The sequence below is a fragment of the Brachyhypopomus gauderio genome, chromosome 1, assembly GCF_052324685.1.
Source record: "Brachyhypopomus gauderio isolate BG-103 chromosome 1, BGAUD_0.2, whole genome shotgun sequence".
NCBI lineage: Eukaryota > Metazoa > Chordata > Actinopteri > Gymnotiformes > Hypopomidae > Brachyhypopomus > Brachyhypopomus gauderio.
In genome coordinates, this window is record NC_135211.1 from 7,329,442 (window position 1) to 7,617,799 (window position 288,358).

At 42.6% G+C, this 288,358-nt stretch overlaps 11 protein-coding genes, 5 long non-coding RNA genes and 1 pseudogene across 25 annotated transcripts in view; 11 read left to right on the top strand and 6 right to left on the bottom strand.

Moving 5' to 3' along the window:
- Window positions 1–1,900: 1,900 nt before the first annotated feature.
- On the top strand, window positions 1,901–6,968 carry LOC143475263 (cadherin-1-like). 2 transcript variants are annotated; one of them, XM_076973087.1, is made up of 14 exons: window positions 1,901–1,965; window positions 2,088–2,169; window positions 2,344–2,480; window positions 2,564–2,719; window positions 2,904–3,048; window positions 3,151–3,323; window positions 3,405–3,533; window positions 4,126–4,311; window positions 4,410–4,654; window positions 4,817–4,959; window positions 5,039–5,263; window positions 5,382–5,600; window positions 5,712–5,803; window positions 6,493–6,968. In XM_076973087.1, exons 1-14 carry the CDS (start codon window positions 1,915–1,917, stop codon window positions 6,502–6,504), a joined length of 1,995 nt encoding a protein of 664 aa, XP_076829202.1. In that variant the 5' UTR covers window positions 1,901–1,914; the 3' UTR covers window positions 6,505–6,968. The 2 variants fall into 2 exon arrangements, with proteins under 2 accessions (XP_076829202.1, XP_076829270.1); XM_076973155.1 differs by lacking the exon at window positions 6,493–6,968 and having other exon boundaries at window positions 5,743–5,759.
- An 11,694-nt stretch (window positions 6,969–18,662) lies between these two features.
- Window positions 18,663–35,501, top strand: LOC143475382 (cadherin-1-like). 2 transcript variants are annotated; one of them, XM_076973326.1, is made up of 11 exons: window positions 18,663–27,430; window positions 27,699–27,920; window positions 30,352–30,534; window positions 30,646–30,727; window positions 30,903–31,042; window positions 31,125–31,280; window positions 31,465–31,609; window positions 31,712–31,884; window positions 31,966–32,094; window positions 32,650–32,835; window positions 34,894–35,501. In XM_076973326.1, the coding sequence occupies exons 3-11, from the start codon at window positions 30,484–30,486 to the stop codon at window positions 34,921–34,923; spliced, it is 1,092 nt and encodes a 363-aa protein (XP_076829441.1). In that variant the 5' UTR covers window positions 18,663–27,430; window positions 27,699–27,920; window positions 30,352–30,483; the 3' UTR covers window positions 34,924–35,501. The 2 variants fall into 2 exon arrangements, with proteins under 2 accessions (XP_076829441.1, XP_076829386.1); XM_076973271.1 differs by lacking the exons at window positions 18,663–27,430; window positions 27,699–27,920 and having other exon boundaries at window positions 29,483–30,534.
- LOC143475663 (uncharacterized) lies at window positions 31,129–42,707 on the bottom strand. The gene is made up of 3 exons (XR_013121086.1): window positions 42,605–42,707; window positions 39,171–39,205; window positions 31,129–31,250 (listed from the first exon to the last, which is right to left on the bottom strand). It is a non-coding gene; the product is annotated as an uncharacterized LOC143475663 (long non-coding RNA).
- An 8,445-nt stretch (window positions 42,708–51,152) lies between these two features.
- LOC143475097 (cadherin-1-like) lies at window positions 51,153–58,752 on the bottom strand. The gene is made up of 16 exons (XM_076972870.1): window positions 58,580–58,752; window positions 58,277–58,391; window positions 56,131–56,372; window positions 55,538–55,681; window positions 55,300–55,455; window positions 54,971–55,115; window positions 54,696–54,868; window positions 54,486–54,614; window positions 53,723–53,908; window positions 53,383–53,627; window positions 53,078–53,220; window positions 52,774–52,998; window positions 52,459–52,683; window positions 52,215–52,345; window positions 51,955–52,098; window positions 51,153–51,818 (listed from the first exon to the last, which is right to left on the bottom strand). Exons 1-16 carry the CDS (start codon window positions 58,625–58,627, stop codon window positions 51,615–51,617), a joined length of 2,655 nt encoding a protein of 884 aa, XP_076828985.1. The 5' UTR covers window positions 58,628–58,752; the 3' UTR covers window positions 51,153–51,614.
- A 1,866-nt stretch (window positions 58,753–60,618) lies between these two features.
- LOC143475580 (uncharacterized) lies at window positions 60,619–62,333 on the top strand. 2 transcript variants are annotated; one of them, XR_013121076.1, is made up of 4 exons: window positions 60,619–60,765; window positions 60,845–61,409; window positions 61,526–61,605; window positions 61,822–62,333. It is a non-coding gene; the product is annotated as an uncharacterized LOC143475580 (long non-coding RNA). The 2 variants fall into 2 exon arrangements; XR_013121062.1 differs by having other exon boundaries at window positions 60,619–61,409.
- Window positions 62,334–65,456: 3,123 nt separating this feature from the next.
- Window positions 65,457–66,581, bottom strand: LOC143475522 (uncharacterized). Its single transcript, XR_013121044.1, has 5 exons — window positions 66,500–66,581; window positions 66,225–66,278; window positions 65,930–66,135; window positions 65,643–65,745; window positions 65,457–65,564 (listed from the first exon to the last, which is right to left on the bottom strand). It is a non-coding gene; the product is annotated as an uncharacterized LOC143475522 (long non-coding RNA).
- Window positions 66,582–77,404: 10,823 nt separating this feature from the next.
- Window positions 77,405–98,852, top strand: LOC143475182 (cadherin-1-like). The gene is made up of 14 exons (XM_076972977.1): window positions 77,405–77,780; window positions 77,946–78,060; window positions 94,304–94,545; window positions 95,002–95,145; window positions 95,230–95,385; window positions 95,558–95,699; window positions 95,806–95,978; window positions 96,060–96,188; window positions 96,800–96,985; window positions 97,081–97,325; window positions 97,484–97,626; window positions 97,706–97,930; window positions 98,013–98,231; window positions 98,347–98,852. Exons 1-14 carry the CDS (start codon window positions 77,736–77,738, stop codon window positions 98,412–98,414), a joined length of 2,232 nt encoding a protein of 743 aa, XP_076829092.1. The 5' UTR covers window positions 77,405–77,735; the 3' UTR covers window positions 98,415–98,852.
- A 5,748-nt stretch (window positions 98,853–104,600) lies between these two features.
- On the top strand, window positions 104,601–226,273 carry LOC143475714 (cadherin-1-like). Of its 4 annotated transcripts, none has more exons than XM_076973746.1 (16): window positions 104,700–104,978; window positions 105,141–105,255; window positions 129,533–129,774; window positions 222,161–222,304; window positions 222,387–222,542; window positions 222,710–222,854; window positions 222,961–223,133; window positions 223,215–223,343; window positions 223,496–223,681; window positions 223,780–224,024; window positions 224,187–224,329; window positions 224,409–224,633; window positions 224,761–224,979; window positions 225,093–225,223; window positions 225,339–225,482; window positions 225,608–226,273. In XM_076973746.1, exons 1-16 carry the CDS (start codon window positions 104,934–104,936, stop codon window positions 225,809–225,811), a joined length of 2,646 nt encoding a protein of 881 aa, XP_076829861.1. In that variant the 5' UTR covers window positions 104,700–104,933; the 3' UTR covers window positions 225,812–226,273. The 4 variants fall into 4 exon arrangements, 3 of the variants coding, with proteins under 3 accessions (XP_076829876.1, XP_076829861.1, XP_076829780.1); XM_076973665.1 differs by lacking the exons at window positions 104,700–104,978; window positions 105,141–105,255; window positions 129,533–129,774 and adding exons at window positions 219,176–219,538; window positions 219,763–219,877; window positions 221,500–221,741; XR_013121194.1 differs by lacking the exons at window positions 222,161–222,304; window positions 222,387–222,542; window positions 222,710–222,854; ... (8 more) ...; window positions 225,339–225,482; window positions 225,608–226,273 and adding exons at window positions 130,254–130,397; window positions 130,509–130,664; window positions 130,837–130,981; ... (7 more) ...; window positions 133,844–133,998; window positions 136,086–136,399 and having other exon boundaries at window positions 104,601–104,978.
- Window positions 149,528–155,034, bottom strand: LOC143476036 (uncharacterized). Its single transcript, XM_076974017.1, has 7 exons — window positions 154,852–155,034; window positions 153,536–154,203; window positions 153,344–153,389; window positions 152,837–152,928; window positions 152,432–152,538; window positions 151,870–152,124; window positions 149,528–150,030 (listed from the first exon to the last, which is right to left on the bottom strand). The coding sequence occupies exons 1-6, from the start codon at window positions 154,894–154,896 to the stop codon at window positions 152,048–152,050; spliced, it is 1,035 nt and encodes a 344-aa protein (XP_076830132.1). The 5' UTR covers window positions 154,897–155,034; the 3' UTR covers window positions 149,528–150,030; window positions 151,870–152,047.
- On the top strand, window positions 156,985–162,526 carry LOC143476309 (uncharacterized). Its single transcript, XR_013121268.1, has 3 exons — window positions 156,985–157,149; window positions 158,551–158,663; window positions 162,260–162,526. It is a non-coding gene; the product is annotated as an uncharacterized LOC143476309 (long non-coding RNA).
- On the top strand, window positions 180,936–185,889 carry LOC143475972 (cadherin-1-like). The gene is made up of 13 exons (XM_076973894.1): window positions 180,936–181,041; window positions 181,254–181,381; window positions 181,474–181,629; window positions 181,787–181,931; window positions 182,038–182,210; window positions 182,292–182,420; window positions 182,585–182,770; window positions 182,869–183,054; window positions 183,805–183,960; window positions 184,331–184,475; window positions 184,600–184,772; window positions 184,850–184,952; window positions 185,293–185,889. Exons 2-12 carry the CDS (start codon window positions 181,370–181,372, stop codon window positions 184,940–184,942), a joined length of 1,554 nt encoding a protein of 517 aa, XP_076830009.1. The 5' UTR covers window positions 180,936–181,041; window positions 181,254–181,369; the 3' UTR covers window positions 184,943–184,952; window positions 185,293–185,889.
- Window positions 193,131–196,087, top strand: LOC143476103 (cadherin-1-like). Of its 3 annotated transcripts, XM_076974209.1 has the most exons (8): window positions 193,131–193,285; window positions 193,432–193,513; window positions 193,709–193,848; window positions 193,931–194,086; window positions 194,271–194,415; window positions 194,518–194,690; window positions 194,772–194,914; window positions 195,302–196,087. In XM_076974209.1, the coding sequence occupies exons 1-7, from the start codon at window positions 193,235–193,237 to the stop codon at window positions 194,880–194,882; spliced, it is 858 nt and encodes a 285-aa protein (XP_076830324.1). In that variant the 5' UTR covers window positions 193,131–193,234; the 3' UTR covers window positions 194,883–194,914; window positions 195,302–196,087. The 3 variants fall into 3 exon arrangements, with proteins under 3 accessions (XP_076830324.1, XP_076830243.1, XP_076830404.1); XM_076974128.1 differs by having other exon boundaries at window positions 194,772–196,087; XM_076974289.1 differs by lacking the exon at window positions 193,432–193,513 and having other exon boundaries at window positions 193,138–193,285; window positions 194,772–196,087.
- Window positions 207,110–210,179, bottom strand: LOC143476264 (uncharacterized). The gene is made up of 3 exons (XR_013121259.1): window positions 209,384–210,179; window positions 207,988–209,091; window positions 207,110–207,700 (listed from the first exon to the last, which is right to left on the bottom strand). It is a non-coding gene; the product is annotated as an uncharacterized LOC143476264 (long non-coding RNA).
- Window positions 226,274–236,671: 10,398 nt separating the features above from the next.
- Window positions 236,672–239,303, top strand: LOC143527891 (uncharacterized; annotated as a pseudogene).
- A 2,394-nt stretch (window positions 239,304–241,697) lies between these two features.
- snai3 (snail family zinc finger 3) lies at window positions 241,698–245,027 on the top strand. Its single transcript, XM_077021094.1, has 3 exons — window positions 241,698–241,929; window positions 243,164–243,802; window positions 244,214–245,027. The coding sequence occupies exons 1-3, from the start codon at window positions 241,851–241,853 to the stop codon at window positions 244,393–244,395; spliced, it is 900 nt and encodes a 299-aa protein (XP_076877209.1). The 5' UTR covers window positions 241,698–241,850; the 3' UTR covers window positions 244,396–245,027.
- A 7,971-nt stretch (window positions 245,028–252,998) lies between these two features.
- On the bottom strand, window positions 252,999–280,456 carry rnf166 (ring finger protein 166). Its single transcript, XM_076974808.1, has 6 exons — window positions 280,040–280,456; window positions 270,242–270,398; window positions 269,947–270,059; window positions 260,320–260,434; window positions 257,478–257,585; window positions 252,999–257,218 (listed from the first exon to the last, which is right to left on the bottom strand). Exons 1-6 carry the CDS (start codon window positions 280,213–280,215, stop codon window positions 257,153–257,155), a joined length of 735 nt encoding a protein of 244 aa, XP_076830923.1. The 5' UTR covers window positions 280,216–280,456; the 3' UTR covers window positions 252,999–257,152.
- A 294-nt stretch (window positions 280,457–280,750) lies between these two features.
- Window positions 280,751–288,358, top strand: part of ctu2 (cytosolic thiouridylase subunit 2 homolog (S. pombe)) — a 9,024-nt gene continuing 1,416 nt past the window's right edge. Inside the window, exons 1-14 of one of the 2 annotated variants that reach the window (XR_013121313.1) lie at window positions 280,751–280,936; window positions 281,042–281,116; window positions 281,280–281,358; window positions 281,435–281,494; window positions 281,588–281,648; window positions 281,762–281,871; window positions 282,844–283,115; window positions 284,365–284,500; window positions 284,765–284,896; window positions 285,723–285,814; window positions 285,914–286,010; window positions 286,197–286,371; window positions 286,479–286,545; window positions 286,831–286,889. Coding sequence is in view for 1 of the 2 variants with exons in the window: in XM_076974671.1 (XP_076830786.1) it covers window positions 280,881–280,936; window positions 281,042–281,116; window positions 281,280–281,358; window positions 281,435–281,494; window positions 281,588–281,648; window positions 281,762–281,871; window positions 282,844–283,115; window positions 284,365–284,500; window positions 284,765–284,896; window positions 285,723–285,814; window positions 285,914–286,014; window positions 286,197–286,371; window positions 286,479–286,545; window positions 286,831–286,889 (1,475 nt within the window). In the remaining variant the exon portion in view is untranslated. Of the gene's footprint in view, window positions 280,937–281,041; window positions 281,117–281,279; window positions 281,359–281,434; window positions 281,495–281,587; window positions 281,649–281,761; window positions 281,872–282,843; window positions 283,116–284,364; window positions 284,501–284,764; window positions 284,897–285,722; window positions 285,815–285,913; window positions 286,015–286,196; window positions 286,372–286,478; window positions 286,546–286,830; window positions 286,890–288,358 lie in introns of both variants that reach the window. The other variant, XM_076974671.1, reaches the window with a different exon arrangement.

Consider the following 288,358-nt stretch of genomic DNA (forward strand, 5'->3'; position numbering starts at 1 on the left):
AGTGATTACTAGGGGGCTGTGGTGCATACGTGCCCAGAGCGGGCAACAAAGCAAAAAAAATACAGCCACTGCTGACAGAGGCAGCCAGCAGGGGGCCTCTGTACCGTGACACTGTTGTTGACGTGTAAAGCCCTAAACAGTCTGATCCCACAGTATCTGAGTGGACTAAATTGTATATGATAACCTGTCTTGCTTGGTGCGTTCTCATAATGCAGAATTTATCTTAGTTCTTGAAATGAGCAAGATCACAGCTGGAGAAAGTATTTTATTCTAAAATGCCTTTCAACTTTAAGTTTCTTGTTATCTGAGGTGTTGGTTACTGACGTCCACCCTCTGCATGCATTCACTGGGGTTTGTGATGATCGTGCATGGCTCTGAGGTCACTGTCTATCAGACAGATCTGCTAGAGCTGCAAGCTGATCACTAGCACATAGCTCATATGGACTATTCATGCATTCTTCATTTTTACAGATCTAAGCCAACACTGGACTTGAATGGACAGTGATGAAGCATGTTATCCAGAAGTTGTACCACTATGAACTGATACTACTATATCTAATCTTAACATTGTCTGCCAAGTTTTAAGCTGTGGATCTTCTTTAATAGAATGTAATTTACTGGTCTTAGATACATAGCTGGCCAAGTCTTTAGTTTAGTTCATTTGTTACCTGTGGGAAGGACCCAGAGGAAACAACTCAGGCAGTGCCAGTGCATTATCTAAGTGATATGTCCAATTTTATCATTATCATCTTGTGCTATTGTTGCTGAATAGTCAATAAATATTAAATCAAGGTACAAGCATTTATCAGCTATAGCTACAATAATAGGGAAATAAGATAATTATCCTAATGGGGGCTCTTCAGCTCTTAAAAGGTAATCAGGAAACAGCGTCTCAGAGGTTGTCAACTTTCCTGCAATGTAGAATTAGCTGTGCTTTCCTCTTCTTCACTGCATGTCTTTTTTCTGTCGTGGTTATTGCTCAACACAGGCAAGTCTGAGGCATGACTTTAAAAGAAAACTCTCAAAGTATCACGAAAGTGGCTAACACCTCAGCTAGTGCCACACAGTCTAAGGCATGACTATAAAAGAAAACTCTCAAAGTGTCACGAAGGTTCTATATGTCACAGTATGTCACTTATCTCTGACACCACTCTGCACTGTACCAGCACTACACTGTCATGTCTGTCAATTTGTCTCTGGTCTGTTGTATTTATTGTATTTATTGTAGTGTTTTGGTTCTGTTGTGAAATTGTCCCATGCTGCACATTTTACACGTTGTATTGTTATCCTGTTGCGCTTTATTTCATTACACTGTGTTCCTGTACTTCTCAGCTAGTGTCACACTGTCATGTTTTAGGGTTTCCTGTTTACTCTTCAGTGGCAAAGTGGTTTTCAGCCTCATTTAAGTTCTGTTGCTGAGAGGTTTCTAAGGTCCCATGATGCAAAACCTTTTTCTCATCATTAAAATCTTAGATCACACATTTCAGATGCTTGTGTTTTCTAAGACAATTTAATTAAGCTAAAAAGCTCCTGACTTTAGCCTACTGCAAACTTGAACTCTGATTGGCTGTTGCAGGTCGTGTGCTCCGAGTATGGTGCCTTGTTTACACTGTATGTTTTTCAGCATTTTAAATATGCCTTGTGGCTAGGGTTGCCTCCTAGGTCTGACAAAAAACAAGGACACTGTCATACTGACACAGGGTGGCGAGTGTAATCTGTTGATTAACCCGGGACAGGTGGCAACACTACTTGTGGCACAGCAGGATTGTATGAAACATTTTTTTTTTACGTACAGACATTGTGAGGAACCTGTGGTGAGAAAGATATAATTAGAAATAGAGGAACTTTCAGACCAAGAGCTTATAGACTTAAAACTTCTTAACATTTGACAGAATCCCTGCTCATCAGTGTGAGATGCATACAGACACTAGCATGATCTGTAGTGTCCTCCTAGTTCTGCTCTGGGTGAGTAAATTGAGGAAATGTCACAGAGATTGTAAAATGAGAGATTAGAGAGAAAGTTGTGTTCTGTGTAGTTAAAGTATTTTTGCAGCACATTTGTGTAACATCCTTGTATCTCCTGTCAGTGTTTGGCCACTGGGATCAATCTGTCATCGTGTCTGAACCACAAGGGTCCTGATCTTAAAGAAGCAGCAAAATCACTTGCAAGTAAAGAACCTCTACCAGATTGTCTGATTGTCCTTTAATCATCATAGTGGAGAACAGCAAATTGACAATTCTGATAACAATAGTCACAATATGCAAAAGAAAACATATTTAAACGTTATTTAAATACTTGTAATTTCAATGTTAATGGATTTGTATGCAATTTTCATATAACAGAGGGTCACCAAGATCATCCAGTTTTGGAGTTTCCAAAATCTGTGGGGTTGAGGAGAAGAAAGAGAGAGTGGGCGATCCCTCCAATCTCCTATCCAGAAAATGAGAGGGGAACTTTCCCTAAAAAGATAAATGTTCAGGTGTGTGATGTGGAGTAACATGGATGAAATATTTACATTATACATATTGTTTTTTTATACTTAATTGCTGCATTTTTGTCCAGATCAAGTCCAGCCTTAGCAAGGAAAATCCACTGTGGTTCGGCATCACTGGTGAAGGAGCAGACCAGCCTCCTAAGAACCTTTTCACTGTGGATAAGAACAGTGGCTGGCTGTATGTTACAATGCCTCTAGACAGAGAGAAAAAAGACAAGTATCAGGTAGGAGACATTTTGTTTCCTACTAATTCTAATGATATATGGCATATTGTTGTTGCTTACACAAGATGCAGTGGGTTCTGCTGAAGGAGGCTTTGTTTCAGTTCTGATTAATGCACAGTTTGAATGAACCTGTTCTGACATCAGGCATTTAAAGTGTTTACATGTTCTTGTCCGTTAATTCCAGCTTCAAGCTCATGCAGTTGCTCGAGATGGAAGTGTAAAGGAACAGCCAATGGATATTGAAATCAATGTGATTGACCAGAATGATAACAATCCTGTCTTCACCCAAGATACATTCCTAGGCAGTGTACCAGAAGCTTCAAATAAAGGTAGCTATTTGTGGCTAATGTAATGAAGTAGTTAGTGATGGCTGGTATTTATTCCTTTTATTATTCTCTGCTCATAATGTCATGATCATTGTTTCACTGAAGGGTTTGAGATCATGACGGTCACAGCCACTGATGCAGATGACCCCAACACTGACAATGCTGATATCAGATACACCATCCTCAGTCAGATTCCAGCACTGCCATATCCAAACATGTTCACCATCAACTCCGTCAGTGGGGCGATTCTAGTGGAGGCTGAAGGACTGGACAGAGAGGTGAGTGCAGAAATCAGGTTTATGAATGTTTAGATTTAATGTGGAATGAAATCATAAATAATTTTAATCATGATCTTTCAGAAATATCCTGAATACACACTGGAGCTCCAAGTTGCAGATTTACAGGGTAAAGGCCTCACAGGCAAAGGAAAAGCTATTATTACTGTGACCGACAGCAATGACTATGCACCTCAGTTTGAGAAGATCTCGGTAAGAAAAGTTCCAAATACAGAAAGTTTTGTATCATTTAGCCTTATGGTCTTACGGTGGATTCATTGAATATACACTACCTGTCAAAAGTCTGGACATACACTGTTTATTTGTATTATTTTCACATTACAAAAACAGGGAAAATGTCAAACCCAAGAAAGAAAACATGTTCTTATGCTCCAATAAAAAAAAAAAATTAGATTCTTTGAAGTAATTGTCGTATATTTTGATGACAGCTCTGCACACTCGTGGTGTTCTGTTAACCAACTTCATGAAGCAGCACCTATGATGCTTCTCCATCAGTCCTGAAAACATGTAGAGCAAGGAGCTAAAGTTCTGAAATAAAACTGTTTGCTTTGTGTGTTGAATGATTCCACATAAAAACACCTTCCCAAATTATATTTCTTATAAACAAATTTAAGCATAATCTATTAGATTACATTGTCCTTTTTTACTAATAAGAACATGCATTTGGTCAGGTGTGTCTAAACTTTTGACTGTTAAATTACCTGTAAATGGAGTTTAAACCAGTCAGAAAATGATATAATTTAAACAGTTTTCATATCATTAATGAAGCTTCATTGTCTTTCAGTACAACGTGTCTGCCCCAGAGAATAAAATGGGAGCTGTGGTGGTGAAAATGCCAGTGACTGATGGAGATGAACCTCAGTCACCTGCCTGGGCAGCACAGTTCAGGATTATTAATGGAAACAGTGGTGGGTTTTTCAACATTAGCACAGGACCAAACAAACAGGAGGGCATCATTACTACTGTCAAGGTACTGCACCCCTGAAACTGTTTTACTAAAATGATCTTTGATTTGTTTAGTTTGAATGGTTCTTGAGTCTATTGCTTTTATTTTTGTATTGTGTTCAGCCGTTGGACTTTGAGAGAAACAGCAAGTACATTCTGTTGGTGATCGCTGAGAATGAGGTTCAGTTTGCCAAACCTCTGACCACCTCCACTGCCACAGTGACTGTGAATGTTATTGATGTGAATGAGGCTCCAGTGTTTGACCCAGAGAAGAAGACTATCTCCATATCTGAAAATCAGGAGGTTGGCAGTGAACTAACAGTGTACACCGCTAATGATCCTGACACGGCAAAGTCTCAAAAAGTCACGTAAGGGTTTACTCAGAGCCTTTAATGTTTGGTAGCTGCTGTTTATCTGCAGATCATAACTGTGTCCATATCTCTGAGTGGTTGTAGTGCTAGAGATTAGACTTTCTCTCTCTGCTGCATGAGCATTGCTGGAGTAATCGGAGGTCATGCTGTGTGTTTCAGGTATCGTGTAGGTAGTGATCCTGCCGGCTGGCTGAATGTGGATAAAGAGACTGGAGTGATCAGGGTCAAGAGTTACATGGACAGAGAGTCTCATGTTGTGAAAGATGGCAGATACGAAGCTCTGATCTTGGCCATGGATAATGGTAATTTCATTTTCCCATGTTTTCTTCAGAAGAAACATTTATCAGAGTAGTGCCTTCTAAAAGCTTTTTGTTTTTGCAGATCCAGTTCCAGCAACTGGTACAGGGACCCTTGTGATTGAGCTGCAGGATGTAAATGACAATCCTCCTGTCATTGAGGAGAGATCCTTCAAATTGTGCAACAAGCAGTCGGCTCCAGTGCTGCTGTCTGTGACTGACAAGGACGGGCCTGGCTTCACTTCTCCATATAATGCAGATCTTGTGGGAGATGGCCAGAAAAACTGGACTGTCAGGATGAATAGCAGTAGTAAGCTGTGTGTGTGTGTGTGTGTGTGTGTGTGTGTGTGTGTGTGTGTGTGTGTGTGTCCAAGTTATTTGTTTTGGTCTTCTGAGCTTCTACCAAACGTGTTTTGTCTTGTGTGCAGGAACTGGAATCATACTTGAACTCAAGACCCCACTGGAACAGGGAGAGTACAATGTTGTTATGAGGGTATATGACAGTGGTGGTCTCTTCCAGGACAACAGTGTGCAGGCCTCTGTATGTGACTGCACAGGAGATGAAGTCAAGTGTGCACGCATAGGCGAGGCAGGCTTCGGCCTGTGTGCCATCCTCGGAATTATTAGGACCATTTTAACTCTTCTGTGTAAGACATTTTTGCTGATGCACTACTACAATTCTAAGGTGAAGCCTGGTGTCTAAGTTGTTTGGTGGCCAATGGTGTTGATGGTAGGGTATGTGTTGTCCTCCACTCTAGTGATGGTCCTTGTGCTGCTGCTCTTAACTAGGAAGAAGCCACTCTCTGTTGACAGCCGTACCACTGAGGAGACAGCTGGACAGGATTATCAGGTTGGCTACTAGGGAGAGAGAAGGGGTTGGTAATTGTTGATATTGTTGTTGTGTGTTTATTTCCTTGTTTCTTTGAATGTGCATTTGGCACCTGCATTGAAGATGTATGTCATGTGCAAAGGCTCAGGCAGCCTTCACAACTGGTATAAAGCAGGCTATGAATCGGTTACAGTGATGACAATGGTCTAGCCACTGAGTACTCATCTGCTGAGCATACCAGTCCTTCACTCTGGTCAGTCCTTTGGAGTTATTTTATGGCAGTCTAGTTTTTAAGGAGTGTACTTCTGAACCCACGACCCATGGCTCCCCCATACGACTCCCTGCTGGTGTTTGACTAGAATGGGCATGGCTCCCTCAGTTCATCAAACGTTTATACTAACTTTTGATACTGCAGTGGCAGAAGACTATAAGCAGATGTTTCTTGATTTTATTTCCTGAGTGATCCCAGTAAGTAAAGTCACTATAGTGTATTCTCTTCACCACTGATGTGGCATTGGCCACAAAGACCCTCAAATATGTGAACATGTGTGTTACTGCGTTGTACTGTATGTTCCACCAATAAGATGAAACCACTAATGATGCACGTTATGTACCTATAAAAACTGCACTGTGTGTGTGTGTGTGTGTGTGTGTGTGTGTGTGTGTGTGTGTGTGTGTGTGTGTGTGTGTGTGTGTGTGTGTGTTTTAAGGAACATCACTGAGTTGATGCCTACAAGCACACTGGATGTGGGAATCAGCATCGTCACGAGAGCATCTTATAACAGTGCAGGTCTATATAAGGACACCACCATCTCTGTTCATCTGAATATGAATTATCATCTGCCAAAGAGCTACAATTCTATAAGAACATGCTTATTCTGTTACACTGCAGTAGTACCAGTGTTGTGCATCTTTGTGCTTTTCTCCTTCTGGGTCTGTAGATTATGCATTAAGAAGCTAAGCTGAAGTGCATGTGTGGGTTATAATCTGATGGAACTGAAGGTACATGAGTCATTCTGATTGCATGGTACATGGTTCTGCAGAGCTGGACATTGGTGGCAGTCACGTGATTTGGGGTAGTTGATGCTACAAAGCAGCATGTAGTCACATCCAGAACCAGTTCTATCTAGTTTGACATGAACATGTAACACAAAACTTGTAAGAGCCTATAGTCCCAAATCTTTTCTGTATTTTCAAGCATTTTGAATAAAATACAAATAAAGCAAAATTATTTGAATTATTTCTAAATGGAATGTTGAAATCTTTCAATGTTTTTGTACTTAGATACACTAATTACAAACATCCTGGTCAGTCTGATGTAAGGACAAGATTAAAGACATTTTATGCAACAAACAGGACATGCAAACACACACACACACACACACACACACACACACACACACACACACACACACACATACACACACACACACGATGATCCCAAATGCATTGCACAACAAACTTATTTAAATGGATCATAATGTAATTTAGCGAGAAAATATATCATCCAAATTATCCAACTCGTTGCAGGTGTTAGTGACATCACATCACCATAATCATCTGATCGCCATTGCAACGTCTTATAATATGTTGGATTCCACTTTAAAGGTTTCATAATATATGCACATTGAATAGCAACGTACAAAACATTTTTTTACACTGATGTAAGAAGGCCAAACATGCAGGACCCTGCACCAGACTGGGAATTAAAGGTAATGTCAACATTTGTATATTTATTCAGTATAAACACTTCAAAATCATTCCTCATTGTTTCCTACAAATGCATATATTTAAGAATCATGGAATAATTATATATTAATATACCAGACTAATGCCCCCTGGTGGCATGGTGGGTAAATCAACAGGGCAAAGTACCTGGTTACACCACTGCAAATCACTGGAGGCTGGTACCTTGGAAATGAAATAGTGAGTTGAAACAAGGGACAGATGCAACTGACTTTTACTTAATTGGTGGGTGATTGGGAGTGAAGGAGACAAGGCAGTGTGGAGATTTATGCATGTTCACTGCTGAGTGTCGAGGAAGCAAGACAAGGCAGTTTGGCAATGTGTGTTGCTAATTGTTAGTGTAGTAGAGCAGAGGTACTCAAATAGAAATGATGAGGGGCCACATATTTTTTTTTTCAATGACTGAAGGGGTAATTTCAGGGGGAACAGGGGGGTGCAGGGGGGTGCGGCGGCGAACGTAAACTGTTGAGGGGGGGGGGGGGGTGTTTGGGGGGACGTATTTGGGCATCCATCCATCCATCCATCCATTATCTGAACCGCTTAATCCCGCTAGTCGGGGTCACGGGGGGCTGGAGTCAATCCCAGCATCTCCGGGCGAAGGCAGGGTACACCATGGGCAGGTCGCCAGTCCACCGCATGGCCAACAAACACGCACGCACTCACACCTACGGGCAATTTAGAGTGATCAATCAACCTAACATGCATGTCTTTGGACTGTGGGAAGAAACCGGAGTACCCGGAGGAAACCCACGCAGGCACAGGGAGAACATGCAAACTCCACACAGAGCAGCCCAGACCGAGAATTGAACCCAGACCGCCTTGCTGTGAGGCGTATTTGGGCATCCGCTATCTGTTTATTGTTGCCATGGAGACAATCCCCAGCCTCGTCTTGAGAGCGTGGTGCGCGATTTCAAAATAAGAGCGGATAGCGCGATTGGAAAAAAAAAACTTTTCAAACAGCTCGCGGGCTAGAAATAGATGGTTCGCGGGCCGCTATTTGAGTATTGAGTATGGGGGTGTGGACATTTGTGTGTGTTCATTGCTGGAGTGACACAAGGGGGTGTGGAGATTTGTGTGTGCTCATTGCTGGGTGTAGAGCGAGTGACACAAAGGGTTGTGGAGATTTGTGTGTGTTCACTGCTGGGTGTTGAACGAGGGACACTAGGGGGTGTGGAGATTTTTGAGGTTTCTGTATGTGCTGCTGAGTGTTGATTGTTGATTTAACACACCATTTTTAGACCCATACTGTTTTATATTTTGACAATGATTAACATTTTTTAATGAATGAGCACTGACATTCAGACGTGTACATTGGCTCAGTCGACCCTTCTGTTTGTCTCTTAGGGGTTGTAGAAATTGCACAGACAGATATCACACAAATTATTTAGATTGTGCACTACATAAACATGTCAAAGGTCAAATCTTCATTGCACAATTGAAATGGTCTGAATGTCATTACAGTCCTCAATTGTATGTAGACAGTCATCTGAATTAAAAGGTCTGTGCGTAAAAAGAACCGAGAGCAAGAACTTATTGATCTTTTGGTGATTGTTGTGTAGACCAGTTTTATCGGAGATGCAATGACATGTCAGATAATATAGTACTGTAACTGCTGAAGTAATTGTGTGACAGATTTTAGTCACACCTGTCAGGTAGCCTTAAATTCCCCCAATCACATGACTGCTGTCAGCCAGGTAGAGCAACGCTTGCCCACTCTCACTGGTGCCCCCTACTGTTCACATGTCGTATCAACCGTTCAACAGATGACACTCTCCACCCCATCCTCCATCTGTCTTTCACCCATCTGGACTAAAAGGAACACTTATGTCAGAACACTGTGCACATGTTTCAGTTCAGCGTTCAACACCATCATCCCTCAATATCTGATCTGAGATGACTGGTGCTTCAACAGCTCCCTCTATAGGTGGCAGAGGTGTCAATTCCAGGTTCAGAAAGTAAAAGTCCTCACCAGGATTTTGCTCAAGCTTGCTAGATTTTCTAATTAGTGCAATCCTGGTAAAAAAAAATGCGGAATAAACACAATCCAGGAAGCCTGAGCAAAATCCTGGTGAGGACTTTTACTTTCTGAACCTGGAATTGACACTTCTGATAGGTGGATCCAGAACTTTCTGCTTGGGAGACCCCAGTAAATCTGGAACAGGGAGCAGCGTATTCAGCACCAGACCCACTTGAACACTGACGCTACCCCAGAGGATGCAGAAAACCTCCCCTGAACCCCTCAGCTCAACTGCCCAGCAGCGACTCTTGAGAAGGTTGAAGAATGAACATCTCCTCCCACCATCCTCACCATGTTCTACAGAGGGACCATAGAGACCAGAGCAGCTCCATCACTTGGTCCATCTTCGACTGCAAGACCTTACAGACAATAGTGAGGACATCAGGAAAGACCATCTGGATCTCTCTCTCCTCTATCATGAACCTCCCCCCATCTGTGAACAGGCACTGAGGCATTCAGGCCCTTTCAAGAAGACTGTGCAAAAGTTTCTTCCATAATAGCTTTCAGACACCTCAACCCATAAAATTCCTAACAACAAATATGTTAACAAATACTGTATTCCATCTAACAATAATGTTCTCTTAAACTAGTGTACCAGCTGATACCTCAGTGACTGCTGTGTGCTGTAAGCATATCTGTTAGAATATCACAGCATGTGCTTCCATTGCACATCCACTAGGTGGCATGCACTGGTCAGTGTTGTCCTATATGTTGTCTGTATTCCTTTTGTATTGTTTACACTCATGTTCTTCCATAGTGTGTAACCATTGTCTTGGTGGAACATTATTTCACTTTATTTCATATCAACCAACCTACTGATGAAATATCCTTCCCTGTATCCCGTAACATTTTTGTTAGTAAATAAAATCAGCCCCTTCTCCTTGATAAATAGATTTGGCATTGCAAAATATTTTTTGATATCTTACAGGAAGGAGATTACAAAACTCCATTTCTTTTTGACATAATGATAACATCAATAAAATTTTAATGCAACAAGGGGGACAGAGGGCAGCAGTCCAAAGAAGGGCACTCAAATTTGGCCCTCTGTGGAGTCATCAGACTCACCTTGTGTTCACTGGAAATGGGGCGTGTTCCATTTCTACATCTAAACAGATAAAGCTGTAAACCAGTTCATAGTTTAATGCAATGGTCCCGGGAGGAATTTTTTCTTGTACATGCATCTGTAATATCCTCATGTATCTGTAGTCCTGTCTAGTCAGTTTTAGTTTGTGTCCTTTCACGATAGTAAGAGTCAAAAAAAAAAACCGTGTCTAAGTGCATATTACGAATACAGTAATGATTTGTTCAGTCCCCTCATCTGGGATGCCTTCCCCGTGGTAATGTCAGCCAGGAGGTTGATTATTTTTATCCTGTCCTCTCACGTTTTTTCACCACACTCAGGTGCACCCGGGTTCTATTTCCCAGTCATGTTTTCTGTTCCTGTTTTCTCTACCTTTGTGTTTACTTAGATCGCTCATTAAAATAAAGCCGCTTGGCTCACAACTGTGTCCTGCGTCCACAACTCATCACTACTACTGTGGGAAGTATGACACTCTGAAGTGTTTAAAGTTTTTAAAATAAAGAATCTGTTTTGTGAGCCCTTATCGGTGTTGTTGTGATCTTTTTCCACAGCAAACAAATCTGAAGCTGTACTTAGGGGGAGAATGTGGTAAGATGAGTGAGTGTGTAAATTGTTTTCACATTTCTTTTTCCTGGTGTTTTTTTTGGCATATCAAATGTAATCAGTGTCACCAACAATATTTAACACTAGAGCTCCTGAGAATTCAGGATTCTGAGGACATCACCCCTCTTTCTTCTCCTTCTTGCCAGCAATTAGCAAAGCCAAACATCACCCTTTATTATGTTAATTCACAGAGCAAGACTGAGGCAGCAGCCTCACCCAGAAAGTCTCTGATCACAGAGATCACAGATCACAAACAAGCAGAAACACAAATGCTTCTATCAAATGCTTCTAACACAAATATAGATAGATAGATAGATAGATAGATAGATAGATAGATAGATAGATAGATAGATAGATAGATAGATAGATAGATAGAGAGGTAGTATAAGAAATGTACAAAGAGCAAGATTCAAGCCTGCTGTTTAGATCACAAACAAGCAGAAACACAAATGCTTCTATCAAATGCTTCTAACACAAATATAGATAGATAGATAGTATAAGAAATGTACAAAGAGCAAGATTCAAGCCTGCTGTTTAGATCATAAACAAGCAGAAACACAAATGCTTCTATCAAATGCTTCTAACACAAATATAGATAGATAGATAGTATAAGAAATGTACAAAGAGCAAGATTCAAGCCTGCTGTTTAGATCACAAACAAGCAGAAACACAAATGCTTCTATCAAATGCTTCTAACACAAATATAGATAGATAGATAGATAGATAGATAGATAGATAGATAGATAGATAGATAGATAGATAGATAGATAGATAGATAGATAGTATGAGAAATGTACAAAGAGCAAGATTCAAGCCTGCTGTTTAGATCACAAACAAGCAGAAACACAAATGCTTCTATCAAATGCTTCTAACACAAATATATATAGATAGATAGATAGATAGATAGATAGATAGATAGATAGATAGATAGATAGATAGAGAGCACATGAATTTGTTTTCCTGTCTTTTCCTCTCCTTTTCCAGCCTGCTGTTTAGATCACAACATTTATCAGTGATGCAGTGATGCAACGCGACCATGCTAATTTTCGCTAGCAATGATATGGGATTTCCTATATAACATTAGCATCAAGCTAATTGCGCCATATAATTTCTTAGCTTTTCAAACGCGAATTCAAACGCGGAAACAGAAAGTGTTTGATTACAACAAATATTATATAGTATAGTATATGAAATATACAAAGAGCAAGATTCAAACATTTTTATTTATTTTTATTGTTTGACGGGACTCATTAGAGAAACTGTCGTCTCTACTTGCGATTGAATTGTAACTTTTGAAACACGAGTCTACAAATTTTCTGCAGTATCGGTAACATACAGTCTGCTTGTAACTTCAACTTTTTCGTGAAGTATCACGTTTGGTGTTTTGGTCATATGAGCTTGGGGGTGAGCCAGCTTGTGCTTTGGCAGGCGTATGAGCTGGGGGTGAACCGCTTCCACCGCATTACCAAGACAATGGGCGTTAATCCCTTCACAGCAGGGGAGTGGGCTACATGGACCCTACCAAGCCCTGTGAAACTTTTCGCTTCTCTAGGAGCTCTAGTTTAATCTGAATTTTTAAAAGTTACATCAGATACATTGATTCACTGGCACTGTGTAAAAATATGTGACTGAAGTAACACTTTTCTCAAAATGGTGTTAAATAACACTAAATAACATCTAAATAACATATGACTTCAAGCACCTTTCTGAAAACCATTTCCCTAACCATCAACACCAGACGAACACAAATGGACGTTAAAACCATCTTTATTTTCTTCCTAGCTATGCTTCAGGTGAGAAAATGTCAATTAATTTGTAAAATAGGAGTTTGTAAATTACCTTGTGTTCTGTGTAATTAAAGATTTTGTACAAAACCTTGCACTTCAGGGCTTGGCCACTGGGATCAATCAGTCACCATGTCTGAACTACAAGGGTTCTGAAGCAGCACAGTCTGTTGCAAGTAAAGACCTCCTACCAGATTGTCTGTTTGTCCTTCAATCATCATAGTGGAGAACGGCAATATGAACGCAATATGTACAGTACTGACAATCAGCCCCGTCGACAGGGGGAGACAACCGGGTCTCTTGTCCCGGGCCCCAGGCCCAGGGGGGCCCATCAAAGAGCCCAGCAATTTATTTTTTATTTAAAGTCTATAATTTTAAATAATCTTGAAATCCTTCATTAATATAAAATTCGGTACTCAAAATAAGCTCAATGGCTAAAATATATATGTTTTGTTTTTTACCTATATGCATATTTTCCATTAAGTGCATACACCCCCGCCTCCCACTGAAAAATGGTTTGATCCAGCACCGACCGTAGCCGGCTGGTACCCGCCCAACAGTGGGAAATACAGTGGTGGGTAAATACAGAAATCTGGAGCGCATTTACTTGACGAATTTAAATGTTGCATTGTGTTCCAGGTTTGAAAAGTGTTGGAATTTAGGCTAAAGTACTTGAAAATGCTTGCAATTGTAACTACTTCGTTTCACAACAAATATCTGTCTGACTGAACAGTTCTCTTGTATTACGTTAACAAATACGAGCCTCTTGTAATTCCAGGACAAAACATGAGATAACGTGAAGACGTTAAGATTGGGCGTTTTGAAAATAAACAACCATTAAATAATGTGATAAAAGCGAATTATTTCGAATCATTTTGAGTATATGTATAAATATTTTACTTAATTAAGTTTAACGGTCTGGGAAAAATTGAAATGGACCTTGAAAATGCCGTACAAGTGCTTTAATTCCACCTTGTAAAGGTGTATGAACCCTGCAAACACTTTGTTCATTGCGCTGAGGCGGCGCACGCGAAGTTACAAAATTTGAGAGGTGCACGACCTCGCGAATCGACAGCACGTGAGGCCCTCGCGCACGGGCGATGCCACTGCAATTACGTCGTTTTCACCGCGCGGACCGTTGCGCCGCTAGCGACGCGTCAAGTATAAACCAGTCAGCTGTCAGAAACAGCTTTGATGTGTGGCTATATTATATACTATATGACCTAACACAAGGATTGTTTGCTACAGAGAAAATTCAAATGACGTAAGCCGGGGGGTTATGGGGGAAGGACTAGGGTTGCCACCTAGGTCCATGGCCGGCGCCACGGGGGGGGGGGCGAAAGATGGCGTTGCCCCCTCAGGCGAGGTGTCCCGCCCCCTCAATGTAAATAATAAGACCCATATATTTTACAACAATGGCTACACAGCGCCCCCTCGGCCGCTCAACAATCGTTACACGCCACGCCATGATTCAGACTGTTTCTGCACACTTTAAATCTGTTTTTTTTCTTGCTGTGTCCATTTTAAACCCCTCCGGTAACATTTTACGTTCGCCCCCCCCCCAACAGATTACACTCGCCACCCTGTGTCAGTATGACAGTGTCCTTGTTTTTTGTCAGACCTAGGTGGCAACCCTAGGGGGGGGTTGATGTGGCGAACGTAAGTTGTTTGGGGGGGGCGAACGTAAAATGTTACCAGAGGGGTTTAAACTGGACACAGGGACCGAATATTAAGAAGAAGAAAAACTGGGACAAACCGGGACAGCCTGGGAAAACCGGGACACGCACGTGAAAACCGGGACAGTCCCGGGAAAACCGGGACAGGTGGCAACACTAGGGAGGGCACATGAAACTTTCTTGTCCCGGGCCCCAGCAAGACTGTCAATGGGTGTGGACATATGCACAAAAAACTATGGTACCTCATCCAGTGTTGTCATTATCATCTTGTGCTATTGTTGCTGAAAAATTAGTCAATAAATATCAAATCAAGGTACAAGGGTTTATCAGCTATATCTACAATAATAGGGAAATAAGATCATTCTCCTAATGGGGGCTCTTCAGCTCTTAAAAGGTCATCAGGAAACAGCGTATCAGAGGATGTCAACTTTCGTGCAGTGTAGATTTAGCTGTGCTTTCTTTTTCCTCCCTGTGTGTCTTTTTCTTTTTGTGGTTGTTGCTTAGCACACTGAGGCATGCCTGTAACAGAAAACTCTCAAAGTATCATGAAAGTAGCTAACACCTCAGCTAGTGTCCAACTGTTTTAGGATTTACTGTTTACTCTTCGGTGGCAAAGGGTTTTCAGCTTCATTTAACTTCTGTTGCTGAGAGGTTTTTAAAGTCCTTTGGTGCAAAACTTTAATTTTAATCATTAAAATCTTAGATCACACATCTCAGATGCTTGCTTCTTCTGTGTTTTCTAAGACAATTTAATTAAGCTAAATTCTCCACTGACTTTAGCCTACTGCAAACTTGAACTCTGATTGGCTGTTGTAGGTCATGCGCTCCCAGTATGGTGCCTTGTTTACACTGTATGTTTTTCAGCATTTTAAATATACATTGTGGCACAGGATTGTATGAAACATTTTTTTTCTTTTTTTTTATGTACAGACATTGTGAGGAACCTGTGGTGAGAAAGATGTCATTAGCAATAGAGGAACATTCAGACCAAGAGCTTATATAGAGCTTATAGACTTCAAACTTCTTAACATTTTTGACAGAATCCCTACTCATCAGTGTGAGATGCATACAGACACTAGATCGCTCATTAAAATAAAGCCGCTTGGCTCACAACTGTGTCCTGCGTCCACAACTCATCACTACTACTGTGGGAAGTATGACACTCTGAAGTGTTTAAAGTTTTTAAAATAAAGAATCTGTTTTGTGAGCCCTGATCGGTGTTGTTGTGATCTTTTTCCACAGCAAACAAATCTGAAGCTGTACTTAGGGGGAGAATGTGGTAAGATGAGTGAGTGTGTAAATTGTTTTCACATTTCTTTTTCCTGGTGTTTTTTTTTGGCATATCAAATGTAATCAGTGTCACCAACAATATTTAATCTGAATTTTTAAAAGTTACATCAGATACATTGATTCACTGGCACTGTGTAAAAATATGTGACTGAAGTAACACTTTTCTCAAAATGGTGTTAAATAACACTAAATAACATCTAAATAACATATGACTTCAAGCACCTTTCTGAAAACCATTTCCCTAACCATCAACACCAGACGAACACAAATGGACGTTAAAACCATCTTTATTTTCTTCCTAGCTATGCTTCAGGTGAGAAAATGTCAATTAATTTGTAAAATAGGAGTTTGTAAATTACCTTGTGTTCTGTGTAATTAAAGATTTTGTACAAAACCTTGCACTTCAGGGCTTGGCCACTGGGATCAATCAGTCACCATGTCTGAACTACAAGGGTTCTGAAGCAGCACAGTCTGTTGCAAGTAAAGACCTCCTACCAGATTGTCTGTTTGTCCTTCAATCATCATAGTGGAGAACGGCAATATGAACGCAATATGTACAGTACTGACAATCAGCCCCGTCGACAGGGGGAGACAACCGGGTCTCTTGTCCCGGGCCCCAGGCCCAGGGGGGCCCATCAAAGAGCCCAGCAATTTATTTTTTATTTAAAGTCTATAATTTTAAATAATCTTGAAATCCTTCATTAATATAAAATTCGGTACTCAAAATAAGCTCAATGGCTAAAATATATATGTTTTGTTTTTTACCTATATGCATATTTTCCATTAAGTGCATACACCCCCGCCTCCCACTGAAAAATGGTTTGATCCAGCACCGACCGTAGCCGGCTGGTACCCGCCCAACAGTGGGAAATACAGTGGTGGGTAAATACAGAAATCTGGAGCGCATTTACTTGACGAATTTAAATGTTGCATTGTGTTCCAGGTTTGAAAAGTGTTGGAATTTAGGCTAAAGTACTTGAAAATGCTTGCAATTGTAACTACTTCGTTTCACAACAAATATCTGTCTGACTGAACAGTTCTCTTGTATTACGTTAACAAATACAAGCCTCTTGTAATTCCAGGACAAAACATGAGATAACGTGAAGACGTTAAGATTGGGCGTTTTGAAAATAAACAACCATTAAATAATGTGATAAAAGCGAATTATTTCGAATCATTTTGAGTATATGTATAAGTATTTTACTTAATTAAGTTTAACGGTCTGGGAAAAATTGAAATGGACCTTGAAAATGCCGTACAAGTGCTTTAATTCCACCTTGTAAAGGTGTATGAACCCTGCAAACACTTTGTTCATTGCGCTGAGGCGGCGCACGCGAAGTTACAAAATTTGAGAGGTGCACGACCTCGCGAATCGACAGCACGTGAGGCCCTCGCGCACGGGCGATGCCACTGCAATTACGTCGTTTTCACCGCGCGGACCGTCGCGCCGCTAGCGACGCGTCAAGTATAAACCAGTCAGCTGTCAGAAACAGCTTTGATGTGTGGCTATATTATATACTATATGACCTAACACAAGGATTGTCTGCTACAGAGAAAATTCAAATGACGTAAGCCGGGGGGTTATGGGGGAAGGACTAGGGTTGCCACCTAGGTCCATGGCCGGCGCCACGGGGGGGGCGAAAGATGGCGTTGCCCCCTCAGGCGAGGTGTCCCGCCCCCTCAATGTAAATAATAAGACCCATATATTTTACAACAATCGCTACACAGCGCCCTCTCGGCCGCTCAACAATCGTTACACGCCACGCCATGATTCAGACTGTTTCTGCACACTTTAAATCAGTTTTTTTCTTGCTGTGTCCATTTTAAACCCCTCCGGTAACATTTTACGTCCCCCCCCCCCCCCCCCCTCAACAGATTACACTCGCCACCCTGTGTCAGTATGACAGTGTCCTTGTTTTTTGTCAGACCTAGGTGGCAACCCTAGGGGGGGGTTGATGTGGCGAACGTAAGTTGTTTGGGGGGGGCGAACGTAAAATGTTACCGGAGGGGTTTAAACTGGACACAGGGACCGAATATTAAGAAGAAGAAAAACTGGGACAAACCGGGACAGCCTGGGAAAACCGGGACACGCACGTGAAAACCGGGACAGGTGGCAACACTAGGGAGGGCACATGAAACTTTCTTGTCCCGGGCCCCAGCAAGACTGTCAACGGGTGTGGACATATGCACAAAAAACTATGGTACCTCATCCAGTGTTGTCATTATCATCTTGTGCTATTGTTGCTGAAAAATTAGTCAATAAATATCAAATCAAGGTACAAGGGTTTATCAGCTATATCTACAATAATAGGGAAATAAGATCATTCTCCTAATGGGGGCTCTTCAGCTCTTAAAAGGTCATCAGGAAACAGCGTATCAGAGGATGTCAACTTTCGTGCAGTGTAGATTTAGCTGTGCTTTCTTTTTCCTCCCTGTGTGTCTTTTTCTTTTTGTGGTTGTTGCTTAGCACACTGAGGCATGCCTGTAACAGAAAACTCTCAAAGTATCATGAAAGTAGCTAACACCTCAGCTAGTGTCCAACTGTTTTAGGGTTTACTGTTTACTCTTCGGTGGCAAAGGGTTTTCAGCTTCATTTAACTTCTGTTGCTGAGAGGTTTTTAAAGTCCTTTGGTGCAAAACTTTAATTTTAATCATTAAAATCTTAGATCACTGTGAGAGAAATTATTGATTATTGACTAATCATCATTGATTAGATCATGTTTAGTTATTATAAGAGACCATTATGAACTTTATGATTTTGGACATGTCCATTCTGACTAAGCAGAAGGACTACAATAATGAAGTAGTGTGATTCAGTGTAACCATGTTTAGTTCATATTATGCATGTGTGCTATATGTGACCCAGGTCAGGGAGAGTGCTGAGGGTAAGAACACTCTGTTAACTGGTAGTCACTAGGCTACTAGTCTTGGGTCATTTAGCTTTCTCTGTGTTCAACTGATACATCAGTTGCTTCCGCTAACTCTAGGGAAGTCCATATTAGGAGATACACACATGTGAGACAAAGTAGCCTGCTGGACGCCTATGTTTTGGAACATGCTGTGCTAAAGATAACCTGCTGTTAGAACTGCTGAATTGTGTTTAAGATTGTATATAAGCAGGGGGAGCGCCCCCCTGCCTTCAGAGTTGTCATGCTTGAATGAGACTCTCATGTCTGTGTCTGTCTTGTGTCTGTCTTGTATCTGTCTTTGTCCTATTTATATATATTTATATTTTTGTAATAAATTAATCATTTAACCACGTCTGAGTCCTCATCCATTTATTAGAAAATTTCCACGACAATTTGGCGTCACGAACAGGATCGGCGAGAGGCACCCCGGAGAGGAGGTGACTGATCTTCGAGGACGCTCCCCGGGGGATGAGATCCCTGGCTGGGCTGGGCAAAGTGGGAACCCCACGAGCAAAGGGAAAGTACCTATCCAGGGAGTGATGTCACCGCCAGTCTCCGGTGGTGTTCTCCGCCCGATCAAACGAAAACCGCAGTAAGTGGGAATTTTCAGTTTAATTTCTTAGTTTAAGTGTTAAATATCCGCCAGTGTCTGCCCGCCGGATGATCTCTGTTATACGATAGGGATATAGTGAGATATCGCCTACAGGAAGTCTATACGGTGGGGATACTGCGGTATTGCCCAGGCGGGATAGGACTTAGCCTAGCGCCCGTCAGTCTGGCCAGAGATCCAGCTGGGCAGAAGCGCACTGATTAGACGTAATACAGTGTTGGCTAGCTCCGGAGCGGCAGAGATATCCCCCAGGGGGGGAGGGCACTGTTTGCTTCGTTGGTATGAGGAGCGGATCTAAATTTTGAGGACCTTCTTTGACGTGTTTAATTGATTTGGGATTTTTTTTTCTTTCCTAATTTTTTATTTTTTTTTATTTCTTGGACCCCACACAAAAAAAAAAAAAAAAAAAGTGTGAAGGGTCATCTTTGGGATTATTTGGAATCATGGGTAAAACACAAAGTAAATTACAAAGTAAACCATCGGAGACTCAGAGTAATGTAGCCTACCAAATGACTAGAGATTATGGGGAAGATGTAACTCGACATGTGAAGTTTTGGGCTAAGCATTATGGGTTTGGTTCAAAGGGAACATTGAGTGTAGACTATCTGCGCCAACTAGTTGAGAGAGTAAAAACAGAGCCCAAGGGCGCAGATAGAAAAACGCGCAAGTATTTTGTTAAACATAAAGCAGATATGGAAGAAAAAGCAAAATGTTGGCTTGAAGAAGCCGAGAAAAGGCAAGCATGACAGGTAGGGATTAAAAAGTGTACTAACAAAATTCTCTCAGTGTGTTGTTGTAGCCGCCCAGACCTCGACGCTGCCCCGACGAGATCTGCGCCAGCCATCCCGGCTCAGCAACTGCACCAACTGCAAGATGCACCCACAGCCGCTACCCCTGCCTCCCGCACCTCCACCGCCAGTTCCAGCGCCACCAGCTCTGGCGCCACCACGACAGCAAACTCTGTCTGCCGCACCTGCACTGTGAGCTCCAGCGCCATCAGTTCCCATCAGGTATCACAACCACAACCTCTGCCTCCCTCACTCCCACCAGCCCAACAGCTGCCGCTGCACCCAGGGCCGCTAGTCCCGTATGATGACGTCCACCAGGCGATGGAATGCGCCAGCCGGACGATGGGAAGCGCCACCTCCCCAACGCCACCACCACCCCCGCCGCCAGCTTCACCCGTGGCAGCACACACAAGAAGCCGTGCCACAGAAAGAAAGGGTCAGGTGTTGCTTCAACTGACCACCCCAGGGTGCGCAGCGACCTTCCCAATGGTCGAGGTCGCAGACCCTGAAGGAGACATCATGGTCCACCGTCACTGGACAGGAGATGACATCATGAAGGCGGCGGTGGGCCTGGGTAAACCGACAGAGATGGGAGGTAAGCGCTCCAGCGAAGAACTAACAGCTTTTGTTCAGTCTTGTCATCCAGTCAAACAAGATAGACCGAGACCGGACACCAGGAGACGTCCATCTCCACAACACTGAGTGGGAACCGCCAGCAGCTGGACAGGAGGATCCAAACAGGCCCTACAGAGAGATGGTAGGACGCCTGGTCGCAAGGCTGGAAGCTGCACACCCAGCCACTATCAGCACGTCCAAAATAGCTGCATGTAAACAAGAAGACGGAGAACCTGTCAGCGACTTCCTCGTGAGACTGACCAGAGTTCACACCGACCACAGCGGTCTTGTAACACCAGCACAACGAACGGAGGCCGGTGGAGGCCAGCCCATGGGAAGCCCACCTGAGAAACAGCTTCCTGGTAAGCATGAGAAAAGACATCAGTGACCTCATCAGAGCCCAGTGCATTGGGTACAACAACACCACCCTGAAAACCATAGAAGATCATGCCAAGCATCACGAGGCACAGCTGGCATGGAGAGTGAACAAGAAAATCCAGAAGCAAGCTGAGACCATGTTGCAGAGAACTCACAGAGAACGCGGGAGGGGCCGCGTCAGAGGCAGAGGAAGAAGACGAGGTGGATGGAGACGAGAGAATTACCCCAGAGGAGAGGTGGTGAATGTTACAACTGTGGAAAACTAGGACACTTTGCAAGAGATTGTCCTGAAAATGAAGAAAATGCTGAGCAGAGAAACAGAACTTTCAGAGATTGACGGGCAGCGGAGAGGCTGGACGGTACAGGACCACTGGAAGACGACAAAAGGAAAGTAACTGGTTTAAATTATAATTTAATTTATCAATGCTTTCAGAAGATTAGTGTAGGGCCGCAGGGCCTGCCTAAAATAACACTGACTGTAAACTGCACTAAAATAAAAGTTTTTGGTTTATAGTGGTGCCACCCATTCAAAGAAAAAAAAAAAGAGCCTCTCCGATGTAAATGAAATAATACATTTGAACATGAATTTTTAATCTTAACTGCTAAATGTATGTTATGGGTTTTGATTTAATGTGTAAGTTGGGCCTGAGTAGCAGGCCTGAGGGGTTGTTTATGTGTGAGTTAGCTGTGTTGGGGTTCAGTTATCAGCAGGAGTTCCACTGTATGCTTATGAGCTGCAGAGTGCAGGAGGAGAGTGTTGGGAACACTTCATGTGTGAAGTGTGTAGTTTGTTGCCAGGTGATTTGATGTTGAGACCGTAGGGGTCACTGCACTGCACGCTGCATGTGAGTGAGGGCCCCGATAGAGGTTTTGAGGATAAATTTGATGTTGGAAAACATGATTGCTTGGTTGTCACTGCTATTGTGTGGGATTGCGTGTGGGCTGCGGCAATGGTGCAAACCACATTAGAACAGGAAGACCTGTTCTCATTTCCTCGATCTAAACCACACGTGTCACTAGCAAACGTGTGCGAGGAGCCACAATGGCAGGACGTCGGTGAATGGATGACAGAGATGTCTGACATTACCGAATGGAAGAGAGTTCTTGGCAGTAACACCATGTTTAGCCCTAGCAGGAGTGCGTGAATGCAGCCGGCGCCGTGCTGGCTCCCCTGCAGGCGGGGAGTGGAACTGATTAACCCCCTTGATATTTTTTTAGCTGCCTCCCTTACCCTCTCAGAGAAAAAAAATGAGAGGAAGAGGAACTCAGAACTGTTCCTGCAGCATTATGGGCACAAGGTAAGAGCGATGTTGGGGCTCATACAGGGGGTGTGAGCCCATACACATCACCCCAAAATCTGACTATAGGCCAAAACAACATCAACACCCTTTGAAGCCTGAGGCGCTCGAGGGAAATTAAGCCAGTTTTCCAATCACTTAGACAGGCTGGAGTAATCGTACTGTGCCCAAACTCACCCGTGCGCACTCCAATTTTTACAGTTAAGAAACCAGGGCGGGAAGAATGGCGATTTGTGCAGGATTTGCTGGCTGTCAATGCAGCAATACACGTTAGAGCCCCAAAGGTGCCAAATCCTCACAATATTCTTTCCCAGATTCCCCCAGATAGCCAGTGGTTCAGTGTAGTGGTCCTAGCAAATGCATTTTTCAGTGCATCCAGATAGCCAGTACTGGTTTGCGTTTTCCTTTGAAGTAAAAAAAAAAAAAAAACATACACATCACCCACCGTTTACAATGCAGCGCTGCGAGACAGTCTGGCCTCTCTAAAACTTCCAGAGGGCATTGCACTGTTGCACTACGTAGATGTTCTGATACTCTGTGTGAACACATGAGAAGCATGCAAAGAGGGCCATAGTGGCATTGCTACATCACCTAGCAAGGGAAGGCCACAAGGTTCCTAAGCAAAATTGCAATATTGCTGAAAAAGTGCACTTCCTGGGTCATGACGTAGTATGTATTGAAACTCTGACACAACAGAGATAAAAATAACATTTGTTAAAGAGAATAAGCCCGTTTGAAAAATGAGTCTGAAATAAAAGTTCTGAGTTTCTGAGTTTTGAATTCTGAAATAAAAGTTCAGAATTGGTGTGCGTGTTCAGTGTTCGTATGTGTGTGGGGAGTGTTGACGTTAAAGGACCAGTGTTTTGACTCAAGCCCACAATGACAGACAGAGGCCAGTAGCCTACTTTTCAGGAAAACTAGACCCCGGGGCAGCCGGGGTGCGGGCACTGGTAGCATTCAGAGATATAGTGGGGTACGCTCAACTCGCCCTTTGGGTCAAACATGCTGTTTTTCGAATTTTACAGGACCAGAGAGAAAAAAAAATAAAGCACATTTATCCACACAGAGGTTTTGGAAACAATATCACTCCTGCCACATTATTCTGCCCAAGCAGCTGAGCTCACCATTCCTTACCAGCTCAAGGTCAAAGATAAAGCACCAACTAATCTCACAACTGCAATCATCAAATGTGCCGCACACACCAGAACAGGCGACACAGTAGCAAAAGTCAATGCCTTCACAGACTCCACAGCCCAACACACAGTTTTGCAGGCTCCAAACACACAAATGATGCTAACGGATCACAGTAACAGAGAAGACACACCCTTAACAACCAGAGCAATACAAACACAAGCCACAATGTAAGATGAACAGAGATGGGCAAAAGGGGGGTGCAAAACAATGGGGGGGGAGTCTGGACACACACACACGGAGACAGGTAAGCCGTGTGTCCCTACAGCCTACATGAGAGGACTGATTGAAATTGCTCATGGGAGGAGTCACAATGAGCAAAGGGGGGATAGTAGCATGCAATAGCATGCACTAAGAATAACCACACTCACCCAAAAAAAATTTTTGTTCACATTGTCTGGTATCCCACCACAGGGGTATAACAGACCTAAACATGCACCCGCCGGACACCTGCCGCCGACCGAACCCTTTCAACACTGGCAAATTGATCTTGTTGAACTAACACCTGCTGAAATACAGGCTTGTGTGTATGCATGTCTAGCAAATGGACAGAGGCCTTCCACATCACAAAGCAGAATTCAGATACGGTGGCAAAGATGACTTAATAATAATCCCACGATGGGAGTTACCCAGGAGGGTGTTGAATAACAACAGCACTCCCTTCGTACATGAAGGGCTAAAGGAGCTAAATTAACTACATTTGAAAGGAAATTAACTCAGGAAACAGAATTGAAATGTCTGCCTCTGGTTTTGTGGCAGAGCAGCACTCTGCCCCAAGCTCGCACAGGCTTATCAGCCTTTGAGATTGTGTTTGGAAGGCCTCCAAACATGGGAGTAGTGCCGCCGGAATGGGACACACACACACACACACACACACACACACACACACACACACACACACACACACTTGTTGAGCCATTAATATGTTATCCTGCACAAGTTTGTCTCTATTTTGTCTGAGCAGGTCAAAGCTGTCAGAGGTGTCGGAGAATCCACTGCTGATCAGAGATCCACGTGCTGCTAACAACCAACACAGCTGTAAAGACCAGCGGCCGAGCCACATGGACACACCACACCCACTGCAAAAGAGCTCCAGAGCAGCCGCCAGAATGAATGTTATGCTGTTGTTTTTTACATGATGCTTTTCTCAACAGGAGGGGCAACTGTCATCTCCCCCACACCGGAGGAGAGGTGTGAGGGAAAGAAAGCATGTGTAATGTCCAATGTCACTGCTACTGCAGTGAAACCAAACCAGCCCTGTCTGGTTTGCCATCCTTTCCACATGCCGTGAACACCAACACCAATAACTTATGAAATGGCTACAATGTTAATTAACAGACCCATATGCGAGATTGATAGGTTAACAGGTCAATTCTACAACATGTCTCACGCTATCATTCACAGTGGTAAGGTTCCTGATTGGGTAGGTGATGATGTTGCAAGTATGGATCATAGGAAATAAACGACTGCGACTCAAATGACAAGGTGTCACGAGCCAGCATTCGCAACATGACATTTGACACCACCCCTGTTGAGGGAGAGTGGTGTCTATGCTCAGAGGGGGCCTTGAAGGCCATCTTTGGATAGAGCACACCAAGTGCCAGGTTGATCTGGTAGCAACAGCCAGAGACGGATCAACATGCACCATTAGACTAAATAACTCCTCTGCAAAATGGAGTTTCACCTCCTGTCATGGCATTGTGAACCCAGTAACAGATTGGGCGACGATGTGGGCATGCAGAGAGAAAACCTACTCTGCTCTACCTGAGAGATCATACAACGGGGGTCACTGTTCCTCGGAGGAGGAACTGCAGCAACAATGAATAAGATCAATGGACTTGCATGGCAAGTTCTGACTTTGGCTTCTCGTACTGAGACTGCCCTTGACCTATTAAACAAGAAGTGAAAGAAATTAGACAAGTATAGGTCCAGAATAGACTAGCTTTAGACCTCCTCCTCACAAAAGAAGGAGATGTGTGTAAGAAAATCAATGTTTCATGTTGTTTCAGCATTCCAGATTACTATGATAATATTACTGATTTAATTGATCACATGAAGGCCGAGGTTCAAGAACTCGGTTTGGGTGGATCACTTCATGGCTAGGCCCATGGGGACATTGGATGCTGACTATGATTTTACCAATTGTAATAATCATTTAGTTGTTGTTGTGTTTAGTGCCTTGTATTTTGTCTTGCTGTTCGTCGTGGCTTACTGGCCTTATGCGTCAGCATTTTCAGATGGCCTTGCACGACGACTTAAAGGAGCCTGAGATAGCAGACTCCTTGGGACATCTGTTTAAGGAAGACGTCTGGGACGACCTGGCGACTGGCTGGGTTGTGCCCGATGGCCCTGTGCAGCTTAACTGACTCTAGAGCCTGACTTAAGTTGATGCTTTATGATAGAATTAATGATTTATTCTCTCCTTTTTAATGATTACACAGAATCAAAGGGGGGAAGTGTGAGAGAAATTATTGATTATTGACTAATCATCATTGATTAGATCATGTTTAGTTATTATAAGAGACCATTATGAACTTTATGATTTTGGACATGTCCATTCTGACTAAGCAGAAGGACTACAATAATGAAGTAGTGTGATTCAGTGTAACCATGTTTAGTTCATATTATGCATGTGTGCTATATGTGACCCAGGTCAGGGAGAGTGCTGAGGGTAAGAACACTCTGTTAACTGGTAGTCACTAGGCTACTAGTCTTGGGTCATTTAGCTTTCTCTGTGTTCAACTGATACATCAGTTGCTTCCGCTAACTCTAGGGAAGTCCATATTAGGAGATACACACATGTGAGACAAAGTAGCCTGCTGGACGCCTATGTTTTGGAACATGCTGTGCTAAAGATAACCTGCTGTTAGAACTGCTGAATTGTGTTTAAGATTGTATATAAGCAGGGGGGGGCGCCCCCCTGCCTTCAGAGTTGTCATGCTTGAATGAGACTCTCATGTCTGTGTCTGTCTTGTGTCTGTCTTGTATCTGTCTTTGTCCTATTTATATATATTTATATTTTTGTAATAAATTAATCATTTAACCACGTCTGAGTCCTCATCCATTTATTAGAAAATTTCCACGACATCACACATCTCAGATGCTTGCTTCTTCTGTGTTTTCTAAGACAATTTAATTAAGCTAAATTCTCCACTGACTTTAGCCTACTGCAAACTTGAACTCTGATTGGCTGTTGTAGGTCATGCGCTCCCAGTATGGTGCCTTGTTTACACTGTATGTTTTTCAGCATTTTAAATATACATTGTGGCACAGGATTGTATGAAACATTTTTTTTCTTTTTTTTATGTACAGACATTGTGAGGAACCTGTGGTGAGAAAGATGTCATTAGCAATAGAGGAACATTCAGACCAAGAGCTTATATAGAGCTTATAGACTTCAAACTTCTTAACATTTTTGACAGAATCCCTACTCATCAGTGTGAGATGCATACAGACACTAGATCGCTCATTAAAATAAAGCCGCTTGGCTCACAACTGTGTCCTGCGTCCACAACTCATCACTACTACTGTGGGAAGTATGACACTCTGAAGTGTTTAAAGTTTTTAAAATAAAGAATCTTGTTTTGTGTGCCCTGATCAGTGTTGTTGTGATCTTTTTCCACAGCAAACAAATCTGAAGCTGTACTTAGGGGGAGAATGTGGTAAGATGAGTGAGTGTGTAAATTGTTTTCACATTTCTTTTTCCTGGTGTTTTTTTTGGCATATCAAATGTAATCAGTGTCACCAACAATATTTAATCTGAATTTTAAAAAGTTACATCAGATACGTTGATTCACTGGCACTGTGTAAAAATATGTGACTGAAGTAACACTTTTCTCAAAATGGTGTTAAATAACACTAAATAACATCTAAATAACATGTGACTTCAAGCACCTTTCTGAAAACCATTTCCCTAACCATCAACACCAGACGGACACAAATGGAGGTTAAAACCATCTTTATTTTCTTCCTAGCTATGCTTCAGGTGAGAAAATGTCAATTAATTTGTAAAATAGGAGTTTGTAAATTACCTTGTGTTCTGTGTAATTAAAGATTTTGTACAAAACCTTGCACTTCAGGGCTTGGCCACTGGGATCAATCAGTCACCATGTCTGAACTACAAGGGTTCTGAAGCAGCACAGTCTGTTGCAAGTAAAGACCTCCTACCAGATTGTCTGTTTGTCCTTCAATCATCATAGTGGAGAACGGCAATATGAACGCAATATGTACAGTACTGACAATCAGCCCCGTCGACAGGGGGAGACAACCGGGTCTCTTGTCCCGGGCCCCAGGCCCAGGGGGGCCCATCAAAGAGCCCAGCAATTTATTTTTTATTTAAAGTCTATAATTTTAAATAATCTTGAAATCCTTCATTAATATAAAATTCGGTACTCAAAATAAGCTCAATGGCTAAAATATATATGTTTTGTTTTTTACCTATATGCATATTTTCCATTAAGTGCATACACCCCCGCCTCCCACTGAAAAATGGTTTGATCCAGCACCGACCGTAGCCGGCTGGTACCCGCCCAACAGTGGGAAATACAGTGGTGGGTAAATACAGAAATCTGGAGCGCATTTACTTGACGAATTTAAATGTTGCATTGTGTTCCAGGTTTGAAAAGTGTTGGAATTTAGGCTAAAGTACTTGAAAATGCTTGCAATTGTAACTACTTCGTTTCACAACAAATATCTGTCTGACTGAACAGTTCTCTTGTATTACGTTAACAAATACGAGCCTCTTGTAATTCCAGGACAAAACATGAGATAACGTGAAGACGTTAAGATTGGGCGTTTTGAAAATAAACAACCATTAAATAATGTGATAAAAGCGAATTATTTCGAATCATTTTGAGTATATGTATAAATATTTTACTTAATTAAGTTTAACGGTCTGGGAAAAATTGAAATGGACCTTGAAAATGCCGTACAAGTGCTTTAATTCCACCTTGTAAAGGTGTATGAACCCTGCAAACACTTTGTTCATTGCGCTGAGGCGGCGCACGCGAAGTTACAAAATTTGAGAGGTGCACGACCTCGCGAATCGACAGCACGTGAGGCCCTCGCGCACGGGCGATGCCACTGCAATTACGTCGTTTTCACCGCGCGGACCGTCGCGCCGCTAGCGACGCGTCAAGTATAAACCAGTCAGCTGTCAGAAACAGCTTTGATGTGTGGCTATATTATATACTATATGACCTAACACAAGGATTGTCTGCTACAGAGAAAATTCAAATGACGTAAGCCGGGGGGTTATGGGGGAAGGACTAGGGTTGCCACCTAGGTCCATGGCCGGCGCCACGGGGGGGGGGGCGAAAGATGGCGTTGCCCCCTCAGGCGAGGTGTCCCGCCCCCTCAATGTAAATAATAAGACCCATATATTTTACAACAATGGCTACACAGCGCCCCCTCGGCCGCTCAACAATCGTTACACGCCACGCCATGATTCAGACTGTTTCTGCACACTTTAAATCTGTTTTTTTTCTTGCTGTGTCCATTTTAAACCCCTCCGGTAACATTTTACGTTCGCCCCCCCCCCTCAACAGATTACACTCGCCACCCTGTGTCAGTATGACAGTGTCCTTGTTTTTTGTCAGACCTAGGTGGCAACCCTAGGGGGGGGTTGATGTGGCGAACGTAAGTTGTTTGGGGGGGGGCGAACGTAAAATGTTACCAGAGGGGTTTAAACTGGACACAGGGACCGAATATTAAGAAGAAGAAAAACTGGGACAAACCGGGACAGCCTGGGAAAACCGGGACACGCACGTGAAAACCGGGACAGTCCCGGGAAAACCGGGACAGGTGGCAACACTAGGGAGGGCACATGAAACTTTCTTGTCCCGGGCCCCAGCAAGACTGTCAACGGGTGTGGACATATGCACAAAAAACTATGGTACCTCATCCAGTGTTGTCATTATCATCTTGTGCTATTGTTGCTGAAAAATTAGTCAATAAATATCAAATCAAGGTACAAGGGTTTATCAGCTATATCTACAATAATAGGGAAATAAGATCATTCTCCTAATGGGGGCTCTTCAGCTCTTAAAAGGTCATCAGGAAACAGCGTATCAGAGGATGTCAACTTTCGTGCAGTGTAGATTTAGCTGTGCTTTCTTTTTCCTCCCTGTGTGTCTTTTTCTTTTTGTGGTTGTTGCTTAGCACACTGAGGCATGCCTGTAACAGAAAACTCTCAAAGTATCATGAAAGTGGCTAACACCTCAGCTAGTGTCCAACTGTTTTAGGGTTTACTGTTTACTCTTCGGTGGCAAAGGGTTTTCAGCTTCATTTAACTTCTGTTGCTGAGAGGTTTTTAAAGTCCTTTGGTGCAAAACTTTAATTTTAATCATTAAAATCTTAGATCACACATCTCAGATGCTTGCTTCTTCTGTGTTTTCTAAGACAATTTAATTAAGCTAAATTCTCCACTGACTTTAGCCTACTGCAAACTTGAACTCTGATTGGCTGTTGTAGGTCATGCGCTCCCAGTATGGTGCCTTGTTTACACTGTATGTTTTTCAGCATTTTAAATATACATTGTGGCACAGGATTGTATGAAACATTTTTTTCTTTTTTTTATGTACAGACATTGTGAGGAACCTGTGGTGAGAAAGATGTCATTAGCAATAGAGGAACATTCAGACCAAGAGCTTATATAGAGCTTATAGACTTCAAACTTCTTAACATTTTTGACAGAATCCCTACTCATCAGTGTGAGATGCATACAGACACTAGCATGATCTGTAGTGTCCTCCTAGTTCTGCTCTGGGTGAGTAAATTAAGAAAATGTCACAGAGATTGTAAAATGAGAGATTAGAGAGAAAGTTGTGTTCTGTGTAGTTAAAGTATTTTTGTGTAACATCCTTGTATCTCCTGTCAGTGTTTGACCACTGGGATCAATATGTCACCGTGTCTGAACTACAAGGGTCCTGATCTTAAAGAAGCAGCAAAATCACTTGCAAGTAAAGAGCTTCTACCAGATTGTCTAATTGTCCTTTAATCATCATAGTGGAGAAAAACAGTAGTGACAATGTGCAAAACAAAACGTGTAGCTAAAACCATGAAAGTAAAAACTTTATTTAAATACTTTTTGTAATTTCTATGTAAATGGATTTGTATACAATGTTCATATAACAGAGTGTTACCAAGATGTCCCAGTTCTGGAGTTTCCAAAATCTTCTGCGGGCTTAAGCAGGAGAAAGAGAGACTGGGTGATCCCTCTAATCTCCCATCCAGAAAATGAGAGGGGTACTTTCCCTAAAAAGATGAATGTTCAGGTGTGTGCTGTTGAGTAACATGGATGAAACCTTTCCTTTATACATGTTGTTTTTTGTACTTAATTGCTGCATTTCTGTCCAGATCAAGTCCAGTGTTGCTAAGGAAACTCCACTGTGGTACAGCATCACTGGTGAAGGAGCAGACCAGCCTCCTAAGGGCCTTTTCACTGTTTATAGGAGCACTGGCTGGCTGTTTGTTACAATGCCTCTAGACAGAGAGAAAAAAGACAAGTATCAGGTAGGAGACATTTTGTTTCTTACTACTTTTAATGATACATGGCATATTGTTGTTGCTTACATAAGATGCAGTGGGTTCTGCTGAAGAAGGCTTTGTTTCTGTTCTGATTAATGCACAGTTTGAATGAACCTGTTCTGATATCAGTCATTTAAACCTTTTGCATGTTCTTGTCTGTTAATTCCAGCTTCAAGCTCATGCAGTTGCTCAAGATGGAAGTGTAAAAGAACAGCCAATGGATATTGAAATCAATGTGATTGACCAGAATGATAACAATCCTGTCTTCACCCAAGATACATTCCTAGGCAGTGTACCAGAAGCTTCAAATAAAGGTAGCTATTTGTGGCTAATGTAATGAAGTAGTTAGTGATGGCTGATATTTATTCCTTTTATTATTCTCTGCTCATAATGTCATGATCATTGTTTCACTGAAGGGTTTGAGATCATGACGGTCACAGCCACTGATGCAGACGACCCCAACACTGACAATGCTGATGTCAGATACACCATCCTCAGTCAGATTCCAGCACTGCCATATCCAAACATGTTCACCATCAACCCCGTCAGTGGGGCGATTCTAGTGGAGGCTGAAGGACTGGACAGAGAGGTGAGTGCAGAAATCAGGTTTATGAATGTTTAGATTTAATATGGAATGAGATCATAAATAATTTTAATCATGATCTTTCAGAAATATCCTGAATACACACTGGAGCTCCAAGCTGCAGATTTACAGGGTAAAGGCCTCACAGGCAAAGGAAAAGCTATTATTACTGTAACCGACAGCAATGACCATGCACCTCAGTTTGAGAAGACCTTGGTAAGAAAAGTGACAGCTTCCAAATACAGAAAGTTTTGTATAATTTAGCCTTATGGTCTTACGGTGGATTAATTGAATATACACTATATTTGTTTGCATTATTTTCACATTACAAAAACGGGGAAAATGCCAAACCCAAGAAAGAAAGTATGTTCTTATGCTCCAATTAAAAAAATATTAGATTCTTTGAAGTAATTGTCAACAAAATATAGGACGGCTCTGCATGCTCTTGTTGTTTTGTTAACCAGCTTCATGAAGCAGCACCTATGATGCTTTTCCATGAGTCCTGAAAACATGTAGAGCAAGGAGCTAAAGTTCTGAAATAAAACTGTTTGCTTTGTGTGTTGAATGATTCCATATATAAACACATTTCCCAAATTATATTTCTTATAAACAAATTTAAGCATAAACTATTAGATTAAATTGTCCTTTTTACTATTAAGAACATGCATTTAGTCAGGTGTGTCCAAACTTTTTGGAGTTTAAACCCATCTCCTATCAGAAAATGATGTTTTGATGTTTTCATATCGGTAATGAAGCCTCATTGTCTTTCAGTATAATGTGTCCGTCCCAGAGAATAAAATGGGAGCTGTGGTGGTGAAAATGCCAGTGACTGATGGAGATGAACCTCAGTCACCTGCCTGGGCAGCAAAGTTCAGGATTATTAATGGGGACAGTGGTGGGTTTTTCAACATTAGCACAGGACCAAACAAACAGGAGGGCATCATTACTACTGTCAAGGTACTGCACCCCTGAAACTGGTTTGCTAACATGATCAGGTTTGTTTGTTTGAATGGTTCTTAAATGTATTGCTTTTATTTTTGTATTGTGTTTAGCCATTGGACTTTGAGAGAAACGTCAAGTACACTCTGTTGGTGATCGCTGAGTTTTTCAACATTAGCACATAGTCATTCAACTGGATTGACACTACTTTTTCAATGATTTTGCTAAGAAAGGAAAGGTTAGATATAGGTCGATAATTATTATGAATTGTGACTTTTTGCAGTGTGCCTCTTCCAAGAACACAACAGCCATAACCAGTAAACAAAAAAGGACATTTAGGAAATCTCACACTGCAGAAAGTAGCATTTTAATTGGCCAAAATGGCTCTGTTTTTTTTTACCTTATTAACTTACGTTTGACACCCCCCCGCTCAACAACTTATGTTCGCGCCACCAACTCCCCCCCACTCCCCTGCTCAACAACTTACGTTCGTCGCCCCCCCCCCCGCTCAACAACTTACGTTCTCCACCCCTGCCGCACTGGACAGTTAGTGGCAGTTTTTCAAAAGACAAAAACTATTTCAAATAAGGTAAAAAAAATCAGAGCCATTTTGGCCAATGAAAATGCTACTTTCTGCAGTGTGAGATTTCCTAAATGTCCTTTTTTGTTTACTGGTTATGGCTGTTGTGTTCTTGGAAGAGGCACACTGCAAAAAGTACCATCTTGATAAGCCAAAATTGCTCAAGAATATTATTCTATTTCAAGTAACTGAGGATTTTTTTGTAAAAATGTATGTAACCATGTCTTTACCTAGTGGCAGTTTTTCAAAAGACAAAAACTATTTCAAATAAGGTAGAAAAAAAAATCAGAGCTATTTTGACTGATGAAAATGCCACTTATATGCCACTATAATTCAAATATTATGTTTGTGTCAATTTCACATTATTTCTACCTTTCACAAATCAAATCTCAAACATATCCTGAGATGAGCAGACCAAGCAAGAGAGCTTGCAGTCTCATGAGGCAGCCAAAGGTGTATATTGAAAGGTGTGTCAACAGCAACAGCTGACACACGCCTCATTTACATAACACTGGAGGTAAGAAAGGCTAATCACACCTACCAAGAGAGCAAGAGACTTATGTAATTTGACATAAGTTGGGAGTCTACTAGGGAGTCTGTCTAAAGACGAGGGTTTGGTAGTTCTAATTGGTGGGTGATTGGATGAGAGAGACAAGGGAGTGTGGAGATTTGTGTGTGTTCACTGCTGGGTGTAGAGGGAAGGAGATAAGGCAGTGTGGGAATGTGTGTGTGCTGCTGCTTGTAAGTGTCACAAGGGGGTGTGGATATTTGTGAGTTTTCTGTATGTGCTGTAAGTGTTGTCTGTGTTGATTTTATGCACTGGTTGATTTTTTAGACAATGATTAACATTTTTTGACGAATATGAATACTGACATTCAGACGTGTACATTGTCTCTGCTGACTCTTCTGTTTATCTGTTTGGGTCTGTAGAAATTGCACAGCCAAATATCATACAAACTATTTACAATATGCCAAAACAAACATTCTGTAGTACATAAAGATGTCAAAGGTCAAATCATCGTATCATCGTTGCACAATTGGAATGATCAGAATGTTGTTACAGTCCTGAACTAAATTAAAACAACAAAGTCTGTGTGTGAAAAGGTCTGAACTCTTTTCTCTATTATTTGGTAGTATAATTATACCAAAAAGAACTGAGAGCAAGAACTGATTGATCCTTTTGTTTGTGTTGTGTAGTTCAGTCTCTGAATTATAAACAATGACATGTCAGACAATATAGTACTGTAACTACTGGAGTAATTGTATGACAGATTTTAGTCACACCTGTCAGGTAGCTTTAAACTCCCCCAATCACATGACTGCTGTCAGCCAGGTAGAGCAACGCTTGCCCACTCTCACTGGGGCCCCCTACTGTTCACATGTCGTACCAACCGTTCAACAGATGACAATCTCCACCCCACCCACCATCTGTCTCTCACCCATATGGACTAAAAGGAACACTTATGTCAGAACGCTGTGCACATGTTTCATTTCAGCGTTCAACACCATCATCCCTCAATATCTGATCTGAGATGACTGGTGCTTCAACAGCTCCCTCTATAGGTGGATCCTGGACTTTCTGCTTGGGAGACCCCAGTGAATCTGGATCAGGGAGCAGCGTTATCAGCACCAGTGGCAGCCTCTGACAAATATCTCAGGGGGGGCAAGTGTTGTGATGACATCCAAGGTGACCATTTCAGTGGGTAAATAAAAAAGTGACATAACCAATTAAAATATAATGATAAATATATATTTCTCTTTACATTATAGACTGTACAGTATTTGTGCACCGATATATCTTGTAAATATCATCTTGGTTAAAGCTCTACAATGACTGAACATTTAACTGAGATTGTCATCTCTCAATTTGCCCTCACAAACAACTTTAAACATGGAGAGAGGCCAGATTTACCATTAATTAAATAAAGTGAATCTTTCCCACTCACAATAATTTCTGTGTTCCTCAGACAGCATTTTATTTTAGGTGTTAGAATATAAATGGGCAACAGCATTAAGGATGGAGCAGAATGCAGGGGAAGCAGAACAGGGCGCGCGCTACTTCACAGCCTGCTAGCCTATGGGAGGTAAATCCTGCCAATAATAAAAATGAAATGAAAACACTAAAATGAAAATGAAAATACTGTTTTGCCATTTCTTTTTCCATACATGTGTGAAAATATTATGACAAAATTAAAAATAAAATGAAATCACTTAATTTGAAATTTAATGTTTCACTCGAGCACGGGTCATATGTGACAAAAATAAAATTTAAATTTAAAAAGGAGGATTGGCTGATTTTCTTTTTCATTTTCCACTTTTCATTTTCATTTTCCACTTTTCTTTTTCGTTTTCAACTTCACCAGCATGCAAATACATGTAAATTAACAGTAGGCGGAGCTACAACTACAGAACCTCCCGTGAAATCCAGAGAGGGCAGCACACAGCAACATGGCTGACATTTTACTAGAAACGGCAAATGAGATTATGAGGCTGGCGAATTCCCAGGACGAAGATTATATATATTATATATAATATATTATTTATACAAGATATATAATATATTGCTTAGATATAATCTTAGACAGGCTTGTAATCTTAGACAGGCTTGGCGATATCCAAGCTTTCACCAACATGCAGGTTAATACTGTTGTATGTAGGAATTTATGTGAAGTGGTAGAACGCTTAAGGTCTGGATCGGGGACCATTGAAAAAAACTGGAAACATGACACATGCAGTTGTGCGCACAGGTGAAATGGATCAGAGGGGCAATTTCAGAGGCTTCCTGTATACCTTTAAGGTGCCGGGCCAGGCAAATAAAATATGCATCATACATAACAGTATGGCCCGACATCACTTTAACCCTCAGATCTAACTGGCAATATGGCATATTGTGTAATTTTGCACAAGTGAAATGAAATAGTTCAATTGCAGATGCTTGCTGCTATATGCCTCTAATGTCTCAGGCCAGGCCTGATATGCCTGATATGCATCATACTTAACATGTGCCTATCTATTGGATAAACTAGACTTCAGTTTGTATAATAGTATTACTAATGCAATTTAAATATAATGTTAATAGTGCAGTCTATTAATATTGTATTTTGAGAAATTTCAACTACATACTTGTAGGCCTTATTCATGTAGAGTCAGACAAATGAATACTCAGACACAGAGACCAGGTGTAACGCAGCACGCACTGCGGAGCGAGGAGACGGACACAAACGCTGAGGAGAGCGAGATTTATTAAAGGCAGACTCACCGAACGACGGAATACAAAACTCACAAGGGCACGAATAAACACGATACAAGGAGCACTGGAAACGTAAACAGGTCAAAGACACAAAACCACCGATACCAGACTGGGGAAACACAGGGACTATAAGAACATGGAACTAACAAGACACAGCTGAAGACGATAATGACACGGGCGTGGCAGACAGAGGGAAACCAGGGCAACAGACAAGCTGGGCGGGACCAAGGAGCAGGGAACAACACAGACACGAGGGACAGACACTCAGGAGTGACAGCTAGGAGAGGGGGGGGCGTAGCCCTACGTGACACCAGGATTTTCCCTAAAAGAAAATCATCATAACTCCACCAAATTCAATTTCCATTGCTATATTCAATGCCTTCCACTCTGGCCAGGAATAGCCCTCTCTTCTCAAGAATCAGATCTGTTTTAATTATCTTTGTAGGTCAAAGCATATTGTAAAATTTTAGAATCTAAAAGATTGTTTAGGTATTCTCTTTAATAAAGTTGTTTTAGACAGACAGATGTATGTCAACCTGTTGTTATACAGCATTGGGAAATAACTGCCTGGTGGTTATGGGTCTCTTTTTTTCTGGCCCTGTAAAATAAATAGAGCTAGTGAACCACTCCCATTCACAGTGCCATGTATTTGTTTACTTCCGTCAGCGTGTCACCATGTGCTTTCTGTTTATGTTCTCCTTGTCGGCAACGCCCATTGGTAACGTTCTTCGCTTCTCTGTTATCACTCTCTGTACATTTAGGTGTACTCCATTATCCCGTCTCTCCTTTGCTCTTTAATGTTTATGTCTTACTGGTTATTGCTGCTCTATGCTTATGCCTGTTTTCGTGACATTCAGTGATCACTAAGTTGTCAAGTTTGCTCGTCACGTTGTGTTTTCGCTTGTTAAAAGAGCTTAACGTACTTGTGACTCACGATTCACTACAATCCTGAATATATCTATCTATCTATCTATCTATCTATCTATCTATCTATCTAATAAAATATTAAACTTTTGATACAAAAATCACTTGAACTTTCATGCAAATTGCACAAAACAGGTTTATCTGACCTGCCATGAATCTGGCCTGCCATCAGTGTGCACTTACATATTGCCATTTAGATCTTTTGGGCCAGGCTAAAATCAGGTTTGTCGTACAGACAGGCACCTGTTATGTATGATTCATATGAGTTTTGCTTGGCCCGACATCTTAGAGCCATACAGCAAGCCTCTGAAATTGACCTCCTGATTCATGTAACCTGGCTGCAACAATATAAAATATGCCATATTGCCAGTTAGATCTGAGGGCTACAGTGATGTCAGGCCAGGCTCAAACCAGGTTTCTCTTACACATAGGAACCTGTTATGTATGATGCATATGTTATTTGCCTGGCCCGGCACCTTAAAGGTATACAGGACGCCTCTGAAATTGCCCCTCTTATCCATTTCACCTGTGTCATGTTTCCAGTTAGATTTGAGGCATAAAATGATGTAGGGTCAGGCTAAAATCAGGTTTCTCTCTTAGGGAGTGACCTGTTCTTTATGATGCATTTGTTATTTCTCTGGTCCACCATCAATTAGGCCTTCAATAAGCCTCTGGAACTGCCCCTTTAAATCTATTCACCTATATGCCCACTGCTCAATATGTCATGTTGTGTGCTGGTATTTCTTCTTCTGATTCATTTGTTCTAGAATAGCATTTCTGTGTTTTTAGTTTTCAAATCTAAGAATATGTTTCCTTACGTTAGAAATGCTGACTAATTCAATAATCATGTACAAATTGCATACAATTGTAACGACTTGAAATAGAAACAATTTTACAAAAAGAAATGCTTTCATTATATTTTAATATTTTTTTCTACATTCACAAAATCAGTATGGGAAACAGTAACCTCTTAATGTATGCTCCTATGCTCGTTTGTTTAATCTATCTCTTTTAAACAAAGTGCGCAGCAAACACGCATCGTGAACACACCCTTTTTGAATAAGGAACTGCGAATAAGTAACCAAACAAATCTGAAACTGCGAATAAGTAACCAACTTAAGCCTCGTCTCTTCGGCAGCGTCCAACCTAGGCCGACCTCGCACTGGGGGGTTTTCCATGGTCCCCGATCCAGACCTTAAGCGTTCTACCACTTCACATATATTCCGACATACAACAGTATTCACCTGCATGTTCGTGAAAGTTTGGATATCGCCAATAATGTTATTGATGTAAGTAATGGATTGTGCTGAAAAACGATAACGTTCATTAAAAAATAATCCGAAAATGATAGTAGGCCTGTCTATTCGGGGTTTTATAAGGCATTCCCGACGAAGAGCTCGGTGAATAAACTGAGCTTCAATATCCACATGATCATCGAGGAAAGGACACGTCATGATGACGTGTTTGTAACTCTGGTTCAGGTCCAAGTTAACCTGCGAGCGAGCAGGTTAGCTTCAGAGCATAAGTTGCTATAGTAACTGACTCAGGTTCTCTTTAAGCTTGGTTTCTGGAGTTTCCGTGAATTCTGAGTTAACTTACCTTTTCTCGCTTAACCCGCTTCTTGGAATACCCCCCTGGAGAGGTGTGAGATGACAATATTTTTTGTTAATTACAAAACATTCTTATCATTGTTTCATGACACTATATCACTTCACATTCTATTTGTACGTGTAAGTTTATTAAAGCTGTTATTGGTACTGTTTGATAACACTAGGGTGACCATATTTTTGTTTGGGAAAACCAGGACACTGTGTAGGTTGTTGAGCGGGGAGGGGTTTGGCGAACGTAAGTTGTAGAGCGGGGGGGGGGGGGGGGAGTGGCGAACATAAGTTGTTGAGCGGGGGGGGGGTGGTGGGGGTGGGGGGGTGGCGAACGTAAGTTGTTGGTTCTCCGCCAGTTGAGTATGATGAGGCTCAGGGATTCCGTGTCATACAGCGCCGTGCTCAGGGTCCTAGTGCCTGTAGAATTTATGGCCCAATTAACGTAATTTAAAAACCAGGACATTTCCACAGTTTTAAAAAATATCCCGGGACGCCCAGGACAGGACGTGAAATACGGACATGTCCCGGGAAATACGGACGTTTGGTCACCCTAGATAACACGAATATGTCACGGCGGGCCCCCTACTGGTTGCCTCCGTCCACAGTGGCAGCTGTCCTGTTGTTGTTGTGTTGCGATCCCTCACACCTGAGGGTCGTTTGTTTGTCTATATATGTCTTGTCTTTGTACCAGTTGACCGCTGGTCATTGTATCTTTTATTCGGAGCATGTCACGGGTTTTTGGTTTGCGCACTTTCTCCATTAATGGAGCAATCACTGAAACGATGTTAGCTGGTCCTTTTAAGGCAGGGCTGCAATGAACAGTCCCACCAGGATTTCGCGGGCCTTTTTTGTGATTGTTGCGGGCTAAAATGTTTGATGTTGCGGGTGTTTTTCAAAAAAATTGCGATGGAAGTTGCAGTGTGTTTTTGCTTTTTTGTGAGTACATTACAATAGGGAGTAAATGTTGTATTGTTTCCTCTATTTAGTAGTCCATTTTAATTATCTATTTACCTATTTATTCAGGGTTGCCAACTTTTCAAGATCGCTTGGAGTGACATTTGAACCTGGAGGGGTGGCGAATATTAATTGTTGACGGGGGGGGGGGGGGGGGGGGGGGGGGGGGGGGGGGCGGAGTTAGCGAACGTAAGTTGTTACCGGGCAGCCTGTAAAATGAACACAAATTAAGTATTATATCGAGATCGATCGCCAGTGGTTGTGCCAGAGCGAACTAGTAACTCATAGATATGGATCAGAGATAAATAAACTTTATCTCTGACTTTAAACTTTATCTCAGTTTAAAAAGTTTAAACTTATAAACTTTATCTCAGACCCTCGCCGCTTGCGTGCGCTGCAGTGACTTTGCGGGCTACCGTTGCATTGTGGGGAATGTAGTGTTTGTGCGTGCATAACACCATCGGGCGGCTGTGGCCTGCGGGCCGGTTCTAATAGTAATTAAATATCATCCAGGGGGCCATAGATAATCAGTTCGCGGGTCGGATCTGGACAGTTTATCCCCGCTTTCATGTAGTGTACCGGGATACTGCTTTTCCCGATCTTTTTGCCGTTATTTTCGTCGCACATGCTGCTTTCAGTCTGCTCCTCTTGAACGTATATACGGAAGTAAGGCGGGAGTTTGGCGATGTCACATCAAGACGACATCAGTGATTGGTCAAATTTGCGGGAAAGTTGCGGTGATTGGCTGAAGTTGCAACACCGCCCTGAATTCGCGGGGTTTGCTTGAAGTTGCGTTGAAGTTGCAAATCGCAACATCGCGACTTTCTGGAGGGTCTGAATGAAGTTGAAATGTGTTTTGGGGGATAAAGTTCATTTTCTAGGCAAATATTGACTTTGCAATTAATTGCTGTTAAGCTGATCACTCTTTATAACATTCTGGAGTATATGTAAATTGTCATTATAAAAACTGAAGCAGTAGACTTTGTAAAAATTAATATTTGTATCATTCTCAAAACTTTTGGCCATGACTGTACTGTGTGTGGAACCATCTATGTTGCAGGCGTATCACGTGTATGGAGTGCCCAAACGGCCAAAACATGTTAATATTATTTTAATGCTTAAATCTTTGTCACCATCTAGTGATGCTAAAGGAGTTTACACTTGCTGGTTAACAACTGCACTGTAATGCACGTATCTCATGTGTATGGAACCATGTTTTTAGCATGTTACACCAATAGAGCCAAAATCTCCCAACAACAACTGCCTTGATGTATTATTTTCACGTGTACATAAGTGAACATTTTACATGTGTGGGCCTAGACGTAGATGCATAAATACATGTATAGATATTACACATGCAAACACCAATGTTTTTATGTGATTCAACTAGCCCTGAAGTCAGGGCCGGAGTGGCAAATCGGGAGATTCGGGAGGATTCCTTATGGGCCGGCTCATGTCAATCTCTAGTTTGGGCCGATTGGGAGGGAAAAATAATTTTGGGCCGGATTTGGGCATGAAACTCCCGGGCTGAAAAAGTGGTCCACTCTGGCCCTGTCTGAAGTTACATCTTTGTACTTTCTGTGCTTCAATGCTTGGTATGAAATTTGACCCATGATAATACTAAATTTGGCTGATATTTTTGCAACACAACAGTGTCTGATGTTTAGAATAAAATTGTTTGTAATGAAGGCTGAGGGTAGCCAGCCTACCCAGGACTCATATAAGAGTTATGTAAGAGTTCTGTTTCTATTTGAGATGGCAGATTAATACAGGGATGAGTATCTAAGAACAGGTGTCTTGGGGAAATCCATTAATTGTGGTTGTTACAACATTCCAAAATCAGGCAACCATTGGGTAGGTCTACACAAGGAATTTCCACGATAAACAGAAAACAGCAAACAAAGACAGAGGCCAGACAGCACAATTGTAGAGATGACATTGAGATAACATTTAGAAATCTAAACAGCATTTAAACTAAAAAGTTGTCTGGCTTTGTCTATCACCGTCAAATATTATGATTATTGTAAATATGATGAGCTAAATTCCTGGTTTGCATTATTTATATATTTTTAAACTATACAGCAGTAAAATATTGGGTGTACTTGTAGCTTTCTTAGAAAATTACAGTTTTAATATCCAGGCATGCAGGAGTGTGACATTTTATACCATCTATGGCTATGTGACACCTTCCTTTACCTTTTTGCCTTTTTTGTGTATTATGTATTCAACTTCATACAGCAGAGGATTCAGGTTTCTTGCAATCACAACCCAAACAACCCTCGTCTAACTGTTTACTCTGACTAAAAGAATATTCTTCTGTGCAAGAATGGTAGTAACGAGAGTAATGATGACACTAATTACTCAAAACACTCATACTGAAAGGCTAAATGTTCATTGTAGCATGCAACATAAAATATTATCATCATAAAATGTTTATATTTGTTCATAAGGAAAATGCATTAGAGACCAGTAGCTTACCTGGAGACACAGTTGATGAGATGGTTGAATCTGTGCCAACAACACCCACTCCACTTGAACCTGAGTGAGATGCATGTATGCCTTGGGAGGACCTTACTGTTCTCTGCAGGTGGATCAGACATTACTAATCATCTCCTGCTCCAACCTCAGGCTGAACGTTTCCTTTGACCTCATTTTCATTTTCCAGTGCTCCAGTCAACCCAAAGATTGTGTTCAGTCAGACCCATTCAAAGTAGTTAGCTGATCAAATTCTTCATAATTATAGATGCTTCGGCATGGGATCTCTCACAGAAATAACTGTACACAACATGAATGCCACCATCAATGCAATGTGAAATAGGACAGATGTCAGGAACATCCTTTAACCTAAATCATTAACCATCATTTGAGATCTTACACCCAACAATGCAAATATCTCAAATTGTATAAAACCTCCTAAATCATAGCGTTGCGTCTCTCAGAATTCTGAGGGTGTTTTTGTCCAATATGATTGCTGACACACAAACCTTGGCTACAACACCAATATAATTGTATTAGTTAATATGTATTGGATTTCAGTGTTCTAGTATATCATGGTGTGGGCAGCAGGCACCTTACAAGTCCTGTTGATCATTTTACTCCATGGAGCAAAACATTTCATAGGAATCCAGGTGCAGTTGGAGCACTCGGTCAGTGGGATGAATGCATGCAGTTTACACAGTGTGTGAAGTTAACACAGACAGGTTTCTGCAAAGCGGAATAAGACGGATCAATTGCAGAGCATGTTTTTTAACATACCACTTGCAGAACACGTTTTTCCACCCACCCCCTCTTCTGTAGGTTTGTTACTGCTCAGATGCAGCATAGAACACTCAAGGTACTTGACTGAACACGTACAAACAGCTTTGGATTCAGACATTATCCTGTGATGAGGATAGGGATAAAAAAAGAGTAAAACTTGCAGTATACAGAATCAGATCACAGTAAATTCAGAAGGCCAGCAGGCGATTCCAGATTTAAGAGGGTCACTTGATGCCAACAGCACATTTCAGCACTGTGACTGCCAAAAATGTGAGGAAGTTTTTATTTTTCTGGAAATTATAATGACCACATGGTGACAGCACTACAGCACCAACATTACTCTTTGGCTCCAATCCAATTACAGGTGTTCTGTCCTCTGCATATGTATGATATACAACCTGACAGACAGATAAACGCTCTCCTGGCATCAGGACTCTGAAGACATTTGACTTTTATCCACAGGTTTATTGATGTCACAAGGAAAGGTGAAACTGAAACATATGGACAACAATCAGCACTATGTTGGTTATACATACTGATATGCAGTAATTCCATTGATACATTGCATTATAAACATAGCATGTAGCTAACGCTTCTATTGCTGTGTACGCCGAGTAGCCGCGTAGCGGTTAGCATCGGTAGCTCAACCAATAATATGCATCAGACATACAGGAAACATACAGTCAACAAAATATTGGTCTATAGTTGTAGGCTAAAAGATAAAATGAACTATACATACCCACGATGCTTTCAATGACATGAGATGCATGTATACGTAACTGGATTAATACAGACACATTTAACCGTTGCTGTCTCCCTCTCTCTGCTTAACTCTCTCACTCTAATGATTATGCACATGAACTAATTTGTTAATACTGACCCCTGTGGTTCTTGAGTGAATTACAACTAAGCACATAAACACAAATTGCTTAACATAGAACAAAGTTCCTAAATTAATTGTAACAGAACACTCCCCGTCTGGCGTGGTTACACGTCAACCAACAACTATGCTTCATATACTTAGGCCTTTGGGGGAAGAAGAAGCACTATCTCTGTAACAGGCCTAAGAAAGATGGCGGTTCTTCCAGATTTGACGACCTTGACCTCAACTTGACGCACCTTCCCATCTTTGCTAGGGAATGTTCGTGTCACTAGTCCAAGAGGCCATTCATTCCTCTGTACTTGACTGTTCTTAAAAAGAATGACACTCCCTGGCTCAACATTTGGGCGAGTGGTCTGCCACTTCTTGCGCATCTGTAATGTTGGGAGGTACAGTTTTCACCACCTGTCCCAAAAAGTATTAGATAGGTGCTGAACTTGTCTCCACTGGCGTTTGTACAAGTATGAAATGCTGAACTCCCCAGCAGGAGCAGGAAGAACGTTCACCTTCTGAGTGAGAAGAGCTGCTGGGCTAAGTATGAAGGGATCATCAGGGTCCGTTGTCATGGGTACAAGAGGCCTGGCATTGATCATGGCTGCTACCTCAGCCATGAAAGTGACCAGTACTTCGTGAGTAAGTTTGTCCTTCAGCTGGAGGAACATAGAGTCCAGAATTCTCCTTGCAAGACCAATCATTCTTTCCCATGCTCCACCAGAATGAGAAGCATGAGGAGGGTTAAAAGTCCATGAACAGCCTTGGTCTGTTAAGTAGGTCTTCACAGCTGTACTGTCGATGTTTGAAGGTATCTTCAAGTCTTTACAAGCTCCTACAAAGTTGGTGCCACGGTCTGAGCGAATATGCTTAACTGGCCCTCGGACAGCAAGAAAGCGTCTCAGAACATTAATGAAGCTGGATGTGTCGAGGGATTCTATGACTTCAATATGAATGGCTCTTATGCTCATGCATGTGAAGATCACAGCCCACCGTTTGCTTTGAAAAAGGCCTCCTCTAGTTCGACGTGAGGAGACATACCATGGACCAAACACATCTAATCCAACATTTGTAAAAGGAGGATTGGTCGACAAACGATCTACCGGAAGGCTGGCCATTTTTTGACTCTCAAGTGGAGCTCTGAGCCTTCTGCAAGTTATGCACTGATGGATGACACTGCTTACTTTTCTCTTCACTCCAACTACCCACAAGCCAGCTGAACGGATAGCTCCTTCTGTAAACAGACGACCTTGATGGTGGACCAGCTTGTGATGATGTCTGATCAGTAAAGTTGCAATGTGATGTTTGGCAGGAACAATCAGGGGGTTTTTCTCATGCTGCTCAAGGTTTGACTGGTGAAGGCGACCTCCGACTCTCAGCAGACCATGTTCATCGACGTAGGGGTCCAGATCTTTGAGGGGACTACCTTTGGGAATTTTCTCATGCCTTTGGATGCACTCGATCTCTTGGCAGTAGACTTCCCGTTGTACTGCTTGAATAATGATCATCGAAGCTTGATTGGCATTGCAGTAATGCCAGCCTTTGCATGAGATGGTTTTCTCCCGGGTAGCATTGAAAAGTCTAGCTATGTGTATAAGGCGAGTAACGGCACGATTTAGTGACTTCCAGGAAGAGAACTTAGTGAATCGTTGGGAATCTAGCTGTTTAAAAGATGTTGTCGTGCTTCGAGTGGACACTAAAGGCCGGATGTCTGGGTCTGAGCTTGGGTCAACAAGATCAAAGATATCCTTAGAGATATTTGGCTGTGGTTCAGTCAGAAATTTAGGTCCACTTAACCAGTTTACCTTTTGTAAGTGGCCTGCAAGGACAGAACGTGTTGCATGATCTGCGGGGTTCTTGTCTGTTGGCACATAGCGCCACTGGTCTGGGTGAGAGGATCTTCGAATACGAAGAATCCGGTTACTAACATAGACATAAAAGCGCCTTGTTTCATTACTAATATAACCCAGAACCACTTTGCTGTCTGAGTAATAGGTTGTGGCGTCGAGACGAAGATCTAGCTCTGTTGAGATCAAGTCTGCCAGTTCCACAGCAAGCACTGCCGCACAGAGTTCTAGTCTCGGAATTGTGTGTTCAGGTCGGGGTGCCAGCTTGGCTTTCCCCATTACAAACCCGACGTGACTGTTGCCAGCAGTGTCCGTGATTTTCAGATATGCCACTGCAGCAATAGCTTTGGTTGAGGCATCAGAGAAGACGCACAGTTCTCTCTTGACGGCAGCTGAAATTGAGGTACTTGTATAGGGCCTCGAAATGGAAAGATTTGACAGCTCTGCTAAAGAGGTTCTCCACGAGAGCCACAACTCCTCTATTTCTTTAGACAACGGTGCATCCCAGTCGCCATTTTCAGTAGTAAGCTCCCTAAGGATAGCCTTGCCTTGGATAGTAACTGGTGCTACAAACCCAAGAGGATCATAGAGGCTGTTGATCGTGGATAAGACTCCTCGCCGAGTGGAAGGTTTGATCTCGTCAGAGACATTGAAAAGAAAGCAGTCAGTCTGTAGGTTCCAGTTGAGTCCAAGACTGCGTTGCACTGGCAGCATGTCTACACCAAGGTCCAAATCTTTAAGGTCACTTGCATGGTCACCCGATGGAAAGGCTTCCATGACCTCTTTGCTGTTTGAAGCAATCTTGTGTAGCCTCAAGTTGGATCTAGAGAGAACGTCTTGCGTTTTCTTTAGTAATTCAATAGCGGCTTCGGCAGAATGCAGGGACTTTAACCCGTCATCTACATAGAAGTCGCGCATAACAAAATGCTTGACATCAGGGTCTACCTGGAGGTGATCACCCTGCACAGACTGATGTAGGCAATGTATGGCCACTGCAGGTGAGGGGCTATTACCAAAAACATGAACCCGCATGTGATAGTCCACAATGTCTTTGGAAAGGTCATTCTCTAAATACCAGAGGAAACGAAGGTAATTCCTGTCGTCTTCCTTCACCAAAAAGCAATAGAACATCTGTTCTATGTCTGTTGTGAAGGCAATTGCTTCTCGTCTGAAACGTATCAGTACACCAAGCAGTGTGTTATTCAGGTCGGGCCCAGTTAGCAGCACATCATTGAGCGATACACCGTTGTATTTGGCACTGGAATCGAACACTACTCGGATCTGTTTAGGTTTTTTTGGGTGGTACACTCCAAATGTTGGCAAGTACCATCGTTCTTCTTCCTCTCTGAGAGGGGGGGCTAACTCAGCATGGCCCTTCCTTAATATCTTATCCATAAAGCTGAGGAAGTGTTCTCTCATTTCAGTTTTCTTTTCCAAGTTGCGTCTGAGAGACATGAGACGGTTCAGTGCTTGAGGCCTATTGTTGGGGAGCTGCTGTCGTGGACTTTTAAAGGGTAATGGTGCTATCCAACTGTTGTTTGAATCTCTCTTTAGTCCTTCTTTCATTATTTTCATGAAGGATGCGTCCTGGATTGAGAAGGCTATCTTGTTGTCATCTTTCGTCCTTCTAAACACTGTGCATCCAATATGGTCAGACTCACAGATAAGTTTCTCCTCAGGCAATGTCAGTAGGCTTTGGTCGTCACTGCATTTTTCTTTAATATGGAACGTATTTGGACATGGTTCAAAGAGCGTAGGGCGCACTGGCTCTGTGGCGCTTGTGTAAAAGGTGGTGACTGTTTGTGGTGTGTGGACACCTCTCAGGCATACGTTGCCTACGATGACCCACCCCAGATCCAGCTTCTGTGCATAAGGTAGGTCATGTGGACCATTCACCTGTCTGCGGACTTTGTGCACCCTAATAATGTCTCGACCTAAGAGAAGCATAATTGGGGCTTGTGGATCGAGGTCTGGGATGAACTGCGCTACTGACTTGAGGTGTGAATGATGAAGAGCTGCACTGGGGGTTGGAATCTCATCTCTATTATTCGGAATGTCATTACATTCTATGAGACTGGGCAATGAGATGCAGACGGTTCCATCCAAAGATTCCACTTCATAGCCACTGGCTCGCCTTCCTACTAATTATTTAACTCCTGCACATGTTCTCAATGTATAAGGAGCATTTGGACTTTGGTCATTAAATACCTCAAAGAACTGTGATCGAACTAGTGATCTATTGCTCTGCTCATCTAGAATTGCGTACAGTTTCACTGCTTTGTTCCTGTGTCCAGCAGGATAAATCTTCACAAGACATATTTTGGAGCAGGATCGGTCTGTCAAATCACCACCACAAACCTCTGTGCATTTAGTGGTGACAAGAGATTGTGGTGTAGCTCCCTCTTCCTCCCCGCCATGCTCTGGAGTGGGGTCTGCTCTTCCCTTCCAGGGTGCAGGTCCTGGGTGAAGCACTGTGTGATGTCTTTCACTTTTGCATTCGGAACATTGAATTTTGACTTTGCAGTTCCTTGCAATATGTGATGAAGAACAACATTTAAAGCACATATTATTCTCCTTTAGAAATGTCTTACGATCATCAATGGGCTTTTCTCGGAAGGCTTCTATGAATTTCTATGAATGGGGCACAGCTCATCGCAATTCTGAGATATTGTTGGAGGCTCTAGGGAATCGGAAGTGGCCGTAGGAAGTATCTCTGTTTTATGTACGGAGACTTCTCTTCGTTTGTTTACTTTCCAGAGGGCATTTTCCGTCTTTGAAACGCTGTCTGTGCGAGAAATGAAGTTGAAGCTCGGGTCGTTTCCAATGCTAGCCTCTTGGCTAACAAAGGCGACAAAGTAAGTAAAAGGAGGATAGGGAACACGCCATTGTCGCTTATACGCTGCACCTACTGATGCCCACTTTTCTTGCAAATGGAACGGCAGCTTCTGAACGATAGGGTTTATGCCTCTAGCCGTATCAAGATAAGAGAGACCAGGCAAGTCGCCTTCATCTTTGGCTGACTGAAGTTCCATTAACAGATCACTCAGCTTTGTTAATTTAAAGTAATCTCGGTTTGATATTCTTGGAAAGGCATCAATGCGTTTGAACAAAGCCTCTTCTATTACTTCTGTTGAGCCGTAAGTTTGTTCAAGTCTACCCCATATCATAGCCAAACCTGCCTTTGGATGGTTAATATGTATTGCTCTTATCTGTTCAACCTGTTCTGCTGACTCTTTGCCTAGCCATTTGAGTAGAAGATCCATCTCCTCACTGGGGGTTAGGTTTAAACCGCTGATAGCATTCTGAAAGGAACGCTTCCAAGCTCTGTAATTCTGTGGTTTGTCATTGAATTGGAGTAACCCAGTAGCCACAAGCTCACGACGAGCGAGGTATCTAACAAAGTCATTCATGTTTGTGTCATTATCATTAACGTGTTGGGGTATAGGATTGGATGAGGAGGTAGGATGACTTTTGTTATTCTGAGATGTGAAATGTTGCATTGAGAAGCCATGGTTGTTTTCAAGCCTAGCGCTATGTGGTTCATGGACATTTCCATCTTCAGCAAGAAGGTGTTTTCGTGTATTCAAATTAAATGTTTGGGAAGTGGTGTTGATCTGAGAAAATGGTTTGGCTTCAGGTCTGAGAATTGAGGGTGGAACCCTGTAGTCTGAGGTTGGTTCTGATTTTACCGAGGCACCATCCTCATTTAAATGGGTTTCCGTCTCTTGCACTATGGCTTGTTCAGTCACATACTGTTCAGTACGTTGTGCATTTTTCAAGGAAATAGAATTTAAGCTTAACCTGCAACTAAGTTTCTCACTATCAGAATCAACAGCAGCTTCGAGTGTTTCTGCTTCAGCAATGGCTGCTGCAGCCACTTTCTTATAATTCAGAATTTCCATGGATGCTTCCAACTTAGCTTTCTCTAGCTTTAGGTTAATTTCTTCCTCAGCATAGGAAAGACGTACCTTTGCTGCTTCTGCTCTTGCTTTTGCCTTGGCTGCAGCGGACCCAGTTGACATACTTGATCGTACAGATGAACATGAGGCATGAGAGCGTGTCTTTAACGAAGACGTTTCCTCCATGGCTGCACAGAATGGCGACGTGTTCAGGCACCACTCTGATATTTAACGAAGAGACAAGTTATTATTGGTATCTGCCAGTTTGTATGACGTTATCCTGCCCGTTGAAGGTCGTGGTTTCACTGTTCTGTCCTCTGCATATGTATGATATACAACCTGACAGACAGATAAACGCTCTCCTGGCATCAGGACTCTGAAGACATTTGACTTTTATCCACAGGTTTATTGATGTCACAAGGAAAGGTGAAACTGAAACATATGGACAACAATCAGCACTATGTTGGTTATACATACTGATATGCAGTAATTCCATTGATACATTGCATTATAAACATAGCATGTAGCTAACGCTTCTATTGCTGTGTACGCCGAGTAGCCGCGTAGCGGTTAGCATCGGTAGCTCAACCAATAATATGCATCAGACATACAGGAATCATACAGTCAACAATATATTGGTCTATAGTTGTAGGCTAAAAGATAAAATGAACTATACATACCCACGATGCTTTCAATGACATGAGATGCATGTATACGTAACTGGATTAATACAGACACATTTAACCATTGCTGTCTCCCTCTCTCTGCTTAACTCTCTCACTCTAATGATTATGCACATGAACTAATTTGTTAATACTGACCCCTGTGGTTCTTGAGTGAATTACAACTAAGCACATAAACACAAATTGCTTAACAGAACAAAGTTCCTAAATTAATTGTAACAGAACAACAGGTTTGGCCTCTACAAATAAGGTAAACATCTGCAACTGAAATGAAGGTAAGAAAATCACAGAGGGTCTAGATGTGTGATCCCCTGCAAGTCACCATGCATAACATCATACCTAGTTGAACAGTGAAAGAATGTGTCACATGGTACAGCTGTTAAACCAGATGTATTTCAGGTTTTTTTATATGGCTGATTATAAATGAAGGCTGGTGAATGCACTGTGATGAAAGGACAACACATGAAATAATTTTTTATCAAATGGCAGAGGCAGAAGCCATGCCTTTTATTTAACAAACAAATAAAAAACTGTTAATAAAAAAAACACCACAACCGCATTTGCACAATACATCTTAAATGGCTAGACAGAAAGGTGGGGGCGCAATGAACTTCATATAGTCCAGCTTGAAAACATGTGTGGGGGAAATGCACTGCGTCAAACATTTACTGATTGAATGCTTTCAAGATCATGCAGGATAGAAAAGCCATTGTCCAAAGCTCTGGTCATAAGTAATTTTCAGCAGGGTTCCTTTGGCCTATTTTGAACAGTGTTGAGCATTTTTGCACCAAAGAGACGCTCCTAATTACAAGCTCACATGAAAAGAACTATAAAACTGTCCCATATTTACATCCATCCATATGTTTCATTGGGGGGGGAATTAAGCTTGTTGAACTTTGGCAACGCATGGACGAACTCTACATGGCTGCCTCAGTCCTCTCCTCCTCCGTACATGTCAGCCAGCTTCTTGAAGCGTGGGCCCCACTCGTTCAGGCAGTCGTAGTCCTGGTCCCCTGAGCTGGAGGAGTTCAGTGAGCTGAGAGAGCCAGCCTCCGAGCCACCTCCCTCGTAGTCAAAGACCAGCAGGGAGTCGTATGGGGGAGCCGTGGGGTCGTTGTCTGCTGCCTTCAGGTTCTACAGCATGGCAAAAAAAAAAAAAACAAAAAAAACAGAACACCATAAGATAATCCCAAAGGACTGACCAGAGGAAAAAGACATCCAGCTTTATGCAAACAGTAGCAGTTGCCTGAACCCTCTGCAAATTACTTACATCTTCGATGAAGGTGCCAATCTCCTCTGGGTTGGCAGGACGAGGGCGGTACTGGGGCGCTGGCATGAAAGTCGGGGCCACGTCATTACGGAAGACGTCCGGGCGGTTGTCCAGGCCCCTGTGCAGCACACTCAAGTCAAAGTCCTGCACAAGAGGAGGAAGAGAAAAAAAAAAGACAAGAGTTAGACAGGGAAAAGGGGAAAAAAATACAACCAACCACAAAACCACAACCAACCCTCCCCCCTCCTCAATGGGCCAACCTGATCATCTTCTCCACCACCCTCCTCATCATAGTAGTAGATGTTGTCGCGGATATCGTCATCAGAAAGCAATGGCTCCTTCTTCGACGACCTCTTCCTCCTCAAGAAGAGCAGCAGCAGAAGGACCAGCACTAGAGTGGAGGACAAGACACACTACCATCAACACCAATGGTCACCTAACAACTCAGACACCAGACATCACCTTAGAATTGTACTTGAAGGGCATCAGCAAAAAATGTCTTACACAGAAGAGCTAAAATGGCCCCAAGAATTCCGAGGATGGCGGACAGTTCTAAGCCTGCAAGGTTTGCGCGTTTGTCTGGACAATTGACTTCATTTCCTGTGCAGTCACATACAGAGGCCTGCACACTGTTGTCCTGGAAGAGACCACCACTGTCAAATACCCTCAGAACAACATTGTACTCTCCATGTTCCAGTGGGGTCTTGAGTTCAAGTATGATTCCAGTTCCTGCACACAAAAGAAAACACATTTGGTAGAAGCTCAAAAGACCAACACAAATAACTTGGACACAAGGACACAAACACACACACAGCTTACCACTGCTGTTCATCCTGACAGTCCAGTTTTTCTGGCCATCTCCCACAAGATCTGCATTATATGGAGAAGTGAAGCCAGGCCCGTCCTTGTCAGACACAGACAGCAGCACTGGAGCCGACTGCTTGTTGCACAATTTGAAGGATCTCTCCTCAATGACAGGAGGATTGTCATTTACATCCTGCAGCTCAATCACAAGGGTCCCTGTACCAGTTGCTGGAACTGGATCTGCAAAAACAAAAAGCTTTTAGAAGGCACTACTCTGATAAATGTTTCTTCTGAAGAAAACATGGGAAAATGAAATTACCATTATCCATGGCCAAGATCAGAGCTTCGTATCTGCCATCTTTCACAACATGGGACTCTCTGTCCATGTCACTCTTGACCCTGATCACTCCAGTCTCTTTGTCCACATTCAGCCAGCCGGCAGGATCACTACCTACACGATACCTGAAACACACAGCATGACCTCCGATTACTCCAGCAATGTTCATGCAGCAGAGAGAGAAGGTCTAATCTCTAGCACTACAACCACACACAGATATGGACACAGTTATGGTCTGCAGATAAACAGCAGCTACCAAACATTAAAGGCTCTGAGGAAACCCTTACGTCACTTTCTGAGACTTTGCCGTGTCAGGATCATTAGCGGTGTACACGGTTAGTTCACTGCCAACCTCCTGATTTTCAGATATGGGGATTGTCTTCTTATCTGGGTCAAACACTGGAGCCTCATTCACATCAATAACATTCACAGTCACTGTGGCAGTGGAGGTGGTCAGAGGTTTGGCAAACTGAATCTCATTCTCAGCGATCACCAACAGAGTGTACTTGGCATTTCTCTCAAAGTCCAACGGCTAAACACAATACAAAAATAAAAGCAATAAATTCAAGAACCATTCAAACAAACAAACCTGATCATGTTACCAAACCAGTTTCAGGGGTGCAGTACCTTGACAGTAGTAATGATGCCCTCCTGTTTGTTTGGTCCTGTGCTAATGTTGAAAAACCCACCACTGTTTCCATTTATAATCCTGAACTTTGCTGCCCAGGCAGGTGACTGAGGTTCATCTCCATCAGTCACTGGCATTTTCACCACCACAGCTCCCATTTTATTCTCTGGGACAGACACGTTATACTGAAAGACAATGAAGCTTCATTACCGATATGAAAACATCAAAACATCATTTTCTGATAGGAGATGGGTTTAAACTCCATTTACAGGTAATTTAACAGTCAAAAGTTTAGACACACCTGACCAAATGCATGTTCTTATTAGTAAAAAAGGACAATGTTCTCTAATAGATTATGCTTAAATTTGTTTATAAGAAATATAATTTGGGAAGGTGTTTTTATGTGGAATCATTCAACACACAAAGCAAACAGTTTTATTTCAGAACTTTAGCGCCTTGCTCTACATGTTTTCAGGACTGATGGAGAAGCATCATAGGTGCTGCTTCATGAAGTTGGTTAACAGAACACCACGAGTGTGCAGAGCGGTCATCAAAATATACGACAATTACTTCAAAGAATCTAATATTTTTTTTTATTGGAGCATAAGAACATTCTTTCTTTCTTGGGTTTGGCATTTTCCCCGTTTTTGTAATGTGAAAATAATAAAAACAAATATAGTGTATATTCAATTAATCCACCGTAAGACCATAAGGCTAAATTATACAAAACTTTCTGTATTTGGAAGCCGTCACTTTTCTTACCGAGGTCTTCTCAAACTGAGGTGCATGGTCGTTGCTGTCGGTTACAGTAATAATAGCTTTTCCTTTGCCTGTGAGGCCTTTACCCTGTAAATCTGCAACTTGGATCTCCAGTGTGTATTCAGGATATTTCTGAAAGATCATGATTAAAATTATTTATGATTTCATTCCACATTAAATCTAAACATTCATAAACCTGATTTCTGCACTCACCTCTCTGTCCAGTCCTTCAGCCTCCACTAGAATCGCCCCACTGACGGGGTTGATGGTGAACATGTTTGGATATGGCAGTGCTGGAATCTGACTGAGGATGGTGTATCTGATATCAGCATTGTCAGTGTTGGGGTCATCTGCATCAGTGGCTGTGACCGTCATGATCTCAAACCCTTCAGTGAAACAATGATCATGACATTATGAGCAGAGAATAATAAAAGGAATAAATATCAGCCATCACTAACTACTTCATTACATTAGCCACAAATAGCTACCTTTATTTGAAGCTTCTGGTACACTGCCTAGGAATGTATCTTGGGTGAAGACAGGATTGTTATCATTCTGATCAATCACATTGATTTCAATATCCATTGGCTGTTCCTTTACACTTCCATCTTGAGCAACTGCATGAGCTTGAAGCTGGAATTAACAGACAAGAACATGCAAAAGGTTTAAATGACTGATATCAGAACAGGTTCATTCAAACTGTGCATTAATCAGAACAGAAACAAAGCCTTCTTCAGCAGGACACACTGCATCTTATGTAAGCAACAACAATATGCCATGTATCATTAGAAGTAGTAGGAAACAAAATGTCTCCTACCTGATACTTGTCTTTTTTCTCTCTGTCTAGAGGCATTGTAACATACAGCCAGCCACTGTTCTTATCCACAGTGAAAAGGTTCTTAGGAGGCTGGTCTGCTCCTTCACCAGTGATGCTGTACCACAGCGGAGTTTCCTTAGCAACACTGGACTTGATCTGGACAAAAATGCAGCAATTAAGTACAAAAAACAATATATATAAAGGAAAGGTTTCATCCATGTTACTCAACAGCACACACCTGAACCGTCATCTTTTTAGGGAAAGGACCCCTGTCATTTTCTGGATAGGAGATTGCAGGGATCACCCAGTCTCTCTTTCTCCTGCTTAAGCCCGCAGAAGATTTTGGAAACTCCAGAAACAAGACAGTTGAGGGGGATTCAGGCTGCAGAATAAAGAAAGAGAAACAAATACATGACCAGAGTCTATAATCCTCCCCATACATTACATTTAGTTGTTTCATTTTCACACAAACAAAACTGCCAGCTTTAGCACAACACACAAATACATAGAACCGTGTGTAAATAAGTCTGGTGTACAGCATCTGACAGGTGTGTACACAAGACACCACCATCGTACATCAGTGGGACTCAAATCTGTCTTCTAACAGCATGCACTTCATACAACTCCAGGCAAGCATCACTTGAGTTGGGATGTAATTATCTAAGTGTAATAGGATATTCGCTGTTCGTATATCAAACCAACACAAAGTCTTCAAAAATAAATAGGAAGTCAAATGGTAAATTGTTAATGGAAAAGAAAGAAAAAAAAAATCCAGCATGTGTCACAGTTCCTGTTTTGTCCAGCAGAGGTCAGGCTGTGTTGGTGCAGTACCTGTGCAGGTCCCACTGCCTCAGTGTCTTCCTGTTCTCCTCTTCCACCCTCATGTTCCACCCTCACGTACGCAGTGTGTCTCTTGCCCGTGGAGTCCCAGGCGTGGACAGAGAACATCTTGTGACCCTCATGAAGAGTGACCTGCCTCTTCAACTTCACTGTTCCATCAGTGGTCACCTCAAACCGCTTATCAGTGGTGTCAAACACCATGCGCGACCTTCCACTACAGTCACTGAAACCCACTGAAAAGAAAGGATGGTATTGATGAATAAATTTGACTGCATATCAGGAACAAACTGCCATTATGAAGCCCAACAGCACATCACAGAGATCAAATGTGCTTTCAATGTTCATCAGACCAATATAGTACTATTAGGGTTGTGTTATGACCCACCATAGCGATGGATGGTAACCATTGCGATGCTACGCCCACTTTTATGTTTTTCCACAAACATGCACTGACCTTCTTTAGGTCTCCTTCACCTAAAACTTTAGCAGGGTTTGTACAGAAAATGATCAAATCAGGTATAACTCTAAAGTATGAATTAGAGTCAGGGATGAAAATCAAGATACCCTACTGCTACAAATACGCTTAATTGGCATATTTATTCTTATTCTATTATTAGGACATTATTGTAACTGAGCGGTATTACTTGGAGAAATAATGACAGAGACAGTAATGCAAAACAGTCTTCCACACTTTTACTTGTAAATCTTTCTTCCCGCTCACAGGCGCTCTCCCAGAATTCTCCTCCAAAACTAGTGCAACCCCCAGGGGACAAAAAGCATTTTTAACTCCCCCCTGTCAGTTTTCCTAAACAGAATACAGTCTGCTACATTATTATTTATATCTAGGTTATAGATTGTCTTCGTTTTTTCTGAAAACTCTTTCTGAGGGTGTGCTGGTAGCGCATGTGTAGAGATATTTTCATGCGATTAGCAGAAACCTGCTCTGGTTATTTTTCCATTATATAGCTTATTTTATAATTATTATGTTTTTATGTAGTAGGCCCCTTTTAATTTGGTCATGACCCCCCCCCCCCCCCCCCAAAACATCATCCCATTGCGATGTTTCACTGTAAACATTGTCATCTGCCAATTAAGGAGACATCGCCCAACCCCAAGTACTATTCTACATTTAATTATGAAGCACCATTTTACATCAGATGTCTGAACTTCTCCACTACTAAGGAGTCACTAAATATTAACCTAGTGTACAGCATTATAAAAACAATGTATATGGTTACCATGACATCAATAATAAACCATGTGCTTCAGATTAACATCTCAAAACAAGATCCAACTTCCATTTTGTGAAAAGCACCAAAAGTGAAAGCTCGGAGCCATATCTAAACACTGCCATAGCGATGGAGGTAAAACCTGATTTTGCTAACCTGGTCATGAAGGATCATGTCCTTCCCCACCCACAGAAACTATTGTTCAATCAAAGCTCTAAAGGCACCATATTAGCATTAACACCTGGCCTAGCAAGGAAAGTCTCCTTATGAAAATGTGGTCCATTGGAACGCAAATTGAACCCATGAAAGGAGACGCTACTTTCAGATAATTAAGGAAGCAGCGAGTCTCATTCAAGTCAAAAGTGTGGAAAGAACAATAGTCAACAGATGAGAGTTGAAATGCAATACAAAAAACTGTCATGTGAAACCAGACCGACAATGAAGAGCTCGTAAGCCGCTGTATTTTATCCAGCAAGTGCACAACCCTTATCAAAAAGGGTAATGAAGTTGCCAGAGCTCAAGGTGATGCGGCGCTGAGACATTCTTCTGATAATAAGGACCCTGCCACAGGGCCCCCAAATTAATTAGTCCAAACAAAAACAAACCCCATCTTGTGTGAAGCTGATTACCCCTAAAAACCAAGACAGGAAGCCTAACCGATACTTGTATTCAAGTTCATGGTGAATTTTTAATTGCCTTTGTAAAATTATTCATCTTAAGTATAAAAAGGACAGTAAAATTACACAACATCAATGATGACTTAATTAAATATAATACTAACCAGTAATGAACTCAGCAATCAGGGTGGTATCACAGATAGGCACAGTTACAACACATTTAAACCAGTATTACCAAAGAGCTCTTTTCCAGCTGTACATGTAGGTTTTAAACATAAAGGTGTTTAGTACCTTTCCCGAGCCTTTTGCCCCCATGAAGGTGCTCTCTGTGTACTCTGAAAACGAAGAGCTCCGAATCAAATGCAGGTGAACATGGTGGCGACTCCGCCAGCGCAGACGAAAGTACCTTTTAAAGTATATCACAAAGATTAATCAGTTATAACGAGACATTAAAAATCGCATTTGTTTTATTTGAGGTGGGTTAACACGGCAAAGTTCGTGTTTGCTCTTTAGTTTGAAAAACGCAGGCCAGTCGACATATCCGTCAATTAAAACGACTAAATAACACGACGACAACAAACAGAAAATAGTTACCTGTATAAATAAAAAAAACACAACTCCTATTCCAACACTCCGCTCCATCCGGAAAATAATCAAACGCAGTCCTTTGACTCTTAGTCCAAATGCGGTGTAATGATAGCTCGACGTAAACTTGTTGGTCGACGGTGTAGGAAATAAAGTGCAGCAGGTAGTTTCTGGCTGTTCCAGTCAGGTGGCCTCGCCCATCCGTTCACACCGTGTCCAAGTATGGGCATCAGGTTCAGAGGCCTCATGTACAAAGACTACGAGGCTGAAGTTGGTTACTTATTCGCACTTTGTTTAAAAGCGATAGATTAAACGTTACATTAAACGAGCGTAGGAGCAGACATTTAAGAGGTTATTGCTTCCCATACTGCTTTTGTGAATGTAAAAAATAAAAATATAATGAAAGCATTTCATTTGTAAAATGGTTTCTATTTCAAGTCGTTTCAATTGTATGCAGTTTGTACATGATGATTGAATTCGTCAACATTTCTAACGTAAGGAAACATTTTCTTAGATTTGAAAACTAAAAACACAGAAATGCTGTTCTAGAACACAAATAATCGGAAGAAGAAATACCAGCACACAACATGGCATATTGAGCAGTGGGCAGATAGGTGAACGCATTTTAAAGGGGCAGTTTCAGAGGATTATTGAAAGCCTTATTGATGGTGGGCCAGAGAAATAACAAATGCATCATGAAGAACAGGTCACTACCTAAGAGAGGAACCTGATTTTAGCCTGATCCAACATCATTTTATACCTTAAATCTAACTGGAAACACGGCATATTGAGTAGTTAAGTGCACAGAGAGCGCACTGAAATGGTTCAGAGGGGCAATTTCAGAGGTGTGCTGTATGCCTATAAGGCGTCGGGCCAGACAAATAACACATGCATCATACATAACTAGTTCCTATATGTATGAGCAACCTGGTTTTGGCCTGGCCCAGAATCATTTTATGCCTCAAATCTAACTGGAAACATGGCATATTGAGTAGTTAAGTGCACAGGTGAAATGGATCAGAGGGGCAAGTTCAGAGGCCTGCTGTATGCCTGTAATGTCTTGGGCCAGGCAAAACTCAATTGTATCATACACAAGTAGTTCCTATATGTATGAGGAACCTGTTTTTGGCCTGGCCCAGAATCATTTAATGCCTCAAATCTAACTGCGAACATGGCATATTGAGTAAAGCGCATTAGTGAAATGGGTCAGACGGCCAAGTTCAGAGGCCTGCTGTATGCCTGTAATGTCTTGGGCCAGGAAGTTGAGCTTCAACAACTTGTCAACCATCTGGCACATGCAAGTGATGAGTTTGGTCTGTGTCAGGGCTGGCTCGGATGCCACACCATCTATCTCCACTAGGGGCACCCGAGTCATCCCTAGACTACATCCACGCAATCAGCAATGATCCGTGGATTGATCCATGATTGTTTTGTTTGTCGTTGTATATTGGATTAATCATGCCTCGTCGATCCCAGAAGGGTTCGTCAAGTGTTCGTGTGGGTTATTCGTCTCTCTCCGTTGTTACGGAGAGTTTAACCCCTTGTGTACTGAATAAAAGTAAGCTCTCTTCGCAATTATGTTTGCCCTCCGGTTTTTGTGAGTCTCAGACGTTACAGCGATCTAACACTTAATTTGTGTCAATTTTACGTAATTTGTTAGCTACCTGACAGGATTTTGATATGGAGCTTTAAATAGTTAATTTAAGTTTACTTCAGAAAAATATTGTTTGTATACATTGACAAATTTACTGGAAATTTTTATTCGTTTTGCTGCTCTTGGTGTTCAGGTATCCAACCAATGAATACGTTCGGGTTGCCAAAGCTTTAATTGTGAAGTACCCTTTCCTGAAGGATGCTGAGGGGAATGGCTATGTAAGTTTGTGGGCTTAGTTTTTTAGGTTGTTTAAGTTTTGTTTGTTTTTCCCCATTGTTGATCACTGAATAGTATTTGGCATAATATTGTTATATTGTTGTAATGTGTGGTAATGTCATGATAACTGAAAGCAATTATGTTTTGATTTGATGCTTTTCATTAACCAGCATACTTGGCATTTTTCACTGAAGCAGAAGTTCAAGGCAGAACAGGCACAACTTCTCAGAAATACAGAGGTTCAAAGGTTTAAAGAGAAATTTCATCAAGCAAGAAGGTCAACAGACGAAACTGAAACTTTGTGTGTTAAGCATACTAAAACATCGTAAGTATCCATCTATGTTGGTTTTTCAACAAGGAAAGAGATTTGAATAATGCACTGATTATTTGTACCTTTGCTAAAGGCACCGTGTATTGTTTGAGAGGATGCTACGTCTGTTGAGGCCCACATTAAGGTACTGCATGACCAGTACAAGACACATCCTGATTTAAGGATCCTGAAGGACCGCATGAAGAAGACCTTCACATGGCGGCATTGAGAAATGGCAGAGGGAATGACAATAGAAAACCTCTTGATGAGAGACCCATTTTTAAGAACATCATCGGAGTAAATGGGAATAGCTAAATCATAGCCAAGTGATGCATCAACATTATGTAGGTGTATCTTTTATAGGTCTGAAGATATGTATGGCTTAGTACAGATCATAAGGATTTGTATGCTAGATCATGTTAGCATTTTACGACATGATTTTTGAACCATTGTCTAATGTGCTTTTTTACTCGTGTTTTTGCTTTATCTTACAGTTGTATGATGAGGTTGATGCAACCTTTGACAGTGAATATATATTGCCATTTTAGCGAGGGATTTACAGTTGTACTTCTTAATTTGTTGAAACTAGTCAAGGGGACATTGCCATTGAAAAAACTACATGGAGGCTAGAGAGGAATCCATGGCCGAGGACCTCCAAGGTTGTGATTTTCACCCAAATTGTTTCATCAGTGTTGATTTTAATCAAAATGCTTTTGAATGTAAATTGTTTATGTAAGTATGGAATTGTTATTAAAGCATTTTCTTCATGATGTAGGCATTGACTTCAGGGGCGGACCTGTTCTCTTACCATCCATCTTCAGGGAGAACATTGATCACCTCGTTCGTTTTGGAGAGGTAAGAAACTGCTGTCCCACAAACTGACGTAGCCATACTCAATAGCATGTCTTTTAGAGTGCCATCTCAGATCAAGGTTATAGCCTTCACATTATGCCTGTTTACTGGTATCAAATATTCACTGAGAATAACAGTAACTCAGCTAGGCTGTGGAGATGACCACATGCATAAAAGGTACTTTGCATCAGTGGCACTCTGGTCTTTGATTCTCTGTAGGGTGAACATTCAACACCATATCCAACAATTCAGCTGAAAGACCACGACTGGAGAACTACAATTTCCAGTCGAAGAGTGTTGTGAAAGTTGGAGTTGAGGTGTGCTCTTGTGCTGCAATAGACAAGGCCTTCATCAAACCTTCTGTATGTATTACTCCTTCAACATTGCCTACGCTAAATGACTTAAAAACACAATGACATTTCTTCAGAGGTGTATTCTAAACATTAAGGATGATGGAGAAAAATCCAATGCTAATAACTGTGACCCGAGTGATCAACCTTCTGTATTAAACCAGTCATGCCTCCACTACATGTCCTCGTCAGTGTGATGATCAGTGTTTTAGGCTGTCCTCGAGTTTTAGTATGTATTTCTGAAGGTTTTTTTTTCCCATTGTTTGAATTCTGCCAATAATGGATACATGCACTTTTAAAATTTCTGTAATATTGTTATTTTTATAACAAAATTTTCATTTGGATGAAATGGATCTGTTGATGGCAGATTTATAATGGTATTAGAGGATTTCTTGAAAATTGCAATGGAGATGTATTGGTTTTTAAAATATTTAATCTCACATTGCTATGAATTTCTATTTCAGTGCATTTTGAATGAATGCTACAAATTCTGGTTACTGCTAAATAAACAGGATATAACCACATTATGAGCATTTGTGTGGATATTGCTGGTACACTTTAGTCACTATAGGGTCCAAAATGATTTGTCGCTGGGGTGGTACCTTTTAGAAAGGGTACATAGTTGTACCATAATTTAAAAGATACATTTTAGCCTCTAGGGCAGTGGTTCCCAAAGTGGGGGGCGCGCCCCCTAGGTGGGGCACGGAGCTATTGCAGGGGGGGCGCAGAGCTTGGAAGTAAAGCATGGTTTATATGGCGTCAAATTAGTATCTTTAATATGAGAGCGCAAAGATAATGTTAAATTGAGCAAGTCAGACACATTGAGCACGCAAAATCAAGGAAACCGAGCAAAAACAGTGACAACGAGAGCAGAGAATCAAGAATTGCGCGGTTAAGCGTGCTCGTTTCTCGCAGCCACGCGAGCGCTTCACTGTTTTCAGCGCATGTTTCAGTTTTTTGCTCGCTTCGTAATTACAAGCGGGGATACGTCACAGATTGACGATGATCCAGGCTTGGTAGAAGATTACCGGATTCATCGATCGAAATTGCCAGTGAGCCTTATGGAACAGGTAAATTCAGAGTGCAATGTGTTTTTTGTTTTTAATTGATATGTTATTTCAAAGTAGGTTTCAGTGTGTATTTTATTGTAAGTGTTGGTTGGTGTTATCACATTATAGTTAATTATTTACAGAGCCGGTTAAAGCTGGCTAGACCTACTTAGCCAAGTTGATTATTAGCATGGATTTATACAGGTAAATACTAGCAACATGATTTCTTTCGTTTATTTAGGAAACCATGCTCCATTACATACTGGAACGACTTTCTTCAAAACTCCATTGGATTATCCAACAACCCTCACTTGATCTAGATTACTTAGATTTTGTTTGTAATCAGGATTATTATTATTATTTTTTTATTATTATTGATGCAGCATCTCAGGTTGTAGACATTTCGTTGGCCATTACTGAAGGTCTTCTGAAGCTACATGTGACGGGCAGGGTGAGCAACTCAAAAAGGAAGCGATCACGCCAAGTCTCAAGGAAATAGGATGGTTTAATAGAAAGTGTGCAAACCAAAAACCCGTGCATTGTTCCAAATGAAGGAAATAATAACCAGCAGTCAACTGGTACAAAGACGAGACATATATAGACGAACAAACGACCCTCAGGTGAGACGGATCACGGGTCCCGCCCACCTGAGGGACGAACATCAAGTCAAGAAACGGAGCAGCTGTGATCTTCAGTGGAGCCACAGCACTGTCTGACTGCTCTGGCAGGCACATTTATTTGAACATGGTACTTTTCCACGTAAATTCCTGTTCGTGAAAATTATACATTAGTTAATTGTACAATGATTGAATATTGTACTTTTTATTAATGTACATTTAAATCCAGCAATGTACAGAAGAATAACAGTGTAAATTCACACAATCAGAATAGAATAAAAAGTCAAAGTAAATATGCTATACTGATTAAAATTGGAATTTTGTATTATTCTTAACTAGCTGCCAAGTTCCAAGAAACTTTTTATTTTTTACTATATTTGCATTTATTCTAATTACATATGGTGTTTTAGCATGTATCAAGACAAAAATAAAGTTTTTGCACAGTAGGAAATATTTGCACTTTGGCTAGTGTATAAAGCACTGAGAAGATAATGAATAAATTAACAAGTGCTTTTACAGAAGGAATCTATACATAATGCACATTGGCAATTTAGATATAGAATCCTAAACACTCACAATATTGTAATAGGTTAACATTTGAACATCAGGTCAGTAAAAACCCAGAAACACCATATTAACAAATTTACACTCTTGAAAAAGCATTGCCAAAATGCAGTGCAAGAGTCATTATATTTTTGAATTCCTTGTAAGATTTCATATGTGCAGTTGGGAATGTTATAGTGTTGCTACAGGCACTGATGATTGGAAAGCAAATTTTGTGAGATTCAGTGTCACAGTCATGATTAAACTTTATGTGAATTTTAAAGTTGCTCTTCTCACTTGGTAGTATAGGTTTGTGTGCCTGGCCAGTGAGCCACTGAAGGATTGCTGGGACTGTGAGAGGTCTGGTGTTGGGCTCCCCTTCAGTGTCAGATTCTTCTGTTTCACTTGTTAGGCCACTTCTTTCAGGACCCATATTGTCTGCACCTAAATAATGACATTAATATTAAGTTGTAACACTAGTGGGTGCACTAATGGTGGAAAGGTACTCAGTTGTATCTCATCAGGATGCCTCTTACCATTGTCTTCTGCCTCCTGCAGAAAATCCTGGAAGTTGTTGAGAATGTCCATTTCAAGTATGTGCCTTGTTGTCCCTTTCTCACTCAAGTGTGGTGTGCAGTTTGATATAATGAAGTCAGCGTCGGGCTTTAAAAAGGTGTGACCATCAGCATAAAACATTTGAAAAAAGCTACAATAAAATCTTCATGTGATTGGCATTCTAATAAAATGTGACCGAGGATTTACCTTGTCATCCTGAAGTGGCACAAACAAGGGCCGGCAAAGCTCAGTGTTTAACTCAAGCACTCTATGAAGATTGTAGAGCTGCAAACCTTTGCTCAACTGCTGAAGCATTGGAAAAAGTCGTGCCAGAGAGTGCAGAACAATGGTTCTGAAACAAAAATTAATTGGGCCTCTAATGTATGGATATGTATTTCTAGAATGGTCTTAGAAAAATTCCAGTGAAATATATAATACACAATTAACTAAAGACAGTCAGAAGTTTAGAATAATCATGCTTCAAATTTCAACATAAACCGATGCACAAACCTTATAATTTGCTCCTTTTTACCTATGCATATGACACCTGTATATCCACAGGATAATATGTCATCGGTAAGGATGGGTAGGTATTCAGCTGTGACACTTGTGACCTGAAACATCACTATTGCAATGAAAAACCAAAATAAATGAATTGTGACATTTAGACTATAGTATTTAACACATACCTTAATAATCAATTCTCTGGTTTCTTGATCTGTGACATTATTTGGGGTAAGAATTTGTCAGAATCTCCTGTAGCAAGGTAAGTGTAGCACCAGTCCTGCATAAAATTGGGTGGTGGACCTCCTTGGGCCAAGCTTGCAGCAAATATTTCCCCAAAAGTCCTATGTGCAGATCACATAATTGAGTCAGCATAATAGTTTAAAATAATACGGTTACCAGTGATAATTATCAAATAATACCTGAAGTAACACTGGTCAAGGGCAGTTATTGAATAGATAGGATTCTTTCCTTTTCCGTCAATGCTTGGTTCAAAGAAATGTGTTTCAATTCCAGACATCATGTCTGACAAAACAATAAGAATTACATTTGAAAAGCACTACTACTGCAATTCAGTAAAATCACCTTAAATACAGATATCAGACTATACAGCAACAATAAAACCTATTGAAAGTACTTCACTGTGATAACTGATAATAGGTAGGTAAAGTAATGAATAACAATTAAAATGAATCATTAAAAAAATTACCAGTTAAGAATTCCTTCTTCAAAGCTCCTGTATCTACACCTGCCTCACCCATATAACATACATGCAGGGAGCATTTTGGGGTGCTTTTCTTTTGCCGCTGCCATTGCTGAAGACCACGCTGGAGAAGGTTAGATCTTGTGATGCAGATTGAAAATTTTTCAGATTCATCCACCTGGTCAGCAATGTTTTGCAAGAGGTCATCAAGGCTAGAAAACAACAATTTAAAAAAAGTAATTTTGTTAATTACTGTATACTGTATACTTTACAATTTGTATCATTTTAATTGACTTCACACCTTTGAGCCCCTTCTTGACCCACATCTGAGCTGTCTGCTTTTGTAGTAGGCCTGCTTAATAAAATAATAAATAAATTAGGCCATACATTTAACACATTTCTTCACAAAAACAAAACTGAAACAGTTGTCAAATATGTAAAATTCAGATGGATCAAGATTCAAATTGGAATTGGTGATCACAGGCTATTATATATACTGTGTATATCATATACATGTGTGTGGACTGTATATATATGTACTCTGCATGAACTATTTCATTTGTACATCCTACCTACCTCTCACCACATACACTTGCATGCACCTCAAGAAGATCTAAGGGAAAGCATTCTTGGCAAACTGGGCAAGTAGGTTCTCTCTAAAAACATATATGAAGATGTATATTAGAGGAATATTGGTCATAGAACATGTAATCAAGAGAAGATGTAACTATTAGAATTAGATAATTAGAATGATCTAAATCAACAGATAAAACTTTAAATACAAGTGCAAAATTTTTTGCACAGCAATGATGACAGCTATATCAAACACAATGAATCAACGAGTATCAAGACCTACGGAGCCCGTAAGGTGACATCATGTAAAAAATAAAATAACGCGTGGCCACGACTTACTAACGCGTGCGAACGCCTTACTAACGCGTGGCCACGACTTACTAATGCGTGCGAACGAGATATTTAAGGCGTGGGAACGAGATAATTAATGCGTGGGAACGAGATCATTAAGGCGTGGGAACGAGATACTAATGTCGCCTTTCACGTGCGGCAACAAAGTTAATTTTTTCACAGCAAAACAAGCAGATCCCAGGGTTGTTCGTGAACTGACTGCCAAGGAGGGGATGTACACTAACTGACTGCCCAAGGAAGATAAACCTGGCTTTATATAAAGTAATACTTAATTATCTCGTTCGCACGCGTTAATTATCTCGTTCGCACGCATTAATAATCTCGTTCGCACGCCTTAAATATCTCGTTCGCACGCCTTAAATATCTCGTTCGCACGCGTTAGTAAGTCGTGGCCACGCGTTAGTAAGGCGTTCGCACGCGTTAGTAAGTCGTGGCCACGCGTTATTATTTTTTTACATGATGTCACCTTACGGGCTCCGTAAAGACCAATTACAATGACCTAGCCATTTCCTGGTATACAGAAGGCTGTCTCGTGGGTTGCTGTGACGTGGTAGCTTGCTGTCCCTGTCTCTGGCCCTGATTACCCTGACTTACTCTTTCTGTCACCAGAGCACTGTTTATTGCCATGAGTAAATTCTGGGCTGTGTTTATTATATCACTCATATTGACCTAGCAAAATAACAAAAGTACTGTTACCTGACATGCTGAACATAAATCCACATTCAGCTAATTTAACAATCAAGCTAACCACCATTTAACTTAGATTTAAAATTGGCATACAGTGTAAACAATATAATTTCAACAGTCATACATTACTACACTACATTCATCATTCTGGTAACTGTTCATTTATATCACAAAAAGTAATGATTTCTATATATATATTTACTCACGTTTTGATTTGACTCTCCCATCATAGAAATAAGCGTTGACTTTTGATCGATGATTTCGTTAATCTTCTACCAAGCCTGGATCATCGCCAATCTGTGACGTATTTCCGCTTGTAATTACGAGCAGAAATTTTAGAAGCGAGCAAAAAACTGAAACGCGCGCTGAAAACAGTGAAGCGCTGGCGTGGCTGCGAGAAACGAGTGCACTTAACCGCTTAATTCTTGATTCTCTGCTCTCGTTGTCACTGTTTTTGCTCGGTTTCCTTGATTTTGCGTGCTCAATGTGTCTGACTTGCTCGATTTAACATTATCTTTGCGCTCTCATATTAAAGATACTAATTTGACGCCATACACATCTATGATTCAATGAGTTACTAGTTCGCTCTGGCGCCAACCACTGGCGAACGATCGATCGCGATATATAATACTTAATTTGTGTCCATTTCACACCCCGCTCGCTACACTCGCCACCTCCTCCAGGTTCAAATCTCACTCCAAGCGATCTTGAAAAGTTGGCAACCCTGAAATAAATAGATAATAAAAATGGACTACTAAATAAAGGAAACCATACAACATTTACTCCGTATTGCAATGTAATCACAAAAAAAGCAAAAACACCGCAACTTGCATCGCAATTTTTTTGAAAAACACCAAACATCAAACATTTTAGCCCGCAACAATCACAAAAAAGGCCCACGAAATCCTGGTGGGACTGATATATGTGTGTGTGTGTGTGTGTGAATGTTCTGCACTTGATTCTCTCTCTCTTGGCAATTTCCCAATGTGATGATAGTTAGAGCAGTTTATTTTCCTTAAAAATAAATATGCCCTAGAGGCTGAGGAAAGATTTTGTCTCGTCTATTTCTATGTTGCAACCATTGGACTCCTGCTGTGTGTTAGTGGTGCTCCTGCTAACACAAAGATATGCTCACACTGAATAAGAGTAAAACAGTATCAGACAGTGGCGGCCTCTGACAAATATCTCAGAGGGGGCAATTGATGTGATGATATCCAATGTGACCATTTCAGTGGGTAAATAAAAAACAGTGACTTAACCAAATGAAAATATAATCATAAATATATATTTCTCTCTACATTATAGACTGTACAGTATTTGTGCACCGATATATCTTGTAAATATCATCTTGGTTAAAGCTCTATAATGACTGAACTGTGGTCAACAAAAATTGTCATCTCTCAATTTGCCCTCACAAACATTGACTTTAAACATGGAGAGAGGCCAGATTATGGAGCTATTTTAGTGTCACCAGAACCTGAACCTGAAATCATTATTACTTGAAAAAACAGTCTGTAAAATCCTCACAGGTATGCAAAAATTCGAGTTTAAAATTCAGGTTCAGGTCGAAATTCAGGTTCGGGTCGCAATTCAGGTTCGGGTCGAAATTCAGGTTCGGGTCATAATTCAGGTTCGGGTCGTAATTCAGGTTCGGGTCGAAATTCAGGTTCGGGTCGAAATGCGGTTCATCCGGGATACGTAAGATGAGCAAACAAACTCAGAGCTAATCGAACTGCATCTGGCCAATCACAAAACATATCAGAGGTCATTGGGAGGCGGTCTTTCTGCTAAATTTCCTGTAAGAGTGCGGTCCCTGTTTGGCGTGTAAGTAGCATGTAAGCAGCACGAAAGTGACCACTGTGCCACCCAGAAATGGCACCTTGTGGCATCTGCCACATAATCGTGGCACTTATTGTGACCAGTGCTGCGTGACTGTGGTCTCCGTTGTCCAGAAACGCCGCCTGTCTCTGCTGACAGACATCTAAAGACTCTTGGGTGACTCTGCGTATCGGCCACTCGCTTAAAATCATCCCGACGAGCTCCGAATCGCCATTTGTTGAAATGAAGATGGTTCATAACTTTTGTTTAAAAATTATGTTGAGTGAAATACTAGCCGACATCCAGCTAGACAGCTCTATATTACTAATTCAGAATACTGTTTAGCGATAACGTCGAATTAAGATTATAGGAGGGTACGTGAATCTACAGTGGTAGACCGTTAACGACAGCACTACATTTAAAGGGTTTATAATTATAGATGTATGGTTATCAGTGAATGTTCCTACACGCCATCAGCGTCATTTAAACCTCTGCGAGCGAGTGGCATCGCATTTTGGTTTTGTGCAATTTGTAGTATATTTCGCTTTGTATTGGTTTCTATTGTTAGTCTAGATTGTCAGCCGAGCGGCTCCCGACGTAATCATTAAACAGCATCCTGAACTCGTAGTTTGGAGCTGTCGGTTAGCTCTGAATCGTTCACCCAACATAAATTAACAAACAAAAAATATAAACCATCTTCATTTCCACGAATCCTACAAATGCGATACCACTCGCTCGCAGTGGTTTAAATGACGCTGATGGCGTGATGAACGTTCACTGATGAACAATCTGTAATAAATCTGTTTTATGTTGTGACGTGGGGGTGAAGTGTTATCAGTGGAAGGACACTTGCTGAGAAGAGCATTTTATATAAGGGGTTTCACATTTTACATTAACTTAACTATGTTAATATAATAGAAGACACGCGGACAGCACGATCATGATGAGGCATGACTAAACTAGAGGACACCACAAAGCACTACAGTGACAAATCACGGATTGTAAATGACAGCCTTATATTTATTTATTTGTTTATTATTGAATATTTGATTATTCTGCTACCTCCTGTTATCGCTGAACTAAACTTTCGGCACGAGACTTTCAGCGCGAGCTCTTCAGCGCGAGTTCTTCTGTGCGTGTTCGATGTACGTTGCTCCAGAGTTTGAAAAAACACAAGAACAAACGAATTACTTGTTATATTCCTTGTTGACACTTGTGGAAGATATTTTACTGTAGTTTGCTTCTTTTTTTTGTGTTGTTGTATGTCAAATGTAAAACAAAGTTCAAACTTAGCGCCCTTGGAAGCAGAAGGAGGTAGGAAGAAAAATTGTATTAATCCAAAAGAGTGATTTATTTAATTTAAAACGAATGGAGATGTGATTGTTGTTTTGTTTTCAGTAAGAGCTGCGGCTCATAACATAAAATTAAGTTCATGTGCAAGTTTGCTAGGAGTGACGCATTTAAAGTTTGGACCCTGTTCTACACATTATCTGTGAGGTATGGTGCTAGGGCATTTGTGTTTATTTTTTATTTTTTGCCACATTTTGTAGTTTTCACGGTGTCAAATGTCGGTGGCGAAAAGGAGGAGAGAATAAAGATACACCAGTCGAAGCTCCGAGCATTGTTTGTGTGATTAATCCAAGTGGTCCGCTACACGGATGACTAAAGCGAACATACCAGAGAACGAGTACAGATAAACATGAAAACACTCAAACCTACCCATGCACAGTGGCGTGCACACATAGACCTCAGGTGGTGCTAAAGCACCACCAACTCTGCCCTTTATCAACGAAAGTGTCCTTTTGAAACTTCGTTTTTTATTATTATTATCATTTTACTGAGGTCGGTTTGAAATGATCTTTTGAAAACCTGAGCGATTAAAAACAATGCCCTGAAATGCGCCACCACATCGCACACACCCGACCTCTCTCTTCCTTTGTCTCACCAGATAACCAGATGCTACAGCAGCAGTTCAGTTCAGCGAGTGGAAGGAAGCGTCTTCAGCACAGCACGCACGGTCACAGATAGACTTCTTCTCCCGTTCCCCACCAGCCAGGTCACATACACATCAAGTAAAATCGTACCGTTTGCCCTCTAAGACCAACGTGAAACCATTTTCTTGTGCAGTAAAATGTCTCATACAGCACCAAACTACTAAGCATTTTTAGCCGATGGTCACCTGATAAACTAGTCGCACTAGCCCAAATCAATGATAGATAACGTGAGGACGACCACATACAAATAATTAAGGTAGACTTTGCAAATCTATGTGTTAAGCTGAACGTTTTCTGTTGTATAGGTTTTGTTAGGCAACATAAATTAACACATTCGTTTGTGAAAGAAGAAACGGGAAGTTCCCCATTACCTGTGAAAAATGTCCATCTGCATTCGTGTAATGACAACAGTCAGTAGCCTATAACTCCTTCCCCTACTTTTTGGTCTTTTTACTGTCTTAATTGTAGGCCTTGTTGTGATTTTCATCTTAATCCCTTCATAGTTTGTTTACATTACAGTATAGAATCAACAGCTTATCATAATTTATATATTTTGACAAGTCAAAGTATTAATCAAATCTCTAATATTAATCACTATATGTTTTGCTTACATTATATTATTGATCAAGTTGTTTATTAGTAAGAATGACGGTGTAAGCGCTTGTGTGCCACTTCCAATACACCATGCGTTTGCAGTAGGCTAAAAATGGGATGTGTAAGAGGAGGCCCACGGTGACCTTATGTGGTGAAGCCAGGTAGTAAGACCTCGCTTCCAGAATAGAGACAGCTGTAGGTTGAACTATGGAATGTATTGCAGCTCCTATGTTTAGAGGAAAGCATATATAATGGTGAAGAGAGCAGACAGCTTCAGAGCTGCACATGGGGTGACATGATTAGGTAATGTGAGCTCTCCAGAGATCTCTGTATTAAATTAATTAATAGGCCTATGTGTATTTTTTAATAAAAGGATAAAGACAAGACTGGTAATGTTTTCTTTTGCAATCAACGAACACGCTGCGCTAAGGTAAGAAAAGGTTAAAGCGCAACAGCCTATATTGATTTACTAATTGCAAAATATATGCCACTATGCCTGCAGACAGTGGAGGGTAAACAGAAGTTAACTGAAGGACAATGACTGTATAGTTAATATTGGATATGGATTTTATCAGTTGGCGGTGTGACTTTTTCCATTGAAAACTCACGTTTAGAGAATGTTACTAATAAAAGTCAAATTTCATTTAACATGCGCTTGTAAATTTTTTTATAATGAATTGTTCCACGTGCACTAAAAAGTGGCCTCCCCCCCTTCCCCCCAGCACTTGCCCCCCAAAATGTCTGTGCACGCCACTGCCCATGCACACACCACATACTCTCATACAGAACACATACTCTTTAACGATAATGTCGAATTTAGATTAGTGGTAGACAATGAGTGGCAGTAGCCGCTCGGTGGTTGATGGCTGATGCTGCGGTGTTACGTGAACTGTGGATTTTGGGGAGGTTGTTTTCTCTTTCGGTTAATTTTGGTTTAACAGGTGGATTGCCTCAGTACGGGTGGATTCTGTCGGCCAATCGAAGATCGTGATTAGGATGAGGGGGTGGATATTCGGATTCATAATCTGCATGACGGAGTTGCTGGAAGTTGCCGGGAGGCGACGCGAGCATTTACTGCCTTTACGGTTGTGTGTGTGACTTTTGAGAAACTAGCTCATGATTCTCATGTGAGAGGTGAGGGTTTGTGCGATGGCTTTTGTCATGAATTGTCATGAATAGCGTTGTGAAAATCGCCACCATGGAGTAAGAACGTAGTAGCATGTGCACACTTATATAGACACCCATGCAGGGATGTTTTATAAGAAACACCAGTATAGAGGCGGGCACCATGTATATATATTTGTTTGAGATTATCGTCGTAGATATATTTTCTTTATTTATGTTAGTAAGGTATGAGTCTTGCTTTGTTAACTTAGTGTAGTATATTTTGTTTGTTTCTTTTCTTTGGTGCCGTCTACTGCTCCTTTCCTTGGTTGGTTTATGGTTAATCGTGTATTTTTGTACGTACATGTCTGTTCAGTGTTTTGCTGTGTAGAAAAGACTCTTCTACCCATTACCACTCTGCAGTAAAGAGTTTTCTTATGTATCCGTCTGATTTTCGCGTTCTTCTTTAATTTCATCTTGTCCACTACGCACATACTACTACCCCACACCCCAAACCTAGACCCATGATGTCGTGGGGTCGTAACAGACGTAATCTAGACTAACAATAGAAACCAATACAAAGCGAAATATACTACAAATTGCACAAATACTAAATGCGATGCCACTCGCTCGCAGAGGTTTAAATGACGCTGATGGCGTGTAGGAACATTCACTGATAACCATACATCTATAATTATAAACCCTTTAAATTTAGTGCTGTCGTTAACGGTCTACCACTGTAGATTCACGTACCCTCCTATAATCTTAATTCGACGTTATCGCTAAACAGTATTCTAAACTAGTAATATAGAGCTGTCTAGCTGGATGTCGGCTAGTATTTCACTCAACATAATTTTTAAACAAAAGTTATGAACCATCTTCATTTCAACAAATGGCGATTCGGAGCTCGTCGGGATGATTTTAAGCGAGTGGCCGATACGCAGAGTCACCCAAGAGTCTTTAGATGTCTATCAGCAGAGACAAGCAGCGTTTCTGGACAACGGAGACCACAGTCACGCAGCACTGGTCACAATAAGTGCCACGATTATGTGGCAGATGCCACAAGGTGCCATTTCTGGGTGGCACAGTGGTCACTTTCGTGCTGCTTACATGCTACTTACACGCCAAACAGGGACCGCACTCTTACAGGAAATTTAGCAGAAAGACCGCCTCCCAATGACCTCTGATATGTTTTGTGATTGGCCAGATGCAGTTCGATTAGCTCTGAGTTTGTTTGCTCATCCTACGTATCCCGGATGAACCGCATTTCAACCTGAACCTGAATTTCGACCCGAACCTGAATTTCGACCCGAACCTGAATTACGACCCGAACCTGAATTACGACCCGAACCTGAATTTCGACCTGAACCTGAATTTCGACCCGAACCTGAATTTTGACCCGAACCTGAATTGTGACCCGAACCTGAATTGCGACCCGAACCTGAATTTCGACCTGAACCTGAATTTTAACTCGAATTTTTGCATACCTGCGAGGATTTTACAGACTGTTTTTTCAAGTAATAATGATTTCAGGTTCAGGTTCTGGTGACACTAAAATAGCTCCATACCAGATTTACCATTAATTAAATAAACTTAGGTTTTTGTCTCCGTTGTAAAAAATATCTCTGTCCACACCATCAGCGTTTTCAAAAATATCTACGTCCACACGGCTGCGTATCACAACAAGCACACCACTCAGAAACGCTGGAATTAACATACCAAGTAGGAAAACAGGAATGGCCCCTTCGTCTTCTACAATTTGCTTTTTCAGGGCAGGGATCTTGCCACTCTTTAGGTGTGTGTTCAGCTTTGAATTGGAAAAAACGTGGGCGTCATGAACACTTCCCGGCCATTTAACTACCACGTCAATAAATGTGTACTTATAGTCACATGCAGCATGTACATTAAGCGTGAACCTTCCCTTTCTGTTCAGGTAGTCCATTGAATTGTTGGATGGTTGCTTAATTTCAATGTGAGTCCCGTCTATGGCCCCCAGGCACTGCGGTATACCATGGTAACAAGAAAACTCTGTAACAAGTTTCTCTGCTTTGGGTTCCGTGAAAGGCAGCTTGATGTATGTTGGACCAAGGTGGATTGAAAGTGCTTTACATACTTGCCTCACTATAACTGAGACAGTTGTCGTGACAGGCCAAATGCATTTTGGGTCTTTCGCAGCCTTCCTTCATCGCTTAGGTAGTAAAGCGTGCATGCAACCTTTTTCAGAACGTCCACAGGCGATCTCATAACTTTTGCTTCCCCTTCGATATAAGGTCGAAGCATTTCACTTAAAGACACGAGGGACTCTCTAGACATTCGAAAATTTCCTCGCCACTCCTCTGCAACAACTATTTATTTCTCAAAATTGTCCCACCATGTGCAGGGTTGCAATTACTTACTTCCTTTTCATCCTTTCGTGGTGCGTTGCCCAATCGCCCTAATTAACAAACCACCCATGGTGTCAGACATGTTTGCGTTGCATGAATTCATAAAGCAGCTTTGTAGCCAGATACAAATACATGTTATAGCTGTTTAAAGGAGGCACCTTTAGCCTGAAGAATTAGAATTGAGCTGTTATATCGGAGAAATTCATAAAATACATATTAGAAATGATTTCAATAAAATCATAAAACTGATTGTGATATAATAATGCTAAGATTGAATCCAATGACTTTAACTAGTATTTTTTCTAATTATTTTTTTCCACGTCGTATCCCACCTAAGTCGGTTGTGTTCCGCTAATTATGAGGAGCGGTATAATCCAAAAATGCCAGGGCCGATTTTTTTTGTCCCAGTCCAGTCCTGCATACACACACACAACAGTTACAATTCTAGTATAATTCTAGTGTGTGTGTGTGTGTGTGTGTGTGTGTATGTGTGTGTGTGTTAGTGATGGGATTTTCAGCTCTATTTTGAGATGCGGCTCTAATGGCTCTTCTTACTGTGGAGAGCCGGCTCTTTTCGGCTCCCAAACGGCTCCCCATATATATTTCTTACATTATTAATTAATTAATAGCTTAAACCTAATTTTATAACATTTTGTTTCATTATTGACATTGTTAAGCACTTGTGATGAGTAAAAATGCTGCATAACAATGCTTTATAAATAAAACATTTATTATAACCAATTATTAAATTATTACAAAATAAAACGCAATACAGCTTGGCCAATTGCCTGCCGTTTCCACAAAAAAAGTGGAGACTTTTTTTTTCAGTGTTTTCCCACCACATTATTAACTGAAAGCTGCGTGTGATTGGTCAGATGTGGAGCACACGCTTGACATGCGGGCAGTGGAGACATTCTTTGCAGTGTTGTCCGAAACGGTATGTGAGGTAGTATAAAGAAACACCCCTCAAAAACAAGAGAAGGAACGTTTACCTGACGAAAATGTATGTTGCATTGTGTTCCAGGTTTGAAAAGTGCTAAAGTAGGTTAAAGTACTTGAAAATGTAACTGTATTTTGTTTCACAACAAATAGATGTCTGACTGAATCGATGTGATAAAAAAGCGAATTGTTTCGAATAATTTCGAGTATATGTATAAATATTTAAGTTTAAGGTGCTGGGAAATATTGAAAATTGCCTTTTTCAATATTGAAAAGTGACGTACAAGTGCTTGAATTCCACCTTGTAAAGGTGTATGAACCCGGCATACATAACTTTGTTCATTGCGCTGAAGAGGTGCACGACCTCGCTTCGCACGGGGGTCCTCACGCAGGGGCGGAGCCACCGCGATTGCGTCATTTTCTGCGCACGGACCCTCGCGCTGGTCGCGTCGCGCCAAGTATGCTCTACCACTGGCAGAAACGGAGCAATACGCGCAAGGAGAGGGAGAGACAGCGAGGCACCGAAGGACAAATAAAAACGATGTTGGGAAAAAACTGTGGCACTGTGGCACTTGCAGAGCACAAGCGCAATACTGAAGGAAAAAGCGGCTCCCAAATAGGATCCTAAAACGGCTCCCATTGTGGAGCCGGTTCCAATCGTTCACTTCAAAGAGCCGGCTCTTAGAGCCGGATCGTTCGCGAACGACACATCACTAGTGTGTGTGTGTGTGATCACACTGTAAACTTGTGACTCGACTGGAGCCTCAATAACGGATGTTTCATAACCCCAGGGCTCGGTTTTGTCATTATGACGTCCCAAATCACTACTTAAACATCCGTCCAGTAATACCCTCATAACCAGTCAGTATTACAGGAAGTCTGCTAAATACCATGGAAGACGTCTGCTGGGAACTGGGCTGTCATGAGCGGCTCCTCCTCCAGTGTAAGCTTGTGTAATGGGATCCTGCATCGTGCACCATATGATATGAATAATGGCTTTCTGTAAATGCTCCTGGTACATGTGTGGACTCGTCCATATCTGAGGATGCAACTCTCATACCAGACATGAGCTACAAGACTGGGACGAGTCTAAGCAGCTATAACGTCGTTCCCCTCCTTTTTGTTGTATTCATGCAGACACTTAGTTTCGAGATGAACACGGGGGTTTCTTGAAGTTACCTGTGTGTTGTAGGTGGAGATCTGGACCTGATGCCCATACTTGGACACGGTGTGAACGGATGACTGCGTCAGCCACAAACTACCTGCTGCACTTTATTTCCTACACCGTCGACCAACAAGTTTACGTCGAGCTACCATTACACCGCATTTGGACTAAGAGTCAAAGGACTGCGTTTGATTATTTTCCGGATGGAGCGGCGTGTTGGAATAGGAGTTGTGTTTTTTTTATTGCAGGTAACTATTTTCTGTGTGTTGTCGTCGTGTTATTCAGTCATATTTGTTTAAACTAAAGAGCAAACACTTAACTTTGCCGTACTAACCCGCCTCAAATAAAACAAATACGATTTTTAAAATTTCTCGTTATAACTGATTATTCTTTGTGATATCTTACTTTAAAAGGTACTTTCGTCTGCATTGGCGGAGTCGCCGCCATGTTCACCTGGATTTGATTCAGAGCTCTTCGTTTTCAGAGTACACAGAGAGCACCTTCATAGGGGCAAAAGGCTCGGGAAAGGTACTAAAGACCTTTATGTTTAAAACCTACATGTACGGCTGGAAAGGAAGAGGAGCTCTTTGATAATACTGGTTTAAATGTGTTGTAACTCTGTGATACCACCCTGATTGCTGAGTTCATCATTAGTTAGTATTATATTTAATTAAGTCATCATTGATGTGGTGTAATTTGTCCTTTTTATATACTGTAAAAAAAATCCTTAAAAACGGTCAAATGACTGGCTGCCAAACAAAAACCTATTTTAAAGTAAAAAACCCTGATTTAAATTAAGTGGAAAACAACACATTTACAGAAAAAATCATTAAACATTCTGCAGAGAAATACCGTTATTTTACAGATTTTTCCTGGAGGATTATGATTTAGCACTTTAAATAAAGTCACAGCATCAATAGTTTTGCAGAGAAATACCTTTTATTTTACAACTTTTGCCTGAATTATCACAATTAAACACTTTCAGTAAAGTGACAGCACTAAAAGTTCTGCAGAGAAATACCGTAATTTTACAGATTTTTCCTGTCCATATTCATCATGACTTCCAGGACAAACTCAAATGTGCAATGCAAATTGCAAAGTTATTTTATGCAAATGAAAAAATTATATTATACCAATGTTGAGCACCTCAATGTCCTCCATCATCACTTTTAATCATTTAAATGGGGACTGTACTCAGTGTCTTTCTCCATCACCAATATCAGTCTTCAAATCAGTCTACATTTGAAGACTGCTAGGGACTCTGCAGTCTGGACAGCCAATGGAAGCTCATTCCACCATCTCAGAGCCAGGACAAGTCTTGAAGCTTGTGTAGTGGTATGGCCAAAACCAAACAGTAACTCTGACTACGCCACCCCCGGGGGTATAAGCTCCCGGGGGACAGTAAATTTTGATCCTCCGACCTCCCAAAATTAGTCCCAAATTACCCAGGTTCCCGCACACTTCAGGTTTTTGCAATACACAGAGACAGGGTCAGAATAGAAATGTTTATTAATAAAAAAAAAGGTCAATTTATAAATCTATTTAAAACCCACACTCCCGAACACACACCGACTCATTCACACATTGGGTATACTCAGCTCCAAATCACACAACTCCAAAATGGCAAATAACTTAAATAAAGAACAAAAGAAATATTGTGGGCCTTATGCCTGCACTCCCCAGAGAATGACTGAGCACACCAATCAGCAGCACGATAATCCCCCAAAACCCAGTGATCACACACACACACACACACACGAGTGTACGCACTTAATACAGATAGTACACCCCAGCGGCACCGCAGATATCACCCCCCAACAAGGGCACCACAAACGGCCCAACCACCCCCCAGGAGGAACCCAAGGCCCAACGAAATTGAAACCAAAGAAACAAAGCAAATCTACACAACAATAAATTAACCCAACCAAAGCAATAAACACAAGAACTGGATACCCACTTACACACACACACACGCGCACACACCCCCACACACACGCGCACACGCTGTCGTACGCAGGGACCGACACTCGGCCCCGCTCACCGTAATACCGCCGTTGGCGGGGTCAACACCATGTGCGAGTGCACTATAAAACACACAAAACTAGCAGCAGAACAACAGCCGGAGCGAAGCCCAGCACCGCGCGGCTGATGGTAGGTCCGGTAGAGAGAGAGAGAGAGAAGCTGGAACCACCCGGTAACCTATAACAAACCAAGCGACCAGATTAGCCAACCCCTCCATAATTACTACGCCTGGTGCGGCGATATTAAAACGCTACTTACCCCGATCCAGTGTGACTAGACGCCCAACCCGAGTGCTAGTCTCGGGGTTAACAGGCACAAATATGGAGCCTACAAGGGAGGACGAAACGTTAGCCTCGACGCTATAAACGGTAGCATTTAGCGAATACGTGACCAAGTGATCACCTACCAAACCACGAGGAGCCCACGAATGAGATAACCCGCTGTAATGGGTTACCAGCGCGTAGCGCAGGACACAAGAACTTCTCAAAGCCACGGCAGAAAGCCGGCCACTGAGTGAATCACCTGAACACACATAACGCTAGCGTTAGCAAATGATAACTAACCTAGCCTCCAATGCCCGGAGAAAGCAATTTACGTACCTCCAGAAGAGTGTAGTTTAAACGAGCCCAACACAGCCTCAGCAGAAATTGCCCACAGATAACACACAGCAAACTAATGCCGATAACCGGACAGAACGGCGTAGGGCAGCCAGAACGTGCATCTGACAGTGTCGGCGCCCTGAATTTAAAGCCCAGCCCTACGTAAGATGCCCGAGCAGCGTGATGACGCAACCCATGACGCGGCATGGCTGCAGCACCCGTAGTGGTGCCGAGGCACCACTACACTTGTTTTCCGTGAGACTTTAAGCATGGCGTGATTTTCTCCATTAATCTGGAAAGGTTTTGACAAAAAATGCAGCAGTAAAGTCTATTCATATTACTACCTGAAATCCATATGCAAAACAACACTAACATTGGTTTACATATTTCATTTGACTGGAACTGAGCAGGCCATTATACATGTCATCATAACATATTATAATGGCGTTGAGTCAGGAGGACAAGAATAAGCCATGACACCAGGGCTGGACTGGGACAAAAAATTGGCCCTGGCATTTTTGCTTTATACCGGCCCTTCATAATTAGTGGAACACAACCGACTCGTAATTTATGTATGTGGGGTACAACGTGGAAAAAATAATAATAAACAAATTACTGGTTAAAGTCATTGGATTCAATCTTAGCATTATTATATCACAATCACTTTTATGATTTTATTGAAATCATCTCTAATATGTATTTTCTGAATTTCTCCGATATAACAGCTCAATTCTAATTCCTCAGGTTAAAGGTGCTCCTTCCTTTAAACAGCTATAACATGTATTTGTATCTGGCTACAAAGCTGCTTTATGAATTCATGCAACACAAACATGTCTGACACCGTTTTACTCTTATTCAGTGTAGGCATATATTTTGCTAATATTACTTTTATATTTTTTACACTTACTGTCATGCTTAAATTGCAAAACGTGTATTTATCATTTATAAGTTTTAAAATCTGTAATTTTACTTGTTTGAGTGCTTTTTGAAACATGTTGAACCACAGCATAGAGGCTACGAATTCAAATTTCTATGTAGCCTTTCTACACACCTTTAACCTAAATATCTAAAATGCTATGATGGCTTAAAATGGACACTTGCTGCTTATCCAACACTTCTCAGTCTTGACCATTTGCTATTTTATCAGAATAAGGGCGCATGGCTGCAGGATTTTGGGAAGTATGCAAATACCAAATAATATTATTAATCAATCGCCATTGCTCATCATTCTCATGTAATAAAGTCCCTGTGTTATCCTAACGCTACTGTGGTGTCTGGGGATAACCGCTAGGAGGAGCCAGTGGTAGGAGAGTTCAGAGTTGTGCAGAGAGAGAGGGGAAGTGAAGTAGGGCTGGCGAGTGGAGGAAAAGAAAAATGTCTGTACTGCATTTTACGTTACAATAAAAGTTAACTTGTTTTCGTACTGCATGGTTCTTCTGAGTCATCAACTGGAACATAACATATGGAGACGAGGATGTTGAACTTAAGCCACTTAACTTAAGCCCACACCATTCCTGCAGTCAGCTGGTGAACCACTCGTTCTGTTCAAGTCATGGATTAGAGTGTTCAACAACTATGTACTAGCCATGGCTGAAGAGCTCTCTGATGCTAGGAAGCGTGCACTTATCCATTGTTTGGGAGCAGGTCAACGAATATTCTACACGCTGACAGTTGCGGACGATAAGTATGCAACAGCGTTAACCGCTATTCAGGATTTCTTTGTGCCAAAAGTCAACGTAGTTGCGGAGCGCTATCGGTTCCGCCAATGCAGTCAGCATACAGGTGAATCCACTGATCAGTATATCGCAGCCCTGAGAGAGCTCGCAGCTACTTGTGAATTCAGTGCTATGGAGGAGGAAATGATTCGGGACCAGCTCGTGGAAAAGACCAGCTCTGCTCAAATTAGGGAGCGACTGCTCTTAGAAGTGCCACTCATCCTAAAGAAAGCAATAACAATAGCGCGACAAATCAAAACTGCTGTACAGCACAGTAGCAAGCTGCGTCAAGGCCATGACAAAGGTACGCCTCGTGGTGTATGGAACAATGCTAAAGGAATTACATGCTACAGGTGTAGCTCTGGACAGCATGCTGCAAATTATCCTGGATGTCCTGCTAAAGATGCGATGTGCAGGTGCTGTAATAAGAAAGGACATTTTGCCAAAGTGTGTCGAGGAACAAAGAAAGTTTCTGAGGTAACTGCGCCTGAAGTGACAGTTTTGAACATTGAGCGTAACGCACGTGACACAGGCAAAATCACATGTACAGTGCAGATTCAGGTGGGCAATGCTCAGACTTGAACTAATGGTAGATACAGGCTCAGCTGTCTCCATTTTATCAATGGAAGTGTATAAGCAGTTTTTCTCACACACTGCTCTTTCCGCACCAAAGTTCAGCCTGGTTAGCTTTGGGGGTAATGCCATAAGTGTCGATGGTTGCTTAAAAGCCGACATAACATTTCGTGACCGTAGTGTTATGGCTGAGCTTTATATTGTATATTTATTTATATTTTCTAAATCTAATTATCTTGTTTTATCTTATTAACTTTACTTTTTTATTATCTTACTTTACTTTTTATGTTATTTTAATATTTTTATCTTTAATTTCTTTTAACATTTTCTTTTTGTCTTATCTCCTTTAATGTTTCTTTTTATTTATACTGTAAAGCACTTTGAGTTGCATGTATGTATGAAAGGTGCTATACAAATAAAGATTATTATTATTAAAGATTATTATTGTGCAGCGGGGATCTGCAGTGCTTAGCAGGGACTTATTTTTAGCTTTGCAGCTACAGCTACTCAATGGAACTGTCAGCTCCGCTGCATGAGACCGCTCAGTGTCCGTGGTGGTAGCTACACAAAAGAACGTTCTTGGCTGTGCAAAAGGTTTTCTCCATCAAGTGAAAACCCGGTCAGATGTCCAGCCTGTCCAGCAGAAACTACGACGCCTGCCGTTTTCAGTACATGAAGCAGTTTCAGCAGAGTTACAGATGCTTGTGGAACAAGATGTAATAGAGCCAATTGAAGCATCTGAATGGGTCTCTCCCATAGTGGTCGCCAGAAAAAAAAACGGTGGAGTTAGACTTTGTGTGGATTTAAGAGAGCCAAACAAGGGCGTGGTAGTGGACCTCTGCCACATATGAAAGAAATTTTCACAGAATTGCGAGGAGCAACGCTTTTCTCTACATTAGACCTTCAGAGCGCTTACCACCAAGTTATGTTGCGTGAGGTCAGCCACAATCTCACTGCCTTCATCACGCATGATGGTCTTTTTCGTTTCAAGCGTATCCCTTATGGACTAGCATCAGCACCTAGCTGTTTCCAGTGTATGATGTCCATCATCTTGAAGGGTCAAGTAGGAGTCCAATGTTACCTGGATGACAATTATCTCAGGGGCAAAAGCTGAGGCTCAAGACAAGAATCTGAAGTCTGTGCTGCAGCGCATAAACAAGGCAGGACTCAGACTGAATTTTGAGAAGTGTCGTTTCAGACAACCTGAACTGTCCTTCCTGGGTCACACTGTGTCAGAAAAAGGACTGCAGCCTGATGCATCACATGTGACTGCAGTGTCACAAGCTCCTCCACCTACAGACACAGTCAGCCTCCGGTCATTTTGGGGGCTTACATCCTGGTATGCAAAATTCATACCAAATTATGCAGCCATTGTGGAGCCATTACGTGCCTTGCTTCGTGGTGCTGTTTCATTTGTCTGGACAGAAGAAGCCCAGCAAAGTTTTGAGAGGGCCAAGGAACTCGTAGTTAACAGCCCTGCTCTAGCATTGCTTAACCCAGAGTTACCCACCATAGTTACCACAGACGCATCAGACTATGGTATTGAAGCAGTGATTACCCAGCTGCATCCTGAGAGTATGGAAAAAACAGTAGCCTTCGCATCACGCACAATCACCCAGGCAGAGAGAAAGTACTTCGCCATCGAAAAAGAAGCACTAGCGTGTGTGTGTGGGCAACGGAAAAGTGGAGAACCTACCTGTGGGGAAGGCATTTTACATTACGAACGGACCACAGTCCACTTACCACACTGTTGTCCTCAAAAGGCCATGGAAGAGCTGGCATGCGCATAGCTAGGTGGTCAGCTAGGCTTATGACTAGGGATGCATAAATACCATTTTTTTCCAACCGAGTACGAGTACGAGTACGTGTATTTTTGTACTTGCCGATACCGATACCGATACTTACATAGAATTAAGCAGTCAGGAGCATTATGTAATAGTTAGTAATGTAAAATAGTGCAATGAAATCAATACAAAACCAACATAAAACAGTGCATGGCCTATAATTTATTTGAACATGAACATTTTTACCTAAACAATCACTAATCACCATGTCAACACAAAACTAATTTTTCAGTATTTTTACATTTTCTCTCGTCTAGCTAGCGTTTGCTGCAGTGTTGGTTGATGCCGTGTTCTGTTAGCAGTGAACTCCTCATGCTGAGGATCAATGACAATGATAACTAAAATAATTTATTATAAATAAATATAATATATAAATATTATTTATTATAAATAATATATATTTTTGTTTGTTCTTAATTATTAGGTCTGTGTAACTTCAATGTGTTCCACAAAGGCACTAACTGAGGAGATTTTCAGCCAATACGTGTAGCTACAACCTGACGCCAACTGAATCAATTTATAGCAAACTTTGGTTCAACTTAATCATATATTACTAGTGTGTACACTCACAGAGTTTAAACTGGTTTTTAGTATTGCACTGCATGATTTTTTATGTTTTACACTTACTTATATTAGTAGCACCGCGGAGGCACCGCGGAGCCACCGCGATTACATCATTTTCGGCGCGCGGACCCTTGCGCCGGTCGCGACGCGTCAAACCTTGCTCAGGGATTACGTCACACGCAGCGCAGTGCCATAGTGCCTGTATATTTACATTTTAATGGTCCAATGAAGATAATTTAAAAACCAGGACATTTCCTCACTTAAAAAACCAGGGACAGGACGTGAAATACGTAGATGTTGAGTTGTCTGCTCATTAGCATAACGTGGTTTACGTCCACTGGAAACAAGGTATCGGATGTTGGTATCGGAGCCTCATTTGCGATTACGAGTACGGGTAAATGGACATGGTATCGGGCAAATACCCGATACCAGTATCGGTACTCATGCATCTCTACTTATGACATATACTTATGATATTCAGTATAAACCAGGACGGGAAAATGTTACAGCCGATTGTTTGTCCCGCCTGCCACTGCATTGTGAAGAGCCTTGTCTGGATAATGATGAGGAGGTTGTTGCACTTACTTCTATACTGACTGCGGTTGCAGGTGAAGAGTTTAAAACTGCATGCACCTCATGCCCAGTGCAAACGAAACTTCGTGAGTTACTCACATCTAGATGGCCTAAGTTTGCGAAAGCTCTGGACCCAGCTCTACAGCCGTACTTCAAGCTACAGAATGAACTGTCCCTCCAAGACGATTGTGTGGTACGGGGCACAAACCGCCTTGTGGTGCCAGGAAGCCTTCAATTTAGGCTTATTTCTCTGGCACATGATACACACCAAGGTATTGTCCGGACAAAAAAACGACTGAGAGATCTGTACTGGTGGCCGGGGATGGATACTCAAGTGGAGGCATTCATCAAAGCATGTGTTACTTGCCAATTACATGATAAGTCAGCTGTCACCCACCCAACACCAATACAGCCTGTGCCATACCCTACCAGTGCCTGGAAAAAGCTGGCAATTGACATCATGGGGCCATTTGACAACGCGCCCCTAAACTCTCACTTTGTGATCACACTCATAGATTACTTCAGCAAATGGCCTGAAGTTGCTTTTGTGTCACATGCTATGACACATGTGATCACCCAGTTTCTGTCTTCAGTGTTCAGTAGAGAGGGCAATCCAAAAGAACTGGTATCTGACAATGGACCACAGTTCACTTCTCGTGAGTTCGCATCCTTCCTGCAGGGAAGAGGGATTGTGCACAGAACATCATCTGTTTACTATCCTCGTGCGAACGGTGAGGTTGAACGCTTCAACCATAGTTTGAAGGACTGCTTGCAGACTGCGTCATTAGAACACAAGGACTGGAAAGAGTTCACCAAAGACTTTGCAAGCATACTGTGCAACTCCGCATGCTACCACTCAGTGCTCACCTGCTGAAATGTATGTCTTACCTGATACACAATAGCTAATTGCGAGTAGTTGGTTATTCCACTATTGTTGTTTATTACAGTGCAGTTAAGCATTGTACTTATTCTTCTGAATATTGTATTGTTATTCATTTAATACGGTGGTGTTATATTTGGAAATGCTTATTTTTTCAGACTGCTAAATCTTTAAAGAGAAAGGGATATGTGGTGTCTGGGGATAACCTCTAGGAGGAGCCAGTGGTAGGAAGTGAAGTAGGGTTGGCGAGTGGAGGAAAAGAAAAACATCTGTACTGCATTTTACGTTACATTAAAAGTTAACTTGTTTTCATACTGCGTGGTTCTTCTGAGTCATCAACTGGAACACAACAGTTACTACCTGCTTACGTACTACACTTTCCCGCTCAGTCTGTCCCTGGGTTTCTCTTTCACAAGCCTGCCTCACTGGCTGCTGCTCTCCCTGTCTGCTGCTGCTGTCTTCACCTGTCTTCACTACAGCAGCGAACATGTCTGTGATTTTTACACATTTTGTAGCATCTACATTGAGACACTTCAATTTCTTTGCGCATAACTTCTCCACACCCCCTTTCTGCCGCTTCTGTCTCTCCTGCCTCTCCTTTAACAACGTGTTCAACACTGAACGTAGCGGGAGTTACAGCGGACCACACAGAGAAAGGGTGGGGCCGCTTTTGTCCTATATCCTAATTGGTTCAGTCCACTGTCTATATTGAAGATTGGCCAATAGGCCGCCCCCTCTAAATTGTGGGCCAGTCTCTAAGGAAAAAAAATCCATCGGACCCTGAGGACTGTCGACTGTCGGTGATGGCAAAAGTTGGGCTTTTGGGAGATCGAATCAAATGATCCAATTGATTTGGAAAATGTTTGAATCCACAGTGACATCTAGTGGACAACCAGGGCCTAAATCCATAACTTTTCTTAACAGAAGTAATGTGTTTTTAATGAAATATGTGTAACGATCCATCCAGGCAGACATGGATCCAATTGCGGAATGTAGTAGTTTTTATTTGTGACGTGAATACGGAGTACTCGAACAGACTAATAACTCCGCAGAGTGTGTGTGGTGTATGGGTGCGGTGGTCGAGGTCAGGACGGTCCAAGGTCACGCCGAGTAGACAGAGAGCAGAAGGTTTACGAGGACTAGGCTGGAAACGAGGTCTGGAACGAGAACAGAGGTCAGTACACAGGAGATCAATCACGGAGATATAACACTTGGTAAGTTACATGCCAACAATACTTCGCAAATCGGAAGTGAGAGGGGGAAGCTTAAGTATTCATGAAATGTGGAGTAACGAGCAGCAGGTGTATAGAATAATTCGGATGGTCACATGCTGTTCCTAACAATATGGCATGAAATATTCCCCCATAGCATATTGTGTCCCTAAATATATTTTAGTCACAAAAACATATCATTTTGCAAAGAACAGGGTTGTTTTAATTGTCATTAAGATGTATTTTTCATTATGATACACTGTTAGACAGTGGATTGATATAGCTGAGATTCGGTCTCTGGCGGAGACACTGGCTGTGTTCGCTTTGTGTGTATGCTTTGCTTTTGTCGCATACTGGAAACTGTACTGCATACTACTACGAGGACCAGTATGCAGTATCCAGTATATACTGAGTCCAGCATGCAGTATCCAGTATGTAGTAGGCTACAGTATCCAGTATGTAGTTCTAACCGATTCTAATGCGCATGCTCTGGCTCCAATTTTCATCTACTGCGCAAGCGCATCCAAGATGGCAGCGTCCGTGCGGCCATCTTGGTGGCTTTAAAAATTCACAATGGGAGTCAATGATGACGTACCATCCATTATCAGGCTCGTAGACAGGAGGGGGCGTTTTTACACCCCCCCCCCCCCCGTCAACAATTTACACTCGCCACCCCCCCCCCACCCTGTGTCAGTATAAGTGTCCTTGTTTTTTGTCAGACCTAGGTGGCAACCCTAAACACCGGATTATTAGTGTCATTATTCAGATAACTCCAAAGTCTGGATTTTAGTTGATTTTTAAGAAATGTAGGTTAAGTGACAATAACATTGTCACTCACTTTGCATTGCTGATGATCAAGCTAGGGTGTATTTTACTCTCAACATGCCTGTTGCTCCTAAGGCCATAGTAAATAAAATACAGTATAGAGGTGTAAAAAAGAAATATTAAATATGGAAATATTTTTTAATGTATTATTTTGCTGTATTTATTCAGTGGGTCAGCATTTGGAGGGTGAGCTATCAAAGGTTAGCAGCAGTGAAACAGCTTTGGCAGGTAACAGTGCAGTGGAAGACCAGAGATGCAGCAGCTACTGAAGTGGCTGAGGATGTGAGAGTGAGACAGGCAGCAGAATGTGAGGTAGCCCAGCCATGCTCTGTACTTGACAGTCACCTTGGATTTTTCATAGATGCAACAAAATCTATTGAGGAAATAGCACAGGCTGTGTGTCAGATGTCTGATGACCAAAAGTACAATTTGCTGAAAAACCACGTCAGACCTTCGAAAATTTTCATTTTCCCAACTACATTCATTGGTGGGTGCAACAGGGCATTCAGGTATGACTGGTTTGAGGAGCATGGATGGTGGCTGGTTTACAGCATAACTCAACAGTTAGCCAAGTATATTAAAATACTAAAATCTGAATATTAAAAAACTATTTTAAAATGGTCTGTATTTTTTATTTAATTTGCAGTTTTGGAGTTCTACCTTGTCACTATAAAGGGCCTAACTGTTGAGTTCAATGTTGTTTGTGTACTCTGTAGAACCAGAAAAGAGCTTTCAAACAGCATCAAAACCATCTGTTTGTAATTTAAACTGACATAATCAAGGTTGAATGTGTAGTGCCCTACCCTGTTACTTAGAACGTTTGAGTAAGACTTACATTTATATCAAATTTATGTTAACAGTGGGGAGCAACAGACGAACAAATAAGGACAGCAAAAACAGACTCACAACAAACTTAAAATATGTCTAAATTAAAAGGTTTGAAGTGTGCTCGTGTATTTAGGGGGCATTGGAGTAGAGAGCCAAATGAAGTCCACTTTTGGGGGGAAAGATCCCCCCCCCCCCCCCCCATCACAATGCTGGCTACGGGCCTGATTATATATACAGTCTCTGAACGAAACCCGTTTTTGGAACAGTCACGTGGCCTTCCCGTTTTGATACTTAGTTCGAAACACCGTGATTCAAATGAATTGATTCAGTTCGATTCCACATTTTGAGTTTTACGTCACTACGGTATGCTAGATTACCAGTCCAGCCCTGAATGTGACTATTAATTATTAGCGGTAGAATAGTCGGCAATGTTCCTAGCAAATTAAACTTAATGTTACCTCATTAAAATTCTCAACTATTTCAAGGTTCACCTCACCTTGAAACCAATTCAAAATGAGACCGAATTTGAGTAACTAGCCATGTCCTTAGATTTAGCTATGTTTGCTAAATTTCAATGAACTTTATCACAAAGACTTGATATACCGCATAAAACATTATTTAACCCATTATGTATTTAACTGTGATCGAATTAAAGTATTTTAATGCATCTGAATACTAGATCTTGATATTTAATTGTTTAAATCTTTATCAAATGAAACATTAAAGTGAAATGTGTTTTAGACTGGGCTAACTAGCTAATGTTAGCTTACATAAATTAAGGATGTTTTCTTACCTGATGTCACCAATAATGCTTCACTTAAATTTTCTTCCTCTGTGCCCTGTTTCCATCTTATTTTGTGGAATCATCCAACAATAATCCACTCAAAATAATAATTTGGCAGGCAGATGTAAAATCAGTGTTGTATAAAGTACCGAAATCTCACACTCAAGTAAAAGTATAGGTACCCCTCCAAAATATGACTTTGGTAAAAGTCCAAGTCAGTGACTCAAATGTTACTTGAGTTAAGATCTTAAAGTATCTGAAACGTCTTGTACTTAAGTATGAGAAGTACTGTAAAAATAGATCTACTCAAGTAATGTAATGAAAAGTATTAAGTAAAAAGTACAGTTTTAAATAGTAGCACGTTAATGGTTTGTCATTTAGAACTTGCATGCCTTTCATATATTCGTTAAATTTACTCTAAATAGCTATCGCTTTCACCTTCATCCCCCCTTGAATCAAAGAGGCTAGGTAGCCTGCTACAGCCAACATTTTGCCTAGGCTAAATACACATGTGAAACCGAAACAATGCCAAACAAAAAGTTCATTTGTACAGGTAACGTTATATTCAAGATTCTACAATAGTGCCTAATGAGCATGCTAAGGAAACAGGAGGATTATAACAATTTCATAAGAAGTTACCTCAATGTGTTTCTTCAAGTTGGACGGGGAGTTTCTGTACGATAGAATTTCCACGTCTTTGGGCAGGCATAACATGCACTTCATGCGGTACGACGAATCTTTAACCCCCAAGAAATCAAACATTGTGTTTAAATAAGGCCACGGGTTCTCATGATTTGCTGGTGGTTCCCCTGTAGCCGAGTCCGTCGCCGCTGCTACTACTGCTGCTGTTGTCGTTGTTGTCTCCATCTCGTCTTCCATGTGGCTGCTGATTGCGAGGTATCTTATTGGCGGTGATGAACAAGCCCTATGGTGTGATTTTTGTTTCAATAGTTCCACAAAAGCAAAAGTAAATCCAAGAGCAGAAAGTATATGTTATGAATGCAAAACAGAAAAAAATATATCAAAAGTATATATTTTTTATATAATTGGTTATTCGAAACTTATTTTCGTTTGCATTTTGACAAGTTTTTGGTTCCATTGTTTTTGTTTTTTTTGGATTTTCCCAGTAAGGTCTTTTGCTTCTGGAATCTCTCTTTGCTTCTGCTTCGTTTTTTGCTTCTGACTTTTGGAACACATTTCACGTGTGGGAGGGTCTTAGATGAAGGCGTTCCTCTGCAATCTCCATTGGTCACTGATTCCGGACTGACACAGAGCTCTGAGACCGCCTCTGGGACCAAGCCACGCCCACCCCACCAGCTTCCTAGCGTTTTCAAACATGGCGGAACGCGGTGGTTCTGTTTCACAGTAGCATGTAAACTAAGTTTTACCATAAAAGTTTATACAAAGGTTATAATTAATTAAGGTTATTAATTAAGAAATATGAGTATTTGCAATATCTGGTATGGCGACGGACGGGGGGTGGGGGGCAGCTGGTGTACGAGAGGTGATGCCAAATATAGTAAAATCCATAATAGTAAAAAATACCAAAATTAAAGCCAAATACCAAAATTAAAGCAATACTGAAAAGTGGCCACCCTATATACAACCAGCTTTGTTCACTCACAGTTTTTCAGTGTTCTGCAGGTACCACACACAAACACACATCACATGCATCTTGTGCTGTCCATATTTTATTAAGAAGTGAACAATATTCATTGAACCATTGAACATAGAGATACTAAACATAATACATGTCAGACATGACATTCAGTATGGAGTCAAATTAGCGTCTTTAATGGTGACGAAAAAATAATAATATCGCAAATATAAGATTAGCATTTTGCATTTTACGTTCCTAATTTGTTTCTGCAATACTTTCCCTCTTTTGCGTTTCTTTCTTTTCTTTGCTTTCACATTTTATGTTGCTGCTTTTTTTTTGCAATACTTTCTCCCTTTTGCGTTTCTTTCTTTTGTTTGCGCGTCACTGCTTTTCTTTGCGTCTCGCATTTTACTTTCATAATTTTTTTTGCGCTTCTCTCTTTTCTTTGCTCCGGTTTTACCCTCTGTGTGGGGGCCGGGAAAGAGGCGTGGCCAAGAGCGAAAGGCGTGCTGGGGGATAGCTGAACGTTGATGTCTGCTCTGACTGCTGATTTAGGTTTATACTTTCGCGAGTGACCATAGTGCGCGACTCCGAATTTTAATGTTGCTTTGTGTTGCAGGTTTGAAAAGTGCTGCAATTTAGGCTAAAGTACTTGAAAATGTTTTAAATTGTAACTACTTCGTTTCACAACAAATATCTGTCTGACTGAACAGTTCTCCTGTATTACGTTAACAAATACGAGCCTCTTGTAATTCCAGGATGAAACATGAGAGAACGTGAAGACGTTAAGATTGGGGAAAATAAACAACCATTAAATAATGTGAATAAAAAGCGAATTATTTCGAATCATTTCGAGTATATGTATAAATATTTAACATATTTAAGTTTAACGTGCTGGAAAATATTGAAATGGACCTTTAAAGTGACGTACAAGTGCTTGAATTCCACCTTATAAAGGTGTATGAACCCTGCAAACATGACTTTGTTCATTGCGCTGGCGGAGCCACTGCGATTACGTCATTTTCGCCGCGCGGACCCTCGCGACGCTTCGCGCTGCAGTGATTACGCGGGCTACCGTTGCATTGTGGGGAATGTAGTGTTTGCGTACAAAACACCATCGGGCGGCTGTGGCCTGCGGGCCGGTTCTAATAGTAATTCAATATCATCCAGGGGGCCGTAGATAATCAATTCGCGGGCCGGATCTGGCTCGCGGGCCTTGACTTTGACATATGTGATTTAAACCATGAGCCGCGACGGCTTGCACGGGGGAAAGAGCAGCCTCGCGTGGTGTCGTGCACCTCTCGAATTTTGCAACTTCGCGCGCGCCGCGCCTCAGCGCAATGAACAATGTCATGTTTGCCGGGTTCATACACCTATACAAGGTGGAATTAAAGCACTTGTACCTCACTTTAAAGGTCCAGTTCAATATTTCTCAGCACGTTAAAACTTAATTAAGTTAAATATTTATACATATACTCAAAATAATTCGCTTTTTTAATCACACTTTCAAAACGCCCAATCTTAACGTCTTCACGTTCTCTCATGTTTCGTCCTGGAATTACAAAAGGCTCGTATTTGTTAACGTAATACAAGAGAACTGTTCAGTCAGACAGATATTTGTTGTGAAACGAAGTAGTTACAATTTCAACATTTTCAAGTACTTTAGCCTAAATTGCAGCACTTTTCACATCTGAAAAAGCAACATTAAAATTCGTGTTCATTCCCCTGAAAAAAATGTTCATTCCCCTGTTTTTTATTACCACATATCGTTTCGGACAATGCTGCGCGGCAAGTATTTAAATGCTTCCGCCGTTCGCACAGGTTTAGGAGAACCAAGTTAGCCTAACCGCTAACGGCTAATAAAATAATTTAAGCAACACCTATGTAAGAGGTGAGTAACATTAAAGCAACGAAAAACCACAGTTAAGCAAATATTACCATGTGGAAGTCAGTTTAAACTCAGAAGAGTGTTTACCAGTATACCTGTCTTTCACTCACACTAACAGAACATATACTGCCGAACTGAACCATTTGGGGCGGTCTGCCGATTTTTATATGACTCAAAGAGCCAATCAGGAATAAGCAAGTAAATATCTTCACGCTGTAAAGCAAAATGCATTTTGTGATTTACCCGGCCTTCGAAGTGTGTGGCCACCGTGGGCTGCGGTCTACGCAGTCTACGTAGGCTGCAGCCCCTGAATTGAGATGCAGCCAGTGTTTAGATGGCTCCGAGATTTCACTCTGGTGCTTTTCACAAAATGGAAGTTGGATCTTGTTTTGAGATGTTAATCTGAAGCACATAGTTTACTATTGATGCCATGGTAACCATATAACTTAAATTGTTTTTATTATGCTGTACACTAGGTAAATATTTAGTGACTCATTAGTGTGATTTACGTAGTGGAGAATTTCAGACATCTGATGTAAAATGGTGGTATGAACCTCTGGGTATTGGGTGGTGCTTCATGATTTAATGTAGAATAGTACTATATTGGTCTGATGAGCATTGGAAGCACATTTGATCTCTGTGATGTGCTGTTGGGCTGCTTCATAATGCCAGTTTGTTCCTGATATGCAGTGAAATTTATTCATCACTTCCTTAATGCTCTTTCAGATGTATCAGAAAGATTGTGGATCTGACAGAGGATCAAGGGCAAATGAGAGTAGCCTCGATATTATAGAAGAATGCATGTAAAGTTATGATCTTAACCTAAACCCATACCCGTATCTTTAATACCATCCTTTCTTTTCAGTGGGTTTCAGTGACTGTAGTGGAAGGTCGCGCATGGTGTTTGACACCACTGATAAGTGGTTTGAGGTGGCCACTGATGGAACAGTGAAGTTGAAGAGGCAGGTCACTCTTCATGAGGGTCACAAGATGTTCTCTGTCCACGCCTGGGACTCCACAGGCAAGAGACACACTGCGTACGTGAGGGTGGAACATGAGGGTGGAAGAGGCCAACAGGAATACACTGAGGCAGTGGGACCTGCACAGGTACTGCACCAACACAGCCTGACCTCTGCTGGACAAAACAGGAATTGTGACACATGCTGGATTTTTTTTCTTTATCTTTTCCATTAGCAATTTACCCATGACTTCCTATTTATTTTTTTGAAGACTTGGTGTTGGTTTGATATTGATATATGAACAGCCAATAATCTTTTACACTTGATTACAGATAATTACATCCCAACTCAAGTGATGCTTGCCTGGAGTTGTATGAAGTGCATGCTGTTAGAAGACAGAATTTGAGTCCCACTGATATACGATGGTGGTGTCTTGTGTACACAGCATCAGATGCTGTACACCAGCCTTATTTACACACGGTTCTGTTTATGTATTTGTGTGTTGTGCTAAAGGTGGCAGTTTTGTTTGTGTGAAAATGAAACAACTAAATGTAATGTATGGGGAGGATTATATTATTATATTATCTCTTTCTTTATTCTGCAGCCTGAATCCCCCTCAACTGTCTTGTTTCTGGATTTTCTAAAATCTTCTGTGGGGTTGAGGAGGTTACAGGGATGCATGCTGATCCCTCCATTGTCCTTTCAAGAAAATGACATTGGTCCTTTCCCTAAAAAGATGCCGTTCAAGGTGTGTGCTGTTTGAGTAACATGGATGAAACTTTTCTTTTATACATGATGTTTTTTTGTACTTAATTGCTGCATTTTTGTCCAGATCAAGTCAATATTTGCTAAGGAATCTCCGCTGTGGTACAGCATCACTGATGAAGGAGCAGACCAACCTCCTGAGAACCTTTTCACTGTGGATAGGAACACTGGCTGGATGTATGTTACAAAGACTCTAGACAGGGAGAAAAAAGACAAGTATCAGGTAGGAGACATTTTGTTTCCTACTAATTCTAATGATACATGGCATATTGTTTTTGCTTAAACAAGATTCAGTGTGTTCTGCTGAAGGAGGCTTTGTTTCTGTTCTGATTAATGCACAGTTTGAATGAACCTGTTCTGACATCAGTTTGCATGTTCTTTTCTGCTTTTTCTAGCTTCAAGTTCAAGCAGTTGCTGAAGATGGAAGTGTAAAGGAGCTAATAGATATTGAAATTGTTGTTATTGACCAGAATGATAACAAGCCTGTCTTCACCCAAGATACATTCCTAGGCAGTGTACCTGAAGTTTCAAATATAGGTAGCTATTTGTGCCTATTTAGTGTAATGAAGTAGTTGGTGATGGCTGGTATTTGTTACATTTATTATTCTCTGCTCATAATGTCATGATCATTGTTTCACTGAAGGGTTTGAGATCATGACGGTCACAGCCACTGATGCAGACGACCCCAACACTGACAATGCTGATGTCAGATACACCATCCTCAGTCAGATTCCAGCACTGCCATATCCAAACATGTTCACCATCAACTCCGTCAGTGGGGCGATTCTAGTGGAGCCTGAAGGACTGGACAGAGAGGTGAGTGCAGAAATCAGGTTTATGAATGTTTAGATTTAATGTGGAATGAGATCATAAATAATTTTCATCATGATCTTTCAGAAATATCCTGAATACACACTGGAGCTCCAAGCTGCAGATTTACAGGGTAAAGGCCTCACAGGCAAAGGAAAAGCTATTATTACTGTAACCGACAGCAATGACCATGCACCTCAGTTTGAGAAGACCTCGGTAAGAAAAGTGACCGCTTCCAAATACTGAAAGTTTTGTATAAATTATCCAGGTAGCTGCATCTGTTGATGACTTACGATTGATTCATTGAATACACTACCAGTCAAGTTTGGACACACCTACTCTGTTAATTTGTATTATTTGTGACATTTCAAAAAAAGGGGAAGATGCCAAACTCAAGAAAGAAAACATGTTATGCGCCAAATTAGATTCTTTGAAGTAACCATCCTACATTTTGATGAGAGCTTTGCACGTTCTTTGTGTTCTGTTAACCAGCTTCATGAAGCAGCACCTATGATGCTATTTCATCTGTCCTGAAGACCTTCTCACATGTAGAGGAAAGAGCTAGAGCTTATTTTGTGTGTGTGCGCGCGTGTTGAATGATTCCATATATAAGAACACCTTTTCCAAATTATATTTCTTGTAAACAAATTTTACAAAAGATTAAAATGTCCTTTACTATTAAGAACATGCATTTAGTCAGGTGTGTCCAAACTTTTGATTGTTAAAATACCTGTAAATGGGGTTTAAACCCATCCTATAAGAAAATAATGTAATTTAAACATTTCATATTGTTTTCATATCGGTAATGAAGCTTCATTGTCTTTCAGTATAATGTGTCCGTCCCAGAGAATAAAATGGGAGCTGTGGTGGTGAAAATGCCAGTGACTGATGGGGATGAACCTCAGTCACCTGCCTGGGCAGCACAGTTCAGGATTATTAATGGAAACAGTGGTGGGTTTTTCAACATTAGCACAGGACCAAACAAACAGGAGGGCATCATTACTACTGTCAAGGTACTGCACCCCTGAAACTGGTTTGCTAACATGATCAGGTTTGTTTGTTTGAATGATGCTTGAATTTATTGCTTTTATTTTTGTATTGTGTTTAGCCGTTGGACTTTGAGAGAAACAGCAGGTACACTCTGTCGGTGATCGCTGAGAATGAGGTTCAGTTTGCCAAACCTCTGACCACCTCCACTGCCACAGTCACTGTGAATGTTATTGATGTGAATGAGGCTCCAGTGTTTGACCCAGAGAAGAAGACAATCTCCATATCTGAAAATCAGGAGGTTGGCAGTGATCTAACAGTGTACACCGCTAATGATCCTGACATGGCAAAGTCTCAGAAAGTCACGTAAGGGTTTCCTCAGAGCCTTTAATGTTGTAGCTGCTGTTTATCTGTAGTCCATAACTGTGTCTGTATCTGTGTGTGGTTGTAGTGCTAGAGATTAGACTTTCTCTCTGCTGCATGAGCATTGCTGGAGTAATCGGAGGTCATGCTGTATGTTTCAGGTATCGTGTAGGTAGTGATCCTGCCGGCTGGCTGAATGTGGACAAAGAGACTGGAGTGATCAGGGTCAAGAGTGACATGGACAGAGAGTCTCATGTTGTGAAAGATGGCAGATACGAAGCTCTGATCTTGGCCATGGATAATGGTAATTTCATTTCCCCGTGTTTTCTTCAGAAGAAACATTTATCAGAGTAGTGCCTTCTAAAAGCTTTTTGTTTTTGCAGATCCAGTTCCAACAACTGGTACAGGGACCCTTGTGATTGAGCTGCAGGATGTAAATGACAATCCTCCTGTCATTGAGGAGAGATCCTTCAAATTGTGCAACAAGCAGTCGGCTCCAGTGCTGCTGTCTGTGTCTGACAAGGACGGGCCTGGCTTCACTTCTCCATATAATGCAGATCTTGTGGGAGATGGCCACAAAAACTGGACTGTCAGGATGAACAGCAGTAGTAAGCTGTGTGTGTGTGTGTGTCCACGTTATTTATGTTGGTCTTTTGAGCTTCTAGCAAATGTGCTTTGATTTGTGTGCAGGAACTGGAATCATACTTGAACTCAAGACCCCACTGGAACATGGAGACTACAATATTGTTATGAGGGTATTTGACAGTGGTGGTCTCTTCCAGGACAACAGTGTGCAGGCCTCTGTATGTGACTGCACAGGAAATGAAGTCAATTGTCCACACATAGGCGAGGCAGGCTTAGAACTGTCCGCCATCCTCGGAATTCTTGGGGCCATTTTAGCTCTTATGTGTAAGACATTTTTTGCTGATCCCCTTCAAGTACAATTCTAAGGTGATGTCTGGTGTCTGAGTTGTTAGGTGGCCATTGGTGTTGATGGTAGTGTGTGTGTTGTCGTCCACTCTAGTGCTGGTCCTTGTGCTGCTGCTCTTCTTGAGGAGGAAGAGTTTTAAGAAGCTGGCTGACGTGTACTGAGGAGGACAGGACTGGGGCAGCCATGTGGAGTTCGTCCATGTGTTGCCAAAGTTCGACCAGCTTCATTTTTCCCCCTAATGAAACATATGGATGGATGTAAATATGGGACAGTTTTATAGTTCTATTCATGTGAGCTTCTATTTGGTGCAAAAATGCTCAACACTGTTCAAAGTAGGCCAAAGGAACCCTGCTGAAAATTACTTATGACCAGAGCTTTGGTCATTGGCTTTTCTATCCTGCATGATTTTGAAAGCACTCAATCAGTAAATGTTTGACGCAGTGCATTTCCCCCCCACACGTTTTCAAGCTGGACTATATGAAGTTCATTGCACCCCCACCATTCTGTCTAGCCATTTAAGATGTATTGTGCAAATGCAGTTGTGGAGTTTTTTATTAACACTTTTTTGTTTGTTTGTTAAATAAAAGGCATGGCTTCTGCCTCTGCCGTTTCATAGAAAATTTCATTTCATGTGTTGTCCTTTCATCACAGTGCATTCACCAGCCCTCATTTATAATCAGCCATATAAAAAACCTGAAATACATCTGGTTTAACAGCTGTACCATGTGACACATTCTTTCACTGTTCAACTAGGTATGATGTTATGCATGGTGACTTGCAGGGGATCACAAAACTAGACCCTTTGTGTGATTTTCTTACCTTCATTTCAGTTGCAGATGTTTACCTTATTTGTAGAGGCCAAACCTGTAATTGGATTAGAGCCAAAGAGTAATGTTGGTGCTGTAGTGCTGCCACCATGTGGTCATTATAATTTCCAGAAAAATAAAAACTTTCTCACATTTTTGGCAGTCACAGTGCTGAAATGTGCTGTTAGCATCAAGTGACCCTCTTAAATCTGGAATTGCCTGCTGGGATTCTGAATTTACTGTGACCTGATTCTGTATACTGCAAGTTTTCCTCTTTTTTATCCCTTCCAAAGGAAGGAATCTCATCACAGGATAATGTCTGAATCCAAAGCTGTTTGTACGTGTTCAGTCAAGTACCTTGAGTGTTCTATGCTGCATCTGAGCAGTAACCAACCTACAGAAGAGGGGGTGGGATGAAAAACGTGTTCTGCAAGTGCTTCGTTAAAAACATGCTCTGCAATTGATCTGTCTTAATCCGCTTTGGAGAAACCTGTCTGTGTTAACTTCACACACTGTGTAAACTGCGTGCATTCATCCCACTGACCGAGTGCTCCAACTGCACCTGGATTCCTATGAAATGTTTTGCTCTATGGAGTAAAATTATCAACAGGACTTGTAAGGTGTCTGCTGCCCACACCATGATATACTAGAACACTGAAATCCAATACATATTAACTAATACAATTATGTTGGTGTTGTAGCCAAGGTTTGTGTGTCAGCCATCATATTGGACAAAAACACCCTCAGAATTCTGAGAGAAGCAATGCTATGTTTGAGGAGATTTTATACAATTTGAGATATTTACATTGTTGGGTGTAAGATCTCAAATGATGGTTAATTATTTAGCATGACCATAAAGGATGTTCCTGACATCTGTCCTATTTCAGATTGCATTGATAGTGGCATTCATGTTGTGTACAGTTATTTCTGTGAGTGATCCCATGCCAAAGCATCTATAAAATTATGAAGAATTTGATCAGCTATCTACTTTGAATGGGTCTGACTGAACACAATCTTTGGGTTGACTGGAGTAATGGAAAATGAAAATGAGGTCAAAGGAAATAGCCTGAGGTTGGAGCAGGAGATGATTAGTAATGTCTGATCGACCTGTAGAGAACAGTAAGGTTCTCCCAAGGCATACATGCATCTCACTCAGGTTCAAGTGGAGTGGGTGTTGGCACAGATTCAACCATCTCATCAACTGTGTCTACAGGTAAGCTACTGGTCTCTAACGCATTTTCCTTATGAACAAATATAAACATTTTATGATAATATTTTATGTTGCCTGCTACAATGAACATTTAGCCTTTCAGTATGAGTGTTTTTTTCGTCATTATTCTCGTTAATACCATTCTTGCACAGAAGAATATTCTTTTAGTCAGAGTAAACACTTAGACGAGGGTTGTTTAGGTTGTGATTGCAAGAAACCTGAATCCTCTGCTGTATGAAGTTGAATACATAGTATACAAAAAAGACCAAAAGGTAAAGGATTGTGTCCATTGTGACGGGCAGGGAGTGTGAAATAAAATGGAAGCAATCACGCCAAGTCTCAGGGAAAAGGATGGTTTAATATAGAAAGTGTGCAAACCAAAAACCCGGGACATGATCCGAAATAAGGATATAATGACCAGCGGTCAACTGGTACAAAGACAAGACATATATAGACAAACAAACGACCCTCGGGTGAAATGGATTACGGGCTCCTCCCACCTGAGGGACGCACACAACGTAACAATACAAACAACAACAACAGCCGCTGTGGACGAAGGCAACCGGTAGGGGGCCGCCTCACCGTGACAGCCATAGACGGTATAAAAAGGCATACTCCTGCATGCCTGGATATTAAAACTATAATTTTCTAAGAAAGCTACAAGCACACCCAATATTTTACTGCTGTATAGTTTAAAAAGATATTAATAATACAAACCAGGAATTTAGCTCATCATATTTACAATAATCATAATTTTTGACAGTGATAGACAAAGCCAGGCCACTTTTTATTTTAAATGCTGCTTAGATTTCTAAATGTTATCTCAATGTTATCTCGACTATTGTGCTGTCTGGCCTCTGTCTTCGTTTGCTGTTTTCTGTTTATCATGGAAATTCCTCATGTAGACCTACCCAATGATTGTGTGATTTTGGGATGTTGTAACGACCACAATTAATGGATTTCCCCTAGACACCTGTTCTTAGATACTCATCCCTGTATTAATCTGCCATCTCAAATAGAAACAGAAGTCCTGGGTAGGCTGGCTACCCTCAGCCTTCATTACAGACAATTTTATTCCAAACATCAGACACTGTTGTGTTGCATAAATATCAGCCAAATTTAGTATTATCACGGGTCAAATTTCATACCAGGCATTGAAGCACAGAAGGTACATGTAACCTCAGGGCTAGTTGAATCACATAAAAACATTGGTGTTTGCATGTGTAATATCTATACATGTACCGGTATTTATGCATCTACGTCTAGGCCCACACATGTAAAATGTTCACTTATGTACACGTGAAAATAATACATCAAGGCAGTATTATTTGGCTCTATTGGTGTAACATGCTAAAAACATGGTTCCATGCACATGAAATACGTGCAGTACAGTGCAGCTGTTAACAGAGGTGGGGACTCGAGTCACATGACTTGGACTCGAGTCAGACTCGAGTCATTAATATTAAGACTTTTGACTTGACTTGAAAAAATATTCAGAGACTTAGACTTGACTTGGACTTTTACACCAATAACTTGGGACTTGAATTGGACTTGAACCTGTTTACTTGCAAAGACTTGATTTTTTTACCCCAAATCTGAATTTTAAAACGCATATTAATATTTATAAAGTGCGCCCCATTAATTTCATTTCCGTCCTTCTGACGCAGACCGCTGTTTGTTCTCTGCTTTTCCACACTCTGTACGTTGTGTGTGTGTGTGTGTGTGTGTGTGTGTGTGTGTGCATGAGCTGCAGCAGAACCAATCAAATGGGGGGGGGGGGGGGGGGGGGTTCAGCGAACGTGAATTGTTACCGGGCGGGGTGTAAAATGGACACAAATTCCATCTTATATGGAAAGTATTATATCGCGATCGATCGATCGCCAGTGGTTGGTGCCAGAGCGAACTAGTAACTCATTGAATCATAGATAAGGATCAGAGGTAAATAAACTAGATTTTTTTTTCGGCGTGAGAAATCGGATGTGTGGCGTGTGAGCGTGTGAAGACGGTCAAATATGTGTGTCTCACGCTCAATGCGTGAGAGTTGGCAACCCTGGGATCTGTATCTGAACTCAGGGAAGAGAGCCTCTCTCTGTCACCATCATATCCAGTTCTATCTCAGCATGGATTGTGTATTTGAAGACATCTACGTCGAGAAAAAAATATATTGACAAAAGTGGAGCGAGTTTTCAGCTATGGGGACATCATTCTACGGCCTCATCGTGCACAAATGACATACAGACTTTTGGCCAGTTTGGTCTTTTGCAAATGCAATGCAGAATAGTTTACTGAAATGTCTAAAGTTGCATTCCTGATTCCTGTTAATTGTTCAGTTCTTATATTTGTTTGTCTTGTGTCACTCACACATGGACACACATGTTCTCCAAGAAACCAGATAAGAGAAGAGAGGGAAAATGCTGTTATGGTTCTTTGTATTGTACTGTGAAAATATCAGCACTTTTTATTTGAACATGGAGTTCTACTTATGACTTTTTCACAGAATATTTATTTCTGGAAAATTGTAGTTTAAAGTATGAATATTTTTGCAGCTAATTTTAACAAATTGAACTGTGCAATAAAGTATAAATACATTTTTTTATACTTTGTGTTTTCAGTTGCACATGTTTTATCAAGATTTGAGGAGAATACAGATTTAAAAAAGAACACATGTCTATTATTTACATTTAAAATATACCTGCAACATTGGTTAAAAAAAAAAAAGACTCGAAAGGACTTGAAATTCCAAGTTTCAGACTTGGGACTTGACTTGACTGTTGCCTGTCTTGACTCGAGACTTGACTTGACTTGACTGTCTTTGCTTGAGACTTGACTCGGGACTTGAGGATAAAGACTTGGACTTACTTGAGACTTGCAAAACACTGACTTGGTCCCACCTCTGGCTGTTAATCACCAAGTGTAAATTTAGCTACGGAGCCTGGGAGGGGACATGGGTAAAAAAAATAATTAAACGAGGGAACGTTTTACCATTCGAGCGCATGTTTTCTGTAATTCGTGCTCACGATTTATTAATTCGTTCACATGATTAACAATTCGTGCGCACGTTTTGTTTTAATCGTGCGCACGTTTTCATTCATTCATTTGCAAAGAGACACTGTCCAGAACAGGCTATTTAAATACCGTGATAGAATGTGAGAGAAAAAAAACTTCCTTTTCATCCTTTCGTGGTGCGTCGCCCAATCGCCCTAATTAACAAACCACCCATGATGTCAGACATGTTTGCGTTGCATGAATTCATAAAGCAGCTTTGTAGCCAGATACAAATACATGTTATAGCTGTTTAAAGGAGGCACCTTTAGCCTGAAGAATTAGAATTGAGCTGTTATATCGGAGAAATTCATAAAATACATATTAGAAATGATTTCAATAAAATCATAAAAGTGATTGTGATATAATAATACTAAGATTGAATCCAATGACTTTAACCAGTATTTTTTTTATTATTTTTTTCCACGAAATTCGTCCGTCCGTACCAAACGTAGCCTCCGTAGGGGGCCACTATACCTCTTTCCGGTTCCAACGTTGTTATGATTTTTAAAAAAACATCCTCTAGAGGGCAGTATAGTCAAATTTCCGGCACCGGCGCACCAGCAATCTCCTCCCAGCTGTTTTTGCATCGCTGTTTATCGCGATGACCTGGCACCGTAGCAGAATGTAGCCTCTAACCAACTCGCAAAGTTTCTCTTCTAACTCGAGCGTCATTTTTTAAAGTCCAGTACTCTTCTTCCTTGATTTTCCCGAATTGGTGTACGTCCGATGCTTCTGACTCTCTACTGCCCCCTGATTTCCGGTTTATATTGCTCCGTTGCTACATGTTCCGCTAATTATGAGGGGCCGGTATAATCCAAAAATGCCAGGGCCGATTGTTTTTGTCCAGCCCTGCATACACACACACACAACAGTTACAATTCTAGTATAATTCTAGAGTGTGTGTGTGTGTGTGTGTGTGTGTGTGTGTGTGTGTGTGTGTGTGTGTGTGATCACACTGTAAACTCAATAACGGATGTTTCATTGGGTGTCATAACCCCAGGGCTCGGTTTTGTCATTATGACGTCCCAAATCACTACTTAAACATCCGTCCAGTATTACCCTCATAACCAGTCAGTATTACAGGAAGTCTGCTAAATACCATGGAAGACGTCTGCTGGGAACTGGGCTGTCATGAGCGGCTCCTCCTCCAGTGTAAGCTTGTGTAATGGGATCCTGCATCATTCAGTCTTCATAAGTGTCTTGTTTTATAATGAACCAAACGTGCACCATATGATATGAATACTGTAGTGGCTTTCCGTAAATGCTTCTGGTACATGTGTGGACTCGTCCATATCTGAGGATGCAACTCTCATACCAGACATGAGCTACAAGACTGGGACGAGTCTAAGCAGCTATAACGTCGTTCCCCTCCTTTTTGTTGTATTCATGCAGACACTTGGTTAGTTTCGAGATGAACACGGGGGTTTCTTGAAGTTACCTGTGTGTTGTAGGTAGAGATCTGGACCTGATGCCCATACTTGGACACGGTGTGAACGGATGACTGCGTCAGCCACAAACTACCTGCTGCACTTTATTTCCTACACTGTCGACCAACAAGTTTACGTCGAGCTACCATTACACCGCAAAGAGTCAAAGGACTGCGTTTGATTATTTTCCGGATGGAGTGGCGTGTTGGAATAGGAGTTGTGTTTTTTTTATTGCAGGTAACTATTTTCTGTGTGTTGTCGTCGTGTTATTCAGTCATTTGTTTAACTAAAGAGCAAACACTCAACTTTGCCGCACTAACCCGCCTCAAATAAAACAAATACGATTTTAAAAAATTCTCATTATAACTGATTAATCTTTGTGATATCTTACTTTAAAAGGTACTTTCGTCTGCATTGGCGGAGTCGCCGCCATGTTCACCTGGATTTGATTCGGAGCTCTTCGTTTTCAGAGTACACAGAGAGCACCTTCATAGTGGCAAAAGGCTCGGGAAAGGTACTAAACACCTGTATGTTTAAAACCTACATGTACGACTGGAAAGGAAGAGGAGCTCTTTGATAATACTGATTGCTGAGTTCATCACTAGTTAGTATTATATTTAATTAAGTCATAATTGATGTGGTGCAATTTGTCCTTTTTATATACTGTAAAAAAAATCCTTAAAAAACTGTTAAATGACTGGTAGCAATGGCTGCCAAACCAAAAACTAATTTTAAAGTAAAAAACCCTGATTTTAATTAAGTGGAAAACAACACATTTACAGAAAAAATCATTAAACATTCTGCAGAGAAATACCGTTATTTTACAGATTTTTCCTGGATTATGATTTAGCACTTTTAATAAAGTCACAGCACCAATAGTTTTGCAGAGAAATACCTTTATTTTACAACTTTTGCCTGAATTATTACAATAAAAAACTTTCAGTAAAGTGACAGCACAAAAATTTCTGCAGAGAAATACTGTAATTTTACAGATTATTCCTGTCCATATTAATCATGACTTCCAGGACAAACTCAAATGTGCAATGCAAATTGCAAAGTTATTTTATGCAAATGAAAAAGGATATTATACCTCAATGTCCTCCATTATTTTTAATCATTTAAATGGGGACTGTACTCAGTGTCTTTCACCAATATCAGTCTTCAAATCAGTCTACATTTGAAGACTGCTAGGGACTCTGCAGTCTGGACAGCCAATGGAAGCTCATTCCACCATCTCGGAGCCAGGACAAGTCTTGAAGCTTGTTTTCCGTGAGACTTTAAGCATGGCGTGATTTTCTCCATTAATCTGGAAAGGTTTTGCCAAAAAATGCAGCAGTTTTAAGTCTATTCATATTACTACCTGAAATCCATATGCAAAACAACACCAAACATTGGTTTACATATTTCATTTGACTGGAACCGAGCAGGCCATTATACATGTCATCATAACATATTGTAATGGCGTCGAGTCAGGAGGACAAGAATAAGCCATGACACCAGGGCTGGACTGGGACAAAAAATCGGCCCTGGCATTTTTGCTTCATACCGGCCCCTCATAATTAGCAGAACACAACCGACTCGTAATTTATGTATGTGGGGTACAACGTGGAAAAAATAATAATAAAGAAATGACTGGTTAAAGTCATTGGGTTCAATCTAAGCATTATTATATCACAATCACTTTTATGATTTTATTGAAATCATCTCTAATATGTATTTTCTGAATTTCTCTGATATAACAGCTCAATTCTAATTCCTCAGGTTAAAGGTGCTCCCTCCTTTAAACAGCTATAACATGTATTTGTATCTGGCTACAAAGCTGCTTTATGAATTCATGCAACACAAACATGTCTGACACCGTTTTACTCTTATTCAGTGTAGGCATATATTTTGCTAATATTACTTTTATATTTTTTACGCTTACTGTAGTCATGCTTAAATAGCAAAACGTGTATTTATCATTTATAAGTTTTAAAATCTGTAATATTACTTGTTTGAGTGCTTTTTGAAACATGTTGAACCACAGCATAGAGGCTACAAATTCAAATTTCTATGCAGCCTTTCTACACACCTTTAACCTAAATATCTAAAATGCTATGATGGCTTAAAATGGACACTTGCTGCTTATCCAACACTTCTCAGTCTTGACCATTTGCTATTTTATCAGAATAAGGGCGCATGGCTGCAGGATTTTGGGAAGTATGCAAATACCAATTAATATTATTAATCAATCGCCATTGCTCATCATTCTCATGTAATAAAGTCCCTGTGTTATCCTAACGCTACTGTGGTGTCTGGGGATAACCACTAGGAGGAGCCAGTGGTAGGAGAGTTCAGAGTTGTGCAGAGAGAGAGGGGAAGTGAAGTAGGGCTGGCGAGTGGAGGAAAAGAAAAATGTCTGTACTGCATTTTACGTTACAATAAAAGTTAACTTGTTTTCGTACTGCATGGTTCTTCTGAGTCATCAACTGGAACATAACATATGGAGACGAGGATGTTGAACTTAAGCCACTTAACTTAAGCCCACACCATTCCTGCAGTCAGCTGGTGAACCACTCGTTCTGTTCAAGTCATGGATTAGAGTGTTCAACAACTATAAGTGGGCTGATGTAAGAGATTGGAAACTGTTGGTTGATGTAGGCTGTAAATTGCAGGTTCCAGAGTGTATTGTTGTCACAAACTTGAGGCCAGATGTTGTGTTGTACTCTGAAAGTAAGCGGATAGTGTATTTCATAGAGCTAACTGTTCCGTTTGAGGACGAAGTTGATGCAGCATATGAAAGGAAAAGGTTGAAGTATGCAGATTTGGTGGCTGAGGTAAGAGAGCGGGGCTGGCAAGCATATATTAGACCTGTAGAGGTAGGGGCTAGGGGTTTCGTGGCGAAGTCTACCACAAGACTACTGGCTGAGTTTGGATTTAGAGGCTGTGTGATGAGAGCAGTGGTAAAGGAGTTGTCAGAGGTAGCTGAGAGATCTAGTCAGTGGGTGTGGCTAAGAAGGGCTGAGGGTAGGTGGGGAAAGGATAGTACTTGAAGAGATAAATTGTTTGGTGTGTGTGATGTTGAGATATGGGTAGGATTGTCACTTGGCTTTTCCGATAGCCGTCGGGTAGCAGGGTTGTTGGTAATTTTGTGATGGGCTACATTGTGAGCTTGGAGGGGGGTGGGTCTGGGACGCCAGACTCCACTGATGAGCCTTCTGGAGGTGTTGGGGGCTCAATTCATCGAAACACCAACGAAGGGAGGTGCCTTCCTGATGACCCCAAGGAAAAGCTTGCAAGGTATTGTGTGTGTGTCCATGTCACTTTGTTTTGAAGGTCAGTCCAGGTTTGTTTGGTGGTCTGAGTACTTGGCAGTTGAGGCAATGGACCATGAACATAGTGCGCTGTGCTTCTGGATCCTTGTCGAGCCAGTATCAGATTGTAGCTGCTGCTGTGTTCTGTTCAAGCAACTAGTGTGTGCATAGGGTGTGTGAAATCTATCTTGTCTTCTTAGTAGTATTGTGTAGGTATTATTAGATCATGGTTGTTGGTTGGTTAATACATCCTAGCCAAGCCTGTTGCATGACTCCGGATGTTAGGTGCAGGATTTATCATCTTCCTGTTTTATGTTACTTGGTGTCTAGTTAAACTAGTGACTGCTGTGAAAAGGGCAGCTGACAACAGGGGAAAGACTCTGTGACAGCTTGGAAAGACAGCTGACAAGAGGGAACAGACCCTAACGGTGCTGCCATGGGCTAGCAACTCATGGCAGCAGCCACCATGGTACCCAAGTGTGTGCAACCAAGTAAGCTACATTGAGGAATAAAAAAGCAATACCCCAAGAGTCAGCGAGAGCAGGGGTGGAAGATGACTCACAGGTGGATAACACGGTTACGGACTTTGGAACGGACATGACTACGAGAAGTGGGTTGAGCATAGAGGCAGGCAGGGTGGTAGGGGAAAAGGCGCTGCAGACTTGCGTGTGTGGGTGGCGCAAGGTCACGTCAGTGAGAGGGCTGAGGATTCACCAAGGGAAGATGAAATGTTTGAGTGAAGGAGTGCAGGGGCCCCGCATTGAACAATACCTTGCACAGAATTGTTCGAGTCAGTCGGCTGAAGTCCAGCGGCAGGTTAGTTACCACAGTCCGCAGGATATCAACACCCTTGTTACTATAGAGGCCAACTCAAGCACAGGAGGTGGAGAGGAGGATAGCGGTGATGGGCCAGGTGTTAGTGGAAAGCAAAAGGGAAGAGAGAAAGGGTTAGGGCACAGATCGAAGGTTAAATGGCCTGGGGCAGGTGATAAAATGTTGTGGATGAGTATTAATGAGGATTTGAAAGGGATGTTGGAAGGGTTGAAGGGAACAGCGGAAAGTAAGTTGAACAGGCTAGGTAAAGTTATCTATGATTATGGTGTTGCAAGATTTGGTGTTGTGCAGAAGAAAGGAATGAGTAAGGCGGTTTGTAAATCAAGGAGGCAGGTAGAAATAGGAAAACTTGTCAAAGAGTCAAGGTTATTGAGGAAGCAGTGGAAGCGGGGTGATGAGCAGGAAAGAGAGGGCATTGAGTTACTGCAAGACGAGTTGAAAAGTAAGTTAGGGAAATTGCGGAGAGCAGAAGCTATGAGGAAAAGAAGGAAGAAGAAAGAGCGCGCTAGAGAGGCATTCTTTAAGGATCCATTTAGATTTGTTAAAACGTTGTTTAGTCAGGAGAAGTCAGGGAGCCTAAAGGTAGGAAAGAAGGAGCTTGAGGGGCATTTTCAGAAGGTGTACTCAAGGGAGGAAAGGACTAGTGAGTTGAAATTGCCAGCAGATATTCCGCCAGTAGGTGACCTACAGTGGAAGATGGATGTTAATCCCCTTAAGTGGAGTGAGGTACAGGATGTAGTGCGGTGTGCAAAAGCTGGTTCAGCACCAGGGCCTAATGGAGTTCCATATAGATTATATAAAAGTGCGCCAGATGTTTTAAAGTTGTTATGGAGGTTGATGATTATAGTGTGGAAGAAGGGGATTATCCCAAAGGATTGGCGAAGGGCAGGTGGTGTTCTTATTCCGAAAGAGAAGGATTCTGTAGCCATAGAGCAGTTTCGTCCCATAAGCTTGCTTAATGTGGAGGGTAAAATATTCTTTAGTGTAGTTGCACGTAGGTTGGCAGCGTTTCTGAAAAAGAATAAGTTAATTGATACATCGGTGCAAAAAGCAGGGATTACAGGTTTTTCAGGGTGTATAGAGCATAGTAGCATGATTTGGCACCAGATTCAAACAGCAAGAGCAGAGAGAAGAGACCTACATGTGGTATTCTTGGATCTGGCTAACGCTTTTGGTTCGGTACCACATGCTCTGTTGTGGAAAGCATTTGAATTTTTTCAGATTCCAGATGAGATTACGAGGTTAGTTAAAGCTTATTTTGGAGACATTCAGTTTTGTTTCAGCACAGAGGAGTTTGTTACATCTTGGCAACGTCTGGAAGTAGGTATAATGGCAGGGTGCACAATCTCACCATTGGCATTTACAATGGCAATGGAGGTGATTATTAGGGCTTCTAAGTGGGTTGTAGGTGGGGAGAGGCTGCATGATGGCACCCGGCTCCCACCGATTAGGGCATACATGGATGACATGACTACATTGACGACAACTGTTCCATGTGCTCGGCGGCTGTTGGAGAAGCTAGGTGATAATCTTAGGCTGGCTAGGATGAAGGTTAAACCCAGTAAGTCTAGGAGTGTTTCAATTGTGAAAGGGAAGTTGACACAAGAAAAGTATGTGATGGAGGGAGAAGTTATACCGTCTATTCTGGGGAAATCAGTTAAGAGTCTAGGTAGGTGGTACACCGCAGCACTGAACGACAAAGAGCAGGTTGTAGAGTTAAGGAAGGAATTGGGTGAGGCTATTAATAGTATCGATAAGTCCTTTTTGCCAGGTAAATTAAAGTTGTGGTGTTTGCAGTTTGGATTGTTGCCTCGTCTAAGGTGGCCACTGACAGTGTATGATATTCCAATGACTGAAGTTGAGAGGCTAGAAAGAATTGTTAATAAGGCTGTAAGAAAATGGCTTGGGGTTCCACATTGTCTTAGTAGTGTGGCATGGTTTGGGAGAGGAGTACTAGAACTGCCACTAACAAGCTTAGTTGAGGAGTTTAAATGTGCCAAGGTAGGCAGAGAAATGTTGTTGATGGGGTCGAAAGATGCACTGATCAAAGCAGCGGCACCAGTGACACGTACAGGAAGAAAGTGGAATTCCCAAGAGGCAACTCAGGCAGCAAAGAGGGCATTGGACCATAGAGATGTTGTAGGGCAGGTGCAAAATGGTAGGGCAGGACTAGGGTCAGGTGATACATGGAGGGCATTCAGCAAGGCCACATCTCCTGAGAGAAGACGAATGGTGACTGGTTTTATTCGAGAGCAGGAGGAGGAAGTAAGACGGGCAAAAGCTGCAGGACAGAGTAAGCAGGGTCAGTGGATGAAATGGGAAAGTGTAGAGAAGAGGAGAATCACCTGGCGAGAGTTGTGGGCATTGGATGCGAGTCGTATAAAGTTTCTGGTGGGAGCTACTTATGATGTGCTTCCAACTCCACAAAACCTTGGGCAGTGGTTAGGTGAGGATCCAACTTGTAAGCTATGAGCAGGAAGTGGTACATTGAAGCACATCCTGTCGGCATGCAAGGTGAGTTTGTCACAGGGACGTTATACATGGAGGCATAATCAGGTACTTAAATCACTGGCAGGTGCACTTGATAAGAAGCGTTTGGAAGTTAGTGGCATGCCAGTTGCTAGTTCCAATAGAGTAAATAGGTTTGTGTGTGAGGGGCAGCATAGCAAGGAGCCAGCACAGTTTTCAAAAGTTGGCGATAAGTGGGCTGATGTAAGAGATTGGAAACTGTTGGTTGATGTAGGCTGTAAATTGCAGGTTCCAGAGTGTATTGTTGTCACAAACTTGAGGCCAGATGTTGTGTTGTACTCTGAAAGTAAGCGGATAGTGTATTTCATAGAGCTAACTGTTCCGTTTGAGGACGAAGTTGATGCAGCATATGAAAGGAAAAGGTTGAAGTATGCAGATTTGGTGGCTGAGGTAAGAGAGCGGGGCTGGCAAGCATATATTAGACCTGTAGAGGTAGGGGCTAGGGGTTTCGTGGCGAAGTCTACCACAAGACTACTGGCTGAGTTTGGATTTAGAGGCTGTGTGATGAGAGCAGTGGTAAAGGAGTTGTCAGAGGTAGCTGAGAGATCTAGTCAGTGGGTGTGGCTAAGAAGGGCTGAGGGTAGGTGGGGTAAGGATAGTACTTGAAGAGATAAATTGTTTGGTGGGTGTGATGTTGAGATATGGGTAGGATTGTCACTTGGCTTTTCCGATAGCCGTCGGGTAGCAGGGTTGTTGGTAATTTTGTGATGGGCTACATTGTGAGCTTGGAGGGGGGTGGGTCTGGGACGCCAGACTCCACTGATGAGCCTTCTGGAGGTGTTGGGGGCTCAATTCATCGAAACACCAACGAAGGGAGGTGCCTTCCTGATGACCCCAAGGAAAAGCTTGCAAGGTATTGTGTGTGTGTCCATGTCACTTTGTTTTGAAGGTCAGTCCAGGTTTGTTTGGTGGTCTGAGTACTTGGCAGTTGAGGCAATGGACCATGAACATAGTGCGCTGTGCTTCTGGATCCTTGTCGAGCCAGTATCAGATTGTAGCTGCTGCTGTGTTCTGTTCAAGCAACTAGTGTGTGCATAGGGTGTGTGAAATCTATCTTGTCTTCTTAGTAGTATTGTGTAGGTATTATTAGATCATGGTTGTTGGTTGGTTAATACATCCTAGCCAAGCCTGTTGCATGACTCCGGATGTTAGGTGCAGGATTTATCATCTTCCTGTTTTATGTTACTAGCCATGGCTGAAGAGCTCTCTGATGCTAGGAAGCGTGCACTTCTTATCCATTGTTTGGGAGCAGGTCAATGAATATTCTACACGCTGACAGTTGCGGACGATAAGTATGCAACAGCGTTACCCGCTATTCAGGATTTCTTTGTGCCAAAAGTCAACGTAGTTGCGGAGCGCTCTCGGTTCCGCCAACGCAGTCAGCATACAGGTGAATCCACTGATCAGTATATCGCAGCCCTGAGAGAGCTCGCAGCTACTTGTGAATTCAGTGCTATGGAGGAGGAAATGATTCGGGACCAGCTCGTGGAACAGACCAGCTCTGCTCGAATTAGGGAGCGACTGCTCTTAGAAGTGCCACTCGTCCTAAAGAAAGCAATGACAATAGCGCAACAAATCAAAACTGCTGTACAGCACAGTAGCAAGCTGCGTCGAGGCCATGACAAAGGTACGCCTCGTGGTGTATGGAACAATGCTAAAGGAATTAAATGCTACAGGTGTAGCTCTGGACAGCATGCTGCAAATTCTCCTGGATGTCCTGCTAAAGATGCGATGTGCAGGTGCTGTAATAAGAAAGGACATTTTGCCAAAGTGTGTCGAGGAACAAAGAAAGTTTCTGAGGTAACTGCGCCTGAAGTGACAGTTTTGAACATTGAGCGTAACGCACGTGACACAGGCAAAATCACATGTACAGTGCAGATTCAGGTGGGCAATGCTCAGACTTGAACTAATGGTAGATACAGGCTCAGCTGTCTCCATTTTACCAATGGAAGTGTATAAGCAGTTTTTCTCACACACTGCTCTTTCCGCACCAAAGTTCAGCCTGGTTAGCTTTGGGGGTAATGCCATAAGTGTCAATGGTTGTTTGAAAGCCGACATAACATTTCGTGACCGTAGTGTTATGGCTGAGCTTTATATTGTATATTTATTTATATTTTCTAAATCTAATTATCTTGTTTTATCTTATTTACTTTACTTTTTTATTATCTTACTTACTTTACTTTTTATGTTATTTTAATATTTTTATCTTTAATTTCTTTTAACATTTTCTTTTTGTCTTATCTCCTTTAATGTTTCTTTTTATTTATACTGTAAAGCACTTTGAGTTGCATGTATGTATGAAAGGTGCTATACAAATAAAGATTATTATTATTAAAGATTATTATTGTGCAGCGGGGATCTGCAGTGCTTAGCAGGGACTTATTTTTAGCTTTGCAGCTACAGCTACTCAATGGAACTGTCAGCTCCGCTGCATGAGACCGCTCAGTGTCCGTGGTGGTAGCTACACAAAAGAACGTTCTTGGCTGTGCAAAAGGTTTTCTCCATCAAGTGAAAACCCGGTCAGATGTCCAGCCTGTCCAGCAGAAACTACGACGCCTGCCGTTTTCAGTACATGAAGCAGTTTCAGCAGAGTTACAGATGCTTGTGGAACAAGATGTAATAGAGCCAATTGAAGCATCTGAATGGGTCTCTCCCATAGTGGTCGCCAGAAAAAAAAACGGTGGAGTTAGACTTTGTGTGGATTTAAGAGAGCCAAACAAGGGCGTGGTAGTGGACCTCTGCCACATATGAAAGAAATTTTCACAGAATTGCGAGGAGCAACGCTTTTCTCTACATTAGACCTTCAGAGCGCTTACCACCAAGTTATGTTGCGTGAGGTCAGCCACAATCTCACTGCCTTCATCACGCATGATGGTCTTTTTCGTTTCAAGTGTATCCCTTATGGACTAGCATCAGCACCTAGCTGTTTCCAGTGTATGATGTCCATCATCTTGAAGGGTCAAGTAGGAGTCCAATGTTACCTGGATGACAATTATCTCAGGGGCAAAAGCTGAGGCTCAAGACAAGAATCTGAAGTCTGTGCTGCAGCACATAAACAAGGCAGGACTCAGACTGAATTTTGAGAAGTGTCGTTTCAGACAACCTGAACTGTCCTTCCTGGGTCACACTGTGTCAGAAAAAGGACTGCAGCCTGATGCATCACATGTGACTGCAGTGTCACAAGCTCCTCCACCTACAGACACAGTCAGCCTCCGGTCATTTTGGGGGCTTACATCCTGGTATGCAAAATTCATACCAAATTATGCAGCCATAGTGGAGCCATTACATGCCTTGCTTCGTGGTGCTGTTTCATTTGTCTGGACAGAAGAAGCCCAGCAAAGTTTTGAGAGGGCCAAGGAACTCATAGTTAACAGCCCTGCTCTTGCATTGCTTAACCCAGAGTTACCCACCATAGTTACCACGGACGCAGCAGACTATGGTATCGAAGCAGTGATTACCCAGCTGCATCCTGAGAGTATTGAAAAAACAGTAGCCTTCGCATCACGCACAATCACCCAGGCAGAGAGAAAGTACTCCGCCATCGAAAAAGAAGCACTAGCGTGTGTGTGTGGGCTAGGGCTGAACGATTTTGGAAAATAATCTAATTGCAATTTTTTATCTATAAAATGCGATTGCGATTTAATATCGCAATTTTTTCCCATTGTTCCACTTCAGGAAACTCTGTTTCGGCATTTTTATACAGCTCAGATACAGGGTTGCGGGGGGGGGGGGGGGGGGGGGGGGGGGCGGCAAGTTGGCGTGAGAGTTGGCAACCCTGCAGGTATAGCAACTTGGCTAAAATATGTGCGTGAGGGCATTTGGTTGGCAACCCTGCAGGTATAATAGCAACTTGGCTAAAATATGTGCGTGAGGGCATTTGGTAGCGCATATCCAGTGTGTTTAACAAAGCCATGAAGCCAGGGGGGGGAGGGGCGCGGCGAACGAGAATTGTTGGGGGGGGGGGGGGGGATGGTGAACGAAAATTGTTGACGTTGTTGAGGCCTTATACTCCAACGCTAGGAATCTAGCACTAGGACCCTGGAGCGGTTATTTTCTGCATTAGCGCTAGATTCGGCAAAGTTCACATCGCGCCAGAGCAACTGAACAACACACGCTTATAATAATTTAATGCCTCCCCTCATAAAATTCCAGACATTTTAAGACATTTTTAGGCCTTGAATATGGAAAACTAAATTTAAGACATTTTAAGGACCCGTGGGTACCCTGATTAACGGACATCATGTCTTTCACTACGAACTCCGTTACTGCCCGAGTTATTTCAGCGTGCCGCTTCGAATTACATCCATAAGGAGTTACACTTTCAAACGGTTCGGTCAGTGAACCCTGTCTGCTGGACCGCAGTCAAGCTATCCGCGCTTTAAATCTTATTGCGCCTATATGCGTGATTTTACGGTATTTCGCTGCTCACCGCATACTAAAGCTGTATAAGCGCAGAGAAACACTTTTGCGTATTTGAAGATGCAGCACTGGTCGTTGGCATTTTAGCCTTACAAATATCATACGTGGCTTTGTGGTGTTTTTTTTTATGCTGAAGAAGGTTTATAGTGTTATCTCGCGTCGTAGCAACAGTAGCAAGGCACGTTTTGCACGTTTGAGCAGCATCTTTTTAAAAGCCAAAGTAATTTCACACAACTGATGTGCTGCCCCTCTTTGGTATTAGACTTTCAGTTTTGTCAGCTTCTGTCGAGCCTGAAGCCATTGTGCAACAAGTTAAAGTGCGCTGTGTTAACTTCACTTCTCCACCTCCCTGCCTCCTGCTCGGGTTTGCTCCGTTCGTCCTCGGCTCGGCTCGCTCCCAAGTCACGTGACCAGTTTAAATCGCAGCCTGTGCGATTAGACAATCGCGTTTTTAAAAATCGCGAAATTATCGCAAATGCAATCAATCGTTCAGCCCTAGTTGTGGTATTATGTGTTATCACAGGCCGGAGAGTGTTCAATAAAGTGGTCCTCGTTTAAACCGCTACCCAAGTTGTCGCTAGAGTCATTGACCCACAGTTCTAGAGAACCCAGAATACACGACATGGTGTCAGAGTAGATACAGAGGAAGTTTTTATTTTTTTTTCCCCCCGGTTTGAAGCAAGCTTTAAATAGCGTGGTTGGCATTGAAGTTAGCAAGCTAGCCAGTTAGCAAGCATGAGCACCTCGGAATTGGACCAAGCTTCAGGCCATGCGGCCGCGGGGGGCATTCAGCCACCTGTGCCAGGCCCAAGTGCTACGTTCAGCATACAGCCGCCGGAGCCGTTCGACTTCACCAAACCACATGAATGGGAAAAATGGATCAGACGGTTTGAGCGTTTCCGTCAGGCCAGTAATCTATATGCTTCTTCTCAAGATAACCAGGTAAATACGCTCATGTACTGCATGGGGGATGAGTCAGACGACATACTAAAGGGACTGAACTTGACTGCGGAGCAACAACGACAGTACGATGCGGTAAAAGACGGATTCCAGGCTTTCTTTGTTGTGAAGAAAAATGTGATTTATGAAAGAGCACGTTTTAACATGAGAAAGCAAAGCGAAAGCGAATCAGTAGATTCCTTTGTTACGGCGCTGTATTTGTTGACGGAACACTGCAAGTACGGTACGCTGCTTGAAGAGCTGATCAGAGATAGGCTAGTTGTAGGGCTTTCTGATATGCGTTTGTCCGAACGTATGCAACTGGACAAAGATCTCACGCTGGAAAAGGCGATTGAAATGGCTAGACAGTCGGAAGCGGTAAAGCAGCAGCAGAGTAGCCTGCGGGGCGACGCTAGTTATAACAAGGGAACCGGCTCAGTGGACCGTGTTATAAGCAAAAACAGGCCATATCAAGCCAGACAGAGAGCAAAGAACAGCCACGTTGTTAAAGAAAAACAATTAAAATGCCGCAAATGTGGCAAAAGCCCTTTCCATCCTAAAGCTCACTGCCCAGCAAACGTAGTTATTTGCCATGCGTGTGGAAAGAAAGGACATTACCAGAAAGTGTGCTTATCATCCAAAAAAGTGAACGAAGTTCAAGAGCTTGATGATGCCATATTTCTTGGCACAGTAGAAGCTGGTGGAGACCCATGGAGGGTTGATATTAAAATCAAAGACAGTACAGTGAAGTTCAAAATTGATACAGGTGCGGATGTTAGTGTCATGCCAGAGCACATGTTTCATAGTGTGTTCAAGGCCCACAAAAAGCCAGTGCTCAGGCCAGTGTCCAAACACTTATTGGGACCAGGCCACGCCCCACTAGATGTGTTGGGGGTCACACATTTGCTCCTACAGAAAGATGAGAAGCAGTCACTGGAGGAAGTGTATGTAATCAGAAGTTTGCATGCAGCTCTATTAGGTAGACCTGCTATCACTAGCCTAGGACTGGTCACACGTGTGGATAGCTTAACCATCCAGTCATTAAAAGAATGCTATCCAAAGTTATGCAGCGGGCTAGGTCTGATACAGCAGCCATACACTATTAAACTGAAACCAGGGGCAGAGCCATTTTCCTTGACCACTCCACGACGTATACCATTACCCCTTATGCCCAAAGTCAAGGATGAACTGGAGCGTATGGAGACGTTGGGAGTTATCAGCAAGGTGGAGGAACCAACTGAATGGTGCTCGGGAATGGTGGTAGTACCAAAAAAATCAGGGAACAATCCTCGTATATGCGTTGACCTTACAAAGCTTAATGAGTCAGTACAGCGAGAAAAATACATCCTCCCCTCAGTTGAACAGACACTTGGCCTATTAGCAGGTGCAAAAATTTTCAGCAAATTAGATGCAAACATGGGTTTTTGGCAAATTCCTCTGGCTAAGGAGTCGGCTAAGCTCACAACTTTTATTACGCCATTTGGGCGTTATTTTTTTAACCGCCTGCCGTTTGGAATAGCCTCGGCTCCTGAACATTTCCAAAATCGAATGGTCACGGAAGTCACAGAAGGACTGGAGGGTGTGGTTTGTCACATGGACGATGTGCTAGTGTGAGGCCAGTCCCAGGAAGAGCATGATGCACGCCTTCTTGCTGTGTTGGAAAGGATGGCAAACGCTGGCATCACACTGAACACTGAAAAATGTGCCCTTTCACAGCGTGAGGTGAAATTCTTGGGCCACATCCTTTCTGGTACAGGCGTGAGGCCTGATCCAGAGAAAACAGCAGCAGTCAAAGACATGCCAGAGCCAGCCAATGTCAGTGAGCTAAGGAGCTTTCTGGGGATGGTCAATCAACTGGGTAAATTCATACCACAGCTAGCTGAAAAAGACAAACCCCTCAGAGACCTTCTGTCCAAGAAGAACTGCTGGTTTTGGGGGCCTGACCAAGTCAAAGCATTTACGGATTTGAAAAAGGATCTGACGTCCACACCCGTACTCGCTTTGTATGACCCAAATAAAGAGACAAAATTGTCTGCAGACGCATCATCCTTCGGTTTGGGTGCCGTTCTGTTGCAGAAATGGGGTGCACAATGGAGGCCAGTAGCCTATGCATCTCGGTCTCTCACACCAGTTGAACAGAGATATGCTCAGGTAGAGAAAGAAGCCCTTGGGCTCACTTGGGCATGTGAAAGGTTCAGAGACTTCCTGATAGGCCGCTTCTTTGAAATGGAGACTGACCACAAGCCACTTCTCAGTCTTCTGGGAGCTCAAGCGTTAGATGCCTTACCCCCTCGCATACAACGCTTTAGGATGAGACTCATGCGTTATTCCTATAAAATATTTCACGTTCCGGGAAAAAGCCTATGGACAGCAGACACGCTGTCACGTGCACCGCTGCAGAAAGAAACAGTCAGGACAGATGATGAGCTCATGGAGAGTACAAACATCTATGTGGACTGCATCATGGCACATCTTCCAGCAACCACATCTTATTTGGATGGACTGAGGGAACATCTCAAAGCAGATAGCGTGTGTTCTAGAGTTATGAGTATGTGTCAGGATGGCTGGCCAGAGTTCAATCGCTGCATAGGTCCAGAAAAGCATTACTGGGAGGAGCGTGCCTTCCTTACAGTGCATGATGGTCTCCTGCTTAAAGGAAAAAGACTTGTTATTCCTTCTGCCTTAAGGAACGACGTTCTTGCAAGACTGCACGAAGGACATCAAGGTGTGGTGAAATGCCGGGAGCGTGCAAGGAACAGCGTTTGGTGGCCTGGATTGAGTCAACAGCTTAACGAACTTGTACTGAATTGCAGAACATGCATCAAAGAACGTACAAACCACACAGAGCCGCTAATCCAAACAGAACTTCCTGAGAGAGCCTGGCAGAAGGTGGGGACAGATTTGTTTACCTTGAAAGGGAAAACATACCTACTGGTAGTAGATTATTACTCCCGGTATGTTGAGGTGGTGAACCTCTCCCTCACGAAGTCCATTGACATCACTGTTCATCTTAAGTCACTTTTTGCTCGACATGGCATCCCGGAGACTGTTGTCAGCGACAATGGTCCTCAGTACTCATCAAGTATTTTTGCGGAGTTTGCAGCAAAATTTGGATTCAAACACGTTACCAGTAGTCCAAGATACCCCCGCAGCAATGGGGAAGCAGAACGGGCCATACAAACTGTTAAAAATCTTCTCAAGAAGGCATCAGACCCGTATCTTGCCTTACTGGCATATAGGGCGACACCTCTCCAAAATGGCTACAGTCCAGCGCAGTTGCTGATGGGACGTCAACTTCGTACTACGGTGCCGACTCTGCCATCTGTGCTGAACCCATCACTTCCCGACGCCACCACTGTAGGCTCAAGGGAGAGAGAGAGGAGAAGTGCAGACCAAATGCGCTTTAATAAACGTCACAGAGTACACAATTTAAATAAGCTCTTTCCTGGCAAACAAGTGTGGGTCACAGACCAAAAGGTCACAGGGTCAGTGTTAGGAGAACACTCAACACCACGCTCTTACATGGTCGAAGTTCCCCATGGGACCGTTCGCAGGAATCGACACCATCTCATTCCTATGGATGGAGCGGAGAGCAACAACACTGCTCAGAGTAGCTCTCAGGTTCTCACTAACTCTGCAACCATAGAGACTCAAAAGGCACAAACACCCTGTGCCACATCAGAGCTCACAATACCCAGAACCAGATCTGGGAGGCCAATTGTAAAGCCACAAAAACTGGACTTATAACAGACAAGTAATATTAGTCTGCTCTGAGCAGCTGGCAAGAAGGGGCAGAATAATCCCTCAGCTGACTCAGGAGGTTCAGGTAGTCCACCCTGACCTCCAGATAGAGAAAAGAAAAAAAAGTAAATTGTTTTCTGATGTGTTCTGCATAGATGCCTGATTTATAACTGTCAGAATGTTTTTCTAAAATTGATGGCATTTAAGTTGTATGTTTAAAATAGGGTCCATAGACATGGTGTGTTGTTTTTTTTTAAAAAAAAGCAACAGATCTAATTTAAGTATTTGCCTGATTGTACTTAAAAGGGGAGATGTGGTATTATGTGTTATCACAGGCCCCGCCCACGAGCGAGGGTGTCGGGGGTGAGTGTGCGGAGGCGGGAAAGCCGGAGAGTGTTCAATAAAGTGGTCCTCGTTTAAACCGCTACCCAAGTTGTCGCTAGAGTCATTGACCCACAGTTCTAGAGAACCCAGAATACACGACACTAGTGTGGGCAACGGAAAAGTGGAGAACCTACCTGTGGGGAAGGCATTTTACATTACGAACGGACCACAATCCACTTACCACACTGTTGTACTCAAAAGGCCATGGAAGAGCTGGCATGCGCATAGCTAGGTGGTCAGCTAGGCTTATGAAATATACTTATGATATTCAGTATAAACCAGGACGGGAAAATGTTACAGCCGATTGTTTGTCCCGCCTGCCACTGCATTGTGAAGAGCCTTGTCTGGATAATGATGAGGAGGTTGTTGCACTTACTTCTATACTGACTGCGGTTGCAGGTGAAGAGTTTAAAACTGCATGCACCTCATGCTCAGTGCAAACGAAACTTCGTGAGTTACTCACATCTAGATGGCCTAAGTTTGCGAAAGCTCTGGACCCAGCTCTACAGCCGTACTTCAAGCTACAGAATGAACTGTCCCTCCAAGACGATTGTGTGGTACGGGGCACAAACCGCCTTGTGGTGCCAGGAAGCCTTCAATTTAGGCTTATTTCTCTGGCACATGATACACACCAAGGTATTGTCCGGACAAAAAAACGACTGAGAGATCTGTACTGGTGGCCGGGGATGGATACTCAAGTGGAGGCATTCATCAAAGCATGTGTTACTTGCCAATTACATGATAAGTCAGCTGTCACCCACCCAACACCAATACAGCCTGTGCCATACCCTACCAGTGCCTGGAAAAAGCTGGCAATTGACATCATGGGGCCATTTGACAACGCGCCCCTAAACTCTCACTTTGTGATCACACTCATAGATTACTTCAGCAAATGGCCTGAAGTTGCTTTTGTGTCACATGCTATGACACATGTGATCACCCAGTTTCTGTCTTCAGTGTTCAGTAGAGAGGGCAATCCAAAAGAACTGGTATCTGACAATGGACCACAGTTCACTTCTCGTGAGTTCGCATCCTTCCTGCAGGGAAGAGGGATTGTGCACAGAACATCATCTGTTTACTATCCTCGTGCGAACGGTGAGGTTGAACGCTTCAACCATAGTTTGAAGGACTGCTTGCAGACTGCGTCATTAGAACACAAGGACTGGAAAGAGTTCACCAAAGACTTTGCAAGCATACTGTGCAACTCCGCATGCTACCACTCAGTGCTCACCTGCTGAAATGTATGTCTTACCTGATACACAATAGCTAATTGCGAGTAGTTGGTTATTCCACTATTGTTGTTTATTACAGTGCAGTTAAGCATTGTACTTATTCTTCTGAATATTGTATTGTTATTCATTTAATACGGTGGTGTTATATTTGGAAATGCTTATTTTTTCAGACTGCTAAATCTTTAAAGAGAAAGGGATATGTGGTGTCTGGGGATAACCTCTAGGAGGAGCCAGTGGTAGGAAGTGAAGTAGGGTTGGCGAGTGGAGGAAAAGAAAAACATCTGTACTGCATTTTACGTTACATTAAAAGTTAACTTGTTTTCATACTGCGTGGTTCTTCTGAGTCATCAACTGGAACACAACAGTTACTACCTGCTTACGTACTACACTTTCCCGCTCAGTCTGTCCCTGGGTTTCTCTTTCACAAGCCTGCCTCACTGGCTGCTGCTCTCCCTGTCTGCTGCTGCTGTCTTCACCTGTCTTCACTACAGCAGCGAACATGTCTGTGATTTTTACACATTTTGTAGCATCTACATTGAGACACTTCAATTTCTTTGCGCATAACTTCTCCACACCCCCTTTCTGCCGCTTCTGTCTCTCCTGCCTCTCCTTTAACAACGTGTTCAACACTGAACGTAGCGGGAGTTACAGCGGACCACACAGAGAAAGGGTGGGGCCGCTTTTGTCCTATATCCTAATTGGTTCAGTCCACTGTCTATATTGAAGATTGGCCAATAGGCCGCCCCCTCTAAATTGTGGGCCAGTCTCTTAGGAAAAAAAAGGGAAGGAAAAAAAATCCATCGGACCCTGAGGACTGTCGACTGTCGGTGATGGCAAAAGTTGGGCTTTTGGGAGATCGAATCAAATGATCCAATTGATTTGGAAAATGTTTGAATCCACAGTGACATCTAGTGGACAACCAGGGCCTAAATCCATAACTTTTCTTAACAGAAGAAATGTGTTTTTAATGAAATATGTGTAACGATCCATCCAGGCAGACATGGATCCAATTGCGGAATGTAGTAGTTTTTATTTGTGACGTGAATACGGAGTACTCGAACAGACTAATAACTCCGCAGAGTGTGTGTGGTGTATGGGTGCGGTGGTCGAGGTCAGGACGGTCCAAGGTCACGCCGGGTAGACAGAGAGCAGAAGGTTTACGAGGACTAGGCTGGAAACGAGGTCTGGAACGAGAACAGAGGTCAGTACACAGGAGATCAATCACGGAGATATAACACTTGGTAAGTTACATGCCAACAATACTTCGCAAATCGGAAGTGAGAGGGGGAAGCTTAAGTATTCATGAAATGTGGAGTAACGAGCAGCAGGTGTATAGAATAATTCGGATGGTCACATGCTGTTCCTAACAATATGGCATGAAATATTCCCCCATAGCATATTGTGTCCCTAAATATATTTTAGTCACAAAAACATATCATTTTGCAAAGAACAGGGTTGTTTTAATTGTCATTAAGATGTATTTTTCATTATGATACACTGTTAGACAGTGGATTGATATAGCTGACATTATTCATTTTACATTGCAAGGTAGGGAAATGCTTGTGTAATCCTTTATTTAATAAACATTACAAGTAATCAGTAAACATTCTGATCTCAGACCAGCTGCTTGAGCTTAAGTGCAGACAAAAACCAGAGACCGTATATGTAAGTGGACCGGACAACACGAGTGAAAAGTGAAGCCTCCGTATGTCAGCTGCCTTCTAGTGGCTGGCTGCAGTACAACTTTTACCCCGCCCATTCCCATGTAAGTGAACGGGCGGACGAGATACTTTGAATTTTTATTACACGTAAAATACCTTTTTTGAGCAATTATATTTTGTCAATTCTATGAGACCCCATTGCGTCTTTCCCATTGTTTTTCTTTACGATAAACAGATTTTATAAAAGTTATAGTGTTACTTAAAGGGGTGTGGCGATAAGGTGATTGACAGTTTATAGCTACGTTCATTGATATCTAATACCAGGCGCTCAAACGTGAACGCGCTCAACAGCAAAACTCTACAGCAAAACTCGACAGCTGTATTAAAACCTTTTACCTTTGTTTATTTTGTAAAACGTAAAAAGTGTCTATACTGGTGGGCGTATCCTAACGAATGTGATCAGAGTTGGGGCAGAGATACGGTCTCTGGCGGAGACACTGGCTGTGTTCGAAATAGCCTACTACATACTACTGGCGTACTGATCGAGCCCCAAATCAGTATGCCGTATGCAGTATGTGACCAAAATGAAATTTTCCAGTACGCGAAACATACACAGATGACCTACTACTTCCGCAAAATATTCCAGTATGCGAGCAGAACTATCTTCGTGGTGTACTGCATCCCGTCATGCAACGCTACGTTCACGTGACCCCGTAGTATGCTTTGCTTTTGTCGCATACTGGAAACTGTACTGCATACTACTACGAGGACCAGTATGCAGTATCCAGTATATACTGAGTCCAGCATGCAGTATCCAGTATGTAGTAGGCTACAGTATCCAGTATGTAGTTCTAACCGATTCTAATGCGCATGCTCTGGCTCCAATTTTCATCTACTGTGCAAGCGCATCCAAGATGGCAGCGTCCGCGCGGCCATCTTGGTGGCTTAAAAAATTCACAATGGGAGTCAATGATGACGTACCATCCATTATCAGGCCCGTAGCCAGGAGGGGGCGCACGCCTTGGATTTTTCATAGATGCAACAAAATCTATTGAGGAAATAGCACAGGCTGTGTGTCAGATGTCTGATGACCAAAAGTACAATTTGCTGAAAAACCACGTCAGACCTTCGAAAATTTTCATTTACCCAACTACATTCATTGGTGGGTGCAACAGGGCATTCAGGTATGACTGGTTTGAGGAGCATGGATGGTGGCTGGTTTACAGCATAACTCAACAGTTAGCCAAGTATATTAAAATACTAAAATCTGAATATAAAAAAACTATATTTTAAAATGGTCTGTATTTTTAATTTAATTTGCAGTTTTGGAGTTCTACCTTGTCACTATAAAGGGCCTAACTGTTGAGTTCAATGTTGTTTGTGTACTCTGTAGAACCAGAAAAGAGCTTTCAAACAGCATCAAAACCATCTGTTTGTAATTTAAACTGACATAATCAAGGTTGAATGTGTAGTGCCCTACCCTGTTACTTAGAACGTTTGAGTAAGACTTACATTTATATCAAATTTATGTTAACAGTGGGGAGCAACAGACGAACAAATAAGGACAGCAAAAACAGACTCACAACAAACTTAAAATATGTCTAAATTAAAAGGTTTGAAGTGTGCTCGTGTATTTAGGGGGCATTGGAGTAGAGAGCCAAATGAAGTCCACTTTTGGGGGAAAAGATCCCCCCCATCACAATGCTGGCTATGGGCCTGATTATATATACAGTCTCTGAACGAAACCCGTTTTTGGAACAGTCACGTGGCTTTCCCGTTTTGATACTTAGTTCGAAACAGTGTTTTGGAACACCGTGATTCAAATGAATTGATTCAGTTCGATTCCGCATTTCGAGTTTTACATCACTACGGTATGCTAGATTACCAGTCCAGCCCTGAATGTGACTATTAATTATTAGCGGTAGAACAGTCTGCAATGTTCCTAGCAAATTAAACTTAATGTTACCTCATTAAAATTCTCAACTATTTCAAGGTTCACCTCACCTTGAAACCAATTCAAAATGAGGCCGAGACCGAATTTGAGTAACTAGCCATGTCCTTAGATTTAGCTATGTTAGCTAAATTTCAATGAACTTTATCACAAAGACTTGATATACCGCATAAAGCATTATTTAACCCATTATGTATTTAACTGTGATCGAATTAAAGTATTTTAATGCATCTGAATACTAGATCTTGATATTTAATTGTTTAAATCTTTATCAAATGAAACATTAAAGTGAAATGTGTTTTAGACTGGGCTAACTAGCTAATGTTAGCTTACATAAATTAAGGATGTTTTCTTACCTGATGTCACCAATAATGCTTCACTTAAATTTTCTTCCTCTGTGCCCTGTTTCCATCTTATTTTGTGGAATCATCCAACAATAATCCACTCAAAATAATAATTTGGCAGGCAGATGTAAAATCAGTGTTGTATAAAGTACCGAAATCTCACACTCAAGTAAAAGTATAGGTACCCCTCCAAAATATGACTTTGGTAAAAGTCCAAGTCAGTGACTCAAATGTTACTTGAGTTAAGGTCTTAAAGTATCTGAAACGTCTTGTACTTAAGTATGAGAAGTACTGTAAAAATAGATGTACTGAAGTAATGTAATGAAAAGTATTAAGTAAAAAGTACAGTTTTAAAGAGTAGCACATGTTAATGGTTTGTCATTTAGAACTTGCATGCCTTTCATATATTCGTTAAATTTACTCTAAATAGCTATCGCTTTCACCTTCATCCCCCCTTGAATCAAAGAGGCTAGGTAGCCTGCTACAGCCAACATTTAGCCTAGGCTAAATACACATGTGAAACCGAAACAATGCCAAACAAAAAGTTCTTTTGTACAGGTAACGTTATATTCAAGATTCTACAATAGTGCCTAATGAGCATGCTAAGGAAACAGGAGGATTATAACAATTTCATAAGAAGTTACCTCAATGTGTTTCTTCAAGTTGGACGGGGAGTTTCTGTACGATAGAATTTCCACGTCTTTGGGCAGGCATAACATGCACTTCATGCGGTACGACGAATCTTTAACCCCCAAGAAATCAAACATTGTGTTTAAATAAGGCCACGGGTTCTCATGATTTGCTGGTGGATCCCCTGTAGCCGAGTCCGTCGCCGCTGCTACTGCTGCTGTTGTTGTTGTTGTTGTCTCCATCTCGTCTTCCATGTGGCTGCTGATTGCGAGGTATCTTATTGGCGGTGATGAACAAGCCCAGGCATAATTCTAACTTCAGTAGGTGGGGTCAAAACATTGCGTTTTCTCTCTCTTTCTCTTTTTTTGTAACGAGTAACTAAACCGAACATTGAAAATGTATCGGAGTAAAAGTATGCAATTAAATTCAGAAAAATAGTGAAGTAAAAGTGAAAGTTGTCAAAAAAATTTTAACTCGAGGAAAGTACAAAGTATTCCAAAATATACTTAAGTACAGTAGTGAAGTATTTTTACTTCGTTACTATACAACACTGTGTAAAATAATCCAGATAGATAGCTAAACACCATAGCTCGTAGGCTGACTGAACTTAATGTCCATCGTCAGCACACACCTACTGAAATTTTCAAACATGACCTGAGAGGTGCGAACAGTTGTCATTGGCCAATTTCCTGAATGATTAACCAATTATAATTAAAGCAACAGGTTGAGCTCAAATCATGTTTGTTTTAAAAGTCCAGTATTCAAACAAACTGCCATTTTCTATTGCCATAGACTACACAAGAACTAAAATGAGAACTGACATCAATAGAGATGGAACAATCAACAGAAATCTCCTACAGCCATCACTACAGTTACATACTTTAGATATGCCAATGTAAAAATGTAATGTCTGAACTGAAGTCACACCTCATCATGTAGTCATAATAAAAATGAGCATAAGCATGATTTTCAATTGCAAAAATTATTTTTTTCTTCAAATCAATTACCATCACGTTCTATGGCAAATTAGTATGTCTGGACCATATATGTTTTGTTCTGTGTACATTTTCCCCTGAACATCATTGGATCTTCTGAATAAATAATCAAAATACAGGTTTTGCTACATGTAAGCTAATACTATGAAAACCCCATTCATTTCTGATATTGAAAATCATGTTTAAACCAGCAGTGCCAAACAACTAAACACATCGCCAAAAGACATTAGATAATACATGTTAATAAGATTTTGATTCAAATAACAGAAAAAAAAGTTTTTTGTTCTTACAGACATAAACCTTTATATAATCAACCGAATATTTAATTGCAGATAATTGCTGTAATTGTACATAAATCTGTATATAATTTAAGAAAGCAGAAAAATACCTTATAAATAATACTATAATTTTTCTGTAAAAAAAGAGAAATGCATGTAACTTGTAATTATAATCATAATGTGACGGGCAGGGTGAGCAACTAAAAAGGAAGCGATCACGCCAAGTCTCAGGGAAAGAGGATGGTTTAATTGAAAGTGCGCAAACCAAAAACCCGTGACATAGTTCCAAACGAAGGAAATAATAACCAGCAGTCAACTGGTACAAAGACAAGACATATATAGACGAACAAACGACCCTCAGGTGAGACGGATCACGGGTCCCGCCCACCTGAGGGACCAACATCACGTGACAAAAACAGGACAGATGCCGCTGTAAACGGGGGCGACCGGCAGGGGGCCCCCCCACAACGTGACACATAATACTTGAAATAAAAGATATTTTGTCAAATTACAAATAATGTCTGTAATTTTACAAAGTTTTGTATACAATTGTAAAAAAATGTTAAACTACATATAAAATGTACAGTTATTTTCCATAAAATTTGGATTTTTTTTTACTGTGTACTTAAGATAAATTATTTTACAAAGGCAACAAAAAATTAAGTATCGGTTAGGCTTCCTGTCTTGGTTTTTAGGGGTAATCAGTGTCACACAAGATGGGGTTTGTGTTTGTTTGGACTCCTGTGGCAGGGTCCTTATTATCAGAAGAATGTCTCAGTGACAGTCAACTTGAGCTCTGGCAACTTCATTACCTTTTTTGATAAGGGTTGTGTACTTGCTGGATAAAGTACAATGACTTACGAACTCTTCATTGTCATAAGGAGAGTTTCCTTGCTAGGCCAGGTGTTAATGCTTATATGGTGGCTTTAGAGCTATGATTGAACATTAGTTTCTGTGGGTGGGGAAGCACATGATCATTCATGACCAAGTTAGCAAAATCAAGTTTTACCTCCATCGCTATGCCAGTGTTTAGATGGCTCCGAGATTTCACTCTGGTGCTTTTCACAAAATGGAAGTTGGATCTTGTTTTGAGATGTTAATCTGAAGCACATAGTTTACTATTGATGCCATGGTAACCATATAACTTAATTTGTTTTTATAATGCTGTGCACTAGGTAAATATTTAGTGACTCATTAGTGTGATTTACGTAGTGAAGTTCAGACATCTGATGTAAAATGGTGGTATGAACCTCTGGGTATTGGGTGGTGCTTCATGATTTAATGTAGAATAGTACTATATTGGTCTGATGAGCATTGGAAGCACATTTGATCTCTGTGATGTGCTGTTGGGCTGCTTCATAATGCCAGTTTGTTCCTGATATGCAGTGAAATTTATTCATCACTTCCTTAATGCTCTTTCAGATGTATCAGAAAGATTGTGGATCTGGCAGAGGATCAAGGGCCAATCAGAATAGCCTTGATATTATAGAAGAATGCATGTACAGTTATGATCTTAACCTAAACCCATACCCGTATCTTTAATACCATCCTTTCTTTTCAGTGGGTTTCAGTGACTGTAGTGGAAGGTCGCGCATGGTGTTTGACACCACTGATAAGCGGTTTGAGGTGACCACTGATGGAACAGTGAAGTTGAAGAGGCAGGTCACTCTTCATGAGGGTCACAAGATGTTCTCTGTCCATGCCTGGGACTCCACGGGCAAGAGACACAGGGCGTACGTGAGGGTGCAACATGAGGGTGGAAGAGGAGAACAGGAAGACACTGAGGCAGTGGGACCTGCACAGGTACTGCACCAACACAACCTGACCTCTGCTGGACAAAACAGGAATTGTGACACATGCTGGATTTTTTTTCTTTATCTTTTCCATTAGCAATTTACCCATGACTTTTTATTTATAAATACCATTTATTTTTTTGAAGACTTGGTGTTGGTTTGATATTGATATATGAACAGCCAATAATCTTTTACACTTGATTACAGATAATTACATCCCAACTCAAGTGATGCTTGCCTGGAGTTGTATGAAGTGCATGCTGTTAGAAGACAGAATTTGAGTCCCACTGATGTACGATGGTGGTGTCTTGTGTACACAGCATCAGATGCTGTACACCAGCCTTATTTACACACGGTTCTGTTTATGTATTTGTGTGTTGTGCTAAAGGTGGCAGTTTTGTTTGTGTGAAAATGAAACAACTAAATGTAATGTATGGGGAGGATTATAGAATCGGGTCATGTATTTGTTTCTCTTTCTTTATTCTGCAGCCTGAATCCCCCTCAACTGTCTTGTTTCTGGATTTTCCTAAATCTTCTGTGGGGTTGAGGAGGTTACAGGGATGCATGCTGTTCCCTCCAATCTCCTATCCAGAAAATGACAGTGGTCCTTTCCCTAAAAAGATGACAGTTCAGGTGTGTGCTGTTGAGTAACATGGATGAAACTAGATGAACATTAGATGAAACATCTAAACTTTTCTTTTATACATGATGTTTTTTGTACTTAATTGCTGCATTTTTGGACAGTTCAAGTCAAAACTTGCTAAAGAAACTCCGCTGTGGTACAGCATCACTGGTGAAGGAGCAGACCAACCTCCTGAGAACCTTTTCACTGTGGATAGGAACACTGGCTGGATGTATGTTACAAAGACTCTAGACAGAGAGAAAAAAGACAAGTATCAGGTAGGAGACATTTTGTTTCTTACTAATTCTAATGATACATGGCATATTTTTGTTGCTTACACAAGATGCAGTGTGTTCTGCTGAAGGAGGCTTTGTTTCTGTTCTGATTAATGCACAGTTTGAATGTACCTATTTTGACATCAGTTTGCATGTTCTTGTCTGCTAATTCCAGCTTCAAGCTCATGCCGTTGCTGAAGATGGAAGTGTAAAGGAACAGCCAATAGATATTGAAATTGCTGTTATTGACCTGAATGATAACAAGCCTGTCTTCACCCAAGATACATTCCTAGGCAGTGTACCAGAAGTCTCAAATATAGGTAGCTATTTGTGGCTATATAGTTTAATGAAGTAGTTGGTGATGGCTGGTATTTATTACATTTATTATTCTCTGCTCATAATATCATGATCTTTGTTTCACTGAAGGGTTTGAGATCATGACCGTCACAGCCACTGATGCAGACGATCCATACACTGACAATGCTGATGTCAGATACACCATCCTCAGTCAGATTCCAGCACTGCCATATCCAAACATGTTCACCATCAACCCCATCAGTGGAGCGATTCTAGTGGGGTCTGAAGGACTGGACAGAGAGGTGATTGCAGAAATCAGGTTTATGATTGGCTGGATTTAATGTGGAATGAGATAATAAATAATTTAAATCATGATCATCTTTCAGAAATATCCTGAATACACACTGGAGATCCAGGCTGCAGATTTACTGGGTAAAGGCCTCACATGCAAAGGAAAAGCTGTTATTACTGTAACCGACATCAACGACAATGCACCTCAGTTTGAGAAGACCTCGGTAAGAAAAGTGACAGCTTCCAAATACTGAAAGTTTTGTATAAATTATCCAGGTAGCTGCATCTGTTGATGACTTACGATTGATTCATTGAATACACTACCAGTCAAGTTTGGACACACCTACTCTGTTAATTTGTATTATTTGTGACATTTCAAAAAAAGGGGAAGATGCCAAACTCAAGAAAGAAAACATGTTATGCGCCAAATTAGATTCTTTGAAGTAACCATCCTACATTTTGATGAGAGCTTTGCACGTTCTTTGTGTTCTGTTAACCAGCTTCATGAAGCAGCACCTATGATGCTATTTCATCTGTCCTGAAGACCTTCTCACATGTAGAGGAAGGAGCTAGAGCTTATTTTGTGTGTGCGCGCGTGTTGAATGATTCCATATATAAGAACACCTTTTCCAAATTATATTTCTTGTAAACAAATTTTACAAAAGATTAAAATGTCCTTTACTATTAAGAACATGCATTTAGTCAGGTGTGTCCAAACTTTTGATTGTTAAAATACCTGTAAATGGGGTTTAAACCCATCCTATAAGAAAATAATGTAATTTAAACATTTCATATTGTTTTCATATCGGTAATGAAGCTTCATTGTCTTTCAGTATAATGTGTCCGTCCCAGAGAATAAAATGGGAGCTGTGGTGGTGAAAATGCCAGTGACTGATGGGGATGAACCTCAGTCACCTGCCTGGGCAGCACAGTTCAGGATTATTAATGGAAACAGTGGTGGGTTTTTCAACATTAGCACAGGACCAAACAAACAGGAGGGCATCATTACTACTGTCAAGGTACGGCACCCCAGAAACTGGTTTGGTAACATGATCAGCTTTGTTTGTTTGAATGGTTCTTGAATTTATTGCTTTTATTTTTGTATTGTGTTTAGCCGTTGGACTTTGAGAGAAACAGCAAGTACACTCTGTTGGTGATCGCTGAGAATGAGGTTCAGTTTGCCAAACCTCTGACCACCTCCACTGCCACAGTGACTGTGAATGTTATTGATGTGAATGAGGCTCCAGTGTTTGACCCAGAGAAGAAGACAATCTCCATATCTGAAAATCAGGAGGTTGGCAGTGATCTAACAGTGTACACCGCTAATGATCCTGACACGGCAAAGTCTCAGAATGTCACGTAAGGGTTTCCTCAGAGCCTTTAATGTTTGGTAGCTGCTGTTTATCTGCAGTCCATAACTGTGTCCATATCTGTGTGTGGTTGTAGTGCTAGAGATTAGACTTTCTCTCTCTGCTGCATGAACATTGCTGGAGTAATCGGAGGTCATGCTGTATGTTTCAGGTATCGTGTAGGTAGTGATCCTGCCGGCTGGCTGAATGTGGATAAAGAGACTGGAGTGATCAGGGTCAAGAGTGACATGGACAGAGAGTCTCATGTTGTGAAAGATGGCAGATACGAAGCTCTGATCTTGGCCATGGATAATGGTAATTTCATTTTCCCATGTTGTCTTCAGAAGAAACATTTATCAGAGTAGTGCCTTCTAAAAGCTTTTTGTTTTTGCAGATCCAGTTCCAGCAACTGGTACAGGGACCCTTGTGATTGAGCTGCAGGATGTAAATGACAATCCTCCTGTCATTGAGGAGAGATCCTTCAGATTGTGCAACAAGCAGTCGGCTCCAGTGCTGCTGTCTGTGACTGACAAGGACGGGCCTGGCTTCACTTCTCCATATAATGCAGATCTTGTGGGAGATGGCCAGAAAAACTGGACTGTCAGGATGAACAGCAGTAGTAAGCTGTGTGTGTGTGTGTGTGTGTGTGTGTGTGTGTGTGTGTGTGTGTGTGTGTGTGTGTGTGTGTGTGTGTGTGTGTGTGTCTTTGTCAATCAATCAATCAATCAAATTTTATTTATAAAGCACTTTTTACAACAGTTGTTGTCACAAAGCAGCTTTACAAGTGTCGAGTCCTAGCCCCCAGTGAGCAAGCCAAGGGCGACAGTGGCAAGGAAAAACTCCCTAGTTTGTGTCCAAGTTATTTATGTTGGTCTGTTGAGCTTCTACCAAATGTGCTTTGATTTGTGTGCAGGAACTGGAATCATACTTGAACTCAAGACTCCACTGGAACATGGAGACTACAATATTGTTATGAGGGTGTTTGACAGTGGTGGTCTCTTCCAGGACAACAGTGTGCAGGCCTCTGTATGTGACTGCACAGGAAATGAAGTCAATTGTCCACACATAGGCGAGGCAGGATTAGAACTGTCCGCCATCCTCAGAATTCTTGGGGCCATTTTAGCTTTTATGTGTAAGACATTTTTTGCTGATGCCCTTCAAGTACAATTCTAAGGTGATGTCTGGTGTCTGAGTTGTTAGGTGACGATTGGTGTTGATGGTAGTGTGTGTTGTCCTCCACTCTAGTGCTGGTCCTTCTGCTGCTGCTCTTCTTGAGGTGGAAGAGTTTTAAGAAGCTGGCTGATGTGTACTGAGGAGGACAGGACTGGGGCAGCCATGTGGAGTTCGTCCATGTGTTGCCAAAGTTCAACCAGCTTCATGAATGAAACATATGGATGGATGTAAATATGGAACAGTTTCATAGTTCTTTTCACCCGAGCTTCTATTTGGTGCAAAAATGCTCAACACTGTTCAAAATAGGCCAAAGCAGTGGGGAACCGTCAGGGCCCTCTACGCCCTCTCAGAGGGCCTAAAATATTCTTAAAACATAAATATACAGTGGGGAAAATAAGTATTTAGTCAGTCACCAATTGTGCAAGTTCTCCCACTTAAAAAGATGAGAGAGACCTGTAATTGACATCATATTTCATTGCACATTACATTTCATCATAGGTGGACCTCAACTATGAGAGACAAAATGTGAAAAAAAATTGAGAAAATCATTTTGTCTGACTTTTAAAGAATTTATTTGCAAATAATGGTGGAAAATAAGTATTTGGTCACCTACAAACAACCAAGATTTCTGGCTGTCACAGACCTGTAACTTCTTTTTTAAGAGGCTCCTCTTTCCCCCAGACATTACCTGTATTAATGGCACCTATTTGAAGTCGTTAACAGTATAAAAGACACCTGCCCACAACCTCAAACAGTCACACTCCAAATTCCACTATGGTGAAGACGAAAGAGCTGTCGGAGGACACCAGAAACCGAATTGTAGGCTGGGAAGACTGAATCTGCAATAGGCAAGCAGCTTGGTGTGAAGAAATCTACTGTGGGAGCAATAATCAGAAAATGGAAGACCTACAAGACCACTACTAATCTCCCTCGATCTGGGGCTCCACGCAAGACCTCAGCCCGTGGGGTCAAAATGATCACAAGAACGGTGAGGAAAAATCCCAGAACCACAAGGGGGGATCTAGTGAATGACCTGCAGAAAGCTGGGACCAACGTTACAAAGGCTACCATCAGCAACACACTACAACGCCAGGGACTCAGATCTTGCAGTGCCAGACGTGTCCCTCTGCTTAAGCCAGGCACGTCTGAAGTTTGCTAGAGAGCATTTGGATGTTCCAGAAGAGTATTGGGAGAATGTCATATGGTCAGATGAAACCAAAGTAGAACTATTTGGTAAAAACACAACTCGTCGTGTTTGGAGGACAGTGAATGCTGAGTTGCATCCAAAGAACACCATACCAACTGTCAAGCATGGGGGTGGCAACATCATGCTTTGGGGCTGTTTCTCTGCAAAGGGACCAGGACGACTGGTCCGTGTACATGAAAGAATGAATGGGGCCATGTATTGTGAGATTTTGGGTGCAAACCTCCTTCCATCAGCAAGGGCAATGAAGATGAAACGTGAGGAGATCTGCATGGAGGAATGGGCCAACATACCAGCAACAGTATGTGCCAACCTTGTGAAGACTTACAGAAAACGTTTGACCTTTGTCATTGCCAACAGAGGATATACAACAAAGTATTGATATGAACTTTTGTTATTGACCAAATACTTATTTTCCACCATTATTTGCAAATAAATAAAGTCAGACAAAATGATTTTCTCAATTTTTTTTTCACATTTTGTCTCTCATAGTTGAGGTCTACCTATGATGTCAATTACCTGCCTCTCTCATCTTTTTAAGTGGGAGAATTTGCACAATTGGTGACTGACTAAATACTTATTTTCCCCACTGTATATATTATAATGTATCCAGTTTTATTTTATCTACTTATAGTTAGACAAACGACATCTAAAAAATTACAAATATATAAGCGAATAAATTATTCACCCGTGTATTCAATCTGTGTTGGAAGGTGAGGGGTTAAGTGGAAGCCCGTGAGCCTGTGTCTCCCCCTATCAGGACTGTGATGCCCACTGTTCGTTTACAGAGGGCCTGGCAGTTATAATTCAGCGCAATACCAGTTTCAAATGACAGTAAAATCATATCTTCCCTCTTAGTGGGCGGGCTTAACTGTATGATAATTTCTGCCCGCTGTGGCGACGCTAGCTGGCGTTATCGTACCACTGCTAGCTAGTTTTGATTCAGTCCTTTGATGCCCTCATGCGCGTTGTTTACATATTCCGCTCCCGAGGAACATGGAGCTGTGAACCTTATTTTGCTTAAGAAGTTATCTAGTACAGATATTATTGTTTATTGCATTTTTAAAGCTGTACTGTTGTCTTGATTTTTTATTTGTTTTTTAATTGCAGTGGGGGGGATGGGAGCGGGCCCAGGTTTAACGGTCACGGTTCGCTACTGGGCCAAAGGAACCCTGCTGAAAATTACTTATGACCAGAGCTTTGGTCATTGGCTTTTCTATCCTGCATGATTTAGAAAGCACTCAATCAGTAAATGTTTGACAAAGTGCATTTCCCCCACACATGTTTTCAAGCTGGACTATATGAAGTTCATTGCACCCGCACCATTCTGTCTAGCCATTTAAGATGTATTGTGCAAATGCTTTTGTGGTGTTTTTTTATTAACACTTTTTTGTTTGTTTGTTAAATAAAAGTCATGGCTTCTGCCTCTGCCATTTGATAGAAAATTATTTCATGTATTGTCCTTTCATCACAGTGCATTCACCACCCCTCATTTATAATCAGCCATATTAAAAAAAACCTGAAATACATCTGGTTTAACAGATGTACCATGTGACCAGTGTTGTATAAAGTATTAGAGACCCATACTTGATTAAAAGTACAAGTACTCTATCAAAAAATGTACTTGAGTAGAAGTTGAAGTGTTCTTTAAAAACTTTACTTAAGTAGAAGTACAGAAGTATTCAGCATTTTTTGTACTTAAGTATTGCAAGTGGTTTATTCAAAAATGTATTACTCAAGTACTGAAAGTAAAAAGTACAAGTACTGTGTTTTGAATTAATTAAAGAAAGCCATCAAAGTTTGATTATCAATTATTTTTATATCACAAATCAAAGATGTCAAATACAAATACAAGTGGTCTGTATGTACAAACAAGTAGCAACTAAAAAAACTGGGCTTAACACTTTGTACACAAAAAACAGATAACCTATGTCCCGCTACTTTGTAGGCAGAAGTACAAGTTCGCCTTAATTTAGCTGAGAAAACGAGGTGTATTTTGGACGTAAAATCCGTCTGTCGGGTTCTAAGGGTGAGCCTACTGTCCTGCGTTTACCCTCAATAAATGCCCTTACCCTATAAAAACACTACACTGTAAAAATGGGCACATGATTAGTCAGCCTGAAAAGACACAGCTTACTGTTGCTAAACACACAACTCAGCGTGACATCGCCTTTATGATTGCCCGCTAATGTTAAATGAATACTGCAGCACGTCATGAACATAATTAGGTTAGTTAGCTAAGATATCTAACCTAACTGTGTCTTCTGTGCGTTATATTTATAACTTACATTGATGTAGGGTGGTCTCCTCCCTCACCGTCACTGCCACGATCATTCGATGTTGAAGGTGTGGAAGGTGCCAATTAGAGATGCATGAATACCGATACTGGTATCGGGTATTTGCCCGATACCTATGGAACGCCATTTGGCTCAAAACGTCTAGAATGACGTCCGTGTTAACACGTCAAATTTGTACGTCTTAAGACGTACAAAAATGCCGTGTTAAGACGGACGTCATTCTAGACGTTTTGAGCCAAATGGCGTTCCATACATACCATGTCCATTTACCCGTACTCGTAATCGCAAACGAGGCTCCGATACCAACATCCGATACCTTGTTTCCAGTGGATGTAAACCACGTTATGCTAATGAGCAGACAACTCAACATGTCCGTATTTCACGTCCTGTCCCGGGTTTTTTAAGTGAGGAAATGTCCTGGTTTTTAAATTACCTTCATTGGACCATTAAAATTTAAATGTACAGGCACTAGGGCACTGCGCACTGCGCTGCATGTGACGTAATCCCTGAGCTAGGTTTGACGCGTCGCGACCGGCGCAAGGGTCCGCGCGCTGAAAATGATGTAATCGCGCGGTGGCTCCGCGGTGGTCTGTTAAATTTATCTTTTAAATAACTTCAAAGTAAAGGGTCCATAACTGAAAAAACTCACTGCTACTAATAAAAGTAAGTGTAAAACATAAAAAAAATCATGCAGTGCAATACTAAAAACCAGTTCAAACTCTGTGAGTGTACACACTAGTAATATATGATTAAGTTGAACCAAAGTTTGCCATAAATTGATTCAGTTGGTGTCAAGTTGTAGCTACACGTATTGGCTGACAGTCTCCTCAGTTAGTGCCTTTGTGGAACACGTTGAAGTTACACAGACCTAATAATTAGGAACAAACAAAAATACATATTATTTATAATAAATAATATTTATATATTATATTTATTTATAATAAATTATTTTAGTTATCATTGTCATTGACCCTCAGCACGAGGAGTTCACTGCTAACAGAACACGGCATCAACCAACACTGTGTCACGGTGACAGCTCCGGACCCTTCCCTGTGGGCATGCCGTTACGTTGTCTGCGTGTCGTTATGTCCATGTTTGTACTTCCGTGGGCGTGGGTTGTTTGTGAGCGTGTTCGTTTGTTACACCTGTGCCTTGTCTCGAGGTCACGTGGGTCTGTGTTATTCACCTATTTAATGTGCGTTAGCGCGGTGTCTTGTGCTCGTCTTTGTCTACAGTTCATGCCAGTGTAAGCAGCAGCGTCAAGCGTGCTTGCACCATCTGTGCTGAACTTCGTGTGTACGTTAATAAACGTTGTGTTGCACCTTGAGACGCTCGTCGTGCCTCCTTTCTGCGAGCGTCACAGAAAGACATACCTGGCATACCCTGCAGAAGGGACCTTCCCCCCGGCGGACCTGGAGGAGACAGAACCGTTGGTGTTAGGGGTAGGCGCCTTTGCCCTCACTCCCCCCGAAGATGAGTTCGGGAGTGAGGACTCCGGAGAGGAGGAGAGTGAGGATGAGACCAGCTGCCCTTCCCTCACGTCCGCGGCTCCCCCGATGTCGGACGAGGAGAGGGAGACCACACGCACGTGTACTACGGCGAAGAGAAGGAAGACACCAGCCCTCCGCCGTCAGAGTGGTCGGAGTACACCGAGCACTCCGATGAAGAGGAGAAGGAGGTCACCAGCCCCCCTCCGTCGTGGTACTCAGCCCCGTCAGAAGAGGAAGAGCAGGGCAAGGAGAGTGAGGGGGAGAGTCTCCGGTCGGCGAGTTCGCTCCTGACCGTTTATAAAGGGGGTGGGAGCGGACCGGACAGTCTGCCCGCATCGGAGAGTGGGGACTCCGACGAGGAGGAGCCCATGGAGCACTCGCGGTGCGAGACCCCCGCTCAGTCCATGGACTGGAGCGTAGCCGAGGAGGGAGAGTCGGCGATGGACACCACCACCCCATACCGGAGCCAGGGGAAGCTGGCCTGGCACCGGGCGGGGCCTCCTACGGGGGGTACCCGGAGTGGGGGAATGGGCGCCGGCAGGCTTATGGGGCGGCAAGCCCCTACGGCAAACCCGGTGGAGGGAGCCGCGGACCTGGGAGAAAGGTTGCCGCGAGACCCACCGGTAGTGCTGCCTCCAAGCGGGCTACCAGTCGCGCTGCACCTTGCGCGCCCGCCAGAGGGACGGCCCCCAAGCGGTCAACCAGTCGCGCTGCACCTCGCGCGTCCACCAGAGGGACTGCCCCCAAGCGGGCTACTGGTCGCGCTACACCCAGCGCGTCCGCTACCCGTGCGGCACCTGGCGGTGAGCGGTCGGAACAGGCGGGAGGTACACTGCCATCTGCGGCGTCTCCAGCCCCCGGAGCTTTCGCGCCGCTACAGGCGTTGCCTCAGGCGGGAAGCCTAGCTCCGGGAATGAATGTCTGTGTTCCGATGTTTTTGTCTATCCCCTTGTGTCTCCCTAACTTCCTTTTCCTGTTTGTGCCTCTTGTGTTTCATGTTCCAGTGTGCGTGTTTGTGAACGTGCCATTGTTTAATGTTTTCTCCCCTGTCTTCCCAGGGAGGGTGTACTAGAGCTGTTCGCGGCGGTTCCCGCCGTCGGGGGCGACTGCTCTCGGAGGCTCGTGATCCCGGCGGCTCCGGACCTGCCCGTTGGTGTTGGTTCGGGGCTTTCCAGCTGCGCGGGACGCTCCGGGAGTAGCGAGCCCCTGGCGGAGGGTTCTGTCACGGTGACAGCTCCGGACCCTTCCCTGTGGGCGTGCCGTTACGTTGTCTGCGTGTCGTTATGTCCTTGTTTGTACTTCCGTGGGCGTGGGTTGTTTGTGAGCGTGTTCGTTTGTTACACCTGTGCCTTGTCTCGAGGTCAGGTGGGTCTGTGTTATTCACCTATTTAATGTGCGTTAGCGCGGTGTCTTGTGCTCGTCTTTGTCTACAGTTCATGTCAGTGTAAGCAGCAGCGTCAAGCGTGCTTGCACCATCTGTGCTGAACTTCGTGTGTACGTTAATAAACGTTGTGTGTTGCACCTTGAGACGCTCGTCGTGCCTCCTTTCTGCGAGCGTCACACACTGCAGCAAACGCTAGACGGGAGAAAATGTAAAAATACTGAAAAATTAGTTTTGTGTTGACATGGTGATTAGTGATTGTGTAGGTAAAAATGTTCATGTTCAAATAAATTATAGGCCATGCACCAGAGGCGGTCTTTGCATAGAGGCATGGCTAGGCAACTGCCTTGGGCCCCTCCCACTGCAGCCCACTGTAGGGGCCCCCTGACTAGCTAAATTATTTCTCGCATATTAATGTTGATGGGCCCCCTTGCTAAATTTGCCTTGAGCCCCCAAATTGCTAAGTCCGCCACTGCCAAACACGGTACCATCTCTTTTAATCTCTTTAAAAAGCGAATTATTGGGAATAATTTTGAGTATATGTGTATTTGTATAAATATGTAAATTAAGCTGAAGGTGCTGGAAAATACTTAAAATGGACCTTCAAAGTGCCGTACAAGTGCATGAATTCCACCTTGTAATTTTGCACTCACAAAAATCGAGAGGCGCACGACCTCGCGACGCAACCGCGCGTGGTCAACGCGCATGGGCGGAGCCACCACGATTGCGTCATTTTTGCCGCGCAGACCCTTGCGGCAGTCACGACGTGTCAAGTGAACCTAGATTACGAAGCTCAAGTGTTGAGTGAAGGCAGCAGCAGAGTAAACAAGACGCGACTGGAGCATGCGCAGTTTTCTCATAAGACAGCCTGATCGCTTGACCCGGGGACAGTGCCAGCTAACATGTTTATAATTGTAACGAGTAACTATACAGCACGTAAAAAATGTAACGGAGTAAAAGTATTAAACTGATGGAAAATATGTAGTGAAGTAAAAGTGGAAGTAGGAGAAAAAAATAATACTCCAGTAAAGTACAGATACAGCATCTTAGTACTTAAGTACAGTAGTGCGGTAGTTCTACTTCGTTACTATACAACTCATGTGACATGTGCATGTGACACATTCTTTCACTGTCCAACTAGGTATGATGTTATGCATGGTGACTTGCAGGGGATCACAAAACTAGACCCTCTGTGTGATTTTCTTACCCTAATTTCAGTTGCAGATGTTTACCTTATTTGTAGAGGCCAAACCTGTAATTGGATTGGAGCCAAAGAGTAATGTTGGTGCTGTAGTACTGTCACCATGTGGTCATTATAATTTCCAGAAAAATAAAAACTTCCTCACATTTTTGGCAGTCACAGTGCTGAAATGTGTTGTTGGCATCAAGTGACCTTTTTAAATCTGGAATCACCTGCTGGCCTTCTGAATTTACTGTGACCTGATTCTATATACTGCAATTTTTTTTTTTTATTGTATATTTATTAGATTTTATAATTAACAAAGGGGAACAACAACAAAACAACAACAAATCAGAAAGAGAAAAGAAAAAAAGAGAGTAATGTAGAATAAAATAAAATAAAATATAATAAAACAAAAACATATGTTTATCGCCACTATGATATATGCAATTTGACATTATTGCAAAATGCTCAAGAATGAGTGAAAGGGTATGGTAAAAAAGTGTTAGGTAGTAATTACATAGAAATTACAATGCAGGCAGGGGTACAGATGAGGTGCAAGAAGAAAGATCATAAATCCTCCAACACTTTCCAAACTGGTGACCATATTTCAGAGAATTTTTGTTGTCTGTTATGCATTTCAAACGTGAGTTTTTCTAGTGGAAAGACATTCGACAGTTGTGTCAGCCACATCTTGACTGTTGGGACAGTTGGAGTTATCCAGAGCAGTAAAATACATTTCTTTGCTAGGTATGACAGTGAACCCATCAGGTAGGATTGGTTTCCATTTAGCACCCCATTGGGATCATGAGCCAAAAGATACAAACATGGTGACATGTGGAAATGTTTTTCTAACATCTTCTGAATGACCTGATGAACATCTTTCCAGAATGCTTGGATTTTAGTGCACTCCCAGAACATGTGCATAAATGTACCTGCATCAGTTACACTTAGGACATAGTGGAGATGGGTTTTTACACATCTTATACAGACGTGAAGGTGTTAAATAAGATCTAAAAAAGAATTTGAAATTCTGTTCTTGGATGTTAATGGAAGTGCAACTAGGAAATATTTTCTTATGCATATTATTCCAAGAGTCGTCGTCAAATTTAATAGAAAGATCTTTCTCCCAGGCCTGTCTCAATGGATTGTAACATGGTTCATTGACATCAAAGAATGTAGAATACACATACGATATTTTACATAGACGAGGATTTGGCTTAATAAGAACATTTTCCATGATATTCAACTCTGTTCGGAGTTTGGTTTCTTTGGAGCTTATGAAGTGACGTACCTGAAGGTATTTATAAAAATCTGATTTGGGGACCTTAAACTGTTCTGGTATCTGCTCAAAAGACATTAGACTTTGTCCGTATATGCAGGATAGATCTCTTATTCCAGATTTGACCCATGTATGTAGTCCTATAGACCTTAGTTGAGAGGGGAAGTCTGGGTTATGGCAAATTGGAGAGTACAGTGATAAATTTTTTGGGATTTTTAGATATTGTCTAACGTCTTTCCAGGCCAAGAGTGTGTTATAAACTGTGTATTTGTCTTTTAAACTGTGACATTTTTCTAAATTGTTTATAAATGGGAGAGATTTTAATTCCAAAGGTTTGCAGGACAAAGACTCAATTTCAACCCATTTAGAATCATGTTTATCTAAGAACCAAGATAACATTTGTATAATTTGTGCTGACCAATAGTATAGTTGGAAGTTTGGTAAAGAGGCCCCTCCCTGGTTTTTCATTTTAGTGAGTATTGAGAACCTGATTCGAGGTTTTTTCTTATTCCAAATATATTCCGTTATTCTGGAGTTTATATTCTTGAAAAAACTAGCAGGTATGTAACACGGGAGAGTTCGGAAAAAATAATTAAGTCGAGGCAGGACATTCATTTTAATTACATTAATTCGGCCAAAAAAGGAATTTGGGAGAGCGGTCCAGACACACAAATCCTGCTCAATTTTGTCCCAAAGTGGTGTATAATTGGTAGTGAATAAGTTGTTCAAATTGGGTGTAATTACTATGCCAAGGTATTTAAATCCGGTGTCAGAGATATGGAAGGGAGTTATCTGCCGTATATTGTCACTTTGTGAGATATTGATTGGTAGGGCCAGCAATTTATCCAGGTTAATTTTATATCCAGACACTGAGCTATAGTCAGAGATCAAATCTAAGACTATATTAACAGAAGCGTTTGGATTGGACAAGTACAGAAGGACATCATCTGCATAGAGGGAGATACGATGGTCTTCTCCACCAATCTTGATGCCTGTGAGGCGTGTACTATTTCTGATTGATTGGGCCAGACGTAAAATGGACACAGATTCAGTGTTATATCGCCGGTGGATGGCGCCAGAGCTAGCGAACTAGTAACGTATTGAATCATATATGTGGATCTGAGGTAAATAAACTGGATATTTTTTTTCGGCGTGAGATATCGGAAGTGTGGCGTGAGAGCATGTGAAAACAGTCAAATGCGTGTGTCTCACGCTCAATGCGTGAGAGTTGGCAACCCTGCATTATCTGAACCATGTCTTGACCTCACAAATCCTGTTTGATCTGGATGTATCAAGCGTGGCAGTAGGGCATCCAGTCTGCGTGGAAGGACCTTGGCAACAATTTTAAAGTCCACATTCAATAAACTGATTGGTCGATAAGACGAACAGTCCAATGGATTTTTATCTTTTTTTTAAATAAGAGAGATGGAGGCAGTCTTGCATGAATTTGGTATGACATTATGGTAATAGTTTTTCCCAGAATTGAACCGATAATTAAGATGAAACGGCCTTCAGGGTCTCTTATTTCAGACGCGGATAAGGTCCGCGCTAGCATCCATGTTAGCTTGCGTAGCTAGTTCGTCTGCAGCTTCTTTTTTCTTTTGTCTTAGAGGACGAGACGAAGAGAAAATGGAAAAGTCTTTCTCACTCCTATCTTTTGACATGATCAGGCGTCAGTTTTTAAGAAATATGTGATCTCTTCCGGAGAAAAACACCAGTTTAAAAACTTATAGGAGCAGAGCCAAGTTTCAAGCAGCCATCTCCTAGCTGATCATGTGACACCCCCCTGTATGCTGCAATTTTACTCTTTTTTTATCCCTTCCAAAGGAAGGAATCTCATCACAGGATAATGTCTGAATCCAAAGCTGTTTGTACGTGTTCAGTCAAGTACCTTGAGTGTTCTATGCTGCATCTGAGCAGTAACAAACCTACAGAAGACGGGGTGGGAGGAAAAACGTATTCTGCAAGTGGTGTGTTAAAAAACATGCTCTGCAATTGATCTGTCTTAATCTGCTTTGCAGAAACCTGTTTGTGTTAACTTCACACACTGTAAACAGCATTTCTCCCACTGACTGCACCTGGATTCCTATGAAATGTTTTGCTCCATGGAGTAAAATAATCAACAGGACTTGTAAGATGTCTGCTGCCCACACCATGAAACACTAAAACACTGAAATCTAATACATATTAACTAATACAATTATATTGGTGTTGTAGCCAAGGTTTGTGTGTCAGCAATCATATTGGACAAAAACACCCTCAGAATTCTGAGAGAAGCAATGCTATGTTTGAGGAGATTTTATACAATTTGAGATATTTACATTGTTGGGTGTAAGATCTCAAATGATGGTTAATTATTTAGCATGACCATAAAGCAGACCTGGGCAAACTACGGCCCGCGGGCCACATCCGGCCCATTGTGCGTCCCTGTCCGGCCCGCGAGAGGCCAATCATAAATTTAACAAATATCTATGTCGTGCGTGCAATACAACTGTGACGCTTTTATTTTGAAAGCGCTACGTTTTTGTTAATTCCGTGTGGATGTACGTGCTTGTGTGTGAGCTGTGCAAGAAACACTGTAGGTGATCAGTGACAAGTTAAGGCAAAATTTATACTTTCGCGAGTGAACGTAGCGTGCGACTCCGCACCCCTCGCACGAACCTCCACGAACGGCGGAACATTTACGTGACAAATTATAATTGTGAGTTGTGTTCCAGGTTTGAAAATGTTGGAATGTTGGCTAATGTACTTGAAAATGCTTGAAATTGTAACTGTATTTCGATTCACAACAAATAGCTGACTGAACAGGAGGTATTCCAGAAAGCGGATTCAGTGAAGAAACCGGGTAAGTAAACTCAGAGTTAACGAAAATTCAGGGTTTTCCGTTCCAGAAACCGAGCTTAGAGAGAACCTGAGTCAGCTGGGAAATATTGAAATAGACCTTGAAAGTGCCGTAGAAGTGCTTTAAAGCTAGGTTTATGCCTGGTTTATACTTGACGCGGTGCGAGCAGCGCGGGGGTCCGCGCGGCGAAAATGATGTAATCGCGGTGGCTCTGCCCGTGTGCGAGGGCCTCGCACGCTGTTGATTTGCGAGGTTGTGCACCTCTCGAATTTTGTAACTTCGCTTCGCACTCCGCGCCTCAGCGTGATGGACAAAGTCATGTTTGCAGGGTTCATACACCTTTACAAGGTGGAATTAAAGCATTTGTACGTCACTTTCAAGGTCCATTTCAATATTTCCCAGCACGTTAAACTTAATTAAGTTAAATATTTACTTTTTTATCACATTATTTAATGGTTGTTTAAAGTCTTCACGTTCTCTCATGTTTCATCCTGGAATTACAAGAGGCTCGTATTTGTTAATGTAATACAAGAAAACTGTTAATTCAGATGGCTATTTGTTGTGAAACGAAGTAGTTACAATTTCAAACATTTTCAAGTATTTAGCCTAAATTCCAGCACTTTTCAAATCTGAAACAAAAAGCAACATTAAAATTGGTCAGGTAAATGTTCCTTCCATTGTTTTTGAGGGGTGTTTCTTTATACTAACACACATCGTTTCGGAGAACACTACACAGAATGTGAAGCGGCAAGTATAAATGCCTCCACCGTTTGCGGAAGTTCGTGCGAGGTGGGCGGGGCCACCGTAATGACGTCATTTTTGTTTGAGTGGCCCTCTGACACAATTCAGGTTTCTCATGTGGCCCCTTGTAAAAATTAATTGCCCACCCCTGCCATAAAGTGTCTTCCTGACATCTGTCCTATTTCACATTGCATTGATGGCGGCATTCATGTTGTGTACGGTTATTTCTGTGAGTGATCCCATGCCGAAGCATCTATAAAATTGAATAAAATTCTACTTTGAATGGGTCTGACTGAACACAATCTTTGGGTTGACTGGAGCACTGGAAAATGAAAATGAGGGCAAAGGAAACAGCTTGAGGTTGTAGCAGGAGATGATTAGTAATGTCTGATTGGCCTGCAGAGAACAGTAAGGTCCTCCCAAGGCATACATGCATCTCACTCAGGTTCAAGTGGAGTGGGTGTTGGCACAGATTCAACTATCTCATCAACTGTGTCTGCAGGTAAGCTACTGGTCTCTAATGCATGTTCTTTATGAACAAATATAAACATTTTATGACAATATTTTATGTTGCATGCTACAATGAACATTTAGCCTTTCAGTATGTGTGTTTTTTCATCATTACTCTTGTTAATACCATTCTTGCACAGAAGAATATTATTTTAGTTAGAGTAAATAGTTAGACGAGGGTTGTTTGGGTTGAGATAGCAAGAAACCCGAATCCTCTGCTATATGAAGTAGTGCACAAAAAAGACCAAAAGTTAAAGGATGGTGTCACATAGCCATAGATGGTATAAAATGTCACACTCCTGCATGCCTGGATATTAAAACTAATTTTCTAAGAAAGCTACAAGCACACATAATGTTTTACTGCTGTATAGTTTAAAGAGGGGCCAGGAGACGAAGGAGAGACAAAAACATTTTTGGAGTGGCAAAAAGTGAAGAAAAAAAACCCAAATATGTTTTGAACTACAAATGAATAAAAAATTTAAAAATTTCTAGTGGTATGTCTAGCTACAAGTGGGGAAGAGAACCAAGAAAGAAAGGTGATGTGAATTGGGCGGGGGGGACAGGGACAGCAATCATAGCCCAGGGTCCCTGTGATTGCCATCCCCCAGAGGGCCCCTGGCCAGAGGGCTTTTGGGGTATGGCAATCAGAGGGCCCCTGGGCCACGGGGGACAGCAATCAGAGGGCCCCTGGGCCACGGGGGACAGCAATCACAGGGCCCCTGCGCCACGGGGATGGCAATCCCAGGGCCCCTGGGTCACGGGGGATGACAATCAGAGGGCCCCTGGGCCATGGGGATGGCAATCAGAGGGCCCCTGGGCCATGGGGTACGGCAGTCAGAGGGCCCCTGGGCTGGCCCTGCTGTAGTGCCTCTCGTGAATACTCTTAAGGGAGCCCTAACGTTTATCAACTAGGGGTTTAAGGAAGTAGAGCAGAATGCTTTCAGAGGGCCCTATGATTATGAAAGCCCCTGCTAAGGGTCGCAACTTCTGACTATGTGGGTATGGTGTTAAATTAGGGACAAATGTTTTGTTCATTTGAAAATGAGATCTGAAACTGAAAGTTACAGTGTTGAGCCTGAACATCGAAAAATACCACAATCGATTCAAAATAAAAATAAGTGAAGCAAATGTTTTTTCAGTTTAAATACAATTTTGATTCAATTCTGTATTTATTTTGAATAAATTATTTTTTTTTCAAGTTTCAGGTTGCTGTATATTTTGATATTTGAGGTTTAATGTATTTCAGATTTCAGACTTTTTTTTCAGATTCAGATCTTATTTTTTTGAGTTTCGGATCTTTTTTTTCACTTTCACATTTTTTTTTCAAGTTTCGAAGCTGTTTTTTTCAGTTTCAGATCTTCTTTTCAGTTCAGACTTTTGGCCCCGATCTAACGTGAGGGGCGTGGTATTAACGGATAGGGGCGTGTCCAAACGAGTGACAGCACAGCAAATCATTCCTGAGAGCCTTCCACAATGTTGCCTGATCAAAAAATGACAGTCTTTTACACTTTATATTGAAATAAATGCAGCAATGAAAGAGTCCTGTTAAGCGAGACTGTCTGGAAAGGATTTATGTTAATAACTTAGATACACTGTGATGATTGTTCAGACTAATGTTTCCAGCTTTGCACCCAGCACTTCGTGCTCGTCACTGTTTTGAACGCAGCGCGGTGACTCCTCGCCATGGCGTCTGCTCCACCAGGACACGGTGCTGGATCCAGCACACAGGTAAAGTAGTGTTAGGTCATTTTTGAACAGACAATCTTAAAGTGATTTTGTGACATGCGGATATAAATAAAACACTTGCCAATGTAGGTTTGGATCGGGGAATTGGTGCCAAAGATAGAAATTAAGCATAGGGCTAGGCACTAACTTACTTCAGCCTGTTAGTTGCTAGTGTTCATGACTTCTACACTCCTTACACTTGTTCAGCGTACGTGTTTGCTTTTAATGTGTTGTGTTAGTTAGTAAACATTTTGTCTGCCAGAATGTCGACCGTAATTCAGCAGTCGCTGCAGCTGCACAGAGCCTAATAAGTGCGCTTTTGGTTTCTATGCATACCTGTTAAACGTTAATTCTGAGACAACACCAAACTAAAAACCCTGATGTATCATGTTTTATGATTTTATGCCAGATTTCCCAGGTACTGTTTTGTTAGCAAGTCCCTGATCATTTAAACAAACCTTTCTTTAGTTACTAATGAAAACCTTTACACTTTTAAAAGCAGCCTATATCTTCAGGGTATGTAGTAAGAAGTTAATAATATAAAAAAAGTTTATGGATTGCAGTGTAATGAGTTGTATTGTCATGTTTCTTTTTGCTTCGTAGCTGATGATCAGGGGCATGTGGACTGTCAACAATCAATCACACCTGCCAGCTTTCTGCAGTGGCTCACAGGCCAAGGTCACATTCCACTACTTCTTTCAGAAAAGAAGGACATTTGTAACTATTAAATTTAATCATGATTGCAGTGCAGAATTTGGGCATCACACAGTGTGTTACCCTGTTGTTTCAGCATGTGCCAAGACCATTGTGCTACCTGTAAGACACATGAGATCCTACGATCAATTCAAAAGTGTTCTAATGGAGGCTTTTTATCTAGGCCAGGAATTTAACATGGTGTAAACAAATGTAAATAACCATACCTGTTCAATGTTAAAGCCTAAATGTTTCGCACAGGCTGCTGAAGTTTTAATCTGTTGTAATAGAAATCTTTCTTAATGTTTAATAATGTTTGAGGATCTTTGAAAAAGAAAAGAGGAAGTAGTTAAGTAAAAGATTAAAAAATCTTGTTTTATTAGCAGTACAGCTGGTCATAAAAAACAAACATTAAAGTATTTCTATAATACATTTTTGGCTGATTGTCTCATCTCCTTTTTGATACTCTACTCAGCAGATTGAGTGTTTCAAAATTATTTCTTTGTTAATGTTTCCTGGCAATAAATCGTATATCGTTATAAAGTCTTAATTTCCATTTTAAATACATGTTCCTCACAAATGTGGAAATTAACACTTTCTAGTGGTATATGATTTAATGGCAAGAAGCATTGTTTTACAAGAAAGACAATGTGTTGTCAATTATTATAGCTTTTGTGCTATGTTTAGTAAAAGTCTTAAAACCTAAAACCCAGTGTTGGCATCTAGGATCCATGGCTTAGTATATAGTTCAGTACAGCTAAATAAATGTCCCGACCGTAGGATTCTGATGGTCTGGTAGGATCAATAGTGGCCCTAAGGCCTGCCATATCCTGCTCAGATAGGGGACACTCAATGGGTGGAAGAATCACTCCAGAACTGTTCTCATCTGGCTCAAGATCTGTATCCTCGATTTCCTACATAAAATGTGACAGAAGGAGACAAAGGCAGACACAAACCAGGGGACAATAAACTACAAAGTTCTTGAGATTATTTTGTTTCTCATATATATATATATTAGGGGTGGGACGCGATTAAAAAAAATTAATCAAATTAATCGAAAGCTTTGTAATTAATTAATCGAAATTAATCGCATTTCAGTATTTAACATGAGAAATATTAATTTAAGTTTGAATGATGAATGAATCAATGAACATAATCATAAACTTCAACATCTTGTTTATTTTTCCACCAGTCTACTACGAAGACCAATATATGTGTAGTGTGCAGAAAACAGTTCAGAACATTGGAAATTCTGACCAAAAATGTTGTTTAATTTAGGGAGTTTTGCTCAGGATATTGGAAGAATTGAAGTAAATCAGAAGATGTTTTTTAATACCATTTTAGATGGTAGACTTTCTTTAATTTCCCAGGCCTCTGCCATAGGCATCTTCATAGTGCCTAGAAGTGGTCTTCTGCATGCTCAAAGCAAATGACTGGATCTTCATCATCTATAGATTCATCATCTATAATATGAGCTGTCACACCAAGATCATTCTTGTTGCTAACAGAGGTCCAGTGATCCCCAGTCAGAGCCACATTTGTGGCACTCTTCACAATAACCTGTTTTAATTCTTTCCTCATCATACAGCTGCTGGATTTTCTTCGACATTGTCTTTCTGGGGTGAGTTTCCCAAAACGTTCTTAGTGCCAAGTACTTCGTCACCTCGTTCTTACGTACGAGGTTAAGAAGTACTTGGCGCTAAGAACGTTTTGGGAAACTCACCCCTGGACGGTAGTTCGTAACTTGCATCAGTTGACGCAATTCGCAGCGCTTCTTGTAAGCATTTATCTTCGACCACAGAGAGCGGACAACACAAATAATGTGACGCATCATGTATATACGCGTGCGGAGTCGCGCGCTACGGCCATTCGCGAAAGTTTAATCCAGTCTTAATGGTCCAATGAAGGTCATTTAAAAACCAGGACGTTTCCTCACAGGATGTGAATTACGGACGTTTGGTCACCCTATCGTACTAGGAATACATTTAGCAGCTAAGTTATCATTACTGACCTGCGCGTTAAGCTGGGCGTACACTGTGCGATTTTTGGCCCATTTTCAGCCGATTTTTCACTCGTTTCGGCTCAATCGCGTGTCGTGCATCGTATAGTTTACACAGGTAAACGAGGAACGATCCAACAGAAACGATCCTCACCAACTCCCGATCAGAAATCGCAGCGTCGCAAGAACATCAAACATGTTTGAAATTCAAATCGCTCCTCGTGAGAGTATCGCACTGTTGAAGCAGCTCCACGAGCCGACCCTCCCTGCGATTTAGTCGTACAGTTTGAGCTGGAGCTGAGTACACGATTTAAAATATCGCACAGTGTACGCCCAGCTTTAGCCGCAACATGTTTTGCGTTGAGGTGGTAACGAAGGGTGGAAGTGCTCCTGTGATAAGCGAACTCCTTCCTACATAAAGTGTAAATAACACCATTTTTGTTTGTACTTCCATCTGAAAGTTTATTATATTTAAATTTCCCATCCACCAGCGTAGCCTCTTCAGTCATCTCCATCATGATCATCTTATTGTGTGTCCATAATCTGTATGCCCGGAACTCGCGCACTGAGAAACCTTCCACCGTGCAAAAGTGTCTCGTCCGTTAAATGCGTTAATTTTTTTAGTGCGTTAATTTTCCTGTAATTAATTAATCGAAATTAACGCGTTAAAGTCCCACCACTAATATATATATATATATATATATATATATATATATATATATATATATATACACACATACACACACACACACACCTCTGCCAATTCTGGAGCAGCAACTGGATTCTGGAGAAGTTCCATGATCCACAGATGTTGAGGGGACAGGTTTTGCTCTGTTCTCAGAGGGTGATTATCCCAACCCACCCTGAAAACATCAAGATCCCTCTGCAGACGTGGAAGAAATACATGCTGTGCACAAAACAGTTGAATGCCTTCATCCTCCAGGCTGTGAAGAACCTCGTAGTGCATATTTGAAACAGACATCCAAACATCTCGCCACAACGTTCAATTCTGTTAGGAAAAAACGAACATATGATTCCCCCTCAAATTTACATAGAGTAGAGCTTTTCAAAGGGCTGACTCTAGTATGTAGGGTATTGGTATAATTATATAAACAAATGAGTAAAAAAAATACAAATGTTTAATTTACTTTCTGCATTCTAAATAGAAGTTTAAATAATTTAATGTAATCTAATATCATTTAACATGCATTGCTTTTATTATGTGAGACAATTACCTAGATTACATACAATTATTAACGTTTAAAATAATTACATGTATGAATTAATGAATAAGTTACCACACATTGCATACAAACCTCTGATTGTGCACACTCCAGCCAGAAAACTTCCTCGTCCACATCCCCTAACGGTAAACATGGTTCTTGCTATTTCAACATTTTCCACTCCTTGGTCTCCTCTTACTCTAAAAATACATTGTTTTTGGAGAATTATATATATATGAGCCAATTGCTTAAGTTGCTCAACGCAACTCATGCAAAATGACTGACTCAGAATTTTGAAGATGAAATTCTCAAAAAGGCATTAAAGTCTTAAGGCATTAATTTGGTTCTGTACAATTTTATTTAAAAAAGGTGTACCTGTTAATTACCTAACCTTAAATGTGCATGCCTGTTTTGAGAACTTTATTTTCAACTTGCTTAACAGTTCATGTTACCAGTAATTATTGAGGAACTTTTGCATGCCACCGTACGTCATCTTACCTTAATGGAAAGCCATATTTTTGTACTGCCTCCAAGAAGAAAGCAAGAGCTGTGGATGCTTTGTTATTATTCGCAGCACTTAGGTACATGATCTGAAATAGAAAACTTAATAATTCAGTGAAAAATAAAAACCAATTTCAGCCCTGTAATTCTATATGTACAAAATCAGTGGTGAAAACAAACCATGTACTTGACAAAGTAGAAATACTATGGTAAAAATATTACAAATGTAATTTATAACTCCATTTTATTACTCTTCTTAAGTAAAATTTAAAAAGTCTTGAAATGTCAGTAAATACTGAAAGCAAAATTATCACAATTTATGAGAGCATAATTTTGTAACAAGACTTGCTTAATCAACTGTAAAATAAATCAAAATAAATAAGTGTAACTCATGGTACACAATGTGAACAGAATGTGATATATGTTTCCATAAAATCTTGATTGGTGGATCTACTAGTAATGGTTGATAAATTTGATAAATAAATATATACATATAAAATTAACCTTTCTTGAGAAGCCATCAATCCCTCCAAAAATGACAAGACCATATCTGTTGAACCATAAAAAAAATCTGTGTAATTTTGTTTCTGATGCAAAACAAGAATGTTGAGAAAATGTGAAATGTATTGACGTCCTGTATTTAACCAACATTTTACACATGTAAACAGAATCTAAACATCCAACTGTGTACATTACCTGATCAGTTTATGATTTGTGTGGATATGCACCAAGTGCAGTGGACCCTGAACAGAATATGTCCTTCTTGCAACACATCCCATCCTAGTCATTCTTGATAGTACACCAACAGGGTCTACACGATGCATGCATGAAAACACCCTTTTCCACTGGATACGGTGACCCATGGCCTGCAAGATACCCTTCATCATTCTGTAACCAACATGTGGTGACCTGGCCTTGACTGACCTCACCAAACTGTCTAGTTGTTCATCGGTAAGATCACTGTACGTTTGCTTTACGGAAAGGCCATTCTCATCCATCCGCCGTTTCAGTGTCTTTTTAGATACACCCAGAAGTTCTGCGATGTGCCACACTGGGAGGGATATCTGTACTAGGTGTTTTAGTTGCTGAGGAGGTACACAATATTTTGGCCGACCCATATGTCCTTGCAACACTGGCACTTGAGGGACCTGATTACCATTGTCCATTACACTGAGAAGCATTGACAGCTCAGTCAAAGAACTTACAATATCCTCTGGCATCTCAACCTGGCCCAACAACGATCTAAAAATAATCATCTCCTGGTTGATGACAAACTGTAAATAATCCAAATCTAGGGGCAGTCTTTGCATGACCCGGGAAACATTAGTCAGTAGTCTCTGAAAAAAGTCCCTTTTCAACTGCATCTACAACAAAAACAGAATTGTACATTATTGTACTGGTTTGAAACAAAAAATATCAAACACATTAGAAGCAACAAGCTAAGTTATTACTTATTATATATGCAAAGTGGGTAAACGTGAAAGACACTGACCATAACATAACTTGCTCAGAACCAGAGTACCAGAATAAAACTGTACTGTTGAGGGAAGATTGTGTTGTGTATGTTATACTTCTTAAAATCATCCCACTGTATGATGTGTATATCATTACATTATATAATATAATCTCATCTCATCTTCTGAAGAGTTTGGTGTTGTCTCAGAATTAACGTTTAACAGGTATGCATAGAAACCAAAAGCGCACTTATTAGGCTCTGTGCAGCTGCAGCGACTGCTGAATTACGGTCGACATTCTGGCAGACAAAATGTTTACTAACTAACACAACACATTAAAAGCAAACACGTACGCTGAACAAGTGTAAGGAGTGTAGAAGTCATGAACACTAGCAACTAACAGGCTGAAGTAAGTTAGTGCCTAGCCCTATGCTTAATTTCTATCTTTGGCACCAATTCCCCGATCCAAACCTACATTGGCAAGTGTTTTATTTATATCCGCATGTCACAAAATCACTTTAAGATTGTCTGTTCAAAAATGACCTAACACTACTTTACCTGTGTGCTGGATCCAGCACCGTGTCCTGGTGGAGCAGACGCCATGGCGAGGAGTCACCGCGCTGCGTTCAAAACAGTGACGAGCGCGAAGTGCTGGGTGCAAAGCTGGAAACATTAGTCTGAACAATCATCACAGTGTATCTAAGTTATTAACATAAATCCTTTCCAGACAGTCTCGCTTAACAGGACTCTTTCATTGCTGCATTTATTTCAATATAAAGTGTAAAAGACTGTCATTTTTTGATCAGGCAACATTGTGGAAGGCTCTCAGGAATGATTTGCTGTGCTGTCACTCGTTTGGCCACGCCCCTATCCGTTAATACCACGCCCCTCACGTTAGATCGGGGCCAAAAGTCTGAACTGAAAAGAAGATCTGAAACTGAAAAAAACAGCTTCGAAACTTGAAAAAAAAATGTGAAAGTGAAAAAAAAGATCCGAAACTCAAAAAAATAAGATCTGAATCTGAAAAAAAAAGTCTGAAATCTGAAATACATTAAACCTCAAATATCAAAATATACAGCAACCTGAAACTTGAAAAAAAAATAATTTATTCAAAATAAATACAGAATTGAATCAAAATTGTATTTAAACTGAAAAAACATTTGCTTCACTTATTTTTATTTTGAATCGATTGTGGTATTTTTCGATGTTCAGGCTCAACACTGTAACTTTCAGTTTCAGATCTCATTTTCAAATGAACAAAACATTTGTCCCTAATTTAACACCATATGTGGGGGTCCTAGGGAGAGCCCTAATGGGAGAGCATACTGTTAAGAGAGCCCTCTGAGTACAAATGTTCTTACAAAGGGCCTCAGATTTACCAAGGGTTTTGAATGAAAGTCCTTTCAGCAAGCCCTAAGGCCCAGGATATGCTAGCTGTGTGATTTAATTTACGCGCGCAACCGCACATACTTGAAGCAGAACAATTAGAGCACTATGCATGATACTAGTAGTGTTGCCAAAAACAAATCACCAAAAGTCACTATTGGCTCTCTGAAAAGTTGCTAGATTACATCATGACGTTACTATGATGTCATAATGTCACACACAACTCACTGATCTCAAGAAAATGTGTCTACATGGCTATGTTGATAATCCCAAAGGGTACAATTTCGAGATCGGGGCTAATGTGCAGTGCTGCTTAACCATGAAATAAGCTTCTGGTAGTGGTGCAGAGCTGAAGTTAAATTGAAAAACAATGATTTTGACACTCAAGAGATGTGTTTTTTTTTTAAGTTGCCAGATTCACCTAAAAAGCCGCTAAGTTGCTAGATGACGTTTTAGTCGCCAAAGATGGCCAAAAGTCGCTAAATCAGCTAAATTGGCAACATTAGATACTGGTGGTATCATGTAGGGGCAGATAGCCAACCAGGCTCTCATTAATATTTTCCACCATTGTTTAACTCTACCACGAGCTCAACATGGAAGTTTGGAAGATTGCTTCTCGCGGTTGTGTCAATATTGCAGCATGCGCACATATCTGCGTACCTTGTGTTCAGGTGTGCTACCACGCATAACATCGACATAAAATACACATGGCAATGCATTCGGGCATGAAATGTGCACACGGCAAGCTAGGAGCCTCTAAAAATGTATTTATCTGAAACTGAGACATTTTAATTCCTACCCAACAGCAAAAGTAAGCCTAAATATCAAGATATAAATACCTACTCACTAACAGCAGCCAAACACCACACCACATTTTTATCTACACTCAAACCAGCGCCTAAACCAAACAACTCACCTAACATCACACCATGGGTGGGGACATGCATATTCATGCAAAGATCCCGGACGAGCCCCCATAAGCAAGTGTCCAATAGCCGAGCTAGACTCAGGGGAGGGCTGTACAGTGGCCCAGTCACAATACACAGCAGATTCATGTGTCATAATAACCTATAGTTATCTTCAAGGTGAGTAGTAGACTGGTAGATATTCACCTTCAGAACACTGAGTTTCGCCTTGCTTCACTTCCATATGTCCCCACTGTAAAGGGGTGTACTGTACACACTAATGCCAACAAAGTGAAGTCCTAGTGAAAATCCAATATCGATACTGTCACATCCAGCCCCTCCCTCCTCCCTGGCCCTGCCCAACTTCCCCGTTCCCAGGATTTCTCCTTCTGTCTGTCACGCCCCTGTCTTTAGTGCCCGCACCTGAGTCTCGTTAACCTCCCCTGTCTCAGTGTATTTAATCCCCGTGGTGTTTTACTCCCGTGTCGGTCTTTGTTTGTTGTATCTGCCATGCTCCCCTCCAAGCTCAGTAACCTGTGTCTTCCCTTCGTTTCCTCATGTGCCGGTATGGTTAGTTCTGTCTTTGTCTTTCCTGTTGTGATTCTCTGGTCTCTTTGCCTATTCAGCTAGTTGTTTCTTGTTAGTTTGATCTTCCATTGTATTGTGTTTCTTGTCGTTAGTGGGTGTTTGTTGTTAGTTCGCTCGTTGTCTGTTAGTTCATGGTTTGGTGTTACTTGTTACTAGTCACCCCCTAGTATTCGTGCCTTATTTGTGTATCCCCTCTCATCATGTTTGCCTGGCCTGTTGAGTTATGTTCTCGTGTATAGTCTGGTTTTTAAGTTGTATTGCTTACCCGTTTAGTAGTGTCTTCCCCCCTGTGTTTAGCATAGTCCCTTTCTGTCTGTTGTGGTGTGGTTTAGTGTTCTGTTACCTTATGTACAATAAATATTCAAAATCCTGCAATTGCGTCACTCCCGCTGTTCAGAAACGTTACAGAAAGACCGACCCTGTTGACATGACGCAGCAGGATTCGAAAGCTTTAGTCCTACCTATTGCGCCGTTTAACATGGACTCGTTCAAGGAACAATTAGACTCTGTCCAGTGTATGCTCATCAGAGACTCTACGGGTAAGCCTGTAGCGCTACCCTCCTTATGCCTCTGTCCGGAGGAATATGATGGCGAGAACGGGCATGTCAGGGTATTCGTATTCCAGAGTAAAGCCTATGTTCAGTTCCTCACGATTCCCACACCTCCGGAAGGGATACTGGTGCTGTTTTTAAGGTCTCTGCTGAGAGGTAAAGCCCTAGAATGGGCGAACATTATCCTGGCGCGCCGCGTTACAGACGCATGGACGGTTGAGGGATTTTGTCAGTTACTGCTTGATAGGTTTGGTAGGGAGACAAGCAGGTCTGCTCCACAACCTAAACGGGGAATACCTGCCGACCTGTTGGTCAAAGACAGGTCCAGGACCCCTGCCCCCGATGACTGCGCTGCGGTGGCCACGCCCCCCGATGATTGCGCTGCGGTGGCCACGCCCCCCGATGACTGCGCTGCGGTGGCCACGCCCCCCGATGTGGCCTTTGTTATTGCAATGCAAACTGGTGGGAAAAGCTCAAGACGTTTGTTCCTCACTTTCTCTAGAACAGAGTTTGAATTATGATATGGTGAAGTCTGCTGTGCTTCGGGCATATGAGCTTGTGCCTGAAGCCTACCGGCAGAATTTTCGGCAGTTAAAGAAAACCCATACTCAGACTTATGTGGAATTCGCCAGGGAGAAAACGGTGTCTTTTGATAAGTGGTGTGCAGCTTGTGATGTATCTTCTCTGGAACAGCTTAAGGAGCTGGTTTTACTGGAGGAGTTTAAGAAGTGTGTACCCGACAATGTTGTGATGTATCTGAATGAACACAAAGTAAATACATTGTCCTCTGCCGCTATATGTGCTGATGAGTTTGTTTTAACACACAGGACGGCGTTTCTTACACCCGTTTCTCGTGGTGTTCCGCGTTCTCCCCGCTCAAAGAGTTCAGTGACTCCTGGTTTGGCTGAAGTGACCACTACCTCTACTTTGGAGGACCCACGTGAGTGTTTCTATTGTCACGTTCGAGGACATATCATATCAAATTGTCCTACGCTTAAAAAGAAAAATGCACGTCCCATAAAAAAAGGTGCATTGTGTAAGTGCCCAGGTTTCGGTGTCTTGCACGGACGCTGTGTTTCAACCGTTCTTGTTTGACTGTGCAGTTTCGTTGGATGAGTCAGATTCGGAATGTGTTATCACTGGCTTACGTGACACGGGTGCAGCGGTGTCTCTTATGTTAGACACGGTGTTGCCTTTGTCAGAGGGTTCGTATAGTGGCCAGGATGTGTTAATCCAGGGTATCGACTTGGGAGTGGTTAAAATGCCGTTGCACAAGATTCAACTTCACATGAATGGGACTGTTGAGACGGTACGAGTGGCTGTTAGTTTGGCTTTGCCTGTTAATGGGGTATCGTTTATTCTTGGTAATGACATTGCAGGCGGTAAATTTTTTTCGGTACCTGTGGTAGTAGATTGTCCTTTGGAGAAATTGTCTGAGAACGAGAAACCTGATTCAGCTACCATATATACGGCGTGTGTTATGACTCGTGCTCAAGCACGCAAATATGGTTCTATGGTGTCACTATCCGATACGTTTATCGGTGAACCTTCTGTACCTAAACCAAAACCAAAAGAGATGGATAAGGCAAATGTTTCTCCCATAACTTCTGTTGTATGTGCTGATCGGACTTCTTTGATTGCGGAACAGAGATTGGATAAAACACTGGCTCCGTACTTTGATATCGCTGAGAAAAAGTCAGGAACTTCACACCAACAGCAATGCTACTTTATACAAGACGAGATACTAATGCGAAGTTGGTCTCCGTCGAATGCACGTCATGCATGGGATTTGATAAAGCAGATTGTTGTTCCTACATCATGTCGGTTACATATATTATCGTTGGCCCATGAACATCCTCTCTCTGGTCATTTGGGAATTCGAAAGACAACTAAACGTGTGTTATCGCATTTTTTTTGGCCATCGGTAAACGGGGACGTAGCAAAATTCTGTAGATCCTGTCATACTTGTCAGATGGTAGGAAAACCTAATCAGGTGATTCCTTCGGCCCCGTTATATCCTATACCTGTCGTTGGGGAGCCGTTTGAACGGTTATTGGTTGACTGTGTGGGTCCCCTGCCAAAAACACGCTCCGGCAATGCGTATCTTCTTATGTTGATGTGCGCGACGACAAGGTTCCCAGAAGCTATCCCTTTGCGATCCTTAAAGTCCAAAAATATAGTTAAGGCTTTGATCAAGTTTTGCACAACTTTTGGAATGCCAAAAAGCATACAGTCAGATCAGGGTTCCAATTTTATGTCTATGCTGTTTGCACAAGTGGTACAGGAGTTAAAAATTGAACATCTGGTTTCAAGTGCTTATCACCCTGAAAGCCAAGGTGCATTGGAGAGGTTCCACCAAACCTTTAAAACCATGTTGAGAACCTTTTGCTACGATCATGATAAGGACTGGAATGAGGGTGTTCCCCTCTTGTTATTTGCCATCCGTGATGCTGTGCAGGAGTCAACAGGCTACAGTCCAAACACCTTACTTTTTGGCAAAAGAGTTCGTGGCCCGCTTGCACTTTTGTATGAGCGCTGGATGTCTGTTCCAATTACCAAAAATACTCGACCCAGTTGTGAATTTGTGGAACATCTCCAAAGGCGATTGCGTGCGGTCCGCGAGGTTGCCAGTAAAAACTTGATATCGACGCAATCTGACATGAAAAAGCGTTACGATCAGCATGCTGTAGTACGCTCATTTACTCCTGGTGATCGTGTGCTTATTCTTTTACCGACTCCAGGATCTCCACTTAGTACAAAATTTTCAGGCCCGTATACTGTTCTTTCTAAAGTTTCCCCCACAAATTACATATTGGCTACGCCAGATCGAAGACGCAAGTCGCGTTTGTGTCATGTGAATCTATTGAAGTCCTATGTGGATCGAGACCGACCATCGGATATTGTGCCTCAGTTTGAGACTAGGTCTAGTCCTATTGCCCTGACTACCGTGGTTGCGAAGGAGTATTTACCAGAGAGCGACGATTTACATCTCGGTCGTAATTGTTTGCCTTGTGCTCGTCTGCCAAACTCACAGGCACTAGAGAACCTTCCTCAGAAATTGGTACACCTTTCTTCTGATGCTCAAGTTGAGTTAATCGCGTTAATACATTCTTACCCAACGTTGTTTTCTGATTTTCCATCTCGTTCAACGGTACTTGAACATGATATTCTTGTTAAATCTCATGTTCCTGTCAAACAGCATCCTTATCGGGTAAATCCGTTGAAACGTTCTCTACTCAAGAAGGAAACTGATTATCTACTGGAACACGGTTTTGCCATCCCCAGCGTTAGTCCATGGTGTTCGCCCTGTCTCCTAGTGCCTAAGCCCGATGGCACGTTTCGTTTGTGTACGGACTATCGTAAGGTCATTGCAGTCACTATTCCGAACTCCTATCCCATGCCGCGGATGGAGGACTGCATAGATCGCATAGGTTCCGCTCGCTTTGTATCCAAACTCGATCTTTTGAAAGGTTATTGGCAAGTCCCATTAACAGCCCGTGCCTCTGAGATTTCTGTGTTTGCTACGCCTGACTGTTTTTTACAATATACAGTCATGCCGTTTGGTCTCAGAAATACTCCGTCTACATTTCAACGGTTAATGACTATAGTCCTAGGTGATGTACAAAATTGCGAGGTATATCTGGACGACGTCGTGATCTACACTCGTACTTGGAATCATCATCTTCAGGTTTTAAATACAGTGTTACAGAAACTACGCGATGCCTCTCTAGTTTTAAACTTGGAGAAGTGCGAGTTCGGTCATTGTGAAATCAATTACCTAGGCAAGGTAGTAGGCAGTGGTATAGTTCGCCCCTTGAATGCTAAGGTGGATGCTGTATGTGCATTTCCTCCACCTGAGACCAAGCGCCACCTGCGGAGATTCTTGGGAATGGCAGGTTATTATCGCTGTTTTTGTTCTAATTTCTCGGATGTCGTGCTACCTTTAACGAATTTGCTAAAGAAGGATACTCCATTCATTTGGTCCTCAGATTGTCAGACTTCTTTTGAAGCTGTGAAGTCTTTGTTGCGTAGCGCCCCGGTTCTTGCTGCCCCTGATTATGATCGTCCTTTTAAGCTTGAGGTCGACGCCAGTGGCACTGGCATTGGTGCAGTCCTAGTACAGGAAGATGGAAGAGGTGTGGATCACCCTTTGTGCTATTTTTCACGCAAGTTCAACAAGCATCAGTTGGCATATAGCACCATAGAAAAGGAAGCTTTAGCGCTTCTATTAGCCCTCCAACATTTTGAGGTCTATATTGGTGGCAGTGCTGAACCCCTTACTGTATTCACAGACCATAATCCTTTAGTTTTTCTACAGCGCATGGCCAATGCCAATCAGAGGTTGATGCGCTGGTCTCTCATTGTGCAGGATTTTAATTTGAGGATTGTGCATAAGAGGGGTATGGACAACGTGGTGGCAGACGCTTTGTCCAGGTGTTGACCTTTGGTGTTGTGGTTGTGAACAGTGGGAGTTCACACTTATGGGTGGGGGTGTTATGTATGTTACTGCTGGGATGCATGCATGCTCTGTTTTAGGATTGAAGTGGATCCAGGTTCCAGACCGGGATTTCTGTAAATCCCTCTTCTAATTGGGATGCTGCTCCGCTCCAGAAGATGGCCAAGGGGATATAAGGACAGCAGACAGGAGCAGAGACAGCTACTACAGGCCAGCAGCTGTAGTGGCAGCTTGGGGGCACGCTTTATATATGGTGCAGACTTGTCTGTTGTATTGGCCTGACTTGTTGGCGTGTCTGTTTTAGTAAGGTTGGTTGTATTCATTGTTATATGTTATGTGGTGTTCTGTGTTTTCCTTCCTTTTCCTCCCTCCCCTCTGGTTAGTAGGGAGTGACTGCCATGTTGTTTTGGGTTGGTTTTGTCTTTGTTTGTTGGTAGGGAGATTGATTTGTGTGTTTTTTTGTTTGGGATTAGATGTAGCTGTATTTCCTTTCTAGTGTGGGGTTTGTTTGTTATGTTGGCATATGTCACTCCTGAAAACAATACCAGAGTTGTTTGGTATATGTATTTCTTTTTATATGATTATAATGACTTAAAGCCTATAAATATATAAAAAGTGTCTAATACAATCACGCTAAAGTAGAACCCATGTGTGCTGTCTTTATTCGGTATTTAAAGTTATTATTACTTTTGTCACCTTGGACGCTGTTGTGGCCTATAGCCTAGAATGGGTCGTAACACCTGGCCCTGCCCAACTTCCCCGTTCCCAGGATTTCTCCTTCTGTCTGTCACGCCCCTGTCTTTAGTGCCCGCACCTGAGTCTCGTTAACCTCCCCTGTCTCAGTGTATTTAATCCCTGTGGTGTTTTACTCCCGTGTCGGTCTTTGTTTGTTGTATCTGCCATGCTCCCCTCCAAGCTCAGTAACCTGTGTCTTCCCTTCGTTTCCTCATGTGCCGGTATGGTTAGTTCTGTCTTTGTCTTTCCTGTTGTGATTCTCTGGTCTCTTTGCCTATTCAGCTAGTTGTTTCTTGTTAGTTTGATCTTCCATTGTATTGTGTTTCTTGTCGTTAGTGGGTGTTTGTTGTTAGTTCGCTCGTTGTCTGTTAGTTCATGGTTTGGTGTTACTTGTTACTAGTCACCCCCTAGTATTCGTGCCTTATTTGTGTATCCCCTCTCATCATGTTTGCCTGGCCTGTTGAGTTATGTTCTCGTGTATAGTCTGGTTTTTAAGTTGTATTGCTTACCCGTTTAGTAGTGTCTTCCCCTCTGTGTTTAGCATAGTCCCTTTCTGTCTGTTGTGGTGTGGTTTAGTGTTCTGTTACCTTATGTACAATAAATATTCAAAATCCTGCAATTGCGTCACTCCCGCTGTTCAGAAACGTTACAGATACTGTCACGCTCGAGGGAGGAGGCACGACGAGCGAGGACGGTGCAACACTGAACGTTTTATTAAACAAAAATAGACGTCTGGAGAGTGAGCAAAAACACAGACACTCACACTGGCACGAAACTTTAGACAAAGACGAGCACAAGACACTGCGCGAATGCACATTAAATAGGTGATTAACACAAACCCTCGTGATCTCGAGACAAGGTACAGGTGTGACTACGAACACGCTCACGAACAACCCACACCCACGGAAGTACAAACATGGACATAACGACACACAGACAACGTAACGGCACGCCCACAAGGAAAGGTCCGAGACTGTCACCATAACAGAACCCCCTGCCAGGGGCTCGCTACTCCCGGAGCGTCCCGCGCAGCTGGAAAGCCCCGAACCTACACCGACGGGCAGGTCCGGAGCCGCCGGGATCACGAGCCTCCGAGAGCTGTCTCCCCCCGATGGTGGGAACCGTCATGAACAGCCCTAGAACACCCTCCCTGGGAAAACAGGGGAAAATACATTGAACTAGGGTACAAGCACAAACACGTACACAGGAACATTAAACACAAAAGGCATAAGAGGGAACAGGGGGTTCGGGAGAAACACTGGGGTAGACATACAGACTGGAACAGGCAGCCACGACAACGTTTGGGCTGCCTGCCAGAGCGCCAATGGTGGCACTATCCCTCCTGGAAATGCCTGCGGGGCGGGCGAAGCCGGCGGAACAGGCAGCGGAGCCCCTTCGGTCCTCGGCTCCGTGCTTCCAGCGCGTGTTGCGCTCTTCGGTACGCCCGTGGACCTCCCTCGGGGATCTTCGGCGCTAGCGGGTATCCGAGTGTCTCCAGATGCGCGCCGAAACCCCAACTTGGACCGCAGTCAGTACAGGGACCCTCTCGCGCTCCCGGAGTCACTGGTGCTTCACCCTCCGCTGTCTCCATCTCCACCTCCTCCGAGACGCTCCGACCCATGGACATCGGTTCCTCCATGGTCGAGTCGCGGGAACGGCACATGCTCCTCACCGCCGAGGGGGACCGAGGAACCTCTTTCCCAAGGTGGACGGTGTTCCCCGAACACCCAGAGACGCTATCCTCCCCCTCGCTCTCATCGTCATGCTCCGAGGGTGACGCACAAACGGACGGAGGGCGGCTGATGTCCTCTCCCTCCCCGTAATACTCGGTGGGAGCCGAGACGATGGAAGGGGGAGGGCTGACATCTTCCTCTCCCTACCCGTAATACTCGGTGGGAGCTGAGATGATGGAAGAGGGAGGGCTGACCTCTTCCTCCGCACCGTGGTGCTCGGTGGAGGTCGCGTGGTTGGAGGGAATAGGGCTGGTGTCCTCGTCACCCTCCCCGTAATACACCGTTGACTCTGAGTATAATGACGACGGGGGGCTGACCTCCTCCTCATTGGACGTCCGAGGAGCTGCGTGAACGGAGGGGACGCTGGTCTCGCCCTCGCTCTCCTCTGAATAAACGGAGGGGGGGGCTCTCCTCCTCTCCAGACTCCTCGCTCCCAAACTCATATTTGGGAGGGGTCAGGGCGAAGGCACCTACACCCAACACAATAGGAGCATCAGACTCCTCCTCGGGGAATGCCTGGGTTGGAGCGCCACGCCCTACGCTCCACAGCCTCTCGGCGGCCAGCCGGAAGCACTCTGCCTCTGTTTTATCTTCGGCCGCCTGAGCTTGACGCAGCAGGCGCGCACAAGTTGGGTCCTGCTGCATCTCCCGGTCGGGTACTGGCCTTGCGCAGCGACGCGCAGGGGAAGTGGCGTGACGGCGCTTAACCTTCTTCCCCTTCTTCTGTGCTGCTGTGTACCCTGGCATCTTGTCGGCTTGTCTTTTTGTCACGCTCGAGGGAGGAGGCACGACGAGCGAGGACGTTGCAACACTGAACGTTTTATTAAACAAAAATAGACGTGTAAGCTCCATGTGGAGAGTGAGCAAAAACACAGACACTCACACTGGCACGAAACTTTAGACAAAGACGAGCACAAGACACTGCGCGAACGCACATTAAATAGGTGATTAACACAAACCCTCGTGATCTCGAGACAAGGCACAGGTGCGACTACAAACACGCTCACGAACAACCCACACCCACGGAAGTACAAACATGGACATAACGACACGCAGACAACGTAGCGGCACGCCCACAGGGAAGGGTCTGGGACTGTCACCGTAACAGATACAACACTCCCACTTTACACTTGGCATTGCTTTTATCGAAACTCCTCACATGGCAGAAATTTTGGAAGTTTAAACGAAAATCCAATATTGTTAAGTCCATTTATCGAAACTCCTAACAACATTCTTACATTAAAACCTTCAACAATCAGATTTATCATCAAACACCCTATTAAAAAGCTCACTGGCATTTACATTATATTATATTGCATTGTAATAATAGTGTATTAAGACTTAAAGTCATTGTAAGGGCTACTGTATTTTCAGTGAAAAATATTTGGAAGTCTAAGTGGAATTTCAATATTGATTTTTTTTTCAATATTTTTTCAATATTTTTTTCAATATTGATTGGGCGGAGACTTGGGCTTTCTCTATATATAGCCCCCTGCTTCACTCCTCCTCACAACCTGAACTTTCAGCTTGACAACTTGCTTTGTATTCAACCTGTGCAACCTGACTTGTTCAGCAGTTTAACATTCAACATCCTTTTTAATCAATCAATCAATCAATCAAAGTTTATTTGTATAGCGCTTTTCACAACACATGTTGTCACAAAGCGCCTTACAGGATTTAAAAGGTTAACAATACTACGGGTCCAGAACCCTAATGAGCAAGCCAAGGGCGACAGTGGCGAGGAAAAACTCCCTAAGATAGTGGGGAATAGGAAGAAACCTCGGGAGAACCAAGACTCAAAAGGGAACCCATCCTCCATTGGGCGGCCCGTTAACACACAGATTACACAAAATACAGACAAATACACAAGTCACACACAAATCACACAATCAGACTAAGTAAAGGTAAAAATGAAAGTTCTGGGTTATGATATTGTCACTGTAAATGTCTGTTGATGAACGCCAGGCTTTCATTCCGTGTCGGAGCAGCGATGCTGGTATTGTAGGCTCCGACTGCAATGTTACTCTCCAGGTGAACCTCGGAGAAAAGATACGAGATGTAGTAAATATGTAACAGATTAATCAAAGGCCAAACTAAACAGATGAGTCTTTAATCGAGTTTTAAACATTGAGACTGTGTCTGAGTCCCGAATAGAGGCAGGAAGATTATTCCACAATTGTGGAGCTTTAAAAGAAAAGGCTCTTCCACCTGCTGTGATCTTTTTGATCCTAGGAACAGTTAATAACCCTGCGTCCTGCGAGCGAAGTGAACGCGCTGGGTTATATTGTTCAATAAGTTCACTAAGATAGTCTGGAGCTAAGCCATGCAGCGTTTTATATGTTAATAAAAGTATTTTATAGTCAATACGGAATCTAATTGGCAGCCAGTGTAATGACGATAGTACGGGACTAATGTGATCAAACTTTTTAGTTTTTGTTAAAACTCGTGCTGCTGTGTTCTGAACCAGCTGGAGTTTGTTTATCGATTTACCAGAACATCCAGCTAGGAGACTGTTGCAATAATCTAAACGAGAGGATATGAATGCATGGATTAGTTTTTCTGCATCACTAATATTTAATATGTTTCTAATTTTGGCAATGTTGCGCAAGTGAAAGAACGCTACCCTAGTTATATTATTAATATGTGTATCGAACGAGAGATCTGGGTCTATTGTGACGCCCAAGTTCTTTACCTCTGCGCTGGGGGTTATAGTAAAAGAATGTAGATTCAATGCTGCATTATGTATCTTGTCTCTCGCAGCCCTAGACCCAACTATTATCAATTCTGTTTTATCGGCATTTAGTGCTAGAAAGTTACATGCCATCCAATGTTTTATCTCTTCTACACATTTCTCAATCTTACTGTTTGCGCCTAAATCATTGGGTTTTGCCGATAAATATAGCTGAGTGTCGTCTGCGTAGGAATGGAAACTGATGTCATGCTTATGCATAATTTCGCCTAAGGGTAACATGTACAGTGTGAATAGAAGTGGCTTATATTATATTATATTATATTATATTATACAACACTGCACCTTCAAAGGCTCAAAGCCTTTGAAAAAAGCTTAAGCATTTCCAACGCCCTTTTTTAAGGCTTGTTGCCTTGTATTGTATTGTGGATACTCATTTATACTGTATTATATTATTGTTATATTATTACAATCAGTTGTGAAAGTAACCATTAAAATCCAATAGATATAACACCCTAACATTACTCTTGGCATCAGTAATATGGATTGCAAACAAAAAAGTGGGGCTTCAAAACGAAAAGCCAAAAAAAATAGGGAGGCAAGGCAGGCCGATTTTTTTTTTTAATGTGCCTTTGATTTCTAACTTTTTTGACAAGCCTCAACATTCAAATATTGATAATGTCATCAGTAGCCCGAGTTGCAACAATGAAGAGACCACCACTGGTTTGATCATACAGGAGCCCTCACAGACCCAATCAAGCATAGACCCAGCCTGTCAGGCCCAGGCCTCAGGCCCATGCTCAGACCAGGCATCACCTGAGAAAGTCGTGTCAAATCAGGAGGGGTACACTGAGGCCAGTATCACGTTAGGAGCTACGTGTCACGTTGAGGACCCCGGCCCCTCCCTTTTGGGCGTGTGTTTACGTAGTCTACGTGCATCGTCTGCGTCTGTGGATATTTCGTGGTGATGGCTATGTCATGTGATAATCCGTCTCACCTGTGAATTGTCTCGTTATCACCTGGGGTTAATGTGGATTGTCTATTTAATGTGCGCTCGCGCAGTGTCCTGTGCTCGTCGTTGTCTAAGTCTACACGTTGTGTGTTTATACTGTTGCCCGTGCGCTATTGTGCAACCTCTATTTGTGATTAAAGTGACGTTTGCCACTAAAGAACGGATTCTGTGTCTCATCCGTCTACCGCCGCCCAGCGTCACAGAACGACGAGCCGTCTGAGACACCAAGTGAAAGATGCCGGGCTATAAATCAAAGCCAAAAAAGGGGAAGAAACCCAGCAAGCGGCATCACCGCTCTTCTCCCTCTCCATCTCGGGAGCGGGCGCCCCTGCGGGTGGGCATGCTCGAGCTGGAGGAGGACACCCCCGGTCAGGAGGCAGGCTCCTCTCCGCGCCAGGAGGCTGTGCCTACGCAGGAGCAGCTGGAGCAGGATCCTGTCTGCGCTTTCCAGCTGGCCGCGGCACGGAGGACGCAGTACCCCAAGTTGGCAGAGGAGCTCCGCGAGGGGGCGGTGCGGATTTGGCGTGAGCGCCAACGACGCCTTTCTCCAGCACGCGCCCTCTCGCCCCTGAGGGTGGACTCCTGCGTCTACGGGGCGGTCGAGTCCACCCCGGAGAGCGAGTTCGGGGAGGAGGACTCCGAGGAGGAGCAGGAAGGAGAGGACTACCCCCCTTCTATATGCGACGCCTCCACCGTGGACTACGGTGGTGAGGAGGAGGAAGAGGAATACCCTCCGTCAGAGGACTCCGCCTCCACCGTGGACTACGATGGAGGGGACGGAGAGGAATATCCTCCGTCAGAGGACTCCGCCTCCACCGTGGACTACGGTGGAGGGGACGGAGAGGAATACCCTCCGTCAGAGGACTCCGCCTCCACCGTGGACTACGGTAGGGAGGAGGCGGAGTCGGAGGAAGAATCGGAGGACGAGGATTACCTCCCTCCGCCCGTGTGCCCCTCTCGCACCGCAGAGAAGGGTGAGAAGGAGGAGGGCTCCTACACTACGGAGGAAGAAGAGAGCCCTCCCCCCTCAGAGAGGTCTGCGGAGACCGTAAGAGGGAAGCGGACGCCCTCTTCCGCTCGCTCCAGAGACAGTGCTATGGACTGCTCCCGGGGTGGCAGCCCGGAGCAGCCCATGGAGTGGAGCCAGGGAGAGGAGGAAGAGGAAGAAATGGAGACCGAAGGGGACCACTCACACGGCCCGTTCGGTCAGTCCGTCAGCCGCGACGCACCAGGCGCGTACGCAAGCCCCGGCGCTCCTGGCACGTCAGCCCGCCGCGCTGCCCCTGGCACGTCAGCCCGCCGCGCTGCCCCTGGCACGTCAGCCCGCCGCGCTGCCCCTGGCACGTCCGCCCGCCGCGCTGCACCTGGCGGAGAGTCCGCAGCAAAGGCAGGAGGAGCACCGCCTACCGCAGCGCCTGCAGCACCAGCAGCTCCGGACCTCTCTCCCCTGCTCGCTCTCCTCCTTGCGCGAAGCCTGGTGCCCATGTCGTGTGTGTGTGTTCCCGTGTTTGTCAGTCTTCCCCTTTGTGTACCAAACCCGTTTTTCCCTCTTGTGCCACTGTGTGTGAGCGTGCCTGTTTGTGTGTTTGTGAACGTTCCGTTTAATGTGTCTTCCGTCTTTTCCCCCGTCTTCCCAGGGAGGGTGTTCTAGGCGGTCCGTGGCGGACGCTTCACCAAGGGCAGTCACCTCCCAGACGCAGGACTGAGCGCGTCGGATCCGCCCATCGTCGTGGGTTCGGGGCACTCGGTCCTGTTGGCACCCCGGGACGGGTAGTGCCCTTGGAGGGGGCGTCTGTCACGTTGAGGACCCCGGCCCCTCCCTTTTGGGCGTGTGTTTACGTAGTCTACGTGCATCGTCTGCGTCTGTGGATATTTCGTGGTGATGGCTATGTCATGTGATAATCCGTCTCACCTGTGAATCGTCTCGTAATCACCTGGGGTTAATGTGGTTTGTCTATTTAATGTGCGCTCGCGCAGTGTCCTGTGCTCGTCGTTGTCTAAGTCTACACGTTGTGTGTTTATACTGTGTTGCCCGTGCGCTATTGCGCAACCTCTATTTGTGATTAAAGTGACGTTTGCCACTAAAGAACGGATTCTGTGTCTCATCCGTCTACCGCCGCCCAGCGTCACACTACGGGTTCAAACTCCTGGTTTGAAACGGTTAATGACCCTGCTTTATGGCCAAGTGCCATTACTGAACAGGCCAAGTCTATTCTGGTTAATAGAGGAGCAGCTGCTTTTCAAAATCGAAGTGAAAAGTACCCTGCCTCAAGTAGGGATAGGACCATGGGGCGCATCACTAGGTGTTTCATAAATTCCTTAATCAAATGCTCTCTACCTAATGGCCAGTCTGTGACTAGGCAGTGGCTACTTTACTCCCCTTCATCTGGTTGCATCTTTTGTTTTGCTTGCAAACTGTTTACAAGTAAGCACAATGCATTTGTCCACGGGTTTTCTGATTGGAAACATTCTGAGCGTATTGGTGAGCATTACACAGTCGCTCCAAAAACACAGGAGTTGATTCTGATATTGTCAAACAAAGTGATGCAGAGAGGCAATACTGGCGGGAAGTTTTGAAAAGAGCTTGGTGGTTAGCACGTTTGCCTCTCAGCATTGGGGTCTTGGGTTCAAGTCCCTATCTGAGTGTAGTTTCCATGTTCTCACTGTGTTTGTGTGGGTTTCCTCCACGATCTCCGGTTTCCTCCCACAGTCTAAATAAAACATGGAGGTTAGGTAAATTGGCAGTCCCTGAGTGTGTGTCTGTGTCTCTCTGTTCAATAAAACAAAAAGTAGTTGTCTGAGTGTCTGTGCATGAATTTGTGTGTGCTTGTATGCCCAGTGGTGGATGGTGCTCTGCCACTAGGGTCTGTCCTCTCTCCCCTTCCTGCACCCCATTCAGTCCCCCAGGGGGCTGTGGATCCCGGTAGAGAGTACGCTGTGCACAATTGGCTGCCGCTTCTCGCCGGTGTGTGTGTGATTGGTTGCCTGAGACTTGTACCTGTGGTAAAATTGTAAAGCGCCTTGGGTATTCTGAAAGGCGCTATATAAATTGAACATTCATTCATTCATAATTAAGTTTTTGGGGGAGAGGGGCCTTGCTTTCAGGGGAGATGATGAGTGGTTGGGATCACCTCACAATGGTAATTTCTTCGGCATTGTCGAACTGTTGGCCAAATTTGACCCTTTTATAGCTGACCATCTCCAAAGGTGTGGAGGCAAGGGCAAAGGCTCTGTGTCCTACCTCTCATCCACAATCTGTGAGGAATTTATCCACTTAATGGGAGAAAGAACAAAGGAAGCAATTATCAGCGAGATTAAAGAAGCCAAATACTTCTCCGTTATCGTTGACTCCACTCCAGACCTTGCTCATGTGGACCAACTCACTTTTATTTTCAGATTTGTAAATAATGATGGCGACGTAGTTGAGCATTTTCTGGCTTTTGAGACCTATTGAAAATCATAATGGGAACAGTTTGGCTGAGTGTGTTGTTGCAATGGTGGAGAACATGGGCCTAGACTTAACTAACTGTCGAGGCCAGTCTTATTACAATGCAAGTAATATGTCAGGAAAGTACAATGGAGTCCAAGCTCATCTGAAACTAATAAACCCATTGATTTGTTATGTTCCCTGTGCAGCACATTCATTGAATTTAGTTGCTGTCAATGCTGTTGACAGTAACCTAGAAGCTGGCTGTTTCTTTGACTTTCTGTAATCAATGTACACATTTTGTGCCTCGTCAACACACAGGTGGGGAAAGGTGTTCCGTGATACAGATGTGAAGCTCACACTGAAATCTTTGTCAGATACTCGCTGGAGTTCAAGAGCTGAATAAACAAAGGCTCTTTGGAAATATTATGTCACAGTTGAGAGAGGCGTTGAACAATATTTCCAAAGATTCACGGGAGAAACATGAAACTAGAAGCGAGGCCTCTGCACTCTGTGGTAAGCTGGACATCCTAGAGATAGCTTTCATGGCACACTTTTAGGATACAATACTGCAGCGGTTCCAAGCCACGAGCCTGCAGTTGCAGAAACATGACATTGACATACACATGGCTACACAGCTTCTCCTTTCACTTTGTGACTTTGTGGCAGCACAGAAAGACAATTTTGCCTTTTTTGAAGGGTCAGCTTTAACTGTTACCGATTCAGTCTCCCAAGACTACAGACATGACCTCCAGCGCACAAAGAAGCACAAATGTATGTAAATTGTTGACAGGGGGTTGGGGGGGCGTGGTGGCGACCGTAAATTGTTGACGGGGGGGGGGGGGGGGGGGGTGTAAGATGGACACAAATTAAGTATTATATCGCTGGTTGGCGCCAGAGCAAACTAGTTACTCGTTGATTCATAGATATGGATCAGAGGTAAATAAACTAGATTGTTTTTTCGGCGTGAGAAATCGGATGTGTGGCGTGTGAAGACAGTCAAATGCGTGTGTCTCACGCTCAATGCGTGAGAGGTGGCAACCCTGTATATTATTCATGATTTAACACTTTTTATCTTTATTTTATTCATTTTATTTAGCCTTGTGTATTATGGTGGGCTACTCGTTTTAACATTTTAACATTTTAATATGTGATTTCCTTACCTATGTTTGTTGTTTTTCATGTGTAGTCATTAGACTTTTTATGTACAGCACTTTGGTCAGTGTTGGCTGTGTAGAGAGTGCTTTATAAATAAATAAACTTAAACTTAAACTTCCAACTCCTTTCTCTCTCCTTCCATCTTGTCCTCCTCTCTCTCCTTCCAACTCCTTTCTCTCTCCTTCCATCTTGTCCTCCTCTCTCTCCTTCCAACTCCTTTCTCTCTCCTTCCATCTTATCCTTCTCTTCTCTCTCTCTCTCCTTCCAACTCCTAACTCTCTCCTTCCACCTTGTCCTTCTCTTCTCTCTTCTTCCACCTCATCTTCGTTTACCTTGCTTGATTGTTTATTTTCTATGTCTCTCACCTTTCTCTTTGGTGAGAAAAAAACTATGTATGCTACCTTTCCTCTTCATTTCTGTAAGATTCAAAGTAATTTCACAATGTTTTCCTTATCAGATAATGAGTAAATATTAGCTTAATCTGTTTTACACAGAATTTACGTCAGACCTAGCTAACATTAGGCTATAGGCCTATGTATGTTTAGCGAAATAACGTTCATCAACCTGATTTTTATAATATCGAAATCACCATCGCAACTTTACCAGCACCGTGCTTTCACTATAATTTCATATCTTGATAGATAGTTCATCAGTTTTTACCTCTTTCCTCCCGTGTCTCCTTTTTTCTTGTCTCCTGGTTCCCTCACTTTGCGCCACTTCGCATTTGTTTTCCAAACAAATCAGTCTTTTATCTCCGTATGGATTCACTGCAGTCGGACATTAGAGACATCGCACTCGTAGTCTATCTTATGGTGGCATCTTTTAGGGTGTCACCTTATGCCACCCGGTTTCTCAGCCAAACATGGAAAAACATCAAACATGCATTCTCATATTAAAATTAAGCAGGTGCTATAAAAGTCCCGACTCAGTTACCACTTTAATTGGAGCGTTTTTGCCACAAAATACAACGATAAGAGACGATAGAAGGCGTTTATATTAGCGACATCTAAAGTTTCTTAGAGAGACTCTAATCAACTAGATGTCGGAGCCGAGTGACAGCGATATAAATGTATTTTGCTCCGAATTTGCTTTTGCATTTGCATCCTACGTCTTGATAATGATTAATAAAAGTAAATAATAAATGTATTTTTGTGTAGAAGCCATGGACAAGTAACATTAAATGCGAAAAGTCAAACTGCTTTACAGATTTAATCAGAGAATGAGAACGAATTTTAACCTCTCGTTTATGAAACAGGATCGATTTAAAATGGTTCGATTTTTAAATACTTACATTTATTTGAAATTGATTGTAACAAACATATTACGCCAGCAAGAACTAGTTCATGACTGCTGTTACTTCTCTTTCATCTGTATAGAGATTATTGACGAATAAGAACTGGAAACGCTTTAGCTAAATAAACAAGAATGCAGAAGCTGATATGTGGGCCCGAATGCATTGCACAACGACTGTAAACTTGTTAAAGTTGATAATTCTGAAATTTGCAGTAAAAAACTGCAAATTCTTCCACCATAACGTCTGCACCTGTCGATGACGTTCAGTGCGGAACCACAGTTCATAAATGGCCTAAACGGTGACTATTAATGAACGTTTTACAAAAATTTTTGAATTAATTTCATATGTTTAATTCTTAAATTGAAAGTATCGTTGATTTCATTTTAAAAGTGTTTGGCTAACAACGGCACTTTCTTTACACAGCATAGGGAAGCATACAATTATTTCCCACATAGAAAAAGTGAGTGTAACTGCGCGATTACAAGATTATTAATGCTTGTAGCACAAATGGGTTATACATTTTCAACCAAGTAAACGTGAAATATTTACACTGCTCTCCACGGCAAGGTCAGGGATACGAACCAGACTGACTCCTCCTGACGGCAGGTTGGTAAATATTATAACACCTTTGACCACAGCTGACCCCCTCATCATTGGGGTGACGTACCTGTCTGCGTGTGATAGATTTTAGGTTCAAATACCAAGTTTACAGGTTGCATCTACTTCAGCCTAGTTAAATGTATACTATTTGAATTAAATCGCGGCCGCGCACGAGACTTTGAGTTAAAGAGATTATATTCTCACGATTTGTTAGATGGAGACTGCTAAATGTTTGCGGTGGGGACGTCTGTTTTTTATATTGCAGGTATTACTGTGTGTGATTTCCTTTGGTGTCCGTTCGTTTAACTGTGAACGGTCATGTAGTGATTATGTCATGATGAATATGTGGAGTTGTTGTGCGTATTCTAAAGGCAGTAGGTAAAGTCAAGTCGGAAAATGTAAATGAAGCCTTGTTTTCCTCTCCAAAGGTACTTTCGTATGCGTTTGCGGAGTCGCCGCCATGTTCACCTGGATTTGATTCGGAGCTCTTCGTTTTCAGAGTACACAGAGAGCACCTTCATAGTGGCAAAATGCTCGGAAAAGGTACTAAACACCTTTATGTTTAAAACATGTACGAATGGAAAGAAAGAGGAGCTCTTTTCAAAATGTTGTATTTTTACGTCTGCAACTAATCTATTGTTTGTTTGTTCATGGTTTATTTAGAAATTAATTTGTATAAATTTGTTTTAGAGAATAAATTGTTATTCGCCTGTAGTTATTTCCTTGTTATTAACGTTAACGTAAATGTAAATTCATCAGGGTTATCTTACTGAAACAAAGGTTTCATTTTCAGAGTTTAAAATAATTAAAAATTATTAATAAATAATAAAAGACTTATTTTGGTGGGTAGACATTGGTTGTGTTCGCCTACTACATACTGGACACTGCGTACTGCACTCAGTATATACTGGATACTGCATACTGGTCCTTGTAGTAGTATGCAGTACAGTTTGCAAAGCATACTACGGGGTCACGTGAACGTAGCATTGTATGATGGGATGCATTACACAAGGGCTATTCAACTGGCGGCCCATGGATGAACTTGATCCCCCCCCCCCCCCCCCCCCCCCCCCGGTCAACAAATTATGTTCGCCACCCCACCCCCCATCAACAATTTAAATTCACTTTAATTTTACATCCACTATGACAGTATTGGTATAGGTCTGAAAATCTCTGCCAAATCTGGCCCGCTGAAAAATATAGTTGAATAGCCCTGCAGGACACCATGAAGATAGCTCTGTTCGCGTACTGGAATATTTTGGGGAAGTAGTATGTCATCCGGGGATGTTTCGCATACTGGAATTATTTTTATTTGCATACTGCAAACTGGATTCTGATTTGGGGCCCAAGCAGTACGTCTGTAGTATGTAGTAGGCTATTTCAAACACAGCCATTGTGTGACGCGGGAGGCGGCAGACGGACGAGACACAGAATCCTTCTTTAAATCCAACGTCACGTTTATTATTACGTATATAGCGCTTGTTTAGCGCACAGAAAACATGCACACACAACGTGCAGACTCAAACATTAGACAACGACGAGCACAAGACACTGCGCGAACGCACATTAAATAGACAGACCACATCAACCCCACGTGATGACGAGACGAGCCACAGGTGAGACGGATAATGACAAGACGCACCCACACACATGGAGGTACACAGACGCAGACGAATAGACGCAGACAACATTAACACACGCCCCAAAGGAAGGGTTCGGGGACCGTAGCGTGACAGACGCCCCCACCAAGGGCACTACCCGTCCCGGGGTGCCAACAGGACTGAGTGCCCCGAACCCACATCGATGGGCGGATCTGAAGCGCCCAGTCCTGCGTCTGGGAGATGACCGCCCTCGGCGGAGAGTCCGCCACGCACAGTCTAGAACACCCTCCCTGGGAAGACGGGGGAAAACACGTTAGACACATTTAACGAGACATTCACAAACACACACACAGGTACACTTACACATAGTGGAACGAAAGGGAAAAACGGGTTAGGCACACAAATGGGAAGACTTACGATCACTGGCATACACAAACATGAAACAGGCGCCAGACTACGCGCCAGGAGTAGAGCGACAAGGGGAGAAAGATCGGGAGCTGCAGGTGCTGCAGCGGACGGTCCTCCTCCGGTCCTTGCTGCGGACCCTCCGCTGGGTGCAGCGCGACCGGCGGACTTGCCGGGTGCTGCGCGACCGGCGGACGTGCCGGGTGCTGCGCGACCGGCGGACGTGCCGGGTGCTGCGCGACCGGTGGACGTGCCGGGTGCTGCGCGACCGGTGGACGTGCCGGGTGCTGCGCGACCGGTGGACGTGCCGGGTGCTGCGTGACCGGCGAACGTGCCGGGTGCTGTGCGACCGGCGAACGTGCCGGGTGCTGCGCGACTGGTAGACGCCCCGAGCGGACCGCCTGGGAGATCCCCTGCGGTCTCCATCTCCTCCTCCTCTTCTCCTTGGTCCCACTCCATGGACTGCTCCGGGCTGCCACCCCAGGAGCAGTCCATCCTCTCTCCTCCGTAACGATCGGAGGATGGGACCGTCTCTGGTGTCCACCTCCCCTTTACAGTCCCAGCGGAACACTCAGAGGGAGGCGGACTGCCTTCCTCCTCCGACTCGAACTCCTCCACCTCCTCATCGTAGCCCACGGCGGGGGAGGAGCGTTCTGACGGAGGGTAATCATCGTCTTCCTCCTCCTCTTCCTCACCGTAGCCCACGGCAGGTGCGTTGCACTCGAACGGAGGGTAATCGTCGTCCTCCTCCTCCTCTTCCTCGCCGTAGCCCACGGCAGGAGCGGAGCACTCAGACGGTGGGTAGTCCTCCTCGTTCCCCTCTACCCCACCATAATCCACTGTGGGGGCGTAGCAAACGGAGGGAGGGTAATCCTCCTCCTCGCCGTAGTCCACGGTGGAGGCGGAACAAACCGAGGGAGCCTGATCGTCCTCTTCCTCCTCGCCCTCCGATTCCTCCCCCTCGAACTCGCTCTCAGGGGTCTTCTCTGTGGAGCAGAGTTCGAGGGAGCCGACCCTCAGGGGCGAGAGGTCTCTGGTGGGAGAGGGGTGTCGCTCCCTCCACATCCGCACCGCGGTCTGGTGGAAATACTCCGCCAGTTCCCCAGTGCTGGCCTCCCGAGCCCGGAGCAGCATGATGCTGCATAAAGGGTCCTGCTCCATAAGGTCGGGAGTTACGGTGGTCGCACGGTGTTGGGCAGGAGTATGTCGCCGCTTGCTGGGGCGCTGGCCCCTCTTTGGCCGGGTGGCGTAGCCTGGCATATTTGTGGTGTCTCAGACGGCTCGTCGTTCTGTGACGCGGGAGGCGGCAGACGGACGAGACACAGAATCCTTCTTTAAATCCAACGTCACGTTTATTATTACGTATATAGCGCTTGTTTAGCGCACAGAAAACATGCACACACAACGTGCAGACTCAAACATTAGACAACGACGAGCACAAGACACTGCGCGAACGCACATTAAATAGACAGACCACATCAACCCCACGTGATGACGAGACGAGCCACAGGTGAGACGGATAATGACAAGACGCACCCACACACATGGAGGTACACAGACGCAGACGAATAGACGCAGACAACATTAACACACGCCCCAAAGGAAGGGTTCGGGGACCGTAGCGTGACACATTGTGTTTTATTAGAGGGCTTTTATTTGCTTTGCATTTAAATGCTAAAGAAAGTTAACCAGAAACAATGATCCCCCAGTTCTTAAAATATGTGAGAACTTCTTGAAAATGCCAGTATTTTAAGCACATTTAGATGCTCATAAATTATTCCCAAAATTAGAAATGTTTAACTTCCAGTTAAAATGTATTATTGCATTGTTATACTGTTTACTTGTTTACTTAGTTTTTCTTGTTTTCTTTTAGTAATTTTCAGTGACTGTAGTGGAAGATCGCGCATGGTGTTTGACACCACTGATAAGTGGTTTGAGGTGGCCACTGATGGAACAGTGAAGTTGAAGAGGCAGGTCACTCTTCATGAGGGTCACAAGATGTTCTCTGTCCACGCCTGGGACTCCACGGGCAAGAGACACACTGCGTACGTGAGGGTGGAACATGAGGGTGGAAGAGGAGAACAGGAAGACACAGAGACAGTGGGACCTGCACAGGTACTGCACCAACACAGCCTGACCTCTCCTGGACAAAACAGGAACTGTGACACATGCTGGATTTTCACTTTCTTCTACTTCTACGTAGTGCTAAGTACTTCTTAACCTCGTGGGAAACCCACCCCTGCTCATTTATGTTTTGAACTGAGAGTCTGATACTTTTATGTCGACATCCAAGAATGACATTTTGTAAAACGATAACACTGGAACTCTCATGTGATTCTAACCTGAAAAATGTGCAATGCAGTTCAGAAGAGGAGATTTGAGACTGTGTGTGTGTGTGTGGGTGGGTGTGTGTGGGTGTGTGTGTGTGTGTGTGTGGATGTATGTGTGTGTGTGTATGTGTGTGTGTATGTGTGTGTAGCCTTTCAGCTGACTGATTTACCCCTAATGTATTCTGCCATATTGATCTCAGTTTATATAGCAGATACTTTAAGAAGTCTTAATTGCACAGTTGTATTGTCAGGAATGGCACCTGACAATTCGTCAAGTCATCACAGCTACGCAGAACCAAGGAGCCGCTGCCCCCTCTCCCACTGTTGCTGCGTCCTCTCCACCCTTGAGCATTCCGGCAGCCGTGCCTGAGCATTACGACAGATCTCTAGAACGTTGTCATAATTTCCTGATGCAGTGTGCCATGTATTTCACCTACCACCCTGCCCAGTTCCAGACCAAGCTCCAAAAGGTTCATTTTGTCTTGTCACTCCTCCCCAGGGAGGCAGGTGCGTGGGGGACGGCCCTTTAGGACAGCGAAGATCCAGCGCTGCGCTGTTTAGGTCCGTTTTCGACCACCCCACCGCGGGACGCGATGTTGGCAACCAACTGTGAAATCCAGCAAGGCAGATGCATCGCGGCCAACTAGGTGAGAGAATTCCGCATGCTGGCAGCGGGGAGTGGCTGGAGCGATTCATCCTTGAAGACTGTGTTTCGCCGTCAGCCGAGAGCTGATCTTCGGGTAGAACTAGCCTGCAGGAGTGAGAATCTATCACTAACAGAGTTCATTCAAGCAGCGGTGAATGGCGACAAGGTACTACGTGCTCACTGTCCTGTCCCTGGAAGACATCCCACGACTACTTTCTTCCCTTCATCTCTGCTTCACAGGAACACCTAATGGGAGTGAACATGTTTACCAAATTATATCTGCGGAGTGCGCGCCTGACAGTGCCTATAATCTATACGCATACGTGAGGGCGTTGCGTGGAAGACTTCATTCATCACCGCCAGGGGCCATTATGAAGACCTGGTGATGCCGGACGGGTTAGCTAACAGCCCCTCTGTGTTTCAGGCATTCATGGACGAAATATTCCGCGACATGACTGATCAGTTTGTGTTCGTTTATATTGATGACATCTTGGTTTATTCTCCCTCAGTTGCTGATCACGTCCAACATGTCTCCGCTGTTTTGCAGCGCTTACGCGAACACAACCTATACGTCAAGGCAGAGAAGTGCGAATTCCACGTCTCCACTGTTTTGTTCTTGGGCTATACGTTGTCCCCGGGCCGGATTGCCATGGATAAAAAGCAAGGTGGAAGCTATAACCAACTTGCCTGTACCCCGCTCTGCTAAGGAGCTGCAACGTTTCTTAGGATTTGCTAACTTCTGCCGCCGGTTCAATAGAGGTCTTGGCGCACTGGCGGCCCCTCTCACCAGGGTTGCCAGGTCCTACAAAAATATCCCGCACAAAGTCAGTGTAAAACCCGCCCTTCAGAAGCCTAAACTAGCCCAAAGCCCAAAGTTGTTGACGGGGGGGGGGGGGTTGAGTGTAAGTTGTCAACGGGGGGGCTAAAAAATTTGTAAAATGGAGACAAATTGCGTATTATATCGCGATCGATTTTTAGTGTTGACTTGTAACTCCCACGGTAGTCCAACTCAAAAGTAGCCCAAAAAACAAGCCCAATTTGGTGTGAAAACCGCGAACCTGACAACTCTGCCTCTCACCAACCTCCTAAAAGGAGGAAGAAAACAACAATTTAGGTGGACCGCCGAGGAGGATCAAGCCGTCGCGTCTCTAAAGACGGCATTCACTAGCGCTCCCATACTACATCTCCCTGATCCCAAGTGCCCTTTCATTGTGGAGACTGATGCATCCAAGGTGGGCGTGGGTGCTGTTCTTTCTCAACGACAGGGAGACCCGCCAAAGTTATTTCCCTGTGCTTACTTCTCCAGGAAGCTGAAACATATATAAATGAGTGTAACTGTGTGTAATGCTAAAATCTGCACTTTTGGTTGTGTGATACTCCTCTCATAGGCAAGCACAATGAAGGATATTATTGAATCATGTTACGTATTTTGTTTTTTCTGCAGCTTCTGTCTTGTTTCTGGAGTTTCCAAAATCTGTGGGGTTGAGGAGGAGAAAGAGAGACTGGGTGATCCCTCTGATCTCCTATCCAGAAAATGACAGGGGTCCTTTCCCTAAAAAGATGGCGGTTCAGGTGTGTGCTGTTGATATGCAACATAGATTAAAAATCTTTCCTTAATACATTTTTACTAAATTTGTACTAAATTACTGCTTTTTTTTGTCCAGATCAAGTCCACTAATGCTAAGGAAACTCCGATGTGGTACAGCATCACTGGTGAAGGAGCAGACCAGCCTCCCAAGAACCTTTTCACCGTGGATAGGAACACTGGCTGGCTGTATGTTACAATGACTCTAGACAGAGAGAAAAAAGACAAGTATCAGGTCGGAGACATTTTGTTTCCTGCTACTTCTAATGATACATGGCATATTGTTGTTGCTTACATAAGATGCAGTGTGTTCTGCTGAAGGAGGCTTTGTTTCTGTTCTGATTAATGTACAGTTTGAATGAACCTGTTCTGACATTATCTGCTGATTCCAGCTTCAAGCTCATGCAGTTGCTCAAGATGGACGTGTAAAGGAACAGCCAATGGATATTGAAATCAATGTGACTGATCAGAATGATAACAATCCTGTCTTCACCCAAGATACATTCCTAGGCAGTGTACCAGAAGCTTCAAATATAGGTAGCTATTTGTGGCTATATAGTTTAATGAAGTAGTTAGTGATGGCTGGTATTTACTACATTTATTATTCTCTGTTCAAAATGTCATGATCATTGTTTCACTGAAGGGTTTGAGATCATGACGGTCACAGCCACTGATGCAGACGACCCCAACACTGACAATGCTGATATCAGATACACCATCCTCAGTCAGATTCCAGCACTGCCATATCCAAACATGTTCACCATCAACCCCATCAGTGGGGCGATTCTAGTGGGGGCTGAACGACTGGACAGAGAGGTGTGTGCAGAAATCAGGTTTAGGAATGGCTGGATTTAATGTGGAATGAGGTCTTAAATAATTTTAATCATGATCTTTCAGAAATCTCCTGAATACACACTGGAGATCGAAGCTGCAGATTTACAGGGTAAAGGCCTCACAGGCAAAGGAAAAGCTATTATTACTGTAACCGACAGCAACGGCTATGTGCCTCAATTTGAGAAGACCTTGGTAAGAAATATAGAAGTGTGTACATGGAAGTGACACCTTGCAGCTGTTAACGACTGTGGTAGATTAATTGGATGTTAACATATCAGTGAATGGGGTTTTATCCCATATCCAATCAGAAAATAACACTTTTCATATTGTTAATGAAGCTTGTTAATGTCTTTCAGTATAACGTGTCCGTCCCAGAGAATAAAATGGGAGCTGTGGTGGTGAAAATGCCAGTGACTGATGGGGATGAACCTCAGTCACCTGCCTGGGCAGCACAGTTCAGGATTATTAATGGAAACAGTGGTGGGTTTTTCAACATTAGCACAGGACCAAACAAACAGGAGGGCATCATTACTACTGTCAAGGTACTGCACCCTAGAAACTGGTTTGCTAACATGATATTTGCTGTGTTTAGTTTGAATGGTTCTTGAATTTATTGCTTTTATTTTTGTTTTTTGTTCAGCCATTGGACTTTGAGAGAAACAGCACATTCACTCTGTTGGTGATCGCTGAGAATGAGGTTCAGTTTTCCAAACCTCTGACCACCTCCACTGCCACAGTCATTGTGAATGTTATTGATGTGTTCGAAATGGCTCCTGTTTTTTTACCAGAAAATGACAGAGGACCTTTCCCCAAAAGGATGTTTCGGGTGAGCTCAATGGACCTTTAACTGAAGCAACAAACACTTTCACCAAATATCTGATTTTGTAATGTCTGGGTCATCATGTGTCAAATCTGACAAAGAATTAAACAAAGACACATTCCAGACATGTAGCATTAGCTATGAGACACAGGGTTGCCAACTCTCACGCATTGAGCGTGAGACACACGCATTTGACCATTTTCACACGCTCTCACGCCACACTTCCGATATCTCATGCCGAAAAAACATTTCAGTTTATTTACCTCTGATCCACATATATGATTCAATGAGTTACTAGTTCGCTCTGGCGCCAATCACCGGCGATCGATAGATCGCGATATAACACTTAATTTGTGTCCATTTTACATTCGCCAACCCCCCCCCGCTCAACAATTTACACTCGCCACCTTTTCCAGGTTAAAATCTCACTCTAAGTGAACGTCAAAAGTTGGCAACCCTGGAGACAATAGAGATAAATCCATAGAAACCAATTTCATAGACACAGCCAACAGGGCTGTGGTACCAACAAACAATGACTAGCACAGACTAGATAAAACGAGGGGTTTAAATACACCAGACTCAACAAGTAACACCTGAACACAATAACGAGGGGCAGGGATACAAAACACAAGGAGGGACCAATACTGACAGATAGCACATAGCTGTATAAACAAAACAGACTTGACAGGTGGGGGCGGGGCTAGACGTGACAGATTTGATATTAATTTGTTGTTAAATTGTTACATTTTAATCCAGGTCAAGTCCAGTGTTGCTAAAAAAAGTCCGGTGTGGTACAGTATCAGTGGTGAAGGGGCAGACCAGCCTCCTAAGGGCCTTTTCACTGTGGACAATGCTACTGGGTGGTTATATGTGACAAAATCTCTAGACAGAGAGGAAAATAATATGTATGAGGTGAGGCATGTTTCTGATCTTAGTGCAACTTTGTTTCTGTTCTATTGTAGATGATTGGCCTAATCTGTCCTTAAATGTTAGAAGTGGTCTTGCAGGCAAATATTACAGACAGATGTTGATCAATCAAGAGGAAGCTAATTAATCAATAATTCTTTAATTAGTATTGTAAAAGAAAATCTGTCCAGGCATTTTAGTCATTAAACCTATTTGCAATATTTTTCATCTCATCGCAGCTTCAGGCTGTAGATGTCATTATTAATTATTAACTGCTTTTCGCTGAGCATAAGTTACTATGTAACTTGGTATAATAAAAGAATCAGTCTAGATATCAGAATTTTTACCTATTTGAATGTTTTTCAAACATTGCTAGCTTCAAGCCCATGCTGAGGGCCAAGATGGGAGTGTAAAAGAACAGCCTTTGGAAATTGTTATTAATGTGATTGACCAGAATGACAATCAGCCTGTTTTTACCCAAGACATATTCGTTGGCAGTGTACCAGGAGGTTGTGAAATAGGTAGCTATGATAACAGTTAAATATCAAGTTGCTATACTGGGTAGCTGATATTTATGTATTATGGCCTCAATAATTATTTGTCATTTTCTATCCTATTATGGTCTTCATTATTCTTTAACTGAAGGCTTTGAGATCATGAGGGTCACAGCCACTGATGCAGACGACCCCAACACTGACAATGCTGATATCAGATACACCATCCTCAGTCAGACTCCAGCACAGCCAAACCCAAACATGTTCACCATCAACCCCGTCAGTGGGGCGATTCTAGTGGGAGCTGAAGGACTGGACAGAGAGGTGAGTGCAGATTTCTGAATGGTTGAATTTAATGTGGAATGAGATCGGATGTAATGTTAATCATGATCATCTTTCAGAAATATCCTGAATACACACTGGAAATCCAAGCTGCAGATTTACAGGGTCATGGTCTTGCACGCAAAGGAAAAGCTGTTATTTCTATATCTTAAGAGGTTCTTGGTAAGTTAGCTAATAGCTATGTTTTACTGAGAAGTCAGAAAAAGGTCTATAGTGGTGCTCTTTGTGGTAAAGTGATGAAATAAAAAGTTTATGAACCGTGTACTTGATTACTGCATTAATTTCTCATGTTCTAGACTTTTACTAAACTCACAATCTACAAACAGTTGTACTTCTTGTGAATACTGAAAATATCAGTAGACCATGAACAGTCTAAACTGGAAATTGTAATTGTGTTCAGTAACTGGTGACATTTCTTTGTTCATGCTCAACACTATTGCCCATAACTTAAGGAATTTTAGACCATCCAATCTAAACTGAACCTGTTTGTTCACTGTTTCAGGATTCTTTGCTTGAACACCTCTTCAGGGCATACCACCGAACCGAACCTCAGTACTCTATAGACTATGACTTGTAAATACATAGATTTTCTTCTGTTTTAAGCAATTCTTTTGTGAGTGTACTTCTGTGAATTATCTTAATATATTAATCCTTTTTTCATTTATCTTCAAGTACCTGATATTCTCCTGACTATCGTCCTCATAGTTGCTATCCCAATTTTATTAAAAGTAGAACAGGATTCTTCCTTTCTTGGAGGATGATCAAACTTGCTTTTAATGTACTGAAGAAGTCTACAGTCCTCCCCCTCACTGTGCTGCAACCAGAGCATCATGGGAACTAGAGCACCTCTCTCTCTCTCTCTCTCTCTCTCTCTCTCCTTAATTTTCTGAATTTCCTAAGAGTTTCCTGAATTTCTGCGTTCGGTTGTTGAGAGTCGGTAATTCTGTGATGCCCTCTTGGAATGAACTTATTGTTAGGCTTTTCTACAGTGCATACGTTGCATAGGTTGTGGAGTTGTTGAGATTCTGTAATCATATGTAGACAGCAGCATGTATTCTAAAAACCTTTAATTCTGCCTATAAAATTGAATCCAAGAGTTTTTGTTATTGAGTTTTGTCTTTTTAAGCCCGTCACTGTATAATACACAAATATTATTGGAACATTAAAAAGCTAACTACCAAAGATAATGTATGAATATGTTCGAACAGTCAAGATGATTCATGAACATTTTCATGCAACAGTAAATATGAATTAGTGTAGTTGAATTAAGAATTAAAATTGGGGTATTTTTCCACCCATAACTCAAGCTTGTGTTTTATAGTAAAAGTGTCTTTCCTCTGTAGTGATATGGAAGGGCTCAATGGCAAACGAAAGGATCTTAGAACAAAGATACACAAAAGTGAGTACACCCCTCACATTTCTGGAGATATCTTTTTGGGACAATACTGACAAAATGATACTTTGACACAATTAAAAGTAGTCTGTGTGTAGCTTATATAACAGTGTAAATTTATTCTTCCCTCAAAATAACTCAATATACAGCCATTAATGACTAAACCACCAGCAACAAAATATAATAATAATAATAATAATCTTTATTTGTATAACACATTTCATCCATACATGCAACTCAAAGTGAAAAAAAATATATATATTAAAATAAATTAAAGGTAAAAAGGAAACAAACACAATAAAATTATGAAATTATAAAATAATAGACAACATAATGTAATGAAGTAAATAAGATGGAGAGTTTCTTAACTAAAAGCAGATCTAAACAGGAAGGTTTTGAGATTATTCTTGAAGCTGTGCAGGGATGAAATGCCTCTGAGCTCTTCAGGAAGAGAGTTCCAGAGCTTTGAGCCATAGTGGCTAAAAGCACCCTCACCAATCTTTAATCGTCTTTTAGGAATCACCAGTAGATTACTGTTTGAAGACCTGAGAGACCTGACTGGAACATATCTAACCATCATTTCACTGAGGTAAAGAGGAGCAAGACCATGAAGACATTTAAAAACCATGACTAGAACCTTAAAATCTAATGTAAAGCTGACAGGTAACCAGTGCAGTGAGTGGAGTGCAGGTGTAATATGATCTCTTTCTCCTGTGGGTTAGAACCCTTGCAGCCACATTCTGAACTCGCTGTAGGTGAGAAATGGAGCTCTTTGGAAGAGCAGATAGAACATCGTTACAATAATCAAACCTTGATGTGATAAATACATGGACAAGTTTTTCACTGTCAGCAGGAGAGAGCATATCTCAGACCTTAGCGATGTTTCGAAGGTGAAAATAAGCTGTCTTGCATGTAGTCATGATGTGTGATTTGAAGCTGAGCTCATTATCAAAGGTGACGTCCAGGTTCTTAACACATTTTTTGGCATTCAGATTCATTTGATTTAAATAAGTCTGGACATCATTCCTTTATGAATCACTACCAAGAACAAGAACCTCTGTCTTCTCTTTATTTAATTGCAGAAAATTGTCAGACATCCATGTATGTATGTCATCTATGCAGTCAAACAGTGAGCAAATTGATTTTAGGGCTTTAGGTTCTAGAGAAATGTAAAGTTGAGTGTCATCTGCATATTGATGATAACTAATACCATGTTTGTTAATGATATATATAGGAGCATATATAGGTTGAACAGTAACGGTCCAAGAATTGATCCTTGGGGGACGCCACAAGTTATTTTTTGACGTGTGGAGGAAGAGGTACCTAATGCTACATAGTAATTACGCCCAGTTAGGTATGATCTAAACCAGTCTAAGACTAAGCCACTAAGGCCGACCCAGCTCTGTAGTTGGTCAAGAAGTATTTCATGATCAACGGTGTAAAAAGCGGCACTTAAATCTAGCAGAATAAGGCCTGAGAGTTTGCCTGCATCCTTATTCATTCTCAGGTCATTTACTACCTTAACTAGTGCTGTTTCAGTGCTGTGGAGAACTCTGAAACCAGACGGAAAAGTGTAATTTATCTGATTTATTTTGACATAATCATTTAACTGGATTGACACAAATTTTTCAATGATTTTGCTAAGAAAGGAAAGGTTAGATATAGGTCGATAATTATTGAGAATTGTGGGATCAAGATTTCTGTTCTTTAATAGGGGTTTAACCATTGGAGTTTTAAGAATATTAGGGAATTCTCCTAGTTGCTGTGACGGGCAGGGAGTGTGAACAAAAAGGAAGCGATCACACCAAGTCTCAGGGAAAAAGGATGGTTTAATGAAGAAGTGCGCAAACCAAAAACCAGTGAGTAGATCAGAATTAAGGATATAATGACCAGCGGTCAACTGGTACAAAGACAAGACAGATATAGGCAAACAAACGACCCTCAGGTGAGACGGATCACGGGCTCCGCCCACCTGAGGGACGCACACGACGTAACAAAACAACAACAACAACAGCCGCTGTGGACGGAGGCGACCGGTAGGGGGCCGCCTCACCGTGACAGTTGCAGAGACTGATTAACAATCGTTAGAACTTCATTAACTAATGAGCTCAGAACCTGCTTGAAAAAGTGTGTTGGTAAAGGGTCCAGTTCACATGTAGAGGATTTTAGTGATGAAATCACATCAAGTATTGTTACCATGTCAACTTCTTGGAAATAAGACATATTAAAGTTAGGCTGAGTAACTGATATAAGGTGTCACGTATGGCTACGCCCCCTCTCCCCGCTGTCACTCCAATGTCTCTGTTCCTCGTGGTTCTGTTGTTCCATGCCTGTTTATCCCGCCCCGCTCGTTTGTCTCCGTGATTCCCTGTTTGTTACCACGCCCCTGTGTCATTGCCGTCACCTGTCCCTAGTTTAGTTTCAATGTATATAAGCCCCCGAGTCTCCCTTGTCCTTTGTCTGGTATTTTCTCTGTTCCGTGTTGCCCTGCCTTGGTTCGTGTACTCTCTGTTCGTAATGCCCCTGTACCTGTCTAACCTTGATGGCTCTCCCGTTGCGACCCGTGCCTGTTACTACGACAACGATTATGGTATGTCCTTTAATAAATCTCGCTCTTCTCAGCACTTGTGTCCGTCCTCTCGCTCCGCAGCGCGAGTTGCGTTACATAAGGGTTGATAGTCTATTAGTGCTTGTTGCTATGTTCTGCTTTAAACTAGTAATCTTGTCCCTAAAAATATTGCAAACTCATCACATTTTTCAACTGAAACAGTCTCAGGGAATACACGGGAGGTGGGGTTTACTAGCTGATCTATACTTATGAACAAGACAGCTGAGCTATTATTGGATGAATAGATTAAGGTAGAGAAATAGATTTTCCTTGCTGATTTCACTTCACTGTTGTAATTCTGCAATGTTGTTTTATAAATATCAAAATGTACTTGCAATTTTGACCTTCGCCAACATCTCTCAGCCTGCCTACAAGCTTGCCTAAATTTTACAATGGATGGAGTGTTTCTCCTGGGCATCTTAATTTTACCAGAGATAATTTTAGTTACCTTTGGTGCCACAGCATCAATACAGTTCCTAACTCTGTGTGTGAATGTTTCAACTAGCTCATTCCCATTTTCCGAGAGAGGAGGGAGGGACTGTATCATGTCTGTGAAGGCCACGGCACTGCCAGCACTGAGATAACGCTTGGTTATTGTGCGCTTTTCACTGAGTGTTCTAGTAGATAATGACATATTGAAAAATACATCAAAATGGTCAGAGATTGCAACATCAGTAATTTCAGTATTATTAACCTCTATGCATTTAGAAATGATCAAATCTAAAATGTGGCCGTGCTTGAGTTGGGCCTGAGATCCTCATGCTGTATGAGATCAAAAGAGTTAAGCATCCTCATGAACTCTGAAGTGAGTGGATTTGTGGATATATCCATGTGAATATTAAAATCCCCAGCAATTAAAACATAATCAAAATCAATTAAAATCCTTGAAAGCATTTCTCCAAAATCTGAATAAGTACTGTTGAGTTGTACTGCCAGATATTCAAACGTAGGATGTTCCCCTAATGAGATCTGCTTACAGTGGAATGCTTTATGGTAAAAACATGCAACACCACCACCTCTTATTTACTCTAGAGACATTAAAATAGTTAAAGTCGGGAGGCAAAGCTTCATTTAGCACTTTTGCTCCATTGCTATCAAGCCAAGTCTCTGTTAGAAAAAGAAAGTCCAGACAATAGTGAGTACACCCCTAACAGACCACACTCCTAAGAGACTACGCCCCTAAATGTCCAAACTGAGCACTGCTTGTCATTTTCCCTAAAATGTCATGCAACTTGTTAGTGTTACTAGGTCTCAGGTGTGCATAGGGAGCAGGTGTGTTAAATTTGTAGTACAGCTCTCGCACTCTCATACTGGTCACAAGTTCCAACATCGCACCTCATGGCAAAGAACTCTCTCAGGATCCTGGACCTGTGGGCAGCAGCTTGGTCACCTACCGCTCTTCCCGCTCACACCTCTCCATCCAACAGCACTCAGAGCACTTGCCTTTCATCCTCCCCAATATGCACTACGGCATCATGTTAGGTCTTCACTGGCTCCTACCCCATGCTGATCTCCTTTTTCCTTCCTTGGGGGGAAGGGGGGGGGGGGGGGGGGCACACTACACCTCCCGTAGACTCCCTCGCTCCCCCACCTACTGGTTATCCTGCATACCCATTCCTCATCACTCTCACTACTTAAATGCCTTCAGGTCCCGTTGTTCAGTGCTGTGCATTCCTTGCACCTAACATGAGCGAGCCTGTGTGCTGAACTGGCTCGCTCAGTTACCTTTTCCTTACCCTGCCAAGTTTACGCTTACATGCACATAGTGGTTATTTAGCGTTTTTTTTTTTTTTTTTTTTTTTTCCCTTCATCTTGCGTTGTGCTGTGCATGCAGCTAATTTAATATGGACATTAAAGAGTTCACAACCCAACCCTCACCTCCTGCTGCTTCTGGCACTACGTCACAGTGAATATATCTAAGACTTCCTGTAAGACAGCTATCTGAGGGGTGGGTGGCAACTGCCTTTAACTGATCAAGCTTCCTAAAATCCCTGGACATGGTGGCTAATTTGTATGCTTTTTCCAGTTGAGAATGTGATAACTCTATAAAAGTTTGGATGGATTTTTGTTACTTAAGTGAGTCAACAATTGTGGCACTGGTCCAGTTTTATGAATAGCTGGAGAAGCAACAAACAGTTACTAGATTGTGCAGAGTAAGAAGGTCAAATTAATAAAACCAAGTTGAAAAAAGTCATTAACAATGGTATTGTAAATATCTCTCCTTTTTTCCCTAAACTACTCATTTGTTTTTTGTTTTGTTTATCATTTATAGTTAATGGTCATTTTAAGTGGGACAATATACTGTAAATGAATGAATGAATGCTGTTCTGACTTCTGTACAGTATTGTATTCACCGTATTTCGCCACGCACACTTTAAAGTGTGTGTTTCTTCCACTTTGTGTTAGAACTTCCGGTCAGCTATTTTTGCATTAGTCTACATTACTACATTTTAATGATTTTTTTCATAAAATGGGCATTCTTGTCTTCTTAAAATTACAAAATGAATGCAAGGAAAAAATGTGGCCACTGATTATAAAATAGTTACTTATCTGACGCGTTTGCTTCATCGGAGCTTCATAACCGAGCCATTTCTCGGGATAAGGATGATCTGGTGTTGGTTTCCCCTCCACAAAATGATAAGAGCAGACGTATGGACGTTTGGGTGGATGTTTTAAATTTAGCGCCTTCAGCCTTAGACGCAGGTCCTCTTCTTTGGAAGGCGGTGGATATAAGTTATAAGGTGCCCCACAACACTCAGATCTTTTCGAGCTGTGTTTGTAACACTGTTGGTCAAGCCAAGTTTTCCTCTTCTTCCAATTATTGTGAATCCCTCTAACTGAACATATTATGCTAGTCATTTTGTGTTGTCATTTTGCTTGTAATCGGTATCAGCGTATCCGTAGCACCGGAAGTTCTAACACAGTCAACCAAGATGGCCCTGCCCAGCATTGTCATGGAAAATAGTGTGAATAGGCCCCTGTGAATGATGCAGACGTGGAACTAATGAGAGTTTTGTATAAAGCACATCATCAGTCTGTGCTTGACAATGCAGTGTTTCCATATCGATGCGATTTTCCCAATAAATGGAATTGAGAAATACATATAATGATCCCAAAATGTCCAGGAAAAGAAAAACCGATGCAGATGGAAGGATGTTTCAAGAAAGATGGTAAAGCGAATACATGTTTGTGTTTCAAGGAGTAAACATGGTGTGTCTTTTGTGTTATTTGAGACCAAACACGGAGCTAAGTTTGCCAAAATTAGGAATCAAGAAAAACAACAAATTGCCACAGAATTAAAAGGCAAACTGCAATCGCAACAGACTGTGTTCACAACCACAAACAATGCGGCAGTAAAAGCTAGCTTTGTTGTGGCTGAATAAATCGTCGTGCTTCAAAGTCTTTTTCAGAGGGAGCGTTTTTGGAGCACAATTGCTATTTAAATTATTTGATATTTCAAGTTTTTCAAGTAAATGTGATATCTTTGATGTTATTTTTCTTTATTCACTTGGATAGTTTGATCGTTGATTGGTGGAGTAATGTGGGTTTCATAACCTAACAAATTAAAATGATTTATGTTATAATAACAGAGCAACAAGCAAACATATTTTTTTTACATCTATGCAAATATATATGTAATATTTGTAACTTGAATAAGTAATACATTCAGTTATGTAATATTAAGGAGTAGTTACATTTATATAAGTTACATATAGCCCTCTGTGGGCAACGATTATGCTGATGTGGTGAATATGAGAGTATGACACCCGCGCTCTACAATCTACCTACCACATGATCACATTAACTATGATCACATGATCACATTAACTATGATCACATCGCAATAGTTCAAAGAAAGATAAAAATAAATAGTCTAAAGGAATAGTCTCTGATGAACACAGGAATGTGTTTTATTATTACCATTCATTGTTATTCATTCATTATTATTATATTCAATGTAAATAGAGTGTTTAACTCTATTTGGGCTTTATAATTGTTTATAAATCAAGTAAATTGATGGTGATTCTGATTATCACTATCTCCATCAGTTAATGAAGTGCCCGTGTATTATATAAGCGATATGCCCTAATTCATGCAATGCCGTTGTATTATATAAACAATATGCCCTAGTTCAGGCAGTGCCAGTGTATTACATAAGTGATACACCCTAGTTCATGCAGTGCCAGTATAGAATATAAACAATATGCCCTAGTTCATGCAATGCCGTTGTATTATATAAACAATATGCCCTAGTTAATGTAATGCCGTTGTATTATATAAGCAATATGACCTAGTTCAGGCAGTGCTAGTATATTATATAAATGATGTGCCCTAGATCAGAAGTCATTAGCACTAGAGGAACTTTCAGACCAAGGCATATAGCTTAGGTCTTCAAGAAGCTTCTTAAATATTTTGAAAAAATTCTCTGCTCATCAGTGTGAGATGCATACAGACACTAGCATGATCTGTAGCGTCCTCCTAGTTCTGCTCTGGGTGAGTAAATTGAGAAAATGTCACAGCATTTGTAAAATGAGAGATTAGAGTTAGGGTTCTGTGTAGTAAAGTATTTAACTTGTGTTCTGTGTAGTTAAAGTATTTTTTGCAGTACATTTGTGTAAGACCCTTGTGTATCCTGTAAGGGCTTGGCCACTGGGATCAATCTATCACCGTGTCTGAACTACAAGGGTTCTGATCTTAAAGAAGCAGCACAGTCTGTTGCAAGTAAAGACCTTCAACCGTATCGTCTGTTTGTACTTTAATCATCATAGTGGAGAATGGCAATATGACAGTACTGACGACAGTAGTCACAATATGCACAACAAAACATGAAGCTAAGACCATAAAAGTAAAAACTTTATTTAAATGCTTTTTGTAATTTGTATGTTGATGGATTTGTATATTCTGTTCATATAACAGAATGTCACCAAGAAATCCCAGTTCTGGAGTTTCCAAAATCTTCTGTGGGGTTGAGGAGGAGAAAGAGAGAATGGGTGATTCCTCCAATCTCCCATCCAGAAAATGAAAGGGGAACTTTCCCTAAAAAGATGACAGTTCAGGTGTGTGATGTTGAGTAACATGGATGAAACCTTTCCTTTATACATGTTCTTTTTTGTACTTAATTGCTGCATTTCTGTCCAGATCAAGTCCAGTGTTGCTAAGGAAACTCCACTGTGGTACAGCATCACTGGTGAAGGAGCAGACCAGCCTCCTAAGAACCTTTTCACTGTGGATAGGAACACTGGCTGGATGTATGTTACAATGCCTCTAGACAGAGAGAAAAAAGACAAGTATCAGGTAGGAGACATTTTGTCTCCTTCTAATTCTAATGATACATGGTATATTGTTGTTGCTTACACAAGATGCAGTGTGTTCTGCTGAAGGAGGCTTTGTTTCTGTTCTGATTAATGTACAGTTTGAATGTACCTGTTCTCACATCAGTCATTTAAAGTGTTTACATGTTCTTGTCTGCTGATTCCAGCTTCAAGCTCATGCAGTTGCTCAAGATGGAAGTGTAAAGGAAACACCAATGGATATTGAAATCAATGTGATTGATCAGAATGATAACAATCCTGTCTTCACCCAAGATACATTCCTAGGCAGTGTACCAGAAGCTTCAAATAAAGGTAGCTATTTGTGGCTAATGTAATGAAGTAGTTAGTGATGGCTGGTATTTATTCTTTTTATTATTCTCTGCTCATAATGTCATGATCATTGTTTCACTGAAGGGTTTGAGATCATGACGGTCACAGCCACTGATGCAGACGACCCCAACACTGACAATGCTGATATCAGATACACCATCCTCAGTCAGATTCCAGCACTGCCATATCCAAACATGTTCACCATCAACTCCGTCAGTGGGGCGATTCTAGTGGAGGCTGAAGGACTGGACAGAGAGGTGAGTGCAGAAATCAGGTTTATGAATGTTTAGATTTAATGTGGAATGAAATCATAAATCATTTTAATCATGATCTTTCAGAAATATCCTGAATACACACTGGAGATCCAAGTTGCAGATTTACAGGGTAAAGGCCTCACAGGCAAAGGAAAAGCTATTATTACTGTAACCGACAGCAATCATAGTTTGTAATTTTATGTCAAGTTCATCTTACAAAATCCTTGGTAAGTTAAATAAGTTAATACAGAAACTTTTAAGTCATAATTTTAGAAAATTTTCACAGTTTTCTTAGATTGTTGTCAGTACTGAAGATGTCATTAGACCATTAACCAGTCTAAACTGAAAATTGTAATTGTGTTCAGTAACTGGTGACATTTCTTTGTTTGTGCTCTATGCATTTGCCCATAACTTGAGGAATTTTAGATAATCCAATCTAAACTGTACCTGTTTGTTCATTCTTTCAGGATTTCTTTAAGACATCTCCTTATAGAGCTTACTTGTAGATATTTAGATTTTCTTCTCTTTTAAGTAATTCTGTTGTAAGTGCACTTCTTGGTCTCATTGTCTTAATGTATTCATTCTTCCTTTTTAATCTTATTCCTCCTTTCTAGATAACAAATTTTCATTGACTGTTTCTTCTGACAGATTTGAATGAATGAATGAATGAATGTTCAATTTATATAGCGCCTTTCTGAATACCCAAGGCGCTTTACAATTTTAACACAAGTACAAGTCACAGACAACCAATCACACACACACCGGTGAGAAGCGGCAGCCAATTGCGCACAGTGTACTCTCTACCGGAAGCCACAGCCCCCCGGGGGACTGAATGGGGTGCAGGAAGGGGAGAGAGGACAGACCCAAGTGGCAGAGCACCATCCACCACTGGGCATACAAGCAAGCTCACACACACTCAGACACTACTTTTTATTGAACATAGAGACACAGACACACACTCAGGGAGAATTTGTCTGGGATTGCCAATTTACCTAACCTCCATGTTTTTGGACTGTGGGAGGAAACCAGAGATCCCGGAGGAAACCCACGCAGACACGGGGAGAACATGGAAACTCCACTCAGATAGGGACTTGAACCCAAGTCCCCAGTGCTGAGAGGCAAACGTGCTAACCACCAAGCCACCGTGTTGCCCATTTGGATTTGGAGTGAATGTCTGTTTTTTATAATTCCTTTCTCTGTGATGCCATCTTGCAGTGAATTTATTGTGAGGCTTTCCTGCAATGCATTCTACATCTCTCTGTCTCTCTCTAAATCAGAGAAAGAATTTCCAGAATTTCTGCATAGGTTGTTAGGCTGCTGATTATTGATAATTCCAAATACAGAACAACATTTATTCTAAAAAGCTTTTATTCTGCATATAAAAATTATTATAAAAAGTGTTTCTGTTATTGTTGTTTTGTTGTTTTTGGGAGCTAACTGCTAAACCAAATTCATTAATATGTTCTAACAATCAAAACGATCCAAACATTTTCATGCAACAGGAAAACATGAATATGAATTAGTGTAGAGGTCTGTGCGGGACTGCTTTTTAAATCCCGCTCCCGCCCGCTCCCGCTTGTTTTAGTCCCGCTCCCGCCAAAAAATCGTTTGTTTTAATCCCGCTCCCGCCTGCACCTGCTTGCAGTGTTGCCAACTTAGCGGCTTTGTCTCTATATTTAGCGACTTTTCAGACCCTCTAGCGACTTTTTTTAGTAAAAAGCGACTAGGGACAAATCTAGCGACTTGAACTGCACATGCCCACAAATGAACTGCACATGCCCACAGCTGCCACCGACGGGGGATGTAAATATAAATGCTTTAGTCTTCAGTGAGACACGAAAAGAAATTACTGCATTTAACTCACACAATCTCAGTCATTCTCATTCACCACGTAGTCGGTCGCTCGACCCATCCACAGTGCATCTCTGTGAAAGCTAAACATCTAGCTTAAACATTTAGCTAACTCTCCACAGTATGTGCATCTGTGAAAGCTTAACATCTAGCTCATCATGTCTCACTAAACTCTATTCTCAAAAATACAGGAAACAGTGGGAATCAAATCCTGAATTTAAAGGCTGGCTGAAGACATGTATTGGAGATAATACACGGGCATAGGCTACTGCCTGTATTGTAAGGTTGATTTCTATGCCAACTAGTTCCTGCTAACTGCTACTCATATACTAACATTTAACAACACAGCAAAAAAACTATTTATGTAATTTACGTAAAAATTATTTATGCAAAGCATTAAAGTCATGTAGTGACTGCCTATTTCAAAGACAACAGATGTTGTTCATTTGTAGTTCTAACATATTTAGGATGTTTTTTACTCATTTTCTTCTCTCCCAACGTTATTCCTTTACAGCTTCAAAAACATGTATTATGCAAATTAGGTGATGACGTCATTTAGCGACTTCTAGCGACTTTTAGGACAACCAATAGCGACTTTCCTTACTGAGGAGTTGGCAACAGAGCCTGCTTGTTTTAGTCCCGCTCCCTCCCGCACCGGCCAAAAAATCGCTTGTTTTAATCCCGCACCCGCCCGCCACATACACATTTCTGTCGCCCCCGCCCGCAATCCTAATATGAATTGAATTCATTGAATTCAGTACTTGAAATGTTCTTATGTATTTATTAAAACAGCAATATATTGATGGATTGCGCTGTCCCATTTCTTACCACAGTCCAAACACTTGCCGTCAGGTGACGTACACCAACATTTTCTGACATCTATCACAACAAGCAAATGGTAGACGATTTCCATCTCCATTCATTACAATGGAATATGACTTCCATACATCAGACTTTCCTGTAGTTAGCTTAATTGTATGGGGAGTAAACAGTGCCAATTTGAAAAGTAATTCCTACTAGGCAAAAATGGAAATGCTATCCACAAAATGCATTGCTTTCTATACAAACATGCAGAATACGTGCCAAAATGAAATGCAAAAGCACTATTACATTACATTTCAATGCACTTTATCTCTTTATTGAAAAACACAACACACGAATTTGCATTCAAAACCAAAACGCTGAATTTGTGCCAGAATTGCATACAATACAGCTCGAAATGTAATCGCGGCACAGAGGTATTGCTTTTCACCGTACGGTATTTCAGACATAGATGCCTTGCGGGGGGGTTGCAAACGTAAGTTGTAGGGGGGGGGGGGTGTGGCGAACGTAAGTTATTGAGCGGGGGGTGTGGCGAACGTAAGTTGTTGAGCGGCGGGGGGGCAACGTAAGTTGTTGTGCGGGGGGGTATGGGGGGGGTGGCGGCGAACGCTGTCTATTGGGCCAGGCAAACCTCAATTGCATCATACATAACTAGTTCCTATATGTATGAGACACCTGACTTTGGCCTGGCCTGGCATATTGAGTAAAGCGCACAGGTGAAATGGTTCAGAGGGGCAAGTTGAGTTTCGAGTTTTGCCTGGCCCAGGACCTTACAGGCATCCAGCAGGCCTCTGAGCTTGCCCCTCTGAACCATTTCACCTGTGCGCTTTACTCAATATGCCATGTTTCCTGTTAGATTTGAGACATAAAATGATGTCGGGCCAGGCCAAAATGAGGTTTCTCTTACAGATAGTAACCATTTACGTATGATGCATGTGTTGCTTGTCTGGCCCAATGCATTATAGGCATACAGCAGGCCTCTGAACTTGCCCCTATGAATCATTTCAGTGCGGCCTTCAATAAGCCTCTGAACCTGCCCCTTTAAATCTGTTCACCTATATGCCCACTGCTCAATATACCAGGTTGTGTGCTGGTATTTCTTCTTCCAATTAATTTGTGTTCTAGAACAGCCTTTCTGTGTTTTTAGTTTTTAAATCTAAGAATATGTTTCCTTACGTTAGAAATGCTGACAAATTCAATCATCATGTACAAATCGCATACAATTAGAACGACTTGAAATAGAAACCATTTTACATAAGGAATGTTTTCATTATATTTGAATTTTTTTTCTACATTCACAAAATCAGTATGGGAAACAATAACCTCTTAAATGTATGCTCCTATGCTTGTTTGTTTAATCCATCTCTTTTAAACAAAGTGCGCAGCAAACACGCATCGTGAACACAACCTTTTTGAATAAGGAACCAACTTCAGCCACCGAATAAGGAGCTGCGAATAAGTAACCAAACGAATCTCAAACTGCGAAGATTGTGGAGTGTAGTGGAGTGTAGTGGAGTGTTGTGTACGATAAGCTAATCTCGGCAACGCGATCGCTCTTTCTCACGCTGTACGCATGAGAACATTGTTAGTTTTTTCTATACTATGATCAAAGCGTATCTAAATCTAGGATCACGCTTAACGACGAAAGCTGCTTTACGACGGACATTTCAGTCTCTAAACCCATCGTTAAGCGGAGACTCATTGTACATTTAACCGAACTGATCAGTTTCTGAACGGTGCCTGACATTTCAGAGTTCATGCCTGTAAGGTCTTTCAGCCGGTGTTGTGTTGAATTCGTTTATCCGTGCATAAAGACGTTACAGATTATATTGTCGATTTATGTTTCTATGCATAAATAAGAGCTAGACTTTAATTATCCATCACAGCAAACAGCACGGAATTATCTATGTCCAAAGCCACACTGGCTCAATGGTGTTAATTATTTTAAATAAAATACACACTGGCTATACGAAGCTCACCTCTGACCACGACTTACAGCAGTATTATGTCTAAATATCTAGTTAGGACAAAACTAGAGTGCTCAATTAACTAAGTTAAAATCACTGTAATTCTGGAATATCAGCGTTTTTATGCGTGTGCAAACGAGGGGAGTCGGAATTCGGCACAACACGTTCGTTTGGAAAAAATTATCCATCGTACCTGCTGCTTGCACGAGTTAAATGAAAATAAGCGCTTTCTTCTTTGATTTACAACTTTGTCCTACCACCTGATTAACTTTTTGTTATACCCCTGACGGATGAAGAAACATCTACAGAAAAGCCACACGTCATTATAAGTCGCATGGTTCAAAGCGTGAGGGAATAAGTAGCGGTTTATAATCTGGAAAATACGGGTAGCAATCGCGGGGGCTCCGCTGTGGCGTGTCGAGGTCGCGTTCCGCTCTTCAGCGCTGTTTGCAGGGTTCATCCACCTTTACAAGGTGGAATTCAAGCACATGTACGGCACTTTCAAGGTCCATTTTCAATATTGTCCAGCACCTTCAGCTTAATTAAGTTAAGCACGTAGTCGTCTGTAACTGCACCAGCCTAAATTTGTCCAATTAGACTGTTTATTTCCTCTTTTATTCTGTCGTGAAAAGACATTTCTGCTGCTTTCAAGTCCAACTAGGAGTGACTGTTTCTGACTGGAGTCTAAGCCCTGCCCCAAATTCAGGTGAGCGTTCCTATTGGACAGTGATTAGATTTCATTCTGGCACGAATACAGCTTCGCAGAGACACACAGTGGAATACAATGACGTTCAGTCGATTGCATTTCAAGGTGGCTTCTGGCACGAATTCAGCGTTTCTTTCTTTAAATACAAATCCACACACACTGGAGCTTTTACTTTTCATTGTGGAATGTTTTCATCACATCAGTGTTTAAATCAATCTCGTGATCATTACATTTAAAGGAGACATTTATGTCTGAAATACCGTACGGTGAAAAGCAATACCTCTGTGCCGCGATTACATTTCGAGCTGTATTATATGCAATTCTGGAACAAATTCAGCGTTTGGTTTTGAATGCAAATTCGTGTGTATTGTTTTTCAATAAAGAGATAAAGTGCATTGAAATGTAATGTAATAGTGCTTTTGCATTTCATTTTGGCACGTATTCTGCATGTTTGTATGGAAAAGCAATGCATTTTGTGGATTGCATTTCCATTTTTGCCTAGTAGGGATTACTTTTCAAATTGGCACTGTTTCCTCTCCATATGTGTATTCGCCTGTTTTAATTGAATTTTCCACAGCTGAAACTGGTTGACAAAATGACAAAATGATGCACACAGTTTATTGCTTACTTACTGAATGATTAGTTGTTTTCGTCCTGTTCCTTATGCATGGAAATCAGTGCGTTGTTATTATTATAATTTTCTAGACTATTTATTAATTTGCGGGATTTTTCTACATGTATATGCAGTCCCGCTCCCGCATCGCCTGGACTAATTAAACTCCCACTCCCGCCAGTAACAATTAAATTCTGTCCCGCGCCGCAAGATATTCTGACGGGTCCCGCGACATATTCTGACGGGTCCCTGCACTCCTAATTTAAAGGAGTGCAGACCTTTAAAAAAATAGTGTATACAGCTGGCTAACGTCACAGACTAAGAACGTGGGAAATAGGCAGGTTTATGTTAGGCCACCACCAGAGGTCGCTCTATCCCATATTAAGTACTACATTTCATCTTTCCATGTCTGTTTCCCGTGTGTAATTAGTTAAACAGGAACGGTTTCCTTGTAGAACTCAAGGTTGTGCTTTGTAATAAATGTGTCTTTCCAAAAAAAATCTTTCCTCAGCAGTGATATGTAAGGGTTCAAAGAGAAACAACAGGCTCTTAGGACATAGATACATAGAGACAAAGAGGATTTAAACAATAAAGTGGAGAGGGGGTATTGATCAGGACGTCCTAGGTAAACATCGGATGGATTTAAATATAATAATGAGTAGGACACCCTAAAGATAAGAAGCTCCTAAAGCCAGTAGCCCTAATCCCAGTGCTAAGTGCTGGAGAGAGCTGACAGCTCACTTCACCTATAGCAGAACAGTTAGACTCTTTGCAGCAGGGGTCACCAACATGGTGTCCATGGACACCAGGTCACTGACAAGGAACACATGAGTCACACACGAGTCAAATATCCCCCCCCCCCCCCCCCACACTCTTTGGAGGACAACTTTGTTTTTAATAAATAACGAACAATAGAAGAAAGTTCAATAAAGTTAAAATAAGAGACAGACAAGAGCAATAAAAGAAGAAAGAAAAAGAAAATAAAAAAACAAATAAAAACAATATAGGCTCAGCCATAAGCCAACTGAAAAAGATGGGTTTTTGAACCCTGAGGGACACCATGAACCCTGAGGGACACCATGTGACAAAATGCACGACTCAGATCTAAAACCTCCAATTGAAACAAACTGTTGCTCCAGTTGAAACAAACAGTCCTACCTATCTATAAGGTAGGACTGAAACCAAGCAAGAACAGTTCCAGATATGCCAATCAGACTACAGAGCCGAGTTAGTAATATCTTATGGAGACTGTGTCAAATGCAGCTGTAAGGTCTAATAGTACAAGTAAGTTTACCAACCCCTGGTCGGCTGCTATAAGAGATCATTTACCACCCTCACTAGTGCAGTTTCAGTGCTATGCTTTTTTAAACACCTCAAACAGTTCATTAGATTCAATGTGTTCAGTTAACTGGGTAGCTACAGTCCGTTCTAGAGTTTTGGCGAGGAATTGAAGATTGGAGATAGGCCTGTAGTTCACCAGATTTTCCAAGCCAGATTTTCTAAGCCATTTTTCTTTAGAATAGGAGTAATGGCAGCCATCTTCAAGGAAGCTGAAAATAGACCTGTGATCAATGAAGCATTAATGCACTGTGTAATAAGAGGGCAGATTGTGGTAAGGATGATGGCATCAGATCTAATTGGCACGTGGTGGCTCTAGAAGTCTTAATTAACTGCGAGAAGAAACTTTCCTGCGCAGAATTGAAAGCGGAAAGACAGCTGCTATTAAAACGTGTAGAGGAAGAATCAAAATCAGCTGATGCTAGACTGGATGGAAATTGAGAATAGAAAGAACGCCATGAACCGACAACATAGTTCAGTAGATGGAACTAAGGTAGAGCATTTTGCAGGATGCTGTGACGCTGGGCGGCGACAGACGGACGAGACACAGAATCCGTATTTGGCGTAACAGACGTCACTTTTATTACTACAATTATTGCGCAATCAGCGCACGAATAACACACACGTACACACAACGTGTAGACTTATGGCGCATTTCCACTAGGGCCTGCTTGGCGCGGTACGGTTCGATACGGGTCGCTTCGCAACGGAACGGTACGGTCGCGTTGTGTTTCCATTACAATGGTGAACCACCCCAATGTGGGTGGAGTCGCTGTTGGCGCGCGGGTTGTAGTGTCGTGACATCATTTGTATGCGACCACAACACCGGCACAACACCCCTTAACAAATAGCATTATTGTATCTTATTTATCTTTATCTTCATTATTGTATGTGGTTGCTCTAATTATTGATAATAATTTGGTATTACTCAAACAGGCTGAATACACCCTGCATAAAAAGCATCAGTCATACAATCAAATGAAATCAAACTTTATTATGAAATATAGATATTTAAAGTACAACATATGTAAATTATAGTTATAGTTTAAAAAAGTGCAAAAAGCAAATATATACGTATAGCTTTACATGAAATAAATATTTATAGTACTACAAGCAACATTTTGTGTGCTTTTACTGGCGTCTGTCTCGCATGGTGTTCACAAGTTCGCCAAGCACCCCGAGGAAAGCCCGGTTGAAGGAAACATTTTCCGCCAACTCCGCTCGCCTCGTCAATGGAAGGGGAATCTTGAACGTAAAAAATAACAAATATTAAACACAAGCATTCCCGTGAAAGCAACAACAATATAGCGTAACTGCACAAAATGTGTAGCACGTCATCGCTGCTATGGCTACAGCTAACTAGCAACTAGCAAGGCTAAGAGCTAGCTATTGTACAGTAGTGACTGTGGTGGTAACATTAACTACAAACACAGCTCTAAATTCCTGCGTTTACAATAGATGCGTTCATATTACGTTCATATTACATCTTTTACGAGCCTAGTAGTAAAACTGTGAAATCACAATACACTCACCATTCTCCGTGGCCTCCAGCACCGACATCGTCGTGTCCAGCACGTTTTCTCTTCCGTTACTGGCTGGCCGGTGACCGTATATGACATCCATTTGCTGGAACCATTTCCAGTCTTTGCGGTTTGCTCCGCTGCGTCCGTTATGGTCCTTCACCGCCCGGTAATCGCGTTAAGCTTTTTTAGCTTGGACCGACCGGCACTGCTGAACGGACCGCTGGTAGCCATGAGTGGCCATTAGCGCGGAAACCTCGCTAAAAACCTTTACATTTCTAGTGCCCCCGTCCAGTTCACCCTGGATTTTTTGATCGCTGATTATTAACACTAGAAGTCCCTGAAATTTCAACCACCCCCCTGAAGTCCCTAAAGAGGGTCCAAAGACCCTTGGTCCAAACTGACACCTCTGGTGGCTCCAATTAACATCCATTCATTTGCAAAAGTGTCCACTGCCTGAGGAATCAGCAGGGGGGAGAAGAGCTGAACTTGCCTCCAGTGTTATGTAAATGAGGCGTGTGTCAGGTATGGGTGGTTGCTGCTGAAAGCTTGCACCTCCTTGGCTGCCATATGAGACTGTGCAAGATCTCTTGCAAGAAGTCTCCTCATCTACAGAACCATATGTTTGAGATTTGAATTGTGAAAGGTTGAAATAATGTGAAATTGACACAAACATAATATTTGAATTATAATGGCATATAAGTGGCATATTGATTAGTCAAATTGGCTCTGATATTTTTAACCTTATTTTAAGTAGTTTTGTCTTTTGAAAAACTGCTAATAGGTAAAAATTTTTTTACATAAATGTATACAAAAAACCCTCAGCTACTTGAAATAGAATAATATTATTGAGCAATTTTAACTTATCAAGATCAAGATTTTGCAGTGTGTCTCTTCCAAATACAGCCATAACCAGCAAACAAAAATAGGAAATTTAGGAAATCTTACCAAAAGAGATATCACTACTACAGATTTTCACTACTCTCTGAAAACTAACAATGTTGTGTGTGACGTTTGTGACCCTAGGCTTGAAAATTGCTTCATATGGGCTTTTCAAACTTTTTTTTTGGCCCACCTCCACCCTTTCACCTTTGGAGGACAACTTTGTTTTCATGTAAGGATCAAAAGAAAACAATTCTGTATAATACAGTACAATAGTGATAAAAACAATTGGGGTTAGGTGAACCATACAGGACAGGAGAGAAAAGAGGGGGAGAGTAAGTAAAAAGGGAAAAGACAGAAGAGCAGAAAAAACAGCTCAAATGATTCACCAACTGCTGCTACTAAATGAAGAGCAGAAAGTAAGACATACAGCACAAATGACTGATGTATGTGTGTGTGTGTGTGTGTGTGTGTGTGTGTGTGTGTGTGTGTGTGTGTGTTTATGTAAGTGCAACATAGGATAAATGTACAGAATGTACTTATTAGCAAGGCCCCAGAGGCCAGAGGCAGGCAGAGAAAGACCAGGGAACCCCACCCACCCACGGCCCCTCCAGGATCATGTCCAAAGCCTGCTGTGTACTGGAAACCTTTGCTATCCTTGCTTCTCAGTCAACAGAGTAAGTGAAATGTGTGGTGACATGAATTTTCATCCACATGTAGGTGGCTACAGTCATCTTTCTCTTTATTATAAAACTGACACAGACATTATTTGAACTATAATTCCAAAACATCTCAAGTCTGCCTCCTTTGTACTAATTGTGGATTTTTTTCTCACTGCAAAAGGTGACATGATTATTGGTCAAAATAGCTAAAGTTCAGATTTCTCTGAAAGGGTCTTTTCTTCTCCGTCTGAGTCAATGGATCAACATAGCTCACACTATCACCCATCCCCCTGTCTACCTAGAAGTGGCTGCATGACAAAGGATGGCCTCATGATCCAAAATACCTCAGCACTGGCTTTTGGCAGGCTCAGGTAGAAATGTAGTAATGTTAGTAATGTTTTTCTTCTAAAAAAGATAAGTGGGTTCAAAATAACAATTTTTGAAAAAAATTACCAAATTAATTGTGTTGATCCACCTCAAACAAGGTCATGCAAAAGTCTGTAAGCTGGTCCTGAGTGTGTCTGCCCATCCCCCAGCTGCATTGTTGTGCAGGGGACATGCATAAGGTGAGAGAGGCAGTCAGAGGGCCTGGCTGAGAGCAGAAGCTACAGAGGACATGATGTAAGTTTAGAAATATATACAATAAAGTTGAAATGTTCTCAACAGAGCACTCACATACAATTATCCACTCAGTCTGCCACTCCCTCATTTGGGGAGAAAGCTACACTATTGTGGCTATTCCCCACAATGACAATTTAGACAATTTTTAATCATGGAGGGGTCTGAAATTTTCATCTTAGGTGCATGTCCTCACTGTATTGGAATATTTTATTGTCTGAGTGAAAGAGAAACAAAATGGGGTCACTAAAGTGGGAATAGCCACAATACTGTAGCTTTCTCCCCAAATGAGGGACTGGCAGACTGGGTAGATAGTTGTATGTGAATGCTCTGATGAGAACACTCATGAACAATTGTGCAAATGTGAGATGTGTCGACTGCTACAGATACACGTGTGGCAAATGTACCAGGGAGATACGCTGGCAGTGCCAGGCATGTTCTGACAGACTGCTGAGTGACTGCTGAAGTGCTAGTCACACAAGAAGGACATGCCACTCACACACACACACACACACACACACACACACACACACACACACACACAGCCCTGCACTGCAGCCTATTGTAAATATGTGTGGAATTGTTTTATTCCTTGTATTTTTTGTATAATTTTATGGCAATAATAAAAAGCATGGAACATAAAAAAGCATGGAAACATAACAGTTGTTCTTTTGTATGTTTCTCATGCTGAAATTTCAGTCCTCCTGACTTAGACACAAATGCTTCTGGTCATTACTCACATGTACCTGGCTATAAAATTTCTAATTTTCTATTTAAAATATAAAAAAATAATTTATTGTTTGTGCTTTGTTGCTCAGATAAAACTAAACTAAATACAATATATATAACCTTTATATTATAAAATACAATAAACTGAATAGAACTAACTAGAAACTAAATGGCTAAACTCAATGAAAAACAACAATTAGTTGTGAGCTGAAGCATGCCCCCTCCTGTGGTGCGCCAGTAATGGCCTTATTTACAGAACAAAAGTGCCTGCTTACAGCTGATAATAGGGTGTTAGCTAAAATCCTTCAGTTCTCTCGACCCTTCTCTGGGTTCCGATAGTAGAAGTGTTGAAAGACCCTTCTTTGGGACTTCTAGTGTTAACAGAAAGGTTTGTACCTCGGCGTTTGACCAGGGAACAGACTTCGCTCCTTGGGTTTTAAAAATGGCTGAGGAGTCCATAGCATAGCGGAGGAGTCGCTCTCCTGACGCAACCTGTGACGACACTCCCTGGCCAATCAGTGTCATGCTGTTCCTCCACGTCACAGAACTGTACCGCTTCGGAACGGTTAGAACCTCGAGCGAGTCGGTACGAAAAAAGTACCCAAAGGGGCCGGCTAAACGGGTCCTGGTACTAATGGAAACACTCACAAACCGACCCGTATCGAACCGTACCGCGCCAAGCAGGCCCTAGTGGAAATGCGCCATAATGGCGCATTTCCACTAGGGCCTGCTTGGCGCGGTACGGTTCGATACGGGTCGCTTCGCAACGGAACGGTACGGTCGCGTTGTGTTTCCATTACAATGGTGAACCACCCCAATGTGGGTGGAGTCGCTGTTGGCGCGCGGGTTGTAGTGTCGTGACATCATTTGTATGCGACCACAACACCGGCACAACACCCCTTAACAAATAGCATTATTGTATCTTATTTATCTTTATCTTCATTATTGTATGTGGTTGCTCTAATTATTGATAATAATTTGGTATTACTCAAACAGGCTGAATACACCCTGCATAAAAAGCATCAGTCATACAATCAAATGAAATCAAACTTTATTATGAAATATAGATATTTAAAGTACAACATATGTAAATTATAGTTATAGTTTAAAAAAGTGCAAAAAGCAAATATATACGTATAGCTTTACATGAAATAAATATTTATAGTACTACAAGCAACATTTTGTGTGCTTTTACTGGCGTCTGTCTCGCATGGTGTTCACAAGTTCGCCAAGCACCCCGAGGAAAGCCCGGTTGAAGGAAACATTTTCCGCCAACTCCGCTCGCCTCGTCAATGGAAGGGGAATCTTGAACGTAAAAAATAACAAATATTAAACACAAGCATTCCCGTGAAAGCAACAACAATATAGCGTAACTGCACAAAATGTGTAGCACGTCATCGCTGCTATGGCTACAGCTAACTAGCAACTAGCAAGGCTAAGAGCTAGCTATTGTACAGTAGTGACTGTGGTGGTAACATTAACTACAAACACAGCTCTAAATTCCTGCGTTTACAATAGATGCGTTCATATTACGTTCATATTACATCTTTTACGAGCCTAGTAGTAAAACTGTGAAATCACAATACACTCACCATTCTCCGTGGCCTCCAGCACCGACATCGTCGTGTCCAGCACGTTTTCTCTTCCGTTACTGGCTGGCCGGTGACCGTATATGACATCCATTTGCTGGAACCATTTCCAGTCTTTGCGGTTTGCTCCGCTGCGTCCGTTATGGTCCTTCACCGCCCGGTAATCGCGTTAAGCTTTTTTAGCTTGGACCGACCGGCACTGCTGAACGGACCGCTGGTAGCCATGAGTGGCCATTAGCGCGGAAACCTCGCTAAAAACCTTTACATTTCTAGTGCCCCCGTCCAGTTCACCCTGGATTTTTTGATCGCTGATTATTAACAGAAAGGTTTGTACCTCGGCGTTTGACCAGGGAACAGACTTCGCTCCTTGGGTTTTAAAAATGGCTGAGGAGTCCATAGCATAGCGGAGGAGTCGCTCTCCTGACGCAACCTGTGACGACACTCCCTGGCCAATCAGTGTCATGCTGTTCCTCCACGTCACAGAACTGTACCGCTTCGGAACGGTTATGGCGCATTTCCACTAGGGCCTGCTTGGCGCGGTACGGTTCGGTACGGGTCGATTCGCAACGGAACGGTACGGTCGCGTTGTGTTTCCATTACAATGGTGAACCACCCCAATGTGGGTGGAGTCGCTGTTGGCGCGCGGGTTGTAGTGTCGTGACATCATTTGTATACGACCACAACACCGGTCGACGCCCCTTAACACATAGCATTATTGTATCTTATTTATCTTTATCTTCATTATTGTATGTGATTGCTCTAATTATTGATAATAATTTGGTATTACTCAAACAGGCTGAACACACCCTGCATAAAAAGCATCAGTCATACAATCAAATCAAATCAAACTTTATTATGAAATATAGATATTTAAAGTACAACATATGTAAATAATATAGTTATAGTTTTAAAAAAGTGCAAAAAGCAAATATATACGTATAGCTTTATATGAAATAAATATTTATAGTACTACAAGCAACATTTTGTGTGCTTTTACTGGCGTCTGTCTCGCATGGTGTTCACAAGTTCGCCAAGCACCCCGAGGAAAGCCCGGTTGAAGGAAACATTTTCCGCCAACTCCGCTCGCCTCGTCAGTGGAAGGGGAATCTTGAACGTAAAAAATAACAAATATTAAACACAAGTATTCCCGTGAAAGCAACAACAATATAGCGTAACTGCACAAAATGTGTAGCACGTCATCGCTGCTCATGCTTTGTTTATGGCTACAGCTAACTAGCAAGGCTAAGAGCTAGCTATTGTACAGTAGTGACTGTGGTGGTAACATTAACTACAAACACAGCTCTAAATTCCTGCGTTTACAATAGATGCGTTCATATTACGTTCATATTACATCTTTTACGAGCCTAGTAGTAAAACTGTGAAATCACAATACACTCACCATTCTCTGTGGCCTCCAGCACCGACATTGTCCAGCACGTTTTCTCTTCCGTTACTGGCTGGCCGGTGACCGTATATGACATCCGTTTGCTGGAACCATATCCAGTCTTTGCGGTTTGCTCCGCTGCGTCCGTTATGGTCCTTCACCGCCCGGTAATCGCGTTAAGCTTTTTTAGCTTGGACCGACCGGCACTGCTGAACGGACCGCTGGTAGCCATGAGTGGCCATTAGCGCGGAAACCTCGCTAAAAACCTTTACATTTCTAGTGGCCCCGTCCAGTTCGCCCTGGATTTTTTGATCGCTGATTATTAACAGAAAGGTTTGTACCTCGGCGTTTGACCAGGGAACAGACTTCGCTCCTTGGGTTTTAAAAATGGTTGAGGAGTCCATAGCATAGCGGAGGAGTCGCTCTCCTGACGCAACCTGTGACGACACTCCCTGGCCAATCAGTGTCATGCTGTTACTCCACGTCACAGAACTGTACCGCTTCGGGACGGTTAGAACCTCGAGCGAGTCGGTACGAAAAAAGTACCCAAAGGGGCCGGCTCACAGGGTACTGGTACTAATGGAAACACTCACAAACCGACCCGTATCGAACCGTACCGCGCCAAGCAGGCCCTAGTGGAAATGCGCTCTTAGAACCTCGAGCGAGTCGGTACGAAAAAAGTACCCAAAGGGGCCGGCTAAACGGGTCCTGGTACTAATGGAAACACTCACAAACCGACCCGTATCGAACCGTACCGCGCCAAGCAGGCCCTAGTGGAAATGCGCCATTAGACAACGACGAGCACAGGACACTGCGCGAGCGCACATTAAATAGGCAAGACACATTAGCCCCACGTGATCACGAGACGATTCACAGGTGAGACTTATAAATCACACGACAAAACCCCAACCACGTATATCCACTGACGCAGACAAAGCACGTGGACAACGTTTACACATGCCCAAAAGGGAGGGGCCGGGGTCCTCAACGTGACAGATGCAGTAACCTATTAACAGTGGAAAATAGAGCTCTTGGATTGCCATGGGCACCTTGAATGATATTTGAATAATAATAAGTTTTAGCTTTTTTCAATTCCTCCTTGTAATTCGCAACAAAGTCTTTGTAAGCATGGCCATGCACAGTCAAACCAGATCTCTTCCAAAGAAGCTCAATTTGTCGTCCAGAAGCTTTAAGTTTGCGCAACTCTGGTGTAAACCAAGGAGTCGAATATGAAAATGTAACAGTACGAGTTTTGAGAGGAGCCAATCTGTTTAAAATAGAAGAGAATGTTCTATCATAATGGGCTGATAGAAAGAACACAGCACAAAAGACCACTGTAATGGTTCACCAACTGCTGCTCCTGAAAGAAGAGCTGAAAGTGTATCTGAGACATACAGCACTTGAGAAAAACTACACAAATGACACAAGTGATGTATGTGTATGTGTGTGTGTTATGTAAGTGCAGCAGAGGATAAATGCACGGCATGCACTTAATAGCGAGTGTAGAAAGCTGCGACAACATTCCCCCAGAGGCCAGAGGCAGGCAGAGAAAGACCAGGGAATCCAGCCCACCCACGGCCCCTCCAGGAGCAGTGGAGCCCCAGGGCCGCACTTCCCAGTGACCACCGCATGCCCACCGCAGCGGCTGGGAGAGGGAAACCCTGGACAGCACCATCCCAACCAGGAAGCACAGGTACAGGGGAACCAGAGGAAACAGAGCCGCCCCCAGGACGGCCTCCCCCCCATCACGGGCCAGCAGCAAGGCCCCAGTCTCCCATGCACCTGAGAGTCACCCATCACCCCACACACACAACCACGTAGATATACAAACACACACCCACATGCACCCTCATATATACCCCCACACCCATATATACACCTACATGCACATATACATCCACACAAACATATAAACTCCCATACACATTCACCCACACCCATATACACTCTTACACTCATATATACACCCATATATACACCTACAAATATACGTACATGGTCACCCCAATATACACACTCACACATCCTATATATACCCCCCCCCCCCAACAAGTACACATTCATCCACCTATACAAAAAGAGACAAGGACAAAGACACACACTCATCCACATCCACACACCCTCTAAGGCGAGGGCAAGTGGATAGCCCACCCAGGTTCGGCAGCAGCCCCAGGACACCACCAGCCCAGCCCTCGCACCAGCGCCCTATTCCTGCCCCAACAGGGAGCAGGGAGTGGTTGAGGGAAGACCTTCCCACCCCTCCACCCCCAGTGCTGTGTTGTGTGCAGGTGTTGGTGTATATGCATGTGTGTGATACTATGGTGTAGTTAAAATTGAGGGGACAGGTGCTGGGACAAACGTGGGCCTCTGGACTCCCCTCAAAAGCCATCAATGTCTAAAGTGCAGTAAAAACTGAGGGACAGACAGTGGTGAGGATATGAGTGAAGCCATGACAGCAGCCCCACCTCGTCGACCTCTGGATAACATTCTTGCCCCCTAAATGTATGAGTACTGTGCGTGTGGTTGTGTATGTGGGGGGTGGAGGAAATATATTTCATATTAGAGATAGCTGGTCTCCACAGCTATGGCAACTGGTTGCCTTACAGATAAATCATTATCTAAGAAGTCGCTCTCAGTTTTAAAAAGGTTGGTGACTCCTACTCTCCAGTCTGCCTACAAATGTGCAGGTGGACTTAGGATGCCACATTAACTATGATCACATGATCACATTAACTATGATCACATTATGTGATCTTAAGTGTCTACACTGTACACATCAGTGTTAAATGTGTGTACTCCTCTTGGTGAAACAAATATTTCCCTGCTTTAATCTAACATTACAATCATTCTGATTCTAATATGTATGTCTTGATCTTACAGGTTTGGTTTGCATTTTTTCCAAGATCTGTAATTAATTTAAAAATTGTCTTCTAGTTTTAAATGATTCCTAACAAGCAGTCATTGCGAATTTTGAAGTCAGAGGCACCATCAATCAGAACTCACTACTGTAATTTTCAAACATGCCCATAGACCCTCATAATATAAGCTTTTGAATAAATTACTGCTAAGGGTTGGGCTCAAAAAAAAAGATTTAAAACAATTTATAAAGATGCACATCTATAAAGATGTAGCAAGGTGTATAATAATAATAATAATAATAATAACCACTAGATGGTAGCATCTCTCTGTTAGTCATAGTAATTGGACAATCTTAAATTAAAAAAATATTCCTATATTGCAAAATAGCTCAGCCTCTATAAAAAGATCACCTCATGTTGAAACATGAACTCCGTATTACAGATACTCAGGTGTCTGAGGCTGATATCAAATAATTCACATCTTGTCTGACTCACTCTGGTTCTAACCAGATTAGTCACCAACAAGCAGGGACAGTTTCAGTTGCTAATTTGGACAGAAAAGTACATAAAGAGCACAAATGCTTTTGAAAGCACACATTTTTCATGTAAGAAATTTACATGACTTACATAAACAAACAAACATAAACATCTTAAAGAATGTATTCTGACCTCTACTAGTATTTTCATTCCTTTTAAAATCTAATACATACAAGACCATATATACAAGCTTTAAGACACCAGCACTGTTTAGGATACTGACAATATTTTTTATTCTGATTAATTGCCGTTGTTTCAACTGTCTGTGTCTTTTACAAAGAGACCCTCCCTGCAATAAAATACTCAGTATCCCATTACATCTCTGCTCGGTCACTCGGCTCGTTATCCTGGTCTAAGCAGCGGATGTCCCAGCTTTTGAGGTTTCATTTTCATCTTTCTGCCATTTACATGCTTCAACATGCCAAGGAGAGTTAGTGGTGGTACACACTGATAGTGATGCTGTTTCTTTCCATTAAGTCAGAATTTCTGTATATATGTATGTATGTGTAAATGTATGTGTTTATATGATTATTGTAGTTCATAAAAAGATATATGTAGACATATACATGTATTTACTTTGTTATGAAACCTTAGAACTACAATAATAAAAATTAACAAAATGTCTTTTGTTTAATTTTATTTGTATTTTATTACATGTTTTGGGGCATCCTATAAATATACACATGTTTAAACCCATGAACTAAACCAAAATATTCCCTTAATCTTAAGAGTTATGTAAATGTGTAACTAGTATGGTATGGGGACTTTTGGATCAGCAGCGGTTCACAGCCTTGAACAGTGAGTGTCCATTGTCATTTAGCGTCAGCCTGAAATTCCTGTTCATACACAAAGACTGACTGTACTGCCTCCACATGCACACACAACAACAGCTGCATGCAGTTTCTGATTTTAATGATTAAAAAACTGGTAGAGAAGCTATTTTAATGAGCAGAGCTGCAATACCTGCTCTAAATACCTGCTAAATTGCTAAATTTTAAAGCACATTTGCAGTTTTTCTAAAACTAACCCCGAGTGCGTGAGGATTAGTTCACTGCAGACTTTAGGTGAAGGTATGCGGTCACAAAGCAGACTTTGTTGACAATAGCAGGTAAGTAAGGGCTGGCAAGAGAGACTTTGGGTGTGGTGGGTTTGTTCAGGGCTCAATTAAAGCAAAAGGCTTCAGGTCCCATTATCAGCAACCCCCAATTTCAGCAACCCCCCCCCTTTTTCCCCTTGTTCCTCTGCTTCACCTGGAAACACAACTCCAGTGTAATCTGGCTTCTCCTGGAGAACAATGAGGATGTCACGTCAGGCTGTTTACTGTCAACAAACCTCCGGCAGAAGATCAGGTACCTGTCAGGGGAACAGCAAAGAGTGTGACGGCAAAGTGTGTGTGCCGCTAGAGGTGTACGTCCGCACAAATTCTCCACATAATAAACAAATGCAAAAAATAAAAATACAAAGCCCACCATCCAGCACCAACCAGACAAGAAATACCAAAGAACAAAAACAGAGGGTCAAGTGATGTAAGTTGCCCCAGGGAATCCCAGTGGTGCACAGGTGGGCATACCTGCACTTCCTACCTGAGGCCTCCTGCAACGTGGCCTCGAATACTGCCTTAGCAAGAAGAAGATCAATAAGGAGAACAAGCTCCAGGATCGATGTCAGGAGTCCCGGCATTTAGAGCGTCCGCTATGCTGCTCAGTTCTCTTGTCGAAAAGAAGCGTTTCCCTCTACAGGGACGTAGACAGATACCTCCAGCTTTGGAGTCATATGGCTGGATCAGGAGGCCATGGGAGGTTTCACACATTCCAAGGTAACAAAAGAAGAACCAAGAACCAACAAAAAAAATGGGGGTGGGGTGTGACAAGACAGGGCTCGTCCTGTGGCTGCGGAACGCGCCCCGTGTCAGCTGCTCCGAACCTTAAGGGGACGAGCGGGGCTCGCATTAAACCCCCGTCGTCCTGCTCGAGCTCGGAAAGCAGGAGAGCAGCGACGCTGTTTGGGAACATGACACCGCCAGCTAATATGATTCCTAATTTTGCACAAGCATAAACTTTTCATGGAATCTAAAAGCAGCTTTCAACCATGATGGGCTTTTAGAGGCCACTGATGCAGACGAGAGGTCAATCACTGCAGGCAAGGGGAAGGATATTGGCTGAGGGCAGCATTTTAGCTGGTTGCCATATCATCAGTGTTCATTAGGGCTTAAAGCCATTACTCCACATGTAACATGCTGCGCATTACCCTTGGTAAAAGCTTGCATAATGGCAGACACTGGCGTTTGTGATTGTTCGTGGAAATCTCTGAGTGGGACAGTTAAGTCAAAGGACCCAGCGTGAAGCTCTGAAGTGGATGAGTAGCAGGCTTTCATGGTGCAATACAAAACTGGTTTGTCCATGAAGAGATAAGCGCCCTTCCCCCACTGCGACTCCCAGGGACTCGCCCTGTTAACTGCGCGCTCTCAACAATCTCTCACGGTTTGTTCTTTCGCCACAAAACAGCCACACATATATCATTCATGGTCAAAACACATCCATTCTCCATCTGTCTGCTGGTGAAAAAAACATTCAAAGGAAACTTCCATAGAATTTAGGAACACACGTTCAGAAAATGCTTCTGTTTGTGTACAGAGTCCACAAATACAACACTAAGAGCACGTAACTGCTTATTTGCTAAAAGTTAAAAGGCTGTTATGTGAAAGAACAGAGGCTGCTGTCAGGACAGGGTTATGTTAAGTAGTACAGAAATGCTCAATCTATAAGTGTATTTTATATCTACATTCACTGACCTGCTGGTTAATTATTATGGGTCCAGCACCATCATTGCCATCTGAAACCAATGGCCTTCAAAACACCCTGAGAGTTGACCCTTCCTCTCGCCTTTAACTACCCGAGAGGACCTTCGTAACATAATAAAGGACTTTTTGTGAGCTGGCACATGCAACACACTGTAATGAGCCCTTCACACATGCAAAACCAAACAATGCAGGAGCTTTTAGGCTGTCCAGTCATTCCCATCACTAAAATGAGTTCATTTTCAGAGCACCTACCCATGTAATATGCAGTCACAATATATGAAAGATTTGATTTATGTGGTTGTTCACTATGTTTTTGTGTGGTTTTTTAAGAGTATTTCAAAATTATTCAAGGTAGCAGCTTATATACAAAAATATCATAAAACTGATAAAAAACTGTCTATTAAAACTGTCTAATAGACAAATTCGAAATCCGAGTGTGTCTGAAAAATTGTAGTGGATATTTTGAAGCTACATTAACACTTCAATACAACACATCTAAAATATTAGTTGCTAGGAATTCAGCTAACTCCGTACAACAAATATTTACTTCCTTCTGTGTTTATCATGCTCATTTCAATTAAGGAATGAGAATAATGTGATAGTTTGAAAGTCCCTCCATTCTGTAATACTGTACGTTCACTTTAATAGCTGAAAGTCTTTTGCACCTAACTCTGCTGTATCTATATTGGTCTTTTTCAGCTTCTTCTCAAAATTAGTATTGTGTCAATTAATGTGTGAAACATACTGAGAAAAGGTTCTGATGTAAAGCTCTTACGTTGTGTTCTCTGCTACTGTAGCTGAACCAGTGTTCCTGTCTGGCACTGATCTGATGTTTACATGTCTGAGGACGATAAAAGAGGCACCAAACTGAACAAGCCCAGGCATTCTTCATAACACCACTCCTGAGATCACAAGTGGAATATTTTTTGTACTTCTGTATTGGACTTTTGGGGACATAACCAAAGGATTACAAAGAAGTTTCAGCAGTGATGGAGCTCTAACCCCAGTGTTCTCAGTCCTCTTGACTGAGTATGAAAAACAGGAGTATTGGAGTAAGTGTATGAACAGGTCGAAGTCGCCCCTTCGTCAAGTCACATGTCGACAACAAGTTTTCTCTTACGTAGCAGTAGCAGGCCTGCTTGGCGTCTGAGACTAACCTCTAGCCCCAGATAAACTGGTTCCAAACAAATGATTAACACACTCCTCTCTGCCTTCTACTCCCTTTTGTCAGAGGAAGTTAAAACTCTCATAATTAGCTCAACTAAGATGGCCAGAGTCCACAAGCTTAAAAGCAAGTTTTGGATTTTTGATATTTCATTCATCATAATTAGGAAAGTATATATACTCTAAGAGAGCTGCGGAAATGCACGTAATTCATTGAGTAAATGTGGACTTTCACTTCTTCCTGCAAGGCAAAATGTGAAACTAGACTTATCTATCTTGTAATGCAACTATGCAGGGTGTGTTGAGCTAGTCTCACAATGTCGTCATGATTCATGGCCTACATGAGATGTACTTTGAAGTTGCCTACAGTTCATGATTCAGGATACCAGAATTAAATGTAGCAATGTATCATTGTTGATGCCATCTGTGTGTTGAACTTTTCATTTCTGGTCATTCTTATGCCCTATTCTGTTTTTCAATAATTTTCAGACATGAATAGCTCCTCGCTTTTATTTTATAATGCATTGTGGAATAGTAGTGTACCACAACAACAATAACACATGCTGGGTTCAAAATATGTACATGCTACTCTATTACATGCTACTCGTGTACTGTCTGGGCACCAATCAGTATGAGATCAAAATTAAATTGTCCAGTATGCGAAAGACACCTGAATGACATACTGCTCTGGCCAAATATGCCAATATGAAACCAGAGCTTCATGGTGTACTGCATCCCGCCACGGCAGGAAATCTTTCACAAGTGTATGAACATTTGTGTAATCGTGTAGTATATGTTGCATTTGTCACATATTGGATACTATACTGCACACTACTGCTAGTACAAGTATATAGTATGTAGTAGACTATTTTGATCATAGAATAACAATTGGGCCCCAAGAAGGCTATATACGGAATGCAGTATGTAGTATACATACTAGTATAATAGTCGGATATTTCGAGCATAGCTACACTCAGAATCGGATGTTTTAAGTATTATACCCATACTTAAAGCTCAAAATCCTCTGATTTTAAGTATACTCAACTATAGGACTTTTTGACATATCCAAAAATGTATTAGTGTATAATGCACAATTAAAACTAGTAGTTTAACAATTAAGTAGTTTAATTGTAGGCCTATCGGCAGACATTTATCTGCAGAAATTTTGTTAAAATGAAAGATGTCACGTGGTCTAATTGGCCATTCATTAAATATTAGCTAATGAATTACTTGCCAATCTCCGTCTGGTTGTAGACACATACAGGTAATGTAATGTTTTTTAGCTTAACTAGACACCTTTATAAAGTTGTGATTGTCTTTTCTTTAACTAATTGAGACCATCACATATCTTGCTGATCACCCAAATTATTTCTAAGTGCCATGGAGCTGGTTAGCATGTGTTAGCATGTGTATGGCTAGCTGGCTATGCTAGGCTGGCAGGGTAAAATATGGCAAATTAGCGTAACTAACGTTATAAAAGTTACGAAACTTGGTGAACTGGTAGAGAGTGGAACAACCATAATGGGCTTCACGCAAGTAAAAGGGTTTACTGAAGAAAAAATACGTCTTGGCTATAACTAGCTAACTAGCCAACTTACTTGTGTGTTACTTACACACACACACAGTTACAATTCTTCTATCAATAATGCTAGGGGTGTGTACGTGTGTGTGTGTGTGTGTGTGTGTGTGTGTGTGTGTGTGTGTGTGTGTGTGTGTGTGTGATCACACTGTAAACTCGTGACTCGACTGGAGCCTCAATAACGGATGTTTCATTGGGTTTCATAACCCCAGGGCTCGGTTTTGTCTGCTGTCCAGCGCTACACATCGACATTAATACTCATTATTTCTGCTCCTGCAACAACACAGTGTAGCTCCCTCGCTATATATAGGCCATCAACGTTAGGATTATACATTATTTAGCGCAATTAATCTAATTGCACGTGTGTCATCGTCGCAATAATGGATTATAACCCGAGTTTTACTTCAGTTTATTAGTCTAGTCAGTTCCCAGTATTAGAATTGGTGTCATATGGGGATAAACAGTAGACGAGCAATACTTGCTCATTGATTATGGACAGTACATAATACAAAGTCAGCAATTCGGTTTTTTCCCTCTCTTATTGGTGAAGGTGTAAAGAAATGATGGCGTCCCAAATCACTACTTAAACATCCGTCCAGTATTAATACCCTCATAACCAGTCAGTATTACAGGAAGTCTGCTAAATACCACGGAAGACGTCTGCTGGGAACTGGGCTGTCATGAGCGGCTCCTCCTCCAGTGTAAGCTTGTGTAATGGGATCCTGCATCATTCAGTCTTCATATGTGTCTCTTTTATTATAAAGCACACGTCGTGCACCATATTATATGAATAGTGGCTTTCCGTAAATGCTCCTGGTACATGTGTGGACTCGTCCATATCTGAGGATGCAACTCTCATACCAGTCATGAGCTACAAGACTGGGACGAGTCTAAGCAGCTATAACGTCGTTCCCCTCCTTTTTGGTGAATTCATGCAGACACTTGGTTAGTTTCGAGATGAACACGGGGGTTTCTTGAAGTTACCTGTGTGTTGTAGGTGGAGATCTGGACCTGATGCCCATACTTGGACACGGTGTAAACGGATGGGCGAGGCCACCTGACTGCGTCAGCCAGAAACTACCTGCTGCACTTTATTTCCTACACCGTCGACCAACAAGTTTACGTCGAGCTACCATTACACCGCATTTGGACTAAGAGTCAAAGGACTGCGTTTGATTATTTTCCGGATGGAGCGGCGTGTTGGAATAGGAGTTGTGTTTTTTTTATTGCAGGTAACTATTTTCTGTGTCTTGTCGTGTTACTCGGTCGTATTTGTTTTAATTGACTGATATCATGTCGACTGGCCTGCGTTTTTCAAACTAAAGAGCAAACACGTAACTTTGCCGTACTAACCCGCCTCAAATAAAACAAATGTGATTTTTTTTATTTCTCGTTATAATTAATTAATCTTTGTGATTAATCTTAGTGATTAATCTGTGATATTTTACTTTAAAAGGTACTTTCGTCTGCGCTGGCGGAGTCGCCGCCATGTTCACCTGGATTTGATTCGGAGCTCTTCGTTTTCAGAGTACACAGAGAGCACCTTCATAGGGGCAAAAGGCTCGGGAAAGGTACTAAACACCTTTATGTTTAAAACCTACATGTACGACTGGAAAAGAGCTCTTTGGTAATACTGGTTTAAATGTGTTGTAACTGTGCCTATCTGTGATTACCACCCTGATTGTTGAGTTCATTACTGGTTAGTATTATATTTAATTAAGTCATCATTGATGTGTAATTTTACTGTAATTTTTTATACTTAAGATGAATAATTTTACAAAGGTAATTAAAAATTCACCATGAACTATGATACAAGTATCGTTTGGGCTTCCTGTCTTGGTTTTTAGGGGTAATCAGCTTCACACAAGATGGGGTTTGTGTTTGTTTGGACTCATTAATTTGGGGGCCCTGTGGCAGGGTCCTTATTATCAGAAGAATGTCTCAGCGCCGCGTCACCTTGAGCTCTGGCAACTTCATTACCCTTTTTGATAAGGGTTGTGCACTTGCTGGATAAAGTACAGCGGCTTACGAGCTCTTCATTGTCGGTCTGGTTTCACATGACAGTTTTTTGTATTGCATTTCAACTCTCATCTGTTGACTATTGTTCTTTCCACACTTTTGACTTGAATGAGACTCGCTGCTTCCTTAATTATCTGAAAGTAGCGTCTCCTTTCATGGGTTCAATTTGCGTTCCAATGGACCACATTCTCATAAGGAGACTTTCCTTGCTAGGCCAGGTGTTAATGCTAATATGGTGCCTTTAGAGCTTTGATTGAACAATAGTTTCTGTGGGTGGGGAAGCACGTTCATGACCAGGTTAGCAAAATCAGGTTTTACCTCCATCGCTATGGCAGTGTTTAGATGGCTCTGAGCTTTCACTCTGGTGCTTTTCACAAAATGGAAGTTGGATCTTGTTAATCTGAAGCACATAGTTTACTATTGATGCCATGGTAACCATATAAATTGTTTTTATAATGCTGTACACTAGGCAGTCATGGCCTAGTGGTAGGGAACTGGTCTTGTGACCGGAGGGGTCGTGGGTTCGATTCCCAGACCTGAGGCCATGACTGAGGTGCCCTTGAGCAAGGCACCTAACCCCTCCCCAGGCGCCGGGCTAGGGCTGCCCACCGCTCTGGGCACGTGTGATCCACAGCCCCCTAGTAATCACTAGTGTGTGTGTGTGTGTGTGTGTTCTAACTGCACAGATGGGTTAAAAGCGGAGGACAAATTTCGATTGCGGTGTAAAAATCACAATTGACAAAATACTGCACACACTAGGTTAATATTTACTGACTCATTAGTGTGATTTACGTAGTGAAGTTCAGACATCTGATGTAAAATGGTGGTATGAACCTCTGGGTATTGGGTGGTGCTTCATGATTTAATGTAGAATAGTACTATATTGGTCTGATGAGCATTGGGAGCACATTTGATCTCTGTGATGTGCTGTCGGGCTGCTTCATAATGCCAGTTTGTTCCTGATATGCAGTCAAATTTATTCATCACTTCCTTAATGCTATAGCATTATATATTTATATATGAAATATATTTCATGTGTATCAGAAAGATTGTGGATCTGGCAGAGGATCAAGGGCCGATCAGAGTAGCCTCGATATTATAGAAGAATGCATGTACAGTTATGATCTTAACCTAAACCCATACCCGTATCTTTAATACCATCCTTTCTTTTCAGTGGGTTTCAGTGACTGTAGTGGAAGGTCGCGCATGGTGTTTGACACCACTGATAAGCGGTTTGAGGTGACCACTGATGGAACAGTGAAGTTGAAGAGATGGGTCACTCTTCATGAGGGTCACAGGATGTTCTCTGTCCACGCCTGGGACTCCACGGGCAAGAGACACACTGCGTACGTGAGGGTGGAACATGAGGGTGGAAGAGGCCAACAGGAATACACTGAGGCAGTGGGACCTGCACAGGTACTGCACCAACACAGCCTGACCTCTCCTGGACAAAACAGGAACTGTGACACATGCTGGATTTTTTTTTTCTTTATTTTTGCCATTAGCAATTTATCATTTGACTTCCTTTTTATTTTTGAAGACTTAGTGTTGGTTTGATATATGAACCAACAGCGAATAACCTATTACACTTGGATGATTACATCCCAACTCAAGTGATGCTTGCCTGGAGTTGTATGAAGTGCATGCTGTTGGAAGACAGAATTTGAGTCCCACTGATGTCCGATGGTGGTGTCTTGTGTACACGCCTGTCAGATGCTGTACACCAGACTTATTTACACACGGTTCTGTTTGTGTGAACGAAACAACTAAATTTAATGTATGGGGAGGATTATAGACTCGGGTCATGTATTTGTTTCTCTTTCTTTATTCTACAGCCTGAATCCCCCTCAACTGTCTTGTTTCTGGAGTTTCCAAAATCATCTTCTGGGTTAAGCAGGAGAAAGAGAGACTGGGTGATCCCTCCAATCTCCTATCCAGAAAATGAAAGGGGAACTTTCCCTAAAAAGATGACGGTTCAGGTGTGTGATGTTGAGTAACATGGATGAAACCTTTCCTTTATATATATTGTTTTTTGTACTGAATTGCTGCATTTTTGTTCAGATCAAGTCCAGTATGGCTAAGGAAACTCCGATGTGGTACAGCATCACTGGTGAAGGAGCAGACCAGCCTCCTAAGGGCCTTTTCACTGTGGATAGGAGCACTGGCTGGCTGTTTGTTACAATGCCTCTAGACAGAGAGAAAAAAGACAAGTATCAGGTAGGAGACATTTTGTTTCCTACTACTTCTAATGATACATGGCATATTGTTGCTTACACAAGATGCAGTGGGTTCTGCTGAAGGAGGCCTTGTTTCTGTTCTGATTAATGCACAGTTTGAATGAACCTGTTCGGACATTTTTTTATGTTCTTTTCTGCTATTTCCAGCTTCAAGCTCATGCAGTTGCTCAAGATGGAAGTGTAAAAGAACAGCCAATGGATATTGAAATCAATGTGATTGATCAGAATGATAACAATCCTGTCTTCACCCAAGATACATTCCTAGGCAGTGTACCAGAAGCTTCAAATAAAGGTAGCTGTTTGCGGCTATATAGTTTAATGAAGTAGTTAGTGATGGCTGGTATTTATTCCTTTTATTATTCTCTGCTCATAATGTCATGATCATTGTTTCACTGAAGGGTTTGAGATCATGACGGTCACAGCCACTGATGCAGATGACCCCAACACTGACAATGCTGATATCAGATACACCATCCTCAGTCAGATTCCAGAACTGCCATATCCAAACATGTTCACCATCAACTCCGTCAGTGGGGCAATTCTAGTGGAGGCTGAAGGACTGGACAGAGAGGTGAGTGCAGAAATCAGGTTTATGAATGGCTGGATTTAATGTGGAATGAGATCATAAATAATTTTAATCATGATCTTTCAGAAATATCCTGAATACACACTGGAGATCCAAGTTGCAGATTTACAGGGTAAAGGCCTCACAGGCAAAGGAAAAGCTATTATTACTGTAACCGACAGCAATGACCATGCACCTCAGTTTGAGAAGACCTCGGTAAGAAAAGTTCCAAATACAGAAAGTTTTGTATCATTTAGCCTTATGGTCTTATGGTGGATTCATTGAATATACACTACCTGTCAAAAGTCTGACATACACTGTTTGTTTTGATGTTTTCATATCGGTAATGAAGCTTCATTGTCTTTCAGTATAACGTGTCTGTCCCAGAGAATAAAATGGGAGCTTTGGTGGTGAAAATGCCAGTGACTGATGGAGATGAACCTCAGTCACCTGCCTGGGCAGCAAAGTTCAGGATTATTAATGGAAACAGTGGTGGGTTTTTCAACATTAGCACAGGACCAAACAAACAGGAGGGCATCATTACTACTGTCAAGGTACTGCACCCCTGAAACTGGTTTGCTAACATGATATTTGCTTTGTTTAGTTGGAATGGTTCTTGAGTTTATTGCTTTTATTTTTGTATTGTGTTTAGCCGTTGGACTTTGAGAGAAACAGCAAGTACACTCTGTTGGTGATCGCTGAGAATGAGGTTCAGTTTGCCAAACCTCTGACCACCTCCACTGCCACAGTCACTGTGAATGTTATTGATGTGAATGAGGCTCCAGTGTTTGACCCAGAGAAGAAGACAATCTCTATATCTGAAAATCAGGAGGTTGGCAGTGAACTAACAGTGTACACCGCTAATGATCCTGACACGGCAAAGTCTCAAAAAGTGACGTAAGGGTTTCCTCAGTGCCTTTAATGTTTGGTAGCTGCTGTTTATCTGTAGTCCATAACTGTGTCCATATCTGTGTGTGGTTGTAGTGCTAGAGATTAGACTTTCTCTCTCTGCTGCATGAACATTGCTGGAGTAATCGGAGGTCATGCTGTGTGTTTCAGGTATCGTGTAGGTAGTGATCCTGCCGGCTGGCTGAATGTGGACAAAGAGACTGGAGTGATCAAGGTCAAGAGTGACATGGACAGAGAGTCCCATGTTGTGAAAGATGGCAGATACGAAGCTCTGATCTTGGCCATGGATAATGGTAATTTCATTTTCCCATGTTTTCTTCAGAAGAAACATTTATCAGAGTAGTGCCTTCTAAAAGCTTTTTGTTTTTGCAGATCCAGTTCCAGCAACTGGTACAGGGACCCTTGTGATTGAGCTGCAGGATGTAAATGACAATCCTCCTGTCATTGAGGAGAGATCCTTCAAATTGTGCAACAAGCAGTCGGCTCCAGTGCTGCTGTCTGTGACTGACAAGGACGGGCCTGGCTTCACTTCTCCATATAATGCAGATCTTGTGGGAGATGGCCAGAAAAACTGGACTGTCAAGATGAATAGCAGTAGTAAGCTGTGTGTGTGTGTGTGTGTGTGTGTGTGTGTGTGCGCGCACGCGTACCTGTCCATCCAGGTTATTCGTTTTGGTCTTTTAAATGAGCTCACATTCTATCAAATGTTTTCTTTTGTGTGCAGGAACTGGAATCATACTTGAACTCAAGACCCCACTGGAACAGGGAGAGTACAATGTTGTTCTGAGGGTGTTTGACAGTGGTGGTCTCTTCCAGGACAACAGTGTGCAGGCCTCTGTATGTGACTGCACAGGAAATGAAGTCAAGTGTGCACGCATAGGCGAGGCAGGCTTTGGCCTGTCCGCCATCCTCGGAATTCTTGGGGCCATTTTAGCTCTTCTGTGTAAGACATTTTTTGCGGATGCCCTTCAAGTACAATTCTAAGGTGATGTCTGGTGTCTGAGTTGTTAGGTGGCCATTGGTGTTGATGGTAGTGTGTGTTGTCCTCCACTCTAGTGCTGGTCCTTCTGCTGCTGCTCTTCTTGAGGAGGAAGAGGTCGTCGAAGAAGGAGCCGTTGCTTTCTGATGACGATATCCGCGACAACATCTACTACTATGATGAGGAGGGTGGTGGAGAAGATGATCAGGTTGGCCCATTGAGGAGGGGGGAGGGTTGGTTGTGGTTTTGTGGTTGGTTGTATTTTTTTCCCCTTTTCCCTGTCTCACTCTTGTCTTTTTTTTCCTCTTCCTCCTTTTGTGCAGGACTTTGACTTGAGTGTGCTGCACAGGGGCCTGGACAACCGCCCGGACGTCTTCCGTAATGACGTGGCCCCGACTTTCATGCCAGCGCCCCAGTACCGCCCTCGTCCTGCCAACCCAGAGGAGATTGGCACCTTCATCGAAGATGTAAGTAATTTGCAGAGGGTTCAGGCAACTGCTACTGTTTGCATAAAGCTGGATGTCTTTTGCATCTGGTCAGTCTTTTGGGATTATCTTATGGTGTTCTGTTTTGTTTTTTTGCCATGCTGTAGAACCTGAAGGCAGCAGACAATGACCCCACGGCTCCCCCATACGACTCCCTGCTGGTCTTCGACTACGAGGGAGGTGGCTCGGAGGCTGGCTCTCTCAGCTCGCTGAACTCCTCCAGCTCAGGGGACCAGGACTACGACTGCCTGAACGAGTGGGGCCCACGCTTCAAGAAGCTGGCTGACATGTACGGAGGAGGAGAGGACTGAGGCAGCCATGTGGAGTTCGTCCATGCGATGCCAAAGTTCAACCAGCTTCATTTTTTGCCCCCAATGAAACATATGGATGGATGTAAATATGGGACAGTTTTATAGTTCTTTTCACGTGAGCTTGTAATTAGGAGCGTCTATTTGGGGCAAAAATGCTCAACACTGTTCAAAGTAGGCCAAAGGAACCCTGCTGAAAATTACTTATGACCAGAGCTTTGGTCATTGGCTTTTGTATCCTGCATGATCTTGAAAGCATTCAATCAGTAAATGTTTGACGCAGTGCATTTCCCCCACACATGTTTTCAAGCTGGACTATATGAAGTTCATTGTACCCCCACCATTCTGTCTAGCCATTTAAGATGTACTGTGCAAATGCAGTTGTGGTGTTTTTTATTAACACTTTTTTGTTTGTTTGTTAAATAAAAGGCATGGCTTCTGCCTCTGCCATTTGATAGAAAATTATTTCATGTGTCCTCCTTTCATCACAGTGCATTCACCAGCCCTCATTTATAATCAGCCATATTAAAAAAAAAAAAAAAAAAACCTGAAATACAGCTGTACCATGTGACATTCTCTCACTGTACAAAAGGCCTACAGGGGTATAAGAGTTCTAGCTGACTGGATGTGACATCATCACCTGCGCCGCTCTGGCAGTGGACGAGTTAATTTCAGTGTTGATCTTTGTGGGGAGCACATCGTCATGCGATGTTAATGGAGGGGAATTTAACTATATAGTGCATCGTTCGTGCATACATGACTTAAAATTTGCACTATACACAGCCATCCTGGAATACACACCTCACATTCATATCCCTGCCTTGAACTGGAGAATAAAGAGTTGAATGCATCCTGGCCTCAAGTGGTGTTCTGGCCGACACACAGGGGTTGAATACAGCGAAAGAGTGTAGACCAGTGACCAGCTCTAACTCAAATTTAGTCTTCACTACATTTAATGGTCCTTCGAGCCGGATAGAGCTGTGTTTACCCCCTGAAGATGGATGCAGTTCAACAACAAGAGACACAGGATGTACGTCCCAAGCGGCGTCTGCGGCTCCCAACTTGCTATGAGGATTATGAGGTAGCATTAGCCGGTTATCATCCCCACAGGCATGGACACGATGATGGGCGGAATCCGTATCGGGAGGGAATGACCAAGATGACCACCCTCAACTACACTCGCGGTTCACTGCCCCACCAGCCCGTGGGATATGATGAAGCCTGGACAGAGGCAGATGCGTGCTATCCTGGCACCCGTCTGACACTTGAAGCAGAGGACCAGTGGGCATCTCCGCTACGCTCAGATCAAGTATACAGGGGAGCGACTCGAGATTACTCCACATTTATACTCTCTCTCTCTCTCGGCAGCCTGAAGAAGATATCAAAGTCAAATTTATTTATATAGCGCTTTTCACAACACACGTTGTCACAAAGCAGCTTTACAATCGTATGGGTCCAGATCCCTAATGAGCAAGCCAAAGGCGACAGTGGCGAGGAAAAACTCCCTATAGGGTGGGGATTAGGAAGAAACCTCGGGAGGACCAAGACTCAAAAGGGAGTTCTCCTGCAAGAAAAACAAGATAGCGAGGAGGATGACTGGCCTGCGCCGCCTTCCTGTCCAGATGATTCAGAAGAAGTGCAACCATCTAGCGACCAACCACTAACGGACCGGCTCGCCAGATGATTAGAGAGCGTCAGGCCCTCAAGATGGAGGCTCAGGCAACTGACAAGAGTATACACCTTGAGGCGAAGACATCTCCTCATGCTCCAGTTTGCAACACCGCAACATCTTGAACGACAGTCGACAGTTCCACAGCCTGCAGCCCCCACCCGATCGCGGCCACCTCTTCACACGCAGTCCCTCCATCACAGCTCCTCCGTGGCAGAGACATCTTACAGAGGGCCTCGTCCCACTATACCCAACTTCACGAACAGAGACCCTAGTGAGTTTGCTCGACTGAAGATCGCATTGGAGAACCTCTTGCCCGCTGATGGGACTGAACTATTCAAATATCAGGTACTGGTAGATCACCTGAAACTGGAGGAGGCTACGCTTATTGCAGACGCCTACTTGCACTCCCCAACGCCCTACACAGACACTATGGCAGCGCTGAGTGACAAGTTCGGCCAGCCCCATCAGGTAGCACTGAAGCGAATCGCTACAGTGATGGACTCCCCAGACGTGAGACGTGGAGACACCGCTGCCTTTGAGAAGTTTCCGCTTCAGATCCAGTCACTGGTCGGCATGCTCCAAACACTAGGCACAGAAGGAGAAGTGGAGTTACAGTGTGGCTCACATGTGGCACGACTGCTTAGTAAGCTACCAACCGAGCAGAGGGCAGAGTTTTGCCGCCGCATGTTCCACCACTCCGGGACCAGCTACACCCTGCTTGACCTTGCAGCATGGCTGAATTATGAGGCCTGGTGCCAATATTTTGATGGCCAGCTACCTGTAAAGGGGACAAGGGAAGGACAGAGGCCTAGACTAGAGCCACGTCAGGGAAAGAGATCAGTCACCGTGCTGCATGGCGCTGGCGAAGCGACAAAGAAGGAGAGCACTCCAACCAAGCAGGCTTCCTCGCAAGGGAAGAGCCAGTCATATTGCCCCTTATGTAACAGTTCAGAGCATTTCCTCTGTCAGTGTACTGCAATATCTAAGCTCACCAAAAGCAGGTAGCGGACTGGATAAGGACCAGATACTGGAGATACTGGAGATGTGCACGACGGCATCAGGCAGCGCAGTGTAACCTAAAGAAGGCTTGCGGTCTGTGTCAGGGAAAACACCTACAGGTGCTTCATGAGGTCAACGCCAGATCATTGAAGGGACCGGCCAAGCTTGCAGCAATGGAGAAACCTAGCGAGAGTTCAACCACCGAGGTACTAGACCAGGGGTGGCCAACCCGTCATAGACCAAGAGCCACTTTTCTTACTGTGTTACGGCAAAGAGCCACATCGTACATGGGCGAGTGTAATCTGTTGAGCGGGGGGGGGGGTGTCGAGTGTAAATTATTAGCTGTGAAGACAGTCAAATGCGTGTTTTCCACTACGCCGGTTTTAAAAATATTAGCGGCTCGCTAGGCTTGTAAACTAACCGCGCACCACGAAAATGTAGCAGTGTGTCGCCCCGTTTGTGCAGGTGAGCCCGCGGACCGGCTGGGGAGCCGCATGAAACCAGGCAAAGAGCCGCATGCGGCTCGCGAGCCGCGGGTTGGCCACCCCTGTACTAGACCCACAGCAGGCAGTAGAGTCCTGCTAAAAGTTGTCTGCATACTCATTCATCACGGCAACCAGACACTTGACACTTTCGCTGATGATGGCTCAGAGAGAACAATGCTGCTGCCTGCTGCCACAGACAGGCTTAGTCTGCAAGGCGCCCCAGAAGATCTAACACTGTGCAGACTCTCTATGATGCATCAGTGTCCTTCTCGATTTCCTCTCCTGCCAACCCAAAACGGAAGTATCGCATCACAGGAGCATTCACTGCAGCTCGCATCGACCTAGCAGATCATACCTACCCCATGGAGCAGCTTCAGCGAAAATACAAGCACTTGATTGGTCTGCCAATACAGCCCTTCAAGACCGTCAGACCCCTTCTACTAATCGGGAGTGACCACCCACATCTCATTACTCCCATGGAGCCGGTCCATTTGGGGCCTCCGGGAGGCCCTGCTGCAGTTTATACGAGGTTGGGCTGGGCGTTACAGGGGCCTGCTAGAATGGTACACCAGACGTTTCGCCCACACCAGTGCTTGGTGACATCGGTACCAACTCAGGTGAATGAGCAGATGGGCTATGTGGAGAAATTATGGCAAGTTGATACGGTGCCATTCAGAAGTAATAAGCTGGTCACCCGCTCCAGACAGGATAACGAGGCCATAAGCCTCCTTGAGATGCGAACCTCACGTGTGGATGTGGATGGTGTCCTCCGTTATGCCACACCGCTGTTCCGTCAAAGAAATATGCCCTGCCTTCAGGCCACTAAAGACGCCGTCATGCCAAGCCTGAGGAGGGTTGAACAGAGATTGTCTAGAGATCCTGAGTGGGCCAGTGCTTACAAGGCAGAGATGGAGAAACTGATTCAAGCAGAATCAGTGAAGAAGCTGTCTGAGGAAGGGGAAGCCTGTTATGTTCCCCATCACATGGTCAGTCACAAAGGCAAGAACCGATTAGTGTTCAACTGTTCTTATCAGTACCAGGGGCAAAGCGTGAATGAACACTTACTACCTGGACCAACATTAGGAGCATCTTTGCTAGGAGTCCTACTGAGGTTCCGCGAGCATGCAGCAGCCATCTCAGGTGATAAAGGTATGTTTCACCAAGTCCGCCTACTCCCTGAGGATCGCGCCTTGCTACGCTTCATATGGCGTGACTTAGCCCAAAATAAGCCTGCAGCAGTATATGAGTAGCAAGTACTACCCTTTGGCACAACGTGCAGCCCTTGCTGCGCCACATTTGCCCTGCAGCTACATGTTACAGATAACAGCCAACCCGGGGACGAGGTAAGATCCTCAGTCGAGAGATGCTTCTATGTCGACAATTGTCTGCAGAGCTTCCCGACCGTGGCTGAGGCTAGACATCTCATTGAGGCCAGGATGCATTCAACTCTTTATTCTCCAGTTCAAGGCAGGGATATGAATGTGAGGTGTGTATTCCAGGTTACAAGCACCATCCGGTTCATTATGGCGTCCTGACTATGCGTAATATCCTTTGGGGTTCATCTTACCCTACACCACCCGAGCCAAGATGTTAGTCCGGCACCTGTGGGACAAGCACAGAGGCTGGGATGACCCGAATTTACCCCCTGACCTCCTTCAGCAGTGGAAGGACTGAGAGAAAGAGTTGCAGTTTTTACCTTGGGTTGTCATGCCACGGCCATACCTGCCTAAGGATGCAGATCTATCTGAAGTCCAGTGAGAAGTGCATGTGTTCTGTGACGCTTCAGAACAAGCCTATGGCTCAGTAGCCTACCTGCGGACTGTTGACGGTCAAGGCCAGATCTATCTGTCATTCTTGTTGGGCTGGTCGAGAGTCGCACCAAAACGATTGCTTTCTATGCCTAGACTAGAACTTTGTGCCGCCCTTACAGGTGCACAACTCTCAGATTGTGCAAAATGAGCTTACCCTGAACATAAACAGAACAGTCCTGTGGTCAGATTCCACCACAGTATCGACATGGCTCAAGTCTGAATCTTGCAAGGTCTTTGTGGGCACCCGAGTTGCCGAGATCCAAGATCCAAGCAGAGCACAACTGAGCAGCTTCCCAGAGGAATTCCACCGTCTGAGAGATGGTAGACATATTCCCAAGAGCAACTGACTGATAGCTTTATCTCCCGAGTTTGATGGAAGCGTAGAGCTTATCCGCGTGGGGGGGAGACTTCGCAGGTCGGAGCATCTAGAGTTTAATACCCTACATCCAATCATCCTAGAGCCAGCACATCCAACGACCAAGCTGCTGATTCAGGATTTTGACTGACGTCTGTGACACCCAGGTCCAGAACGAGTGCTCGCTGAGATCCGCCACTCTTACTGGATCCAGCGAGGAGGCGAGGCGGTCCGCCATCTCCAGAGCAGCTGTGCCGATTGCCATCGGTGGAAGTCGAAACCTGCTGTGCCTAAGATGGCTGACCTCCCTGCAGCCCGCCTTCATCTGTTCAAGCCCGCCTTCTATTCCACTGGAATGGACTGTTTCGGGCCACTAGGGGTCAGAGTGGGGCAGCGGGTTGAGAAAAGATGGGGGATAGTCTTTAAATGCCTGACTACTAGAGCTGTGCATCTAGACATCCTGACCTCTATTGATACTGACTCATTTCTGATGACTCTTCGGAGATTAATTGCACGAAGAGGCACACCTGCGGAGCTGTTCTCAGACCAAGGGACCAATTTCCGGGGAGGTGAGAGAGAGCTTAGAGAAGCATTCACAACGTTGTCTCCAGTCTTGCAACAACACCTATCAAAGCAGATGATTTCATTTCATTTCAACCCCCCAGCTGCACCTCACTTTGGGGGCGCATGGGAGAGGGAGATACATTCGGTGAAGACCGCTCTCTACACTACAGTGGGCACACAGTCTCAGAGGAGGTCTTGTGGACTGTGCTACTTGAGGTTGAAGGCATCCCCAACTCCAAGCTGCTGGGCTACATTTCCTCTGATGCAAGAGACCCTGATCCCGTCACACCCAATGTCCTCTTGATGGGGCGGCCAGATGGATCTCTCCCTCAGGTGGTTTACCCTAAGGATGAGCTCCTGAGCTGCCGTCTTTGGAGGCACTCCCAGGCAGTGATGGCTTGGTTACCTTGAAAAAGTAATGCGATTACTGATTACTCCTTTTAAAAGTAACTTAGTTACATTACTGATTACTTGATATTAAAAGTAACTACAAGTTACTTTAGTAGTTACATTCAGCAGAAAAATAAATTTTTCCAATACTTACTTTATTGGAAGTGCATTTTTAACAGTAACAATGTATTGAAGCAGGTTCGGTAACCGAGGCAGAAACTGCTTAATCCAAAAATCCCGAGGAGGGAAACTTTATTGATAACACACCCCTGGTGTGCGCAGGTGCCGCCCCCCCCCCCAGTGTCACTTAAAGGGCTAAGACACCTTGAGTGGCCACGTGCCTGTCCGTTGGGGAATTCGCCGTGAGGAGTAGTAGTCGCTACAGTATCTCCTGACATTATGTTTGTGTAGCTGCGCGGTATTCTTTGTAAATTTATTTGTAAACGTAATACAAGCGAACTGTTCAGTCAGACAGCTATTTGTTGTGAAATGAAATACCATTACAATTTCAAGCATTTTAAAGTAGGCTACGTTAGTCAAAATTACGTTAGTCCAGCACTTTTCAAACGTGGAACACAATGCAACATTAAAATTCATCAGGTAAATGTTCCTTCCCCTGTTTTTGAGGGGTGTTTCTTTATACTACCACATATTGTTACGGGAGGACACTGCAAAAAATGACTTGTGAAACGTGCTCACGCCCTCACAGGGTCGCGCGCAGCGTGTGGAGTCGAGCGCTACGGTCAGACGCAAAAGTAGAACTGAGCCAAGAAGAAAGCAAAAATATATATTTTTACTAGGAAAAATAAAAATAGTAATGCACAGTTACTTGGATAAGTAACTTTAATCTGATTACTGGACTGGAAATAGTAGCGCGTTATATTACTCATTACCGAAAAAAGTGGTAAGATTAGAGTAACGCGTTACTGACATCACTGCTCCCAGGTACTAGCAGACCACTTTTGGTCGAGCTTCATCCGCTCATACTTACCTGGTCTTCAGTCACGCCAGAAGTGACGTTCTACACTAGCGGATCTAACAGAGGACTCTGTAGTTATGATTGTCGACCCCCAGCTCCCCAGAGCTCTGTGGCCAATTGGACGGGTCATCAAGGTCCACCCTAGTCCGGACGGACGCATTAGATCGGCTGATGTGCAGGTAAAGGATAGAGTATACACACGACCTGTCGCCAGGCTGGTCCTCCTTCCAGCTCTCCCGTCTGATGAAGGTGAGAAGAGTGCCGCAGCTCCAACCAGTGTGCAGCCATAGAGCCCTTTTGTTGTGAGCAAATGTATTCTATACATTTGGGGGCGGCTGTACAAAAGGCCCTACAGGGGCATAAGAGTTCTAGCTGACTGGACGTGACATCATCACATGCGCCGCTCTGGCAGTGGACGGCTCTGTTCGAAATAGCCTACTACATACTGGATACTGCATACTGGACTCAGTATATACTGGATACTGCATACTGGTCCTTGTAGCAGTATGCAGTACAGTGTCCAGTATGCGACAAAAGCAAAGCATACTACGGTGTCACGTGAATGTAGCGTTGCATGATGGGATGCAGTACACCACGAAGATAGCTCTGTTCACATACTGGAATATTTTGCAGAAGTAGTAGGTCATCCGGGAATGTTTTGCGTACTGGAAAATTTCATTTTGGTCACATACTGCATACGGCATACTGATTTGGGGCTCGATCACTATGCCAGTAGTATGTAGTAGGCTATTTCGAACAGAGCCGACAAGTTCGTTTCAGTGTTGATATTTGTGGGGAGCACATCGTCGTGCGATGTTCATCGAGGGGAATTTAACTGTATATAGTGCATCGTTCGTGTGTACATGACTTACAATTTGCACTATACACAGCCATCCTGGAATACACACCTCACATTCATATCCCTGCCTTGAACTGGAGAATAAAGAGTTGAATGCATCCTGGCCTCAAGTGGTGTTCTGGCGAACACACCGGGGTTGAATACAGCGAAAGAGGGTAGACCAGTGACCATCTCTAACTCTCAAATTTAGTATTCACTACACTCACTGTCCAAATAGATATGATGTTATGCATGGTGACTTGCAGGGGATCACACAACTAAACCCTCTGCATGATTTTCTTACCTTCATTTCAGTTGCAGATGTTTACCTTATTTGTAGAGGCCAAACCTGTAATTGGATTGGAGCCAAAGAGTAATGTTGGTGCCGTAGTGCTGCCACCATGTGGTCATTATAATTTCCAGAAAAATAAAAACTTCCTCACATTTTGGCAGTCACAGTGCTGAAATGTGCTGTTGGCATCAAGTGACCTTTTTAAATCTGGAATTGCCTGCTGGCCTTCTGAATTTACTGTGACCTGATTCTGTATACTGCAGTTTTACTCTTTTTTTTCCTTCCAAAGGAAGGAATCTCATCACAGGATAATGTCTGAATCCAAAGCTGTTTGTACGTGTTCAGTCAAGTACCTTGAGTGTTCTATGCTGTATCTGAGCAGTAACCAACCTACAGAAGAGGGGGTCGGAGGAAAAATGTGTTCTGCAAGTGGTACGTTAAAAACATGCTCTGCAATTGATCTGTCTTAATCCACTTTGCAGAAACCTGTCTTAACTTCACACACTGTGTAAACTGCGTGCATTCATCCCACTGACCGAGTGCTCCAACTGCACCTAGACTCCTATGAAATGTTTTGCTCCATGGAGTAAAATGATCAACAGGACTTGTAAGTTGCCTGCTGCCCACACCATGATATACTAAATCACAGAAATCCAATACATATTAACTAATACAATTATGTTGGTGTTGTAGCCAAGGTTTGTGTGTCAGCCATCATATTGGACAAAAACACCCTCAGAATTTTGAGAGAAGCAATGCTATGTTTGAGGAGGTTTTGTACAATTTGAGATATTTATGGCACATTTCCACTAGGGCCTGCTTGGCGCGGTACGGATCGATTCGCAACGGAACGGTCGTGTTGTGTTTCCATTACAATGGTGGACCACCACAATGTGGGTGGAGTCGCTGTTGGCGCGCGGGTTGTAGTGTCGTCACATCATTTGTATGCGACCACAACACCGGTCGATGCCCCTTAACACATACCATTATTGTATCTTATTTAACTTTATCTTCATTATTGTATGTGGTTGCTCTAATTATTGATAATAATTTGGTATTACTCAAACAGGCTGAACACACCCTGCATAAAAAGCATCAGTCATACAATCAAATGAAATCAAACTTTATTATGAAATATAGATATTTAAAGTACAAAATATGTAAATTATATAGTTATAGTAAAAAAAAGTGCAAAAAGCGAATTACCTAAAAATAACGTATAGCTTTATATGAAATAAATATTTATAGTACTACAAGCAACATTTTGTGTGCTTTTACTGGCGTCTGTCTCGCATGGTGTTCACAAGTTCGCCAAGCACCCCGAGGAAAGCCCGGTTGAAGGAAACATTTTCCGCCAACTCCGCTCACCTCGTCAGTGGAAGGGGAATCTTGAACGTAAAAAATAACAAATATTAAACACAAGCATTCCCGTGAAAGCAACAACAATATAGCGTAACTGCACAAAATGTGTAGCACGTCATCGCTGCTCATGCTTTGTTTATGGCTACAGCTAACTAGCAACTAGCAAGGCTAAGAGCTAGCTATTGTACAGTAGTGACTGTGGTGGTAACATTAACTACAAACACTCTCTTCCGTTACTGGCTGGCCGGTGACCGTATATGGCATCCATTTGCTGGAACCATTTCCAGTCTTTGCGGTTTGCTCCGCTGCGTCCGTTATGGTCCTTCACAGCCCGGTAATTGCTTTTAAGCTTTTTTAGCTTGGACCGACCGGCACTGCTGAACGGACCGCTGGTAGCCATGAGTGGCCATTAGCGCGGAAACCTAGCTAAAAACCTTTACATTTCTAGTGGCCCCGTCCAGTTCGCCCTGGATTTTTTGATCGCTGATTATTAACAGAAAGGTTTGTACCTCGGCGTTTGACCAGGGAACAGACTTCTCTCCTTGGGTTTTAAAAATGGCTGAGGAGTCCATAGCGGAGGAGTCGGAAGAGTCGCTCTCCTGTTACGCAACCTGTGACGACACTCCCTGGCCAATCAGTGTCATGCTGTTCTTCCACATCACAAAACTGTACCGCTTTGGAACAGTTAGAACCTCAAGCGAGTAGGTACGAAAATAGTACCTGAAGGTACCGGCAAACTGGGACCTGGTACTAATGGAAACACTCACAAACCGTCGCGAATCGAACCGTACCGCGCCAAGCAGGCCCTAGTGGAAATGCGCCATTACATTGTTGGGTGTAAGATCTCAAATGATGGTTAATTATTTAGCATGACCATAAAGGATGTTCCTGACATCTGTCCTATTTCACATTGCATTGATAGCGGCATTCATGTTGTGTACGGTTATTTCTGTGAGTGATCCCATGCCGATGCATCTATAAAATTATGAAGAATTTGATCAGCTAACTACTTTGAATGGGTCTGACTGAACACAATCTTTGGGTTGACTGGAGCACTGGAAAATGAAAATGAGGGCAAAGGAAACAGCCTGAGGTTGGAGCAGGAGATGATTAGTAATGTCTGATCGGCCTGCAGAGAACAGTAAGGTCCTCCCAAGGCATACATGTATCTCACTCAGGTTCAAGTGGAGTGGGTGGTGGGTGTTGCACAGATTCAACCATCTCATCAACTGTGTCTGCAGGTAAGCTACTGGTCTCTAACGCATTTTCCTTATGAACAAATATAAACATTTTATGAAGATAACATTTTATAACAATAGAGTTCAATCTCAATAGAGATCTGAAGGAGCCAAGTATGAAGCAGGTTGAGGAGGTTGTCAGGGCAGCCCGCTCGGCTTCTGCACCAGGGCCAAGTGGAATTCTTTATCTCGTCTACGAGCACTGCCCAGGGCTTTTACGGCACCTGTGGAGGGTTCTGAAGGTGATTTGGAGAAGCGGGAGAGTGGCCGACCAGTGGAGGTGTGCTGAGGGAGTTTGGATCTCGAAAGAGGAAAACTCAAGAGACATCAGTCAGTTTCGCTCCATCTCACTACTGAGTGTAGAAGGGAAGGTTTTCTTTAGCGTGGTCTCATGAAGACTGACTAAGTTTCTCCTCAAGAACAGCTACATCGATCCATCAGTACAGAAAGGAGGAATCTTTGGTGCACCCGGCTGCCTGGAACACACAGGAGTTGTCACGCAACTGATCAGAGAGGCTCATGAGAACAGAGGCGACCTAGTTTTGTGGCTGGACATGACCAACGCCTATGGGTCCATACCACACAAGCTGGTTGAACTTGCTCTTCACATTCACCATGTTCCCAGTAAAATCAAGGACCTCATCATGGACTATTACAATGACTTCAGTATGAGGGTCACATCTGGGTCTGGAACATCGGACTAGCATCGCATAGGGAAAGGGATAATTACAGGCTGCACTATCTCTGTTGTCCTCTTTTCCCTAGCCATGAACATGGTGGTCAAGTCAGCCGAGGAGGAGTGCAGAGGGCCGCTGTCTAAGACAGGTGTGTGACAACCCCCTATCAGAGCCTATATGGATGACCTTACTGTAACAACGTCAGTCCCAGGGAGCAGGTGGATCTTGCAAGACCTTGAGAAACTCAACATCTGGGCAAGGATGAGTTTCAAGCCCGCCAAATCGAGGTCCATGGTGCTGAAAAATGTGATCGACAAGTTCCAGTTCTCCATTTCAGGAACTGTCATCCCAACCATCACAGAACAACCTGTCAAGAGTTTAGGGAAGCTCTTCGACTCCAGCCTGAAGGTCTCAGCAGCCATTCAGAAGGCAAGCTTCGAACTTGGCACCTGGCTCACCAAGGTAGACAAATCTGGCCTGCCTGGTAGGTTTAAAGCCTGGATCTACCAGCATTCAATCTTGCCTCGCATCCTGTGGCCCCTGCTGATTTATGCAGTCCCGATGACAGCAGTAGAGTACCTAGAAAAGAGGATTAGTGGCTTTCTTCGTAGATGGCTGGGCCTCCCTCGCAGCCTTACCAGTGCTGCCCTCTACGGAACAAGTAACATTCTGCAGCTCCCCCTTAGTGGAGTCAAAGAAGAGTTCATGGTGGCACGCACCAGGGAAGCCCTACAGTACAGGGATTCGAAAGACGGCATGGTGTCAGCAGCTGGCATTGAGGTGAGGACAGGAAGGAAGTGGAGGGCGAAAGAAGCAGTGGAGCTGGCAGAGTCACGCCTTAGACAGAAGGCATTGGTAGGCACTGTGGCAACAGGTAGAGCAGGTGTGGGTTACTTTCCAAAGCCCATCATCAGCCAGACCCATGGAAAGGAAGGACACCATCTGATCCAGGAGGAAGTTGGAGCGGGTGTGGAAGTGGAGCGAGTGAGTAGGGCAGTGGGTCTACGACAACAAGGAGCATGGATGAGGTGGGAGAGTGCACTACAGCACAGGATCACATGGACCAACATCTTGCAACCAGATTTCCAGCGGATTCGCTTCCTGGTACAAGCCGTCTACGATGCCCTACCAAGCCCAGCAAATCTCCATGTGTGGGGAAAAAGTGAGACACCCTCCTGCCCTCTGTGCTTGGGTAGAGGCTCTTTAAAACATCTCCTCAGCAGATGCCCGAAGGCTCTGGCAGATGGTCGCTACCACTGGCACCATGACCAAGTACTCAAGACAGTCGCTGGGAGTGTGGCCTCAGCCATTAGCTCCAAAAAACAACATGATCTCAAGATGGCAATCTCCTTTGTCAAAGCTGGAGAACAACCCAAAACACAACAACAGAAGACAACTGGCCTACTCCACACAGCACCTGACTGGTCGAACCTGGAGAAGCAGCTGAGGTTCCCTCAGCACATCGCAACAACAACCCTCCGCCCAGATATGATCATGACCTCTCAGTATACAGAACAGCTGATCATACTGGAGTTAACAGTGCCCTGGGAAGAACACATTGAGGAGGCCAACGAGAGGAAGAGGGCTAAGTACCAGGAACTGGTAGAGGAATGCAGGGAGGGAGGCTGGAGGACCTTCTACGAGCCCATAGAGGTAGGCTGCAGGGGATTTGCCGGCAGGTCTCTGTGCAAGGTCTTGAGTCGCTTGGGCATCATAGAAGCAGCAAAGAAGAGGGCCATCAAATCCACAAGTGAAGCCGCTGAGAAGGCCACCCGGTGACTTTGGATGAAAAGGGCAGATCTGTGGGCTGTTACTGGGATGCAAGTCGGATGATCACCCCCGGCTGGGTCACCTGGGTGAGGGTGTATGATGTGAGACCCGAAACACCCTATGACCCCAGGATACATCACTGAGGATGCATCCCAGGGCATCCATGAGGTGTTTCTTAAATATGTTATGTTGCATGCTATAATGAACATTTAGCCTTTCAGTATGAGTGTTTTTTTCCATTATTACTCTCGTTAATACCATTTTCACACAGAAGAACATTCTTTTAGTCAGAGTAAACAGTTAGACGATGGTTGTTTGGGTTGGGGTTGCAAGAAACCTAAATCCTCTGCTGTATGAAGTTGAATACATAGTGCACAAAAAAGGCCAAAAGTTAAAGGATGGTGTCACATAGACACATATGGTATAAAACGTCACACTCCTGCATGCCTGGATATTAAAACTATAATTTTCTAAGAAAGCTACAAGTACACTTAATATTTTACTGCTGTATGGAGCATAGTTTAAAAAGATATTAATAATGCAAACCATCAAATTCACAATAATCATAATTTTTGACAGTGCTAGACAAAGCCAGACCACTTTTTAGTTTAAATGCTGTTTAGATTTCTAAATGTAATTTTCAATTCTAAATGTTATCTCGATGTTATCTTGACCATTGTGCTGTCTGGTCTCTGTCTTCATTTGCTGTTTTCTGTTCCTCGTGGAAATTCCTCGTGTAGATCTACCCAATGGTTGCCTGATTTTGGAATGTTGTAACAACCACAATTAATGGATTTCCCCTAGACACCTGTTCTTAGATACTCATCCCTGTATTAATCTGCCATCTCAAATAGAAACAGAACTCTTACATAACTCTTATGAGTCCTGGGTAGGCTGGCTATCCTCAGCCTTCATTACAGACTATTTTATTCCAAACATCAGACACTGTTGTGTAGCATAAATATCAGCCAAATTTAGTATTATCATGGGTGGAATTTCATACCAGGCAATGAAGCACAGAAAATACATAGATCCAACTATCTTCTCCAAATTACACCATGCAGTTACTATCTTAGCAAGATAGATGTAACTTCAGGGCTAGCTGAATCACATAAAAACATTGGTGTTTGCATGTGTGATATCTATACATGTATTTATGAATCTACGTCTAGGCTCACACATGTAAAATGTTCACTTATGTACACATGAAAATAATACGTCAAGGCAGTTGTTGTTGGGATATTTTGGCTCTATTGGTGTAACATGCTAAAAACAGGTTCCATACACATGAAATACGTGCATTACAGTGCAGCTGTTAACCAGCAAGTGTAAACCCCTTTAGCATCACTAGATGGTGACAAAGATTTACACATAAAAATAATATTAACAAGTTTTGGCCGTTTGGGCGCTCCATACACCGTGATACGGCTGCAACATAGATGGCTCCACACACAGTAGTTTTAATGCTGGTTACTTAAACTCGTAGAATCAAATAGCTAGCTTCCCAGCTAGATTGAGCCAATTTGTCAAACCAGCAAACTTGAGTATTTGTGGATATTCGGTTATAGATTACGATTATGTCTGAAATTATTAAAGTATTTAATAAAGAAATTTCGCCAAACCCTATGCACAACCAATACAGTTGGAATCTGCTAAACATATTCTTTGTTATTCTGTAACTCTAACTTAGGCTAATATTTACAAATTAATCAATACTGGTACCTCATAAAGTGCCTCAGCGCTTTACATTTTGTGCTAATTCAAAAGTAGTTATCCTTTCAGTTAATGTTAATGTTTTAACCTAAGTCTATACTAAAATGCTCCGTAACATTTTAACAGAACACTTTCGTCGGTCAGGAACAAGAACTTCGACGAAGCAAATGAGTAACATATGAGAGAAAGAGAGAAGAATGGAAGTAGTGAGTAACATATGAGAGAAAGAGAGAAGAATGGAAGTAGTGTGTCTCTTCCACCACTTCACACCAGCTATTCGGTGAGCGCTAAAGGGGAACGTTTGTTTCTCTTAAGCGCGAGGAAAGTCTACACACACGTGCCCATCCAGCAGACCATAAGCCGGCCTCTTTAAAATTATTTTTTTGGTCACCTATCTCATTTTAGATTATAGTATTTTTTAAAATATCTATTATTATTTTTTAAGGTTAAACGAGTCGAGAATTCAATATTCAGTATTCCAGGACAACGGCACTTTCTGTAATCTATGAACGGCGGAGTACTCAGAGCTCTGGGAGTACTGCGCGAGTGTAAGGAAAAACTGAATAGCCTGGGTGTAAATACCATAACACACCGCATGTGGCAAAGTTATGCTATTTTGATCACATGCATGCACCTGTTTTGTTGGGAGTATGCCGCTAGACACCAGGTTCCTCCCCCTTCCACTTGTCCTTTCATTCTAATTGGCTCTGCGGGATGTCTGTCAAATTTCCGACGACCCCTGCACCTGACTCTCTCTATGTAGTGCGAAGACAGCGTTCAAGCATCAGATATTTATTAAAACGGCCACACGTAAACGCTCGTCCTGCAGACGCTAGGAGTTGTGTGGTCGTGAAAGACGCCAGTTATTTGCGTAATTTAAAAAAGTGCGATTGTAAGATGCCACGATCTTTCTTGGTGAAAAAACACCTCAGTCACAAGAAGCCAAACTATGGCAAGTTGGATTCAAAGAAACACGGTGAGTTTTTGCACCCTTGCCACTGTTTTATATCAACCATCTATATCAAACTCGTGATCAAACAAATACATAAACCAAACTGTACTAGACTATTTATCTGTTTTTTTTATCGTAGTTTAGTTATTGTCTCTGTGAACTCAAAAGTTTATTTTTCTTGAACTAACTAGTCTGTCTGGCACCTCTGTGGATTGTATTTTGAAACCTTGATTCAAAGTGTGATAATAACTATGCGCTCCTCAATACGAATATCCTGCGCATTCAATTAAATAAACACGGCACGTTAAGAAGATCGTCCACGTGGGCTGGCAGCGATGATCTAATGTTGATATTGATTATACTCACTCTATAGTTTGCTGATGCTCTGTGCTGCAGACGACTCAATAATGGAGAGATTCAAGGCAATCCTTTGCAACCAATACGGTAAACGCGGCTGGGCTTTAGCAGGTGCAGGGTCCAACACAAAAGAATAACTTATTGTTGCTCCTCGCTTTGGGGGTTCTGAAGGGTCCTATTAAGCCCAGTGAAGGGGGCAGTAGGTGCCCTCCGAGGTTCCTTTTACCCCACGACCCGCCTGAAATCTGTGGTTTTGTTCCAACGCTTTCTCTTGAGCAAACGGGCCCCTTAACCTCTTCCGAGAAAAGGACGCGCTTACTATTCAGTGGTGTAAGGATGGAAAACGCGATGAAATTATCTGGAATTAAACGCCCAGGCAGCAAATATTGGGGAAATTCTCTGTCTGAGGCGTAATCTTTACTATAGTAGAAATGCGATTTAAATGTCTCCACTTCACTTCACAGGATTCCAGATTGGTTGAGTTTAGAGATTTTAAAGAATTGTTTTTTCGGGAGTGATATTAATATATCGTAATAATTATCTTTATTTTATTGTTATTTTCACAAAAAAAAACCAAACCCAACTATTTAGTAGTTTGAAATATTTCATTATTTCTTTATATAAATTGATAACCTGATGAGACAAGCTGAAAAATTGAACTATAGTTTTACTAATGCATTATCTTAATTAATCTCTCCTTGTATGTATTGTGTAAATATTATTAAAATAAAAGTACTTTATCCTTTTAAGGATTGCAGTCACAGCCTTCTTATCAAAGTGAAACTACATCATGACCTTTTGGGAACTGAATGAAAGTTTGAAATCTGACATTTATCCTTTCAGTGATTGTCAAGGGAATCTCAGAGATTGACAGAAGCCTTATTGGTGATTCACTTTACAGATGACGATACACACATGACCCATATGCATTCGGCGTGCTCCAGACCTTGCCGCTTGCATCCCGAGGAGATCCCGCTGCCTGACCCGTGCCCCATGACTCCACCCGTACGCACCATCGTACACACAAGTCCCGCCGATCCAGTGATCCACCCCCAGTCTTCCTTGGACCCTAGCCCTCCATCCGAAGGCCCGGCACCGGGTCTCACCTATCCACTCCCAGCGAGTCACTGCCTCCTCAGAGAACCGCAGTCTGCCCTGACCCTGTTGGACCTGGCTGGGACACAGCCACTGGAGAACAGTCACAGTGGAGGACGTGTGGAGGACGGAGGGGTGCCCGTGGTCACCGTGTCCCTGCTAGGGCTCGACCACTCCGGCGGGAGCAGCAGCCAGGAGCGCTTTGAGTGTTTTGACTGCCACAAAGCCTATTTCACCTTCTCAGGCCTGGCCAAACACAGACAGCTCCAGTGTGAGTGGCAGTGTCAGAAATACTTCAGCTGCAAGTACTGTGAGAAGGAGTACGTCAGCCTGGGGGCTCTGAAAATGCACATCCGCACACACACGCTGCCCTGTGTGTGTAAGCTCTGTGGAAAGGCCTTCTCCCGACCCTGGCTTCTTCAGGGACACATACGTACACACACAGGTATACACACACACACACACACACACACACACACACACACATGCTCACACACACAGACAGAGTTTTACACACCCTCATATACTTGAGAAGCATGGAAGATTTTGTTTTCACTAACAATGAGTGTACTGTAAAAATAACTTGTCTTAGCTGCTCTAAAATTATTACTGAGATGAACTGAAGAATAATCCATTAACTGAAATTCAGTTAACCAAAAAAAAATAGTAAAAATTAAAGTTTATAACTTTTGAAGTTAGCCGTTAATGCAACTTGCAACTTTTAAATACTTGACACTAGCTGAAAGAAAATCAATTTTAAAAGGAGTTAATTAGCCTAATATGTGTTTTTTGAGGGTTTGGGGAAGAAGGGTTTCTAGTTGTCAAGATGTAAATGCCCCTGTTCTGATCTCGGCAGGTGAGAAGCCGTTCTCTTGCCCTCACTGCAGCCGGGCGTTTGCCGACCGCTCGAATCTGCGGGCCCACCTGCAGACGCACTCTGACATTAAAAAGTACCAGTGCAGAAGCTGCTCGAAAACGTTCTCCCGGATCTCCCTCCTGTCCAAGCACGAGGAGGCTGGCTGTGGCCCGACGGCCTGACCGTCTCCCCGGCACCCCTGGGCATCCCTTCGCCGAGCCGACGTCGCCTCTCAGGAGCTGAGCGGCAGAACTGCCGAGTTCGACACGCACCGAGCCAGCGTACGCCATACTGCACGTTTGTGCAGACTGACTGAGGAAGTGTTGCATGCTGCAAGATGTACTTGAATTTCTTTGATTTTTTTTTTGTGAATGTACATAATAAGCTAATGAAATTTGTACTGAAACTTCAAAATAAGATTTTGTATGAAGTGATTTTATATGAGTGATGAGGAGAATACAAAATAGTTTTGTAGATTTTGTCTGGAGCTTCATGTTTCTTCATAAAACAACAAACGCAAACATCCCTGTGCATGCCTGCACGACTCCTGCCCTCCATACATTACCTACAAGCATGGTCAAACTCCTGAGACCGATGTGATGAAGTGATTGATAATTAGCTGATGAGTTCAATTAGGTGTGTTTATTATGGGACAAACACACAACCTGCAGGTCCACTGCTATTCATATGATCATGAAGTTGCGTTTTAAAAGAGCTTCATTCATTGATTGAAACACATATTTCTCCCATTGTCTTGGAGCCCCACGGGGATTCAAACCAGTGAATTTGTGTAGAACCCATTGCAATGTCTTCCCTGTCTTCTGTGTTTGATTGGTCATACACACGTAAGGTTCTTTTTGTTTTAGGTGCTAAAAGCCTAGTTTCAAAGTAGGGAAAGTACAGCACAATTGTCAGAGGACCAATGGGCCATGTGACCCCACTTGTCCTTAACGGGACTTCCACTTCCCGGCTCTGTTTTTGTCTTCGGCTAATTAATATGTCCAATTGGAGGGCAGATGGGTGTAGGGAGGAATTTTACGAGTCTAAATAAAACCCTCAATGTTTCCCATTTGTAATGGTGCATGGAAAATTCCTTGTATATATATCTGTTTATTGGCAGGTGGAAGCGGTAGGCCAGCTGCGTGGCAAACTGGCGCCGCGCCAGGGCCATGTTGGTGGAGGGCGCGGTCACTGGGGGGAGGGGCAACAGGGAGGTCACCTGTTTCCAATTGCTCAGCACAAGTCGGGGTAGAGAGAGAGAGAGAGAGGGGGGTTGGAGAGAGAGTGGGTGATTTAAGGAGAGGGGGAAAGAGAGAGACAAGACAGGAAACTGAACAAAGAAGAGGAGGAGGGAAGAAAGAATACAGGCAGAGGAAAGAAAGGAGAGAAGAATGAAAGATTAAGATAGGGGAGGGTAGGAGGGAGCACTTAGCCACTGGACTGAAAGAAACGCCGTTTTTCTTATAACGAATCCCAGCCATGACTGGCATGTAGGAGCTTCTGGAATCACAGGGGACCGGAGTCACTGAGCTGCCCGGTTTAGTGTCCACAGACAGAGGAGAGGAGTCAGACTGGGCGCTGAGGGTACTCTCTTGGTGCCGTCTGTCTCACACACACACACACACACACACACACACACACACTTACACATGCACTTACAAACACGCACACACACGCATCTCACAGGTCAAAAGTGTCACACACAGTGAGACCAAGGCAGTCAGACCCTGGGACTGATAACTTGGCTTATGTCTATAAGAACTTTGACAAAACAGGAAACCTATAAACTGTAACCTGGCATTGTTTCCTACCTGCACGTTCACAGGTATCGATTCTAGGTGAGGACTAGCTATACTTTCTCAGAACATCACTACTTTCTCATTATCAGAACATCACTACTACCATATTCAAATTCATAACTGGACATTCATAAAAAAGGTAGTTATGGTTCTGTGTGTGTGCATTGCAGCACTGAGGGATGTATGACTAATCGGCTGTAGTCAGGAACTCCCGCAGTCTACAAATATGTTTGAAGACCTCGTCCCCCGTAAGAGAGCCATGCTCTGGGTAAGAGGGCAGGCATCAGGTCAGGGGTCCGGCTCCGTCTGCAAGGTTCCCTGGGATTTACTAGAGCCCTGGCAGCGCTGGCACCAGCCAGACGGATTCCTGGCCAGATCCCAAGCGGAGCCGCTCAACCCATCCTTCACCTTTCTGGATTTATACCCGCCGCATTCTTCTGAATCCGAGCGAGAGCTTCCACGGCCGGACGTGACAGCTGCAGTTGCCTCCACCTGCCCACAGGTGCTGTGCTGAGCGCTGGAATAACAGACATGAATAACAGACATGATTGTGACCCCACCCCCAGCCCAACACACACACACACACACACACACACACACACACACACACACACACACACTTCTCCTCTTCTGTCATTGGGCCTCAAATATTTGCATCAGCTGATGCCACAACTTCCTATCTATAGTCAGTGTGACTCCACAAAAGAGCTCACTGTGCCTAAAAATACCCTGTAGCCATGCTGAAGGAGACATGGGCCCACTCCTCAAACCACACCGGCTGGATCAAAAATAGGGCTTCAGGGACTATTTCTGACCAAGTGCAAAGCAGGAGCAGGAAAGGGGCTTCCATCATTCATACACCCCCCCACCACACCCCTCTGGCACACAGCAATGGAACTCAGTTTCCAGTGCGACGAGCGGAGCAAGCTGTCTGCCCAGTCCAGGACAGGACACCTGTGCCTCCTCCTCTTCAGGGAAACAATTCCAGAGCGTGGACCCCTGTCTTCCTGTCAGGGTCCCCCCCCCCCCCACAAACGCCTTTACATGCAAACATACAGTCCACTAAGCATTAGAGATAGTAAAATGTTCAGTTTTATCCTACATCAAAAGGGTTTTGACACTGATGGTATTTGTAAACAGGTCATCTTTAGACCGACTGTCATACCAGAGTAAGGCCTTCCATAAACTTCCTACAGACTTCACAGAGAATGTGTTCAGAGCATGCCTCATCACTGCCATTTTCCATTCAGTACATGGTCCATTTTCAACATTTATTGTTTCCAAAGGGGAATATTTTCTGTTTTGCTCACACTATTACTGGCCTTTTCTGAACTGATCCTTGGCAGTAGTGGATGGAGAACTCAAACTCAGTGCTTCAGTGAATGCAAATATAGCTCTGATAAAAACATGACAGGTCCACCATACAGTTTACAACTTTCTTTTCCAACTCATTTTTAACATACACATGTGCCAGAAGTAAAAAGGAAAATTATTTAAATTATTATTTTTTTTATTAGAATTATTTAGTTGATTAACATTGCTTATGAAATTATGCTATTTTTTTTAGTCCTTCTTGGTTAATCTACATATTTCAGGTGAGGAAGGAATTCTAATATTACTCACCCAGCAGACACAGGATCTACTAAGAAAACATTAAATTAGTCGGCCATTAACATTATTGAAGAGAAAACATGCATTTGAATTTAGGGAGATTTGTGGGGCTGCATTCATTAAATAAACAGGATTTAAGAATGACAAACTTCCAGAGATGATGACAATTCATCATTGTCATCCTTTTCTCATATTTGTCTGACATAGTTCGAATATGTCTAACAGCTTTGGATCTAACGGGGCAAGGAAAATTAGCCAAATGCCCTGCGATGTTGTCAGTTGGATTCAGTTAAAGAGCGTCAAATATTTTCCAAGTTATTCTGAAGTGACGAGGAAAGATGCATCATAAATTAAGATGAGTCTAAACTAATTTACATTTAATTGTAGTTGAGTGGAAATAAGAAAGTTTTTAAATAATGACAACAACATAATTTATTACTGATTTTTGAAAAATGTACCTACATTTTTGTTCACTACTCAGCCTTGGTGACTCTCTGCAACAGTGAAACATACATTGCCGAGAGAGAATCAATGTTAGTTAAAAGTAATCACAGAATGTATAATTTAATATTAATTATTTTAATATTTTTATTATTAATTTTACGTGTGTCTATACAGGTTACAATAATGCCACTCCATGGGTTATTTAAGATATAACTACTTCATGACAGCAGCTTATACTTTGCATCAGGACACAGAAACACATTAACCAGAAGTCTGTGGAAAAGTAATGAAGCCGTATTTAAGACAGGAGATGTAGCCGGTGGAAACGTTTGAAGAAGTTACTTGGCAGTATCTTTAAGATTTAAGACTAGCTTGTAGGTCAAAGTTTATTTTATGCCTGCATCCATAATCAACCTCAAAACACAACTGGAACTCATGACACCATAACCAAGGCACGTGAAGGATATGTAAAAATAATGCTAGGTTTCCATGGGCTTGACAGGATAACCAGTGAGCCCCTTTCTCAGATATTAATACAAACTTTTAAGTCTATAAATATACAGCCACACACCATCTCCATTGCATCGTGGCACAATATTACAATCCCTGTTGCCACTTTTAGCAGTGTGAAGACAAAGTTGGCCTATTATTAGCCCAGCCATCGGATGCTATCCGACCTGAGGGGGATATTTAGGTGGACGACCTCCGAGAAGCCTCACAGTTGAATATTTTCCACAGTGAGCGCTGGCAGTGTATAAATATCGAGCTCCTACGGCTCGCTGACACACTGTATGAGTGCAATGTGCTGCACTTGTGTCCCCTGCTCCGGCCAGGAGGGAGCGGATCGCTGCTTATATCTGTCCACTTGTTGTGGAAAAAAAACCCCGAACAGGTGCAGCATGCTAACATTTCGAGTCCTGGTCCAGTTCTCTGGCGTACTGCGCCCTATTTTCTGCCTGCTGTCCGTCCCCAGCTGCGTGCTCCCGCCGGATCACTACGTTCGTTTCCCATGCCGTGACCTTTAACCTCAAAGGTCAAGTGGCGGCACCACTCTGGAGCGGGTGTCTGTGGTGTTGCCCCGGCTCGAGAAACATCCAGCTCACTTTCACTTGACGCTTTGACCAGACCGTAAATCTCACTCACTGTCACGGAGCCACAGGCTGCTCGTTCATCACAGAAAGACAAAACAACGAAAAGCAGTCTAATCCATTCTAGACTCCATTGGTTTTACACAACATGCAATAAAGCCTAATAACCATGGCTTTTATCATTATTTCTAACTTTTAGTGTCAACATAGATCACAGTAATTCTGCCACAGACTACTGTAACCTGAGCTTATTTGATCTTCACCTTAATAATATTTGTTTTAGAACTGTTTTGGTCTATGTTAGATAATGTGAACAATAATGTTAGATATAAATTTTTGCTCCTCTTCAACAGACAGAGATGGTTAGACAGAGCTATGATTTCTTCCTTTAAATCTTCAACTTGCCTTCAACTCCTTCATCTATTTTATCAGAAATGATCAAGCCTCTCTTAACACTAGTAAACTCTTCTCATGGTCTTGGCTATATTTCCAAACCTCTTAAGGTAGCAGTAATCAAGCATATTATCAAAAACTCAACCAGTGTGAGCTTTCACATTCTAGACCTTTTTCATATCTGCCATTTATATATACGATTATATGGAACGTTGTAGTTCAACTGATGTGCAAGTTCACACCTGCATAAAATCACCTTTTTGAAACATCTCAGTCAGGATTTAGGCCACATCGCACTACAGAGAAAGCTTTAGTGAAGTTTATGATTTTTGACTATCTTCTGATCAAGGTTACATTTCTTTGCTGGTTAATCTCAGCATTTGACATAAGTTAATCTCAGCATTTGACACAAGCGCTGTCCTACTAGACAGGCCTGAAAGCCTAATAGAGTCACAGGTAAAGCCTTTTCTGGGTTCAGATCCTGTTTACCAGTTAGTAAATTGTGAAGAACACATCCCCATATGGAAACCCTGGAAGTTCTTTGACCTGGTTTTGACACTAGGCTATACATATTACTTCTTGGTAGTGCTATTCGTAAACATATTAGTTTCCACTACCATGCTGATGATTCAGAATTCAAATTTCGAGTCCATAGAATAAACTTCAGCATAATAAAACCGAGGTCTGTGTATAAGAAGTATAAGTAATTGCCTGTTGTGCGGCATGATTTATAATACACACAAAACCAATCTAGGGTCCACAGCGTCAGCTACGGATATACAGGTAGGAGAACGTGGAGAGAGACTGCTAGCTAGTTGAGCATGTTGTGTCTTTGCTCAAGACCTTTCATAAAATGACTGACTGCTAGACAATTATGTTAAAATAGCGTAGGGAATATCGTTTACTCCTACTACAAGGACGCTCAAACTGACAAAAGTAGCTAGCTAGTATGGAATTACAGGGTGAATAAAAGTCGTAGTCCAGAACAGCTGACTCAGCTGGACCGTGTAGCTTAAAGGTAGCTAGCAGGTGTGTTCTCTGAATGGTGAAACCATGGCAGGTTAGAATCAATAACGAAACTGTATCTCAGGGTACTGGAACTACTTTTATTAGTATATTCTTTTAGCCATCTAAACTCTAGGCAAATTACAATTTCAACTGATTTCAACATTTACATTCAAACTCTTCATGGCCTTTCTCCTCAGTATTGAAGTGAACCGTAACACTTTGATCACAAGGTGATGGTTATATTAGCACCTAGAATTATTAACGTTAACAGAGGCAAGAGCATTTTCAGTTTATCAAAATTACAGTATTGGTCAAAAGTCTGGATTGACTTGGAATAGCTGTGGAATATCCTTCCAGTCAATGTTTGGAACTCAAAGAGTCTATTTTTAAGTTTAGATTGAAAATGTATTTGTGTGGACAATTTTTTTAGTTTTCATGTTATATAAATGGTGTGGATGTTGGGGTTCAGTCATATACATTTTATAGCAAGTTAAAAGCAAAAGGAACTTTATTCATCCTGCATTTACTCTCCAGTGTCAACCAGAAGAGAATGGGCTTCCCTTCTGAGATTTTGTTCCCCTCAAGGTTTCTTCTGATTTCTCTCAGGGAGGTTTTTCTTTGCCACTGGTGCTGTTAGCTTCCTTTATAGGTCTGGGTCTAGATTCTACCTGAGTATGATGTATGTAAATGTATGTATGATATACGTGACAAATAACTTTTTAATTAATTCAGCAGATCAAATGTTACTGAGTGTTACTATCACCAGTATCATCTCTCTGACATTAATGACCTGTTTACAGAGTGCTACAGTAACCCAAATTGGTTTAATCAGTCACTCTACAACATACAAATATAAACCTCGCTTCAAGTTTTCAGCAACACATGCCTTTACTCAGTTAATTAAAGGTAAATTGATTTGTGCTGATGTGTGTGTGTGTGTGTGTGTGTGTGTGTGTGTGTGTGTGTGTGGTGCCCTCTCCCACCCCTTTTGCCCATGTTTGAGTTCTAGTGGTGCACTTCACCCCCACAAACCCATCTTCTGGAGAACAACCTATGAATACAGCTGCCCTCAGACTACGTCCAATGACTGACCTCCCCTGTTATGGTCCCCAAGGAGACGAGAGGCGGGGCACTCGTTACACTAATCAAATAAGACCTTATTTAACCTGTTGATTAACAATGAACAATCAGGCAGGTGTTCACCTTTGATGAAAATCTTACAATTACAAAAACATTAAGAAAAGCTAGTAAATGAAGGAATCCTGTTCACAGGACAAAAAAGAACATACTAGAAAATAGGTCTTCAAAGAAAAAATAAAGATGTATTAAAGTGAGCAACTTTCTCTGCAACTAAGAACAGTGGATTACAATAGTTCACTCTGTACGTATTCACTCTAATGCAAATATAGATGCAACTCTTTCCGAACTGGATAGAAACGCCCCCCATGTGCATACAGTTTATATCCAACATAAAAGCCCCCCCTTTTGACATAAAATACAACTCCCAGCATCTGCCTGACAGCCTCATTTGCAAACCAATCCCTTAGTCCATTCATTAGGTGAACAGCAGATTAGAGCATAGCACAGTGATTCAGTAGGCCCCATCTACGGCGTGTGGAGCGGGAGGAGCTCCGGACCTGGCTCTGCGTGGGTAGGTGCCTGGGCCCAGTGCGAGCAGGTTGGGAGTGTCTGCGTGCTTCTTCCCAGACCGCCATCTCCCAGGAGGCACAATGTTGTCTCAGACGGCCACACCAGCTTCCAGCTCTAGTACCTCTAAAGGCAGCTATTGCCCAGGCAACCGGCAATTGTGAGTAGGCTTGTGTGGCCTGCGGAGGGTTCAGGGTGCCCCCTTCTCTCTCTTTTTTTTATTTTACGAAAAAGAATCTCCCCACTAGAGGAGATTGTCAGCGGTCTATTCAGGGCCGGTGATTAAGCCGCACTCCACCAAGTGCACCCCAAACCACGCAGGTCTCATTTGTCCCCTAACCCCCACCATACACGCACAAGCAGGAACAGAGACAACCACGCCGTTACCAGCAAACCGAGCGCTGTAGGCATGTCCCATCTGTAGGTGCGACCGAGAAACCAATGGGTTTCATAAAGGAACACTTTGCATGCATGACATATGTTATTATTAATAAACTATATCAAAACTGCTGGGTCATGTTAATAACTATTGGCTTTTATGCACTCTTTGATGTATCAAGATTTTGTAAATATATTTTGTAAACATATTACTTTACACTTCATAACTTAAAATGATCCGTGTAATGTAAATGTAAAGCACAACAGCAACTTCACTTCCCATTGGCCGGCTAACACACCACTTGCTGAGGACTGTGGGAGACTTTAGTTTAGGAAGGTTGACACAGCACTTTCAATGTTCATGCTGTGTTTTGAGTGGAGCTAATAGAAGCAGAAAGGAAACAAGTTTGGCTTAACTGGGATGGGTCAGTGGTTTTATTGAGAGAGGGAAATCTGCTACAAATACATCATATAAGTGTCTTATGAAACCCCAAACAAGCATTACAGCTTGAAAAACTCACAGCGCTATTAGCGTCTTATCAGTCTTATTGTTATTACTGTTATGTTATTATCACCATCATCATCATCATCATCATCATCATCAAGTCATGAATACATAATCCCACTGAGATCAGAATGCATGCGTATGTGTACATGCACACATACACCTTAGAGCCGTCAAATCACCGATGGAGCATTGTACCCATGAGGCGTCGTGCTGGGATGAGCCGATCAAAGTTCAGCTGCTTTCTGTCTTCATCACCCCTTCTACACAGGGAGACACTGCTCCAACTGCAGCTGCAGCGCCCTCAGGCTGATGTAGTGTGGCATGACACCCAGTTTTTCTGCACCTTCTTGAAGAAAGGCTAGAGTCCAAGAGTCTCTGTTGAGCAAACCATGGCTGCAGCCTCACTCTTGGCTGACTGAAATCTGAGGCCATCCACTGAGTCTGTAGTCCTCATCTCCTCATCCAGCATGGATTATTCCATCAGTATCCCAATGCTGTCCCAAGCCACTGACACCTGGCAAATCATTCTTCATTCATGCAGAGTGCCAATGAATCTGCCAAGTGATTTTGATTTCTAAAGCACTGTGTTGAATGTGTGGTCTGCTGTCTGCAGCGTGGAGACACAGTCGTCTCCAGTCCCACAGTGCATGAGATACAGAAGGTTGCTATGGGGTACAGTGATGAAACATGATTGTTAAATACAAAAAACACGTGAAAAGTACACCTCATAGGGTTAATTGTCAAATGGATCTGAAACAGAAGGAACAGGGACCGCAATATCAAAAGTTTAAAAACCTACATTATGCTACAGCTGTGAACTTGAACATTTGCACATGGTATTTAACAAACACTTAGAAAATAGCCTTAAATGAGTAAAAAAGTGGGGGGGGAGGGATGAATTATCCAATTGCAAGACAGCTTCTAGTTACACAACAAGAGAAACCCTCAAATGCTTTCAGAAGACTTTTGCTCCAAAAAAATCACTCGATTTCCCTCGTCACTTAATTGTTCTGAAGGTGTTTTAACAGTCACACTGTGTACCTCCATAAACCCCTCCCTACCAACCTTACACCAGTTCAGCACATTAATGCACTACTCCACATAATACATCGAATACATTTCTCAAAGGCTCTTTTTTGTTTGAGAACAGCTGTATTTTCTGTTGCTATTAAATAAGACATTATATTTTAGTTTTTCTTCCATCATTGTACTACTGGTGGCAAATGGTTCATTTTATTCATCATACACAAAAACACACAAACTCCAGCTGCACTCTGAGCCGATCCAAAAAATGATCTTGTTTTATCTTGCTTTTTTCAGTAGAACAATGACACAATGCACATTTCTGTGATTGTTGTAAAATGCACTAGGCAGTAATTACTAAAACAGAGGTAAAATATTTCTTACATGTTCTCCAAGACATTTGAGTTAACCAAAGTGCAAAGTTTTAAAAACATGCTTCTTCATAAAAAGGGGATCCTGCCTTAATCAGGATTTAAACTTATACCATGACAATGAGGCAAAACCCCTTAATCTCTTTGTTTACAAGAACAACACATTTCCATGTCTTCCATGTACACATAGCATCTTAGAAAGAGCCCTTCCACGGTTCATCTAACATGGTACTGAGCAAAGCCCGCTAGTCCCAGAAGCCTGACAACTACACACAGTGGTGGAGCCAGACAAGCCCAGTCTCCTCCTGTGTATACACTATGTAAAATTAAAAAACACAATTTCTCTTTAAAGGATGTACAGCCATACACAGAACATAAGACATAATATAGATATAATTATTTAACCTTGATTGAGAATCAAACCACCTCACACGCTAGATCTTTACAGGAAATCAAGAACGATCATTCTAAACAATAAAAAACACACTAGAGAAATTTGAAAGTAATTTCACTGCATTAAACCCTTATATATATAATTCTTTGTTGTTTTCTCCAAATTCTCTTTATTTGTAGTTATTCTTCTGCAGTCTGATTCTTCAGAACAAGCTGATTTCATATTTGTGCCATTAATTTCAACAAACATAATACAATATGATTGTGACACGCATAGGATAAAAGCTTGATTAGCTAAAGCTAAATTAAATACATTATGCAGACAAAAACAAGGGTGTGTAAAAACACACAGGCTGACATTCAAACAAAACATATTCACCCACCCCCCACCACACACATACACACACACAAAGGATCTTTTGAAATCCGTGTTCACTTTTCAGTCTTCTCTCCTTACAAACGCCTCACACCTGACCAGGAGGGTGTTTGCACGCACCTCCAAAGAGGTTCCATCAGTCCAGGGTTCTAATTCACTTCAGTTTGCCATCATTTCATCCAATTTTTCACTTCAGAGCAGTATAGCTGATGAACCAAAAATGGTTCTTGACTGTTGCTCATGTATTTATTTATAAGCCACATGAGCCAAGTTCATCTCCTTTATTAAATAACCTATCTATGGCTCAATACAATAGACAAAATCATTGCTAATGCCTAATTAAGCCTAATTCATTGATGTAACAAATTAACTACGAAAACAATTATCAAGAGTTCATCAAGAGGTTATCCATCACTTTCTCACATTGACATCCAGATCCACATCTGAGCTCCCTGCAAATACTGTACATGGGTCTGGGCCCAATACAGGGTCCAGTACTATTCACAAAAAAACGACACATCATGCAAGCTGTAAATAAGAGACATGAAACTTTGAATGGCTATGGTTCATGCTTGCCTTCCCATGAAGCGAACACTTATAACCAAGTTCCACCTAGTGGTTGAGCTTTGCAACTACACATCCACTATAGCATAAGGGCAGCCTTCAGCCTTTTGTCTATGTAAGGTATAAAAAAGGTTAAACAAATGGGCACATTCCTCAACACATGTTTTACTTCTTCAGTATTAGTGCACCATTTGAAACTGAAACTTTTTTTTCTCCAAAAATATAGATTTTTCTCTAATCTGATGCTTCATAAAAAATATTATTGTAGCAAGGTAACCAGGTAAGAGCAGAGTGAAGAATAAATGTAGTACTAATAAATCCTGTTGGAGAACTATAAAAGAACGTCTATACTAGAAGTCATGTATAAAACCACAAGAAGTGTCAGACACCTTGCAATAAAAAAAAGCGTGTGTGTGAGAGAAGGGGTTGATTTTCTAGAATGGATGATGTTGGTCCTGTAATGGTGTGAACACTGAATCAACTCTTTTCTCTGCACTGCTGGTATCGTCTGACGCCAAGTCATTGCCACAAGGTAAGCCAATCGGTCTGTACCATGATCATTCAACTCAGGATCTTCTAGAATAAAGTGACATACGGTCGCGCGTGCTCTTGCGCACTCGCTCTCTCCCTCCCTCCCTCTCTCTCTCTTGTTCCCTCTCTTTCTCACCCGCTCAATACTGAATACTGAGTGTGTTACCAAGGCGTTCATCTTTAATATGGAACCATGGCAATAATGGAACAGTTGGCGCAAGGCCACCTGTTGCAGCTTAGCAACCGTAGAACAACACAGAACCATTATCCAGCGGTGGTAGTACCGTTCTGCTCCAGTGCGATGTGCTCAAAGTCCGCCATCTGTACAATTTTTGAACACCAGAGAGCGGCAGAAGCAGAAGTGGGGGGGGGGGGGGGGAATTGTGGTCCCTTTGTGCCACCAAATATGAACCGGACGTTTTGTGTGTCATATATCAAAGTAAGAAATTCATGATCACATTGTCATGTTGTTGTTATCGACTGCAGCGAATATAATGTATTATAATGTCCCGCCTCCACATTCACCATGCTCCACCCCCCACTCTGTGTATGAAGAGGAGGGGTCGGGATGGGACCTTGTTCAGAAGATACGAGGTCATGTGACCACCATCATGTGACTGGCACACCAAGTATAAAACCAACAGAGCAGCTACTAGGTGTAGATTTTTTAAATTAAGGGAGGGAGCGAGGAAGAGAGAGAGAGAGCCAAAGAGAGAGAGAGATAGAGTAAACAAAAGAAAGGGAAAATATATCAGAGGACGCTTAGACTAAAGGGGGATTGGTAGAGGGTGCAGGGTCAGGGTTCTCAGTTCTCAGAGAGGGACAGGGCCAGGGCTGCTTGCAGTGCGGCCTCCTCATCAATACTATAATCCTGCAAACACACACACACACACGACATAATACACTGAGGGTTCATGTAACATATGAAAAAAATACTACTAAGACAGAACTAAGAGTAATTAATTACACTTATGATGTGTGGGTGAAACAGTGATATAAGTTAGCTTTATGTAACTCAACGTGTTTGCTGGTTCCCACTAGTTCTTATTAACTATTAGCCAACGCTTAGTGAAGTATCCCTTTGATTGCAACAAAGAGAAAAAAGTGTGTGTGTGTGTGTGTCTGCTTACCACAAATGTGTCATAGGAGAACTTGTGCCGGTGCAGGAGGTGCTGCAGGAAGTTGGAGCTCTTGTAGCTGGGGTCACCCCAGGGCATGGCCGAACACACTGGACACACCTAACGACAGGAGCACACAGACCCACAAGGCTCAACATACTGACAAACAGAGGAAATCCTAAATTTCCTAAAAGAAATATGGTTTCTTATGAACATGAAAAAGAAAGTGAATTGTGCGGTAGGACTATGTAGGGAAATCCACTGCAGGCTGTGACATGTGTTTTGACTCAAACATGCGAGTGACCTGGTAATGTGGCGAGCATCATCTACCTGTAGGTGCTTTCATAGTGGTTCAGGTGTAGGGCTCACATTTCACATTTCACATTTCTTTCAACAGGAATATGCAGGTACGGGTGAAATTAGACACTGCTCTGACAGCTACACCGCTGGATGCTAGCACGCGCGTGTATGTGTGTGTGTGTGTGATACACCGCTGGACGCTAGTGTGTGTGTGTGTGTGTTATACACCGCTGGACGCTAGCGTGTGTGTGTGTGATACACCACTGGACGCTAGCGGTGACACCTCAGATTCTACCTCGTTTGCTTTCTAGCTGTCTGACTGTGAGATGATTTTTGTTTTTTTTTCAAGAATCATACCATTGCTGGGATCATTACATTGATGATATTCTCTATTTTTTAAGAAGACCTATTGGATTGTTACAAATATCTCAGTTCAAATATTTGTTAAAATAAAAAACTATTTATTTTAGAAATTCACTTGTCACGGTGACAGCCTGGACCCTTCCTTGTGGGTGTGTCGTTACGTTGTCTGCGTCTGTTCTAGTTCTGTCCATGTTTGTAGTTCCGTGGGTGTGGGTTGTTTGTGAGCATGTTCGTTAGTCTCACCTGTGCCTTGTCTCATGATCACATGGGTATGTGTTCTACACCTATTTAATGTGCGTTCGCGTGATGTCTCGTGCTCGTCTTTGTCTAAAGCTCGTGCCTTGTAAGTGTTGTGTGTAGAGTGCTTGCGCTATCCGCAATGCACTTTATTCATTGTACTGCACAATAAACGTTTGTCTATTGATGTTACACGCTCGTCAATAGACGATGACAGTCCCACGATGAGAGTCAAGTTGGGATGTAAAATTAGTGGATGTTTTAAATCCGTCAAATGTGTTTTGTGTTAATATTGTAATAATCTAGTTCAAGGTAAACTTCCTGATACAGTGTCTAACAAAGACTGTACAATTAAACATCTTATCAACCGTAATGCTGCCCATTTTATAGTTTTATAGACATAAGACTTCTTGGCAGCATGTTTCAGGAAAGGTAAAGATGATGCTATAGCAAGGCATTTTAAATTAAAACATTCAAATACTCCTTCTGTAATATATCTATATTCATCATATTCCAGACACATGTAGGAAAGGTAAACAAGAGTAACTTGACCACACTGAAACGTTTTGGATTCATTTGAAAGCTATTTGTCCTGGATTAAACTAAGTGGTTGCTTAGACCATAGACCATATTTAGAGATGTATATTATTATACTGGTGCCCACTAGGGTTGACTAAAGACATTCAGGTCTTTTGTGTGGGATTTCGATGATCCAGTCTTGTCAAGTTAATTAATTGATTGCTAAATGTGTGATTAATAGTGCCATGGGGATTTGTTGTTTAAGTTTGAAGATGCATTTTCCATCTCGTTGCAAACCTATTTGGAGTCATGCATACTACATTGAAGCCATGGATATCTGCATTTCTGCAAATGTATTACTTAAGCAGTTATAGTTTTCGGATGTGGACCTAGCTTAATATTAGTCCCATCACACTGAACATGGGACAATCAACATTATACTTCAGTTATGTTACTTTAGGTGTCCCCCAGGGGTCAGTATTGTGACAAATTTTATTTCTCATTTCTTGCCTCTGTGGGGTAGGCATGATATTAGGTCAGCATGACATCTCTTTCTATTGCTATGCTGATACACAAATTGATTTTCAGACTGAAGTGTGTGCCAAATGTGTGCTTGATATAATCAGAGGTTTCTCTGTCTTGAGGACATATGATATATGCGAGCAGATCCTCCATAACAATATGTGGATGAAGACTTATAAATGCTTGTAGGCACTTCTTACCACATACCACTTCATACTAGAATAAAAAAGATTTAAATTACTTGCACTGCCATAAATGGTCTCTGAATTCTCATAGTCTTCTTTCGTTACAGAAAATGGATTCTACACTATCATTCGGTTACCTCTGATAGGACGATTTTCTTTCACAAGTATAGAAAAAACTATTTTACTATTCCTAATGCTGTGAAGCTGATAGGTTCATTTACATCTTGGAGGTTTCGACCATGTGCATTCAAAGGTTTCAGCAAGTCCAAAACTGCAACATGTTAAAGTAAACATGGTCAGGTTATTCTACGTTTATATCACCTGTGCACTGGCTTTGTTATACAGAATACTTTACTACTGAGAATCCATTACAAGATTACAAGTAAACAGCATTTTCTTCATAGGTTATCTGTAGAATCTTACCACTTCTCAGGCATATACTAAACGCTCTTTAAGATCCACATCTTCTTATCTGCTGATTGTCTAGGTAAGAGGTCATTTCTAGCTGACTATACCCCTGTTTGTTAAATGGGCCTCCTGAGTTTTTAAGGACCTCAAAAACAAAATATTCCTAATAAAAATTAAAGGTTTTACTATATAAATAAAATATTTATATGATTAAGAAATGTATATTTACATGCTTGTATTATTCTTATTATATTTACATTATTATTACAATTACAAATCATTATTAGTAGTAATAGGTCATGTAATGGTCATTTAATTACCACTTTGTTGGGGTCATTGCGATGGTTTTCCATGCAGTGTTTCACCAGCTCCTGTTGGTCCAGGTTTCGTGCTCCACAGTAGGGACACACAAATGTTGATCGGTTTGGAATATTGCTGAAAGGAAAGAATAAAAAACAGGGATTCTGTTTGTCATCACAAAGACAGACAACTCCCCACTGTGCCCCAAGGGCTGGCCAACACCCCGCGCTCCGCCCTAGGGGCCGGCCAACACCCCGCGCTCCGCCCTAGGGGCCGGCCAACACCCCGTGCTCCGCCCTAGGGGCCGGCCAACACCCTACTCTCCGCCCTAGGGGCCGGCCAACACCCTACACTTTGCCCTAGGGGCCTGGCGAACAGCATGCCCCAACATGTTACCCATCTCACATCTTAAAGGTCACTTTCAACACTAAGCTAACAGGTAGGTTTCAAACAACAGTGGCAATCTGCAGTGCTACTAATATAATTTTCATTACTGTAACCCAAATGTTTGAAAAGTAACAAACACACACATTACGTGTTGGAAGATATAAAAAAAGGGTCAGCATAATAAGTGACCTGCAATGGGTCAGTCATTAACTAATCTTTCTAATCTTTTCTTAAAATGAACACAGCTTACATGCAGATTATAAGGCATGCTGTGGTGTGAAGACATGGGACATGGAATAAAAAACATAATGGCATAAAAGATTACTAACTAACTAACTGCCTATGGCAATGCGTTTGTGAGGGCATCAAACATGAGGGCATCATAAATCACATTCTGTTTCACCACCATGGCAGTACACAAAAGCTGTTACTGTACCTCACGTTTACATGTTTATCTTCTACTCTGTTAACAGGTTGTGCTGCCTATTAGCTCACTGTAAATCTACCAAGAATATTTTGGATGGGAACAAACCCTTCTCTGGAGGAAGACCTCCGTCTGCCAGGTGAGCTGTGGTCTTTGAATTCTGTCCCACATTTTTTTTTAATCACATTTAATATGTCTGCCCCTAGCGATCCCTAGCGGGGTGTGTAGCACCACCCAGGTCCACATACACAAGCAGCCGGGTGAACACAACCCTGTGCTGACCAAGCCCACGTAGACACCAAGGGCTGATTCTAAGTGGCCTCCGCCATCACTCTGATGGAGCATTTCCAATCACCACACAGAGCTCACAGTCTGTAGCACAAACCAATCAAATTAGAGTGCACTGGTGTCTACAAAAGCCGCTCAGTATGTCTCTTTTACAAAGCTATATGAACAGTAGAATCATGGGCTCCTGATAAATAATAGGAAAAAATGATGATAAAACAAATTGCATAAACAATTATCATTAAATAATACACGTACATCAGGGAATAAAACACATCACATCTAGCATAAAACAGCTGTCAAGAGAAAGTGAACTCGGATGAATCTAGTACTCTTGTGTCAACAATGTCTGAATGAGTTGCTCGCGGAGAGCAGCAACTGTAGTGATGGAGCACGCTGGATCCCCTGGAGGTTGAACACATGCCACTGAAAGTGAGGCTGGGAGCAGGTGGTGTCATCTGAGACGACCGAAATTGAACTTTTTGGTCACTGTGGCAGGTGTATTTGGCAGAGGAGTGATGCGCAAATACTGCACAGGTCCCTGTAGCTAAAGTGAAAAAAGGGGTTCAGTGTTCCTGTGCTGATCTACTGCAAACACGACTGCAGTCATTAGGAAGATCACCGGGACGATGAACTCACAGATTAGGAGGCCGCACGTTGAATCTTTAAAAATAATCAATTAAATACATTATTTAAATAACTAAATAAATAAATGAAAAGCATGAAAACGGACAGAATAAGAGCCCCATGGTCATTAAATGTTAGATACTGTAGAAATCAGTCCTCAAAATAGCCTTAATAACAGTTCCAAACACGAGGCACTCACCAAGTTTCAGAAGGAAATCAATCTCACTTTAAACTGGAAAATGTGGCTGCACCACTTAAAGCTCAAAGTGTGAATGTACAGTGATAGGCAGGGGCCACCAAGACATCTTTATATAGCGTGATAATGTAATGAGATCTGTGAGATGCTCCCTGAGCAACCCGAATCTGCTCCTGCATCTTGTATTGGACTGTATTAAGTCACTTATTAGCACTTAACTCAGGAGATATTTATGTGATGTGCCCCACAAACCCAGAGAGACGGAGGCATCCTACACAGAATTGTGAGAGAATCTTCATGTCCTTCTACATTTCATGCACTCTCTGGATCAGCATCATCATCAAAAATGTAGGGGAGCACACACACACACACACACACACACACACACACACACACACACACACACACACACACACACACACACACACACACACACACACACATGCATAGTAGTGGTGTGTGTGTGTGTGTGTGTGTGTGTGTGTGTGTGTGTGTGTGTGTGTGTGTGTGTGTGTGTGTGTGTGTGTGTGTGAGTGTGTATGAGTGTGTGTATGAGTGTGTGTGATAGCAGGTCTGAACAGTGAAAAGCTTCCCTGGTTCGTGTGTTTCAGAGTCATTTGTTCCTCTGAATGTGTCGTCCTAGGGAGAGCAGCGCCTAGCAAGGAGCTGTGAGTCATAACAAGCGTTTCCCTTCAGGTTAAACAAAACTCGGCTACCAAACAAACAACAACATGACAAACTCTACAGCCTCCACACACTCACACTCCCTCCACAACAGTTCAACTGACACCCACTCAATCTTGCTTGCCCAGGCTGGGAAGTACCACCTGACACCGCTGTCACCACGGCCAGTGGTGGACGAAGTACACCAATTATGTACTTGAGTAAAAGTACAGTTACCTTGCATTGAATATTACTCAAGTAAAAGTAAAAGTATTCACCTCAGTTTTTTACTTGAGTAGAAGTACAAAAGTATCTGCCTTCAAAAATACTTAAGTATTAAAAGTAAAAACCTTTTTTTTCTTAGCGTCACATCAAAACCACTAGGCCTACTCGATCAACAGGTGAACAACAAAACAGTGCCTTACATTTGCCTAGCAAACACAAAATACTCAAAACTATATTATATTTAAGTAAGACCAAGTGCTTTTGAAGCAACAACACAAAAAACACTAATTCAAGTTTAATTATTTTATTTTTCATTTATTTCAGTTGTCAAAAAACGAATAACAAATAACAAACACCATCACAACTGATGAAAATCAATAAAAACACAACTGATAAATTATTCACTATAAACATTACATTTGATGAAACATTACCCAAGTTTTGAAGAGGCGATACACTATATGAAGAGGTTATACGTTGTTCACCTAGCTCTAGCACCTAGGACTAGAACTGAGTGCAGCCCAACCAACTGAACTCATAATATTACAGTCCCACCAGGATTTCGCGGGCCTTTTTTGTGATTGTTGCCTGCTAAAATGTTTGATGTTGCGGGTGTTTTTCAAAAAAATTGCGATGGAAGTTGCAGTGTGTTTTTGCTTTTTTGTGAGTACATTGCAATAGGGAGTAAATGTTGTATGGTTTCCTCTATTTAGTAGTCCATTTTAATTATATATTTACCTATTTATTCAGGGTTGCCAACTTTTCAAGATCGCTTGGAGTGAGATTTGAACCTGGAGGGGGTGGCGAACATTAATTGTTGACGGGGGGGGGGGGGGGCGGGTTTAGCGAACGTAAGTTGTTACCGGGCGGCCTGTAAAATGGACACAAATTAAGTATTATATCGAGATCGATGGCAACCCTGATTTATTTATTTATGGGTATTATGCTTCTTATAAAACCCATGGGTTTATCACTTCACGCAATCATTGAATGAATCATTTCCAATCATTTCGACTATATGTATAAATATTTAACTTAATTAAGTTTAACTGGTGCGCAACACCGCCTTGAATTCGCGGAGTTTGCTTGAAGTTGCGTTGAAGTTGCGAATCGCAACATCGCGACTTTCTGGAGGGTCTGATATTAAACTTGGCCAAATAATTAATATTATGCTGCATTCAAATGGTGTCGGTTTTATGGGAAAACCGAGTTTCCCACCAGAGGGCACGACAAGAACACCCTCTGATGTCGGAAGCTGAAGTCGGACACATGGAGATTTTCGATGCAGCACGAACTGCCCGAGTTGTGACGTAAACGCTATTTCCAAAATGGCTGAACAGTACATTAACAGTAAGATGCTAAATAATGATGTACAATTCGTACGCTAATTCCAATAGTAACATTATTTTAAACCTCTATTATCAACACATATTTTTGCTGCATTTGTGTTCAAAAACTAAAATCAACAGCTAATGTTTTGCTGACAGAAAAGCATTATTTTAAATTTTGTTCACATACCTATAAACATTTATGAATAGTGGCAGCTACTGTTAAGTATCGTGTACATTACATGATGAATTGACGTGTATGCAATGTGTAAATACTGATGATTAGCCAAACGACGAACAAACGTTCGACAGCCTCCATTTTTCTTTCATTTCACACACACAAACCACATGAACGCGAGCAAGTCGCGTAAACGAGTTTTCACCTCGGAGAAATCTACTGCCCGACTTCCACTTGAATGCAGCATTATACCACAGTTAGTTCCGACCCTACAATGTGATTGGCTGAGAGGCGATCTAGGAGTGCCAATATTACACGTTATAGCACTGTAACCGAAGCTCTCTATGTATTACTCCGCCACATACAGGTAACCTAGCAACGAAGCAGCGTTTACAAACCAAACAGCGCAACTACAAACAAGCAACAACATTATCAAAATGAATTACAGGGAGTTTGTTAAATCTATTGGCATTTGTTTCGATATGAAACTGGAGGATGAAGCTATAAATGACAAGCCTGATTCCTCCAATGAGCCAAGGTTTGGCTCTTACAATGTTTGTAACACTTACAAACAATGATTTGGATGAGCTGGAAATGCAGAGAAACGAAGTTAATACCGTAAAACAAACGTCCTGAGCTCTTAATGTATTTACATCCTGGTTAAAGAGCAACGACATTGCAGTCGATTTTAGTAATCATCAACAAAAATGAAATGAATCAGCTTCTATGACGTTTTTATGGATCCGTCAGAAACGTGAACGGAGAGTTATATAGCATCAGCAGCTATATTATATAGGCTATATATATATATATCAGGGCCGGCGCTAGGGGGGGGCAGAGGGGGGCATTGCCCCCCCAAATTGTGTCTTTGCCCCCCCAAGCACAATGCAAGCAACGGCTTTTTTTATTATCTCTGAACCAATCACAAAAATGCATTTTGCTTTACAGCGTGAAGATATTTCCTTGCTTATTCCTGATTGGCTCTTTGAGTCATATAAAAATCGGCAGACCGCCCCAAACGGTTCAGTTCGGCAGTATATGTTCTGTTAGTGTGAGTGAAAGGCAGGTATACTGGTAAACACTCTTCTGAGTTTAAACTGACTTCCACATGGTAATATTTGCTTAACTGTGGTTTTTCGTTGCTTTAATGTTACTCACCTCTTACATAGGTGTTGCTTAAATTATTTTATTAGCCGTTAGCGGTTAGGCTAACTTGGTTCTCCTAAACCTGCGCGAACGGCGGAAGCGTTTAAATACTTGCCGCGCAGTGTTGTCCGAAACGATATGTGGTAATAAAAAACAGGGGAATGAACATTTACCTGACGAATTTTAATGTTGCTTTTTCAGATTTGAAAAGTGCTGGAATTTAGGCTAAAGTACTTGAAAATGTTGAAATTGTAACTACTTCGTTTCACAACAAATATCTGTCTGAATGAACAGTTCTCTTGTCTTAGGTTAACAAATACGAGCCTCTTGTAATTCCAGGACGAAACATGAGAGAACGTGAAGACGTTAAGATTGGGCGTTTTGAAAGTGTGATTAAAAAAGCGAATTATTTTGAGTATATGTATAAATATTTAACTTAATTAAGTTTAACGTGCTGAGAAATATTGAACTGGACCTTTAAAGTGAGGTACAAGTGCTTTAATTCCACCTTGTATAGGTGTATGAACCCGGCAAACATGACATTGTTCATTGCGCTGAGGCGCGGCGCGCGCGAAGTTACAAAATTCGAGAGGTGCACGACAGCGCGCGAGGCTGCTCTTTCCCCCGTGCAAGCCGTCGCGGCTCATGGTTTAAACCACATATGTCAAAGTCAAAGCCCGCGAGCCAGATCCGGCCCGCGAATTGATTATCTATGGCCCCCTATGGATGATATTGAATTACTATTAGAACCGGCCCGCAGGCCACAGCCGCCCGATGGTGTTTTGTACGCACAAACACTACATTCCCCACAATGCAACGGTAGCCCGCGAAGTCACTGCAGCGCGAAGCGTCGCCAGGGTCCGCGCGGCGAAAATGACGTAATCGCAGTGGCTCCGCCAGCGCAATGAACAAAGTCATGTCTGCAGGGTTCATACACCTTTATAAGGTGGAATTCAAGCACTTGTACGTCACTTTAAAGGTCCATTTCAATATTTTCCAGCACGTTAAACTTTAATATGTTAAATATTTATACATATACTCGAAATGATTCGAAATAATTCGCTTTTTATTCACATTATTTAATGGTTGTTTATTTTCCCCAATCTTAACGTCTTCACGTTCTCTCATGTTTCGTCCTGGAATTACAAGAGGCTCGTATTTGTTAACGTAATACAAGAGAACTGTTCAGTCAGACAGATATTTGTTGTGAAACGAAGTAGTTACAATTTAAAACATTTTCAAGTACTTTAGTCTAAATTGCAGCACTTTTCAAACCTGCAACACAAAGCAACATTAAAATTCGGAGTCGCGCACTATGGTCACTCGCGAAAGTATAAACCTAAATCAGCAGTCAGAGCAGACATCAACGTTCAGCTATCCCCCTTCTCAAAAATGACTAAACGTAAGGTGGACACTGAGAACGGGTTTCAAGCCAGGTGGGAGGCAGAGTACATGTTCACGGAGGTAAAAGGTAAACCTGTGTGTCTTCATGTGATTTTTCTTTGAAGGAAGTTTGCTTTTATCTGTTTGCCTGTTGAAAAATGTTTTCACTTGAAATTACTGACAGATCCATAAGAAAATAGTGCTTTATTCATTTAAACATTAAATAATATACACTGTGTTAGGTCTTGGTTCAATAGGCTATGTGCAATCATTTCAATATGTTTTAATAAACATTGAACCAGTCCGGCCCTCGGCTTGTAGCAAATTAGTTTTTTTGGCCCTCTGTGTTTTTGACTTTGACATCCCTGGTTTAAACGATTCCTCGCCATCACAGCCAGTATTGTTATACTGTGCATAAATACCGCATTGTACCAGTACGTTTCATAACATCAATAAAAACTTCAATACTTTACCAGATTTTTTACCATTAAAGTGCAGTAGATAGATTTCTTATTTTATGTACTTTCATATTTTTTTCTTTTTCAAAATAGAAATGTGACGAATACTCCCTTTTATAACAGAATTTGTATTCTTTTGTTTTCTTTATATTTTAATTTCCCAGTAATATAAATATTCTCACTCATTCCTATTTCCATGTTTGAATATTCTCAGTCTGTGTATAGGTACATTTGTCAGCCTTTCAAGAAATAGAGTTGTTCTATTAGTAATGGCAGTATTGAAATGAAATACAATTAGATAATCTTTGTTCTCCATTTACATAATCAACATGTATTTTTTAATCATTGTGTTTTAAGTTTTAAGTTCGAAAATGTGCATTTTTATTTCTTTACCTAATACATCACTTTAAGCCAGTATCAATAGTCATCATTCATGCACAAATCAAGCCTTGAATATATTTCTGGCTTCATAAACATGACTATCAACATGCCCCCTCATTATGTTTTACTGCCCCCCCAAGCAAAGCAGTCCAGAACTGGGGCTGATATATATATATATATATATAGAGCCACGTCGACGGGGGGGGGGGGGGGGGGGGGGGGGGGGGGGGGGGCAACCGGGTCTGTTGTCCCGGGCCCTAGGGCCAGGGGGGCCCATCAAAGAGCCCAGCAAATTATTTTTTATTTAAAGTCTATAATTTTTAAATAATCTTGAAATCTTTCATTAATATAAAATTATGTACTCATAATAAGCTCAATGGCTCAAATATATATGTTTTTTACCTATCTTCATATTTTCCATTAAGTGCATACACCCCCGCCTCCCACTGGAAAATGGTTTGATCCAGCACCGACTGTAGCCGGCCGGTATCCGCCCAACAGCGGGAAATACAGTGGTGGATAGTTAAAGTAAATACAGAAATCTGGAGCGCAGAAAAGAAAGGAAAAACATTTACCTGACGAATTTTAAAGTTGCATTGTGTTCCAGGTTTGAAAAGTGCTGGAATTTAGGGTAAAGTACTTGAAAATGCTTGAAATTGTAACTACTTCTTTTCACAAAAAATAGCTGTCTGACTGAACAGTTCTCGTGAAGACGTTAAGATTGGGCGTTTTGAAAATAAACAACCATTAAATAATGTGATAAAAAGCGAATTATTTCGAATCATTTCGAGTATATGTATAAATATTTAACTTAATTAAGTTTAACGTGCTGGAAAATATTGAAATGGACCTTTAAAGTGACGTACACGTGCTTTAATTCCACCTTATAAAGGTGTATGAACCCTACAAACATGACTTTGTTCATTGCGCTGAAGCGCGGCGCGCGCGAAGTTACAAAATTCGAGAGGTGCACGACCTCGCGAATCGACAGCGCGCGAGATGCTCGCGCACGGGCGGAGCCACTGCGATTACGTCATTTTCGCGCGAACCCTCGCGCCGCTGGGGGGGGGGGGGGGTACATGAATCTTTCTTGATATATATATATATATATATATATATATATATATATATATATATATATATATATATATATATATATATATTTGCTGTACTTTATTTTTAATAAATACAATTTTATCAACAGTTGTTTTTGTGTATATTTACCTCTATAATATTTATTGGGTAAGGCTGTTCCAGTGTTGTGTAAGTTTAGCAGCGAGCCATTGAATGGAACTATTTTAACTGGCGGAGTGTTTTAACCAAACAGGTCGTATTTTTTCGTCCTCTTTAACTCAAAATCTTTCAATAAACAGCGATAATGGAACTGTGGTATATTCGCAATAATACACTCGAGGTTCGTGCTATAACGTGTAATATTGTCACTGCTGTGCTGCGGTTGTAGGCACGAGGCCGCAGGCCGAGTCCCGTAGATCAGCACAGCAGTGCCAATATTACATGTTATAGCACGAACGAATAAAAAAGGAAGGAGATGTTTCTGTAAATGTAGCGAAGTGAAAAGTAAAAAGTTTCGCTTTGAAATGTAGTGAAGTATAAAGTCTTACCAAATAAAAGTACTTGAGTAAAGTACAAATACATGGAAATGTTACTTAAGTACAGTAACGAATTACATTTACTTCGTTACTGTCCACCACTGACCACGGCAAACCTGACCCGACCCACCTGCTCCTGGGCCAGTGATCATGCTGGACTCTGGATTTAACCCGAGGTGACCTAGGTCCAGCTGGTGGCTAACTACGGGATATGGAGCTAATGTTATTTGATTGCTAGCGTGGTCGGCATAGTAGAAGCCGCGGTCGGTTAACGGATCCGTGTTAGAAACGGGGTCAGAAAGGGGTAACGGCTGTAAAAGTGATACGAAAGTGTGTGTGAGGACCTCCGTGCTCACCTGGGAATGGGCTGAGAGGTGGGGACTACAGGCATGAACTTTGGGCAGTTAGCCATCTGCTCCTGGACCTTTGTGCAAGATGAGATGTGTGACCTCATTTTGACCAGTGTGACCTGGAGTGGATTGGGGGGGGGGGGGGGGGGATGGCAGAACAGAGGGGGTAAGAAGGTGAAGAAATCTTTTAACTTTAACTTTTTTAACTTAAAGTGTGTGTGTGTGTGCGTGTGTGTGAGAGAGAGAGAGAGAGAGATCTACTCTTGCTGCATCCAGTGTGTTTGTATGTGTATGAACTCACTTTTTTACTGCACCCCCGGCACGGCGCTTTGTAAGAGGAGAGCTGCTTCTCCACACTGGAAGACTTGTCCACTTTCTTTGGGTCAAAAGGCATGCGGCACAGGGGACACAGCGGAGATGTCACCTGGAGACATGGCTGAAGACAGTCCCCACAGAATCTAGACACACACAAACACACACACACACACACACACACACACACACACATCAGTGAATACCTTTGGAAGCTAAACAGTAACTTCCAATTCTAATTCATTTACATTCGCCTAATTTAAAACATCTTTCATACAGGTTATTAAAAAGGAACGAGACAAGTTGACGCACATTTCCCAAATCTATCTTAACACAAGTGAGCACAAGAATGACACTCTCTGTGTGTTCCAACTGGAGTGAGATCACCCAGATTCAAACCAGCACCACAGCCAAACTGTAAACTCTATACTATAGACTATATTTGTATATATTTATATAGACTATATAAGTCCGTGTGCCCTCTAGACACAAGCCGTGGCTGTGTGACAACACACAGAAATCAATCTTTTACCATGTAAAACCTTCTTGTTCAGGTTCACCAACAAGCCCAAATGTCTAATTACGAATAACACAATTGGAAACTCGATTTTTAAATTGTATTTGGTTTAAAAAATAAATAAATAAATAAAAACATCTAGAATGCATAACATTTCTGAGCTCGAACATTCAAAACCGCTTCCCCAAACAAAGCATTTTGGAGAACTCCAGGTAGCCTCTGTGATCTTTGGAGAGTGAACAAGGTTTTTTCCAGCTGCAGCACTTCTGTGCAACTGGTCGCCATCCCCCTCTGTCATGGCGGGTTCCGGAGGTCAGCTACAAAGCACGATGATGGACATGTATAGGGCTCTCAGCCAAGGCACTCCATGACGGCATGACTCAGCACTGGAGAAGAGGGGCGGGGCCACAGGGCCACATGGGCGGGGCCCCTCTCTCACTGATGAGTCTGGGCTTTAAAGGACAGCTGAGGCAGTGGATCACTCAACGTCTCTCTGCCAGCACGGCACTGCGGATTATGGGCTCCACGACTCCCATAGGGGAAGACTCTAGAAGATATTGTGCGTGTGTATGTGTGTGCACGCACGCGCGTGCGCGTGTGTGTGTGTGTATGTGTGTGTGTGTGTGTGTGAGTGAGAAAGAGGGAGGCATGAGTAGATGTAGGTCTGGTGCTCGGTTAAGAGGTCTTTCCATCTGTAAGACGTACAGTCTTGACCAGAGCTCAAGGAGATGTGGGAAATTGATGCATATGAAGCTGCAGTGCTAGACGATGCCATGGAGTTACATTTCTCTGTCTCATCCCTGCTACATAAACTCCCTATTTGTGATTAATGTTCCGTGTGATGGGGCGTCACACCCCCACACCTCCCTGTTCTCCACCACTCCTACTCAATGCTCTAGATCTTCAGCAATGGGGAGTCAAAGAGTTTCTAACACAAAGCAGAAGCCTCCCAGATCTCCACATTTTCTTAATCACTTCCTCATTATAGAGTTTTGAATTCACTCCCCCAACCAAAATTGTTTTGTATATTCATGGATCCCTTTCTCATTAAATAAGGTCAGCGTTGCTTCAAATAGTTCCCACTTCCAACGATCACACCAGCTTGTCTCAGCGGATGAAGGACCTATGGCCAGATGTTTTTTTCCTCTTTATTTGTTTGATTGATTTTTAGAACTAGGCCCTGGGCTACTTATGATCTTGGCAAACACTTTCTGAACATGCATTGGCCACAAAACAAACCAATCCCACAGTTCCCTGCAGGGGTAGCCTGGTAGGCAGAGGGGTCAGGTACAGATTAATGCAACCTGACCCTCAACTTCAGCCTGTGCACACGGTCTGTAGAAGATCAAAGGAAATGCCAACCCTAGTTGTTTAAAAGCACAGAGAACCCTAGGAACCATCCCAAACTATAATATCAGTAATTCAACAGAGGGTTGAATTACAGATGCTTCTAATAGGCCCAGCCTCAAAAACAATGAAGACATGCATCTGAAAATGCAACTTATTGCTCACTGAGGATTTATTTACTTATTTAAATCAAAAGGAAACAGACAGTCTGGAGAAAGGTGCTGAGCATAAAGAGATAAACACCAAGGTCATTGCTACAGGAAACATCTCTGAAATACTAATGGCTTAAGACCAATTTCAGAGTTGCGTTGAATCCCGCAATCAATTTTGCACCGACACAGCCTCCAAGGCCACAGAGTGGGAATGATTACAGGGAGCTCAGGGTCTGCCCCCCAGGAACCACAAACCTGAACAGTAATCATAACAGAAATTTGCAGTCTGCTCAGAAAGATGTTTTGAAGGTTGTTGCCCCCCCCCCCATTCCATTCTTCAACACTTGAATCATAGTAATGAGGGCTCCTGATTCACTTGCTTGTGCCAAACGCAAATCTGTAAATAAAAAACAATATATAAATCTGTCGAGAAAAGAGAGGAAACACAGCCCAGTTTCCTACAGCAGGTGCAAAAGAATCTTAAACATTGCATATTTTTGTCAAAATAATTAAATTAAAATGTTTAAAAATTTACAGTTTTCAACTTTCCATAAATAAAGTCTTCAAACACATGTCTGGTGTCACTTTTCTGTTCTGGTCTTGTGTCTACAGCAGTTACGTTAGACTACTAGCAGTATTGAGCTAACAGCAGGTCAGCCATATTAGGGGCAAGGTGAAACTTGTGTAAATCAGATTTTCTTTTGCTAAACCATTTAAATGCATTTCACATTACAAATGTAGTAGTAATATCTCTTAAATAGACACCTGTTTGTCTCTCCAGTGTTTGGCAAGAGGACATAAGACCAGTTATGTCTACCTAACACCACACACACACACACATCTACACCCAAACCACAGAACTCTAAGCTAAGCAAAGCAAAGATTGAGAATAAAACATCATGACATGCACGCACACATCTGCAAAGAACATCATGTGACAGAGCATGATAAAAATAGAAAAAAACAAAAAAAAAACAGCAAAAAGGCAGAAAGTATGTCCCTCATTGAGGTCATGAAAGACTTCACGTCTTCAGGACAGCTCTGGCTGTCTTTGTGATTAGTGAAGGGACAGGAATAAATGGTTCGCACAGAGCGGTCCCCACATAGAGGTCCCATATGACTGCAGCTTATTTAAGTGTTAAACCACATTGATGTATTTGGCATATAGACCAAACTATGTTACAGAATTTAGACCAGGTTAGACCAGGGTAAAAAAAAACTTTTAGCTATTTATTTTTTAAAGTACATGCACAATTGTTTCAAATGTATGATGTACATCTGGGCTTCCTTAACGGTTTCCTCAATGGCATTATGAACTGTACTGTCCAAAAACAAATAACAATGAATTCAGCTTTATTTGGCTTTTCAAAAGCACGACAAAAAAATGGCCTCTGGGAAGAGTCCGTCCAGTTTCTCTTATCAGGGTGTAGATCCCAACAACACCAGGAGCCTCTCTGAACCTGCACGTCTGCCCTGCAGTATTAGTTACTCTGCACTACCTGCTCCCTCAGCACAGCAGAGGTTTCACTGCAGGTCAAGCGAAGGTTACTAATGGGGTATTTTGGCATGTTACTTTCTTTGTAAACATGAAGCACCAGCTTAGGGCTTCAGTGTACTCTCTCTCCCTCTCTTTTTACCCATCTCCCTCTCTCCTGCTCTTTCACCCTTCATGCCCAACCAACAGGCCCACAAACACACACACACACACACACACACACACACACACACACACACACACACACACACACACACACACACACACACACACCGCTTCCTCCGTAGCAGAGCGACCGAGGGCCGAGACGTGTGTCCTTCTTTTACCCTCCACTCTCTGCATCTCCCCCTCTGTACTGTTCCACCCCACTGGCCAGCACCGGCCACTCCCCGCCTTCACAAATCCACAAATCAGCTCCACTCGTCGGCGCCTCGCTCTTCCGCCACCCAATCAGATAAGCAAACACTCCCGATGACGTTCCGTGCTCTCGAAATGAGGTTCAGTGGACGCGCTGGTGATGAATTTACTGCTTACTCAGCTTTCGTCTTACGCACGTGCACAGATGGAGTTTTTTTGTTTTGTTTTTATGCCAAAACAGAATTCAAACAAGCGCGCCATCAGATGCCAACGCACCATGTCTTCACCACGGGCAAAATGTACTCGCCTTTCACTTTTAACCAAGTTAAAACGGCCTGCAATTAACCCAGCTGGTCTCAGGTGAGCTTCGCCGTCCCGGGCTGAACCGAGCAGCATTCTGCAGCGTACGGAGGAGCGGGTGGATGTTGTGTCTGGAGACATCCCTCGTCCTCCCTGTAATGTCTGTGCATCACTTCAATTGCTTGCTTAGACGATCTCTGCCATCACCGAAGCCTTCACCAACCCCAAGGAAGCCCCCTCCCCTCCCCCCAACCCTCTCCACATAACAGGATTCATGCTTTGCCATTTCATTTTGCAGCGGTGAATAATTCATCAGATTGCTTAGCTACACCGCTGCCTCTGGTTTGCCTGACCATGCGATAGTGAAGCAGAAATAATCAAAGACGCATTCTGGCAGAGATCTCAAAGTGAGCCCAGATTACCGTTCTCGGGTGAAAATGGCTCCCTACTCTTCTAGCGACACGAAATTAACCAACCCACTGCAAAATGGACTCAGGAAGGAGTAGGAGGCCTTGGTGGAGTCTGAAAATAGCTTTGTGCTGTTTTCAAAAGGATAAAATTAGCACAAAGCAGGGACAAGCAGGAATTACTTCATGTCTTCAGAAGCCAAATCAAGCTCATTTTAGAATTTTAACACACAGGAAAATATACAGCATATCACAGCATGTAGTTTAACTAGTAGTAATGTTGTCGTTCCCCCTACAAGGAGGAACAAAGTACAAAGAAGCAGAAAGACTCCACGACACCATGTTTTATCGTGTTGTTTTTTTGTGTGTTCTGTGCTGAAGCGTTCTGAACAAGCGCCAACATTCCTGGCGTTTACTTTGTGCACTGGTGAATCACTGCAACGAACATCAGTAATTTTGGTCAAAGTCATGCCGGTCACGTCACATCTGTGCTCCACTGCTTTTTAATATTTAGTGATGTTACATTGTGATGGTAATATGTAATATCATTGCAGTAGTCGAGATATGACTGACAATCTCATTCAATCTCATCTCTTTTCTGCTGACTGATAAACACCTGGTGACTACCACCGAAAACAACAAAACCTGTTACCAGATGAAATGACACTGACACTCTTGCTCTGGCAAAGGTTAATTGATTATTTTTACTCTCTGCTTCAGATGCTATGTCTGGGAGGGGGAGGGGGAGGAGCCCCCCCCCCCCCCCCCCCCCCCTTCAGTCTAACCAGGACACAAAGCGCTCAAATTCAGCTGAAGCATCTGTCATTCAGAGAGTGTGAGTAGTGATGGCAGCTGGCCAAATACCTCCAGGGCTACGCAGGTGGGTGTGTGTGGTAAGAGAGGAGAGAGAGAGTGAGAGACAAAGACTGAAATAGACAGCGAAAAAGAGGTGTAGAAAGACAAAGAGCCGAGTAAAGAAAGCTGGGAGAGAGGCACATTCCTTCTGGGGGGAGGAGGGACGGACGTACAGCGTACTGCTCTTCAGTCCCGCGGCCCATTTGAAGAGAACGTCTTTCCTCCTTTGAGCAGGTGTGGAGGACAGAACAGAGCAAATGTTCTGGCATAGATTGACAGACTGTTAGAAGTTAGGGCTCGCACATCATAGGTACATCTCCCCATACCCCCCCCTCCCCACCCCCACAGCACAGCCAGGCATAATTGAAGGTAACTGGATTCATTATCCAGGTCATGCCTTTAAAGAAATATCAGCAGTGATATATTGCATTAAAATGATTCTCTCCATTTATTGCTCTCCGCTGACATTTGTCATTTCGGTGGATCAAGTTGTTTTATGTTCCTACACAAAGAAATGAAAGCTAGCAAAGGCAGACAGAGAGAAGTCCTAAGGTGAGGCCAACCCACTCCTGTGACTAGCCACTATCATGCACGTTCCATGCAGGGTCACATGACTGTGGTTCACTCAGAGCCCGTGAGAGTCCACCGCCACTCTGCACTGATCTGCTATAAGGAGCACTGCGTTACCTCCTGCAGATGGAGTGGGCGGAGCCTGCCGTGTGGCTGGTTTAGGACTAGGACTAGGTCTGCTCTGCTTCAGACCTTACTACTCCGTCTTGTCTGTGGGCCGGCAGCAGGTGTGTGTGCACTGGTGTGTGTGCACGGAGGTGTGTCCTTTTATGCAGAGGGGTGCAGATAGCCTGAAGGGACTGGCTGGATGATACTCCATCTCCTCACTCATGCTGAATGAGTGTGTGTGTGGTGCGTACATAATGCCTCAATGCCAAAACAAACGCGTGCACGGACCTGCGCTCGCACACGCACGTTCACGCACCCGCGCTCGCACACGCACGTTCACGCACCCGTGCCTGCATGCACAGGTACATATGGGACACGCCTACGCGCACATGTACATATTCACACGTGCACGCACACACCCAAGCGCACACACACTTCCTGGCAGCCCCTGTAGATGGCTGAGAGAAAAAACAAAACAAAACAGTCTCGAAAGCGACATGTTGGGAGTTTATAAGATCTCCATGGAGACAGCGTTGTGCTTTCACAAGTCTGAGAGGCGGTCAGTTCTGCCGTGCCTGTTTGAGAAGGGAAAGTGAACTTAGAAACCCCCGCATCTCAGCATGCAGTCAGCAAAAGGCCCCGCAGTGTCGGCGTGGGGAGAAGAGTCTACCCCTCTCTAGTGCTAATACTCATCACCAGCTCTTACTGAGGGAGGGGAAGTGACAGCCCCCCCACCCGTATTCACTACTACACGCAACTGCCTTTACATGACACCAGAAAGAGAGCTTAGCGCGTGTGTGTGTGAGTTTATGTGTGAATGACAAAAAGAGGCTCACACTGTGTGTGTGTGTGTGTGTGTGTGTGTTTATGTATGTCTAGAAATTAAGCTCTAATGAAATTTTGATGCAGTTCTGTCCCTGATGTGGGATTCTAGTACTGAGTATAAGGGTGAGATTGGTGTTGGTGTCTGTGTGTGTGTGTGTGTGTCACCTTCACCACAGGTGCTAGGATGTTTTGCATTTGTGTCTAACCTTTGCAACTGTGAACATATGCTGTTTGATGTGTGGATTTACCAGCCATAGGCTGCCACACCTGCCCAAGGTCATGGAGGTGGAGATGGTATATGGCCACCATGGAGAAGAGAAACCTCCCTGTGGGGGTGAGGGTTTGTAGGAGTGGTGGGTCAAAGCCCAGGGGCACTAGCAGTGCAGCGCTCACGAGCCCCATCGGGGACCAAGACTGGCACTGCAGCTCGATAAAAAGACACCATCACGAGGGGCAGACGGTTGCAAAGGGGCAGACGCAAGAACACGCCGTTCTAAATTTCCCCATCAGCAACTTGAAGTTTCTGGGCGAAAAGCAGCGAGAGACTCACAGTAGACATCACCTCAGCCCGCTCAAGCTCCATTATTTATATAATCCCCCCTTTTGTTTCACTCTTTCCTATCTCACTCTTACAAAAGGGCAGTGACATCACGTTAAACGCTACAGCAGGAAGTGGCCGATAGCGATCAACACGGGGTCACCTCAGAAGCGCTTGCGTTAGCCGTCGTGAGGGTTTGTGCTTCTCGCGAGGCCTTTACAACACGACCCCACCGCCAAACCCTTCAAACAGCACACATTTATTTTACCATCGATAAAATGTTATTTTGGAGAATAATAGGGAAATGTACTTGAATATACAAACCGAGCAATTAACAGGCAACCCAAGTTTTGTGCTCCAGAGTAGACAACATTAGGGTCAAATAACGCTGGGCTAAACTGGCTGTCTGAGCACACGCAGACAGGCTGGATGAGACGGCTGCCTGCTCTAGTCAGCCTGTGTGCTCTGACGAGGCGCACCAGAACATACAGCATTGCTGGCTCATGAGGGATCCCCCTAACATGCCATCCACTTTTAGAATTTCAATACTGAATCATGTTTCTTGGTGTAAGCGCAACAAACTGCAAATCATTTAAAAAGAAACAATACAAATATATGCAATGATGCCAGCAGGTGTGATCCATTTTTATTCATTGTTTTGCCATATTACTGCTGCACCAGAAAGTAATGCCAAGTGTTTAGCATCAAAGCCAAGTGATGCTAAGCGTACTTCTAAACGTTATTATTTTGTTTACATAAAAGTGGGCATTGAAAACACTGAAAATAAATTTTTATGCATATGTCAGACATTTTAATTTAGATTAGATTACTATATTTAATATGATTTGGGCAGAAATGGTCTAATGTTTTGTTAATCTGTTTAACAGTGATAACATGGGCTTAAATGCTTAATTAACTGACTAAGTGCTTCTATAACAAGTGGTCATTCCAATCACAATCTTTGAGCGTATGTCAGGCAGAAACGTACGCTGCCCCCGTGTGGCCGGGCATATTACAACATGCATTCACTGATCACCAAACAAACACCAAGATGCCTTTGTCTTAACCATTCCCTATAACAGTTTCAGTTTCAGTTCTCACGAGCCAAGAATCTGTAAATATTTATCTGAGATGACGAGGCTATTTATTTAAAGTGTTAAAATATTCAGTTCTCGTAATGGGCTATTTTAGATGCGTCTGACGTCTATATGGGTCTCATTTGAACCGTCTTCATTCTAGTTATCATCGGGGTTTCTGATGGGTGGCGCTTTTGACCAAGTTATAGCCTATATGTCATACAAGGACCCTTATGTAATATCCAACACTAAAGAAAGAAAAGAAAAAGAAAACAATTGGGGGTGAAAAAATTGATTAATAAACGACACGGATGTGTTATCACTCGACACGCACAAACGAGGTAATAAATCACCTCAGACTACTGCATCACCACACCAATACATCTGTGGCCCACAAACACAGCGTCTTCGGCTTTACAGCCGGACAGCTGGAAACTTATCACCCACGGACATGCCCTTCCTCTATTCCCTTCATCCTACGCAATAGTCGTCTCACTTCCACTTTGTCTACTTTTCCCCCCCAGATCTCTCCATTTTTGTGCCGTTTCCTCCACACGGTCGCGTGAATTCCACCATCGCGCGCGCGCCTCGCGTGCTTTGTTCAATTCTGCAGCCCAGGCTCTGCAATCCGTCCAGCAACTATGCACATCTTAAATTTAAATATCAACTGCATTAAGTGCATTTTTTATCATGCAAAAAAGTCACAATATTTAAAAACATTTACTTAACAAAATATATATATATATAAGGTCCACTGAATAGCACAGTAAACATGGCTTGATGTGCCAGGGCTGGGTTACACTGAAACTGGCCAGCTGACAGACAGATAGACTACAGTAACAAAGAATCATCCGTGTTGTAGCTGGTAGGCACCAACAGAGGCACAAAGGAATGGAGGCACCATCTTTGGTTGTAGCTCCTGGCTTCAAAGAGCGATGTCATAGTTCACGAAACGACAACTGCCGTTTGACATATTCAATAATAAAACTAAAGTTAATACTCGGTAGCCGTCCAATTGTTGAATTTATAGTGCCAGCTGACAATTAACAAAAGGCTCGTTGAAAGATCGTTAAAAAAATACTTAATTTCAATGAAATTGGATAAACTCGCACGTTCTGTGGTTTGACTACGGACAAAAATAATAAACAGTGGCACAGTTGTTGTAGAAAAACGTTTTATTCCACCAAATATGGTGCGTGGAGTCAACAAAGGAGGACGAGACGGAGCACAACAAACTCACGTATGTGCGCAGCTGGCGATGCTGACGGGTTTGTGGTACACCTCCAGACAAATGGGGCAGGAGAACTGGCTCTCCAGGCCGTCCGCGGCCGTTCCGGCCCCGCTCTGCTGCTGCTGCTGCTGGTGCTGATGCTGCCTGAGCTGGGCAGCCGACACGAAACTGCGGAACATCGCCATCACGGACGCGGATCTCGGATCTCCGCTCCCGGAGGAAAAAACAGGGGGGGGGATGTTTCTTCTGTGTGCCGTTAGTAAACTCTCGGCCCGCGGGATTCCGAACCGTTCGGGGAAATAAAGGAGTCAGATGTCATTTAGACGGAGCGTCTGTTTCCGCCGCACGGCCGCCGTTGACCGGGAGGACACGCCGCCGTATCGGAGAAGTAAACATTACAAGGTAGCTTTAAGCGAACGGTTTAAAACCCCCGTTAGACGAAGTGCGTGGTGGGTGTTGTAGTTTAGTTCGTCGCCAGTTTGGCAGCGCGGCGACGTCAAGAGACTACATTCCCAACATGCTTTGCAGCACAATTTTTACGGACAATGGATGTGTTTGGAGCTTTGACAAATTAATCATATGATATTAACTATTAAATACCCCATATTCTGGCTTCAAAGATACTGTACTAAAAAAAACCGATCTATCAGATCTGATGAAAACGCAGAACGGTCTCGGACACAGTTGCAGGTCAACAAGCCTGCGCGTGATCTTCCACGTCATCAGAGAGCGCCAGTGTAGAGACGTAGCGGCAGGCATGGACGGACGCGTCGCATCATGATACTACCTTTTCTTTCTGGACTACAGGCATTTCAAGGACGTATAGCAAAACGTTATCTGCGTTAAAATCATGTGTCAGGTTGATGAAGAGTTCAGCGTCTGCTTAGAAAAGACACCTGTGCCGACGTAAGTTCACTTCAGGATGGTTAGATAAAGTCAGCTGCAAGAAGACCTTCATTCATACAGCCTAACACAGATGTCACAGCAGCTCTAATGTGTGTGTGTTCCTAGGGTCTCCAAGAAATGCATGAAGTGTAAAGAGAACACAGCAGTGCTGATTATCCGCGTGGGAGATGCCTTTTGCAGGTAGATTTGCAATCCAAGCTAATTAGTATCAAATCAACCCATTATTCAACAGGTTATGTTTCATGACAGTATTTAACTTCTAATATTACTGGTCATAATGCATCATGACAAGCTGCAGGATTGTATCCGCTTAGCGTGATACAGGTTTTTGGTCTTTGATCAGGGAATGCTTCAAAGAATATTTCTTACACAAATTTCGAGCGATGTTGGGGAAGAATCGTGTCATCTTTCCTGGAGAGAAGGTAGGCAGAAATCTAATGTAAACAATACCTGCAGATCTTCTGCACAGCATTCAAACTCTTAACGCTGTTCTTCTAGGTGCTTCTGGCTGTTTCTGGTGGTCCGGCATCTATTTCCATGTTAACCCAAGTTCAAGAGGTATGGACAAGCATTACATCAAGTATGATGTCACGTGACATAATAAACAATGATTTGATGTGACTAGGTTTTTTAATGAATCACTCTTTGCAGGGTTTAAGTCGGAATGCCCTAAAGAAGCTCAGATTTGTGCCCGGCATTATCTACATAGACGGTAATTGCAGTTTTAATATTTGAAAGTGATGAACACTGGAACTTTTCAAAAATACAATGTAGTGGCAATATTGAGAACTGATTGACTGACATATTATTTCATAATGTTTCCAGAGGGTGGTGCCTGTGGTCAGAATGCTGAGGAGAGGGAGAAGACACTGTCTCAGTTGGAGACCATCTTCAGAAAGACCGGATTCCCTTACTACATGGTTTCTCTAGAGCAGGTAACCAGGCTTGGGCAAGAGTAATGTAATCACCCATACTGTATAGGGTGACATGATAAAGATACAAATGTTGTTTTATAATTGAACTATTTTGCAAAGACTCGCAGTAGAGCAAAATGATTACAGTAATGGATTCTGATGCTAAAATATATATAGGAAAGCGTGCATTATTTGACATTGTTCGTTCACTTGTGACATGGATCATGTGAATGACAGGACTCATCAAAATACTGAAAGAACATTCTGGAAGAAAATTGGTCTGTGTGGTTACAGCATACGTAAAATATTGTGATTTGTCGGAGTGCTCATCTGTGTCTTACAGCTTTTCTTTATATCAGTATCTAAAGAAAAGTATCGCAATGACTAAAAACTGATATATCGTGCAAGCTTACCGCTGACCCTATTCAGACCCTAATGGTGTAAAATGTTGAATCTGTCACTGTGTGACTGAAACCCTTCTGAGTTTTATATCCTCTCAAAAAAAAACATCCTGCTCTTTTAGCTGCTAAAGTTTTCAGCACTGCAGTTCAGCAAAAGTACTCATACTTCAGGAAACATAGCCAGTCTCCCTCCTACAAGCTTAAGCACAGGAGCTGGCAAACTAGACTCCTCTGTTGAGACACAGCACTGAAACCATATTAATCAAAGTGCCGTGCAAACTAACATTACCATTACCTGTGTTTGTTACAGCTTTGATCTTTGTAACATGATTTGGGTCGCATCATTATTTCATCTTGTTCATTTTTTAGCGTGGTTTGGGTGTGAACTCTTTTGTGTCTTATTTCAGGTAATTGGATCATCTTGTCCATTATCTCCTACATTGCCAAACAACACCCTTTGATGCCGGCAAGCAATTGTTGTTACTTAGATAAGAGGAAGCCCTCTTTGTCCTCAGCAGTTCTGAGTTGTGGCTATGTTTTGGCACTGGCTGATCTAACTGGTGCGGTTCTTGTGTGCATGGCTGCATCCCAGGTCTTTGGTCTTCCTGACTCCACTCTGGAGCCTGTGTCCTGTGGTCCAGAGAGGCCAGGCTCCAGCTATAAAGAAGCAGTGGATCGATACATTCAGCAGAAGGAGCTGGAGCAGAAGCTGGGGGAGCTGGCCGTAGAAGAAACCCAGAATGCAGTGGATCTTCTCAGTGTCCAGGCCTCTCGGGTTCCCCTTGAGCACAGCCTAGCCCTGGAGAAACTCTTCTCTTCTTTGAAGACCCTGACAGCCAAAGACGACATGCTGCAAACGCTGAGGTGAGCCTTACTGTCAGAGTTGATCAGTGACTGATCAGAGGTCAGCTATTGGCTAATATTTTTAATTTTTTGAGTGGCAGTCCAATCTCAACCTAAGCAAAGATGGTGGTATGTGTAAAACTCATGTAAGCTCTACTTATACCAGTGGACAACAACTACCTCCATGCTACAGCTATGTCGGAGTTACTGCCCTGTTTAAAATGGTCTGCCACGCAAGCAATATCTAGTGAGTGCTGGAAGGTAGCTGGCACATTATTTATGCATTTAAGGCACTACAGTAGGTATCTGTACACCTGCAAAACTATGAGATGTATCAGGACATTTTGTTAAGTTGTTCAGGAATTTTCATCGTTTGAAAAAAAATCCAACAAAGGTAAAGCCAAAAAAGCAGATTTTTATTCATTGATATTTTAAAGATATTTTCTCTTTTGCAGTTAATTTCTTATATCCCCCCTCATGTGAAAAGGGAGTTATTTGTAAGGCTTGAAGGTTTTGTTTTGGTCCCCATCGTAAACACACTGTACACATTATGGAGCTATAGAGAAACCCGTCATAGTAGACACTTGAATGGCGGAGTGGTGGTGTTCTCCAGTTCTCTCTGTGTGAGTTCTCTCCTGTCTCTCATAACGCTGCCCCCACCCCCCACGTCCTCGCTGCCTCTTCTGTGCTGCCCCCACGTCCTCGCTGCCTCTTCTGTGCTGCCCCCACCCCCGTCCTCGCTGCCTCTTCTGTGCTGCCCCCACCCCCCACATCGTCGCTGCCTCTTCTGTGCTCAGTCAGCACCTGAGGCTGAGTCATAAGAGAAAAGCAGGGCCTTGAAGTGTGCTGGGAGAGCTCAGACTCAGTCAATAACTCAGGAGTGCATGCAAAGTTTAATGAGGGAGAGCAAAGTGTTGGGGAGAGTGTGTGTGTGTGTGTGTGTGTGTGTGTGTGTGTGTGTGTGTGTGTGTGTGTGTGTGTGTGTGTGTGTGTGAGAGAGAGAGAGAGAGGGAGAGGGGGGGGGGGGAGCGAGCGAGCGAGCGCGCATAGCAGAACGTTAGCAGCTGAGAAGAGCTATGGCCTTCCTCCAGATTTCCCATAAAAGCTGCAGAGATGTTCCAGTGGATGTATCTTGCTGGCCACCTCTTCACATATGGCACTTCTCATGCACTCATGGAAGTGTGTGTGTGTGTGTGTGTGTGTGTGTGTGTGTGTGTGTGTGTGTGTGTGTGTGTGTGTGTGTGTGTGTGTGTGTGTGTGTCGGGAGTAGGCAGCACCTGATTCTACACACTGCCCGGCTGAATGGGTATTCCAAGGTGATGATGGGAGACAGCTGTACACGGCTGGCTATCAAGCTGCTCACTACCATCTCTCTGGGGAGAGGGGCAGCTGTGGCAGCTGACACGGTGAACACACACACACACACACACACACACACACCTCTGTTACAGTGGCAAAAACAACTTTGTTGAGATTTGGGGAGCTGTTAAAAAAATTAACACATGCATTATTGGTGGAAAGTTGTGCAGGTGAAGAAATGGAGGAGTGCAGGCCATTCCATCCATCCACACACACACACACACACACACACCCCATGAGCAACAGCAGTGCAATCAGAACACAGACTAGATGTAGTTAATAAGTGTGTGTTTGCTGTCCTCTACTGGCAGGGTTTCTCTGATGCTCGGTATGGGGACGTGGTGATCGTCCGGCCCATGAGAGACTACTCTTCCAAAGAGATCGCCTTCTACAACCGCCTGTTTGGCGTGCAGTCCCTTTTCATCCCGGGCCTGGACACCAGGGTGAGAACGGGTCTCTAATGAGGCTGGTACCCGCCCCTGGTTGCCGTTAGCGCTGGAGCTCTCTACCGATGAAGGCAGTGATTATCCCTTCACTCATGCAAATCTCTTATTACTGCCGGGGTGTAATTACACAATTCATCATGCCTGTGTGTGTGTGTGTGTGTGTGTGTGTGTGTGTGTGTGTGTGTGTGTGTGTGTCTAAGTAAAAGTTGAATGGCAGTAAAGTGCCCTTCCACTTTGGGCCCAGGGCCATACTCCCTGCACTGTTTTGTTGCTGTAAATTGATTCTCCGCATTCATTAAAGTGAAAGGGCGGGGCTATGGCTGACTGCACAGCCTGCCCGTCTTCCAGCAGGGGGCGGGGCTTGCCCGCTCTGATCCCTCCTCCACCGTGTCCTCATTGGCTCTGCTGCACCATGAAAGCCTGGAAGCCAGTTCTCTTTCATGTGTCAGTCAGGCTCAGGCTTTGGTGCACACCAACTCTGCTGGCTCTGTGAGTTTGCTCCAGTGCACTATTGGAGTATAAGGAGTTTGGATCCAGTTCATCAGACCTGGAGCCCCTCTGTCAGGAGAGCAGCCGACTCTGAAGTGACCCGAGACCATGCACGTTTCATTCAACTTTGTAATATGTTGTGATACAGAAACTAAAGGAATGCATTGCCCAAAATTGCTAATGCTTGTGATATCAAATGCCGGTCATTAAGGATGCATTAGCATTGGTCTTTTCTAGCTTTCTCCTCTACTTTTCACTGATGTCAGCATTTTTTAATAAAGGATAGTTCAAAGTGGTTTGGTCTGCATCTGTCTGTATTGGTTTGTCTCCCCAGGCTCCCGAGAAGGCGAGTATCCAGCGTCTGGCTGAGAGCTTCGTGATCAGACTTCAGGCTGACTTCCCTTCCACAGTCAGTACCATTTACAGGTAGCTATGAGTCAGAAAACCCTCCACTGGGCGTGGGCTCAGACTCGCATGCCGAGCTTGAACTTCGGGTGTTCAAGTGGTTGTGTTTGTGTTTCCTAGAACAAGTGAGAAGCTCCACACTGCTCGTCCTCTTCAGACCTCCACTGCCGAACCTTCTGCCAAGTGTCTGCTGTGTCTGTGTGCCGTCCACAACAAGGCAGGCAAGACAAAAGCCCACGGCCTTTAATAAATGTACAATGCGCACATTATGACGCATGGGATAGGTGCGCCTGATGAAATGGCCGGTGATCACCGGAACGAAGTAGATGCGTTTAATAAAGTGGCCAGCACGTTTTCATTTTGAAAAGACGCCGCTACTGTTTCGTCTCCAAACGTTTCGTAGACGCGGCCTCTGCTTTCCACGCCACCGTCATCTCCGAGCAGCTGTCTCGGGGCCAGTTCCGGGAAGAGGCCCGGACGGATCAAGTTCCCCAGGGCCCCTTTGGGACCCCAGGGGCATCCTGCTGTCAGGGGGAGGGGCAGAGCTGTGGGGGAGGAGGCTGCTGTACCACGGAGAGGTAAAGCCAGCACGCTCACCTCCCTGCATCCTCCACAGTGGGTGCTGAGTCACGCCACTCCAGAGACGCTTGCTCTCCACTGACTCTGCGCTTGTCTCCTCCATCAGGACACCTGTACTTCCAGACCTGAACACTCTCTTGTGCTACAGCTGCAGGCTTACCATTAAAGACATGGTGAGTGAAGCGGTGCGTGGGACAGAGTGAGCGCTGGACTGCACCCGTTTTGCTGGTACCTGCAGAGCTCCGTGGTAGGAGGGTTTTCTGACAGGGCCGGTGTGTACCCACTCCCAGTCCTGAAACCAGCCTCGCATGGAACGTCGGTGATCTTTAACCTCAGGAAGGGCTTTGTTAATTTGCCGATGTATTAGGGGGCCTGAACGCAGAGAGAGTCGATTGAACAGGGATGTGTGAGAGCTGGAAGTCGCCTGCTTGTGAGACTAATCACGGCTCCTCCCGCAGGCAGCAGTAGACTCGCTTCCCCGGTACATAACGTCCGAGGCAGAGAGGCGCAGAAGGAGGTGAGTAATGGCGGTGTTAGCTAAGTCAACGTCAACACTCACACTCCTTCACCAAATCCTAAGAAAACGTCTAGGTCGGATTCATGACGTGTTCTTAAATCGCAGAATTGGTCACATCTATCTTATAATGATAAAATACCATTGTCCTCATGCACATGCTAGCGGTTCCAAATTAGCATAAGCAATCGGCCACCAATCTTCACAAACAGGCACGTGCCTGAGCGCTTGTACCCAAATGTACGGAAGCCTGTTTTGGCCACAAGGCTTAATTAATCCTTCAGAATAGCGACTTATTTGTCAAATCTGGCCTGGGGTGACACGACTGGGTTTTTATATTCGGAGATCGAGCCTAGCCACAAAATCGTTTTCCTTTAGAAAGAATTGAGCGTAACGTTACTCAATGATTACAAAATGTATCAATGGTAATTTAAGCGAACGTTTGTCTTTTGAATCTGTTTGCGAACACACAGCATTAGTAATGGTATTGGGTCACGTGTTCATATTTACTAACACTAAAAAGCTATTTTCATTCTAAATTTTTATTTATAAATCTGTTAACTATAAATTATAATACCATAAAATTTTATAGAGGCGTAATACTGTAGCATTATGTTTGTGTCAATATGCTAAATCGCACTGTTTTAATAAACCTGAGGAAAAATGGATAAGGGGAATAAAATGTATCAATGCTTTAGTTAATTTATTTAAGTCACTTATTTGCAGCTTCTGATTGGCTCCGTATTCAAATTGCACAATTACAATTGCTTACATTTACATTTATGGCATTTGGCAGAGCGACTTACATTTTTATCTCATTTTTTTTTATACAAGTGAGCATTTGAGGGTTAAGGGCCTTGCTCAGGCACCTCAGTCATGGCCTCAGGTCTGGGAATAGAACCCATGACCCTCCGGTCACAAGACCAGTTCCCTAACCACCAGGCCATGACTGCCTGTTTAGAGACATACTAAATGAAGATGTGATCAGAAATGTAAGAATCGATCGTTTCTCATCATGATGTCAATGTAAAATGTTTTAGATTGAAATGCAATTAAAATATTTAGTTTGTAAAAGAATTTATTCTCATTAATTCAAAGTGTGTAATTTCAATATGCACAGTTTATGCTGTGTTTTTCCTGTAAGGAAAACCTACTTTCAGTGTGACTGAGAACATGATTCATTCAATGACCGTACACAAGTTGATGGAAATACTAGCTGTGATTTGAGAATGATCACATTTTACAAATGCAGTTATTGAAGCATAGCCGAATAAAGACTAGCCTCAAACCAGATGTTTTTTCATAGAGTGATGGATTTATTTGTCTGGTCTTACATGAATAAGGCCATCACTATACCTCCCAAATCCCCCATTTGAATCTGTTTACCCATATTCACATTGCTCAGTGTGCCATGCTGCCAGTGAGACCTGAGGTGTGAAATGATCTTGGCCAGCATAAAAAACGGGGTATTT

What these genes read in the sequence shown, in the direction of transcription:
- LOC143475097 (XM_076972870.1), bottom strand. Translation starts at nt 58,627, where the DNA reads ATGGAGCGGAGTGTTGGAATAGGAGTTGTGTTTTTTTTATTTATACAG. An exon ending in TGTTTTTTTTATTTATACAG is followed by an intron (nt 58,392 to 58,579) that starts GTAACTATTTTC and finishes ATACTTTAAAAG; the next exon opens with GTACTTTCGTCTGCGCTGGC. An exon ending in CTGAAGGACTGGACAGAGAG is followed by an intron (nt 54,615 to 54,695) that starts GTGAGTGCAGAA and finishes ATGATCTTTCAG; the next exon opens with AAATATCCTGAATACACACT.
- LOC143475714 (XM_076973746.1), top strand. Translation starts at nt 104,934, where the DNA reads ATGGAGTGGCGTGTTGGAATAGGAGTTGTGTTTTTTTTATTGCAG. An exon ending in CTGAAGGACTGGACAGAGAG is followed by an intron (nt 223,134 to 223,214) that starts GTGAGTGCAGAA and finishes ATGATCTTTCAG; the next exon opens with AAATATCCTGAATACACACT. An exon ending in GCAAAGTCTCAAAAAGTGAC is followed by an intron (nt 224,025 to 224,186) that starts GTAAGGGTTTCC and finishes TGTGTGTTTCAG; the next exon opens with GTATCGTGTAGGTAGTGATC.
- LOC143475263 (XM_076973087.1), top strand. Translation starts at nt 1,915, where the DNA reads ATGCATACAGACACTAGCATGATCTGTAGTGTCCTCCTAGTTCTGCTC. An exon ending in TCCTCCTAGTTCTGCTCTGG is followed by an intron (nt 1,966 to 2,087) that starts GTGAGTAAATTG and finishes ATCTCCTGTCAG; the next exon opens with TGTTTGGCCACTGGGATCAA. An exon ending in GCAAAGTCTCAAAAAGTCAC is followed by an intron (nt 4,655 to 4,816) that starts GTAAGGGTTTAC and finishes TGTGTGTTTCAG; the next exon opens with GTATCGTGTAGGTAGTGATC.
- LOC143475382 (XM_076973326.1), top strand. Translation starts at nt 30,484, where the DNA reads ATGCATACAGACACTAGCATGATCTGTAGTGTCCTCCTAGTTCTGCTC. An exon ending in AGCAGCAAAATCACTTGCAA is followed by an intron (nt 30,728 to 30,902) that starts GTAAAGAGCTTC and finishes TTCATATAACAG; the next exon opens with AGTGTTACCAAGATGTCCCA. An exon ending in GCATCATTACTACTGTCAAG is followed by an intron (nt 32,836 to 34,893) that starts GTACTGCACCCC and finishes GTTTCATTTCAG; the next exon opens with CGTTCAACACCATCATCCCT.
- LOC143475972 (XM_076973894.1), top strand. An exon ending in CTGAACGACTGGACAGAGAG is followed by an intron (nt 182,211 to 182,291) that starts GTGTGTGCAGAA and finishes ATGATCTTTCAG; the next exon opens with AAATCTCCTGAATACACACT. An exon ending in GCATCATTACTACTGTCAAG is followed by an intron (nt 182,771 to 182,868) that starts GTACTGCACCCT and finishes TTTTTTGTTCAG; the next exon opens with CCATTGGACTTTGAGAGAAA.
- LOC143476036 (XM_076974017.1), bottom strand. Translation starts at nt 154,896, where the DNA reads ATGGCGTCTGCTCCACCAGGACACGGTGCTGGATCCAGCACACAG. An exon ending in ACAAATCATAAACTGATCAG is followed by an intron (nt 153,390 to 153,535) that starts GTAATGTACACA and finishes ATGGTTCAACAG; the next exon opens with ATATGGTCTTGTCATTTTTG. An exon ending in TTGATGGCTTCTCAAGAAAG is followed by an intron (nt 152,929 to 153,343) that starts GTTAATTTTATA and finishes TTTCTATTTCAG; the next exon opens with ATCATGTACCTAAGTGCTGC.
- snai3 (XM_077021094.1), top strand. Translation starts at nt 241,851, where the DNA reads ATGCCACGATCTTTCTTGGTGAAAAAACACCTCAGTCACAAGAAGCCA. An exon ending in GTTGGATTCAAAGAAACACG is followed by an intron (nt 241,930 to 243,163) that starts GTGAGTTTTTGC and finishes TTCACTTTACAG; the next exon opens with ATGACGATACACACATGACC. An exon ending in ACACATACGTACACACACAG is followed by an intron (nt 243,803 to 244,213) that starts GTATACACACAC and finishes TGATCTCGGCAG; the next exon opens with GTGAGAAGCCGTTCTCTTGC.
- LOC143475182 (XM_076972977.1), top strand. Translation starts at nt 77,736, where the DNA reads ATGGAGCGGCGTGTTGGAATAGGAGTTGTGTTTTTTTTATTGCAG. An exon ending in GCAAAGTCTCAGAAAGTCAC is followed by an intron (nt 97,326 to 97,483) that starts GTAAGGGTTTCC and finishes TGTATGTTTCAG; the next exon opens with GTATCGTGTAGGTAGTGATC. An exon ending in GGCCATTTTAGCTCTTATGT is followed by an intron (nt 98,232 to 98,346) that starts GTAAGACATTTT and finishes CGTCCACTCTAG; the next exon opens with TGCTGGTCCTTGTGCTGCTG.
- LOC143476103 (XM_076974128.1), top strand. Translation starts at nt 193,235, where the DNA reads ATGCATACAGACACTAGCATGATCTGTAGCGTCCTCCTAGTTCTGCTC. An exon ending in TCCTCCTAGTTCTGCTCTGG is followed by an intron (nt 193,286 to 193,431) that starts GTGAGTAAATTG and finishes GTATCCTGTAAG; the next exon opens with GGCTTGGCCACTGGGATCAA. An exon ending in ACCAGAAGCTTCAAATAAAG is followed by an intron (nt 194,416 to 194,517) that starts GTAGCTATTTGT and finishes GTTTCACTGAAG; the next exon opens with GGTTTGAGATCATGACGGTC.
- rnf166 (XM_076974808.1), bottom strand. Translation starts at nt 280,215, where the DNA reads ATGGCGATGTTCCGCAGTTTCGTGTCGGCTGCCCAGCTCAGGCAGCAT. An exon ending in ACCTCTCAGCCCATTCCCAG is followed by an intron (nt 260,435 to 269,946) that starts GTGAGCACGGAG and finishes CTTTCCTTTCAG; the next exon opens with CAATATTCCAAACCGATCAA. An exon ending in GCAATGACCCCAACAAAGTG is followed by an intron (nt 257,586 to 260,319) that starts GTAATTAAATGA and finishes TCCTGTCGTTAG; the next exon opens with GTGTGTCCAGTGTGTTCGGC.